At 46.2% G+C, this 258893-nt stretch overlaps 4 protein-coding genes and 2 long non-coding RNA genes across 18 annotated transcripts; 4 read left to right on the top strand and 2 right to left on the bottom strand.

The window, feature by feature from the left end:
* The first annotated feature begins 6586 nt into the window (after positions 1 to 6586).
* Positions 6587 to 43309, top strand: VSTM2L (V-set and transmembrane domain containing 2 like). Its single transcript, XM_082430380.1, has 4 exons — positions 6587 to 6977; positions 31269 to 31438; positions 33006 to 33056; positions 41937 to 43309. Exons 1-4 carry the CDS (start codon positions 6857 to 6859, stop codon positions 42207 to 42209), a joined length of 615 nt encoding a protein of 204 aa, XP_082286506.1. The 5' UTR covers positions 6587 to 6856; the 3' UTR covers positions 42210 to 43309.
* A 26812-nt stretch (positions 43310 to 70121) lies between these two features.
* LOC309645384 lies at positions 70122 to 76019 on the top strand. 2 transcript variants are annotated; one of them, XR_014254849.1, is made up of 3 exons: positions 70122 to 73301; positions 74552 to 74697; positions 75334 to 76019. It is a non-coding gene; the product is annotated as an uncharacterized lncRNA (long non-coding RNA). The 2 variants fall into 2 exon arrangements; XR_014254850.1 differs by having other exon boundaries at positions 70122 to 74697; positions 75334 to 75634; positions 75752 to 76019.
* A 157-nt stretch (positions 76020 to 76176) lies between these two features.
* On the bottom strand, positions 76177 to 119748 carry TTI1 (TELO2 interacting protein 1). Of its 4 annotated transcripts, XM_082430097.1 has the most exons (10): positions 119641 to 119683; positions 111311 to 111369; positions 107892 to 108005; positions 103112 to 105454; positions 98673 to 98882; positions 95612 to 95760; positions 92489 to 92629; positions 89984 to 90188; positions 89604 to 89691; positions 76177 to 77589 (listed from the first exon to the last, which is right to left on the bottom strand). In XM_082430097.1, exons 4-10 carry the CDS (start codon positions 105411 to 105413, stop codon positions 77406 to 77408), a joined length of 3279 nt encoding a protein of 1092 aa, XP_082286223.1. In that variant the 5' UTR covers positions 105414 to 105454; positions 107892 to 108005; positions 111311 to 111369; positions 119641 to 119683; the 3' UTR covers positions 76177 to 77405. The 4 variants fall into 4 exon arrangements, with proteins under 4 accessions (XP_082286223.1, XP_082286222.1, XP_082286224.1 ...); XM_082430096.1 differs by lacking the exon at positions 111311 to 111369 and having other exon boundaries at positions 119641 to 119715; XM_082430098.1 differs by lacking the exons at positions 111311 to 111369; positions 119641 to 119683 and adding an exon at positions 119372 to 119616.
* A 54-nt stretch (positions 119749 to 119802) lies between these two features.
* Positions 119803 to 206639, top strand: RPRD1B (regulation of nuclear pre-mRNA domain containing 1B). Of its 9 annotated transcripts, XR_014254812.1 has the most exons (9): positions 119807 to 120330; positions 125900 to 126029; positions 133448 to 133581; positions 142222 to 142334; positions 143895 to 144021; positions 150246 to 150421; positions 172415 to 172565; positions 188091 to 188278; positions 196603 to 196758. XR_014254812.1 is itself a non-coding variant. In XM_082430328.1 (8 exons), exons 1-8 carry the CDS (start codon positions 120180 to 120182, stop codon positions 206622 to 206624), a joined length of 966 nt encoding a protein of 321 aa, XP_082286454.1. In that variant the 5' UTR covers positions 119805 to 120179; the 3' UTR covers positions 206625 to 206639. The 9 variants fall into 9 exon arrangements, 5 of the variants coding, with proteins under 5 accessions (XP_082286451.1, XP_082286454.1, XP_082286453.1 ...); XM_082430328.1 differs by lacking the exons at positions 172415 to 172565; positions 188091 to 188278; positions 196603 to 196758 and adding exons at positions 198389 to 198508; positions 206610 to 206639 and having other exon boundaries at positions 119805 to 120330; XR_014254811.1 differs by lacking the exon at positions 172415 to 172565.
* LOC309645375 lies at positions 133588 to 139407 on the top strand. The gene is made up of 2 exons (XR_014254834.1): positions 133588 to 133716; positions 136691 to 139407. It is a non-coding gene; the product is annotated as an uncharacterized lncRNA (long non-coding RNA).
* A 2238-nt stretch (positions 206640 to 208877) lies between the features above and the next one.
* Positions 208878 to 241191, bottom strand: TGM2 (transglutaminase 2). Its single transcript, XM_082430178.1, has 13 exons — positions 241052 to 241191; positions 237393 to 237572; positions 232350 to 232592; positions 228560 to 228678; positions 225726 to 225854; positions 224503 to 224680; positions 222057 to 222192; positions 221300 to 221403; positions 219094 to 219336; positions 217039 to 217311; positions 212609 to 212769; positions 211481 to 211617; positions 208878 to 210773 (listed from the first exon to the last, which is right to left on the bottom strand). Exons 1-13 carry the CDS (start codon positions 241059 to 241061, stop codon positions 210623 to 210625), a joined length of 2064 nt encoding a protein of 687 aa, XP_082286304.1. The 5' UTR covers positions 241062 to 241191; the 3' UTR covers positions 208878 to 210622.
* Between the last annotated feature and the right edge of the window lie 17702 nt (positions 241192 to 258893).

The following is a 258893-nucleotide window of genomic DNA, read 5'->3' as shown; positions in this document are numbered from 1 at the left end:
TCCCAGACCTTGGTGGGAGGGGGTCACAGCTCGGCCCCCTGTGCTGCCCTGCACATGAGAGCTGGGACAGGTGACCTCCTCGCCCCAAGAGGCTGGCTGGACCCAATTCAAGGACCAGAAGAGGAGGAGCCCCTGTCCTCCCATCCTGTCGGGGTCCTCACTGTGGCCCACCGGATCCCTGCACGAGGTACACCTGAAAGCTTGGTAAGCCGGCAGATTCCCAGATATCTCCCCCAGCCATACTGGAAGAGACCCCCCAGGAGTGGGGCGTGGGACTCTGCAGACACAACCAGCCACCCCAGAGAGTCTGAAGTCCACTAACATCTCATAACTCTGTGTCTAGGCCAGCGGTGCTCAACCCCAGCTGTGCACTGGGATCATCTGGGAAATTTCGAAAAAGCCTGATACCAGGCCTAGCCTCACCCAAAGCAGTTGGGTCAAATCTCTGGGGTGTGGTCTGAACATTATTATTTTTTTAAAGCTCCCTAAGTCACCCCAGTGTGCATTCAAAGGGGTACCCCAGACCCCAATCAATTCTAAAAGCCTCCAGATGAATGTCTGGAGAAAAAGGGAACTCATCGAGCTCAAAGAGGGGAAGTAACTTGCCCAAGGTCACACAGCAAGATGATGGCAAAGCCAGTCCCAGAACCCAGGCCTCTTTTCTGAGCCTGGGCCAATTTTTCTCCTGAGGCTGCATCTCCTTTTACAAACCAGAGCCCAGGCAGGCAATGCCCACAGTATTTCACTTTAATAATATTGGATCCTGGTACAGTCAGGGCCACCACAATGATGGGATGGGAGCCGTGATGGAGATTAGGAGAGCTGTAAGTCTTTTGCTTTATCCAAATTTTGGGCAGTAATTTAGGAAATTTAATTAAAGGGGGAGAAATGGGGACACCTCAAGCTCCTTGCCTCCTGTTATAATGAGTGAAATACACCAGGCTGTAAAAGGAAATGCTGTCTGAGACACAGCTCCGATGTTTTATTGCCAAGTTTTATTCGCTGATGTAAACATAATCGCTGGAAACCAGAGCTCTATTAACGCACATATTTTTACCCATCCAGGGCCCCGCCTGCCCCCTCTTCCCCTCTGGGTTTGCTCACCCACCTCCCAGGGTCAGCCCTAGTCCTTTCTGGGCATGTCTCTGCTAAGTCTGGATTTCCCAGCAGGTTTCATACCCTCCCATGGCAGATAAGAGTTTAATAGAATTCCATTGCTCCTCTGAGCTCAGTAATGCATTCTGGAAATTAGGCGGCTACATACTGAAGCCATTGTTCCCCCTTATAAATGGGCTCCCTCCAAGCCAGCGACCGTGGGGTCTCCGATAAGCTCTCATGAAGCCGCGCTCCACATGTTATTGGTGTGTAAAAAGGGGCAACTCGGGGCTCAATTGCTCATTGTTAGGAGATGATACATTCAGGTAGTTTCTCCATGAATCAGGCAGCTTAGGTATTTCCCCCCTCTTGGCATTGATAGACGAGCAGAGGGAAGCCATTTAGACGGCGCTATACAGCGCCCTGGCCCACGTGGTGAATGATTTCCAACGCCTGGTTTAATTTATTTTTAAATGAAATTTGTTATTGATTCTGGATTAAAAGGACAAATCTTATGGCTGTTACCACAGAGCCATGGTGCTCAAGTGACACCTCTCAAGGAGGAAAGGGAGGCTGGCCTCCCTGAGTCCAGGGGAGGCTGGGGACTCTCCAGGGAGCTTGGGTCAGAGGCAGGGGACAGTGGGAGATCCCCCGCTTGAGGGGAGCTTTTAAAAGATCGTCTTTCCTGACTGAAATCCTTAACATGATGTTCACCTTCTGAGCCTCATTTGGATCATGGAAATAACAGTGATATTTGCCTCTCGGCATCCACGTGACCACTAGATGCTTGTTTAATTGCCTCCAGGGATGGGAAGCTCACTGTCTCCTAGAGGATTCCCAGAGTGAAATGAGTGACAACAGCCACCCGCCCTGGTGAATTCCTAGAGACTATTTCCTGGAATAGTTTTCGTTTACCTTGTGCCTCCACTAAGCTCTTAGTTTCCACAGTGTCTGCTATTTGCACTTGGATCGCAAAGCAGAAGAGAAGCAGAATTACACAGAGGAGAAATATGGGCTGAGGATTCGTCCTTTCACATCCAGCTGTTGCCCTGCTTCCCTGTGCCATGTTGAACAGGTTAGTTCATCTCTCTGAGCTTCAGTTTCCTTATGTGTAAAAGAAGGAAGGTAATAATAGCAGCCTTGGGCTTCCCTGGTGGCTCAGTGGTTAAGAATCCGCCTGTCAATGCAGGGGACACAGGTTCGAGCCCCGGTCCGGGAAGATTCCACACGCCGTGGAGCAACTAAGCCCGTGCACCACAACTACTGAGCCTGTCCTCTAGAGCCCAAGAGCCACAACTACTGAGCCCGCAAAGCACCTAGAGCCTGTGCTCCACAACAAGAGAAGCCACCGTAATGAGAGGCCCATGCACCACAACGAAGAGTAGCCCCCGCTCGCCGCAACTAGAGAAAACACGCCCACAGCAACGAAGACCCAATGCAGCCAGAAATAAAATAAATTTAAAAATAATAATAATAATAGCAGCCTCAGGGGTTGTTGCATGAATTATATGAGAGCATGGATGTAAATGTGATTCATAAACTGTAAAGTACATTTTAGGTGCTGTAAGAAATACAAATGGGACAGTATGGTATTTTGGGAGAGCCCTGAGCTGGGAGACAGAGGTCCTGGATCTAGTTCTGTCATGGTTGGCTCTGTGACTGAGGAATTCACTCATCCTCTCTGGGTCTTAGTTTCCTAAGCTGGGTGGGTTGAACTAGATGTGCTTAGGTATTATGCCAAGAGCATTGGCTCTGAAGTCAAACATATCACGGCTCTACCACTGTCTTGTGAGACAGTGGGGAAGATACTTAACCTCTCTGAGCATCTGTTTACTTATCTGTAAATAATAATAATAACAGTAATAATAACAGCCAACATGTATATGGCTATGTATTTACTGTGTATTACTATTTACTATGTGCCAGGCAATGTTCTAAGTGATTTCTATGTAGCAAGTCATTTAATCCTCACAATAATCTTGTGATGGAGGTATTATTATATTTAGTTTACAGATAAGGAAGCTCAGGCACAGAAAGGTTAAGTAACTTATCTAAGGTCACACAGCTAGCAGTTGGCAGGATTCAAAATGAGAGCCCATACTTATAACCACACTATTCTACCCTATATGGCTTGGTAGTGCTGAGGATTAAGTGGGATAAGTAAAGTTCTTAGCACAGCGCTGGGTAGACAGTAATGGGCCAACAGAGGCTCAGAGATTGGGAGAAGGCAGCAGGCATTTCTTCCTGTGGGGGATGCAGACTGGACCTTGGCCAATGGAAGACCCAGCTAGACAGAGGGGAAGGCATGCATGTGGAGGGGGAAGCACTGGGAAGGGTAAGGACCTGATGAAGCTAGGGCATGTTCAGGGAGAGAACATGGGGCGAATGATGTCTGGTATGTTCAGGAGGTGAGGCTGGGACCTTGAATGCAAACCAGAGACGTCAAGATTTCTGTAATAAACAAGGCCATTGGAGGGTTTTGAGCAGAACCATTACAGCATGAGCCTTTTCAAACTCATTAAATCCCTGGAGGTCTGTCCTTGAAGGAACCTCAGAGGTTACAGGGTTTAACCCTGTCCCAGACTATGAGAAAAAAGGATTCCTGAAGGTCAGTCAGTGGGTTAGTGGCAGAGCTGCTGTTCCACCCTGACCTCGTTCCTCTGTAGCCCGCAAGCAGAGTCTCTTGTTTTCTCCTGTCTCTTCTAGTCTCCGATCTCTCCCTGTGCCCTTGCCTCTGCCCCCTTCCCTCCAATCTGAGGTTTAAGAGGAGAAAGCCCTGGGTTTGGGCCCCATTTCTGCCATTACATTCTCCTGGAGAGGCTTCAGCCTGGGACTGAAAGAATCCTGGGTTTCAGTCTTGGTGCTGTTATGTGATCAATTTTTTTTTTGATTTATTTATTTATTTATTTTTAATTTTTGGCTGTGTCGGGTCTTAGTTGCAGCACGCGGGGCCTTCGTTGAGGCGTGCGGGATCTTTGGTTGTGGCGTGCAGGCTTCTCTCTTGTTGTGGCATGCAGGTTTTCTCTCTCTAGTTGTGGCGCGCAGGCTCCAGGGCGTGTGCACTCTGTAGCTGTGGCACGTGGGTTCCAGAGCGCGTGGGCTCTGTAGTTTGCAGCGCGGGCTCTAGTTGAGGCAGGCGAGCTCAGTAGTTGTGGCAGGCGGCCTTAGTTGCCCTGCTGCATGTGGGATCTTAGTTCCCTGACCAGAGATCAAACCCACGTCCCCTGCATTGTAAGGCAGATTCTTTACCAGTGGACCACCAGGGAAATCCCTACTATGTGTTCTTGAAGAGTCTCAGTTTCTCCATCTTTATAGTGGGGGCAATGAAGCCCATTTCACTGGGAGTGAGAGTCAAGCGAATTAATAAATGAGGAAATACTTTCGTAGGGCCCAATACAGCTGATCAACCCAGGATAGCCTAAATACCACCTTTGAGTGGGAAGGAAGTGAGAAGTAAGTTAATCAGAAAAAAAATAGATAAATAAATAAATAAAAGGCCACTTCCTCCAGATAATATGGGCGGGAATGAGCTAGGACGGGGTTTTGTCCTTCCACGGTGCTGAAGGTAGCGCCGCGCCACCGGTCCTGTGAAGGCTGTCAGTTGTGCAGAAACATTATTTGTAAGTGCGCGACACTTCAGGGTGCTGAGCATAGTTTTAAATAAACTGTATTGTTGCTGGTGACCACAGGCCCCAACTGGTGTGCTGCCTGCCATACTATTGTAAAGGGGTGTGAGGCACAGAGTAAAGATGGGGGTGGAGGGGCGGAGGGAGAAGCTGTCCTTCGGGCTCTAACTTCATTCTCAAAGTTGGGGTGCTGTCCACAATGCTGGATCCACCTGTGTGTGCCCTGGAGACGGATGTGGGCCGTCTCAGGCGCTGACTCCCATTCGGCAGGGGCGAGGGAGGAAATCAGAAGGCCTGTCCTTGGTGCTGAACCTGCCCATCTAAGAGCCCGCGGAGGTGCGGTCGGTGAGGTTGAAAAGATGGGTGTCCGTGGGGCTTCCCTTGTGGTGCAGTGGTTGAGAATCCGCCTGCCAATGCAGGGGACACAGGTTCGATCCCTGGTCCGGGAAGATCCCACATGCCGCGGAGCAACTAAGCCCGTGCACCACAACTACTGAGCCTGTGCTCTAGAGCCCGTAAGCCACAGCTACTGAGCCCGCGGGCCGCAAGTACTGAAGCCCGCGCGCCTAGAGCCCGTGCTCCACAACGAGAGAAACCACCACAATGAGAAACCCGCGCACTGCAACAAAGAGTAGCCCCCGCTCGCCACAACTCGAGAAAGCCTGTGTGCAGCAACGAAGACCCAACACAGCCAAAAACAAATAAATTTATTTAAAAAAAAAAAAATGGGTGCCGGTGTTAACGCTGTCCTCCTCCGTGGTGCTGAAGCAGCGGCGGACAGGGCCGTCGGGAATGATGCCTGGCAAAGCACAAGGGATGAGAGCAGGAGGGACCCTGCCCGGGAATCAGGGACTTAGCCCCAGACTCGCTGTGGGGCCTCAGAGAAGCTACTTCTCTGATTTAATGTGCTTAATCTTCTTTTAAATGGGGCCACAGTAGGTCCGCCTTGTGTCTGTACTGGAGATCTGTCCCAGCAGCCCCAGTTAAGCAGTCGGAGAAGGAATCGGAGGATCTCGTTGGATTCCTGCTCTTGGGAATGAAAATGGCTTCATTCACCACCACCTCCTTCCCCCTCACCACCCGCCCAACATTCCACTATGCCCATCTGTCCGAGGAAGGGAGCCCTACAGTCCAGAAGGGGGCGATGCAATCCACTGTGCAGGGCCCAGCATCTCTAACCTAGAAGGAGACCCAGCAACTAGTCTGCCTTACGCCCACTATTACAGACACGAAAACTGAGTCCCAGAGAGGGGAACAACAACAGTAATAACTATTGAGCTCCTACCACTAGGGCGGCATTATGCTTAGCGCTTTACACACACGATTTTGTAAATCCTCACCAGGATCCCTGAAGGCAGCTATTATTCCCACTTCTCAGTTGAAGACCTTGAAGCTCAGACAGGGGTAGACACCCGGACACGATTACACTGGGAGCCAAAGGCTGAGGCAGGCAGGTCTAACCAGGTCTCCTGTGCCTCAGCCCAGGTTCCCATCCTACCTCAACCTCACCTCCACCCCACCCCCACGTGCCTCCCTGACCCCGGCACCGCCCTGCTAGCAAAGTTGAGGAGTCCCTCCTGAGCGCGCTGGGTCTGGCGGCTGGTCGACTGGTTTTTCTCCTTTTCCCGATGGAGAGCATTTCTGTTTCTGAAGCCAACAGTGCTATGCTTTGCAGGAACCGGGTCCCTGGGGTGGCTTCCTCCACCCCATCTCGTCCCCGCCTTCTCTCTCCAGCGGGGGAAGTTGCGGGTACCGCTTTAAAAATCCCAGCCTGGGCAAAACTTTGATGATAAATCAAGCGACAGATCCCTCCGCCGCCGCCTCCTCTGGGCGGGCGGGAGGGAGTGGGAGGGAGGGGGTGCGGCGGCAGCGGCACAGAGCGGAGTGGCCTTCCGCGGAAGGGAAGAGTCCCGCAGTCGGAGGCGGCCGGCAGGGCGTGCGCTCGCTACCCGCAGCCGGGGCTGGGCCGGAGCCGGGCGAGGACTGGAGCCGGGGCCAGACCGGGTTTAGCGGGCGAGGGGCAGCAGCCGCAGCGGGGCAACCAGGCCGCACCGGGCAGGGGACGGCGGGCGTGGTGTCTGCGGTCTCCTGAGCCCCGATGTGAGGCGGCGGCGTCCCCGGCCCGAGCGCGCACCATGGGGGCCCCCCTCGGCGTGGCGCTGGGCGCCCTCCACTACCTGGCACTTTTCCTGCAACTCGGCGGCGCCTCGCGGCCCGCCGGCCACGCGCCCTGGGACAACCACATCTCCGGCCACGGTGAGTTGGGTCGCCGCCCCCGCGGACTTCCACGCCAAACCCCACCCTGGGCCGCGCGGCTCCAACTTGGCCGTCCCCGGGCTCGAACCCGTGCTGCCGGTGGCGGGAGTCCCGGGGCGCCCCCTGCCGGGTCTATGGACCGACCCTGGCTCCCTGGCCACCCCTGCGGAGGAGGGGGCACCCCGAGGGCACCCCGTAAGCCCCTCTCGCGGAGGGCTCTCTCCTCCCACCACCCCCCCCCCCACTCGCTGCGATACACACACCTCCACGACCACACAGATATTCACAGCCACGGACACACAGCCACACTCACTGCTTTCTCACACTCACAACTCCTACCCTCACACATCTCCAGACACCGTCTCAGATCCCCCTTCTCACTCATGTGCTCACTACACACACAGCAGGCACTAGGGCTGGAGGACTCACACCCTGCCAGCTGGCACCCAGGCGCACAACTCTTGCCTGCCCGCCTGCCTGCAGACACACTGGCATATACAAACACTTTGTGAACACACTTTGCTCACCCACCCCTCTCTGCCCATCTGCCTTTCCCCTTTGTGGGTTTAACCCCACAGCTGTCCTTGTCCCCTCCCTCTCCACACCTCCCCCACTGGGAAAGGTCCTGGGGGGCAGAAGACCCCACGTCTTGAGAACTGGTAGCCTGGGCTGCAGCCACCCCTGTCAGGTGGGTGGCATCTTGGGGACGAAGGCTTGGTGGGAGCCCCTCGAAGACATTGGAATAGTTGGCATTGTTGCTTCCAGCCAGAGGCATGGAAGGGGAAGAGGGAAGCCAGGAGCTTTTGTCTGCCTCTGGGGAGGCGGGGTGGTGGGGGACAGGAAGCCCCTGCCATCCTTCTATAGGGTACCCACCCATCCTCATCTTTGACCCTGGAGGACTGAAAGGTGGGAAATCTCAACTCAGCCACTGTGAGAGCCGGGGAGCAAGAGAGCATTCCCAGCACTGGTTGCCTGAGTGTCAGAAGCTCCTTCTAGCCCCAGAGGAGCCCAAGTTGGCGGTAGAGTTGTATTGTCTGAAGCTGGCAGCTCTGGGGGCTCCCCCTGCCCCCCTGAGCCGGGCTCCTTCCAGTATGGGGACCAGGGCATAGATGAAAATGGAGACCCTTTGTCCGTCCACCTCTTCCCTACAAAGGCTTCCAATCTGGTAGGAGAGGCTGCAGCACCAATGCTGGGCACTGTATGCCCAGGGCTGGGGAGAGGTTTGCACAAACGGCAGAGAACTGGGTGATTTATTCTGATGGAAAAGAGTGAGGGCCATGGTGGTAGGTAATCAGAGAAGGCTGCTGGGGCATGACGCATGAGTGGAATTGCTTCGGAAAGTAGGGGGCGCTTCCAAAGCCCTTCTCAGGGTCTCTGCTTTTGGGAACCATGCCTCCCTGCACCCTTCTTCCTTACCATGTTAAATAGAAACCGCTCTGTGTACCATTTACGCACCCTTCTTATCCCGCATCTAATTTCTACCGACCTGGCTGCAGTGGTGGTAAATAGGGGAAGGGTTATTTTGATCCTTAGTTTACAGATGGAAAAATCAAGGCTCAGAGAGGTAAAGGGACTCACCCAAGGTCACACAGTGAGTGAGTGGTTGAGCAGAGACTGGCCCCAGGGTCTGTTGGGCAGACACTGCTTTTTCCAGGACATTCATCTCCCTGTCAGATTCCCTCCCATTCAAGGGAGACTGGGAATTCCTCCTTCCGCTCCCCTCCTGGCTCCGCTCAGTTCGCTCAGTTCCTTGGCACAGTTGGAACTTACACTAGGAGGGTTTTCCAAGGAAGGGCTTTCCTGAGTTTGCGGTCCCGAGACATACAAGGACTGGGGCTCTGAGGTTTACCATCATCCGGTCCCTGGAGCACCAGACCCCTAGGATCTGGGTGCCACTCTGTCATTCCTGAGGCCCCAAGGTGACCCCCCCCATAGGAAAGCAGGGTTTGCCCTTTGTGTGGCAGTCTCCGCCTGCCCCCTGGTGCCAGGCGTGCTTAGGGCACAGCTCTGCCCCACTAGCTGTAACGTCCCTGCTGAACCCTGGGGGGGGGGCAGCGAAGGCCCAGAGGAGGGGTTGGATGTCAAGGACACAGCACTGGCTGCGGGGGGACCTGGCTTCTCTTATTGACCCACCATGCAGTTCTGGGCCAGTGAACCACCCCTCCAGGGCTCATTCTGTCCCTCAAGAAGCGAGGAGGCCAGGCTGCTCTGCAGGGGCCGGACTGCCATCTCCCAACACCGCCAGGTTCAAAGTCACCAAGTAGTAGATGCCGAGGAGCCCCCAGTGCTGCCCATCTGCCAGGCCAAACGCCCGAAACCACGGGAAGGGTTTGGAGCCACTCACTTAATCACAAAAAGAAACTGTTATTAATGATAGTGAGACACGGCGGATAAGTGGGTCATGTCTAATAGCCGTTTGCGTTCAGGAGGAGAATACCAATTTGATAAAAGCTATGTGTGCTGAAAAAGCCCAGAAATTGCTGTTTAGCAGATCGGAGCCTGATCATTTCATTATTCCTGGGCGCCGCGTGTCCTCAGCTGATTCAGGAAACGTGGCTGGGTTAGGCAGGTGTCTCTGCGTCTTGGGTGGGGGTAGGAGGCTGGAAGCGGGGGCTCCCGGGGAGGAGTCTGTTGACCCCAGCCGCCTGATGGCTGCTCACCTCTCCAGCTCGGTCCCAGCCCAGCCCAGCCGCCAGGCTAACGCCTTCCGCCCGCTCGCCCCAGGGCTTGTCACAGGGAAAGCCCGCGGTCAGATGGGTCCGCAAGGACATCTGTCTGCTTCCCCTCTCCCTGCTACCTCCCCTTAGCCCGCTTCGCAGAGGGGTTTTTAAAGGCATAAGGAGTGAATGGGGAGTGAGTGGTGCCTGCCTCTTAGGGAGACGTCAGGGAAGTGGGAGGCAGGGGTGGTGATGGTCAGTGTCTATGCCCAGTAGGTATTCAATTAATGGCAGCTATTTTGATTTTTCCTCATCAGACAGGGTTAGCTCATTGCCATGAGCACAGCGGGTGGGAGGAACAGGAGCTGACATTTATGAACTGCCTACTGTGTGCCAGGTGCTACCAAACCCCTTGCCAGTGTTAACTCACTAAGGCTGACATTATTCGTGCCAGGCTGGTGCTGGACATATGAGGAAACAGGTTAGAGAGGGCCAGTGACTTGCCCAAGGTCACTGAGTCTGTACAGAGAGCTGGGGAGTTGTGCTTACACTGAAAGTGTGTCTGGGGGTTCTGCTTTGGGCCTGCCTCCTCCGGGACAGCCTTGAGGCAGACTTGGCCAGTCGTGTGATGGGACTCCTTCCTCTGCCCAGCTCTGCCCAAGGGACTGCCTTCCACTTCCCCAGAGAACTGGTAAGGCAGTGGGTTCCACTGGGAGGAACCAGTAGCTCAGAAAGGTGATGGGATCTTGCTGAGGCCACATGCAAGTTAGAAGCAGGAAGCTGGATTAGCCTCCTTCTCCAGGACGCTTTCTAGATCTTGTCCACGGCAGGCAGGATCTTGTCTTTTTTTTTTTTTGGCCGCATTGCACGGCATGTGAGGTCTTACTTTCCCCAGACCAGGGATCAAACCCGTGCCCCCCTGTGGTGGAGGCTCCAAGTCTTAACCACTGGACTGCCAGGGAAGTCCCCGGAAGGCAGGATCTTTATGAAGATCTTTGTGGACCTCCTGCATTGCAATCACCCAGGGAGTTTGTTAATATGCAGATCCTGGGGTCCTCCCCAGATCCATTGGCCAAAATGATTGTTGATGGGACCCTGGAATTTGCATTTTAATAAGCTCCCCAGGTGATTACCAAGCAGCCTGTAGTCTGGGAGCCACTGCCTTAAGTATTCACTCAAACCTGATGAGACATGTAGGGATGGAAAATTGTCTGGTGCCAGGGGCTGCTGGATTGGTCTGGTTTTGCAAGGGAGGAAGAAGTCCAGGCTGGAACAGGTATGTGGACCCTCAGAGGAGCCCCAGGAAGCCTTACACTGCAGCAAACATCCATCCTCCCGCCCCTGCCCTGACACACACACACACACACACGCATACACACACACACACACACACACACACAAACCCTAGGCCAGCACCTTCAAATATTAATACACCCTGCTGCAGACAAAGATCCTGGCTTGGCCTGGCGCTTTGTCCACTGAGTGATTCACTGTCCTGAGGTTTTCTCTGTTGCCAGGAGGGAGCAGCGGGGCGCTGGGGGAGGGGGCGGGGGCCACCGGGCCATTTGGCAAACAGCCTGTGCACTGAAAAATGACTTTGGCTTTCTCGCGTTCCTTACCGAACTGTTGGTATCTCCCCATCAGTAAGCTGGCTAGTTTGGTGGCTGGGAGATGGAGAAAACTGAGTGCTGTCTTCTGAAGGTTATGATGTTAAAAATGTGTTCGCCGTTGTCTCGGGTGTTGGTGATTATTCTATCAATTACGCCCGTAAACACTCCGCCTTGGGCTGAAGGTTTCCCGGCCTCCGGTAGGGAATTTACCCTCGCAAGCGGTTTTCCCCAAGTCCTTCACACCAATTGCTTTTGACACTTTGCCTATCAGCGGCTCCCTCAGCCTTTTCCCCAAGCAAGGGGAGTCACAGGCGGCGGCAGGACGGGGAATTTGGCTCACTGCCACCCTGACAGCAGGGGTGTTGGGGAAAGTCTCCTGTTGACAAACAAGTGGGCAGGGTTGGGGGTGCCAGGAGAGTGGTCCCTTCCCACCCGCCAGCCACCGAGGCAGGAGATAGAGCGCTTGGAATGAATCACTAAGGCTCAGGCCAAGCCAGCAGGACCTCTGGGACCATCTCCTTCTACCCATCTAACAGAGGGGAAGACCAAGGCCACGGGCAAGGGAGCGTGTGCCCAAATTGCCTGGGAGGTTAGTGCTTGGCTTTTGGGATCACCTGACCCAACTCGATACAAAGAGAGTGAAAATTATACGCAAACAAATGTTTATTGTCATGCCAGGGCTGTAAATGGCATTGTCTCATTTGATCATCATAAGAACCCTAAGGGGAGGGGACTTTCCCTGGCCCGATGTTTTCATGAGGAAACTGAGACGTGGTGAGGTTAAAGGCTTGCCCAAGGTCACGCACCTAGCAAGTGTTGGAGCCCAGAGTGGAGCCCAGAAGTTGGCTCCAGGGCCCACGCTCACAGTGCTGTTGTGTCCCAGAGAGGACAAGGGAGAGGCCCAAGGTCACGAGACTTCCTGTGGTGGAAGGAGTGAGCATGGTGACCTCCACATTCCATGCCCCAGCTGTGCAGCAGCAGACATGGCAACCCCCAGACCAGCACCCTGCCTCAGTGACCTTCCAGCTTCTGTTGGAGGTTGAGAAAATCATATGCATAAGGAGAGGAAGTACGTGGTGTGAACAGTGATGTTGGCACCCACGTGAGGGGTAGGTGTCAGAAAGAGGGGAAAGGGGGCATGAAGCAACCCCACCTCCTGGTGCTTGGCCATGACCTTGGACTTTAGGGACTGAACCAGCTGTTGAGGGGGTTATGGGAAGACTCTCTCAGCCCCGAAGGGAATTTGGGGCCAGCTGGCTATACAGTGGCCGGCATCCGGCCACTCTCACCACTCCCATTGTAATGACCGGGGGTACGGGTCAGATTCCCTTGTATCCTGGTACCCTCCACAATGCCCAGCCTAGGGAGGTGGCAGGGGAAGACTGAACGGGTGGCAAGGAGGATAAGACAGAGGTCTAAGGTCTGAATTCTTCAACTTTTGCTCATTCCAAGTCAATATTGTTATTGTTTTAAACATTCACGTAATTTTAATTTCATAAGAAATCCATGTTATTAGTAGAAAAATCACAAAAGTGGAACCCCTCCTCATCCTTACTGACCACAACAAGGACATCTGGGGTGGGTAAGGCTGATTTCACCTTGCAGTGGGTGAACTCAGACCCAGTCCCTTGGGGTGTATATGAGATGCTGCAGCCTTGAGGGTAATGGGGTCCCAGGATGTATCTTCTTCTCCCAGACCCCAGTGAGATTCTTCCAACAGAAAAAGGGGCAGTGGTCTCACTGGGGGAATAAGTCCACTCCTTTCCCAGCTGGTCACCCCGGGATCCCTCTGGTACCTGCTGCTGTGGAGAAGGGAAGTGGGGATGGGGGGGCAGAGGGGCTGCTGCTCCTCCGGGTCCCCCTGCCCACCGCTGTGTCCCCTCCCCTTTCTCGAAGCCAGCAGAGGACTCAGCTCCACCATACCCAGTTGAAACCCTTCTTTAAGAAGCCCCCGGGCCCTCAGCAAGATTGGGTCCTACCTGAGAGATGGTTTTAGGAAGAACGCAGACAAACCTCTTACATTTTAACAGTTATGCATTTATTTTAATGTGGATTGGAAAAATATAACCAGCACATCAAAACTGTGATTTCACAGATAGGATTGCTTAGGATGAGCCTAACGGGGATATTAAAACATCGTGGGTTAGTTTATAGAAAAACACAAACGACATACTAGTACGGGTGGTACCCAGGCCCATCTGTGTGCGGGGATGACTGGACTTGGGGGCTGCTGGCCTGCAGGCCACCCCTTCCCACCTCATACTCCGTACTCCTCATACTGGGAACTGCTGGCCTAACAGGGGCTGCTGCCATTTATTGGAAGCTTGATCATTCCTTCCTTCCTTCATTCCTTCAACAAATATCAGTTGAGAACCTGCCACGGACCAAGCTCTTTTAGCCACTGGGGACATATCAGTGAAGAAGACAGATAAGGCTCTTGCTCAGACAACTAAACTTATAAGATACATATAAGTATAAATTGTGATGAGTTAAGAAGCAGGCATGATGTTCAGGCTGGAGAAGGGCGCTCACTCCTGGAGCAGTTTAGGTACCCAGTGGTGAGCTCCCCATCACAGAAGGTATGTAAGCTGGACCAGTTATTAGCTGGGGATGTCACGGGGGGATTCCTGCCTTCTTTCCCAAAGGAGCAAAGACTGGTGAAGTGGGCAGAGAAGCCAGAACACAGTGGGCGGTTAATTAGGATGTGTCACCCAGCAGTTTAGTGGTGGGCCTGGGACAAGGGCTTAGGTGGGCGGAGCTCCGGACTCCGATGATGCCTGGTCCCACACAGGGGACACGGTGGGAGTGGGGCCTTCGCTGCTCCCCATGTGGAGGGGTGGGGATAGTGACTCCTTTGTCATTTCAGCCCCCAGTTAAAAGTGCCAGAATTGGGGCGGGGAATGGGACCAGGGTTTTTATCCACCCTCCCACTGCCTCCACCTTCTGGGTGGCTTGGCAGGTCCCTGCCCCTCTCAATTTCCCCACCTGAACAGTGCCGAGTTCTCCTAAGCTCTAAGCATCTAGAATACCTCCATCTGTATCCTCCCAAGTGCTATTCTTTGTCCTCCAATCAACAGGTGAGGATGGAGTCGATGGTGGCGTGGGATTCCGTCCAGCACATGGTGCTTAGCTCTCAGTGGCCTTTCGGGCTATGAACCAAAACACCAGCCAGCACTCATGGGGGATATTCTCCGTGCCTGCCACTTCCCCCACCTCCTCTCATCTAATCCTCGCCCGCCCTGTGAGGAGGGCACTCCCATTTTACAGATGAGGACACTGAGGCTTGGGGGATGATGCGATTTGCCTGAGGACACACAGATGTTGGATGGCAGAGCCAGGCCTGAGCCCAGCTTGTGGCTCTTAACCCGCTCATCTGTCCTCTCCCGGCTGCCAAACCGCCTGGGCTTGTGGGCAGGTGCTTTGTTCCGCAGCGGCGCCCTGGATTTGTCAGATTCCCTCAGGGTCCGTGATGCCAAAATGCCGAGAAGGCCTGGGTCTGGCTGAAAGAGCCCGGGGCTGAGAGTCTAGGCTCCTGGATCCAAGTCCAGCATTGTCAGTGGGGAGCAGTGGGAGTGTGGGCGCGCCTGCCTGAGTTTCTACTGGGGGGCTGCTGTTTTTGTCTGAGCCTGAGTCTAGAGTGAGTGTTCGGGTAGGGTATTTGCTCGCGTGCAGTTGGAGGAGCTGTGGCAGTGGGGGAAGGGGCCTGGGAGGTCCTTTAGCGGACTGGCCTAAGGGGCCAAGCGGGTGCCCTCTGCCTTTGCGTCAGTACCAGCCTCCCCAGTCCCCTCCAAGCTGGTGCCCTTGGGATGCGAGGCGTGGAGGCTCTGGGAGCATCTGGAAGGTTAGAGCCGGAGCCAGGAGGGGGGGCCTCGCACAGAGCCATCAATTAGGGGGGCTGGCATTGCCCATCGGTGGCACATGCTCGCCTGCCCCTCTTCCTCCAGATCTCTCTCCGTGGGTTTGTCTCTCTCTCTCTCTTTCGATCTCTATCTCTGTTGTTCAATCTCTCTCCATCGTTCTTTGTCCCTTTCCCTGTGTCTGCTCTATCCCTCTCCCTCCCTCTTCTCATCTCTCCCACTTTGGTCCTCCCTTTCCCTCTGTCTCTCTGTAGACACACACACACACACACACACACACACACACACACACACACACACGCTCCTCTCTTCAGGTGACATCTCAGGATTACACATACACAGATTCTGTGCATGATGATGACACCCACACCAAGCAGGCACCCAAAAAATGTTGGTTGAATGAATGAAGCGAATAAACGAGTGAATGACCACGTGGGGAAGCTACAAGGGACGCTGGACATTGTCTAGACGAGTGCTTCCTAATTTTTTTGGAGATCGTGATCCTCTTGAGAGCTGGAATGTTGATGAAAACTGGATTGTCTCCTCAGAAAAATGCCACATGGTTTTGTCCAGTGTCAGAGGGTTTGTTGAGGCCCCCAAAGCCCACCTGTGGTCCTCCAGGGAAGCAGCCTTCATTTCACCGGGGAGGTAACTGAGGTCCAGACAGGAGCCAGGGCTGGCCCTAAGACACAGGGCCGGTGTGCAGCAGAGCCAGGCTCTGGAGTCCTTCCCCCCACTCCCCCACACAGTGCTCTCTTGTGACCTGGAAGAAGCTTCATTCACTTTCCTGGCAAGTCCTTAGTGAGTGTCTTCATGGGGTGAGTATTGGGAGAGATAATGGAGAACAGTCAACCAGAGGTGGGAGCCCAGGAAACAGGGCAGGTGAGCCATTGGAGGAAGGTCTCTGGAGGTTTCCAGCGAGAGTGGTTGCTGTGTCCTGGTGCAGTCAGGGACGACTTCCTGGGGGAGGTAGACTCCTTTTCTGCCTGTATCCGGGGACCATCAGGGCTGAGAGGAGACTCTGCTGGTCAGTAGGGAGCCTTGCCTGACTGCCTGGGTCTGGGAGGGGCTTCATTTGGAGAATGAAGTGTGTGCATATCCAGAAAAGCAGGCTGTAGCTGGAGGCACTGAGAACAGGCTGGGAAGCTTGGTTTTGATCCCCGGGGCAGAGGCAGCCCTGGAGGGTTTCTGAGTGGGGAAGGCACAGGGTGTGGCTGGCGTTTGGGTGGGGATGGCCCTGTGAGTTGAAATGGGGGCTCAAACAGGACTTGGAGGCTGGAGGGGCTAACGGAGGAGGAGAGGCTGTTTGCCGGGGGCTGGGGGGCTGAGTTTCTGGGCTCATAGGATAATGGGGCTGGTCCAGGTGTCCAGGGAATGATGGGAATGTGGGCTCGAAAGGAGATGGGAGCCCGTGTGTGTGTGTGTGTGTGTGTGTGTGTGTGTGTGTGTGTGTGTGTGTGTGTGTGTGTGTGAGAGAGAGAGAAAGTGCACTCGCTTCCTTTCTTGAACACCCAAGCTCCTCCCTCCTCAGAATCTTTTCCCCAGCGATTTTCTCCCCTTGGCAGGCTCTCTTCCTGCCTCCTGGTTCTCTGCTTCATGTACGTCCTCAGAGAGGCCCGTGACCTCCTTTCAGAAGCTCATCGTGGTCACCCCAGCAGGCACCCCAGGCAACCATCAACATGCCCATCTTGACCAGGAGGAAACTGGGGCTTAGAGAGGTGTCTGGGGCCCCCCACCTAGTTCAAAGCAAGGGAGTAGAGCCCAAACTTTGTTTTCCCCCAGCCTGGCATGTTAAGGGTGTCTCTGGGGTTGGGGGGTCTTAACTGAACCCCCCTGTCTCGGAAACCTCAGGCTTGGTTCCCGGCTGAGGGCGGGGAAGGCGAGAGCAGACGGCAGGGTGTCTGTTTTGCTTTGTGAGGTTTTAAAAAAATCATTTCCGACCTTCAAGGCGGCAGCAATTACGGCTGGCTCGCTGGGGAGCTGTTGGCTGCCTGTCATCGGCCCCAGGAAAGGGTCTCTAATGGAGGCCCGGCGGCCAGAGCACATGGTAGTGGAAATAGCGCTCAAAACAAAGCCACACTAATGGTCTCGGGCAGGCAGAGGAGAGGGAGGGGGAGGGGAGGCTGGCTGACAGCTGACAGGGGGGGCCTCGGGGGGCAGGGGCCCTGAGACTCACCAGCTGGTCTCCTTATGTCCCCCAGAGACCCCCAGCAGTGGTCACTGAACTCCAGCTAGGTGCTGGGTGCCCCAAGCTCCATCCCAGCTCTGCTGCTTTCTATCAAGTCCCCTTCCAGGCAGAGGGAACAGTAAGTTCAAAGGCCCTGGGGTAGGGCAGAACCCCTTCAGCTAGGGCTTGTTCAGTTCTAGAATAGTCCTTGTGTTTAAAAGGCCAGGTCAGGCTAGTCTTCTAGGTGAGGAAAAGGGAGGTGGGAGCCTTGGGGAGGCAGGAGGTGGACCAAGACCCCCTGAGAGAGGCAGTGTGAATAGCAGCCTGAACATTGCCGCCATGACAATGCTCCATGGAGCCCACCATGTGCCAGACATTTACAGGTATGTACGATCCTGTTGAGTGCCCACAATACCCATTTTACAGATGAGGAAACCGGTGCTCAGAGATTTGCCTACCTCGAGGAAGTGTAGTTGGGGTTCAAACCCAGGTCAGCTTGACTCCAGCGCCCACATGTTTACAGCTGCATTCTTGGATTTCTCAAACACAGTTGGGCAGGAGTAGGAGGGGCTGGGACGGGGGCAGGAACTAGGTCCCAAGTGGGGCCAGGTTTAAGCCAGGCCAGGCCCTGGCAGGGAGGGTGTGGAGGAGGGGGCAGCATGGCCACTCTGCTCTCTGCCCCTGCCTGCTGGGCACCCCGAGAAGCTCTGCTCTGAAGCGTCCCTGGGGGCTGCCTCAGTTTCACCTCTCCGGTTGGTCTCTGCACCTGGCCTTCAGATGCCCGTGTCTCTGCCTCTCCTCTTCTGCCCTGTTCTGCATGGCCCTGGCCTCCCTGGCTCCGCACTTGGTGCCTCCAGACATTGCTCGCTTTTCTCTCCTCTTCTCAGTGGATCTGGGGATGCTCCTTTCTGGGGTTCTGGGGTAACCACTCATACTATGGCTGACGCAATCTCCCTATGCTTCCTCCATTCGCCCCCTCTCTGCCTGTGACAGGCATTAGGGATGGGTACACGCCTGGGCTTTGAGATCAAACACTGCTGGGCTCAAATTCTGGCCCCCACTCAAACTCTCGGAGCCTCACTAGCCATCGGTGCAATGGGCTTACCCCACCAGCTTTGCAGGATGTACAGGTGAGGATGAAAAGAAATGGTACTTGCACAGACATCAAGATGCCTATTTGCCTTCTCCTCCACTGGGGAAACCTGCTCAACTCGCACAATCCTGCAAGTGCCAGAATGTTTTCACTCTCCTTAAATCTCCCTAGATTTGTAATTCCACTGCTGTCTCCTTCAATATGCGCTGGTGGCCTTGGGAGGCACTCTGCCCCCGGCCTTAGGTGCCAGCACTGCCCACCTGGCTGTGTTGGGGCCGCCTGGCAGGGGACCTGGGCAAGTCCCCACCTTCTCTGTGCCTCAGTTTCCTCATCTGTAAGAAGACGAGGGTGATAGTGGCTACTTCCCAGGTCGTGTTGGGGATTCAGTGAGATATTTTATTAAAGAAACACCTCGACAAAACAGAGTGAAATTTGATATACGCTACAATGTGGATGAACCTCGAAAACATTATGCTAAGTGAAAAAAGCCAGTCCCCAAAGACCACATATTCTGTTATTCCATTTATGTGAAATATCCAGAATAGGCAAATCTATAGAAACAGAATGCAGATTGGTGGTTGCCAGAGGCTGGGGGAAGGGGGAGTGACTGCTTAGTGGGTAAAGAGTTTCCTTTTGGGGAGATGAAAATGTTTTGGGACTAAGTAGAGGTGGTGGTCGCACAACATTGTGACTGCACTAAATGCCACTGACTTGCACACTTTAAAATGGTTAATTTTATGTTATGTGAATTTCACTTCAATTACAACTAAATGAATTAATAAATAAAAAGGAAGCATCTTTATAAGCACATACTTGGTGTCAGGCAGTCACTTTATAAATGTTAACGCATTTAATCCTTACAACAGCCTTATGAGGTGGTGGTTATTATTACCCCCATTTTAGAGATGAGGAAACTGAGGCACAGCATCTCCAGGCACTTAGCACATAGTCAGTGCTCAAAAGTGTTAGCTATTTTAATTGTTATTGGGCGGGTCATCAGCCAGGGCTGGGCAGGGGCCCCACCTGGGTGAATGTGCTTGTGTGTCCCTAAAACTCAGCAGTGAGTGGGCGTTGAGGCCCTCTTGTGTCCCGAACACTGAAACAGCCTCTTCACCTGCGTGAGTTCATTTAATCCTCAAAATAAGCCTTTAAGCAATGACACATGTGGGAACCGAAGCCCAGAGAAGTGCAGCAACTTACGCGAAGCCACACAGCAAGTCAGGGTGGAGCCGCAACTTGCATCTGCATGTGTAAATCCTGGGCTTCACCCTCCCCCAGCCGCTCTCTTTCCTCTCGGTCCCCTGCCCCTTTTGCTGACACATCAACACTCCAGTGTGCAGAGCATGGTCTGAGGAGCCTGAGGCTGCAGAGGTGAAGGCAGCTTCTGATTGGATCGGATGGAGGCCCTTGAGGAGGGGTTCTCCCCATGCAGGAGAGTAAACAGCTCCCAACCAAGGACAATATTTCTTTGATGTCTCCTATTTCATTCAAAATGCATGAATTCTGTATTCTATGCCATAATATATTCATGTTTGTTTTAATGCAAAAACAATGCTCTTTCCCCATTTGGGGGGAGGGAAGCCAATGCCTCAGGAAGTCACTTCCCTGGTTTGAGCAGCACAGCCCAGAAGGGAGCCCTCCATTCATTTCTTTGGTCATTCATTCTACTAGCACGCATTCGGGCCTCCTCATTCCTGAAATGGGTGTTAGTCCTACCCATGCGCAAGGCACAGGGAAACTTACAGCGAATCAGACAGGATGCTGCCCCGTATAGGTGAGTGGCAGGAAAGGCTTCCAGGTCTGTGGGCCAGAGTGAGCAAGGTCTTGGAGGTGCCAGCTAAAGGTGAATCGTGGGACTGGGCCAGCGGCCAAGGAAGCCAGAGCCGGTGACAGTGGTGGCGGTGGTTGCCCACTGATGCCCACTGGCGTCAGCTGGACCTGCATCCCAGGCCCTTCTGATCAAGAAGAAAGTTTCTGCTCGGTGTTGCTCTGAATTTAATGCCTAACTCTCGCCAATCTCTGCTGTTAATGTGAGGAATGGGGACTGAGGCTCGTAGCCTTCAGCAGGCAACGTCCCCTGGCTAGAATTTACGAACGCTGTTTGGTTTTCGTCGTGTTTATTTTTACTGTTACCCTCTCTTTATGGCAAGTGATGCTGATTTTCCATTTATGGCAGTAATAAAAGTCTCCTTTTAAGCTGAATTTATTTAGTAAAAAGGGAAAGATGCTTTCGAAAATAAATATTAAGTAAATGATAGTGCAGGTGGTACTGGGATCCTGCAGAAATGGTAAAGGTGGTCCCCCAAAGGTTGGACTTGGGAAACTCTATTTCTGGTATGCCCTCCTGTCCTGAGCACCCCCAGCTGTGCTAACCCCATCAGTGTTTAAGTCCAATCATGTCCCCACTTCCCAGAAGCCTGACTCTCCAGGCAGACATGGGCCTGCCCTTTCCTCTCTTAGCACGTGCACCTCCATCCAGAGCTTCTGCATGCGGTTGTGCCCTGCACATCTCTGTGCACTATGATTCTTGGCTCTGTGAATGGTGCACACCCTGAACAACTGTACGTGCCGATCCAGGCTCAGTCCCAGCTGTTGTCCAGACTGTTCTGTGTGTTTGTCACTCCTGCAGAGTGTGGGCCCCTTGGGAGTCAGGGCCTGGCCTAAGCATCTTAGGAAGCCCAGCACAGGGCCTAGCTCAGGGTAGGAGTCCATGAAATTTGATCTCTTTCATTCCTTCTGCGGGGAGCACTTGAGCCCCTACTGCGTGCCCAGCCCCCCATTTTCCCAATAAGGCACACTGCAGTTCCTCAAGCTTTGGTACAAAATGCATTCCCTGTCACTTCTTGAGAAGAGGAAACCTGTCCACTCCAAGATGAAACAGCCTTCATTGACTCACACCTCGATCCCTATTGCTGCAGGCCGCCTGCCAGAAGCTGGGGGCTGCCCAGGAGGAAACAAAGAGAACCCTTAGGTGCCTCCCCTGGGTCCATCCCAGGGCAGATGCCCTGCACCCACCCCTGCCAGCCTTCTCATTCCCTGGAGGCTTTTTCATCCCACTTATTTAGGTTTTCCTCTTATGGACATTTTACATCCCCTGATGTCAGGAGCTCTGTGAGACTCGCCTGTGAGCTGGGGCTTCCTTGTAAACACTCCCTCTGCAGCCCTTTTCCCTATTCTGCCTCCCAGCTGGGAGTTCTGGGGGCTGCAGGCCTTCCTGACCCTGTGTCACACACCCTTTTGGCCCCGGCACCCTGCTGAGCTGGGCACAGAGCAGCCTTTCTGGAAACGGCCCTCAGAGAGTCACACTTTTTATTTTTTAATTTAATTTAATTTTTAAAATAAATTTATTTATTTTATTTTTGACTGCGTTGGGTCTTCGTTGCTGTGTGTGGGCTTTCTCTAGTTGCGGCGAGCAGGGGCTACTCTTTGTTGAAGGCTTCTCATTGCGGTGGCTTCTCTTGTTGTGGAGCACGGGCTCTAGGCGTGTGGGCTCAGTAGTTGTGGCTCACGGGCTTAGCTGCTCCGCGGCATGTGGGATCTTCCCAGACCAGGGCTCGAACCCATGTCCCTGCATTGGTAGGCGGATTCTTAACCACTGGGCCACTGGGGAAGCCCCAGTCACACTTGTTAGAGCTGAATGGGGAGAGGGAGCTTAGAGAGGACTTGGGTTTGGGTTGGGAAATTCTGCAGTCAGCCTTGGGATTGAAATCTGACTTTGTCTCTGTAGGCACTGAGCCTGGGTGCCTCCCTCTGTGAAATGGGGCTGATAATAAATAGCACCACCTCATCAAGTCTCTGGGAGGATGAAGTGGGGTCTTGTGTACAGTGCCTGCCACACAGAGGGGTTCCCTTCAACACCGGGGCAGGGGGCTGGCCCCAATGGCCCCCAGATTCTCTGAGCCTCGGTTTCCCCACCTATAATAAAGGGACTGTGACCCCTGCCCTGCAGGGTCACTGTGAAGGTTATTGGGAACAGGCACATCGACTTTCTGGCTCCTTGTGGGCCTCCAGTCGGAAAGATGACTCCACAGGGTTGATGGCGCTGGTCCTTGGGCCTCAAGGGCGGGGGAGCTGCCGGTGAAGCGGCCACAGCCCTTCCTGGCATTGTCGGCCTTTCTTTATTGCCCTATTCACTCTTGGTCACATTTCACATGACAACTTTATGGGTCATCTCGGGGAGCCTCCAGGTTGCCTGTCAGTTTGCAGGGAAGCCCCTCCGCTGGGCCCAGTGGGCCAGGCAGGGCTTGGGCACCAGCGGTGGTTGTGAGGGCCAAAGGGAGGGAGGATGCGGAGAGGGCCGGCCTGCTGGGGCCCGACTCAGGACCTCCTGGTTGCCTGTGTCCATACATCTGCTCTCATGGGTGCCGTCCCCCCAAAACACTAATCTGGCACATAGTAGGTGCTCAATAAATGTTGCATGAATGAATGAATGATGTCTACATCTTTTGTTTTCTTCTTACAGTTTCTAACTTAAGTTCTTTGAGTTTTTGTCTAACCTTCGTTGTTATTCTTACAGTTTCTAACTTAAGTCCTTTGAGTTTTTGTCTAACCTTCGTTTCTCACTTCATTCATTCATTCATTCATTCAGCACATGTCCAGCAGCACTGCCTGTCTGCCTGCTCCATCCTGGGCAATGCAGGAGCCCTGCCCTGGGGGAGCTTCCAGGCTGGGGGAGACACAGACACCCTAATTAATACCTGCCATCTAACACACTCCAGTGGGGCAGTGCAGGGAGGACTTGGAGACCATCGGGGGCACCAAGGGGGGCTTCTACCCTAGCCTGGGGAGGGAGGGCATCTCCAGGCAGAGGGCTACTTATGAGCTGGGATTCCAGGAACCATGCAGAGGCTGTGCCCCCGGGAGACACACGCATATGGCCCAGAGGGGCAGGAGGGGCTGCAGTTGGGGTCCGGGCAGGGCCAGAGCTGGAGGCTTTGGATGCCCAGCCCTGGGAGCCTGACTTTGACCATGAAGGCTGGCAGTTTCCCAATGGGGCATCCCAAGCATGGGGACTTCCTGGAGCTCCCAAGTGGCCCAGGGCAGGGAGGATGGGATCCTTTCTCTACTTTCCACCAGAGCTGCTGCATATGTCTTGCATAATAACAGCAGAGTGTTCGTTGTACACCTACTATGTGCCTGGCATTGTTCTAGCTGCCAGGATGTGGCAGTAAGCAAAACAGAGCAAAATCTCCTGCCTTTGAGGGGCTTACACTCTGGGTGGAAGATGGACAGTACATGAGAAAAATCAGTGAGAATATAATATGTTAGTAAGAAGTAAGGAGAGGAGGGCAGGGAAGACACGGGAGGTGACATTAGAACAAAGACTTGAAAGAAGCGAGGGGCCCTGTAGAATGTGGGGCTGTGGGGAGCATTCCAGCCACCAGTCCAGGGAAATTTTTGTTGCATGAAAACCACCGCTGCAGGGCTGGGAAGCCATGGGAGCTGTTTTTTAAAAAATTGTGGTAAAATATGCATAATGTAAATTTCACTATTTTAACTGTTTTTCAGTGTACAGTTCAGTGGCATCAAATATAATCAGGTTGCTGTGCTGCCATCACCACTATCCACACCTGGGAATGTTTCATCATCTCAAAGTGTAACTCTGTACCCATTGAACAATGACTCCCCCATCCTCCCTCTTCCAGCCCCGACATTCTGCTTTCTGTCTCCGTGAGTCTGACCACTTTAGGAACCTCATGGAATCATACAGTATTTATCCTTTTGTGCCTGGATTATTTCACTTAGCCTAATGTCCTCAGGGTCCATGCATGTTGGAGCGTGTGTCAGAATCTCCTTGCTTTTTTTTAAGACTGAATAATATTCCACTGTATGGAGGGACCACATTTTGCTTATCCATTCATCATTGGAGGTTTTGAGCAAGCAGTGACTCAGTATGTCCTGGCAAGAGATGGGGCCTGAGATAGGGATGACCAAGGGGCCCTTGGGGCCGCACTGGCTCTCTCTGCTCTGCCCCCTTTGTCTCTCTCTAGCTCCAGTTCTGCCTTGGTTCCCCTGACTAGGGGATGCCCCTACCACCAGTCCCCAAGGGGAATCCTGCTGTCGCTCTGGCAAAGACTTATGCGTGGGCTAGGGTCCAGTCCCCTGGACCAGAGGGTCTGGGATGGGGAACCTGAGCTCAGAGATGGAGGGAGGTGGGGGCTGAGCTGGGGTCACCTTGGTTGACACGCCCCCCAGGACCTGTGTCAATCCCCCTGGCTTGCGGGGGGCGACTGTTGGGAGCAAATGAGGAAGGAGAGGAGGTACAGGACTGATGGGTGAGAGGTCTCGTGGTCCAGGTGTGAATGAAATACAGATGTTGCATCCACCGTATAATCTGATGAGGCTACACAGAAGCATCTTTAAAAATCTTTCTGATGATGGTAGAATTTTGAGCTAGAAGGTGAGAGAAGGGAGTGCTGTTTGGTGAGCACCTACTATGTGCTGGGCATGCGGCATATGTTGCTTTGTATAACCCTCTCCCTGTCCTCTCATTCACCCCTTTTTTCAGCTAAAGAAACTGAGGTTCAGAGAGGTAAAGGGGCTTGTCCAGCTCACACAGCTAGGGACTAGAGGAAACAGGTTTCGAAGCCAGACCTGAGGCCAAGCCCTGAGCGTGTGTGTGCTGAACCCGGGCCTGAAAGGTTAGGAAGAAGGTTAGGGTCCTGCTCCTGAAAGGCAGGTGAGATCTTCCAGGTCATCCCCTGCCTTTCCCAGAAGCCAAACTCAGTGACTCAGGCCAGGTCCACGAGCTGTTTCCTGCAGATGACGCCCTGATAACCAGGCCTGGGGTTAATTAATACAATTAAAAGCAGAAAGGAAGGAGATGTTGCATTCAATGAAGCCCCTTTCTCATTCTCCTGTAGAATCCTAATTTGTGGACAGTGGTTTTTTTTTTTAAATAGAGGATATCATGGCCAGCTGATTCTTTTTTTTTTTTTAATTAATTTATTTATTTATTTATTTATGGCTGTGTTGGGTCTTCGTTTCTGTGCGAGGGCTTTCTCTAGGTGCGGCAAGTGGGGGCCACTCTTCATCACGGTGCGCGGGCCTCTCACTATCGCTGCCTCTCTTGTTGCGGAGCACAGGCTCCAGATGCACAGGCTCAGTAATTGTGGCTCACGGGCCTAGTTGCTCTGCGGCATGTGGGATCTTCCCAGACCAGGGCTCGAACCCGTGTCCCCTGCATTGGCAGGCAGATTCTCAACCACTGCGCCACCAGGGAAGCCCCAGAACAAATTCTGATGGGAGCTGATGGACCCCTGGGTCTTGGTCATACCTGCTGGTCAGACCCAGGTTCAAATTCCACCTCTGTGTGTGTCTTGGGCAAATGATGTCACCTTTCTGAGCCTCATTTTCCTCACCTGTCAAATGGGAGTGAGTGGGTTAGAGACTGTTAGAGACGATGTCTGCACCATGCTAGGCGTGCAGTAGGTGCTCCATAAATGGTGGACGACGTTGATGATGATTTGTGGCTGCGCTGCGCGGCACGTGGGATCTTAGTTCCCCGACCAGGGTTCGAACCCGTGCCCTCTGCAGTGGAAGCTGAGTCTTAACCACTGGACCACCAGGGAAGTCCCTATTATTATCATTTTTAAACAAAGCTCCCTGGGTTTCCCTCCTTTCCTCCTTGGTTCACACCATCCCTTTTATCCTCCTCTGCTTGTCAGTATCCACGCCTCCTTCGGGGCCTGGCTGAAGGGCCAGGCCACCTCCTCCTCCCTCCAGAGTCCCCTTCTCCCCCAAGTAGGAGGGACCCCTCCCCTTCCAATGCCCAAACCATGGCTCTTAGGACATACATCACTTTCTCCCTCAGGCTGTCTGAGCTGGTGGGGGTCTCAGACCATGAGATACAACCCCCATTGTATAGAGGAGCAATCTGAGGCTCAGAGAGGGGGAGAAATTCTCCCAAGGTCACACAGCAAGTCTGTTGGCAGAAACAGGCTCAGTCCCTCCTCCCCAGCTCAGTCCTGTGCTCCTGGCAGTTATCTGCACACAGCTTCTCCCTGGGGGGAAGGGGCTTCCTAGGGGTGGAGCCCAGACAAACCTTCATGTTGCTGCCTCTGGAACAGGAAGACTCAGATACGCCGTCAAATATCTAGAGCCTCGGTTTCCCCACTTGTCCTGAGGATGCATTGCCCCCATCACCACTGAGGTTGGAGTCAATGGGATCCTGAGGGCGTCTCCCCCAACCCATTCCACCAAGTGCCTCCAGGCAGGGTCTGAGGGGATAAGAGCCCACTGTGGCGAGGAAGAGCTGGTGGCTACACCTGCACACATCTCTCCTGGCTCCCAGGAGTTCTTGGAACTGGGTTCTCCCTCCATTCTCCCAGCCAGTGCCCCTCCCCACTCCAGCTCAGGACATCTGGCCCACCTGGGGATGGGGGGAGCAACACCCCCTCTGGAAAGCCTCCCTTGATTGCCTCAGCCTGGGTGAAATGCCTCCTCTGTACCCACCCAGGCCTTTACACTCAGAATAAAACAGACTGCCCACCTCGTCCCAGAGGAAGGGTCTTCTCCAGGACCTTCCAAGGCAGGGTTGGCCATTTGGGACTGTTCCTTTTTAAGAAAGAGCCCTACCACCAAAAAGACTGAATTCTCTGGGAATAGCATGGCCTTGGGAGTCAGACAGTCCTGGATTCAAATCCAAGCTCTGCCGCATGGCCTTGGAAGGGTTACCGCCCTATGCTGGGTCTGGGCCGCCTCCTCTGAGCAATGGGGACATGTGAGGGGGAGGGGAGCTGAGGCTGGCACAGTGTCACCACCTGCCAGGACACCCGCCGTAGGTGGCAACTGAGCAGTGGGAATGTGGCTAGTCTAAATTGAGATGTGTTGTAATCATGTAAAATACATGCTGGATATCCAAGACTTAGCACAAAAAAGAATGTAAAATATCTCATTAATTTTATACCTGTTGAAATAATTTTTTGATATCTTGGGTTAAATAAAATAAATGATTAAAATTAATTTCACCTGTTTAAAAAAATTGTCTTGTTACTTTTTGAAATACGGCTATAGAACATTTTAAATGCCGTATGTGTCTTGCCTGTGTGGCTTGCATTTGGTGTCTGTTGGACAGCGCCCTCTAGAGGACAGTTACTGGGATCCGGGTTGGGGGATAGGGGCTGTGTGTTGGGGGTGAGCGGGCCTGAAGCCTGACCTTGCTGACCCCTGGCTGCTGAGTAGCCCCAGGCCAGATACTGCCCTCTCTGAACCTCATTTTCTGCATCAGTAAGAAGAGCTGGTGGGCCAGGGTCAGGGTTTTCAGTCAGCTGGGGGATCTTGTGGGCAGGGGGAGGCTGAGTGAGGGTGGATGGAGGCTGGCCCTTCCCCGGGTCACCCTCATGGAAGGCCCACCCAAGGACAGCCCATCTCTGCCCTTCCTTCCACCCATGAGACCCAGATGTACCATTTCCCATCCTCCTGTCGGACAGATGTGCTTCCCCCACTCAGCCATCTCTGGGAGGAGAAGGGCCGTGGCTGAGTCACGCAGGCCCAGGCTCCAGGGCTGGCTCCGCCCTTCCTAGCTCTGTGATCCTGGGATGAGCAAACCCCCCACTCCCCGGTAGCTCTGGACCCCCTTTCTCCATTTGCAGGAGGGAAAAGTGTGGGTACTCTCTGATTCCCGTGGCTCAGGCAGTGGCACCTGGCGAGGGTCACAGCTGTGTCCCTCCCACTGTCTCTTGGTCAGCAGGGTCACACCACCGGTTACCTCGGATCCAACTAGGGGGCCTCACCACTCTCCTCCTTCCCCTGTTTGCAAAGGGTGCTGGGTGGGCAGGGGCCTGGATCAAAGCCGAATCCGGCTGTCCCAGGACCGGGGGCCAATGGCTCGCTCTGATCACCTCCCAGCCCTCCTGGTGGCTCGGTCCTCGGCGGCCCCCTTCAGTCCTGCTCGAGTTGGCAAGTCAGCATCAGAGCAGGCATGGAGGGCTGTGCCTGGCCTGGGACTCTCGGACGGGGGCCCTCCTGCCTGTGGACGCTGCTCCACCACTGACCAGCCAGGTCTGCGCATTCGTTTATTCAAAAAGTATTTATTGAGCACCTACTATGTGCCAGGCTGGGGATATATCAGTAGACAAGACAGGCACCGCCCTTGCCTCCTGGAAGGGAAAGCAGACCATAAACATAAATAAAATAAGTGTATTAGCTGTGCTGTCCGATACAGTAGCCGTTACGTACAAGTGGCCATTTACACTTAAGTTTAAATGAATTTAAATGGAATAAAACTTAAAATTCAGTTCCTCATTCACACTGGTCATATTTCAGGTGCTCAATAGATACATGTGGCTGGTGGCTACTGTATTAGCTCAGATATAGAACATTTTCCTTGTCACAGAAAGTTCTAGTGGACAGCACTGTTAGTATGTGGGAAGGGAAGAGGGATTTGAAGCACTGGGTTGAGGCAAGGGATGCAGTTTTTTTTGTTTGTTTTTTTTTAATACAAATTCAATTTTGCAATTTTCTTTTCATTTTTAAAATTTTTATTTATTTGTTTATTTTGGCCGTGCGGCTTGTGGGATCTTATTTCCCTGACCAGGGATCGAACCCCGGCCCTGGCAGTGAACGGGCCCGAGTCCTAACCACTGGACTGCCAGGGAATTCCCAGGGACGCAGTTTTAAGTGAGGTGGTCAGGGTAGGCCTTGCTGAGGAGGTGACATTCGAGCAGAGTCCTGAAGCAGGGGAAGGAGGGAGCCATGTGAGAATCTGGGGGAAGAGCCTTCTAGGCAGAGGGAACAGCACGCGCAAAGGCCCTGAGGTAGGATCTCAGCTGGAATGTTGGAGGAGCAGCAAGGAGGCCATCGTGTCAGGAATAGAATGAGCAAGTGGAAAAGTAGCTTGAGGACAGAAGAGACAGGGATTGATTTGTGTTTTGCCAAATTACCTCTGGCTGCTGTGTTGAAAATAAATTGTCGGGGAGGGGGCAGGGAGGTCAGTGAGGAGGCTCCCCCACTGTTACGGGTGAGAGGTGGTGACGGCTGGCCCAGCGTGGGGCAGTCGAAGTGGGCAGAAGGGACCAGATTCAGGAGATGTTCTGGAGGCAGAACTCATGGGATTCCCCAGTGACCGAAAGGGGGTGTAAGAGGAAGAACGAGGGAGGCAAGGGCAACTCTACAGTTTGGGGCCAGGGCACCTGGAAGGCAGAGGCGAGTGGGCGGGTACCTTCCTCCAGGAGCCTGCTGCCCATTGGGAATAAGGACAGGCCCAGCTCTCAGCTGACCGCACACCACGCCTGGCTTGTGTTCAGTAACTCCAACAACACCCATTCTCATCAAACGGGCTTTGTTATGCAACAGCGTAACAAGGTCCCTCCCGAACCTCAGAGGATGTGGGCAACCCGAACCCATGACCGTGGAGGTCAGGGATGTCACAGGCTTTCTCTTAGCCCAGAGACTCGTTGCTGGAGTCAGGCTCCACTTGGAAACCCTGTGTGCAGAGCGGAAAAAGCAACTTATCAATCCCGATCCTCCCAAAACCCTCGGGATCATGGGGAGGGGGTGGAGGGAGGTGGCCCCAGAGCAGGACCCCCGCCCCCAGTCAGACTGTGTCCTCCTCCTGCCCTGAGCTGAGCGGTGCCTTGAGGGACCACCGGGGCTGCAAGGTGGGCTTGTCTGCCCACTGGGTGGGGGGTGTCTGGCGGGCTGCAGCAGCAAGGTGGGCACGGGATGGGGGCACTGATGGATGCAGCATTCCCTGGGTGACCTGCCTGTTGCCAGGCGTCTTTCCAGGGCGAGAAAATCTCTCCTGAGAAGAGGAAATGATTCTAATTACATCTCAGGACAGTATTTATTTGGAGAGACGAGAGTCAGAACATATGGTGGGGAGCGGTGCTGGGCTGCACTGAGCGGGGATTTGTTTTCTGTTTACCTGCCAGCGTGGTGGGCATGGCAGTGGGTGGGGCTCCTGCTGGGTCCCAGGAACCGCCTGCTCTGGGATTTGGTGGGCGAGCTGGACCCTGCTGGAGGGATGAGAGGCACATGTGTCTCCCACCGCCTCCTGGGGCTCTTGAGAGGATGGAGGATGTATCACCCGTTTGGGGCACCTGCGAGGTGCCGGGAGATGTGTAGCCACAGGAGAGCTGGCCCCTGTTCTCATGCAGCTTGCACAGGCAGTGCAGGCAGTGAACCGATGCAAGACCGTGGCCATTCCCCGGGCAGGTGGGAGGTGGGCAGGTGGGAGGTGGGCGGTTGAGAGGAACCTACCCAGGTGGCCAGGGAGGGCCTCTCTGAGGGGACCAAGTTTCAGCTGAGCTTTGAGTGACTTGCTGGACGAAGAGGGACCAAGGGAAGAACATTCCAGGCGTTGGGAACTGCGAGGGCAAAAGTGAGGTGAGAAAGTGAGGCATGTTTACAGGACAGAATGGAGACCAGGGAGAGGTGGGCAGGGCTTGCCCCCCAACCTGGTGCAGAGGGGACCCGACGAAGGGTTCCGAGGGGGCCGGGGGGGGTAGGTCCGATTTGGTTTTGCAAAGACGGTGCTGAACGCTGTGCCCTGGGGTGGGGAATAACCCAGGATGGGGGCAACTGGAGAAATCGGGGAAGAACTGATGAAAACGGCAGCTTCCTCCCTGGCCTCCTTGCTCACACCTTCCAACCAAGGCCTCCTCGGATCCATCGTTCCCTTCTCGAGAATCTGGTGCCCGCGGGCTCCGCGATCAAGGCCCAGCTGTGTGGGGCCTTCGGGGCCCCGGGCCTACTCCGTCATCCCCAGGTCTGGCCAGCTGCCGCCGCACAGGCCTCTGCGCAGCCTCGCGGAGCTCGTCCAGGTGCCGCACCTGCAGCCAGGCCACCCCCGCCCGCAGGCCCGGCCGCTCCCTCTCTCTCCGCTCCAGCCCCCGCACCGGCCCCGGGCCGCGGGCCCCGCTGCTTCCTGAGCCCCGGCCCCCCCTCCCCCGGTTTCTCCGCACAGCCCTGTTCACAGAGACGCCCCACGACATGACGGCGCGGACGGGCGAGGACGTGGAGATGGCCTGCTCCTTCCGCGGCAGCGGCTCCCCCTCCTACTCGCTGGAGATCCAGTGGTGGTACGTGCGGAGCCACAGAGACTGGACGGACAAGCAGGGATGGGCCTCGAACCAGGTACCGCCCCTGGGGAGACTTCCGAGTGCGGCTGGGCGAGCCCTGCTCTCTGCCCCTCACCTCCTCGGAGGGGCGTGGCCCCAGCTCTGTTCGTCCTCTGAAGCCCCCGGCTGTCTCCTTCCTTTTTTCCCCGGAACGGAGGCCTGTTTGTGGGGAGGGGCAGGGGGCGGAGCACTTGGGATGGGCCCACTAAGAAGGGCCTTCCAAGGAGTAGAGTCCCTCCCTTCATGTACAGGTGGGGAAGCAGGCCAGAGGGACAGAAGCTGTCACACACACGTGTACATGCATGCCTTTCCACATACGTGCAGGCACACGAGGCAGCCCAGTCACGGCACACACATTCACCTCTGCACTCGTACACGCTCCCACGCACACACTGTGCCAGCCTGCGGCGGGGAGGGGGGGAGGGGATGGCGGGGTGCAGAAGCTATTGGTGTCCCCGCCCACGTGCCGGGTAAGCACCATCCCCTGCCACCAGCCCCGCTGCCAAGCCCTGCAACACTTCCTGAGGGTCTTCTCTGGACAACAGAGCCTGCTGGCCAGCAAGGCAGGCTGGAGGAGCGCTCCGTCAATGACTGACGGGAGTTGCGGGTAAATACCCCAGCTCCCTTGCTCCTCAGTTGGGATAACTGAAGGGCATCCTACTCCCTTTCCCCCAGGTGCCCAGTGGGAGTAAGTTCCAGTTGCCCAGGGTGGTAACTGGCTTGATGACATACCCATTATTGACTTCCTTCCCTCTTTTGTCTCACTCACTCATTCCTCTCCTGATGTTTCCTGGGATCACCTACTAAATAAACCACTTGCACTTGAATCTTTGTCTCAGGGTCTGCTTCTGGGGGAACAAACTAAGACACTCTCATTCTTACGGTTGTGTACATGTAAATATTATGCAAACACATATGTATCTGCCCACCTGTTCACTTATGAACACTTACATGACACACCTTCATATGCACACACGGGCATGCTCACACATTCTTGCATGTTTCATGAAATGGCCTCTAACATATTCACACATATATATTAAACTCATCTAGCTCCTGGAGGTGTCAACCCCCCAGCACACAGGCTCAAAGGACTCCAGTGGTCAGAGAAAGCCCTTAGGCAAAGAGTTGCAGGCTTTGCAGTTAGACGCCTCTGGGGTCAGCTTGTAGGGAGATAGATAGTATGTGGGCAGGGCTCCGACAGCATCTGCTGCAAACACTCCTGAAAACACAACACATTCACAGATAGAGAGATGCAAGTGTACAGACAGACACTCCTACAGACACACCAAGCCCGAATCACATTTTTGCCTGTTCACACGTACCCTCCCTGTATATCTCCAAATACCCTACATATCAGAATGCGTAGCACATGCACAGTTTTATAGGCACCTCCTTTATCTGCCTTTGCTCTGACTCACCTCCATCCCCTGAGTGGACACAGAGCTGAAGGACCCCAACCTCTAGACCCGTAGTCCCCAGAGCATCACTTGTGGTCGCGAGAATCTTAGCCATTGCTCGTATCCCCACCCCGTGATCCTAACACATTGTCTCTGTTTTCTCCACCCTCCCGCTCCCAACAGCTAAAAGCATCTCAGCAGGAAGACGCAGGGAAGGACGCAACCAAAATAAGTGTGAGTTTTGGTAATGACTTCTCACAAGGGCTCTAATGGAGGACACAGCTGTAATTTAAAAAAAAAAAAAAAAAAAAATCCAGTTCAGCAGGGAGCTTGGGCAAGAAGATGGAGAAGGAAAAAAGAAGGGGGGAAAATTGGCCTGGCTCTGTTTTTTAAAAGCCAGAGATTTTTCAAGTTCATTGAATGACAGGCACAAACAAATGACGAGGAGAGAAGACGCATTCTCTCCTCTTGGGGCCAAGGCTGTGTGCATCCCTGATGCTTCATGTCTGTCTCAGCAGCATTTTTTATTTGGGGAACCAATAGGGTATAATGATACTGAGCCGGCTTTTTTTGGCCCATCACGAATGACTGCTATGGCATCTCATGGTCACTTGGGTCATCTGGCTCCGGACGTGAGGCGGGACAGGGGAACTACAGCTGAAGGATTTCAAGACTGGCCGGGCCTTCTAATGCATTGACTCATTTTATCGTTGCTCCATCTCTGTGGAGAAGGGCAAGCTTTCACCCATTTTACAGGTGGGGCAACTGAGGCTTAGAGGGGTCAAAGCCTTGCTGGAGGTCGTGACTTGGCTGAGCTGCCTCCAGCTTTTTGTCTCCAGGCTATGCTGGAGCCCAGTGAGGTGGGGCACCCAGGGGACTCAGGGATTGACAGTTTTTGTAGAGGAGGGCACCCAAAGCAGGGCCTGGAGGAGGCAGGCAGGATCGAGAAAAGAGACTGTGTAGAGGGGACTGGCCTGGTGACACGTGTGGCCATGGGACCAGGTTGGGTTTGTGCACAGGGCATGCGGTCAGCCTGGCAGGAGGTTAGAAGTCCACTGGACACATACTTAGAAGATGCAGGTGCCCGCCGGGGTATGAATGTGCATGTGTGGGAGTGACCTCCAAAATCAGTCTTTTGTGCTGCTCCTTCTGAAGCCCTTCAAGGACCTGTGGGGGAGCTCGGGACCCCAAGGCCAGTTAGATGCAGAGGAGCTCCCTGAGCAGAAGTCACAGTGTAAAGAGTGGGCATTGGGAGGCATGAGGTGCTGTGCCAGGCACTGGAGGTGGCAGAACGGAGGCAGGGAGGCCAGGAGGGAGGCTCCCACAGAAGCTCAAGCAGGAGGTAGGCAGATGACAGACAAGGGCCTTCAAAGCATCATTTGTGCAGTCTGCCCCGGGGCCTTTCTGAGTTGCGATCTGGAAATTTGAGCCATTTCCAGCTCAGGGCGGCTGCTGGTCCACCCTCTCTAAATCCCTAGCCCCTCACCCTCTGCCAAGAGCACACCCATACGTAATACCCCATTTCTTGCCCAAACACCCATCAGTTAAGCCCAGGAAGGTAGAAATCTGTGTGTGTATTAATATACCCTGTTCATGGCAACTCTCTCGCCGATGATTTTGTTTGGGGTTTAAGGAGCGTCTCAGGCAAAGGAGAGAATAATCTAATTGACTTAGAGGATTAGAATTCAAGGCTGTTGGACCCCACGTGAGGGGAGTGCGAAGGTGCTAACTGGTTAAATAAAATAAATGTGCTCAGCATGATTGTGCAATCCCCCCCACCCCATCCTAGCCCCGGCGATTCTTGTACCAGCTGGGGCTCTGGGACTCTGGTTAGGAAACTCACAGACAAGCACAGACCCAGTTCCTTGTGCAGACAGCGTCTTGCACGTGACCGTTCTTAAATACACAGGCGCGCAGTTAGTGGAAACCTGTAAGCAGAGGCACACCCCGGTTTCCCGCAGCTTAGGAGAAGGCTCAGACTTTTCTCTGCGGGCTTCGAGGTTCTGTGCAACTTGCTCTGCTCACCCTCTGGGCTATCTCGTCTTGCTTGACCCGGCTCACACCACCCCCTTCCACCCGCTGCCTTCCAGCCTCCCATTCCTTCCACCTCTGGGCCTTTGCACAGGCCAGTCCCTCTGCCTAGAAAACTGTTCCTCTCTCTTCCTTCAGAGCTCAGCTCAGCAAGCCTCCCTGGACCCTGGAACTCAGCCGTCACCCCTTCCTTCGCCCTGCTGGCTGCATTTCTGTCTGCACTTATCCATGCCTGTGAGCATTTGTTTCAGGCCTGTCTTCCCCGGAGACAGTGGGGCTGGGACTGTGCTTGCCTGATTGACTGTTACATTTCCAAAGCCTGGCACAGTGCCTGGCAGGTAGTTAGTGCTCAATAAATATTTATCAAGTGACTGTCACACATACCCACACCCCCCCAGGCCAATGGCAGTGTAAAGCCAGACACAGATTTTGATAAACGGACATGCCAACACGATGTGCATCATGCCTGTGCATGTATGTGTACAGGGGACGTGCAGCCGTGAAGGGGCTTGTGTGAAACTATGGGACCTGGGGACCACAGGCCCTGTATCTGTAGGAGCTAGATGAGCCAGGCAGGAATTCCGGCCCCATAGTCCCATGTCACCTAAAAATCCCGAGTTCCATGGAATAATCTCCCAATTTTTAACTGTTGGGACCTAATTTGATTTTTGAAAAACTGTGAAAGCCAAACGGCTCAGTCTCCCCGCTGGTAGCGTCAGCACCTGGAGGGCCTCAGGTTCGGAGGAGGAAGTACAGTGAGTTTCTGGGAGTTTGGTGGCGGCAGGGCTCCATGATGGGCTCTGTAACCCATTGGGGCCGCCACGGTGGCCCTGGGAAGGTTGAGATATGGCAGTGCTGAGTGCGGGGGTGGGACAGTGTGGACACAGTGGAGCCAACCCTGAATGTCACAGGACCTGAGTCCTGGTCCAGCTCTGCTAGCTCCCTGGGCCTCTCTTTCCCCCCTCGCTGCTGTCTAATGAATATATGAAAACACTTCGGCAACTGTAAAGTCCTCTGGATTTGGCCGTGTGAATGACAGTGGGTACTAGAGTGGAAACTTAATATGAGTATTCGTATCACGTGACTCCTGTTCCTAGCATGTGTGGAGCAGGGAAAGGAGGCCCAGCTTCTCTACAGGAAATGGGAGGGAATGAAAAGAGCTCAGAATCGCATTGGGAGATCATTTATACGGGAGGACAGGCATCTGTGATGATGATGATGACAATCATAATAATAGTAATAATAAAGCAGCTAACATTTATTGAGTGCCCGCCATATGTCGGGAACCATGATGAGTACTTTACATGAATTATCTCATTTAACTTGGGGCCTGGGAAAGGACCCCCTGGCCTTAAAAATATCTCCCTTGGGAGCTTGTGTATGCTGAGGATTCTACCATCAGGGCCTTATTCCTGTGGCGCAGGTAAATTCTGCTATGTCCATTTTCAAGTTCTGGAAACTTTTCTTTTGACCTAACTGAAGTTCTGTCTTTTGGAATTTAGGTTAATTTCCCCTTAACCAGTTTTGCAAGTTGAGATGGCCCCCGACTTCCTAATTGTAAAATAAGGTGAAATTCTCCACACACCTTCTTTTCCAGGGGGCTTACCTGCCTTCATTACTGTTAGTTCCTCCTTCAGCCTAACCAAAGTTGTTTGTGCTGTAGATTCAGTTCATGTAACCTGTTTCAGTCCAAAATAGCCGTGGGCAGCCTGGGTCCCCATATACATGTGGCCTCGTGCTCCAGCCCACTTATCCTAAGCCTCCTCTCCAGCTAAGCCCTAAAAGCCAGGTACATCCAAAGTGGCCTCAGGAAGCATACTGCAGCCCCCTGTCCCCAAATCTCCATAAATGGTTAAAAGGCAGCTTCATTGGTCAGATCAACCAAGTGGCCCTATAGGTCAAGCCCCTGTTTACCCCGCTTGGCTGCCCCACAGGTATGATACACATATGGATACCGCATCTTTTCTGGTGCGGGAGATGGGGGCTGGGACCACCGGAGCAGCACACGAGGTCTGCATCCTTCACTAAGGATTAACAGGCCAAGCGGCGGGTCATGGTGTATTATGACTTTATTTTCTGCAGTAGACGTTTCTATATTTTCTTGAAATTCCTGCCGTGATCCACAATATACAAAGGGCATGGAACTCTGAAGTCTGAAAGGGAGGCAAGATTCATGTGGAGTCAAAAATCACTCCATCCATCTTGGAAATCCCTTGAGACATCCATAGAGCAGCCGGCCTTTGGCTGGGACTGCAAAGATTACTCTGTGAAGGCCATGGTCACACACTCCCAGTCCCTGCTCTCACGGTACTCCCAGTCAGTGTGGGGGATGGATGTTAATCCAATAATCCCTCATGATAAAAAGTAAAATTACAACTGTGACCATCAAAATGAGAAGGAACGCAGCCAGTAACAGAGGACCTGACCAAGTCTGGTGGGTCTGGAGGGCTTCCTGGAGGAGGTGGAGTGAGGTGGAGTGAGGTGAAGTGAGCACTGAAGTGTAGAGAGGTTGACTAGGAGTAGGGGGAACTTCTCTGGGTGTGTGTGTTGGAGGAACTGCAGGAGGCTGTTGTGGCTGAGGGGAAGGTGGGGATGAGACCCCAAAGGTCCCCCCAGCAGCCACTGCTGGGAGCCATCAAAGGAAGCGTTCTAAGTTGGGGGCGTTTGGGGAAGATTTGTCTGGCTGTCACGGGAGGACGGATTGGAAGGAGCCAGAGTGGCTTTGGGGAGACCCTGGAGGAGGCTGTGGTGTTGTCCTGGCCAGTGCCTGGGGATCTGGATTCTGGAGAGAAGGGGAGGGGGCCCAGTGATGTTTAGAGGGAAGATCAGTGGGGTTCAGAGATGGATTGTGCCAGAGTGTGAAAGGAGCAGTGGGGATGATGACTTGGGAAGGTCTAGCTGGAATGGGTGAAGCCTTCTGGGGCCCAGATTTGGGGAGACTCTGGGTTGGGTTCTGGACATGCCAAGGGGCTGGTGAGGTGGCTGGGTGCTGCTGACGGAGGCACGGGAGTGGCGGAGCTCAGAGCGAGCCCTGGCCTGGGGCAGGGACCCTCTGACCCCTCTTCCCCACCCAGCACCTTCCCAGGGCCACCACGTCACTCTTAGGCTGAGGCCACGTGGAGGAAAGGTCTGGCACCATGGACGCAAATTAGCATCACCCATTTTTCCTGGCTCGGCTCGGGAGAAAGATCGCAGCCTGCCCACCTGACGGTCTGTGGGCTCCTGCCGTGTCCAGAAAGGCCTGGGCTGTGGGCAAGCAGGGAGGAGGCTGAGCTTGGTGCTGGTGTGGACTGGCCTTGTCTCTTTCAGCATAATTAGGTACTTAATTGCACTGCTAAGGCCTGTCGATGCCTGTGCCGAGGTGATTATGATTTACAGCCAGCTGCCGCCTGGGGGTCTCTTTCCGTCATAACCTCTCCGGCTGTGTTGGAGGCCTGGGCCATAGGATTTTTCTGCCCAGTCTGTGAATGTTGAAATCCAACAGGCTGCTCCACCACCCACAGGAAGCCTGGGTAGGACGATGGGCCCCTCCCGCAGGAGGTGCTTCTGAGGAAGGCCTGGGCTCCTCCAAGTCATGGAGGGCTGGGGGCCTATGGAATGACGGGGGAGGGGGTAGAAAGACCTGTGGTTTACTGGTTCCGGGACGCTCCCCAGAGATGTGGTTAAGGCCTGGTCTCTGTCACCAGCTGGGTGGCCTTGGGCAAATCACTTCCCCTCTCCGAGCCTCCGTTTTCTGACCCATACAGTGGGTATCCCAGCAGTGCCTACATCACGGGGTTATTATGAGGTTTAAATAAGGTGTAGACTATTTAGCACATCATTCCACAGGGATCAAGCGCTCCATAAACACTAGCTACCAGCAATACCGTTACTGTTGTGACTGTTTTTATATTTGCCTTCTCTGGATGGTGCTTAAAGGCGCAGACCCCTGGGGCTGGGAGGGAGCAGCCTCTGATGTGTGTCCCCTCCCTTCGCCCTGTTGGAAACCAGCTCCCCGGGGTGCTTGGTTGCGGGTGTGCGGTCTGGGTTTTCCGTTAGGCCTGGAGCCCGCGTGCGGGTGTTGCTGGGGTCTGGCTGATTCACAGCTGCATCCCCAGCGCCCAGCTCGGAGTGGGCGCTCGCTAATCGTCAGCTGGATGGATGGATGGATGAATCTAGCCCAAGAAAACCGAGGCCAGGGTGCTGGTGACTTGTCAGGGTCAGAATCAGCCTCCCAGCACCGTCTGCCGTGCTCCCTGTCTCCCTCCTCCTCCCTGAGGGGGGAGGCCACACAGAGGGGCGACAGGGCAGGAGGGAGCTGGTGCCCAGGCCTTGGTCTCTGGGCCGGAGCTGGGCGGAGGGGTGGGCTGGGCTCGGTGCTCCCTCCCTAGCGCTGCTCCCAGCCTTCACATTATTACTCCATTAGCGCCTTGTAGGGTTGACAAATGAAGGATAATTAATATCCGTGAGGGAAACAGATGTTGAGTAATTCGCTCCCCACTGCGCACTTGCAGCAGCATCTCCTAACTCTCCTGAGAGCTTGGCGGGGCCGCAGGACCTCTCCGTGCCCTTGGCCAGAGGTGATGGAATCAGCAGGGCTGATGGCCTCCAGCTGGGAGAGGAGGGGTCCTCTGCCCAGGGGGGCAGCTGGAAGAGTCTCCCGCTGCTTGCTCTGGTGGGAAGGTGGGAAGTTCTGCCTCTGTCCCACCTCCTGCCTCCTGCTGTGCCGTAAGCGCATGCTTTCCTGCTTTGTGGGGGGATGAGGACCAGCCAGGAAGGCTCAGAATAAGGGAGGACGGGTCAGGCTCCTTGTGGCTGCCCACCGCTCTCTTCCCTTCTGGAGCCTGGGAAGCCGCCCTTGGCCCTGCCAGCTCCGCGTGGCCCTCTGTGGGCCTCTTGTCACGCCTTTGGAGGGTTTGAATGCGTGGACTCAGGCCTGGGGTCAGTTCCCCGCTCTGCCGTTCACTGACTCAGTGCCCATGGGAAAGTCGCTTCTTTCAGAGCCGTAGCTTCGCCATCTGTAAAGTGGGTAGGATCATATATACATGACCTGAAATCAAAAAGCGTAGTATCTGGGTACCACTTCATTTGGAGAAAGAAGGAGCTAGAGTGAGGCCATTCATTTAACAAATGTTTTTATCGTTATTATTTGCAGGGTGCCAGGCTCTGCGATGGTCACTAAGATGAACAAAATGGGTATCATCCCTGCCCTCGTGGAGTTTATAGTTTAGCCAGAGAGAGAGACAAAAATCAAGTAAACAAAATGGTTCTCAATTTGTGATGACTGTTAGGAAAGAAATAGACAGGGAGATGTGATCGAAGGCTTTTTGGAGGAGGTGATGTTTGAGAATGAATGGGAGTCAAGGGGACAGCACCCAGGCAGAGAGACCAGAAGGCTGTGAGGCCAGAAGGAGCTTGGCATCTGGGAGGAAGGGGCCAGGGAAGCCAGAGCAGATTAGTGGGGTGATTAGAAGTCATGTGTGTGAGTGCCCGCTGCACAGTGAATGCACCCCCTCAGAGACCGTCCTCTTCCTCATCCTGGCCTCCTCACTGCAAGGGTGAACGGCAGGGGTGTCCTCCTCCAGAATTTGGGGTGGGGCAAGAATAGGCAGGCTGGTTGTCTGTCCCCATTGCCCCCCCCACAAGGGGAGAGGGACCAGATGGGCTCAGAACTGGGGCCACAGGTCTGAATCCCACTCAGCTCCATCCTGGCCCTGGCGAGCCTGCAATGCCAACTGGTGGTGAGATCATTGGGCAGGGGGTTTGTGGCTGGCGGTTGGGGACTGTTCTCCCCTGTTCTGTGTAGGTGGGGCAGGGGCTACAGGAGGTGGGGCAAGGCTCCTTTTGGTTGTAAGAAATAAGGGGACAAGGAAGGATGGAAGCCCCCTCCCGTTACCACCCCCCCACTCTATAGGCCCAACTCCTCTCTTTTTTTCCAGCTTTTTATTTTGAATTGCAGACTTATAGAAAGTTGCAAAAAGAGATCACAGGGTCCCCTGTCCCCTTCACCCAGCTTCCCCAGTGATTTATCTTATATGACTGTCCAACTGCCTTTTCTTTCTTAATTGAAAAAAACCCACAGTAGCTTTATGTTTGTGGCAGATTTATTCGTAAGAGCTGTAATCTGAAAACTACCCAAATGTCCATCAACAGGTGACTGGATAAACAGATTGTGGTATATCCATATGATGGAATACTACACTGCAATAAAAAAGAACAAACTGAGCCGTGCAACATGAAGGGATCTCACTGATATTATGTTGTGTGAAAGAAGCCACACACGGAGGAGTTCAAGAACAGGGAAAACTAATCTATGGTGATAGAAATCAGACTAGTGGGTAACCCCTCGGGGGTGAGTATTGACAAGGAGCGGCCACAAGGGTGCGCTCCAGAGGGTTGTAAGCGTCCCATGCCTTGCTCTGGATGGTGGTCACACCGGTGTACATGCGAGTAAAATTTCATTAAGCTGTGTGTGCCTTACTCTATATAAATTATATTTTAATTTTAAGTAAAAATTTTAAAACCACATCAAATAAATAAACGAGCAAAAAGCCAAAGTACAAAGACAGATGTCACACTCTTGCTCCCCCCCAACTGAACAGTTGTTAGCATTCTGATATATTTGTGATCAGCATTTATTTGTTTGTTTGTTTGTTTGAGAAACAAAGCTAAGGATTCACTTTGCAGTCTACCCCAGGTCCTCGGCCCTTCCCTGGGCTCCACTCCAGAGACAACCATGGCTGTGAGGCCACTGTGTTCCCTCCCATCTGTTTTCAAACTTGCACACACACAAGTCACCAAAACCAGTGTAGAGTATTTTCCCATGTTTCTTTCCAGAAATGGCATCACACTGTACGTAGGAGTTTTGCAATGAGATCTTTTCACTTCCTGCATGTCCCTGAGCTCTAACACGCCTAGTTCTAGCTCATTCTTTTTAACTGCTGTGCAATAGTCCACTGAATGAACTGACTACTGCCTATTTATCTGATCTGTTGATGGCCATTGAAGTTGCTTCTACTCTTTTGCTGTTGAACTACACGTGCCCTCGTGGGAGTGTCTCTGGGGCCCCCCATGGCCAGGTCACCGTCTCTCTGTCGCCCCCAGGTGGTCAAGGTGGTGGGCAGCAACATCTCCCACAAGCTGCGCCTGTCGCGGGTGAAGCCCACGGACGAAGGCACCTACGAGTGCCGTGTCATCGACTTCAGCGACGGCAAGGCCCGGCACCACAAGGTCAAGGCCTACCTGCGGGTGCAGCCGGGAGAAAACTCCGTCCTGCACCTGCCCGAGGCCCCGCCAGCAGCGCCCGCCCCGCCACCCCCCAAGCCCGGCAAGGAGCTGCGGAAGCGCTCGGTGGATGAGGAGGCCTGCAGCCTCTAGACTGATGCCCAGCCCGCCGCCGGCCCGCCCTGCGCCCCTACGGCTGTACCGAGTGCATGAGGAGCCGCTGGACCGCTGGGGACGGGAGTGTCCGGGTCCAGCTGCCTCCCCATCCCGAGACCGCCCGTGACCCCCACGTCGGCCCTCCTCCCACCACCCCTTGGCTCAGCATGTAAGGCCCGCCCAACCCTTCCCCTTCAGACCCTCCCCGTGACCTGGCTCAGAGAAGGTGGCCCGGGGCACCGAGGGGACAACCGCCCCGGAACGCTGGGGTGGGGCACCAGGCCGGGGCCGGGCTGCCGCCTTCTGTCACCAGCTTCAGTAGAGTCCAGTGTTTCGCTTTGCTTGCTTGTCCCCCATCCCGTCCCAAGCCGGGGCCTCCCAGCCTCAGTCCCCCTCCTTCCGACCATCCCCTGCTTGGACCTGGAGGTGTGGACAGTGACCCCTCCCCAAATTTGGACTTGAATCTTCTGAGCAGACCTGGGGCCTCTCCTCTGGCAAAGAACTGGGAGCAGAACCCCCAGGAGACCTGTGGCCGGTTGGCAGGGTGGCTCACAGGGGCCCTGGGAGGAGAGGGAGACCCCACTGCCTCCAGGTGGGTCCTTCACATTCAGCCTCCTTATACTAAGAAACAGCTCCCTGCCCGCCCCGGGGCAGGAATCTGCCCCTTCACATGGCAAGTCGGAAGGAGGGCCTTTCCTCTCTGACCCCATGGCCCCATGCAGAGTTCTGCACCAGCAGGACCCTTTCGAGGGGCTTCGAGGCTCTCCAGGAGCCCCCCTCTGCCAGCTCCTAATGTCCCAGCCGCCTCCCAGGACCCATGCCGAACCCACCCAAGGGCCTGGGGCTGTTGGGAGCCGAGGGCCCCCCAATACCAATCCCCTCACAATTCCTGATCAGGGGGGCACCCACCCCCTGGTGATTTGTAAATATTTCTATTGGGCCCAACACCCCTTCAGAACTGGCTCAAACCTCTGGCCGCACCTCAGCGATGGAGTCGGGGGATGTGGGAGAGGCTTTGCCTAGGGGTGTGTGGGTCACCCTGTACACATGATCCAGTCCGTGACTACCAGCCAACCTGAATAAAGCGGTTTAAAATAGCCTCTGGGCAGTGTCTTTCTGGGGCATTTGTATCCGGGAGCAGTGCCACCGGAGAAGGGCAGGTGGGAAGGGCTTGGCCAGCCCACGCCCACGCCTCACTCAGCATCTTCTCGCTCCTGCTTTCTGCCCCCCAAGCACAGAAAAAGCACTGGAGGGGGGGGGGCACAAGAAGTCAAAGGAAAAGCAGCCTTTGTCCAGCGCCAATCCAATTACCAGGCACTTGAATTATTCTCAGATTTTGAGATAACTACACATACAGAAGGGAGCATAAAATATGTTTACACTGTTCTGTGAATAAATAAATTATAAAGCAAGTAGGGGTGAGCTACCAGCTTATCAAGCAGCACCCCATAACTGAACCCTCTGCCCAGCCCATGTCTTCCAGACCACCCCCCTCCTCCCTCTTAGAGGTCACCACCACCCTGATTTTTAAGGTAATCCCATTCTCAATGTTCTTTTTACACTTTTACTACCTATATGTATATCATCTTAATATAGTTGAGTTTTGTCTACATTTTTTGAACTTTATATGCATGGAGTCATACCATATCTATTCCTTAACGCACTGCTGTATTAGTGAGATTCATCCATGTAGTTTCATGTGTCTGTAATTTGTCCATTTTTATTACTGCATGACTGTCTACAACTTATCAACTTATTTATCCATTATACTGTTGACAAAAATTTGTGGTCCCATCTGGGTGCACGATAATTAACAGCACTGCCCCGAGCATGTGAGCACGAGGGTGGACTGGCTAGGTTGGAGGTTTAGGCACTGCACTTTAGGGGTCTCATTTTCTCCCCAGGTATCACCATCCCCACACTACAGTTGAAGAAATGGGCTCAGAGAGGTTAAGTGGCTCGCCCAAGGTCACACAGCTATCGAACCCTGCTCTGCCAAGCTGAGCCCCTGCTCTCATCATGCCCTGGGCTCTGGACTCCCCCTGGCTCATCCCAGCCTAGAGTCCCACCCGCCGTGGTCCTGCTGAGAATCTGCCTGCGGGCTTGTCAGTCAAGCCTTGGTAGCCACTATGGCTAGCTGGCGCCTCCTTTGTGCATCTACAGAAATCACGAGCATCACCCACACTGAGCCTGGGGCATCTGCCTGTCCCTGAGCTCCCCTGCCAGCCAGACTGAGCGAGCCTCCCTCAAGGGCAGGGACCGGGAACTGTTGAAATGATGACTGACATTGGCTGAGCACTAAGTGTGCCCCAGGCACTGTGCCGACCGCCACAGCAGCCCCAAAGGGAGGCATGTATCCTCAGTTTTGAGATGAGGAAACTGAAGTTCAGAGAAGAGTGGGTTGGAGGCTGGCTGGCTGGCTGGATGAGGACATAGATAAACCAGGCTATGAAGCAGGCAGGGCTCTGGACCGGTTGCAGAATCCTTGGGCTGGATGGTCTATGACCTGTGGTCCTTTCAGGCCAGCAGCCAGTCTTTATTCCATGAACACGGTCCCTTCTAGAAATGCCCAAGTGCAAGGCAGACCCTGAAAAGCCCAGGTCCCTCTGGGAAGGTCTGGAGGGTACAGGCTCATGCTAGAGTGATAATAATACTTACAGGTCTTGAGCACTTCCTATGAACTAGTGAAAGACTTTCCACAGGAAATCCTGAGGCTCCACAGGATCTCATTTCACCCTCCCAAGGGCTTGCATCTCATCTTGGGTCCCCTCCCCCTTTAGAGGGGTCCCCGCCTCCTTGGAGGGATTTTTCTTGCTCTATTGGGAATGCAGCTCAGGGGAAAGAACAGTGCCTGGGTTAGAAGCCTGCCTCTGCCCACCCTTGTTTCAGGACCCCGGGCAAAGCTCTTCATCTCTCTGAGCCTCAGTTTCCTTTTCTGTAAAATGGGAATGCTCCCAGGGAAATGCAAATCAAAATCATAAAGAAATACTACTTTGCACACACTGAGATGGCAAGAATCAAAAAGACAGAGAATAACAAGTGTTGGCAAAGATGTGGAGAAATTGGAACCCTCATACACTGCTGGTAGGATTATAAAATGATGCAGCCTCTTGGGAAAACAGTCTGGCAGTTTCTCAGAATGTTAAACATAGAGTTACCATATGACCCAGTAATTCCGCTCCTAGGTATATACTCAAGATAACTGAAAACATAATGTCCACACAAAAACTTGTACATGAATGCTCACTCAGAGCAGTGTTATTCATAAATAACAGCCCCAAAGTGGAAACAACCCAAATACCCATCAACTGATGAATGGATGAATAAAATGTGGTGTGTCCAGACAATGGAATATTATTTGGCAATAAAAAAGAATGAAGTACTGATAACATGCTATACTGTGGATTATTCTAAGTGATAATCAAAACATTATTCTAAGTGAAAGAAGCCAGATGCAAAAGGTTATATATTGTAGGATTCCATTTATATGAAATGTCTAGAATAGAAAAAAATCTATAGAAACAGAAAGCACAGGATTTCCCTGGTGGCGCAGTGGTCGAGCATCTGCCTGCCAATGCAGGGGACACGGGTTCGAGCCTTGGTCCGGGAAGATCCCACATGCCACGGAGCAACTAAGCCTGTGCACCACAACTACTGAGCCTGTGCTCTAGAGCCCGTGAGCCACAACTACTGAGCCCGTGTGCCACAACTACTGAGCCCGTTTGCCACAACTACTGAAACCTGCATGCCTAGAGCCAGTGCTCCGCAACAAGAGAAGCCACTGCAATGAGAAGACCGTGCACCACAACGAAGAGTAGCAGCCAAAAATAAATAAAAATTTTTAAAAAGACCCCTCCCCCTTTAAAAAAAGAAAAAAAGAAAGCAGACTGGTGGCTGCCAGGGCTGGGGGAAAGGAAAATGGGGAGTGACTACTAGCGGGTGTGGGGTTCTTTTCGGGGTGACAGAAATGTTCTAAAATTGATCAGGCGTGTTCTAAAATTGATTGACACAACGTGTAAATAAACAAAACACCGATGAAATGTTAATATAGTACATTTTACATGGGTGAATTGAATGGGATGTGAATTATATCTCAGTAAACTGTTGAGGGAAATGGGACCCTCTAAACGACAGCCCAGTGCCCACGTGCCCACAGCAGGCACATGGGAGGCACTTGGAAAATTCTGGCCGCTATTAATATTGCTGTGATCTTTATGTGGAAGCCAAAGCCAAGGTGTGCTGACCTCAGAGCAGAGCTGGAGGTGGCAGCCTGGGCGCTGGGGCCAGGGGGCAGCAGAGAAACAGGAGACCTGGGAGAGGGAAGTTCTTAAAGGAGGTCCCCAGGCCCTGCTCTGAAGGCTCGGAAAACCCCCTCACACCCCCAGGTTAGTTGTCCCCCAGTATAAGAATAACCCAGGGGAGGTGTTTGTTCTAAATTCAGATGTCCAGGCCTCCTCTTGGCCTTCATACCCACATGCAACGACATCTACATCTAGTGCCCCTGGCTGTTCTCATGCTTCTGAGTGACTCCAGCCCCCCAGCTCCCTTGGTCTCCAAGGCCCTGAATTCTGGCCCAAACCCTACCCACGCTGCCTGCCCAGCTGCCCTCAGGCGTGGACCCTTTCAACTCTACCCCAGAACCTCCCTTTCCATCCCCTGCTGGGTGAGAATGGGGGAACTGACAGCAAGGGTCAGGCCTCTGCCCCCTCATTCTTTTTTTAATTAATATTTATTTATTTATTTATTTAATTGGCTGCACCGGGTCTCACGCGGGATCTTCGTTGTGACACGTGGGATCTTTAGTTGCAGCATGCGGGATCTTTTAGTTGAGACATGTGGGATATTTAGTTGCGGCATGTGGGATCTAGTTCCCTGACCAGGGATTGAACCCAGGCCCCCCGCACTGGGAGCACGGAGTCTTAACCACTGGACCACCAGGGAAGTCCTGACTGCCCCGCCCCCTATTCTTGATCCTTCATCCTAGGATTCAGAGTGTGAGGCAGGGATGCCCCATTTCAGAAGGTGAGAGAGCGTCCAGTAAGTTTCAACCCAGGGGCTGGACCCTCCCAGCACAGGGCAGGACTGACGGCGCTCCGAGTCACTAGTAAGTGCTAGCTGTATGATTAGCTAACCAGAAGGGCAGGGACCGTGCAGAATCACCCCAGCAGTTCAGTAAGAAGCCAGCTTGGGGCAGGGGATAACGGAAGCCTGGTCCAGGGAGAGGGGGGAGGAACTCAGGAGCCCCATCAGGATCCCTGGAAATGGGTGAGGCCCGCTGCCTTCTTGGGGCCCACACATCGCCTAATCCCGGGGCCATCCGAGTCACGGCAGCTTGTGAGCAACCCAGGTTTGGGGCTCTATCCCCAAAGATTCTGACCCAGTAATTCTAAAGTGGAGCCCAGGAATCTATATGTCCAACTGGATTCTGATGGAGGTGGCCAGTGCAGTATAGTTGGAGAAATATTGTACTATATGATTCTTTAAACAGACACAGATAACTTTAAAAAAAATAATACTTTTTATAAAAGTGGGTGTTTGTTTCACTTAACCACTTGCCACATATGGACTTATTTTTGCTGCTAACTGGAGAGCATTTCAGCAGAGGATGCACCACAATTACCCTCCCCACTTGCCTCCTGATGGACATCTAAGTTATTTCTAATGATTTGCTATTACAGGTAAGGATTATCTGAGTATGGCTCTGTGAACAGCTTGGCACTCTTGGGGTATTTCAGAGTGTGTGGGAAATCCTTAAACATGGAATTGCTAGCACCAGATATTCTATCAAATTGCTCTCCTCAAGCAACCTTGACTATCTTAAAAAAATTTTTTTTTCGAATAAGTTCATGTTAAAAGTTCAAAGGAGTATTTATAGTGAATTACATTCTGTTCCCACCCATCCACCATTTCCCTGTTCTTCCAGGAGGCAATTACCATTAGGAAGTTCTTAACTCTGCTTCCCGTTATAGTGTGTGTGTGTGTGTGTGTTTGTATGTGTTTAAATACCCAGATGATAGTGTGATATACATAGTTCTGCATCTTGCTTTTTCCGCCTAACAATCTACCTTGGCGATGGTTCCACATTTTTATTGGCTGTAGAATAGCCCGTTATATGGATGAACCATGATTTATGCAGCCAGTCCCCTAGTGATGAACACTGAGGTTGTTTTCAATCTTGTGCTATCATAAACAATGTTTATTGTGAATTTCCTAGAGTATAAATCTGTGCGTACATATGCAAATATGTCTGTAGGATAAATATTTAGAAGTTAGAATTGCTGAGTCAAAGAGTTTGTGCATTTTTTTTTTTAAAGATTTATTGATTGATTGATTGATTGCTATGTTGGGTCTTCGTTTCTGTGCGAGGGCTTTCTCTAGTTGTGGCAAGCGGGGGCCACTCTTCATCGCGGTGCACGGGCCTCTCACTATCGTGGCCTCTCTTGTCGCAGAGCACAGGCTCCAGACGCGCAGGCTCAGTAGTTGTGGCTCACGGGCCTAGTTGCTCCGCGGCATGTGGGATCTTCCCAGACCAGGGCTCGAACCCGTGTCCCCTGCATTAGCAGGCAGATTCTCAACCACTGCGCCACCAGGGAAGCCCTGTGCATTTTTAATTTTGGTAAATATTGCGAAATTGATCTCCACAGAAGTTGGACCAACTTACACTCCTGCAAGCTGTGTTTGTGAGAGAGCGACCTGTTTCCTGATTCCCCCACTCTCATGTTTTGATCCTGGTCAATCTGTTGGCTAAAATGGGATCTCATGGTGGTTTCAATTTGCACTTTTCTTATGAGTGAAACTGAGCATCGTTTTGCTTATTTAAGAACTATTTGGGGACTTCCCTGGTGACGCAGTGGTCGAGCATCTGCCTGCCAATGCAGGGGACACGGGTTCGAACCCTGATCCAGGAGGATCCCACATGCCACGGAGCAACTAAGCCCGTGCGCCACAACTACTGAGCCTGTGCTCTAGAGCCCACGAGCCACAACTACTGAAGCCTGCGTGCCACAGCTAGTGAAGCCCATGTGCCTAGAGCCCGAGCTCCGCAACAACAGAAGCCACCACAGTGAGAAGCCCGTGCACCGCAAAATGAAGAGTAGTCCCCGTTCTCTGCCACTAGAGAAAGCCCACGTGCAGCAACAAAGACCCAACGCAGCCTAAATAAATAAACAAACAAAACAAAGCAAGAAAAAGAACTATTTGTACTCCCTTTTCTGTGAACTGACAGCTCATAATCTTTGCCCATTTTTCTATTGGTTTGTTGGTTGCCATCTTATTGATTTGTAGGAGCTCTTTGTGAGATGAAATATTTTTCTCAGTCTTTTGTTTGTCATTTGGCTTTGTTTTTGGTGTTTTTTTTTTCTCCCAAGTAAATTAAAAAAAATTGTTAAGTACTTCATATCTATTAATCTTTTATTTTATCATTTCCATACTATGTTTCATTTCTATAAATGTAAATTTTACCCTTCAGGGATTTAAATTGCTTCAAAGTGTGAGATAAGGTTCCCATTTTATTTTTTTCTAGATGGCTATTGCTTATCTCAACACTATTTTTCCTCCACTGATTTGAAATGTCATCATTATCATATTGCAAACTCCCACATATATATGGACCACTTCTCAACTTTCTTTTCTACCCCACCCCCCATTCATGGGTCAGTACTATACTGTTTCAATTGTTATGGCTTTATAACATATTTTAGCATATTCTAAGGCTGTCTTCTACTTCCCTTTCTGTTTAATTTTTGTTTCTAGAACTTGCCTGGATTCTTCTTTGCTTTTCCATGTGAACTTTAGAATCAACTTCTCTAGTTAAAAAGAATTTGATTGTTATTGGGCCTGGGACTCTGCATTACTAACACAAGAAAGTTTGTCAGCTGGTGGGATATCACACGTGCATAGCAAGTAGTCTGAAAAGACATCCATTAAGCTGAGAGCTGTGGTCACTTCTAAGAAGTGGGAGAGAAAGGATATATTCCAGTAGGCTGAATATTTGTAAAGGGCAAGTTTTATATCTGTACCTTGAAATACATACAAATGTTTAAAGAAAACCAACCAAGAAACAAAAGTAAATAAAACGGGGGTGGGGGGCGGTATGTAAGATGCCAAGGTTGGCAGGAATCCTAGTATGTCTGAGTCCCCTTGACGAGGTCTCTTCCTCCAGTGATGAGAAGTGTTCTCCCTCTGAAGGAAGCCCTTGCTGACCCTACACGGAGCAGACCCTGGAGTCAAGTTCACCCCACTCCTCCTCTACCCTACTCTCCCACCCTCTTCACACTCTTCTTTTTTGCTTGAGTTAGTCCTGATTTAGTTTAGATATCCACACTCCTTTGAAGCCACTTGTCTCAGTAAAGACCTGCCCACTCCCAGATTCAGTATGTGAATCTTAATTCATCTAAGCTAGGGGCTTTTAATGTAGTCCACAGACCACCCCTACCAAGGGTCTGTGGATGGAATGCATGGGGTTCACAATCTTGCATTGGGAAAAAAGAAAAAAAAAAAAACTATGTCTTTCTTTTCATTAAACTCCAACTGAAATTTATCATTTCCTTCTATTATGAATGTAAGCAACAAAACACAGTATCATTAGCAGTAACTTGTGACTTTGTCACCAATGGAAATCACAAATATTTTCATATCACAAAACAGTTATTACAGGTATCTCAGAACATTACTTACCTTCATCACTATTTAAAAATTATGGTTGTTATTAGATCTGCCGCTAGATTTTGTTATTTAGTGCACTAATAAAGAAGCAAGTTTATTCCTATATCGCTTAAAAATATATTTTTTGATATAGTTGGTTTCTTTTGTAATCCTATCATATTATTCTATGCAATTAAATGGAGTATTCTGGGAAGGGGTCCCTAGGTTTCACCAGACTGCCAAAGGGGCCCATGGCACAGAAAAGGTGAATAAACCCTGGTCTAAGCTAATGCTGGCAATTCCATTATCCGAGCTGAAGACTACTTAGGAAGTGTCATGTGACCTAGTGTGTCACATTCACAATGAGATGCAACGGGACATCTGTTGGAGGGAGAGTGGAGTCCCTCTTGGGAAAGATTTCTTAAGAGGACACACAAGGAAGTCATACTTTCTTCCTCTGCTTCTTAGTGTCTGAGTGTGTGAGCTGGGAATTTCTTCCACCATTGGGCAGCCGTGTGAAGAGCAGCCGATCCACTTGAGATGCAGAAAAGACTGATGGGAGAAGCCTGGGTTTTTGAGGATGTGGTTGATCTGGTGAATTAGCCAGATAAGAACCTCCTTACTTCTAGACTCCTGTTATCAATCAATAAATTCCTTAAGGTTTAGGCCGTTGGGTCAGTTTTCTTTTACTCGCCGACAAGAGCACTTTCTCTAATCCACCATGCTATTTTTGTTCCCCCATGTTTTCCACACTTGGTCCTAACAATCAGTGGGGTGACATGGAGAAGAAGTCAGCTCCTTGTTCCATCTGAGTCTTTTTTTTTTTTTAATTATTTGCTTTTTTTTTTTTAATTTATTTTTTATTTTTTAAATGTTATTTATTTATTTACTTATGGCTGTGTTGGGTCTTTGTTTCTGTGCGAGGGCTTTCTCTAGTTGCGGCAAGTGGGGGCCACTCTTCTTCGCAGTGCGCAGGCCTCTCACTGTCACAGCCTCTCTTGTTGTGGAAAACAGGCTCCAGACGTGCAGGCTCAGCAATTGTGGCTCACGGGCCTAGTCGCTCCATGGCATGTGGGATCTTCCCAGACCAGGGCTCAAACCCGTGTCCCCTGCATTGGCAGGCAGATTCTCAACCACTGCGCCACCAGGGAAGTCCCCCATCTGAGTCTTATGATTGGTCAGATCTTTCCTCGAGGCTGAACATCTTCAGGTCCTTCAGCTGGACTCATGTGAGATGGTTTTGAGACCTCTTTCTACCACTAACACATATGTCTATCCAGATCACTGGTTCTCAAACTTTAGCATGCATCAGAATCATGCTAATGTTTGTTAGCATAGGTTGTTTTTTTTTTTATAAATTTATTTATTTTATTTTTTATTTTATTTTTGGCTGCATTGGGTCTTTGTTGCTGCACGTGGTCTTTCTCTAGTTGCGGCGAGCGGGGGCTACTCTTCGTTGCAGTGTGTGGGCTTCTCATTGCGGTGGCTTCTCTTGTTGCGGAGCACGGGCTCTAGGCACGTGAGCTTCAGTAGTTGTGGCAGGTGGGCTCAGTAGTTGTGGCTCGCGGGCTTAGTTGCTCCATGGCATGTGGGATCTTCCCGGACCAGGGCTTGAACCCGTGTCCCCTGCATTGGCAGGCGGATTCTTAACCACTGCGCCACCAGGGAAGCCCCAGCATTAGGTTGTCAAAACACAAATTTCTAGGTCCCACTCCTGGAGTTTCAGGTTCAGTGGGGCTGGAATGGATCCCAATAATTTGCATTTTCTAACAAATCCCCAGATGCTGCTGCTGCTGCCGCACTTGGAGACCACAGTTTGAGAACCACTGGTCTCGGTCCGTATAAAAACATGGCTTTCAAAGAGGAAACTACTCAAGGCGGGGGTCTGGCTAGTGCTAAGCAGAGCAGAACTGTTACCTCCCTCAATACCAATAGCATACTCTTATTATTGCAGCCCAAATTACAAACTGCTTTTTCATACTGTTGAACTCTATGTCACCAAAACTCTGAAACCTGTATCATACATCTGGCTCCCAAACTCTCTCCCTGTTCTTTGTTGAGTGCCTATTGTGTGCCAAGTGCTTTAAGGAATTATCACATTTAATTCTCACGACAACCCTTGAAATGGGCAGCTATTTCTCTGGGGGAGGCTGATGCCCAGAGAAATAAAGAAAAACAATTCCCAGGTAAATAAGTGAGGGCCCCAGGATTTGAGCCTGGGTTATAGAGCTCTGCAATTAAGAACTCTCCTCCGTCCTAACAGCATCAATTAATCAGCTGCCCTTTGGGGCCCAAGACAAATTTACCTAATTGTGCCTCATCTAGCTCATTTCTCTTTCTTGTCTACAAGGTCATCTAATGTGATTTTTGTCAAATGCCCCAGGTTTCTTGAGTATCTCCTTCACCCACAACTCAGCCCTTTCACTGCCCTCACTGCTGCCCAAAAGAGAAGGAGGTTAAGTTTGCTGAGTTGCATTTAGAGCCATATGAGTTTAGTCTCTGAAAGTGTTAATTGTGGGCACTTTTTTTTTTTAACATCTTTATTGGAGTATAATTGCTTTACAATGGTGTGTTAGTTTCTGCTTTATAACAAAGTGAATCAGTTATACATATACATATGTTCCCATATCTCTTCCCTCTTGCATCTCCTTCCCTTCCACCCTCCCTATCCCACCCCTCTAGGTGGTCACAAAGTACCGAGCTGATCTCCCTGTGCTATGCGGCTGCTTCCCACTAGCTATCTATTTTACGTTTGGTAGTGTATATATGTCCATGCCACTCTCTCACTTTGTCACAGCTTACCCTCCCCCCTCCCCATATCCTCAAGTCCATTCTCTAGTAGGTCTGTGTCTTTATTCCTGTCTTACTGTGGGCACATTTTAATAAAGGCCATTTTCTAGGCTACAGCTACATAGATGTTCCAATTTAATATGCAAATGTACCACAAGTTATTTAGTATGTGCTGGGCCTTTATTGTTCTAGTTGCCATTATGTTGATTTAGCCCAGAGCTTTATAGTTAATAATTTAGTAGACAACCTTATTTTTTAATCTCCCTTTGTCCTCATGCCTCACTCTTTTTTACATTAAGGGACTTAGGCCTGTATGAAGATTCAGTTTAATGAACGATCAATCCTTGAATAAGTGTAGTGGCAAAAGGACTCCCTTGAAATCTGGGAAAAGCTTTAGGTTCATGAGTTTTCACCTTCTTGATGGGATTCTTAGTTTCATCATAAATATCATGACTCAGTTTATCCCTAGTAGTCCTTTTTGTATTATATTCTGCTTTGCCCAATATTAACATCGTTAGATGAGTTTTCTTTGGTTAGTATTTGCCTGGTATATCTTTTTCTATTTTCATCATTTCTGTGTCATTGTCTTAGGTATATCTCTTATACACAGCTTATGCTGAATTTTGATTTTTAAAAAATCTTATCTTATAGTCTCTGCCTTTAATAGGTAGGTTTAATCCACTTACATTTCTTGTGATCACTGATTTATTTGGACTTATTTTCTACCATCTTATTTTGAGTGTATGTTTGTGTGTGTTTTCAATTATCATGAGATTCTTTTTTGGGGGGGGGAAGCACATATGGTTACTTTAATTTTTTTCTTCTTTTTTGACTTTTGATGGATAGCATTCTTTAGCACCCCATCCTTTTTCCTCCCCACTGATTTAAAAGCTGTGTATCACATTTCTTATAGTGTTTTCATTTTAATTTTTAACATACTTAAGTATATATTTTCCTACCAGTATAAAGTTTCTCAGTATCTATTTTCCTCTTAACAAGACAATCCCTCTAACAAACACCATGTAACTGCCAACTGAATTGCCCCCCTCCCCATCATTCTTGTTATTGTCTAGAATCTTAGTTCCACTGTTTATCACAGAAATGAATGTTTATATTATCAGAAATTATTTAGATTCACCAATATATTTGACTAATTTCTGTACTTAATGTCTTCCTTCTTTCACTTTCCCTTTTGCTGAAGTACTTGCTTTAGCAATCCTTTCAGTGAGGGTATAGGTGGTAAACTCTCTTAATCTATGAAAGTCTGAAAATACCTGTAATTTGATTTCCTTTTTCAGTGTCCATCTAGCTGTGTATTGAGGTAGGCTGATCATGTTTTACCCTCTACATGATCAAGATATTATTTCTCTGTCTCTGTCATCCATTGCTCTTGATGAGAAATCTGCTGTCAGCTCAACTGGATTTCCTTTCCTTTGTAGGCAATTTGTCTTTATTCTCTGTAAATCTGTAGATTTTTTTTCTTTATCTTTGATATTCTACTCTATCATTACAATGTTTCTGGTTGGGATTTTATTTATTTATTTATTTATTTATTTTAAATTTTTTTTTTTGGCCACAATGCGTGGCTTGCGGGATCTTAGTTCCCCAACCAGGGATCTATCCCAGGCCTCAGGAGTGAAAGCCCTAACCCACTGGACCACCAGGGAATTCCCGAGATTTATTTTTAACCATTCTATCAATATTTTGCACACGGTATGTGTTTTTCATCTGAGGACTTTCATTTTGATTCTGAAATATTCTGAATATTCTGAAATATATTCAGAATATATATATTCTGAAATATTCTCAGTCACCATCTCTTAAATATTGTATCTCCATTACATCCTTTAGTCTATCCTTCTGGAATTCCTGTTACACATATGTTGGACTCTTTGCATATCTCACTATGTCTTAACTGCTCTTTCATATTTTCCATTTCTTTATCTCTCTGTGCTGGCTGAATTACTCAGAAATATCTTTCAATTCATTAATTGTCTCTTCAACTGTGTTTTATTTAGAATTTATTCCATCTGAATTCTCTTCAATAATGATACTTTTCATTTTTAGGATTTCTAATTGTTTCTTTTTCACAGCAACAGTCAAATCTGTTTGTCTTTGTTTCATAAATTTTCTTTTTCTTTTTACAAGTTATTCATTCCTTTACCTTTGTTAGGATCCTAAACCTGTAACGGAATTTTCAGATTGCTCTATTATTTGCACTTATCATGAGCAAATTCATCTGTTAAGAGTTGAGTTTGTTGGCCATCTCTCTGTCAGTTTACTTCAAGTGCTTTAGAATTTTGGTTTGAAAGCTTATTTTGAAGAGGAATCTTTCTGTCCATTTTCTTTCTCTGCACTTGTCTAAATCCTCAGGACCCTAGTCCCAAACTGGGCTTCCTATTGGCAGCTCAGGATTCCCAGTTTTGGGTGCTATCAGCGATGTCACAGATGCAGTTAATGAGTCAAGATGGCATGGCTCAGGTCCCAATTGCTAGCCCTGCATCTGCTCCCCCCTGTTACCTAAGATGTGGTTTCAAGCAAGAGGCTGACCTCCACTTCTTGAAGAACCCTTTTGGTCTTGAATTCCTGGTCACTTCTGCCTGTTTCCAGACCCAGAGCTTGGCAGGTCTGAGGCTTCAGCCTCCATTTATGTCTGTGTTTCTATTCCCTTAAGTTAGCATATTTGTGAGTGTGGCTATGTAGTTTTATTTATTTAAAAATATAGGGAGGCAGAGTCAAGATGGCAGGGTGGGAAGACGTGGAGTTAGCGTCTCCCCACAACTAGGGCGCCTACCGGCCGCTGGTGGGGAACTCTAACACCCTAGGAGACGGGAGGAACCCCAAAGTGAACTACTAGGATGAAAGGGGACTGAGGCGGGGTGGAGAAGTGGAAGTCACACAGGATCAGCACCCCTGAGGCCACGGACATCAGGAGAGGCAGGCAGGAGGGGCTCTCCGGGATTGCCCCGCCCACTAGTGCCTGGGGAGCCTGCTGAGCTCCCAGGCCGATCCCCTGCCCTCGAAAGCCTCCTGCAGGTCTCCTGGGTCCTTGGGGGCATAGGAAGGAGGCCGAGGGGAGAACAGGAGGGGCAGGTTGAGGGGCCCTCCCAGACTGGAGGAGTGGGAGAGGAGCGGAGGGTGACTGCCCCGCCCACTCGGGCACGGGGAGCATGCTGAGCTGCCAGGCCAATCTCCTGCCCTCCAAAGCCCCCTCCAGGCTGCGAGGGTCCTTGGGGGCATAGGAGGGAGCCCGGGGAGGTCATTAGAGGCAGGTGGGAGGAGCCCTCCCAGACTGGAGGAGCAGGAGAGGAGGGCGTTTGTCCCGCCCACTCGAGCCCAGGAAGCCTGCTGGGCTCCCAGGTGAGGTCCCCTGCCCTCTGAGACCAGGGGTGAGGGGCATGCCTGGGCCCCTTCTGTTCCTTGAGCCTAAGCCCCATCCCCCACAGCCCTCAGGGCCTTTTCCAGCCCTGTGGGTCCTGAGCATTGGCCCTGCCCACTGTCCAAACCTCGCCCTTGCTTAGGTCCTGCCCTCCACAGCCAAGGCCTTCCCCCACCCCACCTTTTTTTTCCCCTCCTCCTCTTTTTTACTATTGTGGTACTGTTGTACCTTCCAGCTGTTGATTCATCAATATTTTTATTTTTATAACCTTCCTAACATATCTGTTAGTTTCCTAGTCTAATTTTATTTTTTACTTTGTTATTTTAATTTAATTGTATTTTTTTGCTGCCCTGGGTGGCTTGCAGGATCTTGATTCACGAGCCTGGGGCCAAGCTGAAGTTCCTGCGGTGGGAGCTCTGAGTCCAAACCACTGGACTAACAGAGAACCTCAGACCCCAGGGAATATTCATTGGAGTGAGGTCTCACAGAGTTCCTCATCTCAGCACCAAGACCCAGCTCTACCCAATAGCCTACAAACCCCAGACTTGGAAACTTCAGGCCAAACAACCAGTAAGACAGGAGCACAATCCCACTCATAAAAAAAAAAAAAAAAGAGATGGCAAAAAAATATGTCACAGATGAAAAAGCAAGGTAAAAACCTACATGACCAAATAAATGAAGAGGAAATAGGCAATCTACCTGAAAAAGAACTCAGAGTAATGATAGTAAAGATGATCTAGAATCTCAGAAATAGAATGGAGACATGGATTGAGAAAATACAAGAAATGTTTAACAAAGATCTAGAAGAACTAAAGAACAAACAAACAGAGATGAGCAACATAATAACTGAAATGAAAAATACACTAGAAGGAATCAATAACTGAGGCAGAAGAACGAATAAGTGAGCTGGAAGACAAAATGGTGGAAATAACTGCTGAGGAGCAGCATAAAGAGAAAAGAATGAAAAGAATTGAAGACAATCTCAGAGACCTCTAGGACAACAATAAATGCACCAACATTCGAATTATAGGGGTCCCAGAAGAAGAAGAGGAAAAGAAAGGGTCTGAGAAATTATTTGAAGAAATTATAGTTGAAAACTTCCCTAACATGGGAAAGGAAATAGTCACCCAATTCCGGGAAGCACAGAGAGTCCCATAAAGGATAAACCCTAGGAAAAACACACCAAGACACATATTAATCAAACTAACAAAAATTAAATTCAAAGAAAAAATATTAAAAGCAGCAAGGGAAAAACAAAAAATAACATACAAAGGAATCCCCATAAGGTTATTAGCTGATTTTTCAGTGGAAACTCTGCAGGCCAGAAGGGAGCAGCAGGATATAATTAAAGTGATGAAAGACAAAAACCTACAACCAAGATTACTCTACCCAGCAAGGATCTCATTCAGATTCGATGGAGAAGTCAAAAGCTTTTCAGACAAGCAAAAGCTAAGAGAATTCAGCACCACCAAACCAGCTCTACAACAAATGCTAAAGAAGCTTCTCTAAGCGGGGAAACACAAGAGAAGAAAAAGACCCACAAAGATAAACCCAAAACAATTAAGAAAATAGTAATAGGAACATACATATTGATAATAACCTTGAATGTAAATGGATTAAATGCCCCAACCAAAAGACACAGACTGGCTGAATGGATACAAAAACAAGACCCATATATATGCTGGCTACAAGAGACCCACTTCAGACCTAGGGACACATACAGACTGAAAGTGAGGGGATGGAAAAAGATATTCCACGCAAATGGAAATCAAAAGAAAGCTGGAGTAGCAGTATTCGTATCAGATAAAATAGACTTTAAAATAAAGACTGTTACAAGAGAAGGAGGGACACTACATAATGATCAAAGGATCAATCCAAGAAGAAGGTATAACAATTATAAATGTTTATGTACCCAACATAGGAGCACCTCAATACATAAGGCAAATGCTAACAACCATGAAAGGAGAAATCGACAGTAACACAATAATAGTAGGGGACTTTAACACTCCACTTACACCAATGGACAGATCATCCAAACAGAAAATAAATAAGGAAACACAAACTCTAAATGACACAATAGACCAGATAGATCTAGTTGATATTTATAGAACATTCCACCCAAAAGTGGCAGAATACACTTTCTTCTCAAGTGCACAAGGAACATTCTCCAGGATAGATCACACCTCGGGTCACAAATCAAGCCTCAGAAAATTTAAGAAAATTGAAATCGTATCAAGCATCTTTTCTGACCACAGCACTATGAGACTGGAAATCAATTACAGGAAAAAAACTGTAAAAAACACAAATACATGGAGGCTAAACAATGCGCTACTAAATAACCAAGAGATCACTGAAGAAATCAAAGAAGAAATAAAAAAATACATAGAAAAAAATGACAATGAAAACATAATGACCCAAAACCTATGGGATGCAGCAAAAGCAGTTCTAAGAGGGAAGTTTATAGCAATACAATCTCACCTCAAGAAACAAGAAAAATCTCAAATAAACAATCTAACCCTACACTTAAAACAACTAGAGAAAGAAGAACAAAGAAAACCCAATGTCAGTAGAAGGAAAGAAATCATAAAGATCAGAGCAGAAATAAATGAAATGGAAATGAAGAAAACAATAGCAAAGATCAATAAAACTAAAAGCTGGTTCTTTGAGAAGATAAACAAAAATGATAAACCCTTAGCCAGATTCACCAAGAAAAAAAGGACACAAATCAATAAAATTAGAAATGAAAAAGGAGAAATCACAACTGACACTGCAGAAATACAAAGGATTATAAGAGACTACTACAAACAACTATATGCCAATAAAATGGACAACCATGAAGAAATGGACAAATTCTTGCAAAGGTACAATTTTCCAAGACTGAACCAGGAAGAATTAGAAAGTATAAACAGACCTATCACAAGTAATGAAATTGAAACCGTAATTAAAAATCTCCCAACAAACAAAAGTCCAGGACCAGATGGTTTCACAGTCAAATTCTATCAAACATTTAGAGAAGAGCTAACACCAATCCTTCTAAAACTCTTCCAAAAAATTGAAGAGGGAGAAACACTCCTAAAGTCACCATCACCCTGATACCAAAACCAGAAAAAGGTCACAAAAAAGGAAAATTATAGACCAGTATCACCGATGAATATAGATGCAAAAATCCTGAACAAAATACTAGCAAACAGAATCCAACAGCACCTTAAAAGGTTCATACACCATGATCAAGTGGGATTTATCCCAGGGATGCAAGGATTCTTCAATACATGCAAATCAATCAATGTGATACACCACATTAACAAATTAAGGAATAAAAACCATATGATCGTCTCAATAGATGCAGAAAAAGCTTTTGACAAAATTCAACACCCATTTATGATAAAAACTCTCCAGAAAATGGGCATAGAGGGAACCTACCTCAACATAATAACAGCCATATATGACAAACCCACAGCAAGCATCATACTCAATGGTGAAAAACTGAAAGCATTTCCACTAAGATCAGGAACAAGATAAGGATGTCCACTCTTGCCACTCTTACTCAACACAGTTTTGGAAGTCCTAGCCACGGCAATCAGAGAAGAAAAAGAAATAAAAGGAATACAAATTGGAAAAGAAGAAGTAAAACTGTCACTGTTTGCCTATGACATGATACTATACATAGAAAATCCTGAAGATGCTACCAGAAAACTACTAGAATTAATCAATGAATTTGATAAGATTGCAGGATACAAAATTAATGCACAGAAATCTCTGGCATTCCTATACACCAACAACGAAAAATCTGAAAGAGAAATTAAGGAAACACTCCCATTTACCATTGCAACGAAAAGAATAAAATACCTAGGAATAAACCTGCCTAAGGAGGTGAAAGACTTGTACTCAGAAAACTATAAAACACTGATGAAAGAAATCAAAGATGACATAAACAGATGGAGAAATATACCATGTTCTTGGATTGGAAGAATCAATATTGTGAAAAATGACTATACTACTCAAAGCAATCTACAGATTCAATGCAATCCCTATCGAACTACCAATGGCATTCTTCACAGAATTGGAACAAAGAATTTTACAATTCGTATGGAAACGCAAAAGACCCCAAATAGCCAAAGCAATCTTAAGAAAGAAAAATGGAGTTGGAGGAATCAGGCTCCCCAACTTCAAACTATACCACAAAGCTGCAGTAATCAAGACAGTATGGTACTGGCACAAAAACAGAAATACAGATCAATGGTACGAAATAGAATGCCCAGAGATAAACCCATGCACATATGGGCACCTAATTTATGACAAAGGAGGCAAGAACATACAATGGAGAAAAGACAGCCTCTTCAATAAGTGGTGCTGGGAAAACTGGACAGCTACATGTAAAAGAATGAAATTAGAACACTACCTAACACCATACACAAAAATAAACTCCAAATGGATTAAAGACTTAAATGTAAGGCCAGACACTATAAAACTCTTAGAGGAAAACATAGGAAAAACACTCTTTGACATAAACCACAGCAAGATCTTTTTTGACCCACCTCCTAGAGTAACGGAAATAAAAAGAAAAATAAACAAATGGGACTTAATTAAACTTCAAAGCTTTTGCACAGCAAAGGAAACCATAAACAAGACAAAAAGACAACCCTCAGAATGGGAAAAAATAACTGCAAATGAAACAGACAAAGGATTAATCTCCAAAATATACAAAGAGCTCATGGAGCTCAATATCAAAAAAAACAAAAAATCCAGTTAAAAAATGGGCAGACGACCTAAATAGACATTTCACCAAGGAAGACATACAGATAGCCAAGAGGCACATGAAAAGATGGTCAACATCTCTAATTATTAGAGAAATGCAAATCAAAACTACAATGAGGTATCACCTCACACCAGTTAGAATGGGCATCATCAGAAAATCTACAAACAACAAATGCTGGAAAGGGTGTGGAGAAAACGGAACCCTCTTGCACTGTTGGTGGAAATATAAATTGATACAGCCACTATGGAGAACAATATGGAGGTTCCTTAAAAAACTAAAAGTAGAATTACCATATGACCCAGCAATCCCACTACTGGGCATATACCCTGAGAAATCCATAATTCAAAAAGGGACATGTACCACAATGTTCATTGCAGCACTATCTACAATAGCCAGGACATGGAACCAACCTAAATGTCCATCAACAGATGAATGGATAAAGAAGATGTGGCACATATATACAATGGAGTATTACTCAACCATAAAAAGAAACGAAATTGAGTTATTTGTAGTGAGGTGGATGGACTTAGAGTCTGTCATACAGAGTGAAGTAAGTCAGAAAGAAAAACAAATACCGTATGTTAACACATGTATATGGAATCTAAAAAAAAAAAAATGGTACTGATGAACTTAGTTGCAGGGCAGGAATAAAAAGATAGACATAAATTTTTAAAAATACTTGAAAAATTATTGAATAAAAATATTTCAAGCTAAAAAAAAAAGAGAGACAGAAAATGGACTTGAGGACCTGGGGTGAGAGGGCGAAGCTGGGGCGAAGGGAAAGTAGCATCGACATACATACACTACCGAATGTAAAATAGTTGGCTGGTGCGAAGCAGCAGCATAGCAGGGAGATCGGCTCGGTGCTTTGCGATGACCTAGAGGGGTGGAATAGGGAGGATGGGAGGGAGGCTCAAGAGGGAGGGGATATGGGGACATGTGTATGCATATGGCTGATTTGCTTTGTTGTGCAACAGAAACTAACACAGTATTGTGAAGCAATTATACTCCAATAAAGATGTATTAAAAATTTTTTTTGATGGAAAATAATAATTTATCTATTGTTGCAGTGTATAAATGGAGGTTATTTTCCCTCACTAATTCATGGATGGTGTGGTTAAATTTTCTTACATCATTTTTATTGAGGTATATATGATTAATACACAATAAAAGCATCCATTTAAAGTGTATAACTTGATATAGTCATACAATCACCATTATGTGATAAACATATACAGTCATATAATCACATTACAATCAAGAAAAGAACACTTTCATCAACCCCCAAACTTCCTCTGTACCCCTTTGCTATCAATCCCCTTCCCCAAACCCCAGCCCCAGGTAACCAGTGATCTACTTTTATAGATTAGTTTTGCCTTTCCTAGAATTTCATATAAATTGAATCAGACAGTATATACTCTTTTGTGGTTGGCTTCTCTCACCAAGTGTAGTGATTTTGAGATTTATCCATTTTGTGTATACCAGTACTTCATTCATTTTTACTGTTGAGTAATATTCTGTTGTATGGATATATCACAATTTGTTTATCCATCCTTCTATTGATGGACATTTGGGTTGTTTCTAGTTGGGGCTCTTATGTATAACTCTGCCATGAACATTCATACACAAATCTTTGTGTGGACATGTTTTCATTTCTCTTGGGTAAATATCTAAGAGTGGGATTTCTGGGCAGTATGGTAAATGTATGTTTAACTTTATAAGAAACTTCCAAACTGTTTTTCAAAGTGGCTACACCATTTTGCATTCCCACCTGCAATGTATGAGAATTCTGGTTGAGGAGCAGGTTATTTTTAAAGTATGAGCTCAAGGCCATATTCACTGAAGGTGACTGTAAAAACACTTTAGAAGGTACACTGAGCGATAAAATGTCAGGAATGGTAATGAAGGCTCTGTGAGGGCACAAACTTTTAGTGTCCTGTGTACTGCTGAGTCCCCAATGCCTCGCACAGGTCTTGGCTCATGGCATGCACTCAATAAATGAATCAATGAATAAAGATTTGTTCCTGACAGACATTAACAGCTTTTAAAGTTTGGGTCAAAGTTTGGACCTACTGCATCCTATTTGAGCAAAGGAAGTTTTTTGGAGCCCTGTTTTCTCCTTCCCTAAATTTCACAAGACCCTTGTTTTGAACTAGTTGGCATTTCTACCCCATTTCTATGAGATCTACCATCCCTTTAGCCAGGCTTCTCTTCAAAGCCCAAGATTATCACTCTACCCCCCAGCACTGCGTCTGCATTGCAGCCAGGAGGAAGGAGGAAAAGGGAGAGAAGGGCACACACCCTCTTTTTAAGGATACTTGCTTGAAGTTGAAGATCATTTCTGCTTATCTATCATGGGCCAGAACTTAAGCCACATGGCCACATGGCAAGGGAGATGGGAAAGTGTGACCTTTATTCTGACCAGCTGTGTGCCTAGATAAATAGCGGTTCTTTTACTTAGGAGAAGAGGAGGTTAGATACTGATGACTTCTAGCAGGGCCTACCCTGAGCCTGCCTTTGTCCTGAATGCTAGGCACTAGTTCAATATACTGTATTAGTCGAAAAATATGTTTATTCCTCAACTCCAGGGAGAACTTTTTTATTCACTACACAAAAGGATGCCACGCTGGTGGGTAAGGAGGTGTCTCAGTCAGCACTTCCAGGCCTCACCCCCTGCCACCAGACCAGCCACTGTGGCTTCTCCCTCAAGGTTTTCTGATCCAGCTACAGGGGGTAGGGAGCAGTTGAAGGATGGTGCATTCAGAGAAGGGGGAGTTAATAATGGAATCTGTAGGGACTTCCCTGGTGGCGCAGTGGTTGAGAATCCGCCTGCCAATGCAGAGGACATGGGTTTGAGCCCTGGTCTGGGAAGATCCCACATGCCGCAGAGCAACTGGGTCTGTGCGCCACAACTACTGAGCCTGTGCTCTAGAGCCCGCGAGCCACAACTACTGAGCCCACGTGCCACAACTACTGAAACCCGCGTGCCTAGAGCCTGTGCTCCACAAGAGAGGCCACAACAATGAGAAGCCCGCGCACAGCAGCGAAGACCCAACACAGCCAAAAATAAATAAATAAATAAAATAAAATAATGGAATCTGTAGACAGGCCCACATTGTTGACCACCCTGGGACCCAAGTGTCTGCCTTCTGGTGACCTACCTGAGGAAGTTCTGATGGGCCCAATGGCTGAGCTGGGTGCAGAGAGCTGGGTCCACTCAGTTGCCCTTCCCACGGTCCATCAGACTTGGTGTCCAGGAAACTTAGCAGCCTACAAAGGGTAGGGTATATCCCAGAGCTGTGTGTCCAATACAGTAGCCATTAGCCCCATGTATTTATTTCAATCTAAACTAATGAAATAAAATATTCAGTTCTCCAGTTGTACCAGCCACATTTCAAGTGCTTAGTAGACACTCGTGGCTAGTGGCCACCATAATGGATAACACAGACATAAAACACTTCCATCCCTGAAGAAAGTTCTATTGGACAGTGCTGCCCCAGAGGAGAGACATCTCAGGTTGAATTATAGAGGAAGAGTACTAAGAAAGAGGCAGGTGATGGGTCTGATCTACGCTGTGCCATGCAGACCCAAGCTGGGCCACCATGGTCCATGGGCCCCACACTCTGTGAGGGAAGCAAATGAGAGAGAGGAAGGTGTCCAGGCAAGGGTGCAGAGGGGGCTGGAAACGTATCTGTGTCTTGTTTAAAGGATGTTTTAGTATGGGTTCCTCCAGAAGCAGATGCTGGGACAAAGGTTTAATGGCATGTAGTTTTCTGGGGAGGTGATTCCAAAAAGTACCAGAAGGGGAGAGGGGAAATGAGACAGGGAAAGTGTGAGTGGTCAGGCAAGCATCCACTGTGAGCAAGTGGGGCTCCATCCTACCAGGGAGCTCTGGGAGCCAGTGTAGAGCACGTACCTCAAAGTCATCCCAAGGGCTTGGGGAGCTGTGGTTTTTATACATTAACTTCTACTAGTCATTGGCTGAAGGCTGCTCCCAGGGTGTTAATTTGCTAAGACTTCTGGGCTGCTAAGTATGGAGACAGAAGGCCTTCCTTACCTGTGGAAAGTCCTCAGGCAAAGAGGTGCAAACATGGGGCAGCTGGAAGTTGGCTGGAGCAGACTGAGGCGGTAAGACCTGAAGGATATGGGCTGGGCACCCGGAGAAGACCAACATCCTTAACCCCCAGCCTCATATCTCTCTCTCTCTCTCTCTCTCTCTCACACACACACACACACACACACACACACACACACACACACACTCCTTGCGTATCTCTCATCATGCTGGCCTCTTCCTTTTCCTCAGACTCACCCTGCTCCCTCCCACCACAGGACCTTTGCATATGCTGTTCTGGAAATGTCTGAAGCATTCTGCTACTCTTTCCCATCCCTTTTCATCTGGTCAAGGGCTACTTATTCTTCAGATCTTGGCTCAAATGTCCCTTTCTCTAGGTAGCCTTCTCTGAGGGACACCCCACCCCCACCCCAGGACAAGAACAAGTCCTGTTGCACACCATCCCAGCTCCCTGTCCTATAAGTGCGTCATTATATATTCGCGAGGTTAGTTGATTACCACTGTCTTCCAATCAGACTGTAACGAAGGGATCTTGCTTGTCTTATTCACAGTGACACATAGCAGGTCCTCAAGAAATATATGTGGGGTGAATGAATGAAAAATGAGTGAATGAATGACTGAATTCCAGTCCGATTGACTAGGACTCCCAGTATCCAGAGACAGAATTCACCAGCTTAAGAGCCCAGGAAGAGGAAGAGGCTAATTAGCAATTCATTAGGATCCTTCTCACTTCTGTAGTCAATGCTAATCACTTGTTTGTTTAAAGCAGGAAGTTCTGCACTCATTAAATCCATTAGTAAATGAAAACGTTTCTCAGGGAAGTCTGGCCTCCCACACTGGAGTGTAAATTCTAGGGCCGCACCCCCTGACTTTGTATAGACTTCCCAGAAGTCAGGAAAGCAAATGCTGGCAAGCTGTAATTACCCTGGGAGAGGACTTGAGTCCTCCTTCACAGTGGGACCTTAGGAACCTGCTTCTTCAGCCCTCTGAGCTCAGTTTCTGCCCCTGTACAATGGGCACATTGTATCTCATGGCTAATTGTGACGATTAGAGGGAGCTGTGGCGGCAGGAGTGTCAGCTCACACCTTGGTGTCATCCTCCCTGATGGCCGGTAGAGGGTCTCTTTTGAGAACATAGCTACCCGACTGTCCTGAACTCTTTCCTTCTAGTTAACAACAAGGCTCCTCTCTCCTCCTAAGCAGCCCAGCTTAGAGGCTCACAGGCCATGATGTGCTCACCCTGGCCTTGCATTAGCTCATTTAGTTCGCACAGCAAATCCATTATTAGCTGCATTTGCAGACGTGAAAACTGAGGCTTGCAGAGCAGAGGCGCTGGCACACGGCCTTTTCTCCTCCCCACGCTGGGCTGTCTCCTCCAGGAAGCCGCCTCTGCCTCGAGGCAGACTGGGCTCTCCCCAGTCTGTTCTTCATCAGGTGTGTCTGCTGGTCCTGGGTCTTACTCATCCTCCTGTTCCCAAGGACCTGATGCTCTGCAGAAATGGAACATCTCCCTGGGTCCGGGCATCAACTACATACTAGCCTCAGTGCTCAGTAGTGCTTTTCCTGCATTAAATCACTGAGTCCTCGCCAAAATTCTGCAGGCTGAGCTACTATTATTACCCCCATCTCACAGATGAGGAAACTGGCGTGTCAGAGGTCACAGGGCTGGAAAGTGCATAAATGGCCAAGGCAGGCTGCCTTCAGAGCCCGTGCACTTCACCCCACAGAGGACTGTTCTGCCCTCACAACAGGCCTCAGGAACGGTGGAGAGGAGGGCTTGGGGGTAGCCTGGCAAGGGCGAGCTCAGCCCTCCATCCTGTCAGAGCCCCGCAGAAAAGCCACAGAGAACAACTTCCCTGGTGCAATGTTACCAACCCATTCCTTAGGCGCCTACTGAGTGCCCACTGGCAGTAGAGTTGTGTCTGCCTTTGGGTATCGAACAGATCAGCCTCCCTTCCCGAAGTTTCATGCTTTTGTTCAGCCTTGTTGTTTACTGTTCCCACCTCCCATTCACATGAGCCAAACACCATATGTGCTGTTCCCTCTTCCCAGAGGGGATCCTTCCCTTTGCGTCTGAGGGGCAAATACAGCAAAGCCAGTTTGGACAGCCTCTCTTCCACGAAGCCTCCCAGTTTCCTTTCAGTTCTACCTCTGGGCTGCCACTCATACCTCTAAGGTATCATCATCATCATGATGACCAACTCCTACAGAGCACTGCCCAGGGACTAGGCCCTGAGTCTAGCACTGTATTCTCACCATGCTCTCAGGGAGGTATTATTTTTATTCCCATTTTGTCAAAGCTCGGAGCAATGAAGAGACTTGCCCAAGGCAGCAGGGTCAGAAGTCAAACCCAGGCTGTCTGTGTCCAGAGGCCATGCTCTTAACTGCTGCTCCCAACCTCCTCCCAATCCAAACTTTATTGCTGCCTTCTCATGATGATTGTTTTGTTTAGCTCTCCTCGGAACCTGGCTCCTAGGAGACAGAATTTATGTCTTTTTGTCTCTGGGCCTGGCACATAAAAAGCCTCGGAAAATGCTTGTTGAACTGAATTGAAGTTTACAACCTGAAGATTTTGAATTCTGTTGCATAAACCTGATGTAACTGATCATGTAACTCATCATTTGATGTTGGCAGCCTCAGGTTTGAATCCTATCTTTGTCCTTTATTTGGTGCCTTTGGGCCCGTCACTGGGCAGCTGTCATCCTAACAATGAGAGGAAGGCACAAGCCACAGCCCTGTCCAAGGTGCTGAAGATGCAGTCATGAATGCAACCCCTCCACGAGGGAAAAGGCTGCAAGCTGGACAGAGCCTCAGTGGGGGCTGGGGCAGAGGGCACTGTGCAATGCCCTGAGAGCACTGAGTGTGAGCCCTAAATTCTGTCTGGGCAGTCAGGAGAGCCTCTGAGGCTCAACCTGCTTCTCTTGGGGTTCTGAGGGCTCAGATGAGCTGGGGCACGGATGGGAGATGGTGTTTCTGCATACACACAGGGGCTGTGGGGTGGCTGTCTGTAGAGCACACAACCCATCCCCTGAAGGGATCCTCTCTAAGATCGCTTTTCTTATTTGGCTTAAGCAATACCTCCTCTCCCCCCAGCCTGGTTCCCCTTGAGAAATGCACAGCACAGGAGAGGGAGCCCAGATGATGTTAGACTCCTATCACCAAAATGTGAGTTTACCATAGAATTATAGACTCACAGATGTCTTATATTTTAATAATAACTTTTTTGTGAGTGAATAAGTTACACATGTATATGATTTAAAAATGTGAAGAGTAGGGGCTTCCCTGGTGGCGCAGTGGTTGAAAGTCTGCCTGCTAATGCAGGGGACGCGGGTTCGCGCCCTGGTCTGGGAAGATCCCACATGCCGCGGAGCAACTAGGCCCGTGAGCCACAACTACTGAGCCTGCGCGTCTGGAGCCTGTGCTCCGCAACAAGAGAGGCCACGATAGTGAGAGGTCCGTGCACCGCGATGAAGAGTGGCCCCCGCTTGCCGCAACTAGAGGAAGCCCTAGCACATAAATGAAGACCCAACATAGCAATCAATCAATAAAAAATAAATAAATAAATAAACTTTACTTGTTTCACTACTTCCAAAAAAAAAAAAAAATGTGAAGAGTAAAGGGAATTCCCTGGCGGTCCAGTGGCTGGAACTCGGCGTTTTCACTGCTGAGGGCTCGGGTTTGATCCCTGGTTGGGGAACTAAGATCCCACAAGCCATGTGGCATGGCCAAAAAAAAAAAGTGAAGAGTATAAAGGGTGCAATGTGAAAAGATTTCTCATCACTAATCCTGCCACCCTTCCTAGAGGCTGCCCCTTGAGTGTTCTTTAAGAAAATTCCACACGTAAAGTACCCCTGTCCCTCATAAATAGTAGCATTGTTCTGCTTGCTTTCTTCTTTAATAATATATCTTGGAGATATACACAGAGAACCAGCTCTTTCTTTTTAAAGGCTACTTGGCACATTGCACATTAGTAAGACACTTATTTAGCCAAGACTCTCTGGATGGACTTCTAGGTTGTTTCCAAACTTTGATTAATGCAAACACTGCTTCGATGAACTCTTTGTTCATCATCTTTGCATGTGGACAAGGAAATTCCTAAAAGCAGGAGTGCCGAGTCAAAGAGTATGTGCATTTAAAATTCTGGTAGCCATTGTTGTTTTATTCGTTTTATTCTATGGATGGACCATAGTTCATTTAACCAGTCCCTCCCTCCCCAACCCGTTCTCCTGCTTTCTTTTTTTTTTTTTTAAAGAGATTGGAGTTTATTTATTTATTTATTTGTTTGTTTTTGGCTGTGTTGGGTCTTCGTTTCTGTGCGAGGGCTTTCTCTAGTTGTGGCAAACAGGGGCCACTCTTCATCGCGGTGTGCGGGCCTCTCACCGTCGTGGCATCTCCTGTTGCGGAGCACAGGCTCCAGACGCACAGACTCAGTAGTTGTGGCTCACAGGCCTAGTTGCTCTGCGGCATGTGGGATCCTCCCAGACCAGGGCTCGAACCCGTGTTCCCTGCATTGGCAGGCAGATTCTCAACCACTGCGCCACCAGGGAAGCCCTCCTGCTTTCTTTTTAATTCCATATTTACTTTTAGGAAATAGTCAACATTTCATGACTTTTGATGTACCATTTGTTCAGTATTGTTCACTAGAATTTCTGTTTTGAGGGGGAGCAAGGGGGTGTTTCAATCTCTTCCGGATGGATGTTTAAGTCCTATGATTAGGTTACTTCCTATCTTTTGCTTCCAATCTCTTGAGATATTCATGTAAAGCATTAGGCATAATGCCTGATACATACTGGGCATTTACTATTTGTGAGTTTCTGTAAATCAGGAACAACCTCGCAGTGACTTGCCTGTGCATGTACTCCTTTGTGCACGTGTGAGTATTAAATTCTTAGAGGCAGAATTGCTGGTCAAAAGGTGTGTGCATTTAAATTTAGGAGATATGGCCAAACTGACCTCCAGGGAGCTTGTACCAACTTACATACCTGTTTCCCCCAATACTTGCCAACACTTTATTATCCAACCACAGTTTAGGAGGTGGAGCAATTTTGGAGACCAACAGTTTCAAACCCTAGCAGACAGGGAAACTGAGACCCTGGTGGGGAGGAGGGACTGCCCAAGGTCACCTGTGAACTGTGGCACAGTTAGATTCCCATTTCTGGCCTCTCCGTCCTCTTCTAGGGGACTGGGCAGTGTCCAGGATGGAATGTGTGAGAGCACCAGGTGGGGTCCATGAGGTAAGAAAGGATGTGAAAATGGGGTGGAGGGGAGGTGGGGTGCACCAAGGTCTGGGTCCACTGCACACCTCTGCCTTGGGGAATGTAACATGTTTTATTTCTTGTTATTTTATTATTACTATTTTTTGGCTGCACCGTGAGGCATGCGGGATCTTAGTTCCCTGACCCTGGATCGAACCCATGCCCCCTGCGGTGGAACTGTGGAGTCTTAACCACTGGACCGCCAGGGAAGTCCCATGTTTTATTTCTTGAAGGAACTTCTGACTCTTCTCCGTTACTTCTCCCTATCTCCACCCCCACCCCACCCCCCAGCGTCTTTTCCCTTGGAAACGGCCTCAGAGATTCTGAAAGGAGCTTTCCTTACTTCAGAGCCTGCCTGTGTGGGAGGAAGCTGAGGACGTGAGGGTACTGACTGAGAGAGCAGGTTGAGACCCAGGAGCCATTGTGCGAAAAGAATGGAAAATTATATAAGGAGGGAAAACGGAAGGGGGTGGTGGAGGCAGCCATTCATCAGTGCTTTTTAACCCTTTCCTGCTGCAAAAGCGGGCAGCCCCAGATGCTGGGAGATGGCTGCAGTGAGAGACATTTTCATAAATGGCTCGTGCCTAAGGCTTTGAAGGGTGGTGGGCACCACTCCCTCCTTGCCCTTTGCAGGCGGGCTTTGTACTCTGGGTAGAAGTGTCAGAAAAGGTAGAACAGCTCCTAATCTAGGAAATGATTCCTCTGGGAAATCAGGCTGCTTTTCAAGTGTAATTTGAAAAGTCGCTGCCTCCAAACTTCAGTGGGTTGTGGGCGGGGAGGCAGGGGGGCAGAGGGAAGAATGCCATTTATAAAGCAATCAATGCTTCGACAGAGGCAGCCATCACTCAATTATTTTCTGAAATTTGGCCTCTCTTCCTTACTCTGGAGGAAAGGCAACATGGGCACTTTGCTTCCAATCAAGCCCAACACAGAGGCTGGGGTAAGTCACACAAAGGGAGAGGAACCCTGCCCTGCTCATCACAGCTGGAGCTGCGGAAAATCATTTCTAGGGCTTCTCAACTCTTGCGAATGAGCTGGAGGAAGCCTCATCAGAGGTTCCATTCATCTCACTTCTTACTTTTAAACTTTAAAGCACATATTTATGCGCCTCAAGTTGCCCATGAACCATGGCGTGTCAAACAGTTTGGGGTTGATGGAAAAGGTACATTTTCTCGTCTTGGGACTTTCAGAAACACAATTTCATCACCAGGCTCTCTCCCTTCCAATTTCTCCTGTATGCTGCCACGAGATGCATATTCCTAAAACGCTTTCAGTGCATTACTCACGCGTTCAAGAACCGTCCAAGACCTCCTCTCTTGATCTCCTAAGTCTGGGGACCCCAGGTTGACAGTCAAGGCCCTTCGTACATGTGGCCTCAGCGACCACAACCTTCTCACACCCACCATCCCTAGACCACCAAGCCACCCTTGTCACCCGCCACAAATATGGGGTGGTGAATGCCTGTCATTTTGCTCCCTCTCCACCCTGCAACTCTTCTCCTGGTAACCGAATGCAGGGTTTCCTTCTGGGGGAAACTACCCCACCCCAGTTCCCTCTCCATATGGTTTGGGTGAGCTGACCTGACACCTGCCTCCAGGCCTGCTCGTGAGAATGTAGATCCAGGCTTGGCAAACTAAGGTCCCAGGGCAAAAAAAAAAAAAAAAAAAAATGGCCCCTAGCCTATTTTGAAAGACTCCTGAGCTAGTAATTTTTACATTTGTAAAAGGTTGTAAAAAAAAATCAAAGAAGATGCCATAGAGAACCTATGCCCACAAAACCTAAAATATTTGCCATCTGGCCCTTTACAGAGAAAGTTTGCCGACACCTGCTTGAATGCACAATGCTTGGTTTGGGGCGGGGCGACAGAGGGGCTGAGCTGAGGAGAGCAAGTCCTAGGACTTGAGCTGGAGCCGTCAGAGGGATGTGCACACTCTCCTAACTTTGTTCAGCAGAAAGAACATAAGCCTGGAACTACTGGTGGCCGTCTTTGACACTTTACAGAAAGAGGCTGCTGGAGAAGGAAGGCAACACTGGGGGAAGCAGAATCAAACGACAGACTGGCTGTGGGACTTGGAGCCAGCTGGGCGGGTTGGTCGTGCGAGCCCAGACATTTCTTTCAACTCAAGCCAGTTTGACTTGGGTCTGCTGTCAGCTGCAAGGGAAGGAGTTATGATGAGTACAGATACTGGCAGGTATGGCCGATGCATTTGGGCATGTTATTACCTTGTCTGGAATGCCCTTTATCCTCTCTGCCTGCCAAAAAGTCTGCTTGTCTTGCCAGGATCTTTTTTTTTTTTAGTTTATTTATTTTATTTTATTTTTGGCTGCGTTGAGTCTTTGTTGCTGCGCGCAGGCTTTTCTCTGGTTGCAGTGAGAGCGGGCTACTCTTCGTTGCAGTGCACGGGCTTCTCATTGCGGTGGGTTCTCTTGTTGTGGAGCACGGACTCTAGGCGTGCGGGTTTCAGTAGTTGTGGCACGTGGGCTCAGTAATTGTGGCTCACAGGTTCTAGAGCGCAGGCTCAGTAGCTGTGGCACACGGGCTTAGTTGCTCCGGGGCATGTGGGATCTTCCTGGACCAGGGCTTGAACCCGTGTCCCCTGCATTGGCAGGCGGATTCTTAACCACTGCGCCACCAAGGAAGCCCTCTTGCCAGGATCTTAGGATCTTATCCCCTGCCCCGCCCTCCCCTCCCCCCCGCTGTGGTCCTCTGTAGTTCCTGGGTAGTTCGTTCTGAGACATAACCATCTACTTCCTCAGCTATAATTGACTTGGAAGAGTAGGTATTGCATCCCTAACAAAGCCACGAGCAATGGGGTGGGGATAGGGGGAAGGAAAGCATGTTATCGAGCCCCAGGCACTAGCTAAACACCATAAACACTACAGCACTTATTCCCCCTGAAGCAGCCGTCAAAAGAGGGGGAGGCAGCAGCTCCATTTTAGAGATGGGAAAATGAAGTGAAGTGACTCACCGAGGTCACGCAGTTACTAAGAGGCAGAGTCAGAAATCAACCACAGCTCTGATGAACTCTACATTCATGTTCTCTCCACGGTATGGTGCCCCCTGAGGGCCACATCCAGCTCTTCTCGGGATCCCCTGGATCCAGCTCTACACTTCCCTGAATCCTCCAGGAGCCTCCACTGCCTGCAGATCAGACCTCAAACATCTCAACCCGAAATGCAAGGCCTTTCAGTATCTGCCGGTTAATCCCTCCCCTACCCGTCTCCAGCCACATTGATACTCAGAGTACTCAGGTTGCACCCCGAATGACAGAAGAAACCCTCACTGCACCACCAAGTTTTAACAGGGGAAACGATCACTTTGCAAAGCCTGCGTTAACAAAGACTAGATTGAGTCAGCTGGACAGCTTCAAAATTAAAGTTGCCTGAATATAATAATAACCAGAGAGGCACTCTAATTAGTTTTTTTTTTTTTTTAATCAAGTGCAACAATCTGCCTGCAGGAATCTGAGAGTGACTCGGGATGTCTTAACTCTTTGAGGAAGAGGTGGGTTTTTGGAACATCACAGCAAGCCCTCATCACGGCAAGTCCTCCCACGTGGATGATCTCCTGGAGGGCTTCCCCAGAGCGCGAGTTTTGTTACAGCACAGGGTGGGTGTGCATGTTCCTCCCCCCACTCACCCCCCCCCCCCAATTCTCAGCACACCATCACGGCCTGCCACACCCAGGCACCTGGGGAAGAAAGGCAGGCTGCTTTAATCTCCCTGGGAGCTAGGTCATGCTCGACAAGTCACGCCACCTCTCTGACCTGTTTTTTCATTTGTCAGGACCTAGAGATTGAATTAGTCTATCACTCTGTGTCCCCAGTGGAATTAGGAACAATGCTCTGTGAATCCTTCTACAAACCCCTCAGTTAGAGGGCATTTCCTCCCTTTTCCAAAGGAAATCATCCCAGAATTTTAAAACCGGAAGAGAGTTAAGTGACTATCTCTCTCAGGACTTCTTAACTTGGAGTTCCTCTGGGGTCATAGGTGAAGTCTCTGAAATTGTACCCAGAATTTTGGGAGGTCAGCTAAGCAGCCCCAGCGGGAGGTGGAGATGGTGCGTGACTGTAGGCTTGGAGGATGCAGCGCCCTCCTGGGAGTGACAGGGGAGGAGGAATGTTTCGGGGGAGTGGGTCCTCAGATCTCATCTGATTCCTGGAAGAGCGCAGGATCCTCAAAGCTTAAGAACTCTCTCTCTGGCCCATTCCCTCCACTTTACAGGTGGGAGAACTGAAGGCCGAAGCGGGGTGGTGATGACTCACTGACAGCCAGACCAGAAGCCAGCTGGACATCCCATTGCCCTTGCAGGGAAGGTCCGAAAAGGAAAGGAGGGGGGCCTCTCTGGAACTGGCTGGGGACCCTTGCTCCAGTAAGTCCCCATGCCAACCATCTTGTTTTGTTGGTTTTTTTTTTTGGAGCTTGGGGATTATCTATGTCAGTGGAGGAGTTATGTAGATAGTGCCTCACCATGCATCTGGGGAGGAAGCATTCATCATTCTCGAATGCGCATCTTTCAGCATGGGTGAGTGAGTGTGTGCATGTGGCTGAGTACCTGAATTTACATAATCTGTGGGGTTTAAGTCTCCCAGCTAGAAAAATCAAGTGTTTATCCTGCCTTTTCTACACAAACTCCCTCAAGGTTACCACATGGTTGATGAAGGGACCAAGGCTCTAGATACAAGCAAGCCGGCACGGCGGGGCTGAAACAGCGCTGCTCTGCAATCCCTAATGAACGAGAGGGTCCAGGTGAGGCTCACCAATGGCTGCCAACTTCACAAGAAGAGTTCAGACATCATGTACCTCCTGATGGAAGAAAATAATACCACCCATGGAGGAGTGCAGCCAAAAAGCAAAAACAAAAAAAATCAAACCCGATCAAGCCTCTTGTTCTGCCTCCTCATTTATAGGAAACACAGGTGACAGGAGCAGCCCATGAAATGACCCCCCACGGGGATGCAATCAGTAAAGCCAGACTGTGGGAAATGCTGTAGAATAAATGACCTTGTTTCCTCAACAAAAAACTTCCCGGGAAAAGAAAAGAGAGGTGGAGGGAGAATCTATAAATTAAAAGAGATTTATTAAGGGACATATCGATAATGGCAATGTACATACCTTATTTGCATCCTGATTCAAACACACAGGACCATTGTTAAATTTTTTAGGTGTGATAATGCTATTCTGGCTGTACATTTATTTTAAAAAAAAGAAGTTTGGATATGACATCTGGAGTTTGCTTAAAAATAATCCAGGGGCTGGCTGTGGTGTGGAGGTAACTGGGAAGGGGCGGGATGAAGCAGGGCTGGCCACGTGCTGGTGACGGGGTGCAGCTGGGTTATGGGCACATGGGCCTTCAGAGTACCGTTATCCCTGATGGAAAGTTAAAAAATACTTAAAAGGTATCCAAAAAAACTGTCATGAGTGTTTGCCTTTGGAGAGGGAAACTAGATGTCTAGGGAATGAGGATGGGGAGACTGACTTTTCATTATTTTGTACTGCTTGGATTTTATACCATGACTTTGTATTACCCATTCATGAACATAAACTCAGTTTTTTTCTTTTTTTTTTTTTGGCCTTCCCTTGCGGCACACGGGATCTTAGTTCCCTGACCAGGGATCAAACCCAGGCTCTCAGCAGTGAAAGCGCAGAGTCTTAACCACTGGACCACCAGGGAATTCCCCATAAATTCATTTTTAAAAAATCACCCAATTTAAATAACAAACTTCAAAGTGAGTTCTTGATCGTACTTTTCATCCAAGAAGTGCCTTTATTTCATTTTCTTCCAAAGAACAGGTCAGGTTCTTATCTCCTTACTTGAGGAGGGGGAGGTGTGTGAGTCCATGCTGCAGGCCGGTGATCTGAAAACTCTCCGAAAACTCTCTCTCTTCCACGTGGTCCTCAGGCGCCGCGGTCGCACACGATGGGTAGTACAGGTCTCCGCCCCAGGTGTCCTCAAGCTCTTGGGTGTGGGTGGGTGCGTGGGGTGGCCTGTGAGGCAGCTAGGGCCGCAGAGATGGTAAGCTAAGGAGTTAAGCCCTTAGAGCTGCCAGACAATGTCATTTGAAAATACCAGGTATGAAATATAAGTAACAGTCAGCTGCTTTCCTTCAATCCAATTTCTAAGCAGTTGTGTGATCAATCAATTTATAAATCGATTGGCTGTCTAATCCACCTTGGCAGTCTTCTCTGAGGCCGACGCCGGCGCCCTCGGCCAGGGTGGGGTGGGCCCCACGTCCTCAGCAAGGGAGGCAGGGGACCTCCTCTTGCGCCTGCCTGACTAGGGGGGAGGGGCGGGGTCACTGCAGCTCCTGGAGCAGGCGGAGCACGTTGGCTGTGTACGGGTTCTGCTGCCCAGTGGCCCCCCGCAGCTGCACCGGGCGGAGGCTGGGGTGGGGAGGTGTGAACTCCTGCGGGCAGTAAAGTTCGTTCAGGAGCAGCCAGGTGGAGTCCGGGTCTACCCTCATCAGGTGGAGGAAAAGGCTGTGGAGAGACGGAGAAAGAGAGTGAGGGCACGAGGGAGGGCTGCTGGTGCTCCACCCCAGAGGCTGCTTAGCGGGCTCTTGGAGAAAAAAATGATCATCGCATCACTCTGCACAGCAGAACAAAGCCCACTTTCATTCCTAATACAGGGCCATTAGGACGGTCCCAAAGCCTAACAGAAAGAGAGGTAAAGAGCTTCATATCCGTTGACATAGAGGAAAGGAAAGTAGTTAGTCTGAGCAGAACAATATTGACATCAAACAAGCTCTTGGCAAAGAAACCGGTTAAATTCTGGGCTATAAAACAGCTCTCAGAAGGAAGAAAATGGATAGGGCCCACCCCTTATTACAGAGTCCACTTCGCTCACAGGACCAGCCCCGGTGCAGGGACTCCCTCTCCTGCTTGGGGAGCCTGGGCAAACCCTCAACTCCTGAGTCTCAGACCCTTATCTCTGACCCTCCAGCACGCTGCTGAACTCAGTAGTTGGCCCATTTCTGGCCCCTGAGAGCCATGGATTCTCGGTGGTCTGGATCCCATAGAGGGATCAGATGCAGTTATTCTCCCACGGCAGGATCGGCTGAGCCAGGCTCTGGGACCTTTAGCAGAGGCAGAGCACTGGTGCCCTATACACGACATGAACACAGCTGAAGGGCCGGGGCCACCCAGCACCAGACACCCACCACGGGTGAGGTTCTTTATCTTGGTCTGAACCGTGGGGTCACAACCCTTTGCCTCGTATCTGCTCACATCCCATTTCTGAACGATGCCCAGGCCACTGTGCCGGGTAATCCAAGTGTAGACTTCCTATACCTGGCTGACTCAGCGATTCGGATCTGGCTTTTCAATCTTGGGAAGGATGAGGCCCTCCCCTAGCTGGGCGGCTCTCTCTCAGCCACCCTGCCCATCTCAGCTCACGTATCACCTGTGCGGAGAGGGTGGCCTTCCTGACCATGTCGCCTAAGTGGTTGCCCCTTATTTTTTTATTTTTAAAGTTATACAATTTTTATTTATTTATTTATTTATTTATGGCTGCGTTGGGTCTTCGTTTCCATGCGAGGGCTTTCTCTAGTTGCGGCAAGTGGGGGCCACTCTTCATCGCGGTGCGCGGGCCTTTCATTATTGCGGCCTCTCTTGTTGCGGAGCACAGGCTCCAGACGCGCAGGCTCACTAATTGTGGCTCACGGGCCTAGTTGCTCTGCGGCATGTGGGATCTTCCCAGACCAGGGCCCAAACCCGTGTCCCCTGCATTGGCAGGCAGATTCTCAACCACTGCGCCACCAGGGAAGCCCCACCCCTTATTTTTCTCTCTCAGGACACCCTCCCCAGCATTTATCAGTTGCCTGTTTACTGACCATCTCCCATCTCCCTTCCTCACAGCACAAGCCCCTGAGGGCAGGGACCATGTCTGTTTGGTTCACTGCTGTATCTCAGGCACTTAGCACGGCACATGGTTAGCACTCAACCAATACTTGATCGAACAGGTTTCATGTTTAATAAGGGACTTATTATGCTGCACACTAATGACTTCAGATGGCATCCCTCTTTGAAATAGTTATATTCTGTAAAATGATCTAAAGGAGAGGTCAACTGCTCACTACCAAGGAAGGACCAAGGATGTTACTAACAGGAGTCACGTTACCGCAGATGTCACTAGCTGTACGGCTTGCCTCCGTCTCAGTTTCCTCATTTCTAAAACTGGGGATGTACTTCACCCAGGGTTCTGCTGGGGTTTAAATGAGAAAACACAGATCCAGCCCTACACAGGGGCTCCCACATGTGATCCCCGTCTACCAACTAACAGCAGATAGAATCTATTTGATGGACCACATTTTATTTTTGATGACCATTCCTAGGAGCCTCTCCCGTACTGCTGGGCATCAGATAGGAATGTAAATGCTTGCTAAACAGAGCTAAATTCTGGTTTTTAATTTCGTTAATCTAAAAAGCCTGTGCCATCAGGGGATTTGGGTTTTACTTCGGTGAAGCCAGTTTTGCTTTCTTCCTTGGGTTTAACAGACATATGCTAAGGAGGCAAGGGAGACAGGTGGAGGGGGCACTTTGACACATTTTCTGGCCTGTTTTGTGCCCGAACAATTTAAGTTTTCTTTACTTAGGATAATCTTGAGTTTATAACCTCAGCGGTGGTTGCTGGGGAAGTGATTAGAATATTCTATTTCATCGTTTCCACTTCACCGCAGAAAGGAGATGGGGCCTGCGTGGGAGACAAGTTTTGTTTAAAAACAAAAATATCTTTGATAATTAGAGTGGCAAGGGAAATTATGAAAAAAATGCACCAAAAATGGGAAGCAGATTTCTATTTACACGTGACACAGTTGACAGTTTTCCCTGGTGCCAAAGACTGTTAGAATGCAAATGGTTTCATTTGATTTTTTTTTTCCCCTTCAAGAACTGGAACAAGCTACAGCATGGGTGCACTCTCAGCTTCAAGGAGTATTTTGATCTGGGCGACACCAAGCAAAGTGGTGCTGTGGCCCAGTTCAGTCACAGCTCTGCTCTGATTTACACGGCATGGAAACGTTGCAGTGTTCATTTTTGGTCTCCTTTTTAACTTACTAAATGCGGGTGTTGTACTCAGTTGGCAGGAAAGGAAAAGGAAGGAAGCCACTCTCTTTGCCCTTTGAGATCCCTAAATAAAATGCTAACAGGGAGGCAAAGGAAAAATCGTGTGCAAAGTTCATCTTCTTTTAGTAAGCTAGAGCCAGACTCTTGGAAGAATTATTTTGGGTCTCACTTCTGAGCTCTTAAAGAGGTAGAATCCCCAGAATGGCAGGTGGCAACACAAGTTTCTTCCCCACCTCTGAGGCGGGGAGCAAATTATTTTGCCTTTGTGAACCTGTTTCCTCCTTCTCCAAAGGAAAATAATCACACCTGCCCCACTCTCCTCACAGGTTTGTTCTGAGGCTCTAAGGAGATGAGCCCTGGAAAACACTTTGAAGTGTATAATGAAAACACTGTTCCTTCCAGAAACAGTGTGTGTGTGTCTAAGGAATAATTATCACTACCAACCCTGGCAGCACTGCCATACCATGGAAAATTCTCAGATGCTCTGAAAAGGGCAGAACATTTGTCTTTTGTTTCAGTCATAATTTCCTTCATACTGACTTGGTAGGGGTCCCAATTCTCAGCCACTGGGGTTGTAATTTTGTCCATTACTTTCAGGAAGAAACGAATGTAATATTCTTTGCCCTCTGCATGCCTGAGGTCTGGAGCAAATGCCGTGCCATGCAACCAGGTGGCTGGCAGGCATAGCTGTGCTCTTGCTTGGCAAAAGACATGCAACCCGCTGAACTCTAAACACCGACAAATTCTGAACCTGGACCCCTGTTCACTTTGAGGCCCTGGGAGCTGAGCCTGAGACCCAGGAGGTCTTGTCTGAGTACTCAGCGGCCCAGCTTTCCCCCAAACTCCAGTATTGCTTTGTCCTGGGACCAGTTCCTGCCCTTCCTGAGCTGGGGCGAGGGGCTCCCAGACAATGAAGGGCAGAAGGCTGAAGACCTCGAAAGCATCCTTTTGCATAATCAAAAGACAAAAGACAAAGGGGAGACCTCTGCTTTGAAGCGATAGGAGTAACTGCCTGGAAAATGTCCCTAATACATCTTGAGACGTGGCCAAGACGGCTGCTGAACATGTCAAGTGGCCGACTCCATCTTTTTTCAAACCCAAAGAGAAACACTTTAAAAAAATATATGTACACCATTTAACTCCTGAACAAAAATTTCTTTCTTTTCCCCCAGGCCCGAATCAGTGGCTCCAGGGAGCACAGTTATCAAGAGATTATCTGGTCCCCAGAGTTTCGGCAGGCACTCCGCTGTGCCTCCTGCCTCCGAGTGTCCTGAGGCGAGTGATTATCTCTCAATAACCGGTAGGGCCGTGTAGCTTAAATGATAACTTGACTTTAAAAAATTTAGAACTCGCCGTTAGGCAGTTTCTAAGCAACCTCTGTTTCCATGGCAAAGAAGCCTGGTGTTTATACTGATTTTTCACTTAAAATGCGGCTTTATTGAATTTCACTTCATGCAGGCAGCCATTTCCCTGCACTTCAGCCCTATCTACAATTGACGGGTATCAGTAAGTACCTAATAAACTCTAGACACCAAACCAATAGAAGCAACTCATTCCTTTATGATCAACATCAGGTGCTCCGAGTGACAAAGCTGGGGGCGAGGTCGCCTGGGGAGCTGGGAAATGTGCTGCTAGAATCTGGCTGGCCGGGTCTGGTTCCCTCTCTGCGTGGTTCACCAAATGTTTACTAGCGCCTGGTCCAGCCCAGGCACTGCGTCAGGTGCGTGGGACACAAAGACGGATGGACAAAGGCTCTGGCCTCAGGGCTCCCTGTCTGGTGGGGAGGACAGACTGACCACAGAAGCCCATGATGCAATGTGAAGAGGGCCAGGCTCAAGTCATGGGTGGGCCGGAGCCGGGGAAGGATTCCTGAGGTGGGGACATGGCAAGTCACTTCTCTGTACATCAATCAGATCGGTTCTAACCCCCCTCCAGCTCCAACACTCCCAGCAGTTCTCAAGCATGGGGGCTGGATCATGGGCCCTTCCACCCCAAATGCAGCAAAATGCCTCTGTTGAAGGTGCAAATATTACAGAGTATGTCCTCACCATCTTGGGTTAGACAACACCTGCTCAAGGGGAGCTCTAGAAAACCACCAGCCAATCGAGACCCAGCAAAGCTAAATAAACTTAACTGAAATTCAGAGCTCCCAGCTCTCCTGGGTGACAGGCTATTCTTTCTCTGTCAATTACTTGCTTGAGGGATCTGCTGCTCCTTGTCTCTTTCTGGATTTATAAAATGCTCTCGTGAGCTGTCTGCGTAAACGCTGGTGGTAAAGAACTTGCAGCTTTGTGATGTTTACTTATTTATTTATTTATTTATTTATTTATTTGGGGCATCTAAAGAAGTTATTCAGGGTGTCTCCTTAGGGACACGATACAGGCTACCTCTACGTGGGCACAACTAAATGCAAGCAGAGGGTAAACTCACTTGTTGGAAAGCAGGCACACCTGCAGAGTTACTTTGGCTTCCCTGTCATTCCCCTCTGGCAGAACAGCCTCCACGCTCTTTCTTCCTCTGGCCATCTCTTCTCTCATGACTCCGTACATGATGATGCTACAAGTGAGGCTGTGTGTTTCCTTTTAAATAAACGGATGCTCAGGGTGTCGACGTGTCCGAGCCAGCAAGCAATGGGGCGATGCTTCCATACTCAGTAATTTACTCTAATGGGTCTCGGTTCATCGGTTAACCAGTATTTCAAGCCTGTCCTTTCTTGCTATTCAATTTAGCTATCTTCCCCTGCACGCGGGCCGTTTTTTGTTTCTAAATGTTGGAAATGGAGGATTATGACTTGAAGCAACAACTTACTCTCCAAATAAATACTACCAATTACCTCTGCAGCTATACATACTCATTCGACTTAACTCTACCTGTTCACAGTCATTCATCTATCGATCGCCAACCCACACACTCACACAGAGGCCGATATTAAAAATATTTAAATGCAACGGGGACAGGATTTAAAACCATAAACACCAGTGGAAGCTTACGATGATAATCGAGTCCCTAAAGTACCACAAGACAAAGTACCATAGACGCTGTGGAATGACTCCATTGCTTTGCGCATATTTAAAAAGATATGGCACTGAGAGGCCCAATCTGTTACTGACAATTCAAAAATAAGCCAGAACCAAGAAGGGTTTAAATCCCACTGGGGCAGGATCTAAAAGCAGCCCTTTCCATCTGGCCAGCTCTCCCCGCTCCAGGCCCCCCCCCGTCGGCCTAGAGCCCATGATGACAACGCTGCCGGGCGCAGATTTCAAAGTGGCCCCGGCCGTCTGCACTCTCAGGCCGCAGGCCGTGTTCCTTGGTCCTCCCTGGAAGATGCACACCCTTGCAGATAAAGACATCTTCGTGGCAGCCCACCTGTTTTGCGCCCCCCTGCCCGCCACCCCCGAACTGTTTTCCTGTAACCCACGCTCTGGCACTAAGCCAGCAGCCTCCACTTATAGAGCCATCAGAAACAGCTCTAGGAAATGTACTTCTGCATTTACTGCAAGGACATTAGGAACAGTCAGTCACAATGGTACCTAGTGTTCTTCTAAGATGACCCACGGGGAAATTTTCTCAGGGTTCAGCACCAAGGGAATTCCAGAGCTGTGCTTCCTTCTAAAAGCTTTCTTTTCTTATTGCAGTAATGACTGGAATTTGCGCAGCAGATGCATTTCCCTCTTTGCCTTGTCTGTTAGGAGGCCCAGAGCCACGCTGCAGGCTCACCTCTAGCGGAGGTGAAGAGTTCAAAGCCTGCATTTTATATATGAACCTCAACCCTGGCTTCACCTTGTTTTCCCTCTTACTATTTTTCCCTTAAAAAATGTCTTCACTTCTTATTTACCTTGCTGCATACACTTAAGTTTATAAGATGCTTTAGGTCTTTTTTGGAATAAGGAGGAAGTTTAAATACTGATAACAACAACTATTGATTGACTTTTTAACTCTGGGCTGACATTTTGTGCTAAAGACTAATATACATGACTTTACTGAATCTTTGTGATAATTTTACTAGGTGGAAAAAATAGATATGCTTATTCTAGTCTTGTAGATGAGGATACTGAGACTTCGAGAAGGAAATTAATTTGCCCAAGGGTATACCACTACTGAACAGCGATGTGAGGCCAACTCTACCTTGGTCTTCACCTTAGAACTCTCAACACAGTACGTGGCTAGTAAGAGACTCTAAAGCATCTTTTAAATAAATACACATATAATAAGACAATTGAGGCCATGTCCTTGGCTACTTTACTTGGTACTGAGATCATCAACATTCACTCCTGCCTCCCCTGCAAAGGGATGAAATGACCACCCTGTGGTCGGCCAAGGCTTCCGATATTTGAAATCTACTTTGTGCACGTGGTCCACCTACCAGGCTCGATCTCCCGTCAAGAGCATCATGGTTCCTGACCCAGTATGGCATATACAAGTGCGTGTACGCCCCACACTCGGCTTTCCAACTGGGTGGGGAAATGGATGGCCCTGGCAGATTATCAATCACATGACAACACCAAGGAAGCAGGGGAAGGACTGGCTGCATTTGATTTAAGTAGCACAGAGGTCCCTGCCTTCAGATCTGAAACCCAGCAACCCACTTTGTTTGTAATCTGCATGGCAGATGTCTCTTATCTTTGACACCAGGAAATCATGCCTATATATGCACAGTGAACAGCTTCAGATCTAAGTGTATTTTTAGAACAATGAGCCTTGAAAAGAAAAGCAGCAATGCCTGTCAAAAGATGGATAATGGGAAAGCTAACTACTTGGGTCTGGATTTGTCAACTATTAATCGAATGTCAAAAGGGAAAACATTAGGAGTGCCCTCATTTCCATAGGAAACAGCTTTGCAGCCCAAGCTCAGCCAAACTGCCCACACCATTTAAGGGGATGAGCTACTAATTTCAAGCTCAGCTGAACTACTGGATCACCTCTGCGGCTCCTGATCCATTCAAATATAATAGGCCCACGTGTGGGTAAAGCGAGGAGTTGGGGCTCTGACGGGGATGAAATGAAAGAGCCTCTGCCAGTCTGAGTTCCTCCAGGGTTTGAAGGCAGCGGCCGCATTTTTGATGGGCTGGGATCCTACTGCTAGAAAGAAAGTGGGGAAGTCAGTCAGTAAATGAACCTTCAAACTCTTGGTCCTGGCTTCTCATGCAAAAGGCGGTAGGGGGAGGTAGAACAATTAACATGAAAAAGATCCTTCTGAGATGAAAACCCCAGTTTAGATTTCAGTCAAGATGAAGCAGGCTTCCAACAAGAAATACCATGCCCAAGTGTATATGTGTACATGTAACATATACACATTATATATTTGGCAAATTTATATATCTCCCATAAGGGTGTGTATACACACATAAATAAAACTCCAGAACGTAAGCACTACGAGGGCAGAGGCCTCCTCTCTCCTGCTCCCCTCTATTTTCAGTGCCTAGAACAGTGCCGGGCACACAGCAGCTTCTCAGCCAATTGGCAGAATGGATGAACGCCGAGTGTACTCTCTTACATATTAACGTTATTCATCCGCATGATGGTTCTGGAGGAAGGTGTTATCACCAAACCCAGTTTACAGAGGAAGGAAATGAGGTGCAAGGAAATGAAGTCATTTGCTCAAGGTCACAGAGCCAGTAAGATGTGAACCTAGGTTTGTCCACCTCCAAGACTGGTGCCCTTTGCCTGTACATACAATGGCTAAGAGAGGAAGATGGGAGGGCCCCCTCCCTTCCCCACCACACATATCAAGAACCACAGCATTCAGCACCTGTACAACCAGAAGGTGCAGCAGGCTGGTCACTACCTGCTGGCACCCTGCGTCCCCACCTGGGTTTTGGGGTTAACAGGTGGAGGTAGGACTGGGGGGTGGAAACCACGTGGCCTAAGAGCATTGTTGGGCATGGACTTCAACTTTTAAAAAATAGATATTGCCTAGTTTTGTTCCGTTTAGCCCCAGGGTGGAAGACTGACTGATTTACGCACAAGAGAGGGAGCCTCAGAGGCTGCTCAGAGAGAGGCCCAAGGAGTGTGGTTTTAATGGAGTTGAGTTGAACCAGGCTGAGCATGTACTGGTTGGAAGGAAAAACACAGAAATTTGGGGAATGTGCTCTCATCTCAAATTCCTTTCATATGCAGGAAGGAAGAGCTCCGTGGCCAGGAAGGCACAGAACTGTGGAGGCCCACTGCATGCTGGGAGGTATCTCAGAGGCTTCCAGGGCCACTGGAGAATTTATATCAGCTAAGTCTGCCAAGGCTGAGATGCGGGCGTGGCGGATATAACCTGTTATTTTGTAATCCAGTGCTTATTCTCAGGGACTCGGCCTTATTTACAGCTCACGATATGCTGACCCCTCTTCCCATACCCCAAATATGGTTTTCTCATTTGTTATCCACTGAAGTCATTTAACTAGGTGGACTTTGGGGGAGTCGGTATTTTTTCTTGCATGGCCAGTTCACAGTGACACCTGGTGGTAACAAATGGCAAGATTATACCTCGCTCTTACCCGCCGCCCCCCCCCCGCCCCGCCCCCAACCAAGTTGCAAGATTCATGTCCCTCCTTACAAGGCACATTTGCTAGATAAAAGCATTAAACTGGAATGGCATCTCCGTTCTTAGCATTTACAGCCTTGGTTATATCAACCACCCCCTGATCAATTTCCATTTCTAGAGTTTACAGCCTGGATGTAAAAGCCTGCCACAAAGGCTCTATTTAATATGACAAATTAGAAAAGCAAACACAGGCTTGGTCATTCTTTGGAGCCAGGAGAAACAAACAGGAGGAAGGAAAAATCTGTAATGCACACAAAGAGGAACTTTAACGGCGCTGCCGAGTTCGCCTCCATTCCAACGTGAGGGAGGCTGCCCTGCAGAGGTCCCCACCGCCACCACCTGCCAGACCTACAGACACAGCTGCTCATCCACCTCTCGGAGACTGCAGGAGGCCTCAGAGCAGCCACCTGCCCTCACAGGTTTCCTCACCAGCCCCGCCTGATCCAAAGCCAGCCGGTCATCCGCCCAGTGTCGGAAAGTCACTACTTCTGAGGGAGCTGGGGCGTCTCTGGGCGGCTCTGGCTTTCACTAGTTCTTTTGAATACGGAGCTGAAGCTTGAGTTTTTGTAACCCTCTGGCTACAGATCTCCCCCATGGGCCCTGGCAAAGAACACACAGCCTTCTCTTCTCCCCTGAGTGGGTGGAGCTGTCACTGACAGCTGCGTGGGGAACACTGAAGGGCACGTGTGGAAGCGGGGGGCTGGGGTGGAGGCTCCTGCAGGGGATCAGGTAAGAGATGAGGGTGACCTGGCCTGCCCTGGCAGCTTGGAGGTGAAGAGAAGCAGTTTGAAGAGAGATTTCGCAAGTTAGGTAGACAGGCTTCACTTCTGGAATGGATGTGGGGTGTGATGGAAAGAGAAGAATTCAGGACAAACAACTGGATGGATGTGTGGCCATTTGCTGAGCTGGGAACTCTGTCTCACTCAGGGGACCTCATTCATTAGTTCCCGGAGGCCTGACTGTTTTCATACTAATCGGCCCACCCATCTCCCTCTCTTTGCTCTGTAATGAGACTCACAAAGAGACCAGATTTCCTATTGTCTCAGACGGCCTCTCCCATTTAGAGAGCTTATTAATTTCTGAATCAAGATGCCGAATCAGCTCCTGATCAAGGACAACACAGATATTTTTTTCCCTGACTTCAAAATAAGTTTGCAGATGATGTGTACGTAAAGCAGTCAACCTTGCACTTCCTCCCCGCCCAGCCCGTCAGAGGGAGGTCATCTGACTCAACCTCAAGTGGAACAAAGAGGCGCCGCAGTCAGGCCGTCTGGCTGCAATCTCTTCCCCGCAAGGCACCTGGAATTCCAACTCAAGAGTCAGTAAGGTCCAATTCAGGTTTAACTGCTTTCAGTAGCAAATAAAGAAAATTAGAAATGAAAAGATAATGAATTGTGAATATTAGCTTGTTTGATGGGTCTAAACTTGAAGGATGGGTATGGGGCGGGTGTAGGAAGAGTAGAATGGGACAGGGAATGAGAAAACCAGATCTTTGGGACTCTTGGCTGTAACAGGCACCCAGAAGAATTCGCTTCAAGATGGATTCATCATGTCTGTGAGTTGTCTTTTAAATCATAGCACAATTAGCTCAGGAACACTGCCTGGAGGAGGACTATTTTCATCCTAAGTTGGTTCTTTAAGGAATAAGAATGTCCGGGGACAAGAAGCTCTTTGGCATGCACCCCCATGCTTGAGAAACCATGATGGATTCTGGGCCTAGGGGATGTGACAGGAAAGGGACAGAAAGAAAAAACGGAACTGGGGAAACAAGAGCAGAAAACTGCAAAGGATAATAAATCAATTCAAAGAGATATTTCCATCGCTCCAAGAGAGTGCAAGGTTTATAAGGGAGCAAGTTGGCTTTCCTCATTTCACAGACAGAGCAGCCTTTCAGCCCTTCAGGGAGTAAGATGACGCCTACCCCACCAAGGAAGATCAGGGACACGTTTCCAGAAGCTGATGAAGTGGGAAGGGCTGTTTCTTTGCCCCGGGAGGTGGAGCTGCAGTGCCCAGAGCGGCAGGCAGTGCCAGGCCAGACCGGCCGGCTTTCGCCCCAGCTGCAGATGTCCAGGGATGGCAGTTGCAGGGCACAGGCTGATCCTGGCTAGAAGGAGAGCTGGGGAAAGGGGGTCAGGGTACGTTTTGGGTCTCAAGTCTGGGGAATGCGCCTGTGCTCAGAGTTTTAGCTTTTGATAAATAGCCTTTAGGACTCTAGGAACCAGACATAGCTTCTCCTGTTAGAGGTGGTACAGCTACTCTCTAATAAGCAAAACTCTTAGAAATTAGAATCACATAATTTCAGAGTTGAAAAGGCCCTTTAAATCATTAGTCCAGTGGTTTTGAACGTTTCTTGGTTCACAGACTCCTATTATAATCGGATGAATGATGTGGAATCTGTCTAGAAACAGATACGCACATGTCTGCTTGCACACACACAATTCTGCATACAATTTGTGAGGGTTCACGGCACCTGACACCCATTAAGACGCTCTGTGGAGCCAAGGTTTGCTAGATCAATAACCCAATGCTTTCACCTTGTGGATGAGGAAGCTGAGAGAGAGGTGCCAGGGTCACCTGGTCACCAGAAGAGCAGGGCCTAGAAGCCGATCACCCTCTGAGCAGGAGAGTGCTTTGTCCCCTACAAGACACCACCTTTCTGCTTTTTGCCCCTTTGGAATTGTTGCTGATGCTACAGCAGCGGAAAAGGTTACTTTCAAAGAGAAATGTGTCCAGTAAAAATACCATCTCTAGATGTTGGCACAGTTAAAGAAATCATCTTAACCTGGCAAGAAGAGAGAGAAGAGAAAAGAACAGAGATGCCTCAACTCTGCTCCCCATTAGCAAATCATCTATAATTTAGGACAAACGTAAAGAGACGCGGGTGATCAAGCAGACGTACCTCCTGGCAGCCTCTTGTAATTTCACGGGCTGTTTGGCACTGAGGTAAATCAAGCAGGCATCAGCCACTTTATTCAGGTCACCCTCACCTGCAGAGAGGAAAAACAAAACAAGCGTTGGCCCTCAGGCTTCAGTGGGGATGAGCAGGAACCAACTGCTGTCTGATGAAACTGGAACAGCTAGGCAAGATGCTGTGGGCTCTGTGCTCCATCCTTAAGTCACAAAACACAGCAAGGTAAATGGATAAATGAGGCCAAAATGAGATGGAAGGATGTGCACAGGACAGGAGAAGACAGGAGCACGGCTAAGTGAGGAGGGCAAGGATGGGGGTGAGACAGAGTGTACAGTGTGTGTGCCCAGGCGAGACTGGCTGGTACCTACCTAGGTCTAGTCTCTCACAGAGGGGGCCCAGGCCCTGCAAGACGGCCAGCTGCAACTTGAAGGCCAGCGTGTGGAAGTAAACTGGTCCAGCCCTGGCACTGATGGGAGCCTGGCTGACTAAAGAGCCAGCCAGCTTTGGCAGGACATCTTTGCAGAACCGGCTCCTTAGAAAATCGCCACACTTGCCTCCCAGGGTACGCAAAACCTGTGGAAACAGACCCCAACCTGGTGACTGAACGTTGCCAAGGCAGCGAGAGCGCTAAAAGAATGTTTGCTAATTCAATTTCATCTAGGTCTCTGCTTGAAAAAGAAAAATAGAATTATTGCTGTTAATTCCTTGCCCACGGTTTGTGATTCTGACAGTTATGAATTTGGAGGTCTCTGCTCCCGAGGCATGGCTGCTTCTATCCATAAATACAGATTACATGGAGAATAATTCAAAGGAATCTTGGGTTGGATGAATAGTATGGTTAATACCTGGATTTCCCTCCCTTTTTTGTTAAAAAAAAAAAAAGAGCTTAAAGCAGTTCACATAGATCATCTCTTGAATCTTCCTAACATCCCTTGAGGAAAGACTTGTGCTTTTAACTCCAGCTAGCTGAACAAACATAAACAGGCCCAGTAGCTGAGGCCCAGCTCAGCTGCTGCCACGTGCAGGCATCGAAAAGGGCAGTGGCTGGCTGAGGTCCTTGGCTGGGTCAGGGCAGGGTCCCCAGTGGGCAGAGCCGAGTCAGAGTTCCTTCTGTTCCACGGCACAATCTCTTATGTACATCACCCTCATTCCATCTTTCACGACAGGCAGTCTCTTTGCATGTCTTGTTTTAAACCTTCTCAAGCAGAACATATTGAAACGTTTTGCTCCATTGCACAAGACTGAGTATACAGGATAATAAGAATTTCTTTAAAAATTGGTAAGCAAGGGACTTCCCTGGTGGCGCGGTGGTTAAGAATCCGCCTGCCAATGCAGGGGACACGGGTTCGATCCCTGGTCCAGGAAGATCCCACATGCCACGGAGTGACTAAGCCCGTGTGCCACAACTACCGAGCCTGCGCTCTAGAGCCTGTGAGCCATAACTACTGAGCCCATGTGCCACAACTACTGAAGCCCGCGTGCCTAGAGCCTGTGCTCAACAAGAGAAGCCACAGCAATGAGTAGCTCCCACTCGCTGCAACTAGAGAAAGCCTGCACACAGCAATGAAGACCCAACACAGCCAAAAATAAATAAGTTAAATTAATTAACAAAAAAAATTGGTAAGCAAGGCATATCCAGGACAGAGAACATTTACTGACTTTGTAGAGATCAAGGCACTTATTTCAGGGCCCTCAGCAGGACTGCACAAGGCCTTACGGACCTCAAGGGTCACTAATGGGTCTGGGAGTGGAAAAGCAGCCTCAGTTACAGTGCACGTATCTTTATATTTTTTCATTTTTCTATACTTGCTGTCATTTCAGATAACCTATTAATTTTCATAAAGGAAAACAGCACATCTGAGTGATTTAGCAAGACCTCCCTCCTTCCCTCTCCCCCCACTGCCCACATGTGCGTGCACGTGTGTGTGTCATTTTGTGTATTTTGCTTTGGAAAAAAATATTAACGATTTTATATGTTTTAGATGTAAGCTTGCATTTTGGTCCAGTATATGCTGAAGAATCTTACAGAAACAAAATACTTTAGCCAAGTATATTAGTTGCATTCCTGGCTTCATTCTATATCCTACGCATCTTTTTTCTTTGCCTCATCTTGCTCACCCACTTCTAATTTATGTTAGCTTGCTATGGTAAATGTATCTCTGTGACTTGCCTTAAGTGCTTTTTAGAACAAGGAAGGATATAAATAAATAAGCCAAAATATGTGTGCTAATATAAGCCAAACTAAGTCAGGGAGAATAATACCTTACATACACAGAGGGCTTTTAACTTTTCAAAGCATTTCACCAAATAGTCCCACTTTATCCTTGACAACAACTATGAGAAAGGTGGGATAGGTGGTCATGGGCTTTGCCCAGAGTCGCTCAGCTGCACAGAGGATGCCCATTGCTAGAACCTAGTCAGTCTTCATCTTGACTCTTGTGCCGTGCACAGAACATGGGCATGAACTCAGATTCAGGTACTATCACTTCCTAGCTGTGTGATCTTGAGAAAGTTCCTTAACTTTCTGGGCTTGTTTCCTCCTCTGTCAAAAATGGGGATACTAGTATCTTCCTTATAAGGTTGTTGTACGGAGATGAGCTCATGTGTGAAGTGCCAAGCATGCTGCCTGGCACAGAAGAGGTGCTCAATGAATACTGGTGGCCCTTTTCATCTACTAGTTCTCTCTGCTTCAATTTCAAAAGGAAACTGACTTTATTTTCTTCTTTGTGCTTTTATTTGCCTATATACTTTCTTCAAGGCATAGTAGGTCACAATTGGATAAAAAGAGAACTACCCCCAAAAGACACCACTGAGTTCCATGCTCACTTCCCTCCATCCCCATGACTGATGGCGGTGGGGCATCAGTGCAGTACCTTGAAGGCTCTGAGCACTGCCAGGGGGTCATCATTTGTGAGTCGGTGCACGAGTGAGGGCCACGCCCGATGAGCCAAGGGAAGGAGCTGGTTCTTGTGGGACTGCAGAACAACCACACATAGATCCAGCACATCCAAAACCTGCAAGAAAAGAGGACAGTATCTCAGCAGATAGTAAAGGCTTGAAACCAAATACCTGGGATCAAGTCACCATTTTAAAAGAGTGAAACTTAGAAACTCATGAGCCAAGGAAATATTTACGAGTCCTGACTACATGCCAAGCACTGGCTAGGTACTGGGTGGGGGGCACACAGGGACAAAATACTTATGTTTCCTTTCCTTGGTTTATGGTCAAGTGGGGAAAGACTTCAGATAACACCGAAATAACGGGATGAATGATTACCAATTGAGACAAGTACAAGGAAGGAAAGTCAAGGGGGAAATGCAAAGGCACTAAAGGGAGGGATCTACACCATACAAACTGTTGGGAGGGCTTCTCTGAGGAAGTGACTTCTATAAGGAGGCATAAAGGATGAGGAGGAGCTAGTCACATCAAGAGTGGAAGAGTGTTCCTAGAACTGCAAACAGTAACGAGGAAGACCCAGAGGAGGGAGAGCTTGCAGTGCTTAGAAAACTAAAGCAGGGCAGTGTGAAGCATGACAGAGGAGGGGTAAGATGGGGCTGGACCTCGAAGACGTCACATCAAGACTTTTTAATTTTGTACTAAATGCGGTGGGGAGCCATGGAAATGTCCAGGCACGTGCTATGATACAATTCATGTTTTTAAGAGGTCACTCTGGCTGCTGAGTGGAGAAGGGACTTGAAGTGGGAGTGAGAAGAAGTGAGGAGGCCCTTGAGGGAGCCACGGCACACGTCCACATGGGAGGCGGGGAGTTACGAGGCTACATGGTTGTGGCTGAGGCAGAGAAGTGAAGGGTTTGAGATCTGTTTTAGAGACGAAATGGCTTAAATTGCTGAAGGACTCGCTCCTGGGGAGATGAAGAGAGGTATCAAAAAGAGCTGCTTGGGTTCAGGCTTAGCAACTGAATAGATGCAGGTGCAGCTTAATGAGAGAGGAACAAAGGAGGAGGAGGAAACCAGGAGGGTGGGTGAGATCAAGTTCTGTACCTCTAAATGGAGAGGTCAAGTAGGCAGCTGGGACACAGGTCAATCTCAGAAGAAAGGTCTGGGGTAGACTAGATGTAAATTGGGGTTTTTACCTTCCCTGAGAATATGTTTCCTGATCTCTCATGTCTCAAAGCTCACTGAAGACAGACAACCTGCTCAGTGTCACAGGCAGTGGTCACCATGATAACCAAGTGCAGGTTTCCCTCCCGCACAGATGGGCCAGCCTTCCCAGAGCAGGGGAAGGTACACGTCTGAGTCAGGAAGACAGAGTGAGGTCTGCAGTAAACCCTTATTTGATGACTACTGTGTGCTGGTCACATGGAGACTGGAACAGAAACAAAGAACAAAACAGGCCCTGCCCTTGAGGGCTGAACAGTGAGGGAGGGGAATAAGAGAAACCTCAGGAGAGCAGAGTAGTATGGTGGAAATGGCTTTGGTATCGCTGACTGGCTTTGGATTTGAGTTCTGTCACTAACTGGGTAAGTTACATCATACTTTAGTGAATCATTCCCCTTCTGCCTGGAATGTTCTTCCCCCTCCGTTTGCCCCTGCAGGGCTGGCTCCTTCTCAGCCTTTAAGTCTCGACTTAAACATTATCACCCGACAACTGGTCTAAATCAGAATGTAGCTCCCTCTTATTCAACAGGGTTTGGTAGAGTATGTTCCTAAAATGTGTTTACTACATGGGTGAATTTTCTATCATAGAACCTTCTTATTACCTTCATAGCATTTCCTCCACGTATATGTATTTGTGTATCACCCCTTTCCCCTCGAGAGACAGGAAGATCCATGAAGACAGGGATCATGTCTGCTTCGTTTCTTTCTATATACCCTCTGCCTGACCTATAGCAGTCCTCAATAAGCATTTAGTGAATAAGCGAATAAGTGAATGAGTGTATATGCCATGCCTGATGCTAACTGTTTTATATTTATAGTCAATGACCCAGTGAGGTAGGTACCATCATTTTCATTTTACGGAGAAAGAAGCTGATGCTCAAAAAGGTGAACTGACTTACTCCAGGTGGCATGGCTAGCGAGGGGCAGAGCCAGGAATGGAACTCGGGTGTGCAGTGCTGGTGCTCTCAATAGCTACAGTGTACATACGCTGCTACAAAGCCTCCAGAAGAGGGGAGACACTTTACTAATGTATCAGCCAGACACCACCAACAAAAGGCTCCTGAAGAGTGCCTCCTGAGTGGAAAAACCGACAATGCTAAGAAGTATCTCTGGGAAGACTAAACAAATTCTGCAAAACCCAGATGCTGAGTGAGGTAATCTGTGCGTCAGGGTTTCCCAGCCCAGCACCCATGACCAGGGCAAAGTGCTCTCATCACTATCAGTAATGCACGGAGGCGGCTGTTTCTCACTCCTGTTTGGGGGTAGGGAGGAATGGGTCAGGCTGTGCTTTCCTTTGGGTGTAAGATCTGCCCCCAGGTGATTCTGAAAGCTGTGTCCCCCATGCCCACCCCGTCCCACTGTCCTGTTATGGGAGTCACTGCTGTATAGTTTAAGTCTTTGCTGATGGGGAGACTGCTTGGGAAACTGCTAGCAAACAAGGATGTAAGATTAAGAAAAGTGTTGGTGCCAGGCCTAGGATGAAAATGGAAACAGAAACAGAGACAAGGGCTAGCGTCAGGCTTGGACGAATGACCACCTCAAAATATTAAAACCTGTGTCCCACATTAAGTCAGCTCAGAAAGTGATATCCTTTCCAAATCATATGACTTTTTCCCCCTTGGAGATGCAATAACGCTCCAAAACTTTGTGGTTTGTAATTCTACCAAGGGGACTCAGATCCCTTTTGGCCTCTGGGCTGGTACAGAAAGACGTAAGACTGGCATCCCACAGATAAATTCCTCCTGATGCCTTCTCTCGGCCACTGCACATGCACTGGGAGATAAGGGGGGGCTCCTTGCTCATCCACGTAGTCACTGCCAACAGACCAAACCTCAGTCCCGCAGCTCTGTGAATGCAGGGAAAGGGCCGCACACTGACCTTCAAGCGGATTTTCAGACTTTTGTCTGACATCAAGTGGATGCAGCGCTCCATCACGTCCGTGGCTATTTGGATCTGCACTGGCAGTGGTGGCGGCACACCGGGATCAGTGTTGTTCTCATCCACTTCAGGAGGGTCTGACTGCTCCTCTGGAAAAAGAGCGTAACTGGGGGCAGTGTTTTACGAGAGATGCCCCACCCCAACTTGATCTCCCACCTTCAGATCAGGAGTAAGACTTACAAGGGAAAATGTCTAGGAACTGATCCCAAGGAAACCATGTACATTTGGGTCAAGCTATGAGTCAAGATATTCACCAAAGCATTACTTGTAACAGCTAAAAACTGGGGGAAAACCTTCCATGTCCACTCAAGGGGGTATGGTTATATAAACCATGGTATATCCATACAATGAATGGCACATTATGAGGGCCTGAAAATTTGCGTTTACCAAGGGCTTTAATGACAAGGGAAAATGCTTATGAAATAACATTGTGTTAAAAAGAGAAAGGCAGGATACGAAATTGCATACACAGTGTGAGCACTATTATATAAAGTTTTATACAAAGACAGGAGGAAGTTCAAAATATTAACAGAGACGGGGTCATGAGTTAATGGATGATTTTTATTTTTTCCCTATATCTTTAGTCTTTTCTAAGTTGCCATTAATAAATATTTAAAATAAAAACATAAGAGGGCAAGGTTCTAATTTGGAGCCCCAAGGCTGGCAGTTTCCTGGCTGGCCTCTGGCCCTTTACTCTCTTTCCTTTCCTTTTGGTTTATCTTTTGACTAAAGGGGGTACATGTCTGTCTTCTCTACCAGCCTGTAAGATCTTCTGAGGGCCAAGATGAAGCCTTACACATCTTGGTATGAGGGACAACACCAGGGCAGCCTGGTGCAATATACAGGGATGGGGTTTGGTCAGAGGACCAAAGTCTTGCCTCCACATCTATTAGCAACTCCTCTCATCCCACGTCACCTCATTTGAAAAAAAGGGATAAAGCATGTATACCTCATCTGCTTGTTGAGAGAGTTAAATGAGATGAATGTCACCAGCTATTATCATTTTTTTCATTGCCTGGAGTGCTGCATTGCATGAGATAGGTGTAAGTTTGTAAATTAAAACAACAAAAAGACTTGAGAGTTGCATGAAACCCTGGCCAAAATTCCTCCCCTGAAGGTTTTCCTCTATCTGCTTATAGCTTCCAGTCTCCCCACACCCTCAATACCAGCTATGCTCATTTACACTGAGCTAAGCATTGCTCCCCTAACTTTCTGCCATTTCAGTTTCCTCTGCTGGTAAAACAGAACCTTACAGTAGAGTCCACACCTGTCTCTAACAGACGCTGAAAAGATAAATGAAAATGCGTTTGTAGAATGCTTGGATTTCTTGGAAGGGACCTCAGATATACAAGGTGCTCTTACTGTGGTTAAAACAAAAAACCCATGTCAAACCAACATCAATCCAAACATTCCTTATAATGCCAAGTGTGTGGTGTGTACTTGATGAATGATAATTATAAGAATGATAAGGCTGTGCTTTTCTTTCTAGAGGAGGATTTGTTGTTTGAAATTCACCTACTGCGAAATGTTATCTGAGGGATGTGGATTTTTGCTATTGGAAGAAAGATTTGATTCATTCAGTCTGCTCCTAGCGAACATCAACTAGAACCAGAAGATCCTAATCGTGAAAGAATGGATTCAGTGACAATGCTAGAATTTCAAACAAGAATGGCGAATCTGGATTACGAGGGATCAAGATGCCTCTTCTTCACGGTTTCTAGGCTTGAGCAAGGGCTGCAGTTTACGAGAAGGATTGGGTTGGCTCAAGAAACAAAACTGAGAAGAAAAAGCCTGATAGATTTCTGATTAGAAAATTCTGTTCTTGGGGAGAATAACAACTCAACCCTGCATAAATCATTATTTGGGCCTTGTGATGCTTCCCTGCTATTTAGAAGGAATTTGTTGCAGTTAGTTGCATTGAACTACTATTTCCTGTTATCCTGGAGGTACTGGCTTCAGTTCACCAGAGTCTCAGAGTAGAGTGCCAAAAAAAAAAAGAAAAAAAAGAAAGAAATCTGCTCTATTCCAACCTAACAAACTAATTTGGGACTCAGTTTGATTTAGGATAGTTCTGAGACCACCAAGCTCATTATGACTTGGCATTTTATATTTGCAGAGGAGATTCTAATAATTTATTAATCCTTCCGTGACCTGAAGCTCCAGATTGAGCTTGTGAATAAAACAATAGGCCAGAGCTTCAACTAGCCTGAACTCCCTTCTCCTTTATCATATAAATTGGTAAGAAAAACAGTGGAATCTACGCCTACCAATAAATAAAATAAATGGACAAAGCATATGAAAAGATAATGGGCATAAGAAAAAATTGTTAGGAAAGATGCATATAGAAAGATGTTCAATCTTTCTAGCAATCAAAGAAATGCAAAGTAAAATAACGAGAACCATTTTAATTTAGCAAGAAGTAAAATTGGTAATAGTCAATGTTGGCAAGCTTGTGGTGAAACCAGTATTAATCCTGAACTGCAGAAGAGAAGGTGTAAATTGCCACAACCTTTCTGAAAGACAATTTGGCAAGCATAACATGATGTTCATATCCTTGACCTAGAAATCCCACTTGAGATTTATACAGAAATATGCAAAAAGAAGGAAAAGGTGACGTGCATAGAATCATGCACTGCAGCACTGTTTATTAGAGTGAAAAGCTAGAAGCAACCTAAACTTCCCAAGGGGAATGTATACTTAGTGGCAGCTATTAAAACATTAATTATGAAAACCCCATAGCAACATGAAGAGTTCCTTATTATATAACTAAATGCAAAAAGGGTATAATGCATTTAAACTGTGGCTGCAACCAAACAAAAACAGGTTTGCAATAGAAAAGGATGGAAAAAGACTACAAACAAAGTGAGAATGCTTACGTTAGCATGGTGGGGTTATTTGACCTTTCTTATTTCCAAACTTTCTATCGTGATGTTTCATTGTTTTTATAATAATCTGCTTCCAAAAGTAAAAAACAGCTGAGGCCAAAATAAATAATAATTACCTTCTTCATTATCAAAATCCGAGACATTTCCGTCTGCTACATCCTTTTCCTTGAGGTAGTTCAGCACAAACTGTTCAATGTCTTCAGCTGTTGTGGTATTCTCAAGTCCTTTCTCAAGACTTGCTGGTCTTTGGCTCAAATGACTTCCCTCTTCCCCTACACTTTGCTCTTGGAGTTGCCCGAGATGACCTGTGTCTGGGAACCACTGGGCTATAAATAAAGTGTTACAATGATCACCTTGGTCATTGACAACAGGCATTAGTACTTTCTAAGTAGAATAAGCTCTCTGCCATGGCCTGCATGGTGCCCACAGGATCCAGTCCCTACCTGTCTCTCCAACCTCCTCTGCTAACCACTCCCAGCTGCCTGTTCACCGACCATCTTCTGGTTCCTCCAATGCGCCAGGTATCCTCCTGCCTTAGAACCTTTGCACATGCTGTTCTTACTATCTGGAATACTTTAACCTCCTATGTAACATCTGGTTAATTCCAAATCACTTTTCATGTTTCAATACAAATATACGTTGCCTAGTAAAGCCATCCCTTGACCCCCCCGCCCCGCCAATCTAACTTAGGTCTTTTATACAGCACCATGTTCTTTTCTTTCAACTCATCAGTAATTTGTAATTACTGTATTTACTTTGTATGTATTGTTTAGTGTCTGAATCTCCCATTAGACACTGTGTTCCATTGGTCACCACTGGAAAGCCAATATGCCCAGCATGGAGTGGGTGCTCAAAATATACGCTGAATGAATAAATATGCTAGACTGGAGGAAAGCTACCAGTGACAAAATTCTGAGTGCAGGATACACTGCTCATTAGCGGAAGAGAGGCTCTGCAGAGCCTTGAGAACGGACAGTCTCACATAGGTATTTGATATAAAATGCTTCAGAAGGCTGGCATTTTCTCTCCAAAGCTTTTCCTTTTTTAGTGATGCTCCAATACTTCTGACGTGTCACTGCAGAATAAGCCTTAAACATTACAGAACCAGTGGTTTTCAAACTGTGTCTTGAGGAGCCCTAGGGCTCTGCAGAAATGTCTCAGGGTCACAACAGGGAGGGCACCCAGAGACAGCAGTTTAAAGGGTGGGAACAGGGTTTCTATGCCTTCTTTCACCAGCCCTGCTCTAATTTGAACTCTTTTTGTATACTGGGGTCCCCCAGGGCTTCATGTCAAAAAAGGCTCTTAATACTTAAAGAATGAATCAACAAGAAAACCCTATGGCCTGAATTTTTGCCCTCCTTTTGCAGACAGCAGGGGAGAAGTCTCTGATGACCTTTAGCACCTGCTAATCTCTTTTCTATCAAGGAGCATCTGCACAGAGCCACAGCAACAGCAGATGGGCTACGCCAGGGCCAGGCAACTGGGAGCAGCAGAGAGCAAATGCTGGACGTGAGAGCCTTCGGTCCAGTACCTGGAGGTTCCTACATGAAGGGATCGATTATGCCATTTCTTCAGTGCCCAGACATAAATCTGTCCTTAATGTACTCTGAGGGACTGCATTCCCAATGGGTTAAAGCCAGGGCCCAGCATTTACACTGCTAAAAGTGGACATGCTGCAAAGATTATTTTCTAGATTTAAGGCTAGTGCCAGACATTAAGAAGTCTTTGCTCACAAATGGCTTTTAAACATATGAAAAGCAGCTCGACCTCACTCTTAATGCAAATTAAACTATAATAAGGTGCACTTTTTCTCCTACTGGATTAGCAAAGATCAAAAAGCTAGGTAATATACAGCGTGGGTGAGGGGGTGGCAAAATTGGCGCTCTCTTACAGTGCTGATGGGAGTTTAAATTGGTGCAACCTCCTTACGGAGCAATTTGAAACTCTTTCTCTATCACAGATTTAAATGTAATACCCTCTAAGCCAGCAACTGTCTTAGGACTATACTCTACAGGTATACTCAGACATGTCCAAAATGACCTACAGAGAGTACACTGCAGCATTTTGGGGGTGGAGGGGGCAAAAGACTGGAAACAACCAAAATGTCCACCAAGAAAGGACTGCTTAAATTATGGTACAGCCACACAATAGAACATTATGTGGCCAGCAAAACACGGCCTTGTATGTGTGGATGTGGCACGATCTCCGAATGCTGAGGTATGTGGTATGGATGCTTTCTCATTTTCAAAGCTACCCAATTTTTTTGTTGTTATGAATAATCAGAGAATCAGTAGTTGGTGCTAAGCAGTAATTTAACTGACGGTTCTTGCCTTCACTGCGGAACCTAATGCTTTTTTAGTCAATGCCTGTGAAACACTGTGTATGTGGTAACTCAATTTCCTAAAAGACATACTAGGTTCCTTTAAAACCTTTTGGAATTTCTCTGAGACCACACTTCCACTCCCATCTTAAAAGAGTGACCATCAGTTAGACAATTCGAATGACAAGAGGAAACGCCAGCAGACAGTGCTACTTTGATTTGTGTGGGACTGATCCACTCTCCACAGTACTGCTTACCATTCAAAATGCAAGTGTAGTCTGGGTTATTTCAAAACTTTCAGAAAAGCTATCCCCACTTTTGCTGCTTTTCCTAGGATGCTCTCAAATCAAGCTTAACCATCCTCATTTTCCTCTCTGCAATTTAGAGAAAAGGTGCTACACAGGATTCCTCTTTAGAGATGACCAAAGACACTGGCAATCCAAGGCAATTCAATTTTCATGGCCCAAATGGAGATATCTCCTGAAAGGATATATTTAATAGGCCTTTTGTTAATATATTTTTTAAAACTCAAACTGACATGTAGTAGAGTTCCTCAAAACAGTAAGGGTGGAAGCCTGGGGTATATTTGAGCCATGGAAGCCACTCGTAGTCTAAAACCTATAAGCAGTAAGCCAGTCTTAGGAGTGTTTCCATGTTCTCCTTGGTCACCATTGCCATCTCAGTGACTAGTCCAGCACACAGGCTTCCGAGTGGTTGCAAAATACAACCCCCACTCCTTCCCTTGGTCTACAAGGCCCCGTGGGATTCATCCTCACCCATCCTTCCAATTTCATCTTGTGTCACTGTCTCCACAATGATCTCTTCTCCATTCTCCAAAGACCCCAAGCCCTTTCTTCCCTCCAGGCCTTTGCACCTGCTGTTCCCTTTGCCTGAATGTTCTTAAAAACCATAAAAAGGATGTGACAGCTCCATATGTACTGATGGGCCCTTCTCAGCCTTCAGGTCTCAGCTCTAATGCCGTTTCCTCAGGAAGGAAGTGCCATGATCAAGTCCCCTGACCACTCTGCTACTGTCCTGTTACTCTCTTGCAGTAGCAGGAAAGCTCCTTGAGTTTATTCATCTTGTTCACTGCTGAATCCTGATTACTCAGCAGTGTCTAACATATGGCAGGTAATCTTTACTGAATGAATGAATAAAAGAACATGTACACTGCATGTGAACGTTCATGAATGAATGAATGAACACTGGAAGTGGTATCAGCTACAGGGCAGAGGACCGTCCCTGTTCAGTCACCTTCCTTGAGAAACTTTCTTACATGGTCTTAGCTTTTTCAGCTGACAAAATGAGGTCAGCGACCTTTCCACCTACTTTGGTGGCTATTAGAAGTACTGAAATAAATACTGGAGGTATGCTCTTTGGATAAAAGGAACTCATGTATATAGCTCATATATATATATATATATATATATATATTTCTTTTTTTTTTTCATTCGAAGATTGACTATCCAGTGGAGGGATTCACTTTCTTATAGTCCAAAACTTTGCCATTTTAATGGTGGGTAACACCTCCAACAGACACCCAACAGGGTGAAAGGGAAGTAGAGAAATTCAAACCACCTCATACAATTAAAAGGTTAAAAGAAAGTTTCTAGACCTGCTCTGTCCAACATGGCAGTCACTAGCTAGCTACATGTGGCTATTTAAATAAAAATAAAAAATTCAGTTCCTCAGCTGCACTAGCCACATGTAGTTATTGTATTGGACAGAACAGATAGAGAACAGTTCCATCATCACAGAAAGTTCTATTGGACAGTACTGTTCTAGATTATCTGTGGACTGAATAATTGATGTTAGTCCTGTTCTCCATTAGCATAGATACTGCTAACTCTAAATACTGTCAGAAGCAGTCTGGTATATTGAAAAGAACAAAATTGTCATAAATCCTGACTTTCCTCCTTATTAATTGTGTAACCTTGGCTAAGTAAGAGCTCACTGAGCCTTAGTTTTCCTTACCTGCAAAATAAAAATAATGTTTACATTTAGTCTGCAGGGTTTATGTCCCTGGGACAGAGCAGGGGTTCAACAGATGGTAGAGATTATTAAAAGTATAAAAACATAAGCAATGGAACGCTACCGTAACATGTGGGACCAGACAGACACCTATTCAAATAACGTCCTCCACAGCATAACCCCAAACAAAGAAAAAAACAGTTAGGCGAACAAGGATACTAGTCCTTCCCTCCAATCAGCATTTAAAAAGGGCTCTCAATGTACCTAATGCTGCCAGCAGGGCATGCAGCACACTGACAAAGGAAGTTGTTCTCTTATCATAAAATTGGTCCAGGGTAGTCAAGACGTCTTGAACCACATCTGCCACCAAAGGGAGCAGGCTAGCATCCGAGTTCTGTAGCATGACTTCCAAGACCTTCGGGGTATGCGGGTGGAGAGACAGATGACGCAGATTTAAAGAGATCCCATTTACCAAATAGTCTGAATTCTGATTGATCAGCTGCTGCAGGGAGTCGTAGCCACAAGCCTGGCAAATGTCCATCATGGCACTGATGGCCGCCTGACTGATAAGCAGGGTTTGGTCTCCAGCTTTCTCCAGGACTGGATAGAGGGCTGACATCAAGAGCAAACGGAAGTCTATCCCTAGTGCGTGTGCAAAGTGGCCAATCCCTTCCAACTGGATGCATATTTGCCAGATGTTGCTGTTCATGGAGCAGATCGTGGGACTTGGCTTTGAGAAGGTGGGAGGAGAGGTAGCCTGGCAGGTGTGTGCACCAGATGCGAGGGCCTGAAGGCCTGACCGCATCATCGTCAGCTCCTCTCCCACTTCTTCAGCTTCCAGGCAAGTGACCAAATACCAGTTTTCTTGGCTTGTGTATTCTTCAAGTATTGATGTCACGATCTCCCTCAGTTCCTCTGGGTTTGTTTTAATGTGTTTTTCATGAAGATTCTCTACCCCTAACCCAGCAGCCCCTAAAACCAGTTCATTAAGGATCATGGCGGCCTGCTTCCGGTAAACCACAGACTCGTGGTACAGTTCCATAAAGTGATCCACGAGCAAGTAGAGGTTCCCATAGAAACCAAGAAGCTGACAAACCTGCCTCAAGAGCAGGAAAACCCTCTCGTCAGTGAAGAAGCGGAAATATCTCCTCTGCATTTGAGCCCATGGCCGCGAGGCTGAAGTCTCTGGAGAAGTGCTCAGATGCTCAGAGTTCCAATGTCGCTCTTCAACGATTTTGATGTCAGTCACGTCTAATTCTAGAACTTGGATAAGCGCTTTGGAAAGGCGCTGGAGATGGGCCACAGAGTTGAGGACAAAGTTCACTTTGGGGCCCAAGAGTTTCAGGTACCCAAGTAACAAGGAGAGAGTAGAGAATCTGCCCTGATCGTCTTGGGAGTTCATCAGGCGGGGAAGGGACGTGGCAAGGGAGTGCAGGTTTTCTGACAAGATGTCAGCAAAGGCTCTGCTGCCCACCACTACTTTCTCATCTGCAAAACGTCTCAGAATTTTATTGCATTGGGCTTGGACGTCAGGACTCTCATCATTTACCAGACTCACCAGAGCCTTCAGAAGGGGACCAGCCGATTCGACCAGTGACTGACTGCACTTCAAGAGAAGGGCCTCGACAAAGTCTATCAGTTCCAGCCTCACCTTCCAGTGTGGGTAAACTGAAATGCACTCAATTATCTTTTTAATAAGGACAGTCAACCTGTCGCCGGTATTTTTTACCCAATTGGCTTCCCTGTGAACCAACAGCTCCGCTACTCTGTGCTCCACGGCAGGCTTTGCTCGGACCTCTGAGACTCTTCTGAGCTGTTCATCAGCCATAATGAAGCTCACTGTCTTGTAAAAGACCTTTAGGGAAGACACGACAATGCTGTGCCCTTGTTTGAAGTCTCCTGTGATGACCCTGGTCAGTGTAGTTGAGAGGCCAGGTAAAAAAGAAGCAAACAAATCCCCCAGCTGCTTTTGCTCAAGTTCATCCAAGGACCTTGGATGGTCTTGACACTCACACTGAAAGAGTAGAACCTGTAAACATTTTAAGGCAGCCATTTTAATTTGTTTTGATTTCTCCTGTTCTGCTAGGCCTAACAGTAAAGATACAGCAAATCCTAAACGAGGCAGAATGGAGGGCTCATAAATAGTCAGAATGATGTCCCCATAAGCCGAGTGCATTAATGCACTGAGGCCCTGGATCACAGCCAATTTCAACTCCTCTGACACAGCGGCAGGTTTCTGGGAGCTGGGTGAATACAGGCAAGCAGAGAGTTCCGAAAAGAGTTCCTGGAGAAGTTCTTGTTCCTTCACACACGTTGAAGAGAGGACGAGGGTGATGCATTCCACCACACTCTGGATCAAGTGCTCTCTTTTGGGGCCCGGGGTCTTCAGGGTAAATCGCAAAGGGAAGAGGATGTACTGCTGAAGTTCCTGAAGGGCAGAGTCACTCACGACTTGTAACTGTGCCTGCAGACGCTCCACATTCTCCACTGTCTGGGTCTTTGTGAGCTGAACACAGATGGGCCGCAAGACGCCAAAGGCCTCCTCTGGAGTATCAAAAACCGCCATTGTGGAACAGGCTTCCTCTCTCTGAGGAAACACCCTGCAGGCTGGAGGGAGGAGACTTTTCAGTAAAGAAGGCCAAGCTCAAAGCAAATACAAAGTGAACTTGCACTCATTCATTCAACAGACATTCAGTGGGGGCTTATGTACCAGTCACTCCATGTGGTGCTAGGGGAGCGATGGAACGGAAAAGAGCCGGTTCCTAGTCTTAGGGAGCTCCCAGTCCAGGGAGGGAAGCAGATGTACAGTTACAACACAGTCTCTTAAGAATTAGGCTAGGCCTGTGCTTATGGTCCTACATGAGTGTAGAAGACGTATGCGTCATAACACTCAGAAAGCCAGGGAGGGTTTCACAGGAGGAAGATGCTTGAGCCAAGACTCAAGGGAGGAGTGAATTGGAACCTGTGGGCTATTCTAAGGAGTATGGATTTTAACCTGTGGTAGTGATGGAGAGCCACTGAAGGTTTTGTCTTTTTTAACTTGAGGTGTAATATACATAGAGCAAAAGGCACTAGTCTTAACATAACAGCTCAGTGAATTTTAATGTACGCAGAGATCCACAGAACCACTACCCAAAATAAGATATATAATATTTCCAGCACCCTGGAAGGCTCCCTCATGCCCCTTTGCAATCAATTCCTATTTCCCCTGCCCAGAGGTAACCATTACTCTGACTTTTATCAGCCTGGACTAATTTTGCCTGTTCTTGTCATGGAGAGATTTCAAGCAGAGGGTGATAGGAACAACTTTATGCATTGGAAAGACCCCCTGGCAGCCAGTAATACAGGAGAAGACTCAGAGCTGGGTGAGACTGAAAGCAAAACAAAATGAAAGGGAGTGGCCAGAGAAATGGGAAAACCAGGAGCGCACACTACCACAGAGACCACGGGAGAAGAGAGATTTGAGCAGGATAGAGAGGTGGATGGCAGGCAGGCAGTGAAAGGAGACAGGTTTATAGGTAAGTGAAGGAGCTGAGCGACTTTACACATGGGCTATCAGCCCATGACTTTGCATTTCCCCTCACAGAGAAGAGGCTCTTTTCTCTGTGAGGGGAAATGCAAAGTCATGGACTGACAGCGAATAAGAGGCGGGTAAACAGAGGGCTTGAGGAGAGAAATAAAATTCTCAAATATTCCTTTGGGGAAGCAGAGCATGCTGGGAAGACACAAAAGTGTGGCCCAAGGGTACTGAGGACTGAGTTGAAGCTGGAGATCATTAAACGTGCACAACTGTAAAATGCTGTCACTGGATGGAGGCTTAGAGGTCACCTAGTCTGGTGGTGTCTCCCTCTCTCTCTCTCTCTTTCTCTCTCACTGTCTCAGCTCTATTTGCTGGGGGCTTCTGAACAGATGATGACAAGAAAGTGTCCGCTGCTTCTCGTTGTCCCCAGTAGTGCTGGCAGGCAAGTGGTGCCTGGTGGGTGTGGGCAAGACCTGCTCAGCCCAGAGAGAGAGCTGGTGCTGGATCTCCTCCGTGGGTCAGGAGAGGGCTCCAGGGCAACAATCAGGCTCTCAGACCCTGGACAGAGTCTGGTCCACAGAACTCCATGAGAGGAAGGGCAACGCTGGTTTGTGAGGGTCCTTGCGGGGATATCTCCTGGTCTCTGTGACCCTCAAGAAGCCAGGGAAGGGAAGAAGCTCAAATCTTCCCTATTCCAGACTAGCAAAATGCCAGGTGTGGAGGCCAGAAAGCTGGGCCAGGGACTACTGACACCCTATCAGCACCAGCTCACACACTGATGACCCAGAGGCTACTACTGTGCCACCCCTTGCCCAAGGTACTAGTAGTTAGAACAGAAGCAAAGGAAGTAACCACTTAATGGGACCCAACAGTCAGGAGCAGGAAATGCAAATAGAGCACCCTTGAGGTGGTGAACCTTAGTTTAACAGAAATGCTAAAGGAGACAGACAAGAATATGAAAAATAATAAGACCAGTAAGGAAATTCAATTACAAGACAAAAGATATTTCTTAGAATTTAAAAACATGTCTTTCCACACTAAAAAAGCTCAATTGATTAAAAAAAAAAAAAAAGGCGGTTAATTGCTGAGATCCAATTAGTGGCTGGGAAGATCAAGTAGAGCTATCTTAAAACTCTGAGCAAAAATACAAAGAGATGGAAAATGTGAGACTTGGAGGACAGATCTGGGAGAACCCACATATAAATAGCTGAGAATTCTGGAAGGAAAAAAAGGAACAGATGGAGGAGCTAAAACAAATAAATAACTGAAACATTTCCCTGAGCTGCAAAAGGATTTATCTGGAGACTGAAAAGACTGAAGGATACACACCTAGTCAAATTGTGGTAAAATTCCTGTACACTAAAAGATAAAGGGAAAAAAAAATCACATATGCCTTCAGGAAGAAACAACAAATAACTTATAAAGGAAAAAGACCGGCTTTGGACTTCTCATTTGCAATAGAAGACAGTGGAAGAGCATCTACTGACTGCAAATAAAGGATTGTGGCCCCCAAACCCTACTTACAGCGAAGATATTCAGCTGTCAGGGTGAAAGAGCTGTATGCAAGGATTCAGAGACGGTAGCACCACATGCCCTACCAGAGGACTCCATTCAAACAAGAAGTGACTTGAAACAGACCTAAAACGGGAAGATGAATGAAGAAGGAAACATTGCTGAGTAACTTTTTTTTTTCTTTTAGCATGGAAAACTTTCTTCAAATAAAACGTTTACGTGGAAGCCCAGCATGTACAACAGATAAAATCAGAGGGTCTGGTTAAAGCTGGGGTGAAGGCGATGGCCGGGGGCTCTGCATCTCTCTTATTTATCTCAGGAGTTTCAAGACAATAACCTGGGGTCCCCTGAACTATGTTCTCAGATAATATGACAAAAACTGTAATAGAGCAAGTGAAGTGAGAACACACAACCTGTCCCAACCTGAACTTATCTGCTTTCTTCTGTATTCCCTTTGTGATTTATGGTCCTCACCTGGGCTAGACGCCTTAGCCTCTCTGCTTTCTTTCACCTCCCTCTTAATTCCACTGTTCCCTTAAATTTCATCAGTTCTACCCCTTCAACATCTTTCAAAGCTGTTGATGATGATAATCATCTATTTGATATTGGACTGACCGTAATGGTTTCTTCTCCGGCCACCCTTGCCTTGTGTGCTTGCCCTTCTTGAATCCATATTTCACACTGACATGTAAGTAATTTTTTCAAAACAAAAATCTGGATCACTCTTTTCCATGTTTAAAATCCTTCACCTGCTCTTTGTAGCCTGCCTAAAGTACAAACACCTTTTTACCATGGCATACAGGGCCCTGCACCATCAGGCCCCTGTCTGTCTCATCAACCTCATTTCGCACTGCTTCACCCCTTGAACTTGAAACTGCAACCATGTGAAATTATAAAACTTGCAATTTCCTAAACAGGTAGTGCTATTTCATATTCTCCTCCTTTCTCCTACCACTGTACATACTGCTATTACAGTATTTAGCATGCTGAATTATTTTGTATATGCCTGTTTTATCTACTTTAGACTGGGCAATCCTACACCTAGAACCTACAAGGGCATCTGGCATATGATAAGCACTCAGAAACATCTATACAGATTCTCCTTTCAAGTAGGATATAGGAGGGTATGGCAGGCCAATACTCCTGGTGACAACTAGAGAAACCAGATAAATTATAAAAATCGTTTCATCAAATAGTTGCAGAAGCAACAAAGACCAGATGAACTAATACTCTAGTGAAGGATGAAAGTTCACAGTGAGTCAACAATCAATAGTTGGGTTTTTTTGTTTGTTTGTTTGTTTTCCATTTGCTGATCCTGGACATGGCTCAGGATTACGAAGAGGCCCAGGCTGAGGGCTGTCACTGAGGAAAAAGAAACCACGATGCTTTTAATGTGGTCATATAGGACTGGAGTCCTATATGCAAAACCATAGTCTTCAGGGATCTCAAAATACATGACTTCTGAGAGAAGGCCGCTGCTGGGGGACAAATGGCTGAGAAATGTCCAAACAAATGAAAGAGATCAACCCACAGATTCAAGAAGCTCAGCAAAGCCCAAGTTGACAATACAAAGAGAAACACACACAGACACATCATAGTCAAACTGCTGAAAAACCAAAAGTATGGAGAAAAATCTTAAAAGTAATGCAGCAACAGAAGTGACAGGCAACTTCTCTAAAGAAATGATGAAATCCAGAAAACAACAGAATGACATCTTTAAAGTGTGAAAAGAAAGTAACTGCCAACCGTGAATTTTACACCCTATAAAAATCTTTCACAACTGAAGGTAAAATGCAAGACAATAATGCACAAAAGGTGCATGGATAGTGTAAAAGGAGTTAAGTGTATTAAGAGTCTAGAAGCATCAGGAAGTGATAAAAAAATCCGTATTAGACTGTCAAGAAGGCATGTTGAAATCTATAGGGTAAACTCCAAAAGAGCTATAAAAGTTCAGACAGTAGTAAAAATGGGATAATAAGTACTTTTGATTGATCCAAAAGGTGAAAAATGAGAAAAAGGGAAGCAAAACTGGTGGGTCAAACAGAAAACAAATACTTAATAAGATGGTGGACAGAAGCCCAACTGAAACACTGATTACATGAATCCAGAGTTTCTCAACAGTGGCACTACTGACATTCTGGGCTGGATAAGTTGTTGGTGGAGAGCTGTTCTGTGCATTGTCAGATATTTAGCAGCATCTTTGGCCTCTGTCCCCAACATGCCAGTAGCACTCCCCCAAGAGTACCAACCAAAAATGTCTCCAGATACTAACAAATGTCCTGTGTAGGGCAAAAATCGCCCTGGATAAGAACCGCTGGTACAGAATCAACATAATCCCAATCAAAACCCCAGCAGCACTTTTATAGAAAGTTATAAGACGACTCTAAAATTGATATAGGAATGCAAACAACCTAGAATAGCAAAGACAATCTTGAAGAAGAGGAATTAAATTGGTAAATTTTGGTGGTGTAAGTTTTACACTATCTGATTTCAAGATTTACTGTAAAGATACAATAATTAAAGGGCAAAAAGAAAGACAAACAGATTAGTGGAACTGAACAGAGTCCAGAAATAGCCCCCACATATACAACAGAGACTCCATATATAGACTCACATACCTGACAAAGTTGACACTGAAATCAACTGGGAAAGAATGGTCTTTTCAATTAAAGGTACTGTGCCACCTGGCTATCCATACGAAAAAATATATAGGTCTTGATTACATCTCATACTAGATTTAAACATGAAATGTCAAATAATAAAGCTTTCTGAAGAAAACAAAGAATGTCTTTGTAATCTTGGAGTAGCCAAAGATTTCTTAAACAGGACACAGAAAAGAGCTAACCATAAAAAAAATGATAAATTGGACTACATTGAAATATAAAAGATTTTCTATAAATCATAAGAAAAAGACAATCCAACAGAAACATGGACAAGAACTTGAACAAGCATACCGCAATAGAGGATATCCAAATGGCCAATAAACACATGAAAAGACATTAACATCACTGCTCCGGAAAATGCAATATAAAACCACAACAAAATACCATTACACACCCACCAGAAGGGCTAAGCTGAAAAAAAGGGGAAAAAAAGAAAAAGGAAAAGACAATACTAGGCGTTGGCAAGGATATAAAACAACCAAAACTCTCATTCAATGCTGGTAAGAGTGTAATTGATACTACTTTGGAAAATCCTTAGGCAGTATCTATTATGCTAAAGGTAAACATACATACGCTCTATGATCTAGTAATCACATTCTTTGATATATACTTAACAGAAATGCATACATAAATTTACCAATAGATGTGTTCTGGAATACACTATCCACAATTGTCCCCACAAAGAAACTACCCAAATGCACATCTATAGTAGAATGGATAAACTGTGGTATATTCTCCCAATGGGATACTATACAGATGAAGACTTACCACAATTGGAGATCTTCAAAAGAAGGGGTTACAGGCTCAGAAATACATAAACCAGCTTTCTGTAAGGAAGACAGTATAACAAATTGCTACTATGGCATGACTATAAAAGGCAATCATATACCTTTATGGGATGGTCATGAAATCACACCCGTGTGACAATATGTCGATTACAGAAGGAACTGCTCACAGATTTAGAAGCTTAGGAGTCCTAGATTCTATTCCGATAAAATGCAACACTGATTAAAGTGGCACTGCAAAGTTTGGTGTTTATATAACTGACAGCAACTGGGGTATTCTGGCCCAGAAAGTGATACTGGGATGAGGCATTCAGAACAAGCTGATTCTCGGGGTGAGCAGAGAAAACAACCCAGAGTTCAACTGTGGCAGACAGTGACTATATAAACCAGTTCTTGACTCTAACCCTTTCTGAGTTCAGTGTACCCCTTCCGCGGTCATAGAAAGCAGTCACTGGGGAGGTGGGGGAAGAGATCTGCAATCAGAGTGCTTGAGTGAACCCATTCCCCCGGCAGCTTCTTCCCCTCCTTCCCATCTCTTTCTGCCTTTTCACAGGGATGGGCTGTGTAAGATCCCTGGGCCATGGCGTCCAGGTGGTGCAGACAAATGGGACAATCTGTAGGTGCTATACTTTACAGACACTTAAAAGATAAGACGATAGACCACAAGGTACTTATTGTATCATATAGTTAAAAAGTGAAAAAGGGAGGAAAAAACCCCAGAGAAGTACAAAAGGAACTCAGAAAAAGAATGGACACCAAAAGGGAAGGGTTCATGGAGGGAGAAGGATTTATGTTGGGGTGGGGGGACTACACACTTGGGGCTGCATGGGAAGGCTGTTCAAGGAACAATACCTCACAAGCAAAGGCCAGAAAGCAGAAAAGTTATAGCCCCTAATAAAGGCAGAGACGAGAGGGAGTCACCATCATGGCAAGTGAGCCATGCCTCACACAGGAGTGATGTTCTGATGAGACCACCTGCTCGCGGCCTTTGTAACTTGCTGTTCCACGATATATCCTCACGGCTTGCTCTCTCACCTTTCAGGGCTTTACTCAAACGTGAATTCTGAGGGAGGCCTTCTCTGATCACCCTAATTTAAAACTGCAACCCATCCTCACTCCTCCCCTGCCTTGCACTCCCAATCTCCTTCCCCTGCCTTTGAAATTTTCCTACATAGCATTTAGTACCATTTGTCAAACTAAGTTATCCACCTATTTATTTGTTTATTGTCTCTCTCTTCCCACTAAAATATAAGCTCTATGAGGGCAGTAATAGTTGACAGTTTTGTTTATTGCTTCCGGCAAAGAGCAGGCATTCAATAAATGCTTGTTGAATCAATCGCCATAGACCAAGGTCTGGCTCTCTCTTTGGTGGATCTTTGATATCAGATATGTGTGAACTGGAGTCTGGGTAAAAACCACCATACTCTTCTTCTCCTGGGGTGAGTTATTCCTACAGGTAGTCGATCTCATCCATTACAGGAGGATCTTACTAGATTCACTCTCAGGTGGCAATCATAGTTCTAGATTTTGACTGCATGCCAGCCCATTTTTAGGGTGTTTCCAGACAGAATGAGTATGAGAACAGGAATCTGACAATCTGGGTGATAGTCCTGGCTCTGACAGTACCTGGTTGTGTGGTTTCCATGAATTTTAGTTTCTTCAACATAAAATAAACTTGGTGGATAAGATGATCTCTAAAACTTCTAACTTTGAATTAACTAGCACATGATAAAAGACTGGGTTTAGATCCCAGAAATATGAGTTTAAATAAAAGAACTGCCAACACAAGTTCTTGACTAGAAAGAAGAGAATTAATATTTGTTGAAAAAACCCACCATATGCTAGGCAATGTACATAAATTGCTCGTCTACAAGCTGAGTAACACAAGGTTCAGAGAGATTAAGTGATGCCCAAGGTTACACAGCAAGCAGTGGGATTCACCTCAAGCCTGTGTGACTCCAAAGGCTGTACGCACTCTTTTCACTACACCAGAGGTTTCCAACCCAACTGTTTATCAGAACCAAGGGGAAACAATGTAAGTACAGATGCCTGGGCCTCACACCAGATCTACTGAATCAGAATCTATGTTGGGGGTGGGGTGGAACAGGTATGCTTTGAGAATCTATTTTAAAAGTTTGCAAGGTCAGTCTGATGATCCACGAAATTGCTAAGAGAGTAGAGTAGATCTCAAATGATCTTACCACACACACAAAAGGGTAATTTTGTGAGGTGATGGAGGTGTTAACTAACCTTATTGTGGTAATCATTCTCAATATATATACACTGATATGTGTATCAAATCATTATATTGTACATCTTAAACTTTTACAATGTTGTATGTCAATTCTATCTCAATAAAGATGGGGGGAAAAAAGAAAGAGAAGGCTAAGTAGGAGTGGGGAGACAGGACTCCCACTTCTACCTAACAGTAATTAGGAGCCCTCCCTCATGGGTGTCAAAGGAGGCTGAGTGAGGAATCTGGACTTCTACCTACACTTGGAAGTAACAAGGTTGGTCCCCCCACCCCTGCCTTATCCTGCCAGAGTGGTTTCAGAGGAAGCCAGCTAAAAAGAAGACTTCTGTAAGGTCCAGAGTCTTAGAACGTAATACAAAAATGTCCAGTCAAAAATCATTCACCATACCCAAGAACCAGGAAGATCTCCAAATGAATAAAAAAAGAAAAATCAATCAATATACGTTAACACTAAGATGACAGAGACATTAGAATTATCTGACAAAGTTATTAAAGCAGCTGTGATGAAAATGCTTCAATAAGCGATTATGAACTTGTTTAAAACAAAAGAACAGAAAACCTCCGCAAAGAAATAGAAGATACAAAGAAGAAACAAACAGAAATTTTAGAACTGAAAAATTCAATAACAAATAAAAAGCTCAGCAGATGGGCTCAACAGGAGAATGGAGGGGACAAAGGAAAGAATCTGTAACATGGAAGACAGGATAAGAGAAATTACCCAATCTGAACAACAAAGAGAAAACAGACTGAAAAGAGGCTCAGGGACCTATGGGACTATAACAAATGATTTAAGCATCCCAGAATGAGAGAAGAAAAAGGGCAGGGTTGAAAAAGTACTCAAAGTACTGAAAGCTCCCCAAATTTGGCAAGAGACATAAATCTATATACTCAAGAAGCTGAGTGAACCCTAAACAGGATTACCCCAAAGAAATCTGCACCAATTATAATTAAAATTAAAATTTATGAAAACAAATGACAAAAAATCTTGAAAGCAGCCAGAGAAAAATGATACTTTGCCTATATGGGAAAAACTATTTGAATGACACTGGATTTTTCCTCAGAAACCATGTAGGCCAGAAGGAAGCAACACAATAATTTTCAGGTGCTGAAAAAAAAAAAAAGAAGAACTGTCAACACAGAATCCTATACCCAGCAAAAATGTCCAACAGAAAAAAAAAAAAAAAAAAGAGGAATGAACTGGAGCGATATCCTCAGATGAAGGAAAACTAAGAGAATTTGTCACCAGCAGGCCTACTCTAAAAGATTGGCTAAAGGAAATTCTCTAAACGGAAAGGAAACGTTAAAAATAAATAAATAAATAAAGAATCTTGGAACATCAAGGAGGAAGAAAGAACATGGTAAATAAAAATACGTATAAATACAATAGGTTTTTCTTATTCTTTTAAATTTTATAAATTGTGTTTGACAGTTAAAGCAAAAATTATAACACTGACTGATGTGGTTCTAAATGTATCTAGAGGATATATTTAAGACAAATATAAACAGGAAAGGGTAAAGAGATATAAAGGAAGTAAGGTACATATACTTCACTAGACCTGTCAAAAATAAGTTATATACACATAATATGATACCTAGAAGAACCACTAAAATGGTTATACAAAGAGATACACTCAGAAACACTACAGATAAATTGAATGGAATTCTAAAAAATGTTCAAGTAAAGGAAGTCTGGAGAAAAAAAGATAATGGAGAAACAAAAAACAGAAAACACAGAAAACAAAAGAATTAAATTTCAGACTTAACCTCTAACATATCAATAATTATATTAAATGTAAAATGTCTAAATACACCAATAAAAAAAGACTGTCAGAGTTGCTTAAAAAATATGACTTAACTATATGCTGTTTACAAGAAATTCACTTCAAACATAATGATATAGTCAGGTTGAAAGTAAAAAGATGGAAAAAGATATTATCATGTAAACATTAATCAAAGGAAAGCAAGACTAGCTATATTAATATCAGATAAAGTAGACTTCAGAGCAAAAAAATTACCAGAGACAAAGAAGGACATTATATAATGATTAAAGGGTAAATCTATGAAGAAGACATAGTAATCTTAAGTGTGTATGCACAAAACAGAGATGCAAAATGTGTGAAGCAAAAATGGATAAAACTGAAAGGAAAAGTACAGGTGGTCACCACAAGTATAGGTGGTGACTTCAACATTCCTCTCTCAACAACTGATAGAACAATATCAATTATAACACAAGAGCTCAACCACACCAACCAACATTTACATAACTGACATTTACAGAATACTACGACAGTAGGATATACATTCTTTTCAAGTGTCCACAGAACACACACCAAGATAGACCATATCCTGGACCACAAAATAAACCTCAACAAACTTAAAAGAACTAAAATCATACAGTGTGTTCCCCAACCACGATGGAATCAAACTAGAAACTACTAATAGAGAACAGGAAAATCTTCACACGCCTGGAAATTAAGCAACACATTTCTAAATAATTCACGGATCAAGGAGGAAATGTCAAGGGAAATTTTAAAAAAATACATGGAAATGAGTGAAAATAAAAGTTCAACATATCAAAATTTGTAAGACACAGGTACAGCCATGCTGAAAGGGAAACTTATAGTACTAAATATACATATTAGAAAAGAGGAAAGCTCTTAAATGAATATCAATAATCTAAACTCCCACAGTAAACACCTAGAAAAAGACAAATAAAATAAAGCAAAATAAATCCAAAGCAGGCAGAAGGAAGAAATAATAAAAATCAGAGCAGGAATTGAAGTTTAAAACAAAAAACAATAGAGAAAATCAATGAACCAAAGAAATGGTTCTTTAGAGAGATAAATAAAATTGACTTCTATAACTAGACTGATGGGGGTGGGGGGAGGGAGAGGTAGAGGGAGAGAGAGAGGGAGAGAAGGAGAGAGGGAAGGAGGGAAGGAGGGAGGGAGGGAAGGAGGGATGGAGGGAGGGAAGGAGGGAGGGAGGGAGGGAGGGAGGGAAGGAGGGAGACAGAGAGAGGAATTAGCAATACCAGTACTACAGACTGCAGATATCAAAGGATAATACAGGAATACCACAAATAATTTTATACACATAAATTTGACAGATGAAATGGCAAATTTCTCAAAAAACACAAACTACCACAATTCACACACTCTGAAATAGATTACTGAACAGCCTTATAAGGAAACTGAATTTATTGTTTAAAGACTCCCAAAATCAAAGAAAAAAGAAAGAAGAAATCTTCAGGCCCAGATGGTTTCACTGCAGACTTCTACCAAGCATTTAAAGAAAATTAACACCAATTCTACACAATCTTCTAGAAATGGAAGAAGAAGAAACACTTTCCAATCCATTTTATGAAGCTAGTATTACCCTGATACCAAAACTCAATATAAAAAAATTTTAAAACTGCAGACCAATTTCCCTCATGAATATAGATGCCAAAATCCCAAACAGAATATGAGGAAATATAATTTAGCAGTATGTAAAAAGAATTACACACCATGACAAAGTAGGACTAAATTCCAGGGATGTAAGGCTGGCTCAGTATTTGAAAATCAATCACCGTTATTAATATTAACAGGCTAAAGAAGATAAATCACATGATTATATCCTCCTCATCTTTCTGACCTCTAAATGTTGAAGTGTCCTAGGACTTAATCACTGGGCCCCTTTTCTTTCTATACCTATTCCCCCTTATGACTCCCACATTTATATCTCTACCCCAGATCTCTCCCTTGAACTCCAGACCCATAAACCCAATTGCCTATGAGATACCTCTACTTGGACAGGCATTTCCAATTAGACACATACACATCTAAACTGCTCTTACTACCCAAACCAGCTCTTCCCACAATTCAGTACATACATGCAAACTCCATTCTTATGGTTGCTTAGGCTAAAACCCTTAGGGCCATATAAGCTCTTGTTTCTTTTATACCTCATATCTATGCTGTCAGTAAATCCTGTGATCTCTTCCTCTAAAATATCCCCAGAATCTGACCCTTTCTCACTACCTCCACCCTGGTCTGAGTCTTCCTTTCACCTGGGTTATCACAACAGCAGCTGAACTGGTCCTCCTGCTCCTACCCTTGCACCTTTACTGTCTATTTTCTACTTAATAGCCACATGCTCCTCTTTTGCTCAAAATGGTCCAATGAGTCCATTGGACTTGTTTCATTCCGAGTAATATCCAAAGTCCTTACTATTGCCTATAGTTCCCCACATGATATGGTCCCTGGCAACTTTTCTAAGCTCATTTCTAGCCTTCTGGTTCACATCACTTGAGCTGTCCTCCTTGCTGGTCCTTGAAAATGCCAACAATGGTCTGACCTCAGGACTCTGCACTTGGTTTTCCCTCTGCCTGCAACATTCACCACATAGCATAGGGCTTGTTCTCTCATTTTTCTGAAGGCTCTGATCAAATGTCACCGTATCAGTGAGGCCTTCTCTGACCAGTATATATGATACACACCAATCCGCCCATACGTGCATTCCTCATACCTCTTACCCTCCTTTATTTTTATTCAAGGCATTTATAACTTTCGGGCTCATTTTACACACATGTTTATCTTCCCCTGCAGAAGGTAAGCTTCCAAGGACATAGATTCTGTCTGTTTGCCTAGAATAGTGCTTCAGACATAGGTTCTCAAAAATTATCGGCCGAATGAATAAATCAACCACTGGCTCGGGAGTGAAGAACTTGGGATAAGATAACCTTGATTTGATTCCTGGTTCTGTCATTTCTTGTGTCCAAGTGACACTGATGGCTCACCCATGTTTAATGTTTTCTCATCTGTCAAATAGTGATAATAACCCGTACCCCACAGGACTGTTGTCAGGATTAAATAAAAGAATGTACGTAATGTGCTTAATACACAGTGACTCGGTATAAAAGTGCTCAGTATATGACACTGTTACTTAATACAGAAAGATGGCCTAGATTTGGACTCAAAGGCCCTAGGTTGTAATTATGACTAGATATTGACCGTGATTTTAGGGTATTCACCTCAGCTATGAATAAGGTGCTGGGGTAAAAAAGATAGATAGAGTCCCTTCTCTCTAATCTTAGTTATGTGATCTTGGGCAGGTCACCCAAGCTCCCTCAGCCTCAGTTTCCTCATTTGCCAAATGGGAATAACATAATACCTACTGCATAGCTTTGTTGTATTAAATGAGTCACTATGTGAAAACACAGTGTCTAGCCCATAGCAGCAGCTCATTATGTTGGCTATGATTATGATGATTCCATTCTGAAGGAGGAGTAAAAGCACCTAAGCAAAGAACAGCGCAGTATGAGCAAAAACAGGCATCAACTAGCACAGTGCCTCCTAACTGGAATCTGCCCACAACTGGTCTGTTCCACTATGATCAGGACATTTAAAAATTCTACTATGGCTACAATAACCTAACTCCCTACCACCACCCCACAGCAGTTAGAAGAACAAATTTCTCTGCTGATGTGATAATTGGAATTTAAAACTTTTAAAAAATAGTTAAAGGATAGAGTCTCAAATAGTGTTTCTTAAAGGAGGCCAACGAACCCATTGACTTCTTTACCCCACCCCCCCACAAAGTTAACATGTATTACTTAAATTTGAGCAATAGTCAAATGAACCCCCAGAAGGCAGCCTGTAATTCCCTGAATACAACAACCAACTAAGAGCTGGGGGCACAAGGGTGTGTTTGACGGCGGTGCTGTCACAGACTAAACATCGGAACTGGCCACTAAAGGTGGTCCCGGAGGCCTAGTATGAGCCCACCGCGTGAGAAGGGGGGCGTCACCTTTGGAAAAAGAAGAGCAAGAGCCAAGGCGTGGAGGCGTGAAAAGTGCACGTGGGTGGCTTGGCAGAACCAAAAAAAGCTTTTTGTGGGGGGCGGCCAGAGAGCAGGACATGTACGGAGGAAGAGTGCTGCTGGGGCCTGCCAGGTGAGGGAGAAAGGTCCCGTTCCATCCCCAGGTCATGATCTCTCAGCCTCAGCATCTCCTCAGGATCCCCCTCTAAGGGCTCGCGGTTGCTGTCTCCCTCTCGTTCGCGCCACTCTTCCCTTACCTCGTCTTCCAGCCTTTCCCTCACTCTCGCACCTCCTCCGCCGCGCCGGAAGTGACGCGTAACTCGCGCGCCGCACCGCGCCAGAAAGGTTCTGCGGGAGCGGGAGAAAGGGTTCCGGTGACACTCACTGCGCCGGCGTGCGGGCGCGAGCGGTCAAAGCGCCTTCCGGAGGCCTCCGAAGTGCGCCCTTTTCCCTGTCTGTCGCTTTCGGAGTGCTCCGAGCGAGATTCAAAGAGGCCTTCGCCATCGGAGGGGTGTTTTTCTACACTCTGAGTCCCCCCGGTGCCCCGCCACTTCGGCCCTTGCCCTTTGACCCTGCTCTCGCGGCGGGGTGAGAGGTAGGTGGCCATCTTGTGGCGGCGGCGCGGGCGGCTGATACTGCGGAGACCCATCCCCTCCCCCTCCTGGCCCCCCCCGGCCATCTGTCAGTCATAAAGAGTCCCGCAGGCCGCCAGGTGAGGTCCCGGCCTCGTGCCGTCGCTCTCCCCGCCGCACTGGGCGGCCCAGGCCGATCCCTGCCGGGCCTCACCGCCGCCACCATGTCCTCCTTCTCCGAGTCGGCGCTGGAGAAGAAGCTCTCAGAGCTGAGCAACTCTCAGCAGAGCGTGCAGACCCTCTCCCTGTGGCTCATCCACCACCGCAAGCACGCGGGACCCATCGTCTCGGTGTGGCACCGCGAGCTCCGCAAAGGTAAACACTCCCTCTACCCCCATGGGTCCTCCTCCCGGGTAGCCCTCTCCCGCACCCACTCCCGAGGCCCCTCTAGCTTCTTAGCTGAGCCTGGCTTTCCAGGCCTGGGCCTCTGATTGATTGCGCTTCTGAGGTTGGAGACAGTGTTATCCCCATTTCTCGGAGAAGGAAACCGAGGCCTGGGAGGGTTTAAGGTACTTGTCTGAGGTTCCACCGACCGGGGCTCAGGACTCCCAGTTAACCCAGCCGCTTTCCTCTCTGGCTCCTCCTGACACTTGTGATCATTATTCTCTCGGCAGCGTTGAGCGCCTGGTGGAGGGTACAGGCCTTAGCCTGTTGTGTGCCAGGCGGTTGCTGGGCATTCTGAGTAAGATTACCTAGATCGAGCCCTGGCTTAGCCACTTACTAGCTGAGTGATACCGGGCAAGTTTCTTTTCTCTAAGCCTCTGTTTTCGCATCTGTCAAAAGAGGACAAGGGTAACTGCCACTTACAGAGCCTTTATTCTGTGCCGGTCACTGTGCTAGGACCTTATGTATATCCTCGCAATTAGTTCTCAGCACTGCCCTGGAAGTGGGTACAGTCACTGCCATTGCAGAGAAGTCAAGGGGCCACACCACTTAGACCTTGCCTCTCAGTTTCCTCTTCTCATGCAGCTCTCCTTGGTTCTAGACCCTGCTCAGCATCTGGCAGCCATTGATTGAGCTCAGCCTATTGTTGTGTGCCAGGCACTGGGTTGGGAGCTTGATAGCATGTTGGCTCCAGAGGCCAAGTGCCTCTGGAGCCTGACTTTGCCATTTACTGAGCCCCCGCAGCTTCACCTCTCTTTCCCTCAGTTTCCTGATCTGTAAAATAGAGATAATGATAACTGATATTTACTGTGCCTTTGTTCTGTGCCAAGTGCAGTACTGATATCATTACATACATTGTCATTTTTTTACAGTCTCAGAGTTCTGTGAAGTAGGAACTCAGCAGATGAGAATAAAACGGAGGCTCAAACAACTTGGGGTGAAGAGTAAACAGGATAATCCACATGAACATCTAGCATGGTGTCAGGCAGAGTGTAGGCACTGGATAAATAATGGTGAGGTGGGATACTGATTACTCAGTGTGGGGCATGTTCTTTGCCTCAAATTGCTTACAGTCTGCTGGGGAAAGATGGGCATCTACACAGCTATTTGATACCCCAGTGAGCTTCATAGCAGAAAGCTGAGCAAATGAAGCTTAGCGCTGTTTTGGACAGCCTGTATGTGGTAGGCCCTTTATAGCATAGGAAGTAACTCTACATGTGTTCTCTGCTATCTGTGAGGTCAGGATGTCATTCTGTTTTACAGATGAGGAAACTGAAGTGGCTAAGTGGTATTTTCAAGGCCTTAGAACCAGTGAGGCTCGGACTACATCAGACTGGCAGACACCAAAATCCAGGATTCTTTCAGGAGACCCAGTTCTAGTCCTCTGGCAGAGACCCCCTGCCCCCCAAATATCATGTGCTGTACTGAGATGGGGGTCCCCTCAGCCCTCAGGGTAGTTGGGGGATAGAGCCTGGGCCTCCCAGAGCCCCATTCATGTACCCCACTGTGCCATTCAGATATTATTTCTGTTGTCTGAGATGTGGTGGAAAAATTCGAATTGCTTTCTACAGGATCCTATCTGGTAGGATCTCAGAGGCGCGTCAAAATCCACCTCAGATGTCACTTTTGTGAAGCCATCTTGATTCCCCACCTCACCCTATTTGAGATACAGAAAATAAAGAGTACTTTTGTTTATGAATCTCCTTTAACCCTAATTTCATATGATGAAGCCTTAAGTTGTAAGTAGGTCAGCATTATTATCCCCATTTTATAGATGAGAAGATAAAGATATGAAGAGATGAAGTGCTGTGTTAATGAGTGTACAGCTGGGACATTAGCCCAGTGCTCCGAGACGCTGAAACTTGTTTTCAGGTACCTGGTGCATCAGTGCACTTAATAAGTGAAGGTGATCATCTTACTCCAACCAAACCCGTAGTGCTTTTGTTTATTAGAATTAATCTGCATTTATTTCATTCTTACTAGTTATGTCTCTTTCACTGGATTATGTTTTGAGGGAGAAACTAGCTCTTCTGGTTGTCCGTAATGTACACAACATTTAGCATGGTGCCTGTTAACACAGTTAAAAAATAGTTTAGGAGTTAAATTGTCGTCTCTTGACATCATTTTCATGGCTGAGTAAAGGATCCAAGCGGCACTGTCTGATAGAGCGTTCTGTGATGAGAGAAATGCTTCATATTTGTGCTGTGCAACAAGGTAGCCTCTTGCCATGAGCACTTGAAATGTGTGACTAAGGAAGTAAACTTTCAAATAAATACAATTGAAAATTCAGTTCCTGAGTTTTGTTAGCTACAAATCAAGTGTTCAGTAGCCACATGTGGCTAATGGCTATCATACTGGACAGTGCAGAACTAGAGGATGCTCTTCCAAGCATCAGTGTACAGTGTCCTAATACCCAGCCTTCATGAATTGAAAATGCCCCCGCACTAAAGTGGAAAAAGATTTTGTGCCCTAATGTTGGAATTGACTAACCTTTTAGGTTCTAGCCCACCCTGAATCTTTAAAAATGGACATTTCTATCTGTAGTCAAGTCATTTCCTTAAGACATTCACAAACCATCTCTGTTTTGCCTCCAAATATTTATGAGACTTTAAAAGTTTTCTTTTTCCTGCTTAAGTACTACTTCTATTCATGATGTGTTATTTTCTTTCCATTCCCTAGGTTAATAATTCTTAATTTATCCCTTTGGGCTCTGTTCTAGGTAGAACTTCTCCCTTTCTTTTTGGAGCAGTTTGGTGTAAAATACCCTAAGATGAACATTTTTTAGTAGTACATTTGTACCTTATGTTTGTACTACTACTACCTTTAGTAGTGCAGGTAAATAGGCCTTTTTTTAAAAAAAAATTACTTCCTCTAGATGTCAAAACTAGCCAGACAAGTGAAAAATTTTGGTCAGCCAGTTATTTAAACTTTGCTCAATAACTATCTCAACCAATTTGGAATGGGCCTCAGTAGGGAGTGAGAGAATCCATACTGACATATTGGAAAGACGTCTGCACAAGTGAGTTACCACCCAGGGCTGGAGTAGAGGGTGTGTGTGTCGTGTGTATTTTGACCGTGTGTGTTCAAGTGCTCTAGGGCTTTGTGGGTTTTTGTTGTTGTTTGCTTGTTTTGGCCGCACTGCGCGGCTTGTGGGATCTTAGTTCCCTGACCAGGGATCGAACCCCGGCCCCTCGGAAGTGAGAGCGAGGAGTCCTAACCACTGGACCTCCAGGGAATTCCCTCTAGGGCTTTGTTATATTACCTTTACACACATGGTGCTCATGTTGATTATTCAGGATGCTGGATGTGGAGGGATAAAGTTTTATCCTAAATTCTCATTGCTAAGTTTGAGGGTGATGAGAATTAATTGGCATTGTAGATAGTGAAAACCTTGGCTCTCTATCTTAGCTATCATATTTGTAATACTGCAGAATGTATCAGGTCTTGAATGGCCAAATTGACATTTTACAATATGGATTCTGGGTTTTTTAACATAAAGTATATTAGTCTGATTTGCTTTGTAGAAGTTCTGTTTTACTTTTTTTTTTTTAATATTTATTTATTTATCTTTGGCTGCGTTGGGTCTTTGTTGCTGCGTGCGGGCTTTTCTCTAGTTGTGGTGAGCAGGGACTACTCTTCGTTGCGATGCGCGTGCTTCTTACTGTGGTTCCCTTGTTGCGGAGCACAGGCTCTAGGTGCGTGGGCTTCAGTAGTTGTGGCTCGCGGGCTCAGTGGTTGTGGCTCGCATGCTCAGTAGTTGTGGTGCACGGGCTTAGTTGCTCCGCGGCATGTGGGATTTTCCTGGACCAGGCTTCCAACCTGTGTCCCCTGCATTGGCAGGCGGATTCTTAACCACTGCGTCACCAGGGAAGCCCTCTTTTAACTTTTAAATCTAACTTTCATGGCATTATAGACTTGGTAGTTTAACTTGCTGCAACATCCTAGAACAAGGTTTGCTTTAAAAAAAAAAAAAGCTTTTTGCCGTAATCATACCTTTGTAGCAACAGTGGGATATTGAAACTATTGACACTTTTGTTCTGTTTTTGAATAATAATTAGAACAGTTAAAGATAGCTCCAGGTTTTCAATATTCTCATCAGTTGGCCATCTAAACTAGGTTATTATCAGAAGGTTAGTACATTTCAGGATATCCATATTTAATTTTATGAGCACTTTAAGTCATCAGTTTCAACTATAACATGCTTTAAAAATCTTGTTTTTAACTTGAGTTATTCTCCTGTAGCTACATTTTAAAATGTCAGATCTTGAGCCTGCTGTGTCAGAATTTATACATGCTGTGTGCATTTCAAAAGAAACAGAAATGGTTTCTGAGAGCAGTGGAGTAAGGACTAGTAATTCAGGTGTAAAGGTTGACATAGGGCTTGCTTGAGTCTTTTGGGCACTTTGGCATTGGAGAAAACTTAATGTTTTGAACTATCTGATTGTGTTATTATTTATTTCTTTTAAAAGAAAACTGGGACCAAAAATGGTAGTGATGTAACTTTACGGTTGAAAAGTTATGTGCATAGAAGCCAGGAAATTCAGTAATGTTCCCCCAAGCAACTGTAACTCAGACATATTGCGTGAGGTTTTTATGGTTTAATGCATGCTACCATATAGAGTAATAGGAAATACTACATTTAGTAGGTATAAGAGAGAAGAATTGTATTTTTTGTGGGAGCCATAATTTTGCATATCCAGATTTCAGACATGTATAAATTTTCAGTGATCATGTAACATTAATGTATATTTGTGTTTTGAGATAAATATCCATTGGTGCATCTAGAGATTCCTCTGGATTGTAGAGTTGATATCATTGACTGATTATGGTTATTGGAATGTTCAAAGAGAAATTCTTGGTCTAGGAGCATAAATTCCAAGTATCTTTTAAAATTGAGACTTAACTCAGTCTTTCATTCTGTGGTATTTGATAATTAACAGTGAGTAAGAAATGCTCATCTTTGCAATATAATAAATGAAAACCTTGGTTTTAACATGTCTTCTGGAGATGTATTGACAGCTTATCCTTTAGGAATTCACGGGAGAATATTGACTGCTTAAAGGTTTAGGAATTTTCTTTGGATTATCTTAATTTTTACTGCCAATTAATTACCCTGACTAAAATAACACAGAAGTTAAGATGGCGTATTCTCTTTTTTTTAAAAACAATTATATTGAACTATAATTCACATTCCACACAAGTCACTCTTTTAGAATATACAATTCAATGGGTTTTAGTATGTTCGCAGTTATGCAGCTATCACCACAATCAATTAAGATGGCGTATTCTTGTTTTTTATTTTTTTCAAAATTGTATTCTCAATCCTGTTTTACTAGACACCTCCAGGAGTCCCTTAAATTGTTTTTTCAAACATAGCAGTCTTGACCTCAAGTAGGTAATGCTTGTCTTCGTGTTCTTTAGGAGTAGCTTAGGGCAAAAGAATTGTGAATTGAGAATTTCCTTGGTGTAAGCTAAATTATATTCTTTTCTTTTTTTCCAGCCAAATCAAATAGAAAGCTTACTTTTCTGTACTTAGCCAATGATGTCATTCAAAACAGTAAAAGGAAAGGACCTGAATTCACTAGAGAATTTGAATCTGTCCTTGTGGATGCTTTTTCTCACGTTGCCAGGTATGTTTTCTGGTTTTTTGTTCTGTTTTGTTTTTGAATGCATTACCTTTTCCTTTTTGTTCTTTCTTTTTTGTGTGTGATAGCCTTTGTAATTTGACAGCTTCATACTTTAAAGAGAGGTACTTTATAGAGAGTTGCAGAGGCCAAATTGTGGTTTTATATTTTGCCTGACTCCTTGAGAAACTATCTCAGACAAGTAAATATTTTGATGCATTGAAGGGACTCAGTCTAGCACTTGAAGCACATCTTTTCTCCTAGATGTATTCACTATTGAATTCACTTCTTGAATATGGTACTTTCCTTGGTTTGGCTGAGTTGTCTTATTAGCTTATGGTCAAAAAAACAAAGCTAAATAGTACAAGGGAACTTTCCAGTAACAAAACCTTAATAGCAAGAAATTAGTTGCTGTGCCTTTGTTTTTACTTACTTCTGGATGTCTACATGTCTAACTTACTGAAAATAGTAGTCATTACTGTACCTGCAAAGATAGTAATTATTAGTGTGGAAAGTAGATATTTGCTCTGGCTCTGTCATATTAAGTGTGTGCCACTACTGTGTTTTGTGACAGAGGACGGGGGTGGGTAGAGCATACTTATAGCTGATATCACGGAAACTATACATTTAATTAAAAGTTTTACAAATCACTTTTATTTATTTAAAAACAAACTGTTTTTTGTAGATATAAGTTAGTTGTCTAGGAGGAGCAAAGAAAAACTATTTTTCACTAGAATATTAATAAGTAAGCAAATCACACAAAACATCTTTGCCAAAGGAAACTGGGAAGGGTGAGAAGGAGACTAGTGGGTTAAACGAAAATTGTTCTAAGGCCTAGAGTGTAAGTGAAAGACCTTAAGTGTGAAAGTAAGTCTGGCATTCCGTGAAAGATTTGGAAAGTTTGAAGGAGTGAAATGAGAACTCCAAAGGATTTTTAAGAAATGACATCTAGCTTTGTAGAGATGGATAAAAGATTTTTGTTAGTCAACTGGCTTTTTTTTTTTTTGAACATGGATACTGAAAAAGCAGAATGTTTGGGAACTTGAAAAAATATTGAGTCGTCATAACAGAGAATAAGCTTAGAACAGACTACTCGAGTAGCCCTCTGAAATTGGAGACAGGCATTTTCTTGTTTTGAGGAGATTCAGTTCAGTTTCTTAGACGTTGGCTGTAGCTCTGCCTCCAACACTGAGTGGCCTTGGATGTGTTATGTAGCTTTTTGAGCCCACGTTTGCAGGTTAGTTAAAAGGGAATGTCACCACCTGTCTCATTCGAGTTGTGAGGATAAAGTAAACCAACAGTGCTCAATCCACAGTCTTTGCCCATTCATGGGAGTGTACTGTATTATAAACTATGTGAAGAGAAGGACTGTTTCTTTTTTGTTCTTTCCTGTATTCCAGACACCTAATAGAGTATCTGGCACAGAGCTACTGGGTTTTGTACCTTCGAGAACACCATTTAGATAGTCTTGATGTGAATGGTGTCCCAGGAGCTGAGCAACATTGTGGTCTGCCCTGGCACAGAGTAGGGATTCAGTAAGTAGTTGTTGAATAAGTTAATAAATTTAGGGTATAAGAAATTGACTAAAGAAATTTCCTATAGGGATAGTAAACATAACATTTTTCCTTAAAAATTGAACAGTAATCATAAGCTGCTCCCAAATCAGAAAAGTGTAAGTAGAAAAGCGGGTGGGAGAGGGGGGATGAGCAATACCAGGATTAAAAATTTTTCTACTTGGTATCATCTTAAAACCTATCTAGGAGGCACTGTAAGAATGTCTTGGCAAATTCTGTGGCATTATGGGGAAAATAGACCTGATCCTTTTAAATAAAAAAAGATAGCTCTGTTACCTTTCTTTTTTGCATTCTTCTAGTTCTTTTAAGGTCCCGTTCAGGTATTATATTCAAGATCCCCATGTCTCTAAGCTCCCTCCCCACCCCCACCCCCATTATTAGAATAGGAAGTCCAGCCACACCACTTCAGTCCTGATGCACCTTATCAACAGTAAGAAGTGCTCTCTGTACAGTTTTTCTGTGGCCAATTGATGAACAAAGATAGTGGACCCATTAATATTGACTAAAATTGATTAGGAATCTCTTTATGATAATTTCCTACCTCCTCCCTCAAACCCCCTACCCCCTAGGAAAGAAACAACAAACCTCTCAAGTCAGAGAAAGCTGCCAAGCTCATAGGGTAGATTTAATTTGAATAGCAGTTTAAGTAACCAGACTTGAAACTTATTTTCCACACAAATGCCTTCTTGTTTTCTTCTCAGTTTGGAGATAGTTGTGCACTTAATCTTGCCTTCAAGATGTATTTAAGTGCCTTCTTTGTGCAAAGTACTGATGCAGATACTAGGGGGGCAAGCAGTGAACAAGGCAGGCAAGGACAAAATGAATAAGATACTTTCAGAGAGTGATAATATGGACATAACAAAATAGAATGACGTTCTTGAGTGGGATCTCTTCTAGTGTGGTGAAGGAAGGCCTCTCTAAGGAAGTGACATTTGAGGTAATCATGCGAAATAGGAACAGCTATTAAAAAGAACCTACGGTACAAATAATCTTGGCATGTTAAGAGGATCAGAATGAAGGCCATTGTGGTTAGAACACAAGGAACAGAGGGAAAGTCGCATCCAGGTGAGATCAGAGAGGCAGGCAGGTGACAGTCACATATGCCTTGTAAGCCTTGGGAGAGAGTTAGGATTTTGTTCCGATAGGATGTCAGGAGTTTTAAGCAGGGGAGTGATATATTCCAAATGCCTTGTTCAAAGATCCCTCCAGCTTGGGGTGGAGAATAGATTATAAAGGCCAAGGGAGAGGCAGGGACCTGAGGTCGAGGGTGTTGCTCTAGTGTAGGCTAGAGATGACATTGGCTAGGACTCAGGAGCATTGAGGAGATAATAGCTTCCACTTGTTGAATGTTTACTTTATGGGTAGATTTGTGCCCCCCCCCCCATGTAAAACTGTTAGGATTAGTGGGAGCTTGGTAGTGAGGGAAAAGAGAAATCAAAGATTATTTCTAGGTTTTTGACATGAGTATGTGGATGGCTGATGGTGCTGTTTACCGAGGTGGAGATTGAGGTAAAGATATGGTAGAGGAAATCAAGAGTTTTGTTTTGGCCATGTTAAGTTTGAGATGGCTAATAGATATTCCAAAGGGTGATGCCATATAGGCGGATGGATGAAACAGTCTTGAAGCTCAGTAGGAAATTGATTTCTGGAGACATAAATTTGGAATTATCACCATATACATATTTATTTCCTGTTATAACAGTCATGGGTCCCCAAGACCACTTCCAGGTTTGGTGACTTGCTAGGAGGACTCACAGGACTTGGGTATAATTGTGTTCCTGGCTATGATTTATTACAGTGAAAGGATATAAAGCAAAATTAGCAAAGGGAAAAGGTGCAAGGGATGAAGTCCAGAGGAGACAAGGCATAAGCTTCCAAGAGTCCTTTCATAGTGGAGTCACACAAGACATACTTAATTCCTCCCCCTTTGAACTGTGGCAACACATGTGAAGTGTTTTCTACCTGAGAAGCCCGTTAGAGATGTAGTACCTAGGGATTTTGTTAGGGTTGGTCACAGGCACTCTGCCAAAATTCTAGGCTCCCAGAAGGAAAGCAGGTGTTCAGCATAAACCATACTGTTTGTATAAACAGTTTAAGCACAGTAAACCACCCTTATCAGTTAGGAAATGATGGGAACACTTTTGAAATCCAGGTTCCGAGATGCCAGTCAAGGGCCAACCTCGTGAGCAGGTCTTTCTAAGGGCAGCAGTCTCAGGCCTGCTGTGTTAACTCTTTTCTATACAATTGCAAAGGATTGTTTCTGCTTTACCTTTACATGAGGCGCTGTTGGAAGTGCTGAGGATACTTAGAAATAATTTATGCCCTGAGTAGGCCTGCCATAGTCCTACTGTGCATGGGATAAGAGAGAAGTACACAAATTATAGTGGGTGTACCAAGGCAGTGCCATTAGAGCTGCAGAGGAAGAAAAGGCCCCCACGCTGGCTTGGCAAGCCCTCTGGTATCCAGCTGACACTTCAAGCAGTAGTCCTACGTGTGTATAACACATACTTTTCACTTTTTAGATCAAATTTTCAGTGGTTGAATTTATAAATATTTAGAATTAAGATACTAAGTTGTGTTCTGCAAAATAAGTTACATATGTACTTATTTATCATCTTTCAGTTTATTCATTGATAAGTGGCAAAGATTTTTTGTGTTTTTTCACTTAAAGATTTCTCAAGTTAGAATGGAGTTGGTACAACTTGAAAAGATAGCTCCTTCTGTCATAAAATGACTTTTTTGCTTTGGTTGTATCCAATTTCAGGTGCTAAAGTGACTTCCACTTCATTGGAGCTACTTAGGGCAAAACCTCATCAGTAAAAAGATTTCTTGACTGTTGTGTCTATATCTTTAGACCTTAGCTGGCAAAACTTTGATTTACTGTAGTGCTCAAAGAATTAGCCTATCATGGTTAATTATGTTCACTAATTAAAGTCGAGCACCCTTTTGGCTGTAGCCTTCAGTGGTGAAAGCCTTTTGAAAATCTTTTGGTTACAACAGGTTTGAGCATCAGTATCCGCTATATAGTAGTGTGACTGCAGCTGTACTCACTATCAGTCTTAATCAAGCCCCAAATAGCCCCGGGAATGGTGGATGGTGGTTGGATGGGTGTTGTGCCCCTCCCAACCCTTTTAACTAAATCCTTGATAAGAATTTGTTTTCATGATTGGTTTCTCTTTTAAGAGAATTTGCAGAGAACAGATTTTATGTTAAAAGTACCAACCAGTTAAGTTCTGATTAGCTGTGATTTTGTTACAGTAGTTATAATGACTTTATTTTTCTAAAGCCTGCATTTGATCACATTAGGGACTTCCCATTGCCTTCAGGATAAAGGCCACATGTTTAGTATGGCATTTAGGGTCCTCTATAATCTAATTCCACTGTATCCCTCCAGATTCTTCTGCTGTTTCCACACCCCCCCCATATAGTACTTCAGCCACCAGAATTACTCAGAACCTTTTGCTCTTCACCTTGTTCTGTTTTGGGGATTCCATTCAAGCGAGAGGAGAAAGCATGAGCATAGGCACACGTACCAGTGGCAGCAAGTGCTGAGTAGAAAATACTTACTGTTAAGTGTTGCTAGAACATGAAGCCTCAGGTAGGGTGTGGAGAGGTGAGGGGCTGCTGGGTCAAGAACCTAGAGGTCAGGACCTACGCCTTGTTCTTTGTATTTCAAACACAGTATTTCATAAACCTTAATGCGCAGATGAATGCTTAATTGATGTCTGACATGAATGACCTTGATGTGGTAAAATGGTCATTGAAAGTTAACTAATTGTATGGCCTACTGAAACCTTTCTAACATTTTTCAAAAAAAACATTGCAATTAAATTTATTGTGCTTGTTCTAGGGCATATAGCAGTGGGGGAAAAAGACAAATCCCTGCCCTTGTGGAAATCACATTCAACTGGAAAGAGAGTATAAACAACAGGGAAACCGTATATATAGCACACCAGAAGATAAATTGTGTGGAGAAAAATTAAGTAGGAGTAGGGAGTGTAATTTTAAGTAGGGAGATTAGGAAAGGATTCACTGAAAAGGTGCTGTGTGAATATACACACCTGAAGGAGGAGAGCAAAGGATCCTTGCCTGGCCTGAGCCTTGGTTCCAAGCTAAGTGCAGAGGTCCTACACTTTATGGCAGGAGGGCCAGGGAGCTGTTGAGGAGGGAGGGGAGAGTGAGGATAGGTGAGGTCAGAGAAATAATGGGCTGGGCTGAGAAAGGCTTTGTAGGCTTCATTAGGACTTTCACTTTTATTCTGAGGGAGACCAGGAAGAACCATTGGAAGTTTTGAGCAAAGGAGCAACATGATCTACCTTAACACAACAGTTAGGATTGGATTTTTAAAACTTGAGAATAGATGGTTGGAGGACAGGGTGGAAGCAGGGAGACTAGTAATGAGGCTGTTGCAGTAATCAGACAAGAGATGATAGTGGCTTGGATCAGGGTGAGAGCAGAGAAAGAGGTGAGAAGTAATTTGTTTCTAGATATATTTTGAAGATGGAGTAGAGATGTTTTTATTATAAATATCAAGGTCATATCTTTAAGTTTTATAAATATCAGTGGAAATTTTTTCCCCCTTTTCCCCCTCACCCTGACCTCTGACTTAAAAAAAAAAAAACAGCTTTACCAATAGAATAATTAATTTGTATGTATCCTGATTTAGTTAGTACTTTAACCCCCAATTTAGTGAAATTTGCCACTAATAATTCATAAGTAATACAATCTGACCAGATTAGGCCGGAAACTCAGCTCATCTTGAGTGTTAACATAAGTTTTAGAAAAGTGCTGTTAGGGCTGGGGGTGAGTGAAATTCCCATCTGAGTTGAATTTTATGTGGTTTCTTCTTGAGGTTCCTACTAAAGATATTGACTTAGATACTAAGATGTCAGGGTAACCCTTCTTGTTTATAGTTCCTCAGTGTAAGGTCATTGACATCCGCACAGCCTCACAGAACAGAACAATTCATAGTAACACAGCACATGGTGAGGGAATTTGTTTTCCTTTCGGAAAGTCTTCCCCCATGCTTCCACTTGCCGTCTGACACTTTATGGTAAACAACTGTTTCACCCTGAGTGCGAGTTATGGTCATCTCACTGAAAAATAAGAGTGATATGTTTTAAGAGAGTAGTATGTCAGGAAAAAAACTAGCTTCTTTCATTCAGATATAAATTACAAAGGACTGTATTATGCTCGGTGTGTTCTCAGATTATCTGCTAGACACCTTTGTGTGAATCTGGAATACAGACCTAGACTGGAATTAAAATAATTATGAAGTAGTGAGTTTAAAGTTGAGATCAGTCTTGACATATATGTGTGTACGATTGTATTTATACATATTAGAGGTGTTGGTGTGTTAGCATTGATGAGTTATTATGAATTTCTTCCCCACTTTAAACATTTGGTTTTAATCATTTTTTTCCTGTCCTTAAAAATTTTGGCCTGCTTTAATTTCCAGCAGTATATCTGGCACTAGATTTCAGTTAATGCCTTGTAAAAAGCAAGCTGTCACAATTGATATGATTGATTTTTGATAATTCTCTGTCAGTAAAAATCAGCCTTTGGCTTTTTGCCCTATTTGTCCCATCTTTCAAAGAGGATAAAAGAGACAGATTAATTCTGTAACATAATCCCTCTCTTTTCCCTGCACACCACAGGAAGAATGTAGTTTCTGGTCAAGTTTTGAATATCCATTAACTACAGTATGTACCTTACTCTTCCTTCTGTTTTTAAATATGTAAATCATTTAGTCAGTTGTTGGTTTTTTGGTTTTTTTTTTAAAGTAAATCTGTCCTAATTAAAAGCAAAAAATCTTAAGCTTATATATATCTTTTCGTCTTTTCTGGGCAGAGAGGCAGATGAAGGCTGTAAAAAACCTTTAGAAAGATTGCTGAACATCTGGCAAGAAAGAAGTGTGTATGGCGGCGAGTTCATACAGCAGCTGAAGCTGTCTATGGAGGACTCCAAGAGCCCTCCCCCCAAAGGTAGAAACATCACCACATGTTTACAGCTCTTGGTCTTTGCCTACTTTCGAATCACATATGAAAAGCTGCAGTGGGGGTTGCTGTGAACCACCAGCGATTATATGATTCTTCAGAGAGAGATGATCATAAACGATGGTGAGAATTTATATAGTGCTTGCAGTGTGTAAGCCTGGTTTTAGTATTCATGCTATTCATCATCTCATATCCTACCTTTTGATCTGTATTCTCCTTGGCACGCTTAAGCCTTTCAGAGACTTTCCTTGCACAAGGGAAAGGAACAACAAAATTGTTCAGAGTTATGGCGAACCAGGAAGTACCCTGGGCTAAGATTTTGTCTGAGCCTTGCCGCTAACTACTATAGGATCTTGGATAAGTCCTTCAGCCCTTTTGGAACTTGGTTTCATTAAATATTGATGTGGTTTGGGGACATACTTTTGATGGTTGTCAGCTGCTGTCTAAAATTGGTTTTGGTCCTTATTGAACCCAGAATATCCTGAGATAGTGTGTTCATGTATGTGTGTGAATTTTACCAAGTCCTTCTTAAAAGCTATGTTATTTTTTCTTTTAAAGAGGAGTAAGATCAAACATTATTTGGTTCTTTGGCTTCCAGTTAGTTGTGGCTTAATTCTAGCTGGCATGACATGTTTCTAAGCTGCAGATCTGATCTAACTGTATACATGCTCATTGCCTGGAGGATTAAGTCCAAATACTAACATTGTATTTAGGACCCTTTATAATGTGAACTAGTCTACTTTTCCAGATTCTTCTCCTATTTTCTCACATATACCATATTCTTTGGCCATACCTAGCAATTTCCCCTCTGGATGCTCTGTTGGTACCCCTTCCTTTGCATCTGCTGTTACCTCTGCTCAAAATGTCCTTATGCCCCTTTTGTGTGGTGAACTTATTCTTTAAGAATGCTGCTCACATTCTGACATATTTGCTAGCTTGTCTGGGCACATGTAACCAATTCCCTCCATCTTCCTCTGGGACTTTGTACATGCCTCTGCAATAGAACTTAACCACAATTAGCATATGTGATAATATCATTCATTCAGCAACTCTTTTTATTGTATACCTTTCACAATCTCTTCCAGGTCTGAGTTTATATGCGTTTTAAGGTGGAGTAACTTTCCTGTGAAACTGGAGGTTAGAGGCTTTCTAAGAATGACATAAGTGCTTTCAGTCTGCAGGTCATTGTTGTTTTACTTGGAATTGATAGAAAACAATTTTGGGATTGGATTGGATTCTGGCAGTGTTTGTGTTGTATCCTTTGGAAGTATTCTACACAGTGTTGGGGAATTATCCAGCATTCTTTTCTCTCCTCTGACTTGAAGTCCATTGGTAAACAGTGCTGATTTTTTAAAAACACCTTTGGGCAAGTAGGAGAGCTCTGAAAGATGATGTTTGAAGCTAAGTGTTGAATTTCAGTTAAACAAGCATTTGCCAAACATGTGCTTTGAGTAAACAACTATGCTAGACAGTATAGGAAAGAGCAAGAGAGGAGTGAGAAATAGTTTTGCACTCAGGAAGCAGTCAGACAAATTGGGGAATCTGTGGCAGTGGCAGATTTGAAAATAGCTCCATTGGGTTTCTGATTTTTTTTTTTGAGTGTCTAGACATTAACAGCAATAGAGGCAGTATTCCTTTAATGTAGAGGGTAATGCTGTTCTAAAGATCATTTTTCTTTCTCTAGTTTGTAAAGATGAAAACACATATCAAAAGGTTCCAATGTGTTTGTCTCAGCTAACTCACTCTGTCTTCTCACTGTCTTCTTTGGACCTGAGTTATCAGAATATTTTACACAATCCTTTCAAAATATTGATGAGTTTTCCAGAAGCTTATTTCCAAATTTAAATAGTCCTTTTATATTTCAACCTTAATTCAAGGCTAATTCTTTGTCTTCAGACAACTTTACAGAGTTTACTTTTGGAATAAAAATTTTCCTGTGGAACTGACATTTCTAATGTTGGAGAATGTGTGAGCTTAGGAATTTTGTTTTAGAACTGGAGTTTTCTTGAGTTTGTGTACCTGTAATATAAAATCTGTGGGGTTTTTTTCTTCCTTTTTTCAATCCCAGGTATAAGACCCAGTGATTCTAAAGTTGTCTCTGTATTCTTGGGAATACTCATGCTGTTGCTTGACTGAGTGGAACTTCATTACTTACTTCAGTCCCACGTAAATCACACGGTATCCTATAGTTGTAGGCTTTAGAAAGGAAAGGTAGATACAAAGGAAATAGCATTTATTGAGCACCTATTCAGCACCAGCCCTTCTGCTGGCTGCTTTTCATGTTAACTTATTTTAGATCCTTACAACTACTCTGTGTACTAGGTATTATTTTCATATTTCAGTTGAAGATATTAAGACTCGCAAGGGTACAGTAATTTTGTCCAAGTAGATATAATAGATAAGTAGAGAATTCAAACCCAGGTCTGTATAACTTAAAAGCCTATGTTCTTCACACCATAATTTTTCCCTGAAAGCACAGGGATTCAGTAGACTTGAATGAGGGTATGAATTCATGAGTAGGTCACACAACTTTCCTGGACCTTAGTATAGTTAGTTTAGCTATTCAGAGCAAGGGTTTGAAATCAGACTTCCATAGTATGAATCCCAGCTCTGTCACTTCCAAGCTGTGTGACCTTGGGCATGGCATTTGACCTCTCTGAGCCTCAGGTTCTCACTGTACAGTATGGCTATTAATAGTAATAATACCTCATAGGGTTGTGTGAGGATTACTTGAGATAGTGAAGGTAAGATGTTATTAATGTGATCATATGACTTCTATTTGGTACCCCCTCTCAGTTCTAATATCTAATATTCTGAGTTTCTAAATACAGACCAATAGCAAAAGTAGGAGGAGTCATGTTAGTATGTTCAGCCCCCCAGATTTTGTGCAAGGCTGGAGAGCATGGTGGTTAAGAGCACAAGCTCTAGGCCCAGCTTCCCAGGTTCAGGTCTGGACCTGGCCATTCATTTCAGTGAGATGATATGGGTAGAGTGCTTTCAGAACTGTGCCTCAAGTGTCAGCCCTTTATTGCACATCTTTTTCTCTCTACAAGTAAAGGTAAATGTACTTTTAAAAAAAAACTCCCTTATTTTGCAGGGAGGGGACAAAGAATGAGGGAGCTGTTGGAAACAGTATTTCCTGATTCTTTTTTCATTATAAAAGTAATATAGAAGTGGAAATAAAAACAAAAGTAAGCAAATGGGACCTAATGAAACTTAAAAGCTTTTTGCACAGCAAAGGAAAAGATAAACGAGACGAAAAGACAACCCTCAGAATGGGAGAAAATATTTGCAAATGAAGCAACTGATAAAGGATTAATCTCCAAAATTTACAAGCAGCTCATGCAGCTCAATATCAAAAAAACAAACAACCCAATCCAAAAATGGGCAGAAGACCTAAACAGACTTTTCTCCAAAGAAGATATACAGATTGCCAACAAACACATGAAAAGATGCTCAACATCACTAATCATTAGAGAAATGTAAATCAAAACTGTAATGAGGTATCACCTCACACCAGTCAGAATGGCCATCATCAAAAAAATCTACAAACAGTAAATGCTGGAGAGGGTGTGGAGAATAGGGAACCCTCTTGCACTGTTGGTGGGAATGTAAATTGATACAGCCACTATGGAGAACAGTATGGAGGTTCCTTAAAAAACTAAAAATAGAACTACCATACGACCCAGCAATCCCACTACTGGGCATATACCCTGAGAAAACCATAATTCAAAAAGAGTCATGTACCACAGTGTTCCTTGCAGCTCTGTTGACAATAGCCAGGACATGGAAGCACCTAAGTGTCCATCGACAGATGAATGGATAAAGAAGATGTGGCACATATATACAATGGAATATTACTCAGCCATAAAAAGAAACGAAACTGAGTTATTTGTAGTGAGGTGGATGGACCTAGAGGCTGTCACACAGAGTGAAGTAAGTCAGAAGGAGAAAAACAAATACTGTATGCTAACACATATGTATGGAATCTTAAAAAAAAAAAAGGTTCTGAAGAACCTAGGGGCAGGACAGGAATAAAGACGCAGACATAGAGAATGGACTTGAGGACACAGGGAAGGGGGAGGGTAAGCTAGGACGAAGTGAGAGAGTGGCATGGATATATATACACTACCAAATGTAAAATAGATAGCTCATGGGAAGCAGCTGCACAGCACAGGGATATCAGCTCGGTGCTTTGTGACCACCTAGAGGGGTGGGATAGGGAGGATGGGAGGGAGACGCAAGAGGGAGGAGATATGGAGATACATGTATATGTATAGCTGATTCACTTTGTTATAAAGCAGAAACTAACACACCATTGTAAAGCAATTATACTCCAATAAAGATGTTATTTTAAAAAAGTAATATAAAATCTGTGGGGGGGGGTTCCTTTTTTTCTTTTTTCAATCCTAGAAATTTCAAGTGGATTATTTAGAAGATCCAGCTTTACGGGTAGATGACTGCATTTTGTAATGTGATTTGGGATCCTTCAGGCTAACTTTTTGCCTTAAAATTAGTTTCACAGTCTGCCATAGTGTCTGAAATTCTATCACAGGTCTCTAAGAGGCATACCATAAACCCTTAGGTAACCAGATTACTTGAAGGTTAGCTGAGTACAAGGCCCCGTGAAGACACAGGGATGTGTTGAAGCATAGAACAGAAGGTGTGCAGTAAGGACAGAAGGATTTCGGCCCCTGTAGTGTTTGCCCTGCCTATAAACAGAGTGGTTGAGGAAGTGAAAAAAGGAGTGAGTGTAACACCTGTGGTTAGAGCCGAATTGATAGCGGAAGGTGCCTGATCTGAAGTTCAGACACAGGAACAGGACTGGCAGATTTCCCGGGTCATTTTAATGGTTGTCCGACTCGATTGAGAATTCTGGGCCTTCTCGCTGCTAGTTCTGTACACATGAGCAGGGGAGAGTCTGGTTTGTGTAAAGCGAAGCAGGGATAGTCATTTCTGGCACAACACTAGGGCTTTGCAGTCGCTATGCTTCCTCTGCCTTCAAGAAGTTTCAGACTCAGGTGCGTTGACACTTTCCTGGGTATTATAGCGATGTAAAGGAATAAGACACTTGCTGTTGCGATTGGAGAGGTAAGGCCTGTGCCTGCCAGTTGCCATGCAAAGTGGCAAGGGCCCAGCGCTTTCAAAGAGAGGCCCCGGTGCTGTGGGGGCTGGAGGGAGAGGATGACAGTCGGAAGGGAGTGCTCAAGGTGGTTCTGCCGTTACCATCACCAAGGAGACTTTGAACTTAGGTGGCCTTTTCAGGGTTTTGAGTAGAGGCATGATGGGGTGAGAGCTCAGCTCTAGGAAGATGGTGTAGTCTAAGTTGCAAGAGTGACTAGAAGAGGCAGAGAGCCCAGCTGGGACAGCGGTCTGGACAAGGCATGCGAAAGGACAGGTGGCTGATAAGAGGCTTTGGGAAGGAGCAGAAAGAGGATGTAAGGAAGAATTCCTCACAATTGTGGAATCTGCTAGAAGTTGGGACTTTGGGAGAGATTCCACTGTTCTCCAAGGCATTGTACCTGGAAGATGGGGCCAGTGGCAGTGTTCATAATGGTAATAGGTAGCTCAGGAAAGGAGGAGCCCTGTGGAGGAAATGATGAGTAATTTATTTCCAGTAGGTCCTCTAGTGGAGATACGAGAGAACTGGAAAAGTAGGATGATAAAGGTTACCTCCTGTTATACCCTCTTCCATCAGGATGGCGAAGGACAGAAATGGCCCTAAAATTGTCATCAGTTTGATTTCGGTTTTGCATTACTAGAAGTGAGTGGCAGCATGAAGTGGTAAAAAGAACTCCAGATTAGGAGACAGAAGACTTTTGCTGTAGGACCCAGACTTAGACTAATGAGCTCTCTGGCTCTGGACACACCACAGCCGGTGGGCCTTGACATTCTCATGAAAAATGAGGTGGGGGCAGTGGGGAAAGCAAATACATAGGTCTGCCTAAGGCCTTCCAGTGCCAAAATTCAGTGATTCTGAGTGTCCTGAGATGTTCAGTGATGTGTGGTTTTTATACATAATAATTTCTGTATGAGAGTTGGAAAACTGAAGGATTCAAATTTTATATTTTTTTCTACCTTCTTTAGTGTTTAACAATTATTTATTGAGCATTCTTCTAGGTGTTTGGAAGTGAACAGAACAATACTGTAAATTTTTTTTTTTGCTCTTATGCTTACATTCTCTAGTGGCTACTCATCAAACATGGCCACTTTGATGCTGTAATGGCTAAATGTTTACACGGGTCATACCACACACTACACATTAATTAGGCAGCCACTGTGTGCAAAGTACTGTTAGATATTTCATATGCAGATTATATCCTTATAGATTTTCTATTTGAAAAATACAGACGTCCTTGCTTTGCATAGGAGTGCAGGACTGTAAAAATGACCATTCAAGCTGAAACCGTACAGAGTGATCTTAATAATCAATGGGAAAAATTACAATTATTCTGTGACTTAAAATTTTTTATCAAAGAATTAAAAACTCACTGTTGATTACAATTGTATAGGAAAACAAAAAATATAGTAAAATTAAGACTTATTTAGCATGCTGTAACATAAATTAGAAACATTGTGAGTTAAAGTGTTTATTTCTCTGTAACAAACTTATCAAGAGCGGTTTGAACAAAGCTTGTTGCATCTTTTCCATCTTTGTCATACTTCTTCCTAAATTTGGATCAGCTTCCAACATTTTATCCTTTGTGCTTTCAGTGTTGTGAAGTATCTCAGAATTCCTTTAAAGTGAAGTTTTTTGTCAGCATCACTTCCTCTGGGACATTGTCATCCTTTTCATCACAACCACATTCTTCATTTATGTTGATGAGTTGGCCTTCACTAAATTCCTCTGGCTGCGAATCCAGCGCCTCTAGAAGAGCATGGCAGTGCCAGCATCCCCACAGCCAGCTGTTTATTCTACAGCCCCATTTGTGTTCCACGTGAACTTCATTTCCAGCGTTCATTTTAGTTTTAGTTTCTTTGCTGCTCTTTCATCTTTGTCAGTCAGTTCCCTGTTTTGATTATTTATTTTTATAAAATGTCACGTGGATTTTGTCACTGGGAGACTAACAACACAACTAAACACTTTGTTGTCTGTGTGTGAACTGAATAACGGAGGTGCAGTAACCAATTACTGACCTTGGGAGAAGTGATGTAGTCAGTAATCATGATGCACTTCTATTATTTATGTAGTGATTTGTGGACTAAAGTTAGCAGGGAGGTTTTGTTGTTTATGCAATTACACAGAGTAAATATGCCGTGGTAACTGAAATTTGAACTCTGTTGTTGGGGGAATAGTGTCATTTAACCAAACTGTAGTAATAAATCTGTGCATAATTGAATAGTGCAAAGACAGGACTGCCGGTAATGCAAATGCTGCTGTTTCTCTTCTTTAGTAGAACAAACAAAAACATTAAGAAAAAATAAAATCCACGATATTGACTTGGCTTTCACATCAAACATAGCCTGGTCAGTTAATATGTAAGGTAGAGAACAGGAACTACATCCTGGGTTCCAGAAGAAAATGTTGAATCAAGCAGGAAGTGTACATCATTCTGTTTATATCTCACAGAGTTCTGAGGCAGGTGCATGGCGACCCTCATTTGACAGATGAGATGGAAATTGTGTGATGCTAAGTAAGTTGAATTCAGTGGAAAGAGCACAGATTTTGAAATCATACCATTACATGAGTTATTTAGCCTCTCTGGGTCTTCATTTTCTCACCTCTAAAGTGGAGATACTATTGTACATCTTAGAATTGTTGGAAGGATCAAATGTAAAGAAGCTATTGCAGTGCCTGGCACATGTTAGGCATCCAATGGTTTCTTTACTTTCCAAACCTGAATTTCTCATTTAGATTTATGTCCCTCAGTTGTTTGGCATTTATTTTGTATTGTCCAATTTAATGCAAAAGGAATGATTTTGGAATTAACACATCTGTCATAACAATTTAAAAGCATGTGGTACGGATCATAAAAAAATGTAACCTGTTAGCCTCAGAAGTGGTTAATTTTAAAATGGTGACTTATGTAATTTCTCTCAGTAATATGTCATAATGCTCAGTAATGGTTATTTTAAATTTTAAGGTAAAACTAGGTTTGTTTTGTTCTTAAAGGGATAGTTTAAAGGATGTTTGTTTTTAGAGCTTTTGACACAATTTTATTGATGGGTCTCTCTCTACTACTTATTTTCTGAAATGACCCTGGAAAGCGTAAAGTATCTCATTTTGTACACGGTATATTCCCTACAAACCCTTGCACACAACAGCTTGCTTCATTACACATTACATTTTCTGATGAGGTTTCTTACCTTTTTTTTTTTTTTTTTAAGATAACGACGTTTTTAACGAAATGTATTAGTTTGGTAAATTTCACTTTTAGATGCTTTTTTTCAGTAGTATTTTTCCAGTGAGTCAATCTGAGATGACAGACTGAGGCCATTTTGACTCTTCAGTAACGTAGGGAATGACCACCAATTGAAAATAAGTGGCTTAAAGGTTAATATTAAGCCATCTCTGGAAATGTACACCCCTTCTACCCTTTCTTACTTGCGACCCATTGTGCATAGCATTTGACTCTTAGCTGTACAGGCTGTGGTGATGCAAATTTGTCACTTTTTTCTTTCCTCTAGCAACAGAGGAGAAGAAATCTCTAAAGCGAACTTTTCAGCAAATACAAGAGGAGGAGGATGACGACTACCCTGGAAGCTACTCTCCCCAAGATCCTTCTGCAGGACCCCTCTTGGTATGTCTTGACCCCCAGAGAGTAGGGCAGAGTGGCTTGAAGTGACCTCTAGTTGAAGGTTCTGGCCACAGGGTGGCGCCAGTGACCAATAGTATGGAATCACCAGCGGGCAGCTCTTGGCACTGGGTGCAAGATCCACCTAGTGAAGCTTGCCGGACAGCAGGCTTGATTTTGTCTTTGCATGCCCTGAATCTGGGATGGATTTGTAAGAGTACTTGGATTTGGGTTTTTTCACTCCTAGAAATTGAAACTATTCTTTAAAAAAATAGACTTTTGTAAAGGGGTAGGTAATGTTACAAAGGCATTCAAAAGTCCTCTACCATGGCTTGTCTCCAATAGCATGGTTGTTTCTTATAAGTAAACAACATAGTAGTTTTTAAGGACAGTCTGTGTAGCAGTAGCAAATTTACTACACTATAACCTATTTAAATATTAAAACAGGGAGCTAGCATTTATTAAGTTTTTAGCCATGTATCTGCATTGTTTGGCCCTTTGTGTAAGTTAGTTCATGAACTCTGTGTGGTTGGTTTTAGCTATTTGTTTATGTATTTATTCATTTACAGTCAAAGAAAGTGAGGCTCAAGGAGACAGATTAAGTAACTTGCCCAGTGTTTTAACTGAATCTGGGTCTGACTGACTTCAGAGCCCATGCTCTTTTCACTGAGTTGCACTGCCTCTCATTTTGCCAAAAACAGCTTTATTTTATTACACATGGGTGTGTTTAAGGCTTGCGTAAATAGGAAGCATGTCTGATTTGTGTTATGTTAAAATGTTGAATTAGTCCAGGGGTCAAATGAAAGCAGTGTTAGGCCATATATCTTTGCATTTAAAAACTTTCAAGAGAACAGCCTGAATTACCAACTTTCAGGATAACCTGACTACCGTCTACATGGTAGCCTTAGGGTCATTATGGACTAGCTAACCTGTCAGCGTCGTGTGTCTCCTGACAATTAAAAAAGCCCCTTTCTGGTATACACAGAAGATGCATTCTTGGTTTGCTCTTCTTGGTTTTTTTCCCTCTTTGTTTGTAACTAATGAGCTTGACACATTTAATTTTGGGAGTGACTGCCAAAATCAAAAATGTCATCTTTGTGATATTCATTTTGTAGAGCAAATTCAAGAAAGAATTGAAGTAGGTAGTGTCGTTTCATTTAATCAGTCAACACACAAATTGCTAAGCATTTGACATGTATACTTTTATTCTAAACTGGAGGCCATTCTGTACTAGCGATCATGCATCCTTTGAAACTAAACAGTATGAACCAGACTCCATTTTCTTAAGTTGCCAAAAACATGTTCTTTAAAAAAATTCTTTTTCACAGTTATGTAGAATTTCATTTGTGTTCTACCATGGACTTAGAAAAATTATGTACATTCTCTTAGAATTTGTATCATTGACTTCAGCATATACTCTGGGATAAGAACAATGATTTTTTTAAATGTCAGGGATAATCATTTTTAGAATTTGCCTCCACCTCTTTTAACTCCAGCTAAGTTTCTTTAAACCCCATATCCCCATATGTCTTAATGGATAGTGTTGTTTGTGTTTTCATTGTACAGACTGAGGAACTAATCAAAGCTTTGCAGGACCTGGAAAATGCTGCATCAGGGGATGCTACTGTCCGACAGAAAATTGCTTCTTTACCCCAGGAAGTGCAAGATGTTTCTCTTTTGGAAAAAATAACAGGTGAGAAGGTAGTTTGGGTGAAAGATGAGAGGAGGGAGACATATCTCCAATGCATCAAACCCCAGGACATGCTTATGTCTGCAAATACAGACCTTCCACATGGTGTTGGGTTCTCTGTCATCTTGGGATTTGCAAACATAACTCACATGCTGAACAAAGAAGCTGCTGGAATAGTCCGAGCTTGAATGGTGACTCTAGGAGTTACTGCAGAAATGCTAGCATGCCATAGCCTGTGGTACTCAGTACAAGTAAGGTCTTTTGAAGCCACAGTGCAAATTATGTGTGCGGGGGGCAGACTGGGTGAAGGCATTAAACTCATGACCCTTTCCAAAAAAAAAAAATTGTGATTCAGTGCTGTGACTTCTGCATTGTACACTGATACACCCCATAGATGATAGTGCCTTCAGTGCCAAGAACTCCAGGTTTGTACTGTTAGTCATGTCATTTTGCCCTCTTGATGATCACCCCCAATTAAACAGGGAGGAGCAGTTGGCATTCTTCCCGCTTTATGCGTGGGCAGTTGAGAGGAAGGAGTGAAGTGCCAACTCATGTAGAGTATGCTCTGCGCCAGGTGCTTCTTCCAGCCTAGGCTGCAGAGCCTGTGTTCTTTCCGTTACAAAAGCTCGGACCTTTTGTTCCACTCTCGTCTGAGGGCCACCATTTTCTCCTTCCAGTCCCTTACCTTGGCTGCTTCACTCACTTCCTCCATATCCATTTAAAGGAAATCAAGGTTACTCATGAAATACTTCCTTCACTGAACAGACGTTTGAGGCACCCCATGTGGCATCTGCTCTAGGGGCCGCACCCACATCCCGTCACAGGTTAAGTGCCCCAAAGGAAAGGAAAGGAGAGGTGTGGGGGTGGAGACGCTGTTCTAAAAGTGCCCAGGGAGGTCTTCCTGATGAGATGGGCTTTGATCAGAGGCCCCCCGATGAAGAAGCAAGCTGTGAGGAGACCTAAGGGAAGGCAGTGCCCCCCAGGTGGAGGGAGCGGTACCCGGGAAGACCTTCAGGCAGGAGTGTGCTTAGTTGGAGAAGACAACACGGAGGCCTCTTGGGCTCGCTCTCTCTACTGCCACCATCCCTCACCCCAGCAATTAAACCCACTGGATTTAACAGCCTGTTGATCCCACAGTCTGTCGATCCTTCCACCTTTTCCCAGCCTTTATTCCCCTTATGGCCTCGTTTTCTTCATTACTCAGCTTGGAGTCATTACACTTACAGTCTTTATAATCACTCTCCCACATACACCCTCAGCCCCTTTTGCTCTTTTTTCCCTTCACTCTAGTCTCGTGGCAAAACCCCAACTTTTCTCCTGGTTAAATCCAACTTTGTTGTTGTTATAAGGACCACGTCATTTATTCTTACTGTCAGAATCGCAATCTGCAAAATTGGAAGCAAATTAATATAAAACTAGCAGTGTATATAATTTGATTTGTTTTCACTGACTTAAAGGATTTATATGGCTTTTAAAAATTATTTATTTATTTTGATTTTTAATTATGGTGAAATACACCTAACAAAATTTACCATCTTAACCATTCTTAAGTGTGCCACTCAGAAGTGTTAAGTACATTCACGTTGTGCAACCAATTTCAAGAACTCTCTTCATCTTGCAGAACTGAAGCTCTATACCATTAAATAACAACTCATTTTCCCCACCCCCAGCTCCTGGCGGTCACCATTCACAACTGAATGTGTCTGGGCAGAACAAATAAACACTGGCTGACTTTTCTTCCTACTTCTGTGGATGAGCATGCTGTTTTCTAAAGCAGCCCCTCTGCCTGTTAGACCTATTCCTTCTCACCTACTCAAGAACACTGCTCCAACGATTCTCCCCTGTTCACCTGCATCTCCAATTTTTTTCCCCCCTTTACTGGATCATTCTCCGTAGCATAAAAACATGTATTCTTTTTCCCATTTGGGAAAAATTTTTTTCTTGACCCATATCTTCCTCCAGCTACCATCTCATTTCTCTGTTCTTTATAGCAAAACATTCTAATATAGATCGCCAATGCTCATCTGTCTCCATCCGTGCCCCGCCCCCCCACCCGCCTGCCCCCCGACCCGCCTGCCCCATTCTCTTTTGGTTCCACTTCACTGATTCTGCTCTTATTAGTGTTGCTGATGACTTCCATATTGCTAAAATTCAGTGGTGAATATTTTGCCCAATCTTAACTTGATCTCAGTAACATTTGGCCCAGTTGATCATTTCTTCTTCCTGAAAATACTTTCTCACTTGGTGGTGTGGTAGACAGAATAACGATCTGCCAAAATGTCCATGTCCTAATTCTCAGAACCTGTGAATATATTATCTTATATAGGAAAAGGGACTTTGTGGATGTGATTGAGTTAAGGATCTTGAGGTGGGGAGATTATCCTGGGTTAGTCAACTGGGCCCGGTCCTTATAAGAGGGAGGTAGGAGGGCAAGAGTCAGAGGAGATGTGACTGTGGAAGCAGAAGTTTGAGAGATGCATTTTGAAGATGGAGGAAAGGGCCATGATAATGAATATTAAGACAATCCATTTATGTTGTTTTAAGCCACCAGGTTTGTGGTGGTATGTTAGAGCAGCAGAAGGAAGCTGGGACCGCATATTCTCCTAGCATTCCTCCTCTCTCTGATTGTGTCTTTTCAGTCTCCTTTGCTGGTTTCTTCCCTTCTCCTTCACCTCTTAATTTTGAGTAATTAGCCCTCTTTCCTAGTTAGTTTCACGGACAGTTTCTCTCATTCTGTTCGATGACTTTAAATAATAATTTTTATGCTAATGATCCCCTAATTTACATCTCTAGTGTTGACCTCTCCCTTGAACTTGAGACCCATGTATCCAGCCTCGTGCTCAGTGTTACTATTTGGATAGCTCGAAAGACATTTCAGATTTGACCTGTCCGAAAGCAAAGTTCTCATCTTCCCTCCAAAATTTCTCTCACGGTCTTTTCCATCTCAGTAGATGACCCCCTCATAATTCCTGTTGATCTGGGCTACAACTTGTATCTGACACCTTGTTACCACCTCCGCTGCTGCCACCTGGGGCGAGTCACCACCACCTTCACTTGAATTATCACAGTAGCCTCCCATCTGCTCTCCCTGCTGCCTGCTTGTCCTCCAGTCATCTTTCTGTCGTCAACATAGTAACCAGAGTGATCTGCTAAAATGGAAGTTGGATCATGTCCCCCCTCTGCTCAGAACACTCTAGTCATATGGGTTCCTTGCTAGGCACTTTCCCCTCCAAAGGCCTTTGTACTTGGCTGTTTCCTCTTCCTGGAATGATCTTCCCCGGATAGTCACGTGACTTGTTCTCTCACTACCTCCAGCCTTTGGTTTCTGTATCACCTCAGTGAAGCCTACCCTGGCTACCTTTTTTTTTTTTTTTCCTTTGACTGCATTGGGTCTTTGTTGCTGTGCACAGGCTTTCTCTAGTTGCAGCGAGCGGGGGCTACTCTTCGTTGTGGTGTGCGGGCTTCCGTTGCGGTGGCTTCTCTTGTTGCGGGGCTCAGGCTCTAGGCACCCGGGCTTCAGTAGTTGCAGCATGCGGGCTCAGTAGTTGTGGCACGTGGGCCCTAGAGCGCACGGGCTTCAGTAGTTGCAGTGGGTGGGCTCAGTAGTTGCGGTGCACGGGCTTCGGTAGTTGTGGCGTGCAGGCTCAGTAGTTGTGGCTCGCAGGCTCTAGAGCTCAGGCTCAGTAGTTGCGGTGCCCAGGCTTAGTTGCTCCGTGGCATGTGGGATCGTCCCGGACCAGGGATCGAACCCGTGTCCCCTGCATTGGCAGGCGGATTCTTAACCACTGCACCACCAGGGAAGTCCCTGGCTACCTTACTTAAAATTGCCTTCCTCCCTCTGAATGCCCCATTTTTCCTCCTTTGCCTTATTTTTCTGTAGAGTTCTTATCTTCAGCTGGTAAATAACTAAAATATAGTGTATTATTTCTCTTCCTCCCTGAGATTGTAAACTTGCGGGCAGAGAGTTTTTGTCCTTTGTGTTACCTGTTGGCTCAGAGCCTAGAACAGTGTTGGACACACAATAGGAGCTTGGACACACAATAGGAGCCCACATATTCGTCAGGCTAATTGGAAGATTTGAAGTATAAAATTTGATTGGAGTGAGTTTAGTGACAGCAGTAGGGGAGGAGGTGGGTACCAGGAGGATAGACAGCTTTCTTGAGAAGTTCTGCTTTAAGAGGAGCAGGGATGTGGAGCAATAGCTAGAGAGTGACACACAGTCAGAAGATAGAGCAACGTGTGTGTGTGCTGGTGGGTGCTTCCGTTGGGAGAGAAGTTGATGAGGCATGGGGAAACGCAGGGGACAGACCCAGAAACTTGAGTCTTGGAGTAAGCAGGAGGGGGTGGGATGCCCATGCGCAAGTGAAGGGCTGGCCAGAAGAGGCACACAGCCGTCGTCTGTGTGGCTGGGAGGGCAGAGCATGTGAGGACAGCCACAGGTAAGTTCTTCGAAGTGAGCATCTCGCCGCTACGTTTTGGCTGCATGTTCTTCTATAGCTCATAAAACTATTACAGGTTCTTTTTCTGGTTTGTAATTATTTGTGTGAATGAATTATTTCCTTTGTACACTCCTTGAAGTGTAAAAGAATTGTTTTTATTTATTTATTTATTTTAATATCAAAAATTAGTGTTTTCCTTGCCTTTTTCTGCCACAGGCACTTAAACATTTTAATGAATTAACCATTACAAAAAATAGCTAAGCAGTGACAAAGCTAAAGCAGCCTAACCACCCCAGCAGCTTACTCCCAGACCGCACCACCAATCTAGAAGAATGAGTGTCACTGTCTGCTTCACCCTCAGCGACTGAGAATGTCTCTTTCCTTTGTGTTCTCTTTGGCTCAGTCCTCCTCCACCAAGAACATCCTGTTGTTTCCCTGTCCCCGAGGAGCATAGAAGTACCTGATCTTTGACATCAGGCCTAATTTGGAATCCCTCAACAGTCCATCTTCTAGTATTCACGTAGAGAAGGCATCTAAAAGTCAGGCAGACTGTTTGCCAGAGAAACTGTGTTGGAATTCTTAAATCCCGGTTAGCGTATGGCAATGCTGAGGTCTCTCACCTTGACGACCTGTATTCATAGGAAGCAACGGATCTGTATCACTGTGTAACTCACTTTGAGTTTGTCCCATGGAACTACTGGAGTCTCTAGTGCTTTGTTTCAAAGCACCGATCTCTATCGATCCTTTAAGGCCCTTTTAAAATGAGGTATACCTACTTAAAAATTTTAATCTCACCATACCCACACGTAATTAATTACATCACTTCTTTGAAATACAAATAGTCCTTTGTCTTTTCTTATTTCCTAATGTTGAGCCTTGTTCACCCCTTCTTTCCAAGGATACCCTTTCTTATACTTTGATTCTTCCGCACAGTTTTTTCCTCAAACAGTGAGTTGCAGCCCATTAATTGGACCTGAAATCAGTCTGGTAGATAATGACCAACATTTTTTTTTTTTTAATGGGTTAGAAGATAGAACACCCTGCACACACTAAGGAAAGTATTGTTTTATGAAACTTTCTTTTATTTTTGTATATTTATATGAAGTGTATTTCTTAGCATGGGTCACATTCAAAAGCATTTGAAAGCTTCTTATCAGACCCTATATTTTGTTGACTAGAAGAAGAGGTTTAAGGCTTACATAGTTTAAGAAGTAGAATCCTATAGGTCCATTTTATAGATGTGGTTTTGAGTCCCAGCTCCTCAGCAAAGAACCTGCTACTGAACCTGTCACTTTTATTAAGTCTTAGTTTCCACACCCAGGAAATGAGTGCTTGCTTTTGTATTTCAGAGGAATATGCAAAGAATATTTAATGAAATAATATGAATGAAAGCACCTTTGAAATTCTCAGAGGCAGGGAAATATTATTTCACAAATGACCTTAAATATCTCTTTCTGTTTATTTGTAGAGCTTTTGTCGCTATAGATATTTATTTATTTATTTATTTACGTTTATTCATTTTTTGGTAGAGGCATTTAGAAATCATTTACCAGATTCCCCTCTTTGTACAATTGCCTCACTTCAGGTAATTCAGAAATGTCCCGTCTTGTTGACAGGAGTGAGTACCTTTGGATTTCTCTGTCAGCCAGTCCATTGTTTGTCTACAGGTTCTGACCTGTTCTTGGACTTGAATGTTAGGGGAGAAACTAACCTCCCCCAGAAATGTTTGCAGTTATGCCTGTGTCGTTGTATATTGTCTCTCTTTTTTTTAATCTCATTTGTACTTAGACAAAGAGGCAGCTGAACGTCTTTCAAAAACAGTAGATGAAGCATGTCTGTTACTAGCCGAATATAACGGGCGCCTGGCGGCAGAACTGGAAGACCGACGCCAGCTGGCTCGGATGTTGGTGGAGTACACCCAGAACCAGAAAGATGTTTTGTCAGAAAAGGAGAAAAAACTAGAAGTGAGTACATTGCAAGGCAGACCCAAACTTCCCAAGTTTCCCTTCCTGCAGCCCACATTAGGAGGTTTTTATTATGCCTTAAATAACACGTTATTTTTTCCTTTTAAAAAAATTCATGAGATGAGAACATCCATCAGATTTTTAAAAAAATAATTAATTTATTTATTTTTAGCTGCTTTGCATCTTCGTTTCTGCACGTGGGCTTTCTCCAGTTGCGGCGAGCGGGGGCTACTCTTCATTGTAGTGCGCAGACTTCTCAATGCGGTGGCTTCTCTTGTTGTGGAGCACGGGCTTTAGGCACGCGGGCCTCAGTAGTTGTGGCTCGTGGGCTCTAGAGCGCAGGCTCAGTAGTTGTGGCGCACGGGCTTAGCTGCTCCGCGGCATGTGGGATCTTCCCAGACCAGGGCTCGATCCCGTGTCCCCTGCATTGGCAGGCGGATTCTTAACCACTGCACCACCAGGGAAGTCCCTATCAGATATTGTAATTATCTGAACCTAGTTAAAAATCAAAGTCATGTTTTTATATGTCCAGAAAAGAACAAATGGGAATGCAGAAAACAAACAATGAAGCCTTAAATAACAGCATTTAGGGTACTACTGTTGCTTTAGTGTGAACTCATATTAAAAAAACAAAATTGTAGGGCTTCACCGGTGGTGCAGTGGTTAAGAATCTGCCTGCCAGTGCAGGGGACACGGGTTCGAGTCCTGGTCCGGAAAGATCCCACATGCCGCAGAGCAACTAAGCCTGTGCTCCAAAACTACTGAGCCTGTGCTCTAGAGCCCGCGAGCCTAGAGCCCGTGCTCCGCAACAAGGGAAGCCACCATAGTGAGAAGCCCACGCACCACAACGAAGAGTAGCCCCCACTCGCCGCAACTAGACAAAGCCCACACTCAGCAACAAAGATCCAACGCAGCCAAAAAAAAAAAAAAAAAAAAACAAACGTATATTGAGGTACAGGAAGAATAGGCATTCAGCAAAACCAAAGAATGTTTATTTGGTAATATTTGGGAAGTGCTTGAAATTTTCTTTCTTTTGAGTTATACTGAGATTTATTTCCAACTTGTATCCTTGCTAAGGCCAATAAGTAGTGTGCCTCTAAGCTCTGTCTGCAGTCTGTTCTAAAATTCCACGTAAACATAATAATGTTTATGGAGCCCAGTTCTCATACTGTTAAGAAGGAACTAACTTCCACCCTGAGCTGACACTGTCTGAGTGCCCTTGGAGAGGACCTTCAGAACTAGTTTCTCTAGTTTGCATTTGTCTGGCTTCTTAATTAAATACATGGTGGCTTATCCTCAGTCCTTTGAGATAACTGAACCGGCAGTGTGGACATTTGGGAACTTTTGCTTGCTTCCAGCTGCTAGGCTTCCTTTTCAGGAGTGTCTACCCTTCTTTTTCTCAAAGAGACGTGGAGAAGAGTTGCAGCCAGTGGTTTGGGAAGGGAAGACAGTTTTGACTTGGAGAATCAGTCACTTACTACAAGAAACAGAGTAGATTTGGGAGGGAGGGGATAGTCCCCCTCCCCCAGCCCTGTACTCAAGAAAGACATTCTCTGGCACAGAGGGAGGGAAAAGTGAGCTAGCCCTGTGGCTGACATGATTGTGTTTGCCTTTCAACACAGTCACCTGACTTGTGTGGGGAAACGAAGGATGGGCGCGCTTTACCATGTTGTTACCTGCAATGACTGCAGGAGCTGTGATGGGTAGTAGTGGTGGAAGTTTCATATTCCTAGCCAGCTTGAAAGTGGAAGATGGGAAACGGCTATAAAAAATAGTATGGCTTAGATTTAGAAATCAACACTGACCAGAAATCCTAAAGGGAGTTTCACAGGCAGTACCAGACGGTCATTTATCTGAAATGCTCATCTTTCACTGAGGAAGCATTTTCAGCACTGTGCCCTGGGACTAATAAGAGAGTGTAATTAATGATTCTGGTTGTAAGTCACCATGCCATCTGTTGAACTGCCCCTTGGCAACACATTAAGGGCTTTCTCTGATCTGTCAGACATTGATTATCATGAGCAGCTGCTGTCGGGTGGAACGTGGCACGCTACCATAGAGGACAGAGTCTTTGAGAAGGAGATTGGGTTGGTAGCGTGAATTAACTCTTTGTACGTCTCCCTTCCTCATAGTTGCACTTTCCTCCCTATATTTCTTGGGGGATCATTCTGGTTTCTGTAGAACCAGTGGTTTGCTAGATGCCACAAGAGGTCGTTAAGGCAGAGAGGTGGATCAGAGATTTGAGTGTGTTTTGTTGCTTTCCAGCCCAAATTTCTTTACTCATCTGGGCATTGGAATTCCATTGCTTTAAGAATCAGAACAGGTATGTCCCACGACTGGAAAGTACAGGTTCTGAACTGCCAGTTCTTATTCCAAACCATGTCTCTCAGCCACATGAGCAAAACTATTCATCGTAAAAGTGGAGCTAAATTTGCTACATTTAAAAAAACAAACTACTAGATATAACATAAGATGTTGAAAGATGGTTTTAGTTCTTTCTTTATCCATGTTTGCTAAAAATATGAACGGTTTGCTCCCTAGAATCTGAGATTTTTCTCTCATACCCCATAGTAGACTGGTCTTAATTCCATTATATCCTTACAGTGATGATAAAACTTGCTAAGTATGTGCCACGTGAAAGGTACATTATTACTATGAATTCTTATAAATCTTCCAAAAGTCTCTTATTGATGAGGACAGTAAATAAAGTTACCTACCTTTTTAACATTTATTTTTTTTTAATACTGCCAATCCTTGTTTTAAAACTGCCACATCATGAAGTCTGCTTTTATTTTTTAATCTTTTCATTGCTGTCGGTGTAGAATATGGAATTCTTAGAACTCTGGAAATGTAATTATTTGCTTGAGAGTCTCTTTTCTTCCCAAAGTTCTAATTTGTTAACATGTAAGGTTTTTTTCTTCAAGTTTATATCTTCCTTACGTAATAATCATACCTTTTTATTCTTTCACTTGAGAATTTTATGTTATATTTCTCAGTGGCTTCTAAAGTTTGGGATAGGGAATATAATGATTCAGCGCCTAGGATGGTTCAGACCCTGGGATGTAGAAGACAGAGTTATGGCTCACAGAGAGATTGTGTTTCTGCCCTCAAGGAAATCATATTCTTGTGTAAACATCATGGGTGAACATAAAACCAAACTGAGGGATTGTACATAATATAGATCAAGGAGACAATTGGCAATTGTGATTGTGGTTTAAGGTTAAGTCCAAACTTCCTGGCAGGCACTAAAGCCTTTTCTTAAAAGGAAATAGCAATTGATGAAGGGAAATATACTTATAAATGGAGAACAGCCAGACTGGAGCACACAGATTTATGAAAGGAGACAAAGACAGAAGGTATGGGAGCGGGGTGCCAGAGCCCTCCTGTGGGAATTAGGCTCCATACTCTTTCAAGGGCTGCTTATTCAGCCATGAAGTCAACAAAGCCCATGCCAGGCAGGAGATAATCGGAGAGGAGCATGATGTACGCTCTCCCCTCAATGAGCTTCCACTCTAGTGTGGGAAAAACAGCGAAAAAGGAGTTAAAGGAGAATGTGAGACATGTTCTAAGTAAGGGGACTATCCTAACTCACTGTGTCTAAGTTAAAATAGACCAAGGAAAAATGAATATGTTAATTGTTTAACATTAATTTGATCTGAAGTTTATTTAAAATATAAGAGAATTATAAAATGCACGGGCAGTTTTTGAGCAACATACTGCCTTCAGCAGGTCTTCCAAAGTTCATTAGAATATGTGCTCTTTGGCTACTCTTACAGTGTCAGGAACATAATTGTTCCTCAGTAAATATTTGTTCTGTGAGTTAAATTCATCACCTGATGAAACCTTATTTCATAAAGAAGAGGATTTTCTAGGTTGCATTAAAAAATTAATTCTTGGTTGTAAAGAATATATCAGTAAAGAAAGGTGAGTATTTGATGGAAACTGTGGGTTTCCTCCTTTGTGTTGCTTTTCTTTTTTTTCCTTGAAGTAGAATCATGATTCATTTTGAGGTGATTATTTTTTTTACCTTTTCTTTTTTTTCTGCTTTTCCTTTTGGGTGTTATGGTAGACATTGGCCTTAAACTCCAGGCAGGGTTAGAAGGAGAGCTGCTTAATATTTGTCATGCTTTTGTCATGAACATGAGGAAACACAGAAATGGGAAAGAAGGCATGTAGAAGGAAGCACAAACAGCAGCCCCAAAGTGAGGATAAGGAATGTGGAGGATACAGAAGACGGTGAATTCAAAAAGGAAAAGGCCAAAGGTACCAGAAAAGCCTCTAAACTTCAGTTCTTGGAGCAAAAGGAAGGTTTGTTTCTGGGTGACAGAGGTGACCATTACCCCAAGTGACTGCTAGAAGCTTACAAGCCATAGAGTAGGACAGACAAAGTCCCCGTCTTGTCAGTTTGGAGAAAGTATGATGTGGTATGTTCCGTCTGACTGATCAGGGCATGTGAAAAGCAGAGAGAGAGAAGAAAATCTATTTGTACAAGCATTGAAGAAAAAAAATCAAAAGGAGGAAGGTACCCAAAATTTTACCACCTTAACACATCAGTTGGTTTCTTTTACATCATGGTGTTTGACTAGCAGTGCTCTAGAACTGAAAGGAGACAGTTCTGTGATACACATGCCACTTGGTACACACACAGACTATATGCCACACAGGGAAGAGCTCTGGGGAGATGTGTTCCTATCTGCAGATTTTTTTTTAATTGAGGTGAAATGTATAGAACATAAAAGTAATAACCATTTTAAAGTGTATGCATTTCAGTGGCGTTTAGTACATTCATAGTATTATGCAACCACCACCTATATCAAGTTCCAAAACATTTCACATTCCGTCATACCAAAAGAAAACCCTGTACCCATTAACGAGTCATTCCCTATGCGCCCCCTCCTCCCAGCCCCTGGCAACCGCCAGCCTGCTTTCTATCCCCATGGATTTGCCAATGCTGGATATTTCATATAATTGTGTCTGGCTTCTTTCACTTAGCATGTTTTTTAGGTTCATCCACGTTGTAGCATGTATCAGTACTTCATTTCTTTTTATGGCTGAATTGTCCATTGTATAGGTATGAAAAAATGTCTACCCATTAATTTATTGATGGACAGTTGGATTGTTTCTGCATTTTGGCCATTATGAATAATGGTGCTGTAAACAGTTGTGTACAAGTTTTTGTGGGGACATATGTTTTATTTCTCTTGGGTATATGTATAACTAGGAATAGAATTGCTGGGTCATAAAGTGAATTCTATGTTTAGCTTTTTGAGGAACCACCAAAACTGTTTCCCATAGCAGCTGTACCATTTTACATTCCCATTAGCAGTGTATGAGGGTTCCAGTTTCTCCACATCCTCGTCAGCACTTGATAATTGTCTGTCCTTTTTAAATTCTAGCCATCCTAGTGGATGTGAAGCGATATCTTGTGGTTTTGATTTGCATTTCCATGACGACTAACGGGGATGAGCGTCTTAGCATGTGCTTGTTGGCCATTTGTGTATCTTTTTTTTGAGCAGTGTTTATTCAAGGCCTGTGCCCATTTTTGAATTGGGTTGTTTGTTCTTGAATTGTAAGAGTTCTTTGTATGTTCTGGATATTAAACTCTTATCAGATAAATGCTTTGCAGATATTTTCTCCCATTTTATAAGTTGTCTTTTCACTTTCTTCGTAATGCCCTTTGAAGTAGTAAGTTTTTAATTTTGGTGAGTTCTACTGTGTTTTTTCTTGTGTTGCCTGTGTTTTGGTGTCACATTTAAGAATCCATTGGCAAATCCCAGATCATGAAGATTTACTCCTGTGTTTTCTTCTAGGAGTTTTGTAGTTTTAGCTTTTACATTTGGGTTGTTGAGTTAATTTTGGTATATGATGTGAGGTGGGGCAGGGGGACGTGAGTGCAACTTCATTATCTGCATATAGATATCTAGTTGCCCCAGCACCATTTGTTGTCCCCCACTGAATACTTGGCACTTTTGTAAAAAAATCGGTTGGCCATAGATGTATGGGTTTATTTCTGGACTGTCTGTTCTATTCCACTGATCTGTGTGTCTGTCCTATGCAGGTATCACAACTCTTTTGATCTCTGTAGCTTCATAGTAAGTTTTAAGATCAGAAAATGTGAGTTCTCAACTTTGTTGTTGTTGTTTTTCATTATTGTTTGTCTATTTGGGGCCTGTTGCAATTCTGTGTGAATTTGAGGATCAGCTTTTCCATTTCTGCAAGAAAGGCTGTTGGAGTTTTAATAGGAATTGTGTTGAATCTGGAGATTGCTTTGGGCACTATTGCCATTTTAACAATCTTAGGCATTCTAATCCATGAACATGAGATGTCATCCCAATTATTTAGGTATGCTTTAATTTCTGCTGCAGGATTTTAAAAGAGATGCTAGAGTATCACTTACTGATGCACTTGATATTATAAAGGCCCTGTTTAGGTGCCCTGGGTATCAGGGACCACAGTAGAAGACAGTATGCGCCTCCTTTCAGTAGGCAGTGTCTTACGCACCTCTAGAAGGCATGCATATGTATGCGTGTGCACTCAACAAAGTCACCAGGGCATGGTCAGTGACAGCCAGCTTCACTCTGCAAAGTAAAGGCCTGGATGTCTAGGTAAGGTCGTTAACAGGATTACTGAGCTGGACAGAACCTTAGAGGTTGTATAGTCCAGCTTCTGAATTGGTAAAGAAACTCAGACCCAGAGTTAGCCCAGACCAGGAATACAATTCAAAGCAGACATCTTGTAATTTTTATTGGGTTTGTGTTTTTGTTTGTTTATTGTGGGTTTTTTAAATTAATTAATTTATTTCATAAGGTCAGGTCACAGCAGAAAGACACTCTACACAGAAGAGTAGCCAGAGTTGATCATTTCAGCAATCCCAAGAATCTTGTTTCAGAGACATGACATCTTATGTAGGGGGATTAAAATGGTTGCATGAAAGCATTCTAAAGTGGCCCTCGAGAAAACCTTTCTGAGTTTGAGAGAGCCCATTTTGCCACCAAGGTTCTGAGTACCCTCCTGCTATAACTGTGCATGCTCTTGCTCTGAGAGGAAGGGAGAAATTGGTTCATGGAACTTGGGCCTGCTGCTCTTTCCCCAGCTTGGCTCCTCCCCCTCAGCTGTAATGAATTCAGGAGCACAGCTTTCTACTTCAGGCAACACAGCTGGGAAGGGGGAAACGGCCCGGAATCCAGCATTGTCTTGTGATTCTTCATGTATCTGTTTGTAATTTGGTTATAACAGACTTCAGAAAGTCTTTGACTGTAGCTGAGGGGCGCTAAACCAAACTGCTGGCCGTCTGTTGTTTTTGGCAGCATCCTCCACCTCCCTGCAGGGAGCACGTGGTTAGAAGTGTTCATTCCTGTAATGGGATAGGCAGTAGGTGGAGATAGAGAGCTCCTTTTTTGTCAGCTTTGGAGTAAATTCTCCCCTTTCCCCATGGTGATGGAAGCCAGTATCTCGTCATCCATTATAGTGAGGGCAGATGGGAGCAGGTGATCTAATCCTCATTTTATAATCGGAGGGGGTTTTTGTTTGTTTTTTTGGTTTTAAAAAAATTTTTGGCCACACTGCGTGGCATGCGGAATCTTAGTTCCCTGACCAGGGATTGAACCCGTGTCCCCTGCAGTGGAATGAACCCGTGTCCCCTGCAGTGGAAGCTCTCAGTCCTAACCACTGGCCCACCAGGGAATTCCCTAATCCTCACTTTAGATAAGAAGACAAAGCTCAGCATTTATATGAGCAATTCAAGGTCACAGAGGAAGTCAGTGAGGACCAGAACCCCAGTCTCCTGAAACCTGACTCCAGTGATCATCTACTGTGTTCGCCTGGGAACTGAGAGGCCCTGCCTGGTCCCCCACTAAGCAGTCTTCTACACTCACTGCCCTTCCTCAGCATGTCATTCTTTCCTCCCTAGACTAGCAGTGCTGTCAGCACCACGGGCTGTAGAATAGTTGTTGAGGCAGGTCAGTCTGCTCACATGGGTCAAGTGATCAGGGGGGTTGTACTCATGTCCTTCCCCACACAGCAGGCCTTGGCTTGCTTACTGCTTTTTCATCCCTTTGATGTGGGACCCTTTTTTTTTTTTTTTTTTAAATAGGTTTCCCTCCAATAGTTGGGGACTTTTCTTGAGTTGTGTGGTTCTGTGAGTAATATGGAGTTTGGAGGCAGTGTTTAGTCCTTGGATTCCTTCCATTCATTTTAGGTGCTGATTATAGCTCAGGCCAGATTTGCAGCTGGAACTTTTATCTATCGGTGTGTGCGCTTAGGTGTGTGTGTGTGTTCTTTCTATATTAATCTCTTGTCACTCCAGGGGGGAAAATGCCCCATATAATGTACTTCACTTACTTGGTGACCTAAGGGCATGGTTCACTGACATTTGAGACTTTACACTGAAAAAAGTGATGTGATTTCAAAGCTCTCCCAGCTGGAATTCCATACTTTTTTTTTTTTTAAGATTTTTTTTGGTGTGGACCAATTTTAAAGTCTTTATTGAATTTGTTACAATATTGCTTCTGTTTTATGTTTTCGGTTTTTTTGCCGCAAGGCATGTGGGAGCTTAGCTCCCTGACCAGGGATCAAACCCACACCCCCTGCATTGGAAGGCAAAGTTTTAACCACTGGACCACCAGGGAAGTCCCTGGAATTCCATACTTTTAGCCACAGCGTTGTTTTTGTATTTATAGTTCAACTGTTGATGAATCCTCCTCCTTCCTGAAACAGCTCCACTGAGTTTTAGCTGGTGTATGTAGCACTAATTTTTCGTATTTATTTATAAAGTGCATATACATATTGAGTCAAAACAGCATCCGGGCCCCATGTCACTGCTCGTCTTTGAAAACATTCATTCTTATTCAACTAATATTCAGTTCTTTCTCTTTTCTTTTTTTCTGATTATGAAAGAAGCACATCATAGGAAACGTAGAAAAATTAAGTATAAAGAAAAAAATCGTAATCTCACGACCCAGAGATAACTACTTTTAGTTTTGGTATATTTCTTTTATTTTTTCCTTCTATTTTAAAATTAAAATAATCATAATGTCATGCCTTTTAAAACTTTACGTGATCATTTTCCCTTATTGACAAAAACTTTATAAACATTTTAAATGGCTGCTTGAATATCTGTGGTTGGATATTCAATGATTATTTTTATTGTACTGTTTCTTTTTTCTTCCCCCCCCCCCCGCCCCTCCCCACTTTGGGCTAACTTTTAGTCTGGATTATTTCCTTCCTATAAATTTCTAGAAATTGATTCTGTATGTGTGCAGATGTCTGCTTGTCTCTAAGTACCCTGCAGGTCATATGCATTTTAAGGTCTTTGCCACCAGTAGGCATTTCTGTCTTAAGGGTTCTTGATCTTTTTCAAAGCATCTTAGGCAGTCTAGAACTTTATTGAGCTTTATAGACAGACAGAAGATATATATGTATAATATGTGTATATATATCCACAGGTTAAGGATTAATCTTCGTTTTATGAAGGAATGAACATTGAATAGTTTAATTAGACAAATAGGGCTCTCTTCTAGGTTTTATCTGTTTACATTTGGAACAGCTGTGGGAAAATAGCAATTCCTTCTTATTATAGTATTGACTTGAGTGAGCATAACTTTGAGAGCAGAGTTCAGATTACAGAAATTTGAGCTCTTGTGTCTAGGTGTCTATTTGACCCAATGGGTACATGTTATTTCGAGCAAAGATCTATTTTAGTCTTTATGAATGTTCCTACTCCTGTTAAGGTGGGTCTTCTGCTCCCACTTCAAGTTGTGATTTTTGAAGAAAGTAAAATTGGATTGTGGCATACTCTGCAATCTTCTAAGTTATATCTCTGACTTGTTTTTCCTTATAAAATGTAGGACTTGAAATAAGGTCAGAAAGAGTCTTTTTCCATGATTAGGGCAAAAATGTGCATGCTTATAAGAGCCAACCTGAAACCTTTACAAAGTCCCTGAGGTACATACAGCATGCTTCACGTAAAGAAGTTATGGTACCAGCCAAATGTCATTATGACTCTGCCAGCCTCCTTATTTGTTCTCTTCCTTATTCAGGTTCTTCAGCATCTTTAGGAAAAAGTGTGGACCACTCTCTTGCTTCTTCCAGTCATTAGGTACTTTGAGAATTTTAAGCAGAGTAACTTCGCAAATTTCAACTCGGCAAAAATTTGCCAGCAGCCTTCTAAGCATTCTTGGGGTTTGGATAGTGATTATGTATAGACACATCCCACTTTTTCTTCATGATGTCTGGTATGATGTATTTGGTGCTTTTCCGAGTCCTTTTATTTTGCCCATAGTGTTTCTGCTCTGTGGGACATAAACTCACTAGGAGTTATTCCCAGAAAGATACCGTTTGCCCCAGTTAGGATTTAGTGATGAGGACCTAAAGTGCCCATTCCAGGCTCTTTCTGACTTTCTCTACTGAGACCAGTGGTCTTTGCAGCCTCTTGTCTTTGGCGTGGTTTTTCATTTATAAAATAACAGTTTTACCCTCACCTGGGGCAAACAGGTTCCAATACTTGTCTAACCTAAGTTGTTAGTGTTTGCCTTTCTTTATCCCACAGGATCTTTAGGGCCAGGTTATTTTCCTTTCTGTGGAAGAAGTCTCCAGTAGGCTGGCTGAAGGGGTCCTTCTCAGCACGTGGAGCATGCTTTGCCTCTCTAATATTTTTTTTAAATCACATTCACACAAGCACACCCCTGCACCACTACCACTATCCCTTTGTAACTTCGTGTCTCTTCTTGCTGCCTCTGCTTACCCCATTGCAGCTTAGCAGGCGTATCTCCATTACTGTCTTTAGAATCTTCCACCAGTAGTCTAATCTCAAAAGCCAAAAGATACTTTTCAGTCTCTGTCTCTCATCTCCTTTTCTCTTTTTGGCCCTCTCTATAGCATTTTATACTATTTAATAATTTTTATGTGTTTTCCTTCTCTGGTTTCTGTATCCCACCTTCTGCTGGTTCTAGGACTTTTGTCCTTTAATCAGCTTTTCTCCATCCTTGCCCTTTATTTTATTTTATTATTATTATTTTTAATAAATTTATTTATTTATTTATTTTTGGCTGTGTTGGGTCTTCGTTTCTGTGCGAGGGCTTTCTCTAGTTGCGGCAAGCGGGGGCCACTGTTCATCGCGGTGCGCGGGCCTCTCACCGTTGCGGCACTCTCCTGTTGCGGAGCACAGGCTCCAGACACGCAGGCTCAGTAGCTGTGGCGCACGGGCCTAGTTGCTCTGCGGCATGTGGGATCTTCCCAGACCAGGGCTCGAACCCGTGTCCCCTGCATTGGCAGGCAGACTCTCAACCACCGCGCCACCAAGGAAGCCCCCATCCTTGCCCTTTAAATGTGGGTTTTCCTTTAGCTTTTTTCTTATTCCAGACCTTTTCCTTGAGTGACATAAAGTGGCTTCAGCTACCACCTTTGTGCTGATGGCTTAAATCTAAATCTTTACCTAGACCCTTCCTTGTACTTAAGACCCATTTATCTTATTTCCACAGACACTTCTTACTTAATATGGTCAAACCACACCATCTCTTCCCTTCCAACCTTTCCTTTCCTCCTCTTCCCCTCTCTTGGAGAAGAGCATTGCCGTTCATCAAAACCAGACCCTGGACCTCATCCAGTGTTTCTCCCCCTATTTTTCCCACCTCCCACACCAGTCATTTCACCCTCGTCATGTCCCAGTCTCTCCCTCAGCTCCTCTGCTGCACCTCTGCCAGACAAGCTCCCGTCGCCTGTCTTCCACATTGGAGTAGTCACCAAGCCATTGTGATCTTTGTCTCCTCAAGTTTTCTTGAATTTGTCCCCCTTCTCTTCATCTCTGTCTCCACCTCCACCACCTTAGTTCAGGCTGTCACCATGTCTCACCTGGTCGCCTGCAGTAGCCTCATTACTGGTCCATCTGCATTTGTTCTTATGCCCTGTGATCCATTCTTTGCGTGGCACCCTGTGATGTTTTCAGCATGCAGCTCTGGGCATGTCATTCTCTGCTCAAACGTTTAAATGGCTTCCCATTGCTCCTAGAATATAGGCCCAAATCCTCACATGTGGCCGTCCCCCCACCCCACCCCAGGACTTGGCCCCTGCTGACCTCATCAGCCATATCTCTTGCCGTGTTCCATTGCATTTTGTCTGTGCTGGCCTTCTTTTGTCTCTGGCTTCATATGTGCTGCTCCCTCTGCCTAGAACACTCTCTCCCTCCTTTACTTCCCACTGGTTACCCTTACCTGGTTGATCCCCATTCATCGTTTATATCCCAAGTCAAACAGTATTTCCCGGAAACCCCATCTCCACCCCATAAAGCCAGGTCTCTCCCCGCTGCCACCCCCCATATATACTGTCGTAGCTCCCTATCATTTTCCTTTAGAGCACCACATAGTTTGTCATTCTGTTTAGGGATTATTTGGTGATTCTCTGACCAGATCATAAAATCCTGGCTGTATTGTCATTCTTTCATCCCCAACCCTATCCTGATGCTTGGCTCAGCGTCTCACCTCAGGTGGCACATATGGTTGCAGTTCGGTTCATCTCCAGGTGCAGTCAGAGGATGTCTTCAACGGGGGCTCCTTCTGGTTGAGGACATTCCTACAAGATCTAGGCTTTACTCCTGAGACACATCCTTTTTCTCGCTCAGCTTTTAGATTGATAGGGTTGGACTATGGTGCCACCTAATTAAAAATTCTGTGACTTTTTTCCCCTCGTCTTGGAGGTCATGGGCCTTTTCATTTTCTCAAGCCAGCTTCTAGTAAATGTGCTAAATTTTCAGGTCATACTCAAATGGTTTGTGGGAGGAAGGACTTTGTATCCCATTAATAATTCTCTTTTTCTTCAATTCTGTACATCTTTAACATATAAATCAGGAAGATTAAATATTACTTATAAAATAATAAACATGGGAGGGGTGATTGTTCTTTTCCCCTCTCAGATCTGTTCATTGACATTGAACAGTTTTGTAGGACTGCTTTTGAGACCAAGTGCTTGGTCTCATTCAGAACTCACCATCACCCCAGGATATAGGCATTATTTCCATTCCCATCTTAGGAGGACGCTAAGCCCAGCAAGGTAAAGTCACATGTCATACCACAGACAAGAGGTAGAGTAGGATCTGAACCTTGGATTTTATGACTCTGAGTTTTTTCTGTTCGACCACAGAGACCTCCCTCCAGTGGGAGTGTGATATACCCTCAGTCTTTTGGAGGAGCTAGGAAATACATTTTCTTCCTTTTTTTGCTAATGGGAAGGAATTGATGTTTTTTTTATTGCTTATAGAGAGAGCTGTATCCAAATACTGTGCAGTAACCTACAGGCTAGCCTGCTTCAGGCAGACCGTCTAGCACTTAAAATTATAATAAACATTGCTTAAAATTATTTTGTGTGAAAAATGTCCTTTTCCTTTCTACCCTTTGCTTCTCATTTGCCTTCTAGGAATGCTTGACTCCACCAGTATTAGGCTCAAAAGGAGAAACAGGTGAAAAGTTGGCACCTTTGATGCTTGCACAGCATCAATAACCTGGTTCTTTATTAAAATAGTCATTAAGGAAGTCAGTTTGTGGGGGCTTTATTTGCCTAAAACTTGCATATTTGAAGGTTAACTTTTTAAAAAAGAACTAATTATAAATAATTCTTCCTATACATTAGTATTTTGGTTTTATCTGGTTTTGTATGAGGGATCCATTGCATAAATGGTGTAAGCATTTTTGAAGGACCCAGGTCATTTTTAAATAAGTCTCTTTTTAAAGCACTTTTATAGGCATCCGTTAAATTGTAAATTTTAGCTTTATGATTACGTTAAGGTTTGAAAATTTGCGCAGTCCTAAAACTGATTTTATTTTTGTTAGTTTCATTTTTTATTAGTTTAGTTATGTATATACAATGACTTTTCATTCTTCTTCCCTTGCTTTTGCAATTCCCTATCAGAAGGGGTTTTTTGTTGTGATAGTAGAAGCTCCCTTAAACCTTTGGTGTAGAGGGTCCTCTGGGGAGAAGGAAATACCCTGAAAACACTTTGTGGTATGATTTCAAGTTTAAGAAGCCTGTTCCCACTTGATTCCTCCAATGGACGGTTGGATTGCTCTGGGATCGCTCTGAGAATACTCCTAATTGTAGTCATTTTGTCATTTTCCCTTCTGGGAAGTACCTTGTGTGTTCTGTTGGAAGCGGGTGGGGGTGAGGGATTTCCTCCTCTGCCCCTCTTGAGCTTTTGTGGCTGGACTAAGAATAAAACTGACAGAAGGCAGATTAAGAGGAGAAAAAGAAACAAATTTTAATCATGTGCATGGAAATCTCATAAAAATGGGACCTAAGAAGTAGCCAGAGAAGGCAGCTTTTATACTTTTTAGACAAACAATAAATTTGTGAGGAATTGACAGCACAAAAAAACTTAGGCTTTGAGTGCTTAATTAGAAAAGAATCTAAACAGAATTTAAGCTTGGGGTAGTAAATTAAAGAAGTAAAGTAACAAGGTTTGTTTATACAGGCTTCTCGGCTCTGAATTCCTTGTCTCTGACAGTAAGTGTGTCCTTCTACCTCCAGATGCAGAGAGAACCTTTCACGTGAGAGATTTATTTCTTGCTTTTCAGGGAGACAGAGGAGGGTCAGAGTCTTTTTTTTTCCTTATAGCAGCGGCTTCTTAAGCAGCTTCAATTCAAAATAATCAATATGCCATGGTGGCACATTTTGGGGCAGCCCACTCTGAGCCCCAACAATACCTTTATTACTGATTTTAGTAATGGATCCGCGAGGCCCTGAATACTGGGATCGGAGCCATGACTTCCTCTTTTCCCTGTATCTTGTATCTTACTCAGCAGCTCCAGCCCTGCTGTGACACCCCAGAATGTATCATTTTGAGATGTCTCCGCTGCCACTGAGTCATATGGAGCATGGAGCTGGGTGAGAGAGAGGTGCAAGTCAGCGATGGCTTTTCAGCGTTCCCGTGTAGATCCTTGAAGAAAAATTAAAAACAGCATTCTTATTTTCAGTCCAAAGATCTATAGGTTGTACTTTCCCTTAAAAAAAATGAATGAAAGAAAGAGAAATTAATTAACTAATTGGGGTTTAAGTAGAAGCTGTGACTTCTATGTGTAGATCCTGTGAGCCTTAGTGGCAAGAGGTGAGCCTCCTGGCAGGACGAGGGGGCTGAGTGGGCACGTTAAGTAATCTTAGGGCGAGGATCAGCTTCCCCTTTCTGCCTGGCTCTCTTTACCCTTCATACGATGAAGCCGTTCTTTGACTTTGAAGCCGTCCTCTGAACAGGGCCCTTCATAAACTTCTTCATGCATAATAACCCTTTATGATTCTTAATTGGGAGTAGCCAAGCAGTGGGTGATTTTTATATACCGTATGTCCTATAGCACAGCAGAGCAAGATAAAGGAACACATGAGTCTTGTTACTGGAAATCTTATCAAATCAAGCCCGTGCCTGTGGTGTTATTTCTAACATAATATTTCCTATGTAAATAATTCTTAGCAAGAAAAAAGTAGGTTTGACAGTGTTTACATTTTGATCGGTATTTCTTACACGAGTTGCTAGAGAAGATGCTTCTAATTTTGTTGTTTTGGAAATGAAATTCCTGTCGAAAGGTCACTGTGATGTCGGACCCTGTCATTTCTAACCATCTCATCCCCAAGCTCATCTGCAGCGTGTCAGGTTTGGCTTCCCGCTCTAACCAAACAAGGCAAAGAATGTGTCAGTCTTGCTTCCTTCAGCCAGTTGTCTTGGTGCTCCATGCTGGACTGTGTTCCCGCAGAGTCAGCTGGATCCATAGGAAGCAGGGGGACGTTGGACACATTTTCTCCCTCTGGTTTGAAGAGTCTGTGAGGCAAGATTCCAGCGCTTTGTCAGGACCATAAATCCTCGGCATTATCTTAGAACTACGCATTGGGCCTTTACCTTCTATGTTTTAAACATTTCTTGGCAGTCAGATAAACCCAGGCAATTCCTCACAGGTGCCTGCTTTCCCCTCCACCTCCTCTCCTCAAGGATCCTGAAACAGGGCAGCCGTAACAGCAAATCTGGTGGAACTCCTGCCTGTTTCATGGCTCCCCATGGCCTCTCTAGGGTGGCGTGGGGTTTGCTGCAGTAGGTGCCTGTAGCAGAATGGAGGGTTCAGCTCAACCCATCACCTCTGCCACCACCCCAGTATAAATTATGCATGAGCAGGGAAGGAAAAGCAACAGCTGCCTGGGTTTGCCTTGTCTTTTCTTGCTTAAGGTAGGTAGTGGAGGAAGAGGCAAGTGTCTGAAGGCAAGAGTATGAAAAAGAGCCGTGTGAAGTGTGGGTGAGGTGAATTAGCTGGTAGGGAGAGAAGACTGATGAGCAGGAGCGGTGCAGCGGCGTCATCTGCTGGTGTAAATGGTACAGGGCTTGATCTCTCGAATTCCTGTACCAGGCAAGGCAAGGGGGCATGAGCCTTAGACTAAAGGCTAAGTCCTCTGTTACAAGTGTAAGGTATTTTAAACAAGGAGCATGTGACCACCTTGCCACATCATTTGTCTGAATGGTACTTGGTTTGCTAAAGAGATTGTGGGATACAGCACACTTAAATGAGTCAAAAGAACTTGAATGGGTCTCATCACTTTGAAGTTGGTTTTCATGGTATCATGAAAGGAAGCCTGGATTTCTGCTGAGCACAGGAGTTGCTGAGGGCATGGTTTGGAACCTTGTAGCAGCAGAGCTTGTGGACCACAGTTGTCAGAAAGCACGCTAGTAGGTTGAGAAAAAAGATTCTTGGATTCTCCTGAGGTCTGTTTCCTTTGCCCGTCCAGAACCTAAGAGAATAACTGGAAAGGCAGCTATCAAGGGAGTGCCGTGACCCGGCAGATTCTTCACAGGGACCACCGGGGAAGTCCCTGTTTTAACAGTTTTGAAAGCAGTCTTCACCTGTATTTAGATATTTAGAGTATATATCTAATCACTCTTGCTGATACGTTTTAACCTCTTGTCCCATTGGTCATTTTTTTTAAGGCTATTTTTTAGAACAATTTTAGGTTCACAGCAAAATTAAGAGGAAGGTACAAAGATTTCCCATATACTCCCTATCCCCAGATATGTATAGTCTCCCAACTATCAACATTCTCCAGGTGTGGTACGTTTGTTACTGTTGAAGAACCTACACTGACACACTATAATCACCTAAAGTCAGTAGTTTACATTAGGGTTCACATTGGTGTTGTACATTCTGTGGGTTTGGACAAATGTATAATTTATCATTACAGTATTTTCACTACCCTAAAAATCATCTCTGCTCCACCTGTTCATCCCTCCATACTTCCCTCCAACCTTTGCCTCCATGATTTTGCCTTTTCCAGAATGTCATATAGTCGGATTCATACAGTAGTTAGCCTTTTCAGATTGGCTTCTTTCACTAAATGATATGCATTTAAGGTTTATCCATGTCTTTTCATGGCTTGATAGCTCATTTCTTTTTAGTGCTGAATAATATGCTGTTGTTTGGATGTACCAAAGTTTATTTATCCATTCACCTACTTAACGACATCTTGGTTGATTCCAACTTTTGGAAGTTAGGAATAAGGCTGTTACGATCATTCGCGTGCAGGTATTTGTGTGGGCATAGATATTCATCTCCTTTGGGTAAATACCAACAAGCATGATTGCTGGATCATATGGTAAGAGTATGTTTAGTTTTGTAAGAAGCCACCAAATTGTCTTCCAAAGTGGCTGTACCATTTTGCATTCCCACCAGCAATGTATTTGACAGTTCCTCTTGCTCCACATCCTAACCAACATGTGGTGTTGTCGGTGTTCTGTGCTTTGGCTATTCTAATAGGTGTGGGGTGGTATCTCAACAGTGTTTTAATTTGCATGTCCCTGATGACATGTGATGTCTTTCACAAACATTTTCTCCCAGTCTCTGGCTTGTCTTTTCATTCTCTTGACAGTCTTTTGCAGAGTTGAAATTTTTCATTTTAATGAAGTCCAGCTTGTCAGTTCTTTCATGGATCATGCCATTGGTGTCCTATGTAAAAAGTCATCACCAAACCAAAGACCATTTAGATTTTCTTCTGTGTTATCTTCTAGGAGTTTTATAGTTTTGTGTTTTACCTTTAGGTCTCTGATTCATTTTGAGTTAATTTTTGTAAAGGATATAAGATTTGTGTCTAGATCTGGTTTTTTGCATGTGGATGTCCAGTTGTTGAAAATACTATCTTTTCTCCGCTGTATTGCATTTGCTCCTTTGTCAAAGATCAGTTGATTATATGGGTCTATTTCTGGGCTCTCTATTCTGTTGCATTGATCTATTTGTTTATTCTTTTGCCAGTATTGCGTTGTCTGGATTACCACAGCTTAAAGTAAGTCTTTTTTTTTTTTTTTTAAAGTGATCAGTTGTTTTTTTTTAAATTTATTTATTTATTTATTTATTTATTTTTGGCTGCGTTGGGTCTTCGTTTCTATACGAGGGCTTTCTCTAGTTGGGGCGAGCGGGGGCCACTCTTCATTGCGGTGCGCGGGCCTCTCACTGTCGCGGCCTCTCTTGTTGCGGAGCACAGGCTCCAGACGCGCAGGCTCAGTAGTTGTGGCTCACGGGCCTAGTTGCTCCACGGCATGTGGGGTCTTCCCAGACCAGGGCTCGAACCCATGTCCCCTGCATCGGCAGGCAGATTCTCAACCACTGCGCCACCAGGGAAGCCCTAAAGTAAGTCTTAGAGTCAGGTAGTTTCTAACTTTGTTCTTCTTTTTTAACATTGTGTTGGCTATTCAGAATCTTTTGCCTCGCCATATAAACTTTAGAATTAGTTTGTCTGTATCTACAGAATAACTTGCTGTGGTTTTGTTGGGATTGCCTTGGATCTGTAGATCAAGTTGGGAAGAACAGACATCCTAATAGTATTGAATATTCCTATCCATGAACATGGAATATCTCTCCATTTATTTACTTCTGTGTTCAGTCATCAGAATTTTGTAATTTTCCTCCTATAGATCTTATACATATTTTGTTAGATTTATACTTAAGTATTTCATTGTTTTGGGGCTAATGTAAAGGTATTTGGGTTTTAATTTCAAATTCCACTAGTTCATCACTGATATATATAGGAAAGCAATTGACTTTTATATATTAACCTTGTATCTTGCAACTCTATGTTTTTTAATCCTTTTCAGTGAATCCCACTTTCATCCTTTCTCTAGTGATGCCCTCCTCCTAGGCTCATGCAACTGCTCTTAAAATAGAAATCCCTATGGGAAGAGAACGAGAAGAAATGCCCATGGCACAAGGAGGTATGGGCATGATCCATCCACTTTCATAGTGGCCTGAAGAGAGGACTTTAATATGGAACATATTTCCTTTTATTAAAATGAAGTTTCTGTGGTGATATCTAGAATATAATAGCAGCCTAAGCATGAGATACCTCTCCACTCTCCTAAACAGAAATAAATGGGATTTTTTTTTTTTAAGATTGCCTTTGAAGAGAGTTATTTGAACTTAAGGTAGTGTGGGGGTGTTATCAGATCAATCACTTTTCCTTTTTTTAAAACTATTTATTTATTTAGGCTGCACCAGGTCTTAGTTGCAGCATGTGGACTTCTTAGTGGCGGCATGCGTGCGGGATCTAGTTCCCTGACCAGGGATCAAACCCAGGCCCCCTGCGTTGGGAGCGCAAGAGTCTTCCCACTGGACTGCCAAGGAAGTCCCAGCCACCTTTCCTTTTGACTTCAGGTGGACTTGCTAAATTAGTCTAAGGATTACCCAAGAGTGAGGACCCTTGGATTCTGATCTCAGGGCAGCTCACTGGAGACTCAGTGATTTTCAAACTGTTCTTGAGGAATTCCTTCAACTGAAGTGCTCTGTAGCTACCCAGACTGGATGACTCTGAGTTGAGGTGGCTTTTCATTTGTCAGCTTTGGTCAGAGGATTTGGGCAGGGAGCAAGGGGTAACTATTCAGTAACTATTTTACCTTTTTTGTACTAGAATTCAGGAGAAGTTAAATAAATGAATCCATGTCCAGTAATAGAGAATTGGTCTTCTCTATTAATTTCCTGTGAAGTCTGTGAAACCAAAGAAGAAAACTATTAGTGGAGGGAAGGGCAGAGAGCCTTCACATTTTAGGTCCTCAAATTTGAAAGTAGTTTTCAGTTTCAAGAATGAAAGGTGATTACTTTATGTGTTGTGCTTGTGCGTGATATTATCTTTTATATATTGTTAATTCATTGGGCAGCTGTGTAGACACCTACTGCTTACAGGGCACTGCTGGGCATGGTGGATGCTGGGTGAAGCACATAGGTCTGGTCCTAGCCTCCCGATGCTTGCTAGTTTGATGGAGGAGTCACTATCAATAATTAATGTAAGTCATTTTTTTAGTTGTATTAAGTCTACGAAGGTAAAAAATGGGGTGCCAGGAGAGCTTACTTTCTTAACCTGTCCCTTGTCTGTTCGTTTGATGGCTTGTGTGAGCAGCTCTCATTTCAGGTGGAAGGCTGACCGCCACCAGTCATGTAGGGGTGGAGCCTCCCTGCCCATTTCCCCATTCCCCTCTTCCACTCCTTGCTTGGAATTTGTCTTTACAACTCAAAGTAAGTGTTCTTCATTTAACCTTTTCCCTGTCTTATCACTCTTCCTAGGAGTGCTTAAGCTTATGCCCTCAAACCCTTTGCCTCTCTAAGTGTGCATAGGTGTCTGGCATGAAGGAATCTGGAACTTGAAGAAAAACCTTACGGGTGGTCCAGTTCCTTCAGTTTTCAGATAAAGAAGGATGAAGGAAAGGAGGGAACACGTCCACAGTCACACAGAAACTAAAAGAGCCAGAACTAAACCCAGGGCTTTGAGTCTCAGCCCTGTGCTTTCTGTTACCTTCCTGCAGGAGACGCTTTAGTCGCCAAGGGCCCAGCCTCAGGAACCTCCTTATCCTTGCAGAAACACCAAGGAGGGTGACACAGTTAGAGGGAAAAAGTCAAGCCCCAAAGGGGTTGTAAACCACAGATCTCACATGGCCCAGAGTTGTTACTCCATACAGATTTACCAAGAAGACCTTTTAGCTGGGAGCTGAGGAAAGAAAATAGTATGTTCAGTTCCTGTCATCAGGGGAGTCATATTTTAGGGAAACAGAGAAGTCTTGTATGTATGGAGAGAGTACCTAAGAGCAGTCTGTTAGGGGCGCAGTGCACAGGAAAGCCAGTGGAGATGGGGACCAATGTCTTGGATAAGGAGGAAAGATTTTTCTAGAGCAGTGGGACTCAGCAAGTAGGCGAAGGAGTGGAGTCAGGACTTTGCCAGGACCAGGAGAAGAAAGAGATCCCTTCAGGCTTGAGGGGAATCCTGAACAAACGGCCTATGCAAGCTCTGGCATGTGCATGGGGGGTTGGGAAGTTGTAAGAAGTAACATTTGGGCAGGAGCTAATTTTAGAAGATCTTGCTGCTGGGAGCAGTCATGGAGATAGTGCCGTGCCATGCTTCCCTTTCTCAGAGGAGTGACTTGAAAGCCGGGCTTCTGGAAGATAAGTCTGTTCAGGGGAGTCTACTAGAAGGCGTCAGCTGGGCCTTGCTGCAGTTCTCAGGTGTGGAACAAGGAAGTCCTGGACACAGGCGGTGGCGGTGGGAATTTTGAGCTTCTGTAGTCCTTGTCTACGAAGATAATTACTCTGGGTTAATCTAAGTTTAACACACAAAATATAGCTTTATAGTGGTTTTCCTCGCCATGTCTAGGTGGAGTTTTCAAAATGATTGTAAAGCTTAGGCTTTATTTTATTTTATAAAGTATTCTGAAATAGATAAGAACCAAAGACACTGCAAATACAAAACATCACTTTTTACTTCCAAATCTCAAGTGCTTAGTTGAATACCATTTCATTCACTGTTGCCACTATTGAACTCTTGAGCTTTCCTTTTTTTATTTAAAGTTTTGCCTTTTGAGAGTTTGAATGAATGTTTAGCTGAATGGGGGAGGGGCTGTCTGGTGAGGAGCGCACAGAGCAATAAGGTGAGAGTACCTATATCTGCTCTTTAAACCTGGCCATCAGCACACACAGACTTAACTGCACTGTGTTCTCTTTGTCTCCTTAGGAATATAAACAGAAGCTTGCTCGGGTAACCCAGGTCCGCAAGGAACTCAAGTCCCATATTCAGAGCTTGCCAGACCTCTCGTTGCTGCCCAACGTCACAGGGGGCTTGGCCCCCCTGCCCTCTGCTGGTGACCTGTTTTCAACTGACTAAGGCAGGTGTCATGCCCCAGACTCCCATCTGTACCAGCAGAAAGAAGAGGGCAAGTCATGGTTGGAAATAACCTAGTAGCCCCTGGTTCTATCCCTCTTTCTGCTCGGCCCCCCCAGCCTCAAGAAAGAACCGCAGGGTCTGATTCTCCTCTCCAGCCTCTCCTGTTGAGCACAATTGAGGACAGTGGCGAATGGAATCCAGTTTAGATTTATATTTGGAAAGAATACAAACTCACTTCATGTTTCCATGCCCCTGTTGGTTTTCCGTTCTCAGCTCTCTCTTTACACCCAAGAAGTTATGAAAATCATGTGTAGAAGAATCTTGTCTCTCACGACAGCATTGTGTCATGAAAGCAGCTTCTCTTTTCTGAGTTGGGCTTGTTCAAGTCCACTTGAACTTCCACTGAGGGACTCACTTCTGGAGTCGTTGGCTTTCCTGGCTGCCATCCACCCCAGAGATTGGAGGCCCAACTGTTGAGCAGCTTTGCCATAAAGAGTTTGCCAAATCTCGGATCCTCCCTTACTGTGACTTACGGCAATGCGTAGTCAAAGGTTGGGTGCATTTGTGAGCAGACTAGAGGATCTAGCAATAAGATTCAAAGCTGATCTGGGACATCAAGTCATAGGTCAGAGAACGACTAACAGGGATCACAAGCATGAATTAAAAATAAGTTATTTGCTTTAGGTTCCTATCCAACAACCTTCCCAGGCTGCACTTATCAAGGGTGCCACCCACGGTCAGAGAGCACGTTCCTAGAAACATGATCTTTGCCCCAGTTGGTTGTGAAGGCGGTTGTTAGAAATGGCACTGTGGGCCCCCAAAGCTGAAGGCATTCTGGGAGTCCGGGCTCTGCGTGGGTGTTGCTTTGACCCTTTCTTCTGGGGAGTCGGGCACACACTAACATTTAATTCACTGCGTGGGCACATGTCCACAGCATGGTGACTAAACTTGAAAATCTCCCCTGCAAATATGACACTCTGTGCATGCTTGTCTGTCCTTTAGTTCACACCACTGCACGTGTCCTTGTGCCCCTAGGAGGAGGAGTACTTTGTGTCAGATGTTACTGAATAGCTCATCTCGGGAAGGGGGAAAGTGAGGGATATTAATTGGGGGTCTTAATTCCATTATCATGCCAGCTGACATTATGACTATATAATGTAGTTAGAGAGGATTATTACCTTGCTTTTAGTAAAGGTTAGGCCTGCTGACTGTAAGTCATTCTAATTTGGCAGGCTTATTTTTGACATTGGAAAGGGCAGAAAACAATTTGCCCCAATAGTGTAATAGGAATTATAGCCCAGAGGCTGAAATCCAAAAGCTATAAAAAGGAATTCAGTGGAGGGGGCTTCAGAATCTCCATTATTTTGAGTTGCTCTTTTCAGGATTACCAAAAAGCCAATTACGTGTAATTTTACATGTTCAGCGTGTTAGAACATAACGTCTGTTTTTAAAAGTGTAACAGGCTTCCCTTCAAGAAGCTCTCTTGCCTGCCATGAAGTGAAAATGATAAAAAGTCATAGCAGGTACGCAGTTTAACTCTGTGTAGAACCTAGTAGCATTTAAGCTATTTTTCAGATTGAATACGGTCTGTGTGTTGTTTGCATATTGACACTGCCTGTTGTCCTGTCATTACTAAATTAATGAGTCTATATATAAAGTTTTTCTCCCAGAGGCCACAGGGCAGTAAATGACTTTTACTAAAATTGCAAAATAAATTCCAGTCTTTGCTGTTTCTATATATAAGCCCCCTCCCCGCGTGGTGTGCTGCTTCAGCCCTGCAGAGGAGCTTGCTTCTGAACAGACCCATCGTGCACAGACTCTGTGCTTTCTTTCACCAGGGAAGCAAAGTCTTACCAGCCACAAACCAGCCAAAAAGGTGTAGTGGATATCTGCTCTCATCAGCTAGGTGAAAATGTTACAACATAATGGATTTTGCCCACTGCTCTGTTTTATCTGATTGAGTCTTTGACTAGAAATTGGTGCATAATCATTACAGCAAGAGCAAGAAATGAAACTGTAGCAATTATGTAAATGAATGTGTTGGCCTCTTAACACCTGTTACTAGTGGACTTCCTGTAAGGAAGTTAGTTCTGTTTTTTTGTTTTTCAACAAAATGTGCTTTTGTTTTTTAACTCTTAATTCTCCCACATCCTCCCCAGGAGTGCTTTTTACTTCATTTGTTTAATTTAAATGAACCTTTCTCCTTGTATGTGTGAGGTGATCTGGCAGGGCGGGGTGGGTGGGTTTTGTTCTGTGTTCTCCTATACTTAGGGCATCCGTCGGCCTCCAGGACCTTTACTTTAGGTCTTCTTCCTCAGAAAGTCTTCAATCTTCCTTTGTTTTTTGTTCTGTTTTTTTTCTTAAAGAGTATTTTTAAAGCTTAAATTTGTATATTAATTTAGGACTTTATTTAGAAGTATAGGCTGCCATTGGCGGTAGCGGTATATTCTGAAATGTCTCATAGATATATATTTTTGAATAAAGATGGTGTTGTTGAATGACATTGTGTAATGTTTCTTTTCCCTCCCCTGTTAGGGAACACCCAAAGCTTTGTTTGTAATCAGTGGGTAATTAGTAATCATCAATAGAGATTGTGCTGTCTCTGCAGAGTCTTGTCTCTTAGGAGTTTTTGTGACTGTTTAGTAGCCCATAAATACTCAGCACTTAGATAGTATTTTTTGGTTCTTTCCAGGGGGTTGATTAGCTTTAATTAGCCAATTCACACAGTACACAGGAGAGGTACCTTCATAGTTTTATCTTCATTGTACAGAAGTGGGATTGATGGAGAGAGGTTAAATGACTCTTTCCCTAGTACCACACGGTCTCCGACAGATTAAAACTTGGAAGTTCTTTGATTTCAGCACTTCTGTTCGTACCACTAGGCCTCCTAAGAGAGATTTGATTTTGGCAGTACAGTGAAAACCACTCTGAACAGTAAAATAAACATGTGAGATAATTGCAAACCCAAGTGGTATGTCTTTTAAAAACATTTTTTGTGGGTTTCTTTTCACTTTTAAATTCAGTGAGAGCATATTGACTATTATTGGTTAAAACTCAAAATAACAAAAAATGGTTTGCAGTACTTTTCCTTTGAAGCAATCGATATGTTTAGAAGGATGATTTTAACCTTTCTTACTGGGTGAGGGCAGCATTTACCAAAAGAAGTACAGTTACCAGTTTATCCCGTTTATCTCACGACGCAAAAAAACTGCCGTAGCCCTGGTCCTTCAAGGCTAAATGCAGCCCAAGATGAAGATCAGATTTGGAAAGTTGAGACTATGCATTAACCAAGTTCTGTCTTAAAATATAAAGGTTGAATGTAATATGTGAATCTCAGGAGACAAGATCTCCTTCTGTGTCCCCAGGTTTCATGGCCTAGTTAATGTCTTCACTCCTGCCTATAAATAGTAAGTCCATAATTCCTCTGGTTTAATTAGCACTTCAGGCTACAAAATGTGACTCTGAGGTCCTCAGAGCTGAGGATGGAACTAACTACCCAAGAGTTCATGAATCTGTCAAAATGCTTAACCTCTGTGATTAGAGCCATTAACAGTGTGACCTTCCTAGGCAAGGTGCTTTCCTCTCTGGGCCTCAGTTTTCTTATCTTTGAAGTGTGTTGGACTAAATTGTTTCTGGACACCCGCCAGCCCTAAAGCATATGATTGTTGTCTTGCAGGAGAAGAATGCAGGACTGAAGTCTGAGAATGCTGGATGGCATTTGCTGGGTTCTCAATAGTATTTGATAGATAGAGTAATCATATCATCATTGTGCTGTATACGCTTATTTTTTTAAAAGTTTACATGAAATCCTGGAGACTGTGAGGATCAGAACACGAGACAGTGCCAAGACTAGGAAGATGAGAGTAAACACAGTAGCTCACTGTCTGGGGACAGACAGTCTGCGTTTGGTTTATTTGAGATCTTTAAGAAAAAGCCACCCTCCAACCTGGTTTGCTGTCTTGCTTTCTCTTAAGATCATTCATCTAGCTAAACTCATTTCTCATCGCCACCTCTGTGGGATTTTCCATTTAAAAATCATTTTTCCACTCTGAGGCACAGATTCAGTTAAGAATCCTTTATTCTCCTGTACAGTATATTAGGATTCGCACAGCTTTATCTAGTGTTGAAAGCCCAGTTTGTTCAGTTTTTTAAGACTCTGAGACAGTTATTTTACATTAAGAATTCACTTCTACCCCTGGTTTGATAAATCTTAAAATTAGCAGTATGCATTAGAATTTACCTAATACTTTTTACAAATAAGAGGCAGCTGTAGCAAATGATAACCCCCATCTTCTGATCTCCTCTCACTGTGATGACCTTGGGCAAGTCCCTCAGCCTTTCGGGACCTCAGCTGCTGCTTAAAGGAAATGAGTGAGGTTGACTAACCTATGAAGTCCTTTCCGGATCTAAAGTTCTGTGACTAGGCTTTCAGAATATTTCTTCCTATTGAGAATCTTATTAATAATACCTCACTCTGTAGATTTTTAAATGCCAGTTATCTGTATGAACTCATGAAATCGATAAGGTAGTTATAAGCATACCTATTAATAACTTTAAATGAGATGTTTGTAAAAAGGACCTAGTACCATGTCTGGGACAAAGTAGGGGCTCAATAGTGGCTGTTACTATATTCAAATGATTGTAGTTATTTAAATGCACATGTAACAAGAGGTTAAAATAGATGTTTTTTGCAAGGCAGCAATAGATTCCACATAAGTATACCATATGCTGTATTTATAATGGAGATGGTCGAAAACCTGTAGCCATCTTAAACTCCCTCACCCACATCAAGGATATAAAAGAAGAGCTAAGAGTTGAAGAAGGAGAATTTTTGGTGGGGATTTCTTTGAAGAGAGCCATTTGTGTGTTTGGAGTCTCCTCAGCAAGAGTAATGGGTACCAGTTGCCCCTCACCTCAAGGCTAGGGAAAAGGGCCTCACTGGAGCTTAATGTGCATCCCCTGTAGGGTGACAATCTGATAAACTATACAGACCCCGGCCTGGAAAAATCTAAAGGATGAGAGATACCAGTGGCTGGCTGGGTGCTTTGATGATGGAGCAAAGGAGAGGTGGCAGAGGTGGGTGCAGCCTCCACTCCCAGAGCTTGTTGGGCCGGGGATGTGTCTCTGCCTCCTGAAAACCAGATGTGGGCTGCGTGCAAGAGAACTGGCACGGGGTCATCTCAGAGCCTGAGCAAGAGGCGAGGGTTTCCTCCAGGAGATGAACTTCCAACTCGCGGTGCTGATGAAGGATCAAAAAGCAGAGTCATGGGGGAAGTCGTCACCCCCGAGGGCTCCCTGGGGCATGAAGATGGCATGACAGGGAGAGAAGAGAGGACGGATGAGCCACCCTGAGGAGCGTTGGAGGAGGCCACATGAGAAAGACAGTTAAACTCTTGCCAAGTCAGTGCCCAGTCACCACAAAGCCTCAACTAAGGATGTTTTCTTGCTTTGCCTTCATTTCCTTACTCCCACGGCCCTACCCCTGGAGGGTCAGAAACCTTAATACACAAAGAAGGCCTCACTTCCCTGATGCTGGCTTCTGGCCTGCAGCAGGCCCAGAGAAGGCCTCAACTTCAAATGATAAGCCATGTTGATTTTAATGGAATTGGACGTTTAAATTTCTGAACTGAGACTGTTTTGCATCATAAGTGTGACTACAGGATGATATGATGATGATGTAAGATTGACTAGAGAAGTTGTAGAGGCCTGATTTTCTTCTAGAACTAAGGGATACGCTAGTCCCACAAGTTGGATTTCAGGAGACGGTAGGAGACAAAAAGTTGCTTTGTGATTGTAATTCCACAAGCCTACTTGTTTATCGCAATGGTTACACATATTTATTTTATGACCTTTAATTCTTTTAATTTTTAAATTTTATTTATTTTATTTTTGGCTGCTTTGGGTCTTCATTGCTGTGCGTGGGCTTTCTCTAGTTGCGGCAAGCGGGCGCTACTCTTCGTTGCGGTGCTCAGACTTCTTATTGCGATGGCTTCTCTTTTTGTGGAGCACGGGCTCTAGGCGCGCAGGCTTCCGTAGTTGTGGCACACGGGTTCAGTAGTTGTGGCTCGCGGGCTCTAGAGCACAGGCTCAGTAGTTGTGGTGCACAGGCCTAGTTGCTCTGCGGCATGTGGGATCTTCCCAGACCAGGGCTCGAACCCATGTCCCCTGCATTGGCTGGCAGATTCCTAACCACTGCGCCACCAGGAAAGCCCAACCTTTAATTCTTGATTCATTGTTTTATTTTTGTTAACTTAAAAAGTTCCATTTCCACATCTTCAATTTGTTTCTTAATTAGTAAGTTCAAGGATTATCCTTCTCTGTGTATTTGAACACTTTTTTAAATTGTAGTAAAATGCGCAATATAAATTAACCATTTTAGCCATTTTAAAAGTGTACGATTCATTGGTATTTAATGCATTCATGATGTTGTGCAACCATCACAACCTAGTTTTAGAATATCTTCATCCCCTCAAAAGGAAACCCCATAGTCATTAAGCAGTCACTCCTACTCCCAACCCCCTGGCAACCACTAATTTGCTTTTTGTCTTTATGAAATTGCCTATTCTCGATATTTAATATAAATGGAATTTTACAACATGTGATCTTTGCGTCTGGCTTTGTCCATTCACCATAGTGTTTTCAACATTCATTCATGTTATAGCATTTATCAGAATTTTATTTTTTTAATGGTTGAACAATATTCCATTGTATGGCTATCCATCAATATTTATCAGTCAGTTTATGGACATTAGAGTTTTTTTTATCTTCTATTGTCAATAGTGTTGCTATGAATATTCTTGTACAAATTTTTGTTTGAACACCTGTTTTCAATTCTTTTAGATACATACCTTGGAGTGGAAATCCTGGGTCATATGATAACTCTGTGTTTAACTAATTGAGGAACCACCAAATGATTTTCCACAATGGCTGCACCATTTACATTTCCATCAGCAATGGATGAGGGTTCCAATTTCTCCACATCCTTGCTGTGTTAGGGTTTTCCAGAGAAATAGAATCAATAGGATACTGATATATGTAGGTAGGTAGGTAGGTAGGTAGGTAGGTAGATAGATAGGGATTTATTTTAAGGAATTTGCTCACAGTTGTGGAGGCTTAGTAAGTCCAAAATCTGCAGGGTAGGCCAGCACCTGGAGACCCAAGAAAGAGGTGCAGTTTTGAGTCCAAAGACAGTCTGCTGGCATACTTCCTTCTTGCTCAAGGGGAGATGTCAGTGTTTGTTTTATTAAGACCTTTGGTGGGTTACCCACATTGTGGAAGGTAATCTGATTTTCTCAAAAGTCCATCCATTTAAATGTTAATCTCATCCTAAAAACACCACAGAAACATCCAAAATAATGTTCAACCAAATATATGGGCACCGTGGCCCAGCCACATAAAATTAACCATCACATTTGCCAACACTTGTTATTTTCCATTTCTAAAATTATAGCTGTGTTGGTGTCCTAGGGCTCCATAAGAAAGTACCACAAACTGGGTAGCTTAAAACAGCAAATTCATTGTCTCACAGTTCTGGAGGCTAGAAATCCAAAATCAAGGTGTTCACAGGGCCATGCTCCCTCCAGGTCACTACGGGAGGATCCTTCCTTGCCTGCTCCAGTTTCTGGTAGCCCCAGGCATTCCTTGGCTTGTGGTAGCATGACTCTAATCTCTGACTCCATCTTCACATGACCATCTTCCCTCTGTGCCTTTGTCCGAATTTCCCCCTTTTATAAGTAAACCAGTCATATTAGATTGAGGCCCACCTTAATCACCTCATCTTAACTTGATTACATCTATGAAGTCCTTATTTCCCAATAAGGTCAAAGTCTCAGATACCAGGGGTTAGTACTTCAACATATTTTGCAGGGGAGGGGACACAATTCAACCCATAACAATAGCTATCCTAGTGGGTATGAAGTACTCTCTCATTGTGGATTTGATTTGCATTTTCCTAATGACTAATGACATTGTGCTTCTTTTTATGTGCTTAATATTCTTTGTATATCTTTGGAGAAATGTCTATTCAGGTCCTTTGCCCATTTTTGAATTGGGTTGTCTCTGTTGTTGAGTTGTAAGAGTTCTTTATATATTTTGGATACTAGACTGTTATCAGATACATGGTTTGCAGATATTTTCTCCTATGCTGTAGGTGTCTTTTCACTCTCTTGATAGTGTCGTTTGATGTATATAAGTTTTAAATTTTGATGAAGTCTATGATCTGTTTTTTCTTGTGCTGTTTGTGCTTTTGGTGTTATATTTAAGTAAACACTGCAGATCCAAGGTCATGAAGGTTTACTCCTGTGTTTTCTTCTAGGATTTTACACTTTTAGCTCTTATATTTAGGTCATTGGTGCATTTTTTAGTTAGTTTTTGTGTATGGTGTGAGGTAAGAGTTCAACTTCATTCTTGCTTATGGATATTCAGTTATCTCACCCAGTACCATTTGTTGATGAGATTATTTTTTCCCCTTGAGTGGTCTTGGCACCCTTGTCAAAATTTTGAACACTTTAAAAAGTGAATTTAAAGGTTAAGTAATCGGTTGTGTCTTGATCAATTCGAGTTAACCTTGAAGATCTTTTCCTAGTTCAACTTTTCATAAAATCTTGACAGAGCCTAACTTCCTGGTAGAATTGTGAAACTCAAAAATATTCATGAACTAACTCCCAACACAATTTTCTTAAACTGTCTCTAACAACTTTTAATGAAGTCACCATCTATTAGTTAAATGATATTTTAAAGTGTAAACCAATGGTGAAAACAACTAGGATAGAGGTTTTCAGTTCCACCCATGAAGGATTAAGTGCTGTGGGAATTGCCTTCCGCCATAAACAACTAGAAAAGCAGACAAAATATATGAGACAAACGTTTTCAGACATTGGACATCAGGAAGCATTGGGACATCTCAGGGCTGTGACTCCCTGAGAGAAGGAAAACACACAGGAAGAGGTGGATCGCCCATCTTACTCATTTAGGATTTTTCCAGTCTTCACAGAGGTGGGGAACCAGACGCCCACTGTATCACTGAACTGGGAGACAGGGGTCAGAGTTCAGGAAAGCTGAGGCAGCTAAAATTTACATGGAGAAATAACAGAGAGAAGGTAGCTTCATAGAGGCAGAGCTCAGAAGATCTGCAGAGGGCTCCCTTGACCCTTAGGTAAGTTCTGATCAGGACATGTGTGGGCTGAAACTCCATGCCACCAGAGAAAGAAAAAACAGAAAGCAGTAATTCGAAGGGCCAAGTAATTCCCAGGGCTCACATAGATCTGGGAATAGTTGAAGTTTCTGCTAGCCAGAGAAGAGACATTGTAATACACAGTGTTGGATAGAATCCTGAAAAGGTCATGCCTTTGTGGTGGGGCTAAAGTAGTCCTAGAGTAAAGGTTGCTTTTAGCCTGCCATAAAACAAGCTCAGTATTAATCCTCAAACTGATCTGCAAGTAACTGCTTGGCAGAACAAAGTCCAGCACTGTTTAAAGAAATACAACAGCACTCAACAATGTAAAGTTTATTATGTTTGGCACAAAAAAAATCACCAAAGTAGCAGAAAAATATGATCAGAACCAGGAGAAAAATAATTCAACAGATCCAAAATAACACAGATGATAGAATTAGCTGCCAGAGATTTTAAACATATTATTAACATTATAAATACTCAAGGATATATAAAGGAAAACATGAACATAATGAGGAAAGACATAGAATGTATTTTTTAAAAATCCAAATCAAATTTTTGGAGATGATGCATAGATTATCTGAAATTAAAATAAACTGAATGGGATTAACAGCAGAAGAAATTAGACCCTGCAGAAGAAAAGATCAGTGAAATTAAAGGCACGGAAATAGATATTATTCAAAATGAAGCACAAAGAGGAAATACTGGAAAAGGAATGAAAAGAGTAGCCTGTGAAACAATACCAACTGTCAAAAATACATACCAGAAGGAGAGGAAAGAAAGAGACAGAAAACATATTTGAAGAAATAATGGCCATTCCCCAAATATGATAAAAATGATAAAGGGGCATAGGTCCAAGAAACTCAGTAGTCCTCAAGAAGAACAAACATGAAAAAAACTTACATCCTAAGACACATCATAGTGAAATTGCTAAACCACTGGTAATGAATAAGAAGAAACATATACCAAGGAACAAAGATAAGAGTAGAAGCAGACTTCTCATCATAAACTATGCAAACCAGAAAGGAATGGCGTGACACCTTTAAAGTGTTGAAAGGGGGGGAAAAATGTAGAATTCTGTATTTAGCAAAAATGTCCTTAAAAAATGGGTGGGGGTGTGGCCAAGATGGCAGAGTAGGAAGACCCTGAACTCACCTCCTCCCACAGGCATGCCAAAATTATAACTGTTTAGAGAGCAACTATCTATGAGAACAACTTGAAGGCTAGCAGAAAAGATTTTCCACAACTAACAACATAAAGAACTACAACAAGATGGGTAGGAGGGGTGAAGATACAGTAAAGCCAGGACCCACACACCCAGGTAGGTGACCCACAGTTGAGAGCATGATCACAATTGCAGAGGTTCTTCCCAAGGAGCGAGAGATCTGAGCCCCATATCAGGCTACCCAGCCTAGGGGTCCTGCACCGAGAAGATAAGCCCTAGAACATTGACTTTGAAGGCCAGCAGGCTTGCATACAGGAGAGCTGGAGAACTTTGGGAAATAGTTTGCTCTTAAATGGCGCTCACAAAATCTGACATGTTCTAGGTCACAGTGCAGAGGCAGTAATTTGAAAGGAGCCTGGATCAGACCCTCATGCTGACTTTAGAGAGCCTCCTGGAAAGGCAGGAGGCAATTGGGATTCGCCTTGGGGACACAGACACTGGAGGCAGCCATCTGGGGGAGCTTGTTCTACCACGAGGACACTGGTGGTGGCAAGCATCACTTTGCAACCTTCTCTCTAACCCATTAGTGCCAGGGTTTTACCCACCCGCCAACAGGCCAGCACCAGTCCCAGGACCCCCCAAAGCAAGCAGTCAGCTGCCCCAGGACCTAACCCTGCCCACCAGTGGACCAGCAGCCACTGCACAAGGCAAGGCCTGGCAGCCAACCAGACCAGGGCACAGCACCCACCTACTAGCACACCCATAGTAGTAGGCCCTGTTACAACAAAAGGGCCCATGCCGCCCACATAGGGGACACCCCTAGAGCATACAGCTCTCGTGACCAGAGGGGAGTGTGATGCTGGGCCCCATAGGACATCTCCTACATAAGGCCGCTTCTTCAAGATAAGGAAACATAACCAACCTATCTAATATACAGAAATAAACACAGTTAGGCAAAATGAGAAGACATAGGAATATGTTCCAGACGAAGGAACAAGACAAAACTCCAGAAGAACTAAGTGAAGTGGAGATAATCAGTCTACGCCCTAAAGAGTTCAAAGTAATGATCATAACACTCAACAAACTCAGAAGAATGAATGAACATGTGAGAAGATTAATGAAGAGTGCGAAAATATAAAGAACTAAATAGGGCTGAAGAATACAATAACTGAAATTTAAAAATACACTAGAAGGAAGCAACAGTAGATTAGATGATACAGAGAAACAGAGCAGCGAACTGGAAGACACAGTGAAATTACCCAAGCTGGACAGAACAAAGAAAAAAATAATTTAAAACAATGAAGATAGTTTAAGAGACCTCTGGGTCAACGTCAAGCATATTAACATTTCCGTTACAGGGGACCCAGAAAGAGAAGGGGGGTTGCTGTTTGAAGAGATAATAGCTGAAAATTTTTTTAACCTAGGAAAGGTAACAGACATCTAGGTCCAGGAAGCACAGAAAGTCCCAACTAGATGAACCCAAAAAGGTCCACACCAAGACACATTATAATTAAACTGGCAAAAAAAAAAAAAAAAAAAAAAGAATCTTAAAAGCAGCAAGAGAAAAGCAACCAGTTACATAGGAGGGAACTCCCATTAGACTATCAGCTGACTTTTCAGCAGAAACTTTGCAGGTCAAAAGGGAATAGCATGATATATTTAAAGTGATGAAAGGAAAAAACCTACAACCAAGAATACTCTACCCAGATTTGAAAGAAGAGATCAGGAGTTTCACAGGGACTTCCCTGGTGGTCCAGTGGTAAAGAATATGCCTTCCAATGCAGGGGACGTGGGTTCAATCCTTGGTTGGGGAACTAAGATCCCACATGTCACAGGGCAACTAAGCCCTCGCACCACAACTGTTGAGCTCGCGCACCTCAATGAGAGAGCCCACGTGTCGCTAACTACAGAGCCCACATTCTGGAGCCCATGCGCTACAACTACAGAGCCCATGTGCCCTGGAGCCTGCATGCCACAACTAGAGAGAGAAAACCACACACCACAACTAGAGAGAAGCCCGCGCACCGCAATTAGAAGCCTGAGCGCCGCAATGAAGAGACTGCATGCCAAAATGAAAGATCCCGCATGCCTTAACGAAGATCCTGCGTGCTGCAACTAAGACCTGACGCAGCCAAAAAAATAAAGAAAATAAATAAATATTAAAAAAAGTTTCACAGTTAAGCAAAAGCTAAAATAGTTCAGCACTAGCTTTACAAGAAATGTTAAAGGGACTTCTCTAAGCAGAAAAGAGTACAACTAGATATATGAAAATTATAAAAGGAAAAATCTTATTGGTAAAGGCAAACATATAGTAAAGGTAGTAAATCAATCACTTATAAAGCTAACAGGAAGGTTAAAAGTCAAAAGTAGTAAAATCATCTATATGCACAATAAGGGATAAACAAAACATAAAGATGTAAAATATGATGTCAAAAACATTAAATATGGATAGGAGGAATAAAAATGCTTGGTTGTTAGAATGTGTTGAACTTAAGAGATCATCAACTTAAAATAATCATATTTACATAGTTATCTATGAATCTCATGGTAACCACAAACCAAAAATCTATAATACACACACCAAAAAAAGAGAAAGGAATTCAAACACAACACTAAAGATAGTCATCAAGGGCTTCCCTGGTGGCGCAGTGGTTGAGAGTCTGCCTGCCGATGCGGGGGACACAGGTTCGAGCCCTGGTCTGGGAGGATCCCGCGTGCCGCGGAGCAGCTAGGCCCGTGTGCCACGACCGCTGGGCCTGCATGTCTGGAGCCTGTGCTCCACAACAGGAGAGGCCGCGATGGTGAGAGGCCCGCGCACCGCGGTGAGGGGTGGCCCCCGCTTGCCGCAGCTGGAGAAAGCCCTCGCACAGAAACGAAGACCCAACACAGCCATAAATAAATAAATAAATAAATTAAATTAAAAAAAAAAAAAGATAGTCATCAAATCACAAGGGAAGACAATAAAAGAAGAAAAAAGGAACAAAAAGGAACTACAAAAACAACCATAAAACAATAAACAAAATGGCAATAAGTACATACCTATCAATAATTAAATGTAAATGGACTAAATGCTCTATGAAAGACAGAGTGGCTGAATGGATAAAAAAACGTGACCCATGTATATGCTGCCTACAAAGACTCACTTTAAATCTAAAGAAACACACACAGACTGAAAGTGAGGGGATGGTAAAATGAATTCCATTCAAATGGAAACTAAAAGAAAGCTGGGGTAGCAATGATTAGATAAAATAGACTTCAAAACAAAGACTGTAACAAGAGACAAGGAAGGACATTACATAATGATAAAGGGATCAATCCAACAGAAAGATATAACAATTTAAAATATATATTCATCCAACAGAGGAGCACCTAAATACATATGGCAAATAGTAACTATAAAGGGAGAAATTTATAGTAACACAATAATAGTAGGGGACTTTAACACCCCACTTACATCAATGGACAGATCACCCAGATAGAAAATCAGTAAGAGATAGAAAATCAGTAAGAAAACCCTGGCCTTGACCAACACATTAGACCAGATTAACTTAGTAGATAACTTATAGAACATTTTTTTAAAATTTATTTTTGGCTGTGTTAGGTCTTCGTTTCTGTGCGAGGGCTTTCTCCAGCTGTGGCAAGCGGGGGCCACTTCCCATCACGGTGTGCAGGCCTCTCACCGCCGCGGTCCCTCCTGTTGCGGAGCACAGGCTCCAGACGCGCAGGCTCAGTAGTTGTGGCTCACGGGCTCAGTTGCTCCACGGCATGTGGGATCCTCCCAGACCAGGGCTCAAACCCGTGTCCCCTGCATTGGCAAGCAGACTCCCAACCACTGCGCCACCAGGGAAGCCCTCTTATAGAACATTTTATCCAAAAGCAGCAAAGTACACATTCTTTTCAAGTGCACATAGAACATTCTTCAGGATAGATCACATGCTGGACCACAAAACAAGTCTCAATAAATTTAAGAAGATTGAAATCATATCAAGCATCTTTGTTGACCATGATGGTATGAGATGAGAAATAAAATACAAGGAAAAAGAAAACTGCATAAAACACAAACACATGGAGGCTAAACAGTATGCTACTAAACAAGCAATGGATTTTTAAAGAAATCAAAGAGGAAATTTTTCAAAAACCTGAGTGGGAGAAGGTGTGTGTGAACAACTTGGCGAAAAGAGGTTAATACCCAAAATATATAACTCATATCAAAAAAATACCCTATTTTTTTTTTAAATGGACAGAGGGGGAAAAAAGGGCAGAGATCCTGAATAGACCTTTTTTTCCAAAGAAGACACACAAATGGCCAACAGACACATGAAAAGATGCTCAACATCACTAATCATCAGGAAAATGCAAATCAAACCATGATGAGATATTACCTCATACCTGTCAGAATGGCTATCAGCAAAAATACAAGAAATAACAAGTACTGGTGAGGATGTGGAGAAAAAGGGAACCCTCGTGCACTGTTGGTGGGAATGTAAATTGGTACAGCTACTATGGAAAACAGTATGGAGAGTCTTCAAAAAATTAAAAATAGAACTGCCATATGATCCAGCAGTTCCACTTCTGGGTATTTTTCTGAAGAAAACAAAAACACTAATTCTAAAAGAAACATGTGCCCCTATGTTCATTGCAGCATTATTTACAATAGCCAAGCTATGGAAGCAACCTAAGTGCCCATCAACAGATGAATGGATAAAGAAGATGTGGTGTATATACACAATGGAATATTACTCAGCTATAAAAAAGAATGAAATCTTGCCATTTGTGACAACATGGGTGGACCTAGAGGGTATTATGCTAAGTGAAATAAGTCAGAGAAAGACAAATACCATATGATTTCATTATACGTGGAATCTAAAAAACAAACTGAAGAAACATAACAAAACAGAAACAGACTCATAGATACAGAGGTCAAACTGGTGGTTGCCAGAGGGGATAGTGTGGAATGAAATAGGTGAGGGAGATTAAGAGGTATAAACTTCCAATTATAAAATAAATAAGTCATGGGATGTAATGTTTAGCATAGGGAATATAGCCAATAATATTGGAATAACTTTGTATGGTGACAGATGTTAACTAGACTTCTCGTGATCACTTTGTAATGTATAAAAATATTGAATCACTATATTGTACCCCTGAAACTAATATTGTAAGTCAATTTTACTTTGATTTTTAAAAAGAGAGAAAAAAATGAAGATGAAAGAAAAATGTTTTCAAAGCAACAAAAGCTGAAATAATTCATCACCAGTAGACCTGAACAATAAGAAATGGTAAAGGAAGTTTTTCAGGCTGAAGAAGAATGATACCAAGATAGAAATCTGCATCTACATAAAGGAATGGAGATCACTGAAAATAACTCCATGGGGAAGTATATAATTTTTTTCTTATAATTTAAATGTCTTTAAAAGATAATTGAGGGACTTCCCTGGAGGTCCAGTGGTTAAGACTTCGCCTTCCAATGCAGGGGGTGTGGGTTCAATCCCTGGTCAGGGAGCTAAGATCCCACATGCCTTGTGGCCAAAAAACCAAAACATAAAACAGAAGCAATATTGTAACAATTTCAATAAAGTCTTTAAAAATGGTCCACATCAAAAAGAAAATCTTAAAAAAAAGATAATTGTTTAAACAAAAATAATAATGTACTTAGAGTTTTGTAACATACAAGAAAGCAAAATATATGACAACAAAAGCATAAAGTCAGAAGGGGGAGAAATGGAAGTATTATTATAAGGATCTTATAGTATTTGTGACGTGTTATAATGTCACTTGAGAGTAGAATGTGATAAGGTAAAAATATACACTAAAAAGTCTAAAACAACCATGAAAATAACAAACAGCTATAGCTAATAAGTGAACAGAGGACATGCAATGAAATCATAAAATTATTCAATTATTCCAAAAGAAGGCAGAAAAAGGAAAAAATGGAGCAAAGAATAGATGAGACATATAGAAAACAAATAGCAAGATGATATGCTAAAATCTGATCATATCAGTAATCACATTAAATGTCTAAATACCTCAATTAAAAGGCAGAGATAGTAAGAAATTTAAGGTGCATGGTTTCAGGTGTCAGGGTCACCAAGTAAGACACAGCTCCCATAGGCACTAGATGGAATGATGCTTTACTCACAGAAGAAAGCAAGACCTGCTTTAATAGTGAGCACTGGTTCCCCATGGTCAGCGGGTCCTGTCCTGCAGCTGACACAGGAAGATGGTCTGCATGCACCCCTCTTGTGCTGCAGGAGGAAGACCCTGTTCCCTCTCCCCAGGAACAGATATAAGCAGTGGGGTTGGCCAGATGCCACTTAAGCAGAACAAAGACATATACATCAAACCTGTTAGCAGGGGAAGGATATTTGCAAACAAGGTGATATGCCCAGCACTAGCTGTGAGGGCTCCTTACCTTCCTGTAAGGAAATGTTTCAGGCCCCAGGAACGCGTTCATGCAACTGTGCAAGAGTCAACAGGCTGTGTATGACCACCTTTCCCAACATATTTACTATCTGACACTTTACAAAAGTCTGCCCATCTCTGGATTAATGTAATATGTACTTCAGCCCAACAAGAGACCATGATGACTGCTGAATTATTGGGATATGAATTAATGAGGTCTCCTTGTATTTCCTAACATGTGCACTTTCAAAATATCAGTTGCTTAGGTTAATTAGTTTTCATCTCCCTGGACCAGGAACCCACTGGGTAATTGTGGACTGTTAGATATGCAAGTGAGCTCGAAGCCAGGTTAGAATGCATTTCACTTCCCTGGGTAGGATCTTTGTGATGTTGCTCCCCTGGAGGATTCCCCTTCAATTAAATCTGATGAGTCCACTCGGCATGCTCTAGACTAGAGCAAAGAGCCCTGAACTTGGAACCCAGGTGAAGTCCCAACTCCATCACTGCAGAATGGAGTGACTTAAGACAAGTCACTTCACATCTCAGGTTGAGGCTGACTTATCAGGGAGACATAGTATTTCCAGATCTCCCTGGAGATCTTCATCCCCGTGCTTAACATGAACAGCTGCACGGAGAGGCAGCACAGGGAGGTTACGGGCACCAGCTCCAGACTCCAATGATCTGAGTTTGAGTCCCAGTCTTCCCACTTTTTAAATTTTATTTTATTTTATTTTATTTATTTATTTATGGCTGCGTTGGGTCTTCATTGCTGCGCGAGAGCTTTCTCTAGTTGCGGCGAGCGGGGGCCACTCTTCGTTGCGGTGCACGGGCTTCTCATTGCGGTGGCTCCTCTTGTTGTGGAGCACGGGCTTGAGGTGTGCGGGCTCAGTAGCTGTGGCTCGCGGGCTCTAGAGTGCAGGCTCAGTAGTTGTGGCGCGCACCGGCTTAGTTGCTCCTCGGCATGTGGGATCTTCCTGGACCAGGGCTCGAACCCGTGTCCCCTGCATTGGCAGGTGGATTCTTAACCACTGCGCCACCAGGGAAGCCCCCCAGTCTCCCCACTTAACTGGTACTTTGGCTGAGTGACTTTACTTCCCTGTGTCTTGGTTTCATCATCTGTACACCAGGGATGACAATAATAGACTTGTAACTCCGAGGGTTATGGGGATTTAATGAATATTGCTAAAGTAAGCTGAGCTACATGAGTATTTGTTAAATAAATAAAAGCTGTTTACTGATGTGGAACAATCCGTGCAAACTCTGGGCATGTGAGCCTGGGATGTGGTACAGCTGGACTCAGCCGTTCTTCTCTGGAGGTCATAGAGCAAGAACTGTGTCCTCTTAAAGTCACAGCTGTTGTGAAAAGATGCTGAAAAGGGGCACTGGCCAATTGCAGGACAGTAGCTAGGCCTCAAAATCAAGGCCTCCCAGGAAGGATGACTTGGAACAGTTTAGCCTGCAGATGAGAGGGCAAATATGGTGGTGCTCAATGTACATAGATAAAGGCAGGCATAAAAATGGTTCTTATTTTGAGGATAAAAGCGGGGACAGGAGTTGGACGTTTTAGTGGGGACAGCTTCTGACCCATTATCAGGAAGACATTGCCCCACCAAGGCTGGCTGACCCTTCTTGTCCGGGGTGCTGTAGGGAACTTCTCAATTAAGGTAGAGAGACGAGATGAAATATACAGGGGCTCTCCCATATCGAATAGTCCTGGACGCTAATATTTCTGTTGGCTTTGAGATTTGACTGCTGATACGTGTGGTAGGAACGAAGCCATTGCTTTTAAAGTTCCAAAATTTGAAGCTTGCCAAGAACTCTCCAAGAGTGTCTGCCCAGATTCCCTGGGCCACCTCCTGATGGAGTGCTCAGCGACCTGACTTTACTCTAAACCTCCCCCACCTCCATGGATTATGAAACACGGGTTGGTGGTGACAGCTCCTGGCAAGGTCATAGAAAGGCAGTTTATCTGAGTGCTGTCATTGCTCAAGAACCTGAAGACAGACCTCCAAACCCTCTTTTGATATCGGCACTGGTTGCCTTCAAAACTTCCGAAGGGCCATCCAGACTTGACCCCTAGTTTGCCCAGAATGCAATGGCATCTGGATTTCATTTCGATGGCTTGAGAGTCTATGAAGTCATTTCCAAGAGGGGCCTTCTTATCTGCCTCAGCCAAAACAAGCAGGTTCAGTCCTGGTTCTGAGGTAATTAAAGTTCATTAGGCTTTGGAAGTACATTACAACATGACCTGTTATACATGAATTCAGATCGGCCATGGTTCAAATCAAGCTCTCCCTCCCCACCACCATCTACGTGGCCAACCACGGAACAGACTGGAAGCAAACTCCCTGGAGGCAACAAACAGTGCCTATGTGACCCCTTATCTGGGGAATAGTTACAGAGGGGATTCGCAAATCTCAATAGAACAGGGGCTGCAAACTCAAATGCCTTCAGGACCTGGGGAGGCAATTTGGCCAGCTGCGGACAGGCGAATGTGTGACAACCGCTCTGTAGTTCAGCCAAGTGTCGCACGCCGGAAGGGAAGATCAGTATTACCAGATTGTCTGATTTTTCTAAGAGAATGTGGAATCCTGGATTTGCAGGTAAAAATACTTTAGTTTTTTAATGTTGGCAACTAATTTGAATACCAGTTTGGAATTTTGTTTTTTTGGAATATCAGTTTGTTCTTGGAATGCCAATTTGTTTTGGAATGCCATATTGTCATTTTTGCACGTAGAAAGTTACTCTGTGCTGAGGACCTGTGACAGGAATTTGCACAGCTGACCACAGCCTGAAGAAAACCACACCCCTGTTCGAAGAAGAATCTGTTAGCCTCAGATCAGAGCCTGCAAGTACCTTCAAGTTAATCCAGTCCGACTACTTACAGCCTGCTGTAGAGACAGGAGCACTGGTCAGAGAGTGGAGAGCCCGGGTTCTGGTCCCAGCCCTGTCACTGATTCCCTGTGTGACCTTGGGAAAGTCTCTGTCCTTCTCTGGCCTCAGTTTCCCCTTCTGGAATTGGCCCAGAATATCTCAGGTCCCTGCCAACTCAAATGGTCTAGAGCTCCGCTTGAGAGGAACCCCAAATTGAGAATCCTCAAAAACAGGGCTTGTTTTTAATTTGGGGTGAAATGGCTATTTTCAGGACCAGTTGTGCATCTTTGGAACCAGTAGTTCCAGAGCTAAGAAAAGAATTTACTGGAAAGGAGGCTTTGCCAGCAGCTTCTGGAGTTTTTGTGCCAAGATCTTAGGGCTGATGGAGGTGATCTGTTAGCATTCGTCAAGTGCCAATGGTGAAGGCAAGTGGGGCTTATGACAGATGGGAAATGGCAGGTGAGGGGGTCACACAGAGGCCTGGCTTCTTGTCCTGTTCTCACTCACTCTGCATCCCGGGAAGTCCTTCTCTGTCTCTGGGTTTCAGTTTCCTCTGAGGAAACTGGCTGGCTGGTTTCTGAGCCCCCTTTGAGCCCTGGAGTTCTGTGATTCTAACTAATTATGTTTCAGAGTTATAGTTTTATCATCTTCCCAAGGACTTTAATTTGCTTTTAATTCAACAGGTGTTTCTTAAGCACCCCCTGGTGATAGGCACTATGGATGCAGCTAGCAAAACCAGATACAATCCCTGTCCTCATGGCACTTAGAGTCTTGGGGGGAGACAGACAGCGACCAATCAGATAAAGGCACAGTGGGCCCGGGAAAGTGCTATGACCAGAGGATGAGTTTTCAACAGGTGACGTGAACCTGGGTTGCGGCATCTTCCAGAGCTCATGGCCCCTGGTTTGCCGTGTTGAGAGTCCAGAGGGAGGTGCCGAGGGGCTACCCCAATCCCCAGAGACGGCCAATAAGCGCAGACAACATGTATGCAGCACCTTCGGGATGATGAGCCCTTACATTCACCATCTCGTTTAATCCTCACAATAACCCTGCGAAAGTAGGAAGGCCTATTAGCCCCATTTTGCAGGTGAGAAAACCAAGGCTCAAGGTCAGGTAGCTAGAGAGCACAGGACTGACCCAGGTCTGCATGCTTATGTGCTCTACCTCCTGGGCCCCTCTGGTGAGGATTATGGATTTGGTGGCTGAGTGGTATGGGGGAGCTGCTTTGGGGGATAAGGTGGCAAAGCTGAGAAGTCCAGGCCCTCCATCCCTGCTCCAGTGAAAGCAGCTCTACTGTTCCGTGTTGTGCCTTTGTGTTGCGCCTTTAAGGGACTATGTTAAATTTCACTTGAAAAACAGTTACAAAAACCAAACCAAACCAAACCACATGGCATGGTGTTTCAGAGTGTGTGGCCTGAACTGAGAAAGTCCCAGTCCCAAGTCCCCACTTAGTGACCTGGGGAGCTAATAATAGGTCCTACCTCATGGGGACTCATGGGGGATTCCATGAATCAAGCTCGTAAAGCCTTAGCACGGTGCTGGGCACCGAGTAAATACTCAGTGGGGTGCTATTTGCAAGGAAAGATTTGCCTTTATCAAAGGGGTCTGTGGTGTTGGAAAAAAAACATGACTCTAGGCAGCGGGGAGACTTTGAAGGCTTTGAACAGGGTGAACCCACTCAAGTTTGTGCTTGTGGAGAAGCCCCTAGGCCAGCACCTACAGCCCTCGGGGGAGCTGTTCCGTTTGCCGCAGAACTTGAACTTGGTAGATAAGTGTGGTGGGGCGGGGGGCGGGGGCAGGAGGCAGGGCCAGAGAAATGCCGTTGTGGGTTTTCTCTGAAAGGAAAGCCTAGGAGAGGGAGGTGGGAAGCGATAAGATTAGGGATTGTTACAACATGTTCTGGAGCCGTAAATCCTGGTTTATTTTACCCACTTTACCAGAAGGATTAAGTTGATTCTGAGAGGAACCAGAAGAAAGGAGAGAGGCTGCCTCCCAGGGACAAGTGTGGGAAGAGCTGAGGTCCAGCCTGGGGAGAACCAGCCTCTCGCTCTGAGCCCAGTTTCTTTCTCCAGCACTCCTGGCCGCAGCCCATCCTGTCCCTGCTTGAACCCTTCCAGTGACGGGAAGCTCACTCACACACAGGGTAACCTGTTCCGACAGGTTTATCTCTGAACGTTCAGAAGACCTTCTTGTCCCCCAAGTGCAAATCTTCCCCCCAGTACCTTTTTTCAATAATTCAGTGGGTGATTATATGGAAACATTTTTAATATGTTTATTTTGAATCCAGTAAAAATGGTAAATTTTCTTGTTAATTTAGATAACATAGTTGTAGATCATTTGGGGTTCCTCTATACATACTAATTATAGCACCTTTGAAAGATGACTTTTATTTCTTTTCCAAATCTTACATCTTTTGTTTCTTTTTCTCGCCTCACTGCACTGGATAAGACTGCCAGTAAAATGCTGAATAAAATGGGTGCAGTGGGCGTCCTTGACGTCCTGATCTCAAAAGGAAAAGCTTGCAATATTTTACCATTAATTATGGTAGCCACAGACATAATCTTTATCAAATTATGTCAATTCCCTTCTGTTCCTAATGTTGTAGATGATCATTTTTTTGGTTTTAAAATCATGACTAAATATTAATTTTTTATCACATGGTTCTCTGCGTGTAGTTTTTGTCCTTTTATCAGTTTATGTGCTGAATTGTATGAATAGATTTTCTATTGTTAAATCAACCTTGTGTTCCTGGGATTAGCCCACTTTTGTGGTATCCTTTTATATCGTGATTTTTGTGGCTAACACTTTATTAAGGATTTTTCATCTATATTTACGAGTAAAATTGGCCCGTAACTTTCTTTTCTTGCTGTATCCTCTTGCTGTTTTTGGTAGGCAGGTTATGTTAATCTCATAAAATGAATTGGGGATTGTTTACTGTTTTTCTATTCTCTGGAAGACTAAAATTGTTTCTTCTTTGAATGTTGGATAGAACTGGCTAGTGAAACCATCTAGACTTAAAGTTTTCTTAATGAAAGGGATTTTCAGTGTTCTTAATTATTAGAGGATTCTCTAGGTTTTCTATTTTGTCTTGAGTCAAAATTGGTATATTACACCTTTCCAGGTTTAAACTTTCAAATGTATTGACTCAAAGTTGTTCAGAATACCCTCTTTTTTCTTTAATGCTGGCAGCCTCTGTAGTGATGTCCCACTTTTTATTCCTAATATTGTTTTTTTTGGTGCCAGTTCTGTTTTTCTCTAGACCAATTTCCTTCAGGGGTCTATCAATTTTACTACCTTTTCAAAGAACCGTCTTTTGGCTCTGTTTTAATCTTTGCTTTCTTATTTTATTATTTTCTGTTCATGCCTTTATTATTTACTTCTTCCTACTTCTATTGGATTTGTCTTGGCATTCCTTTTTTTTTTTTTTTTTGGCTGCGTTCCGTCTTCATTGCTGCGCGCAGGCTTTTCTCTAGTTGCAGCAAGCGGGGGGCTACTCTTCATTGCAGCTCGCGGGCTTCTCATTATGGTGGCTTTGCCCGTTGTGGAGCACGGGCTCTAGCCGTGGGGGCTTCAGTAGTTGTGGCTCGTGGGCTCTAGAGCGCAGGCTTAGTAGTTGTGGCACATGGGCTTAGTTGCTCCGTGGCATGTGGGATCTTCCCGGACCAGGGATCGAACCCGTGTCCCCTGCATTGGCAGGCAGATTCCCAACCATTGCACCACCAGGGAAGTCCCATGCCTTGACATTCTTTTTACAACTTCTTGGAGTTGATGTTTATTTTATCAATTTTCAGCTTCTTTTCTTCTCTGACATATGTATCTAAGACTATAAATTTCCCTCTATGTACTGATTTACCTACACTCACAAATTTTTATATGAATTAATTTGCTATCAGTTCATTCAAAATATTTTCTGTCTTCCTTTATCAGTTCTTCTTTAACCCATAGGTTATTTAGAAGTGTATTTAAAATTTTCCTAGCATATGGAAATTTCTAATTATCTCTTATTATTGATTTATACCTTAGTTATAAGAAATAGCTGGTTAGCTAATATGCTCTGTATGATTTTGGTTCTTTGAAATTTGGTGAGACTGGCTTTATAGCCCAGGTTATAGTCAAATTTTGTAAATTGTCTTATGTGTCTGAAGATAAGGTATTGGACACAGAGTTATCTATATATTTCTATTAGGTCAAGTTTTTTCACTGTTTTGTTCAAATCCTCTGAGTAGAGACTATAGATTCTCACTTCTGCCTGGTTTTCCTCTCTTCTGGAGACATAGGCAGACTACACTTCTCAGTATACTTAGAGATGGGAGAGAACATGTGACCAGTTCTAGCTAAAGAGATGTGAATGAAAATGATATGTGTAACTTCTGGACCAAGGCAATTAAGAGCCAGTGTGCTTCCTCCACACTTTCTCTTCTTTAGAAGCATCTGTGGCAACCACAGAGTGAGATGGCAGAGGCATGTGATGAGAGCAGACTGGATCTCTGGGTCACTCCTTGGAGGAGAACTGTCCTGAGAACTGCCTGACTCCACTGGACTTTGTGTGACTGACAAATAAACCTTTGTTGTACCAAGCCACTGAGACTTCAGATTTTTTTGTTACTGAGGCATAACCTATCCCTATCTGATAAATACATCTTTTATATCCATACTGACTTGTCTCCATATTCTGTCAAATACTGAGAGAGATGTATTGAATTATCATTCTATCAATTTTTGTTTTGTATGTTTTGAAACTATGTCATTAGGTGTATATAAAATTAAAATAGTTATATATTCTTATAAATTAAAGCATTTACCATTATACAGTAGCCTTCTTATCTCTAGTAATACTTTTAATGATAAAGTCTCTTTTATTTTATGTTAATATAGTCACACCACCATTCTTTTGTAAGTTATATTTTATTACATCCTTTTACTCTCAATCTTTATATATCCTTATGTTTCCTGTATGCTGCTTGTAAACCACATATAGTTGGATTTTTCAAATCCAAGCTATACAACGATCTTTATATTTTAACTGGAGCATTTAGTCTTTTGATATTTTATATAATTATTGATGTATATGGGTGTATATCCACTCGCTTATTTTGTGTTTTCTCTTCATCTCACCCTTTCTATGTTATTTTTCTATTCTTTTTGGCTATTCTGAATTGATTATTTTTTAATTCTATTTCCCTTCTCCACCAGCTTGGAGATTATACATTTTTTCTATTTTTTAAATGTTGTCCTTGAAATTACAACATGAATATTTAAATTTATATAATCAGTACCTTTTATCTTTTCCCAGCCACTGCAATGCTACTCTGACATATATGCCATAGTTTTCATGTATTATAATTCTATCAAATACTAAAGAGAGAAAGAAATTCTACCAGACATTAATATTATTGTTTATATATAGTTAATGTTCAAATAGACCTGCAGATGTATTTATCAGTTTCTTTGCTCTTCATTTCTACTTTTATCTCAAGCCTTCCATCAGGGTTAATATTCCTTTTACACAAAGTATATCCTTTAGAATTTTCTTTAATGAGGTTCTATGAGCAGAAAGTTCTGATTTTGTTTGTCTGAAAATGTCTTTATTTAAACTTTGTTCTTGAAGTACATTTTGGTGGGTATCGAATTTTATTTGGGTGGCTATTTTCTTTTGGTCCATCAAAGATAGCATTTCACCATTACCTGGCTTCCATTGTTGCTATTTAGAAGTCAGCATAACCTGTCACTCTTTTGAAGGTAATTTATTTTATTCTCTAGATGCTCCTTAGATTTTTCTCTTTGTCTTTGATGTTCTTCAGCTTTACTATTATGTATTTAGACATGGATTTATTCTTATTATTTAGCTTGGGGTTTGTTGGGATTCTTGAATTTGTGGATTATTAGCTCTCATCAGTTTTGGAAAGTTCTCAGTCATTATCTCTTCAGTTATTGTGTCTGCCTCTTTTTCTCTCTTACATCCTTCTGAAACTCTTAATAAACGTATTTTAGACTTTCTCACTCTGTCTTCAATGCCTTCCCAATTCTCTTTCATGTTTTACATCTATCTATTTCTCTGTGCTATATTCTGGATCATTTATCTTCTGCTTCACTAATTCTCTCTTCAGTTCTGTCTAATCTGCTGTCAAGCTCAATCATTGAGTATTAAGTTTCAGTTATTAATAGTTTTCATTTCTAGAAGTTCTGTTTGGTTCTCTTTTAATTCTTCTAGGCACCATTTATGGTTTCCTGTACCATGCAGATATTTGAAAGATCGTGCTCCTTCCTTCTTGCTGTTCCCTATCTGGATTGCAAATCCTCACTTATCCCTACCCATCCTCCACACCTGGAGGTAAGTCTCACCTCCTTTCAAAAGCTTTGGCCGACAGTTATGATGGAAATTAAAGCCACATTCATCATTTAATCATTTTGTGTTTACTCAACAAAAAAACCTACTAAGTGCTAGGCAATTTCTATGTGGGATACAATGATGCATCAGGCCTGGAACCTGCCATTGCGAAGCGGTGTCCTGGGAGGAAGCTGATATGAGAAAAAGGAAATGTAGAATGAAATCCACATACCTTCCTTGAATGCCTTTTGTGTGCCAGTCACTTGGCGGGTTCTGAGTACACAGAAGGGAACAAGATACAATCTCCTCCCTCCAAAAGGTTACAGTGTAGTAGCAGAGATGAAATGAGGTCTTAAATAATCATGTGAAATGTAATAAGTGCCAGACACATGATGGATGCCTTGTAAATTATGTCTGAGTGAATGATGTGAGTTAATGTGGCAATTCAGAGGAGAGAGAAATTACTTCTGATGGGAATGGATCAAGGAAATCTTTGTAATGACATTTGAGTTGGGCCTTAGCAATCAGCTATTTTGGGGGCATTCAGATAGCAAGGAGAAGGTAGGGGCAATCCAGGTATTGCATGAAAAAAGGCATGGAGTATCTTTTTATTTTTAAACAGCTTTATTGAGATATAATTTACATACCATAAAGTTCATCTGTTTAAAGTGTACAAGTCAGTAGTTTTAAGTATATTTGAGTTGTGCAACCAACATCATAATATAATTTTATAACAATTTTCATCATCCCCAGAAGAAAATACTCATTAGCAGTCACTCCCTATCCTCTTGACCCCACCCCTCCCATCCCCTGACTCTAGGCAACCACTCATCTATTTTCTGTCTATTTGTCTATTCTGGACGTGTCATATAGAATGGAATCATAGAATATATGGTCTTTTCATTTAAGATAGTGTTTTCAGGTTTCACATGTTGTAGCATGTATCAGTACTCTATTCCTTTTTATTGCTGGATAATATTCCATTGTATGAATATACCACATTTTATTTACCCACTCATGAGTTGGTGGACATTTAGGTTGTTTCTACTTTGTGGGGGGGGGGGTTGTTTCTACTTTTAAGCTACTATGAATAATGCTGCTATGAGTATTCATGTTCAATTTTTTGGGTGGACATATGGTTTTTTTCTCTAATTCCACTAGGAATGGAATTGATGAATCAAATGGTAACTCTATGTTTAACCTTTTGAGGAACCATCAAACAGCTTTCCAAAGCAGCTGCACTATTTTATGTTTCCAGCAGCAGTGTATGAGTGTTCCAACTTCTCCACATCCTCGCCTACACTTATTATCTGTTTACTGATTATAGCCAGCTTATAGGTTGCTCTGAAGTGGCATCTCTTTGTGGTTTTAACCTTCATTTCTTAATGTCTAATAATGTTGAACATCTTTTCATTTGTTTATTAGCATCTGTATATCTTTTTTGGAGAAATGTCTCTTCAAGTCCTTTGCCTATTTTAAAATGTGGTTATTTGACTTTTTATTAATGAGTTGTAAGAGTTCTTTATATATTCTGGGTACTAGACTGTTATCAGATAGATGATTTCAAATATATTCCCCATCCTGTGTTTTGCCTTTTCACTTCTGGATGGTATCCTTTGAAACACAAAAGTTTTAAATGTTTATAAAGTCCAATTTATCAATCTTCTCTTTTATCACTTGTGCTTTTGGTAGTGTGTCAATTGTTCTATTTTTTAACCTGGATGCTGGTTTCATGGCTGGGTTCAGTTTATGATTTGTGGACTTTTCTGCACATGTACTTAAGGCTTCAATAAACAGTTTTGTTAAGGGGTGATAATAATTGCAGCTTCTTCCCCTGGGTCGTCGTGGGGACCGAATGGGCAAATGCCTGCACAGTGCTCGGCACAGCATCTGGCTCCCCTCAGTGCTAATACACGGCAACTGTTACTGTTCTTGTATTGTTAAAATCTAGCTCTGCCCCTGATTGAGTGGGTGATCTTGGCCCCAAGTCACTTCACCTCATCAGACCTCACTTTCCTCATCTGTAAAATGGGTTAGTACTACCCACTTCACCAGGGCCACCAGGTGCCTCAATGATACAAGATACAACATCATCGAGCTTTAAATCTGCCCCAAGGACGCCCTCACGAAGGTTTGAGTCAATAAAACAAGGAAGAGTGGAAATAAAACCAGTCATGACTGAGGAGAGACAAATTGTCAGCTCTGTGAGCATCTGGGTGGCTGCCAAGAGCTGGCTGTGGGCCCCTCAGAGTTTCCATGAGCAGAGCTGGCGAGGCCTAGGAAGGAATGAAGGGGGAGTTGGCTGACAGAGATTTGGCTTCCATGTGGAGCTGGGTGTACCAGGCTTGGGCAGGGCTGGAGCTTGAGCCTGGCCGGGCAGGGGGCAAGAAAGCTCATTCTGGAATGATCAGAGACCAGCCCTCCCTCTCCTCCTCAGCCCCCTACACTGGCTGCCCCTGTTCTATTTCAGTCTCCCTGTCTTTGCCCAAAATATCCTCCCCAGCCACCTCCACCTCCTCCGCCCCTGTCTTGCCTTTGAGGTCCCGCCCAGGAAGAATTCTCTGCCCTTCCCCCATCACTGGGCATCTCTGCAGCCCCTCCCAAGCCTCCCCTCTGCCACCCTGGCGTTATCACTCCCTCCCTGGGGTGGCTGGAGGGAGCTTCCTAAAGCATCAAGGAGATCATATCACCTGCTGCTCACAACCGTCCAGTGGGAACCACCGCATGGTAATAAATTCCAAACCCTTCTCTGGTCTCAAGGTCAAGTCAAGGTTTCAAGGGGCTTGAAGCTTATACCATTGGAGAGGGAAGCATTCATTAAAGTACAACATGCATATAGAAAAACATACGTCATAAGCGTATGGCTGGATGAATTCCCCCAAATTGAACACACCCATGTAAACCGGCCCCCAGCTCAACAATCAGCCCAGCACCAGCACCCCAGAGGCCTCCCTGGTGCCCCTTTCCAGTTACTAACCATTCCCTAAAGGCAACCACTATCTGACTTCTCACATCATAGATGAGTTTTGCCTGGGGTTGAACTTCATATGAATAAAATCATTCAGTGTCCTTAACAACATGCTTGTGAGATTCAACTAAGTTGTTGCATGTAGGTGTCATTTAGTTTTTTCTCATTCTTTCTTGTAGTGTTACTTTGAACGACTATACCAATTTATATATCCATTCTGCTAGTGTAGGACTTTTAGGCTATTTTCAGCTTTGGGATATTATGAAGAAAAAAAAAAAAAAAGACTGCTAGGAACATTCTTGCACATGTCTTTCAGAGAATATATGGATTCATTTCTGTTGGGTAAACATCCATGAGTGGAATTGCTGCCTCATAAAGATAAATGATTGTACATTTAGAAGATATGGCAAATAGTTTTCCAAAGTGGTCATAACTATTTACAGTCCCCTCACAGTCACATAGGAAAGTTCTTATTGTTCCATATCTTCACCAACAATTCGAATTTTTTTTTCTTTTGCTTTGCATTTTAACCATTCTAGTGAGAAGGCTGTGTTATCACATCATGGATTTAGTTTTAATTTGGGGTGGGGGGACCATCTTTAATAAAAAGAATATAAGATAAAATTACAAATATAAAATTGAGTACAAAAGTGATTATTTATGAAGAATGTGAAAAGAAATCATCATAAATTGCTGGAGACTTGCTAGTTTCAGATTCCCTTCTTCTGGGCGTTTTTCAAGCTATTTCCCAGAAATGTTTACATTGAAATGCTTCCTGATAGCAATCTGGCTCCCCTCCCTGCCTGCAATACTCCACAGCTGCCTGTGATCTTTGTGTGAACAAGGCCCCACACAAGTGAGGGTCCCAGAACCTAGAGCATCAGCTTTCTGGGAAATGGCCTCTGCACCCACCCCCCACCCCCGAACCTGCCCCCAACCCTTCCCTGGGCTGGCTCCTCCTCCCTAGGGTTTCAGCTTCCACATCAGCTTCTCAGAAGGCTTTCCCTGACCTCCTTGTCGAAGAAGACCCTCTTGTTTTGTAAGTCCACATCACAAGACAGATGACAACAGAGCAGGAGGTTAGGAGCAGTTGCTGTGAACCCAGCCTTCCTGGTTGGCGTCCTAGCTTCCTTGTTTTCTAGCTGTGTGACCTTGGACATGTCACGTAACCTCTCTGGGCCTCAGTTTCCTCGCCCACAGAGTGGAGAAGGTAATACTAGCTCCCGCCTCACAGGGTGTTGTGAGGACCCAGCAAGTTCATGCATGTGATGCATTTAAAAGGGTGCTTGGCACCCTTGCTCTTATGATTGTGCTGACGGCCCCATTATCCTGAGGCTTAGTCTTTTTTTCTGACACATCTCACTTCACACTGGTGATCTGCTTGAATGCTCTGTAGGACAGGCCTGCCATGGTGACCACTGTATCCCCAGGGCCTAACGCAGCACCTGGCCCACAGTCGGGGCAAAAAAAGATGTTGTTGAGTGAATGAATCTCCTCTGTGTATCTCAAATCCATTCCGATGACTCCAAGACAGCCACACCCTGGTCCAGGCCACCTCATCCTTTCCCTTCAGGCAACAGCCACCTCTGCTGACCCCATAGCTGCCCCTGGTTAAATAAATGAGCCTCAGTCGCTTGCCTTCATCTTGCCTTTCTCAGACATGGCTGGAGTTCCTGTTGGCTTCCATCTCTACAGCCCTTTACTTGTAGTTTGTAAGACCTGTTCCCATCATAATCACAACCCTGGGTTGGGTGACAGGGCAGTAATTGGGAACTCCAGCGCGACAAAGGCCTGGAGAGGGAAAGTGGCTTCCTCAAAGTCACACAGCAAGAGAGAGAGGGGAGATGGGACAGAGGCCCAGGACTCCTGGGGAGGGGCTGCCCACACTTGGTTGGAGGCCCTCTCTCATCCCTTCTGGAGAGCACCTCAGACTGAGCACATAGTAGGCTCTTAGGCTTGCTCAAGGCAAGTGGAAAGAGAAACGTCCTTGGGTTCAGCCTTGGATCTGGGACCATGGACCTGCCCCTGCCCCATCTGTGCCTGTTTCCCCATCTGTAAATGGGCTTCACTTACCAAGTGAAGGCGGATCCCTGTCTCACCTGGTCTGGCTGGCATTTCTCCTTGGTCTCTCTGTATGTTTACTCCAGATGACTTTGGAATGAGCTGACGTGGAGTTGGGAACTGACTAAGGGCCTAGAGAGAAACTGAGATTTCCACTGCGCCTCTGGTATCCTTGACATGGAGCAGTGGCTGAAAGCAATGTTTGGAAAAGCATCTCTTCTCCCATTTTTAAAGACTGTTGAGGGAACATTGCACTTGTGACCAGAGTGCAAAGATCTCATGAACGATTAGGGGTTTACTAGCCCTGGGGGACCCCCAGACTCCACAGGCTGGGCCAGGAGCCTATGTGGTCATGGATAACATGCCCACATCAGTGGCGTTTCAGCACTCCTCTGCTGCTACTCTCTCCTCTCCCCCTGTGACAGCAGGGCCAACTAAGGCCCAGAGAAGGGAAGAGCTTTACCCAAGGTCACCAGCACACCCAGGCAGACCTCCTGAATCTGAATCAAGTCAGATTCTGGGGCTCAGCCTTCTTCTTTTGCCCCTTGTTCATTATTAATTATTTTTAAACAGCTTTATTGAGATATAGTACATATACCTTGCAACTTACCCTTTTAAAGTGTACGATTCAATGGCTTTTAGTATAAAATTGTGCATCTATCATTACAATCAGTTTTAGAACATTTTCATTACCCCAGAAAGTAACCCCATGCTTTTTAGCTGTCACCCCCTCCCAATCCCTCCAGCTCCCCAGCCCCAGACAGTCACTAATCTACTTTCAATCTCCATACATTTGCCTCTTCCGGACATTTCATATAAATGAACTCATACAAATGTGGTCTTTTGTGACTGGCTTCTTTTCACTGATTATAATGTTTTCAAGGTCCATCTATGGTGAAGCATGTATCAGTACATCGTTCCTTTTTCTTGCCAAATAATATTCCATTGTATGGATATGCCACATTTTATTTATCCATTCGTTGACTGATGGACATTTGGTTTGTTTCCACTTTTTGGCTATTATGAATAATGCTGCTATGAACATTTACATACAACTTTTTGTGTGGTTATATGTTCTCAGTTCTCTTGGGTTTATACTTAGGAATGGAAATGCTGGGTCATATGGTAACTATGTTTATGAGCCCAGCCTTTTAGCTCTGGCTTTCTCAGACCTTGGGGGTTGCTGATGGGAGACTTGCTACTCCCAGTGGCCAGGGTCTATGGATCAAGTCTCCACCCCACTTTGGACTTAATTTTAGAAACTTCAAGTACTATATTTTTTGAACTTGACACATTTTCACAGGCTGAATGTACTTGTTTACCTAGCACCCAGATGTAAAAAATCAAAGCCATCCCAGTGCCCCAAAAGCCCCCTCGTGCTTCTGTCCAGTCTTTCCCCTGCCACGGCAAACACGACCCCAACTTCTAACACCACAGATGAGTTCATGAACTTTGTCCGAGTGGAATTACGTGGATCATGGTCTTTCATGTCTGCTTCTCTTGCTCAACTTCAGGTCGTTAGAGATCCTGCGTTCTCAAGGCTGTATGCACCACCTTTTTTGTCATTCCTTCTGCTTTTAATGGAACCCTTTGGACTTTGCATCTTGAAACAAGACACAGGGCTTCCCGGTCTCGTGGGCGTGCATCTCTGTGTGTGTGCTCAGGCCTGTCGGGGAGGGAAGTGGGGAGGCTGGGAAAGTGTTTGTGATGACCTTGTCCTGGCCCCAAGGCACATGTGCCTCTAGGAGGCCCCTGCCAGGCCCTCCCACTTAAGCCTCTCCTCTTGGACTCTGTTAAAGTTCTGTTATTCTGGGTTTGACTTGAGGCCAAGGGGCGGAGCTGGCAGGCATCCCAGGTAAACGAGAGCAGCTGGAAAGGAGAGGGACTTTTAGGGGTGGAAAGATAGACCTGATCAGACCTCCACTCCATGAGGGCTTTTGTGGAGGCCTCTGCCCCGTGCACCCTAGCACTTGGTGGGAAGGGAGGGTTCCAGTAGAAATCGGGCCTCCTCTAGGCTAGGCCGTGCCCTGGGGAGGGCAGGCTGCCTGGGTTCAAGTCTCCCCACTCTGCACCTTACCAGCTGTAAAATGGGGGGAAAAACTGGATAGGATTGTTTCAGGCGTGAATAACTCAGTGCATATAAATGTTGCTGACCTGGAGGAAAGTTGGCTGATGTGGTTAGAATGTGCCAGGAGCCAGCTGAATATTTTATGGGCACTGTTACATTGAACTTACACACCAGTCATGAAAGTAGACACCAAATCATCCCCATTCGACAGATGAGGAAGCAGAGGCACAGAGAGTTTGAGAACCTGCCTGAAGCCACACTGTGAACCCGTGGCAGAGCCAGGATTTGATCCCAGGTCTGTTTGGCTCCAGAATCCAGGCCCCTGACACCCAGGCTATGAGCCAAGCTTTGGTCTGGGCCCAGTAGCTCTGAGCTGCCGCGGAGCTGTGCCCAGCACTGTTGTGTAGGGCCGCAGACTCAACCCTTGCCTCTGGTTTGTGGAGAAGGAGCTCAGGCTCTTTTCCCCTGTCTCTAATGGGCCCACGTGACCAGCAAAGCCTTCCTCCTTCCTGGGTTCCTGGCTAGTGAGCTCTCAGGGGTGGGGCAGGCCTAGGGGGTGGTCAGGAGGGACCTCCAAATCTGTCCAGCATTGGCAGACCTGGCCGGGGCAGCCCTGTCTCTCTTCAGGAGGCGAGGCGGTCAGGCCTGAGAGCTAGAGTTGGCAGTACCGCGTCCACTTGGTGACCCCCTTGTGTGAGGTGTGCCCTGACTCTGCTCTTGGGGTGCTCCAGAGCATGGGCCAGGCACATCAGCAGCTGGTCCTAATCCAGGCTAACCTGAGTGTTGTAAAGGGCTCTCTACCATATGCCAAGGGGAACAGAGCTTGAAGCAGTTGGCTGCAGTCCAGGAAGGCTTCACAGAGGAGGTCTCTCTGGAGCAGGGTTTTGAAAGCTGAGTTCCTTAGGTGGAGATGATTGGAAGGGTGTTCTTACAAAGGGAGCAGCCATAGGTATCGGCCACTCAGCTCCATGACCCCCAACCCTTGCCTTGCCATCTCTGTTTTTCAGGGGCTGGAAGCCTGAAAATGATATTTGCCAGAGCCCCTCACCAGCTATTTCTGGTGAGGATCTGCCAGTGGGGAGAAGGCAGGAGGATGAGAGATGCCAGCCTGCCTCTGGCTCCTACCAGGGCTGACTTCAGCAGGATTTGTAGATTCGGCAGCTCTGTTGGTTCCAGAGCTGGAGTGACAGTGCCTCCAGCAGCTGGGGGGTGGGGACCGGCTCCTGGGCCCCTGAGCATCCTGGGTGGCAGCTGCTTCCCGATATCTGGGTACCACTCCTTCTCCCTCTGCTCTTCCAGCACCTCAGATGTTTTTGGAGTCAGTTTCCCTTGTAAACTCCCTCTCCACCTGAAATAGCCGAGTGTTTTCTATTTTCTTGCTGGTCACTAATTGATAAAATGCTCAGGCCATCAAGGCCAGACCCAGGTGTAGTTTTTAAGGAACAGAAGGATTTAGCACCCCGAAAATGTGATGTCACGCTTTGAGTTTGATTTATTTTTTGCATGCATGTCAGATGTTTCAACATGGGTTCCCTGAAGGCAGAGACTGTCTTCCATCATCTATTCAGTCAATAAACATTGATTAGTGCTTCATTGGTGGGGAATGAGATGAATGACCAAATCCCCACACTCCTGGAATCAGTCTAGACCTGGAACCATTCAATTGAACCTGAGTCCCCTGAAACTGAGTTCCCCTGCTGAGTTTATGATTCATCTCTCTCTGTCCAAAACTTTATTCACTTTCTTGTCCCACCCCTGTTCCCCTAAGGATTGAAGAGTATCAACGAAAAGAGGGGACTGAAACCAAGCAGGACCTTGTGGGGACTTCCCAGGTACAAAAGTCCCTCTGTGTCCCCTGTTTCTTGTTTGAAAAAAAAAAGGCTTTAGTCTCCTAGGCTTTCCCTGAGTTCCAAAGAGCAGATTCAAGCAGTTACTGATGAGGACCATAGAGTCACAGGGCTCCTAGTTCCTCCTGAAAGGATATAGATAACGATCTGATGCGTATCTTTGAGTTGTTCTGTAGAAACTAAGACCCCCCCCCCCGCCCCGCCCAGGTGGAGAATGGCGGCTACATGCTGACCGCAAGCACGTACCCTAGACTGGCTGGAACCAGGTTGAGATTCCTGAAACATCACCTGTTACCTCACCACCAACCAATCAGAAGAAGGGCCACAAGCTGATCACGCATCCTGCGACCATATCCCCTCACACTGTCTTTCCCCTGAAAGCCAGACCATATCCCCTCACACTGTCTTTCCCCTGATAGCCATCGGGGAGTTCAGGTCTTCTGAGCATGAGCTGCCCATTCTCCTTGCTTGGCGCCCTGCAAATAAAACCTTACTTTGCTGCAAGCACCCACTGTCAGAGTTTGGCTTTCTGTGTGGCAGGCACATGAGCCCTTGCTCGGTAACACAATGTGGTAGCCAGTAGCCACCTGCAGCCATGCAGCACTTGAAAGGCAGCTAGTTCAAATTGAAACAGGCTGTCAGTGTAAAATACACACCACATTAAAAGACTTTGTATGAAAATTAAGAATGTAAAATATCTCACTCATAATTTTTATGTTGATTATGTGTTGCAATAACAATATCTCAGACATATTAGTTTAAATAAAATGGATTATTAAAATGTATTTTACCTGTTTCTTTTTCTCTTTTTAATATGGCCACTAGAAAATTTAAATTACATATATGGCTTGCATTTGTGGCTCACGTTATATTTCTACTGTACAGCACTGGTCTTATGTGAGCTGAGTTGAAACACATTGATCCAGCATTTATTAGTGTATGTTTAAGAGATTCTTGGTCTCTGCCCTTGGGGACTTCAGACAGGATGGGGAGGGGGACAGGTATATCAACATGGAACTAAAAGTCACTGTGATAAATGTTTGAGTTGTCCATGTTCCAGAGTTCTGAGAAGAAATCTGGGTAGGCTTCACAGAAGAGGTGACTTTAGTGTTAAGCATTATAAGATGAATAGGAGTTCACAAGCTGGGTAAGGAAAAAGAGGGGCACTCCAAGCTAAGAGGTTGACAAGTACACAGGATGTTAGAAGAGATACAGGCAGTTCATTCTGGTCTGAACATGGTTTGTTTGGAGAAGGGGCTGGAGGTGGAGCTGGACAGTTGTAGAGCATTGAATGCCAGTAAAGTTTAGATCTGAGGGAGGCACTGAGGCTAGGGAAAGGCTCTTAGGCAGGAAGTGGCTGGTCCAGATGTTAAGTGAGCTCACCCACCCACCCTCCTCAAAAGCATGCAGCGAACAGACCAGACCTGGTTTGAATGTGAAAAATAAACTCTTTTATTTCGGTACTTGCTCTTTGTGGCTCAAAAGCACATCTACTGCTTGCTTGGAACCCAGAAGTATTTATAAAACCATAGAGAAATCGAGCAATATTTATATAGAACATATATATTTCGGCTCAAGTGCTTCTTCCTGTGCAAAGCAGAAAGTTCTAAGTGCATCAGCGTGACTTTCCCCAAATCCCTCTCTGGGATCTGGGGGACTCTGGAGGCTTTGACCCCACTCCAGATACAGAATTCTCCCCGCTTCCCTCTTCCAGGCTGAGGGAGGCCCAGTCACACGGAGAGAGCGAGGGGTAAAGTCAGAGATGGCAACTTGTGGGGTCCCCGAGCTTAGTCAGGGGCAAGGGCTGTGTTCCAGGGCCCTGGCTCTTCAAAGAGGGGGTGGCTGAGATGCCAGCCTTGTTGGTGAGTGACCAGCACAGGCAACTTAAGGCTCCTGTGAAGTCTACGCATTGTGGTGGGTGGGGTCACGGGTAGGACAGGGGCCTCCGGGGCTCTTTTCCCCTACAACTGGGCTCTGAAGGAAGATGCCTGGGCACAGGTGGGGGACTCAGACAGGGCTGGGGGCAGGAAGGTGGTCATGGTCATGGTCTCATTCTCCGAAACATCCTGGCCTGTGACCTAAGGCTCTGTGAAGCCAGGGAGTAAGACTCAATGTCATTGGCAAGGCCGAGTCATATGAGGCACCAGCAGTGCAGAGCTGAAGGGGCCTTGGAGACGAGCTGGTTCCACCACTCTGTGACCGAGAAGCAGACTGAGGCCCAGAGAGGGGAAGGCAGTGGCTGGCCAGACTTGGGGCTCAAACCCACGGCTCCAACCCCTCCAATTTCCTCCCCACCTCCTCATCCTAACTGGATCCTTTTTGATCAGGCCCCAAATGGCCTCTCTGACAGTCAGCTCAGGGCTGGTGTGGTGAACGGGGCCCTGGACTCAGAGCCAGAAGGCCTGGCTCCATTCCTGCACCTTCATATTAAGCAGCCTTGCAAATATCCAGCGGTGCAGGGTGGGCCACCTCCCTTCTCCAAGCTGCAGTCTCCTCATCGAGAAAGCGGCTCCCACTCTGCAGTTTCCCATGGCAATTAAATGGGTTGGTGGCCGTGTGAGCCCAGGAAGCACTTAGTAGGTGCCTCACAATTGCGGGGTGCGGGGGTACTATTGGGCCGGGGCTGCTGGGATGTGGGGGGAGCTTGGGTCTGGACTGTTCCTGGGACCCTCCCGATCTGCACCTGCTCAGGCTCTGCCAACAGCCCATGGGGCCTGGGCACAATCTGGGGAAGGGGTTCAGGACACCCTAGGGAGCTCAGTTCCTTGATCTGGTCACTGGGCACACTTTTTCTCACCTGCTCCCAGGGAAGGGGCTCTGGAATTGATCAATATGGCGGGTGGTCAGTGGCTTTCCAAATGGCATCTGGGCTGGGAAGGGAGGCGGGAGTCCCTCCTCCCTGGCCCACCCCCCAAGCCCCAGTCAGCCAAGATCAGGGCTCCTACTGTGGAGGCACAAAACATTCCTCACAGGTGAGGGAGGTGGGGAGCCAGGCTCAGGGGAACCAGATGGGCCGGAAGTACATTCAATTCCAAAGAGCGCCCATAGGCAGCCCACCCTGCCCTGGGGTCCGGGGCCCAAGAAGGGGCAAATTTTGCTCATTAGCTTGGGATAAAGATTGGGGTCAAGTTGGGGGCCCTCGGCTGGCTCAGGTGGGGCTGGCACGGGGGCCCTTAGGAGGTGTTAATAATGACGTTCCTGAAGCCCTTCACGGCCTTCAGCCTGTCGCTCTCGAAGTTCACCACCAGCTTGTGGCGGCCCGCGTTCCGGGGCAACAGGTCCACCCTCACCTTGACTTCCGCCCCCGCCTCCACGGGGTCCGGGCTGGGAGAAAGAGAGAGAAAGAGGGTGAGATCAGGGCCCTGGCCTGGTCCCCACGATGGGGACAGGCCAGGATGACACATGACTACTGAGATCTTAGCCCAGAAAGTCCATGGATGTATAGCTTTGTGCCGACAGAATAAAATGGGTCCCGCTCACCACTCTCTGAAGGTCTGGGCCATCTGCCCTCCTATGTGTAGAGGGGCTGGTGTGTTTGTGTGTGTGTACATGAAAGTGGATGGCGTGCTTGGGGGTAAGAGTGTGGATGCTCATGTGACCACATGCATGAAAATGCATTGAGCTGTACATACGTGACTTGTATGCTTTATGCAAATTACATTACAATGAAAAAGTGAAAAAGAAGAAGTGTGTATGCTCGTAAGTGTACGTATATATAAATATGTATCCATGAGGGTACACCACGCAGGCACGCATGTACACCTGTGTGTATGTGAGGACTCGGGTGTCCCGAGGTGGGTGCTTAGTGAATGTGTACCTGTTTAGGTTTGTGAACACATGTGCACACAACGCAGCTAACGTGTGGGTATTTGGGCGTAGACACGGGGGAATATTAGGCGGGTGTGTGGGTGGGTGTGTGGGAAGGGAGAAGAGGGGGTTACGGGCCTGGGTTCAGTGCTGGAGGGAGCCCTTCCCCCCGCAGCATCTGCCCTCTGCTCCCAGGCCCCCAGGCTGGAGGGACCAGCACTTACATTTCCACGGTCTTCTGCTCGTCGGTCAGGCCCGCCCCCTCCACGGTGAAGGTGCAGCCTGACAGCGGCACGGTGAGCGGGTTCCACAGGGACACCTCAGCCACCAGCTTGCGATTCTGCTTGGGCTCTCCCAGGATCTAGAGGAGGCATGGGACAGATGTCAGGGGCAGCACGGAGGGAGAGCAGCCCACAGCCCCTCAAGGGCATGCAGGGTCCCAACTGGGCCATCTCCATCTTTGCTGCAATTTGGCCCAATGTCTGCCCAGCTCCGCCGCTAACATTCCTCGCCTCATCTGGAAAACACAGATGATGACACCTGCCCAGGCCTCCTTCATGGAGCTGAAGTGAGGCTCCACGCAACCCACAGGATGTGTAAAATGCCTCCCTCATTCTAGGGTCTAGGGTGGAAAGCTCAGAGTCTTTGGAGCCAGGCTGATCTCTGCCCCTTTCTCACTGTGTGACCTCGGCAAAGTTACTACCCTCTCTGAGCCTTGGTTTCTTCATAGGAGAGAAATGCCTGACCACAGGGTTCTCATGAGGATTAACTGAGCTAATATGTGCAAGCTCCTAGCAGACTGTCTGGCACACAGTGCCCACTCCCTCCTGCTCTGCTCTTTACCATTTATTTGTAACTGCAGCGTTTGGGGATCTGGGGCTGTGACTCCTCCAAGTGAATCACTATGATGACCATGAAGCTGGTGATAAGAATAGTCAGTTTTTATTGAGCCCTCATAATGTGCTGGATACGGTTCTATGTGCTTCCTGTAGATGCACATTTAATCCTTACAACACCCATTTTATAGATGAATAGATAGACTCCAGAGTCTGTGCCCTTAACAACACATCCCTTCCTGCCCCACCAGGGCCCCAGGACCTGGGAATCTAGCATTAGTAGTTTAGCTTTTAAGGGTCCATGAGTCTGAGATCCCTAAGTGCCATGATCCTACTACTCTGGGATTTTAGGATTCATTCCTAGAGGCTGTGAGTCCCAAATTCTTTCTGCTTCATGATGCTTTTCTTTGATGAACCTAGGATCTGAGGAACCTGGGGCATCAGAGATCTTGAGGTTGCACGGAGGGAGGTGCATGCACGTGTGGGGACCTGTCCGGGGACCCAGCCAGCCCTTACCCGGATCTTGATTTCTGGATTCTCCAGATAGATGTCCCTCTCAGCCAGCAGGTAGCTGTTGGCAGCTTGCTCGACGAAGAGGCCCCGCACCTTGATGAGGTTCGACTCGGTCAGGCAGTCACAATACTTTTCGTAGAGGATTCGAAGGGGAATGCTCTTCTCTGCAGGAGGGGAGAGGGGAGCGCACTCATGACATCTGAATCGTGGCCCCCACCTCTCCTATGGCATCTCCACAAGGCACAGAGAGGGCAAGTAATGAACTCGAGGTCACACAGCTGGTGAATGGATGTGCATGTCCCAGCACTTTCCCTCACCTGCCCTGGCTCCAAGGCTCCCAGGGAGGAAGTGGGGAGGGGAGGCTTGGGCTTTAATCCTGCCTCTGCCCTTTGCTAACTGGGGATGCTGGGCAAGTCACTCCACCTCTCAGGACCTCCATTTCCCCCCATGAGGTCGGTAGAATTGTACCCATTTACAGATGAAGAAAGACTTCTGCCAGTAAGTGTTCAGATCAGGAGAGCTGGCCCTGCTTGGCCACTGACTGACTGTGTGAGCCTGGGAAGATGACCTCCCCTCTCTGTTTCTCCTCTGTTCCCTCTCTGTTCCCTGGGACATCTGGCACCCGCTGGGCGGAGCTAAGATCAGAGGTCATTTCAGAGCAAGAGCCACACAAGTGATAGGGGTGAGAAAGAAGCCGGCAGGGCCAACCCCTCCCACTGCAGAGAAGCAAAGTGTGGATTGCAGCCCCATTTCTCTGACAAGAACACTGAAGCCTTAGGGCACCAGGGGCCAGCTTACAGGAGGCAGGAAGGAGCAGTGAAAAGGGCACAGGACTGATTCTCCACAGGCCCTGCTTGTTCACTCGGTCGCAGGGAACCTTGGGAAAAATCCCTTCTGCTCCTCGGGCTTCCCCCCATCAAACAACAATGTTGGAGGGACGGTCCTGGGGCTCCATGGAGCCCAGCCAACCTCTCCTCACTGTCCCAGTGCCATGATGGGAGATGCTGTTTCTTCTTTTTCTGCCATCTGTCCCCTCCGTCCCTGCACTAGACCAGCGTTTCCCAAACTCCAGCCATTCATGTGATTTTCCACACGTCTGAGTAACTCCTCATTAAATAATTTTTCTTTCAGTCCCCTCACTTTTTAACCTTTTTTGCTTAGGGAACCTTTTCATCATTATTTGCAGAAAACCTGTCTCATTTACCGTAAGTAGAAGGAAGCTGGTAAAAACAAACACCAGCAAACAAAGTCATGTTTATTCAATTCAGGCCGATATTCTCATTTGCTGAGGGCTCTGAGTTTGAGACCTGAGCTTACTGTTAAAGAGGGAGATTAGCAAGGATCTGGGGTGCCCGGGCCAGTGAGCACCCGCTGGGAGGTCATCTCTAGGGCCGTGAAGGCCCGAGCCGACGGTCACCTTCTCTCTGCATGAGTCAAGGTCCAGGTCCTGGCTGGGCACATTGGTGTTCCCTGTCCCACTCTCTGGAAAATGTGTGCCCAGCCCTCTCGTCACTCATTACTGGGGTGGATCTGCCCCAACCTCTGCTCAGATGACGTGGGGGGAAAAAAAACCCAAAACTTCTGCCAAAAAGGACAAAAAGGAGTGAAAATTCCTGGGTCAGGACCTGGTGGAGCAGAGTGGAAACTCTGACCAGCTCCACAGGAAAGAAGGAAACCATTGTCCTCCAGGAGCCTGGAGGAGGTGGCCCCAGCTGTTAACTTTTCCAGGAGGCTTAGGTCAGCGTGGGGCTGGACCTTTGAGAATTGCCGTCTACAGGCCAGGGGCCTTGGCCTTGGCTTCGGGCCAGATGCTGGCTGAAAGAGGTAAACGTTTGTGGTTAGTGCCTATTCATTCCTTAGATGATTCCTTTGATCATCACAGAGATCACGCTGCCTGCATTCCTCATGACCCACCTGGAGGGGTGAGGGTATCCAGAGAGAGAGAAGGGGTGGGTGGCAGGAAGGGAGAGAGCAAGGAGGCGGGGTGGGGGACAGCTGGATTCAGTTCAGCTGTCCTAGGCCTGGCTTCCTGTCCGCTAGCACATGGAAATCCCCCAGATCTTATCATCAGAGAATAACCAGCAACTCAGCCAAAGTTCAGGGTCTCACAGGGTGGGAGAATCACTCTCAGGTTGACTTTGGCCTTGGAAGCCTCAATAGGGCATCCTGGCCTAGCCCCACCTGAGGGCAACACGCAGGACCACTGCTCTCCTCTGCCCTCTCCCGACAGGCTGTGCCCCTCAGAGGTCTCCGTAGCAGGAGGGAGCCCTCCGCTGTGAACACATCCCCAGGAAGAAACACTGGGGCTGTGGCTGAAGCAGAAGAATGCTGCGAAGTGCCTGAGGGTATCTGGGAGGCAAAGGGTGACTCAACAGCAGCCTGGGTGGAAGTTATTCTGGCATCCCTGGTTCAGATTGGAGTTCACCTTATGATACACATTCCAGGAAAGACACTTCCTCCCTTTGAAGCAGTTCTGAGCGTGAGGAAAAACTGACACGTGTGCATTCACACAAAGGGGCTGGAAGGGCTCTTCAAAGATGAACCAGCCTTTGTACAAATGGGGAACCCGGGACCTGGAATGGAGAAGAGAAATAGCCGGAGCCCACAGCCTGTGGGCAGAATTGCAGGAACTAGGACCTCGGTATCCCGACCACCCCACACACCTGTAGGGATGGAGTCCTGTCCTCTGCACACCAGCAAGGTTGGCAGTGACTCAGGAAGCACTGAGCCCGGCCCTGAGACCATTGCCTGGCACAGCAGGGTTCAGAAAAGACACTTTTCGGCCTCCGCACACCTGTCGGCACTTGCTCAGCGAACAGTGAAGAGCCCCGCCATGTCCAGGCACCATTATACACTTTCCAGATCTTTCCTGAGCACACATCTCCTTCGCAGCCCATGAGGGGCATGCTAATGCCCCATTTGATGGATGAGTGATTCAAGGTCCAAGGTTATACATCTAGAAGGTGGGAGAGGTTCTTCCCTGGGGGTCCAGTGGTTAAGACTCTGAGCTCCCAATGCAGGGGGCACAGGTTGGATCCCTGGTCGGGGAACTAAGATCCCACATGCCACATGGCGCGGCCAAAATTAATAATAATAATAATAACAGAAGGTGGGAGAGGCCAGATTCAAAGCCAAGTCTGGCCTCCGAACACGCCTTTTAGCAGCATAAGTGTTGGGGCCCCAGCCCTGGTGCCACGTGGCTCTGCCCCTAGAGCTTTGCCTCTGCTCAGGGACCCTGACAGAGGGTCTGCTCTGTCCTGGCGTGTGGCTCCAGGGTGCCTGAGGTGGGCCTGAGATAGAGGCCCCAGGGTTGACTGATGTTCTACTCAGATCATGCTGACCACAGGTCCTCTCCCAACTCGAAGACCCCCCTGCCCTCCCCATGCCCACAGGCTCCAAGTGCAGGAACGGAGAATGGGCTGCTGGTGGGGATAGGAGACTGGGCTCCGTGCTGCCTTCCTAAGTGACCTCGGCAGCTGCAAGCCCTCTCAGGGCCTCCAGCTTAATTTTAGGGAGATAACCAGGCGTGGTGACAAAGCCAGCAGTGAAAGGGATCAAGGGGACGATGACTGTGCAGGCGTCCGACCAAGAAGCCAGAGTGACAGAGGCTCTGCCCAGGGTTGAGGGCTGGGTGAGCTACTGACATTATTTCAGCCCCAAAAGGGGAAGGGGATCTGCTCCCAGGGAGGCCAGACCAGGCACTGGAGCCATGGAAGAGGAGAAGATCAGGGCTTTTCCTTTCCTATCACTGTTAGAGCCACACTGTCCAGTATGGCAGCTTCCGGCCACATGCGGCTGTTTAAGTGAAATTAAAACTTTAGTCCCATAATTAACACCAGCCACACTGCAAGCCCACAATAGCCGCATGGAGCTAGTGGCCACCGCACTGGACAACGCAGATACAGGGCATCCTTATATCACAGAAAGTTCTCTGGGTAGTGCTCGTCTTGAATCTCTTCTCTCTAAGCCTGAGAACCTCCAGAGAAATAGGAGAGGTTCTCAAAGGGGCTCTGGGGAGAGGCACCTGTAGTGTGAGTTGCTGGAGATGGAGGAAAGGAATTTGCTGGAAGGGGCAGCAGAGAGTCTGGGAAAGCAGTCAGGGGTCCTGCGAAGATGAGATGGAATGAAACAGAATAGTTGCTGCGAGTACAGGTTCAAGTCTCCATCCTGTCACTTCCTGTGTGGCCTTGGGAAAGTTACTTAACCTCTCTGTGCTCAGTCTTCTCATCTGGAAAATGGGGCCATAAAAGAATCCACCTCCTACTTTTGTTATAAGAAGGAACTGGGTTGCTATTTATAAAGTGCCGAGGACAGGGCCTGACCCACAGTGAGGGTGATGGGAGTTAGGTAGATGGCACACGTTCAGCTCTCAGGGCACAACCTAGCATGTCGTCAGGGTGGTCAACAGCTGCTCCAGGAACACAGGGCCTTACCAGAGAAGGGCCCCAGGGAAAAGTTGAGCAGGTCCTTGGTGCCACACTCGGGTCCCAGGATCCCGTTGTAGCTGACGGTGCGGGCACACAGCAGGAGGCAGCCAGTGTGGTCCTCGGCAGTGTTGTTGGTGATGTGGGCAAAGACGTCAAAGTCGCTGCCCCTGTTCATGCCCTGGCCCGCACGGATCCGCATGGCCACCCCTGTCTCCTCTTTAGCAGCCAGTTTGTTCTGGTGGTTGGCCCTTGCAAAGGCTTCCCTCTCCTCTGCGGACCCTGTGGGGACAGGGAAGAGAGCTTCATCACAGCTGGAAGGGGGATCAATGAGGAGGCTGGGAGCAGGGCAAGCTGGCTTCTCAGAGTCCTGGTGACTCAGAGCACCCCTGAGGGAGCCCCTTCTTTACATTACTGTGCCAGGAGGAGGAAAGAGTATTTTATTTACTTTCCACAAGTGAACTCCTATACATCCCTCAAGACCCATCCCCAAATGACCCCTCTTCCAGGACGCCTTCTCTGACTCCTCCTTTCCTAGGATGAAAGAGTCACAATGTCTTTTGGAGTTTCATAGCTGTCTATTGCCTGTCATGGTGTTCTGGGCCACCAGGTTTTTTTCTGTTCATATGCTTACACTCTCAAGCCTCTTGAGGACTAAGACTGTGTTATTTAATCTTAAGTCATACCCAATGCCTACAACAGTGTTTGGTGCCTAGTAGGCACTGATACAATGAGAACTTTCTCACCTCTAAGCATTTGCACAGGGACCACTTCTAACTGAAATCCTTTCCCTCCCTTCTCTACCTGTTGAGCTTTCCAGCAGGAATGACTGCCCCCTGCTTTATATTCCATTTACTTCTCCCCATGTGCCTTTTATTTTTGTCCCCAGTGTTGTTGGGTACATATTTATTTCTTCTATCAAATCATCAGCTCTAGACCTTTCAGAGGCCAGGGAAAGCATCTTTTCCTTCTGTTTTAGCCCTTCCCACTAGAGCACGGCCACTTAATACCCAATCCCCAGTCAGCCCTGGAGAGTCAATGGGGGTCAGCTAAAGGCTGTGGTTTCTTAGTCACTTCTGTGAACCCTACTGTGCTTAGCACATCGTAGATGCTTAGAAAATATCTGTCTATTGAATTGGCCATTGGATGTGCTCAAATCCAATTTTTAAAATAAACCACATCTTTTTCCCACTACTGATTTAATATTAGTAGCAGAAAGAAGCTTCATCTTTGTGTCTGATTGAGCCCATCTTATTATCTTTAAGTTTCTTTTGGTCCATTTCTCTTTAAACCTTTCCAATCTACCTTCATGCCCACTTCCCCACCTGTGTGTGAAATGCTAAAACAATTAACACTACAGAGTTCCAGGAACTTCTCTTCCATGGCCCCTCCGGACTTCCAAGCCTCTTCAGCACAAATACGTTGCAATAAAAAAGCATGGAGGGACCTCCCTGGTGGTCCAGTGGTTAAGATTCCGTGTTCCCAATGCAAGGGGCCCGGCTTCGATCCCTGGTCGGGGAACTAGATCCCTCATGCTGCAACTAAAGATCCCGCATGCCACAACTAAAGATCACGCATGCCGCAGCTAAGACCCAGTGCAGCCAAATAAATAAATAAAGATAAAAAAAAAAAAAAAAAGCATGGAATTGACCATCTATTGTTGGAGCTCCCACCACTAATAAGCTCTGTTAAACAACATGGACATCATGATTTTTCTGTTAAGATGAAAGCCTCTCTTGTATAACAGCCATCCCTTTCAGTTTTATTGAGTCAAACCAACAAAGAAAGTGAGGCTTAAAAACCAAATGAAATCTTTTTGTGGAATATAGAATTCTTTTCCTAAATGAATAATCCTTTACCACTGTCCCCCTGCCCCCAGTGTGTTTGTCAAGTTTGCACCTGATTCTAAGGAATTTCTTGAAATGGAGAGTAACCTACAGATCATTGTTGTTTGCAAGCTGCCAGAAAACACACACACACACACACACACACACACACATATGCCCTCTGGGCTGGTAAACAAGCTGCTTATCTGCAAGGCAATGATGAGCCGAGGGCCCCTACCCTCCGGGTACTTGTAGGTGTGGGTAATGTCTTCCCGCTGATCTCTGCCCACGCTCTTTGTGCTGATCTTCTGCCCCACGACCAGGGAGTGGTTGATGGACTTGTGCACGGACCCATCATCCTGCCGGATCCAGTCCACCACGTCAGCGTTGACCTCGGCAAAGACGAAAGGGGCATCGTACTTGGTGCTCAGGTCGCCGACCTTGATGGCACGAACGGGAACCGGGCCACAGCAGTATGTCCCTGGTTGGGAGTAGGAGGAGGGTAAGATGAGCCTGGGCTGAGGGGAGGGTGGTACCTCCAAAATCTTCCACAATTCAACCACATGTAGCCGAAAACCTACAGACCATATAGCCTTTGACTCAGGGATTCCATTTCTAAAAAGGCAGCATCAGGTAAGAATTAAGAATTGCAGGGGGAGGGCTTCCCTGATGGCGCAGTGGTTAAGAATCCACCTGCCAATGCAGGGAACTCGGGTTCGAGCCCTGGTCTGGGAAGATCCCACATGCCGCAGAGCAACTAAGCCCATGCGCCACAACTACTGAGCCTGCGCTCTAGAGCCCGCAAGCCACAACTACTGAGCCCACGTGCCACAACTACTGAAGCCCGCGTGCCTAGAGCCCGTGCTCCGCAACAAGAGAAGCCACTGCAATGAGAAGCCCGCGCACCACATCGAAGAGTAGCCCCTGCTTGCTGCAACTAGAGAAAGCCTGCGCGCAGCAACGAAGACCCAACACAGCCAAAAAAAAATAAAAACAAATAAATAAATTAAAAAAAAAAAAAAAAGAATTGCAGGGAAGGGAGTTCCTTGGTGGTCTAGTGGTTAGGACTCCGTGCTTTCACTGCCAGGGCCCTGGGGTTCAACCCCTGGTTGGGAAACTGAGATCTTACAAGGCATGCAACAAGACAAAAAAAAAAAAAAAAAAGAATTCCAGGGGACCCTGGAACCCAGCTTCTGGGGTTCAAATCTCAGCTCAGTCTCTTATTAGCTGTGTGACCTTGGAGAAGTCACTTAACTTCTCTGAGTCCTGGCTTCACGTGGGGATATTTGTACCTACCTAATGAGGATTGGCAAACACTTATCGCTATGTGTTTGATAAACAGAAATGTATCCCAAGGCACTTAAGGAAATGAGGGAGCCAACTGTAGGCAATACTTTACAAGGGTGTGTGTCTGTCTGGTTTCCTGCCCAGACTGAGAGTAGCAGTCAGTGTCCGACACTGACTCAGGGAGTGTGTGCTAACGAAATGAACAAGAGAGCTAGGTGTTTATCTGGGTGTGGTTTACAACTGCCTCAAACTGGTCACAAATTTAAATGCTGAGGACTAGAGGCTTGGTAGCTATATTACAGTGCGTCCATTTGATGGAATGTGGTAACATTAAATTAAAATTAAAATCACAGAAAACTATCTGATAGAGAAATGCTAATGATATATGGAGAAGTGACAGGGCCAGGATGAAAGGCCATGTGCAGGAAGAGTTCTTAACCTGGGGTCCATGGAACCCCCAAGGCACAGCAAATAGAATTCAGGAGTTCATAAACTTGGATGGGAAAAAATTACATCATTATTTTCACTTCCTTCGAATGTGAAAGAAGACCAAAATCCACAGTCTTAGGTGCACTTATGACTTGTCACTCATAGGAACCACAGATATTTTTATATCTCTTTATAGTTGTTACAGATAACTGGAAATATAGATTATGTTCATCTCTACCACAAAATTATGGAACTTATTGACTCTACTAATAAATCTTGTTATATAAAGCATATATTACTATATCACAAATTTATTTTAAAAATTTTGATAACTATATTGCAATGTAATTGAACCCTAGGTTTATATTGTGTGTATTTAAAATATTATTCTGAGGAAGGCTTCATTTGAAATTATTGGAAGCTGTGTGTGAATGTTAATGAAATTTCTTGGGGGGAAGAGGACGAAGATGCTATTTGACTTTTTTTCTTTGTGCTTCTCCATATTTTCTGTTTTCCACAATGTGCATGAATTACTTTTCAAATTATAAAAGAGATGTTTTATAAAATATCAATGAGGTCCCCCAACACTCTATGTTCTTTGGAGTCAGCCAGACCTGGGTTAGCACCCCAGCTCTGTCCCTCTCCAGCTGAGGAGCCCCTCTGTTGGGTTGGTCCCCTCCAGCCTCTGTTTCTTCATCTCGGTAATGGGGCCACACCTGCCTACCCACCTTCGCTCTTCTCCTGGGGCGTGGGGTCCAGGGCCTGCCACCCCTCGTATCCCGGCTGCAGGTCAGGCCTGGTCATCCACGACTCCACCCAGCAGTGGAAGTTCCTGTTGGGGAAACAAAACAAAACGTGGACCAGGACTCTCACGCAGACGTTCACGGTCACCTCCTGCGGGCTGTCCACACTCGCCTTGTCCTAAGCTGACCCCAGAACATCCCCCCCGACACTTTGCTCTTCCTCTGGGGGCCCCAGTCGGGTGCTCCCTTCTACACTGGGAGTCCTCAGCCCCTCTCCCCTCCTCCTTGCCCCTCTCAGTGGCTCTGCAAGCCCAGCTGACCTGACCTCCTAATTTCTCGACTCTTCCTTCTTTTTCAGCTCACAGGCTCTGCCTGGATTCAGACCCCCCACCCCCAACCCGCCTGGACCACAGCCCCGCCCCCTGCTTCCGATCTGTCCCCACGGTCATCAGCACACCCCTCTCCAGTCTGAAGCCTTTGGAATCAAGACCAGACCCCCAGGCTGGCAGTGCAGACCCCGGACGGTGTGTTCTCTCTGACGCCCTTTCGTGCTCCCTGCATTGACTTTCCTTCCTCTTGGCCTTTGCTCCTGCTGTTCCCCCTCCTGGAGCCTCTCCAAGGCCCGCTTCCTTTTGTCCAAACACTGTTCAACTTTTAAACCCAGTTCAAATGTGACCTCCTCTGAGAAATTGCCCCAAGTTTCCTCTCCAGGGGATCCTTCCCACTGAGCGCCCCCCCTCACCAGATCATCTCGCTCTTGTCGCTCTGGATCTCCCCAGACTCGTTGCGGAAGTACTCAATGAGCAGGTTGCTGTTCTGGTCGTGGGCCGAGTTATAGTTGGTCACGACGCGGGTGGGGACGCCGAGGCACCGCAGCACTGGGTCGGGGGACACAGTGGAGAGAGCTTAGGGGGTGAGCTGAGGCCCTGGAGACATCTGCTCCGCTTGGGCCTCCACGTGCCCATCTGTACCCCAGGGAGCACTGCACACTGGTAAGGGTGTGCCATCCCCTTGCCCGGACAATGGCACCCACCTCTCTGGTTGCCCCATGTCCACTCTTTCCCTTTCACATCACAGCTAACAAAAGACTCTAAATGCAAATCTGACATTAACAGTCCTCTGCTAAACCCTCAATGGCTCCCCACAGCCCTCGAGGTCAAGGCCAGACCTCCACCGTGGCCCTTGCCCTGCAGGGTCTGGCCCCTGACCACCTCCTGCACACTTGGCTCCAGCCACACCGGCCTCGCGGCTCCTCCAGCACTCCATGCTGCCAACAGCCCCAGGACACTGGCATATGCTGTTCCCTGGGCCAGGAAGGCCACCCGGCCGGGTTTAGATTACCTCATCATTTGCATTCATAGCAAAATTGGGGATTCATCATCGTTCCCAATATACAGGTGTGTGAGGGATTCTTTAATTTGTCCTCTGAGGGCAGTGAGCGAGCTGTCTTATTTTATATCCCCAGAGCCCAGCACAGGCCTGGCACAGACTAATTTGTCAAATGGGATGAAGGAGTGGGTGAAGTAGAAAGAAAAGGAGGAAGGGAAGGAAAGAAGGAATGACAGAGATTCAGAGTGAGGAGTGAACAGCGGGGCAAGCAGAAGAGGGAAAGGTCAGGAGCCCTGCCGTTCCAGCCCCAGCTGCTTCGGGCTGTGTGGCCTGAGGCCAGTCCCTTTGCCTCTCTGGGCCTTGTTTCCACCTCTCTAGCCCGGGGTTCAGGTGCACTGGGACTCCATCGTGGGCCAGGAGGGCCTGCATTTGTGCCTCAGCACAGTTTACAGAGAGCCCGGAGTAACTGGGAAAGGGACTGGTGTTGGAATGATAGGTGACAAAGAGGCAGGATGTCAAGTGGCATCTATAGACCACAGAGGAGGGACGAAGACCCCGGGCACGAATCCTGCCCGAATTGTGATGCTAGGTGCTCCTGACAGAGGGAATTATGGGTGTTTTACCGCCTTCATTTTTTTATGTTGCTTTTTATGTAAAATGTAAAAGTCACATATTCTCAGGGTAAGGTAAAGAAAGTAACATCTAAAAAACGAAGTGAAACAGAAAGGCCTACTAAATATAATCTGTAGGACCTCTGTTCTACTTTTAGTTTCGATTGAGGTTGAGTCTCTGAGACGGGGGAGGGGCAGGGATGTGACCTTTGCCCTGTGCCCACCATCAACCAGGGCAAGAGCTTCCCCGATGGCCCTGGATTCTGGCCGGGAGACGTGAGGGCACTGGGAGGAGGAAGGAAGGAGCAGCTGTGACCCTTTACCTCTTGCCTGGTTCCTGTGCCTTTCAACTTGGGTAGAGTCTGGACGCTCTGCTGCCCGTGGCGAGGGCTGATGTCCCAACCCCAGGCCTTGCCCCACCATGTGACAGGCTTCAGAGCACAGACCTGAGGCTTGGGGAGGCCTGTCCCTGCTGCCCAGGGGGACAGCCTCCACTCCTGTCCCAGGGATGGTGTCCCGGGAGGCCTCATCATCACAGTCTAAGGCCAGGAGGCTGTGCCAGAGCCGGGCCCACCTCGTTCCAAGCCTGGCTGTGCCGCTCACCAGCTGTGCGACCTTGGCCAAACCACTTCTCTTCCTGTGCCTCCATTTCCTCCTCTAAGAGGAGCTAATAATAGCAGCTTGTCGGGATCTTGTAATGATTCAGAGAGGAATGGGTATGGGCAGTCTGGCCGAACAGAAAAGTGTGTCACTGTGCCCGTCCCTGCAAACGTCCATCCAATCACTGTGAGCCGACTTATGGACACAGAGAAAATGCCCCAGGATCCAGCTGAGGAATCCCAGCTGCCCCGGAAACCCACAAACCCCACCTAACTTGAACCAGAGACTGTGCTAAGTGACATCTCCCCGGGTCCTAAGAGCTCCCTGGGACTTGGGTCAGTTACTGCTGTCTCCATTTTACATGTGAGGAAACTGAGGCTTGGAGACACCAGTTCTCTCGCCCAAGTCCTCCCAGGGGTCAGAGGCAGAGCTGTGATTCAACCCGGCCAGTCCGTCTAGAGTCCCTGGGCCGATCCACCATTCGGCTCCCTGCAGAAACCCCGTGACCACGGGGATCAGACGCCCCCTTATTTGACCAAATCTCCCTGGCTCCGTTACACATCAGGCCTGGGAGAAGGCTGCAGGGACCCCAGGCTCACAGAAGCCAAGGGCGGTTCCAGGCCCTCTCACATCCCGCGTGCCGCTCACCAGTGCAGGCCACAGCAGCAAAGACCCAGCACTGGCCATACTTGACGCGCTGGCAGCCGTCATTCTTCCAGCGACGCAGGATGTCCACGCTGCCGATCCAGAACATGGGGCTGATGCCATCCCTGTAGTTGTTGTCCCAGCGTCCCAGCAGCACGCCCTGGTCATCGTTGCAGTTGACCTGAAACCAGCGAGAGCGTCAGAGGGACCAAGCCTGGGGAAAGGGTGACGGCTGCACTAGGGTGGGCATGAGTGCCACACATGGTGAAAAGGCAGGGAAGGGCATTCCAGGTTGAAGGAACAGCAGGTGCAAAGATCCCAAGGTGTGACAGACTGGGAGGTTAGGGATGGCTGGCACCGGAGAGAGAAGAGGGAGGGAGGAGGCAGAGAGGGGTCAAGGTAGCGAGGGCGATGCTGGAGATGTGAATTTGTCCACGGGGTGGCAGGGGAGTGACACGGTGTGATCTGAGTTTTACAAAGACCCCCTCTGGCCCCTGCCCAGATTGTGTCATTTGCCCCCAGACTCCCAGAACCTCGAGAATAAAATGCAGCCTCCTGACCGTGGCCCTGAGGCCTGCACTGTCTGGCCCCGCCCCCTCTGCAGCCCACCTGCACCCGCCCCTCCCGCTTGTGCTCTGCTCCAGCCATACTGGCCCCCCTTTTGCTCCTCAAACCTGCCACAGCCGTCCCTCCTCAGGGAGCCTTTGCACAAGCTGTCCCCTCTGCCTGGGATGCTCTTCTCCTCCCAGTTACTACGTCACCTCGGGACTCATCACTTAGGGAGATCCCCCAGCCCCTTGCTGGGGTTAGGCCCTGTATTCAGACACTGTCACACATCTGGCCCCTTTGGCGAGTGCATCGTAACTTATGACTGTGCACTCATGTGATACTGTGGTTCCGCCTGTCTCCTCCCACACACACCCTAGAACGGAAGCTCTATGAAGTTAGAGACCATTCATGTCTTACACCTGCTTTTCCCTGGTGCCTAGGATGTGGGTGGCACTTGACGAATACTTGCTGGATGAGTGAGTGAATGAATGAATGAATGGATTGCTTTGAGGGACCACATGGCATTACCCGCATTTGTACCTTGTCTCTCCAAATACAAGGTCTCCTAGCTGGGACTCACCCATCTCCTGGGTCTCCCCCACCGTGCCCAGCGTGGGGCCTGGCCTCCATCATCACAGGAAGGGAGGGCCCCTGGGGCGGGCCGGCTACTCACTCACCATGCCGCTCACCACCCGGCCCACGTAGACTGGACTGCTGCGGCGGGAGCAGTCGCGGCCAGCGTCCCTCAGGAACTTGGGGTTGACGTCCAAGAGCATCAGGCAGATGTCTAGAATCCCATCTTCAAACTGTGTCAGAGGAAACAAGGGGAGGATGAGGGAGCTGAGAAGTCACCTCCTCTGGGAAGCCTGCCTTGAAGTCCAGCAGCTGTGGGACCCCTCTGCTCTGTCTCACACACCAGATCGGAGGCTCGGAGGCTCGGGTTGGGTCTGTCACATCTCTGTGGTGCCAGCTTTTCCTGGCCCAGGAAAGGGGGGGTGAGGTGGGACAATGACTGAGTGTGTGAGAAAGGGGGAGGGGGTGTGACTGCATCCAGGCTGGGGGGTCCTGGGAACTTGGAGTAGAGCCCAGCGTCCCTGGAGTTTCCCTGCCCTCCGAGTCACCTCAGGCCCAGCCACTGCACTCCCCCACCGCCAAGTCTTCACTTCCCTAAAGCCTGACTCACCCTGCAGAGCTGATGAGCCTCCCCTCCTTCCCCATCCCCTCCCCACACACCGTTCGGATTGGGACCAAAGTATAGACTGAAAAGATGTAAATCTAACCTCATCACTCCTGTTTCCACTGCACCCAGAGTAAAATCTAGACTTTTCCCTGTGGCCTGCAAGGCCCATTAAGATCTGTGTCCCATAGAGAAAAAACATATGTACACCAAGGTGGGGAAAGTGGCAGGGGGGTGCGGAGGAAGGGAGGTGGTGGTGGGATGACTTGGGAGATTGGGATTGACATATATACACTAATGTGTATAAAATCGATAACTAATAAGAACCTGCTGTATAAAAATAAATAAAATTAAATTAAAAAAAAAAAGATCTGTGTCCCACCCCATCTTTGACTTCATCTCTCACCGCTCTCACCCATACTCATCCTGCTCCAGGCTCACTGCCTCAGGACCTTTGTACTTGCTATTTCCTTTGCTTGGAATGCTCTTCCTGCCTCTCTCTGTGTGACGCACACTTTCTCATCATTGCAACTCAGATGTTATCTTTATCAAAATCTCTCCTTGTCACCTTCCATCGGACCACCCATCTGTCACGTTCAAGGGCTCTCCTGTCTGCCCCCTGCTCCCCGTCTCTGTGGCCTTGTCCCAAACCAGGCCTTATCGCAGGTCTCCCTCCATGACACAGAATAGCCCTCCCTGGCTTGAACCATTCATTTTGTGGCTCCCTATTGCCATCAGCCTGACATTCAGGGCTGTTCACAACCTGAACACTGTTGACTTCTCCCACGTCATCTCCTGGGGCCCCTTCTCATATAAGTGCTCCCCAAACTGTAACATACTTCTTAGGTACAACATAAACTTTCCCACCTCTGAGCTTCGGCTCATGCTGTTCCTTTTGCTTGGAATACCAGGCACCCGCCTCTTCCAAAGCTCAGCTCAAATGCTGCCTACTTCAGGAACTGCCTGATTCCCTTCCTTCCTTTAGGTCTTATCATCCTGGCTAGTGATGACTTCCGGAAGTTTGCAAGGCCATGTCCCACGGCCCCACACAACCTGGACACAGACCAGGAACTCAGAAAATGAAAGGGAGGAGTTGGCTTTGTTCTGTTTCTCAGGGGAGAATACGGAGCCCTGGGAAATAAGAGCCAATTCATTTTTTGATGTATTTTATGCATCACAGTCATATCACCATTTCATTTACATCCCACAGAGGGCTACAGGGTTTCTGCAGTTATTTGGAGGCAGATAGTTTTGCAATTATTATCCCCAATATTCAGAAGAGGAAACTGAGGCCAGAGCCCCAGATCTCAGGGATCATCCTATGATCCCAGGGCAAGACTCTCTAGTCCTGAACATGGACCCTGATCCAGGGGCTGCTAAGAGAAGTCTCAAGGTGAACCCTACCCCAGGAGGCCAACACTCACTAATACATCAGGAGTTTGAAGGGCGAGGGGTGTGATGGTTCTTACTTCATGAGTTTTCTCAGCAATATCTCAAGAATTTTTATGGGGTGCTGGATAGTAGAGGAAATAAGAGCATTGATTTGGAGAACCAGCCCAGGCTGGCCTGCTGAAAGAGGAGGAATCACATGGTACAGAGATGAGCCAACCAGCTGAGATCAGGCAAGCCCAGCCTAGACAGCCAGGTCCTGGTTGGCCCACAGATTTATGAGAAATAATGAATGATTGTTTTTTCAAGCCTCCAAGTTTTGGACTTGTTTGTTAGTCAGCAGTAGCTAGCTGATACAACAGTGATTCTCAAAGTATCACTGGATCAATACTATCAGCATCACCTGAGAACTTGTTAAAAATGCAAATTCTCAGCCCACACCCAGATCTACTGTATCAGAAACTAGGGATGGGACCCAGGAACCTGTGTTTTAACCCATTTTTTTAGGTGATTCTGACATATATTCGAGTTTGTGAACCACTGATCTAGATAATGGTTTAAAGCCCCTCTCAGCACATGCCTAGCATATCATAAGCTTTCTCGAATGCTGCCCATTATTTTGATATATGGCCTTGAATGTTCCCCTTCTCCCTCATGGAGCACCTGCCAGCCCCACAACTCTCAAAGGCCCTCCTATTCTTTCCCACCTTGAATCCAGAGCTGCTGCTCCCACAGTGGATAGGGCCACCCTTTGCTGTGTGACCTCAGGCTTGGCCTGGGCCCTCTCTGAGCCTCCAGCCATTTCAGGGCTCTTGAATCTTTGACAGCATGGCGTGGGTGACTCAGACCTGCTCACACTTCTGACTTTGATTTTGATTGTCTCAGACTCAGGACCCAGCACACAGTGGGCCTAAGATGGTTGGGAGGGGCAGGGTGTAGCCTTACCTGCCCAAAATTCCAAGGTATGCTCTTGATGAACTTGGCTGAGCCCTGGTAGATGAAGCCCTGTTGGGTGAGGACATACTCCCGCCGCTCCTCATCTGAGTCCAGGTACACAGCGTCCGCTGTGGGTGAAAAGGAAAGGGCCTCAACTCTAGGTCTGGCAAGGCCCAGGTTCCCCACAGACATGGCAGCCGGGGTGCCAACTCCCCAGGGTCAGGTCAGTTTCTCAGAGGCCTTTCTCTCTTTTAATCAGAAAAACTAATCATTAATTAATAATCCCCCCCCAAAAAAAGTAAAAAAAAAAAATTAATAATCCCACATCGGTGAGATAAGGTATTATCAGTGACAACAATGTCTGTCTTTTATCCAACACTTGCCACGTGCCAGGACCCATGATAAATGTATGACATATATTAACTTGTTTAATCTCTACAAAAGCCCCATGTGGAAGGGATCCTTGGAAGCCCCATTTTACGGATGGCAAAACTGAGGCTCAAGAATATATTACAGATGGGAAAACTGATGCCAAAACAAGAGACAGAGGCGCACTCGCTGGGCCACGAGTCAGGAACCCCCTAGCTCTGAGTCTCCTTTGCTGTGTGACCCTGGGCAGGTCAGTTCTTCTCCTGCCACCTGACTGTGTTCCCTAAGAGTAAAATGTGATCCCAGATCTGAAAGGTGCTTTGCAAGCTAAAGCCCTGAGCCAGTGCGAGGAAGAAGCATCATTCAGGTGGAGAGAAAGCCGAGAAAGGGTCACTGCAGCTCAAGGGAGGAGGGTCCTTGTCCAGCTTGGCGGTCAGCTGGCATCTGAAGGTTGCCTGGATGACATTCTAAGCAGAGGACCAGAGAGAGCAGAGGTGCGCCTACTGGAAAACGCAGGGCACTTAGTTCCCTGTGGCTAGCGACGACAGAAAAGGACCTGGGGCGGTGGGGCCAGATGACAGGAAGGCAAAGGTTAGCCTGGCCTTTCTAATCCTCACTTCACAAGTGAGGAAATTGAGGCTGGGAAGGGGAAATCCAGAGGTATGACTTTGGTCGGCTCTGGGCATTTTTGCCTCCGTGGGCTCCTTCCTCCACAAAAAAATAAAAAGCCAAAAATATATTTTATGACTGCATTGGTATAATGATGAACATATTAATATTATATGTTAAAACACATTCTCTGGCCTGAACATTCATTTTGTTTCTTCTGATTTTAAAAGAAATTAACACATTTTCATGGGTCCCTAAAAGTATGGCGGGCCCAGGCAGCGTGCCTACTGAAATCAGCTTGGGGAAACATGTCCAGTGCCTGGGATGCAGCTGCCCGGCCCCTCAGACCCCTGGGCTCCTCTACAGCGACCAGCAACCTTACAGCTTGGAGGAAGCAAATGTGAAAGTGGCTGGGTGTCTTTTGCATCCTGCCCTGTGGCTCTAAAGATTGCGCAATAAACATCAGCCTTCAGATAAATGAACTATGTGGCTGTAAATCAGCGGGCAGCGTGGCAGGAAGAATTTAAGAGAAGGAAAAGCCCACGGTACTTTCACATCCAGTGAAAGTGTCAGCACATGTTGAATTGTCCCCACCGCAGCCCAGGAAGCCGGGACTATGTCCCCGCTCAGGTCTCTAGCTGGTAAAGGTGGAGGCCTTGGGGCCGCTAGATCCCGATCCCGACCATGTTGGAGCTCAGGGACGGGAGGCCCCCAGGTCACGGGCAGATCCCCCCTCCCCCCAGAGGGAGAGCAGTTTCCTCCCCTAGCGCGCCCACCCCCCACTGAGCCCAACTTCCTGCCTCCGCATCACCAGTTCCTGGCCTGGGATGTGGGTCCCTTTAGTCACTGTGCTGCTTGGCTGACTGTCAGCCCAACCCTCCAGGCAGGGAGGAGCCAAGGCCACAGGAAGGGGACATCCCCCAGACCCTCACTCCCCGTTCCTGAACTCTGAAACCCCACGGTGTTGGGGTCAGGGAGGGGCACTGCCACGTTCCTGCCCTGCGGGCAGGGTTGCCAAGTAGCTGTAAGTTCACATTGACTAAAATCAAAATGAGTGGACAGTGGGTCCAGCAAGGCCACTTCTGTCCTGAGAAGCCATTCCGTGTGGCCACAGGGCATGTGATCAAGGGTGTTCCTCCCTCCGATAAGCCACAGGGGACCAACTCATGCTTGTGGGTGGGAGCCTGACTAACGAACCACCCACCCGGCAAGACCCAGGGCACTCCCAGCTCTTAAAAAGGACGAGCAGATGTCTGCAGCCTGATGCGGAAAGAGCCTCAAGATGTACAGTAGAGGGAGAAGAAAACCAACCCAAGCTGTAGGCTGATGTATATGGTAAGATTCTTTTATGTTTAAGAAAGATGGGGAAACCCATAACGCAGTGAGGTCTTGTACAACATGATGAATGTAATTAACACTGCTGTATGTTACATATGAAAGTCCTTAAGAGAATAAATCCTAAAAGTTCTCAGCACAAGGAAAATTTTGTTCTATTTCTTTAATTTTGTATCTATATGAGATGATGGATGTTCATTAAACTTGTGATAATCATTTCACGATGTACGTAAGTCAGATCACTATGCTGCACACCTGAAGCTTATACAGTGCTGTATGTCAATTACATCTCAATAAAACTGGAAGAAAAAAAAAATACAGCGACGTCTCCAGGCACATACATTGGAATCTAAGGAGATAAACCCCCCAAAGACATCTAATAATGGTGTTTCCCAAGGAAGAGAGTCAAGGGGGGTTGTCTCTCTGTAGTGCTTGAAGCTTTTATAAAGAGGGTGTTCTTATGTCTTACTGTTATAATTAGAAATAAAAGCCAAAGTATGTAAAAGAGAAAATAAAAAAATCTTTCTGTTCAAATAAAATGCCCCAAAATGGAGAAAAAATAAAGAAAGAAAGAAAGCAGTGGCCTAGTAGGAAGCTGGTTGTCTTGATGCTGGAGAGGCCAGAATTTCTGCCCTGGGCCCGGGCTTTGAGGAGGGACAGCCCATTCCCAGACTGGGCCCGCCCACAGGGCACCTCTCTCTGCTGGGCTACGTAGGAGCAGGAAGGAAAGAGAGCCCACTGTCTTGTAAGTCACATGCGGAAACTGAGGCCTGGGAAGGCCTGTGGCGCCCCCCTGTCTCCTCCCATCTGCTCAAGACAGACTCAGCCCTCTCCTTGACTCTCTAGTTTTGTCCAGCATCGCCCACTTGCTTCTTGAAGGACCTGCCTAAAGCCACTTATCTCTGAGCCTCAGTTTACCGTCTGTAAAACGAGGATGCTAACCTCTCCCCCTGGGGATTGTTGACAGACATCATTGAAAGAGCATGTAAGGAGGCACTTAGGTGACCAAACTGCTCCTGTCCACCTCTCCTGGGTACCCCGCCCCTCCACCTCCCTGTTTCCCTTCCCCAAGCCAGTCTGGTGGGATTTAAAACAGAGCCCCACAGAAGACAACCAGGCATAAAGCCACGGCCCTGAGCATCCACTGGGCACCCCTTTCCTGAACGGGGCTTCTGAACCCGGGCCACCTCCAGGCCCAGCTCACAGTGCCAGGGCCTCAGACACGGGGTGAGATCCCTTGGTAGCTACGTAGGCTGGGGCAAGTCGTTTTGCTTCCGCGAGCCTGTCTCCTCCTCTGTAAATGGGAATAATGAGCTCTGACATCACAAGGTCTTTGGGAGGCTGGAGCACGGAACTGTATACAGTAGGCCTCACTCAATTCACTTGGATGTCTCTTCCGCCCCATCCCCCCACCCTCAGTGGTTCCCATGGGTGGGTCCAGCCCTGCCCATCTCCCCACCCCGCCCGCGGATGAAGCGCAGCTCACCTGGGCACCAGGCATTGAAGAGCAGGGTGAAGTGACCCAGCACGAAGCTGGAGCCCTGGTAGCCAGTGGAGGCCTCCAGGCTGAGGCGGTACAGGCCGATGGGGGAGCTGGCTGGGCTGCTGAGCTGCAGCGAGAGGGCACTGTCCTGCTGGTCCACCACCGTGGCCGCCCAGGCACCCTCCTCCACAGTATCGGACAGCCCGAAGCGGGCCTTGGTCCCGGCATCCTCGCTGGGGGCTGGGCCTGCAGAGGGAGAAAGCAGGGGCCGTGAGCCAGGGGTGGTGAGGGAGGGTGAGCGCCAGGGCTGGCAGGAGCAGAGCACATGTCTGGGGTCCCCTGGGCCTGGGTTTGAGGCCTAGTTCTGTCACTAACCATTGAGGGAACTTTGGCGACAGGTTTCATCTCTCTGAGCCTCAGCTTCTTCATCTGTAAAATGGGGATCAGACCCCAAAATGTGCAGGATGGTTTTGCGGGAATACATGAAAAGCTGCAGGCACACAGCACGTCCTCAATCTCCTGGGAGATTCCTCCTGGGAGAGGGGACAGTGTGGCCTGGGACAGGGTCACAGTCACACTGTTCTGGACTGGCGCGACTTTGGGGAAGACCATTCTCTTCTCTGGGCTCAGTCTGCCCATCTGTAACATGGACAGGAATTAGGCAAGATACTCCCCGAAGGTCCTCCTCTCCTGCCTAAATCCTTTAACTTTCAGAAAAAGAAGCTGAGACTTTGAGTAGAGCGGGAGCTTGGTCCTCTGATGTCCCCAGTGGGGCCTGTCTGAAAGCCTGCTTGCTCTTGGCTAGCAGAGGGTGCTGGCCAATGCAGGTCTAGGTGTCTATCTCCCAAGGGCCCCTCCAACTTTTTGCCTCTGTATCTCCATAGGCAGCCACGAAGAGCCAGAACTATCCCTCACCTCCCTACAGCCTTTTACACTTTACAAAGCACCTTGGCACTTCCTGCTTCCCCCAAGACCCCTTGGTGAGGGAAACTGAGGCTCAGAGAGAAGGGCTCTCCCAAAAACATCCCAGGGGTCTGCGGCAAAGCTAACAGCCAAGTCCACATCTCTAGGCCCTGGGTTGCCCCCCATGGTGCCTCTCATTCCCAAAAGGGATGCTCCCTAGTGGGGGGGTTTCAGGGCTCAGTGTGGTGACAGCCTGCCTTGAACTGGCTCGTTTTCAGGTGGAGGGCAGGGCCTAGCCCATGCAGGCAGGTCTGAGTCATGGCGAGGGTGAGGGGGGCTGGTCACCCTTTCTGGAGTTGGACGGCGGAGAGAAGAAACAAAACCTTCTCTGCCTGGTTGGGTGGCTGCTCAGGAGGGTTTCTGTTTATTCTTGCATCTCCCTCCCTGCAGCTCTGCCCTCCCACTACTGACAATATGGGGGCCTGCTCACTGAGGGGCTACCTGCCAGCCCCACCCACTCCCACGCCCAAATATAAATATGAACTAACAGGCATGACACAGGCCTCTGGGGCCCTGTCTGAGTGCCAGGAGCCAGCTGTAAGCCTTTAAATGCTCCCTGTCTTCCAGAGTCAGTATTTAGGGGAGAAGTTGGGCAGCACTGGGGCCCGAGAGCCAGCCTAGGTCTGGTTCCACCACTTAGACCCTGAGTGCTGTGTGACCTGGGCTAAGTCACCAGGCCTCTCTGATCTGCGATTTTCTCATCAAAGAAGAAAACAGGCTTAGACTTCATGCCTGGAAAGGTTCGACTCCAGGTCTGAAACTGGCTCTGTGACCTTGGACAAGCTATTTAGCTTCTCTGTGCCTCAGTTTCCTCATCTGTAAAATGAGGTCAATTGCAGTACTTCCTCATAAGGTCATTGTGAGGCTCAAAGAAGGTGACCCTTGTAAAGCACATTGCAAGATGCCTGGCACATAGTAAGTGTTCAATAAATAATAGTTATTTTTTATTATTGTCACTACCACCTTCTAATGCTGTTTAGAGGAACCAGTGAGAGTTTAAAGCAGTGACTAGCACATGGTAATTATGCAGTAAATATGAGCTATCCCCAGTGTCATCCAAAGAGACCATTACAAATCAGAGTTCTCGGGCCAAATAACAGATTTTGAGACTGGAGTGGAATGCAGTAAGTGTCTGGTTCATTTGAATCACTTCATAGATACAGAAACTGAGACCGAAAGGGGTAAAGTTGGGGTGACTATACGTCCCAGTTTTCCCAGGATAGTCCCATTTTATGCCTGTGGTCCCAGCATAATCTTTTTTTTTTTTTAACATTTTTATTGGAGTATAATTGCTTTACAATGGTGTGTTAGTTTCTGCTTTATAACAAAGTGAATCAGCTATACATATACATAAATCCCCATATCTCCTCCCTCTCCCAGCATAATTTTTTTTTTTTTTTCAGCATAATTCTTAATGGCACCTCCTTCATTCTCAGAAAAGACTCTGTTTGGATGATCAATGATCTGGTCTCCATGGTAATGGTCTGGGCCAGGTACCATAGCCACCGTCACTATTGATACACCACCCTCGGGGACAGGCCAGGAAACACATTTCCCTTTCTCTCTGTCCCGCGGCAGCCGCGTACATACACGCACTTACACACCCCTTTCTTCTGAGGGGTCCTGGTGGAGGAGATGAGGACGGGCTGTCCCCTGGCCCCAGTGCTGCTCACATAAGCTGGCTTAGAAAACTCCTTGGCTGCGGTTCCACACGGTACTCTTTGTGGGGCTAGAGGCGCCGCAGAGACCCCTCTGGGTAAATGACCCTGGAGACCTGAGGGGTCCTGGCCACTACCCCGACCATGGCAGTGAGGGGCTGGGTGGGGTGGATGAGGGGAACCTTCCAGAGTCAAGCCTTCTATTAGTTGCATAAGGGTTCTTTTCACTGCTTCAGGCTGACCTCACTCTCACCCGACCCACCCTCCCAACCCTGGCCCGCCTTGCGGGGAAGCAGAGCTTTATTTCTTAACAAGGATGGTGCTTGTCCGCTGTGGTCTGTACCCCACAGCAGAGCCTGTCCGGCCTCGAACTGTCAGGGTGAAATGCATGGCATCTGGGCATGGGTGGGGTCAGGTCACACACCCCATTTGCTGAGCGACCTTCGCCAGCTCTCTCCCCTCTCTGGGCCTCAGTTTCCCTGAAGAGGTAGGACAGGCTGATCATAAGCTAGAATGTTCCAACACTAGGGCAGGGTGCCCAGGCCAGGCCCAGGGTTGGGGGCTGACCAAAGCCAGGCCTCAAGGCAGAAGGCCCCGCTTCCTGGTATTGTTTCCCAGCTTCCCCAGCCCACAGGAGGGTCTTGGTAGCCCAGACAGGGAGGCTGAGTGCACCCAGAGATACAGTGTCTTCTGTGGCTGCCCCGGGGGCTGTGGACGTTACCAGGGCAGGTTGCCTATGGTTTGAGATAAGTTGGCAGAGACTGGAGAACAGAGATTAGTTGCTGGGGTAAGAAGGTCAGCTGCCTGCCTCCCCCGTGGCCCCAACCCTGAACTTGGGGCCTCATGACCTAGTGTCAGGCTGCCTAGACAAATGGAGAAGGAGAAAGAAATTCGGACACCTTGAAAGTGAAAGAAGGAAAACAAGGTGGGAAATACCCAAGCTGGCAGTTCGTCGACCATCCATTTCACAGAGGAACAAATTGAGGCCGGCAGGCACTTGTGGTGAACAAGTAAATGTCCCTGCTCTCAGATCACTCTGGGGTCAGGGTTTCAATCCTGCTGTGTCCCTAACTTACTGTGTGACCTGGGCAAGTAACTTGACCTTTCTGAGCCTCAGAGTTCTCATCTGTAAGATGGGTGCTAGTTACGCTTCCAGAACAGAAGGATTCAGGATGAGTATGAATACACCATAGATGTGATTTTCATCAAGCCAAGCCTGACACTTCTCAGGGCACCACACCCAGCCCTTAACTGCCATGGATTCAGCCTTCCACTTTACAGAGGGGGAAACTGAGGCTGGAAAGATCAGAGACTTGCAGGAGGCCCCTCAGATTTATTGGAAGAACCCCAAGGATGCTGGGTATGTGTGTGGGGGGGTGCCCTGGCTAGTAGGTGTGTTCCTGCCAGAAGGGAAGGGGGAGGGAGGAAAGGGATGAAGGGGATATCCGTGGCCGGTCTGCAGGCGCTGTGATAAGCTTTATCAAACGGCCTCCCAGGTAGTATGGGCCTCAGCCTGCTTGCTCTCTGGCCTCAGAGACCTCAGAAAGAGCTAGAGCTCACCTTTCCCACCCTTGGGCCAGAGTCCCAGCCAGGCGGCCCCTCTCTGACCTCAAGGGAGTGGTTCCCATCAGAAGCCAAACCCAGGGATTTGGCATTTAAGGCCACTTTCCTGGGAATAGCAAAGAAGACTGGACACTGGGCATCTGGGGATGGGGTGGTTGGGGCCTCAATGTCCCTTCATCCATCACTGGAGTCCCTGGAGCAAGACCAGCGAACAGCTGCTAACGTCTGCAGAGCACTCCCTCATGTCAGGCCCTTCTCACCTAACGACCTTCCACCAGGAGTGCTTTACCTCAGAGAGGCTAAGCAACTTGCCCAAGGTCACACAGCGGGTAGGCAGTCTGGTCCACACCAGAACCCAGGTCTGTCTGTCCAGCCCCTGAGCCTGAGGCAGCTTCCCAAGGCTTACAGATAGAACTAGGGGAACATAAAACTGCCCACTCAGAGGGCTGGAGCCAGCTGGGGTTCTCTCCACCAACCAGACCCCCTTTGGGCCTGATCCCAGAGGCTTCGTCAGGTTGCGTGGGTTTGCGGGGGCGGCTGTTGATAAGAATTGGGAAGTTGTTTTGATGTGGGAAAAGGCAGGCAGGACCTCGATGGACCTGTGTGGCGGCAAACCTCCTCCTCAACCCTGGTGACAACAGGTGGTCAGGAACCCAGGCATCCAGAAGCACAGACTTATCTACAAGACTGAGTGGCCAGCGGAGACATCTCTGCGCTCTCTGGCCTCAGTTCCCTCATCTGTAAAATGGGGTATGACCGCTGGGAATTTCTCAGGGGGCGAAGAGGAACGGCGTCACCTGTCCCATGGTCTGTCAGGGGACAACGAAATCACAGAACAGGGAGGTGCGGGCGTGGGACTCACCGGTCACGGCACAGAAGGTGAGGCTGTCCATGCCAGCCTCGTAGTTTCGGCCCTCGAAGTGCAGCGTCAGCCAGAAGGGCTGGCCCCGTCGCACCACCAGCTTCTCCCTGCACAGGTCAGCCGTGTGGTGGTCACGGCCATTGGCCTCCAGCTCCAGGTCACATCTCTCCAGAACAAGATCTGTGGAGGCAGTGAGGGGCTTGAGCCGTGGTTCCATCCCTCAGCCAGCTGTGAGCCCTGAGCTCCCTGGACGTGACGGGTTCAGGGCGCCCCCGGGAGCCAGCCTTCCCAATCCCCACCCGCCCTGTCACCCAGGGGCTAAATGGGCCTGAATCTCCCCAACTCTTTTTTTTTTTTGGCCGTGCTGCGCAGCTTGCAGGATCTTAGTTCCCCGACCAGGGATCGAACCTGGGCCCACTGCAGTGGAAGCCCAGAGTCCTAACCACTGGACCGACGGGGAATTCCCTCCCCAGCTCTTAATCACAGGTTGCGCTCACTGTGGCAAGTGGGGAAGGCTTTGCACCTCCCAGCCGTGGGCCCTCAGGCAACTCAGCTTTTCTGGGCTTCACTTTTCCCCGTGTGTCCACAAGTGGGGACAGCAGGACCCACCTAACAGGGCTGTGGTGAGCCGCTTAGCCCGGTGCCTGGCACATAATAAATGCCTACTAAACACGAGCTAGTCTATTATGATTGGAGGGCTCTTTCGGTAAAAAGGGGGGTGGTATTCGGTATCGATTAATTACACAGGCTTTGCCTTTTAGGTTCAATTTCCAATTTCCAGAAAATACAGAGGACTGAGGAAGATGTAAACACAGAACCAGGAAACAATCAACAAAATTCGTACTCTGGGAAACTATAGGTAAAGTGTTCGGTTTCTTTAACCAAGAAATTGCCAAAAAAAAAAAAAAAAAAGAAAAGACAAGAAAACAAAGTTGAAGGGATAACCTATAGACTAAGAGAAACCTAAAACACATTACAACCCACTGTGCTGTGTGACCCTTATTTGGATTTGGATTTTAAAAACTACTTATTACATGCATGAGGCAATTAGAAATTTGAATACTGATGTATAATGGTGATATTAAGGAATTTTTAATTTGTTTATGTCTAAAAAGAAGTCCTTATTCTTTGGAAAGATATATTGAAATATTTGCAGATGAAATGATGTGCTGCCTGGGATTTGTTTCCAAATAATGGGCTGGGGGGTGTGAGGGCACGAGGCAACAGTAGCCATAAGTTGGTGGTAGTTGGGACCACGTGACGAGAACATAGGCATTTATTCTACTCTTCTCTCTACTTTTATGTATGTTCAGTATTCTCCATAATAAAAAATTTTTTTTTCAATAACAGAGGTTTTGGAGTCTTCTGGACCTGAGTTTTAGTTCTGCTGTGCCGCTGTGTGATCCCGGGGAAGGTGTCTCTCCCTCTCTGTGCCTCCTTTTCTGAAGCGTCAAAGGGCTGCTGTGAGGTCTAGCAGAGGACACCCTTTCCCCAGGGCCGAGCCCAGGGCAAAAGTTTGATATGTGAAAGTTCTCTTTTCCCATATTTTCAGAGGGAGCTGAAGACCAGGGGAGGGATTGGGGTGATGGGAGAGTGAGGGTCAAATCTCATAAACCTTGGCAAGCTCAATCTGACCTAATCGAGGTCAAGATTAGGGGGACCGTAGGGTGAGAGGAGTGGGCAAGGGAGATGCTCAGAACTATTGGACCCTTAAGAATATGTGGTCCCACTGAGGCCCAGGGGCAGGGATTTGCCAAAGCCACCCAGCAAGTGGGTCCTTCCACAGGGACATACATGCAGGTCTCCTCCCTCCCGCCATGGAATATCCCCCAAATGAGGCGCAAACAAATTGCCCAGTAACTGCCGAGGGCTTTGACATGGATTATCTCCACTTAAACCTCACAACTACCCACCTACACAGCTACTATCACTATCTTCACTTTGTAGACAGAGACATCACATGGCCCCAGGTCTCATGGCAAGCACAAGCTGAAGCTTTGGGGTTTGAATCCAGGGCTGTAGATTCGGGAGCCCACACTGGTAACCACCTCGCTCACAGCTCAGGATTTGTTGTTCATCCCCCTGCCCCCCTCCACTCCTCCCATTCCCCACCCACATCCTGTGTTGTTTCAAGCCTAGGAGGAGACCTGGGGGAAGTTGAGGCCCCTGCAATCACAGCAAGAGAGACCTCCGCTAGCCACAAGGAAGAACTTCCTGCTGGCCTGCTGGGGTGAAGAAACACTGTTTTGGGAAACTTCAACTCCAGAGAGCTTAAGCAAGAAAGAGGCCACTGTTGTTCCCCTAGGAGACCTTAGAGAGATGGTCAGTCCCTGGTCTGGGGCAGATGCAGCGCTTTCTCACTCTATTGTGTGAAGAAAGATTTCCAGAAATCATGCCCAGCTCTAGAGGTGCAGAAACACTGGGGTCTAGGATCTTAGGATTTCTGCACTGAGAAAGGACCCGAGGTCTTCCAGGCCACCGGGACCCCTGTAGGAAGTGGCCACTCTGGCAATGGGGCAGGGGGCTCATCATAATTGGCATCTCCAGAGTCCCCCAGGTCTACTGAGCCCCACTCTTGGGGACAGGGTGGGAAACTGCATGGGGCACAAGTGACCACCTAGGTGACGCGTCACAGCCAGCCCTGAGCTGGCTTTCGATCGCATGTGTTGGGGAGCTGGGTCCCAGAGAGGGACAAAGATGGCCCGAGATCACACAGCAGGTCAGGCACGTCGGTGGTTCCTCCTGCTTGTTCCTGCCCCACGTGCTCCGAGTCCCTCTCCATGTTCCCTCTGCCCACCCTCCTTCCTGGGGGCTGCAGAAGTGGTACAGAGGCCACCTCCAAATGGACTTGACCCAAGAGTCAGCCAGGATGCTGAGTCCAGCAGCATTAGTACAGGCGCATCCCCCATCGTAGAAATCCCTCCTCTGAAATGGTAGCCCTGCCCGTGTGTGTGTGTGTGTGTGTGTGTGTGTGTGTGTGTGTATAGGAAATGAACTGAGCCCCTTCTCCAGTCCCCTCACAGATGTACCGAGGACTGGCATTACTGTCCATGTTTTACAGGAGGGGAAACTGAGACTCAACCAGTGGCCAAGGACCAGGGTTGCAGAACTTGAGGGCAGGGAGGGACCTAGGAGAGCAAATCTGCTCTCAGGCCTCTCCCCCATAGGATGCTGGGAGCTCCTCTCTGGCCCCCGACGCCAAGGAAACAGCCAGGCTTGGGTTACACATCACCATGGACTAACCAGAACTAAATACGTGAGTCCAGGCCAGCACCCTCTGTACAGCTTCACGCCTGGCACGCAGCAGGGAGGCAGCTCCCACTAACTGAAGGAGGACAAGTGACAGTGGTCTGCTAACACAGTACTTTACCGTTCATAGCACGCCTTCGCGTTCCATTGCCTCATCTGATCCAGGAAGGCAGAGGTTAATGACTATGCCCTGGGGATGGGGAAGCTGAGGCCCCAGGCAGAGCCAGGACTGGAAGCCAAGCACCTCTCACCCAGCCCAGCCCACACGTTGAGCTCCAAATCGGGGACTTAGGGATCGAGCCCAGCCCGGTCCTGACCCCCACTGCACCGGTGGGACCACAGAGACCAGGTAAGGATGGCTGGACCCGGGGCCCCTGAGCGGTCGCAGAGGCGCTGACCCTGATACTCACCCTCGGCCATGGTCGGGTGGCGGCTGTGCTCCTCAGACCGGTGGCAGGACTCTGCAAGTGCAGACCACTAGCGACGGGCGATGCAGAGGCTGAGACCGACGGTGAACTTATAGCCCGCTTAGGGGCGGGCTAGGGGCGGGGCCTCGCGGGAAGGCGGGGACCTGGCGGGGCGGCGGTGCCCTGTCTGGGTCCACGCTCCTCTCCACCAGCCGGCTGGGGCGCACCCGGGGGTCAGGAGACGGGGGAGGAAGTGAAGGTTGGGCAAGGGCGCCCCCTGGGGAAACAACGCAGGGCTGGGACGGCAGCCACGGGGACACACAGACCGGGACACCCAGACACACCTGGATACACAGAGTCAGATCTTGGGTAACAGAGACACATGGATACAGAAACACACACACAGATACAGACACACAATTGCACCAGGACACACAGGCATACTTGGATACACAGACATGGACCCCCAGTCAGGTCAGACCCGGGATCAAGAAGACACACACCGTCAGATAAAGATACATATGGAGCAGACACAGACACACAATCAGGGACGTAGGGTTGTGGACGCACAGAGACACAGACACACTGTGACAGATACGGCAAATAAACCTGGACACACAGACACGGTGACACGGATAGAAAATCAGATTAAAATCAGAGACATGCCTGTACATAGACACAGCCAGACACACACGGACAGGTACCCACCAAGAGCCACACACAAATAAGCAGGTGTCCGGATGCACCCAGCTCACAGACACACAGACCACACACCACCAGAGGTGGACACAAAATCAGATTGGGGCACTTACAGACACACAAAGGTGCAGATACTGGGAGACGGACACACAGACAGACATGGCCTCACGTACAGACATGCAGACACACCCACAAAGACAGACACAACACACCTGTCTCTGTCGCAAAATCCAGAGACATCCCTCTATCTCATCCATCCCTCTATCCATCTAATGGTCCATCCGTCTAATCATTCATTCATCCATCTACTCACCCATCCACCCATCCATCCATCCATCCATCCATCCATCCATCCATCCACTTACCCCTCCCCGACTCCCTCCTTCTACTGATGATGTTCCTTCAGGTCCAGCCTGTGCCAGAAGGAAACAAAACCAACGTCCCAGGGACTCAACCTCTGACCTCTCACTCCTAGCACCCTAGTGGGTGGGGGGATCACCCATTCTTCTCCCTCTGGTCCCCCAGCCTCCTATGGTTCTTACCCACCACAAGTCCTGAACAGGGAGGGTCCTTGGAGAGGCAGGGGCCTGTGAGCCTCCTCCAGCCCTTTTTCCAGAATAAGTTCCATATCTATTGATGGATTTAGGCTACAAAATTGGCCCCAGTTTCCATTCCTGTGTGACACAGTGCAGGGAACAAACCTGTGCTGTTTTAGTAGATGTGTGTCCCTGAGTCAAATGGACCCTGCCTGAGGTCTTAGTGAACAAACTGACAACAGTTTTGGGCCCTGCTGACCCATAAAATAGCCCAATGGGTGAACCTTGTCATTGCCCCATCTTACAGATTGTTGTAGAAACTGTTCCCTACAGCTAGCGAGAGCTCAAAGGAAGGAGTGGGGTGCACGAACATCAGTCAAGAAGCCAGGGTTTGAGATCCCACTATGTAGCCATGGGCAGGTATTTTGGCTCTCCAGGCCTCAGTTTCCCCCTCTGCAAAATGAGGACAAGAATTCCTCCCTCACAGGCCTGAAGTAAGACTCAACCGTAATGACTGAGTTTGGGCACCTAGTACATAGTGAGCACTCAATAACTGGGGCCTCTGAGTTTTGGAGCAAAAATGCCATGTGTCCCAGAACGTGGCCCTGAGAGTAGGGACCTCAAGGAGAAACAGGAGGCCCGGGGACAGCCAGGCTCTGCAGAAGGAAGGCTGCAGGCTCAGCGTTTTTACAAGAGTCAGACCTGCCCCACATGAAAGGATGGGTTTTGCCTTTGTCCATTCTTTTCCGTTTGGAAATGACATTTCTTCTCCACTTGGCACTAATCTCCCTTTATCACCCCCACCTGGGAGCTCCCTGGAGGGCAGGAATCCACTGGAAGCTTTTTACCCATCAGGTTGTTCCTGGTGCCCTGCATGGGGCTTGGTACAGAGCCCCAGACCCGTCCCTGACCACGCCAGCTGCCGCCTCTTCTTTCCTCTCCCTGTTTCTGTAGAACTATGACCACCTAAGTGATTAAGGCTCTTGCGCAATCAATCCCAGGGCAGTCTGAGTCAGAACTGGCTTCCAAGAAGTGACAGATAAAGACCAGACCACAGGCTGAACCCAAAGACCAGGATTCCAGGCCTGGTGACCAGGGGGCCCTTGCCTCACTCTGGGCCACAGTTTTCCCATCTGCTCAGAGGGGTTGGGAAACCCTGCCTTGTCTTACCTCACTGTGCAAGTAAAAATTCAAAACCATTTTACTGAGGGGGAAACTGAGGCCCAGGGAGGGTGATTGTGAGCTCAAGGTCCCCAGACAGTGCAGAAGGTGACCCTTCATCATCCCTTACAGGGGAAGTGCAGGGCAGGGCACAGCTGAGGTCATTCTTGACTGTGTGATCCTGGGTAAATTACTAGACCTGTCCAAACCTCAATCTCCTCATCTCTAAAGCAGGTATGATAAGAATCACCACTTCTGGGAATTAGAGATAATGTCTGTGCAGTGGGGGGCACATAGTAAGTGCTCAGTAAATGTCACCTAAAACCTTTTTATGATGATGTCATCAAGAGTCAAGGCTCCCCTTCACCCACAAAAGGGAGATTCTGACGTGCGTAGGTGAAGCAGGTTGCAAACAAGGTAGAATATTTGCATGTTCTACAATATTTGGGGGTTTCTTAGAAGAACTCCCTGCCTCGTAAGTAAGTCTTGGACTCAGGCTCACTGATTGATGCCTGAACTCCCCCATTCGAGGGGTCAGTCCTTCATTCCATAAGGATTTCCAGGCCTTGAGGTGGAGACAAAGGTGAATTTTTACAACTTTGGAATAACCCATTACCAGTCAGATATTCTGTTTAAATCTCACAATATGATTTTAGTCATTTATTAAATGGGGAAACTGGGGCTCAGAGAGGTGAAGTGACTTGCCCGAGGTCACACACTCAGTAAGTCGGGGCATGGAACTCGGGCTTGGTTCAAAAGCCTGGGCTGGCTCTTCCAGGGTTCAGAGGTCAGAGCAGTGGTCCATGCTTGTGACCCATGGTGTCTGGTGTACTGTAGACGTTCAATAAGTGTCTATGGCATGAGAGAGGGAGGGATGAGTCACAGTAAAAGGAAGGATGGAAAGAAGGAAGGAAGGGAAGAAAAGGAAAAGGATTAAGGTTCAGAGAGGTTGGGGAAACTGCCTGAGGTTACAGCACAGCTGGGCTCCCAAGCCCTGGCTGGGCTCAGCTATTCCCTAAGGACAAGGGACCTCCAGACCAGAGATGGCCCTGGATGGCTGAGCTGGGAGGGGAGGGAGGGCTGGGTGGTAGTGGGTGGGATCGTAATAAGGACATGGTCTCAGCTTTTCTACCAGCTGGTGACTAATGGCAAATGAGCAGCGTCTAGCATGAAGCCCAGGAAGGGCAGAGCCAGAATCCCCTGAGATGGGAGGGGCTGAGGTAGGGGACTTAGGGAAAATGTCAAGGGACAGGCATGACATTTTAGGCCCTTTGAGTATGGTGGGTGGCCTCTCCGAGGCAGGACCTGGGTGTCCCAGGCTGTGGGGAGCAGAGAGCAGTGCACCTGACTGGGGAGGGCCCTCCCAATGTGTCCATTTTGCAGATGGAAAAACTGACCTGGCCATGGTGTCCTCAGCTTCACCCTTACAATGTGCCCCCCTCCCAACTCCCTGCCCCCAGCATAGGGTCTCAGCCCCAACTCTGCCACTTAAGCTCTAGGGACCGTGAGTACTTTAGTTCATTTCTCTGAAACTTCAGTTTCTGTTTCTGTAAAAGCAGGAATCACAACCCAGCCCTCCTGGGGCTGATGTGAGAATGAGAGGAGGTATGGGGCCAAAGGGAGCCTTCTGAGAAGTAATCTGAGCTTGTCCCTCTCCTTCTGAAACCCCTGGGGGAAAGTATGAGCCCTTCAGCCTGGTATTCGAGGCCCTGCAGCTCTGACCCAGCTTACCCTCCAATTGCATCTCCCACATTTGTATCCTCCAGCCTCACCAGACACACTACCGGCCCCCAAATGTACCCTGCAATTATCTACCTCCAAGCCTTTGCTCAAGGTGTGCCATCTGAGATGCCCTCCCCTCTTCACCTATCAAAATTTTACCCAGGCTTTACGCCCCTCCAAAGGCCACCTCCTCCTAGAGCAGGATTTCCCTTCCCTCATGCCCAGTACCTGCAGGACACAGTCACAGTCTGCATTGTATAAGGACCAATGTGTGCGTGTGTGTGTGTGTGTGTGTGTCTGTCTGTCTGTCTCCCACTGCCCACCTGGCTCTTAGTGGCTGCTCAATAAATGTCTGTTGAATGAATAAGTGACCTGCAGCTGAGAGAGAGAAACAGAGAGACAGAGAGAGAGAGACTTGTTCAAGCTTGGGCCAGACTCAGGGGGTTACCCCAGAGCCTTGGTTGGCAGGATTTGTGGTGCCTGGGGCAGGACCAGGAGCCAGGGCATGGTGCTGAGTCATCTTTCAATTCTTGTTGCCTCCACCAGAGATGAGAGGTCTGGGCCCTACTTACTCTCCAGTCATATCTCCTACAATCCCAGGAGTAGGCAGACTCACTGCTGAGCCTCAGAGAGGGCAAATAGCTTTCTCCAGATCACACAGCAAGTTAGGGCAGAGTCAGGGTGGGACCTCCAAACATAATAGAAAAACAAGTCCTGGCCTGTACCTCTACTCTCAATTTTGAAAAGGTAGAAAGCTGCTTTTATTTAACTTGGCAACAGGGCATTGCATTGTAACTGGGAATGGGGTGAAACATGAGACTTGTACAACGGAACCAGGGTGAGTTGGTGTGGCAGGGGCTGATGTGGGGTCCGAGAGCACTAAGCTCCAACCCTGCTCTCCCTCTTACTGGCTGTGTGGCCTCAAGTCTTAATCTCCTATAAAAAGGGACAACTCCCCTCCACCCCCAGCTCACTGGGCTCAGAGGAGGAGACCCAGAGACGTGAAAGCCCCTCCCAAGGAGAGTAACTTGATTCTATTATTGTTGTCACTGTTATGTGGTTACACTTCTTAACTCTCCAGACACCCCGGGGAGTGGAGAGTTTTACGATTTTTGGAGAGTGGAGTCCTACCATTTCAGGCAGTAAGATTTGCTTTAATCATAGGAAAACCCACTTCAGACCCTTACTCACAACCAGTTATCACTTACTTGGCGTACAATCCTAACAAAGATGTAACACCGTCAGGGAAGTAACAGCCCCTAAAGGTTAGACGTTAAGACAATAGGACCGGAGAGAAGAAACACTAGAGGTGGGAAGTGCCAAGAGAGAGGGGGACGGCAGAAAAGCTGCACAAGCAGGCGCAGGAGCTCTGACATTGGTAAGGTCTAAGGGCCATTTGGAGTTGGGTAAATAGTCCAGCCTCATGCGGCAATCATCAGCGGTCATGATAGTGACCCAGAGGCATCCTATGAGTAGAAGGGACTTTGTGCTCTGCCCACTGAGCCCCTGAGACACTTTTCACTCCCCCCCACCCCCGCTTCTTTTAGCAGCAGTGCAGTTCAGCTGCAAGGACACAGGTATGGGGGCTCAACACACCTGGGTTCAAAGCCATTTACTTTCCTGTGTGTGATCTTGGCTAAGTCACAGCACTTCCAAGCCCCAGTTTCCTCATCTGTAAAATGGGTATGATAATAATAGTGCCTACTTCTCAGGCTTCTTTGTGAGGATTAACACCATGCCTGGTAGAGAATAAACACTCAAAAAAGGGTTATTTGACAATTAAAAAAAATGAAGTAGTGATGCATCTACAACATGGAGGAACTTCCAAACCATTATGCTCAGGAAAAGAAGCCAATCTCAGAAGACCACATATTCTGTGATTCCATTTATATGAAATGCCCAGAATAGGCAACTCCACAGAGACAGAAAGTGGATGAGTGGTTGTCAGGGACTGAAAGGAGGGGGGGATGGAGAGTGACTGCTGATGGGCTTGGGGTTTCTTTGGGAGGGTGAGGAAAATGTTCTACCATTAGATTGCGGTGATGGTTGCACAAATATGTGAATATACTAAACACCATTGAATTGAACATTATAAATGGATGAATGTAAATTATATCTCAACAACATGGTTTTTTAAAATGAGAGTAGATTTAAAAAACAAAACACAAGAATAAAGCTCTGAAAGCCTTTGCAAATACTGTCCCATTTTCAAATTAAACCGAAGAGAAATACTTGCACGTGTGCCCAAAGGGTCTGTAAAGGGAGGGTCTTTACCTCATTATTCCTTCTGGCGAAAACTGGCCACAACCTAAGTGCCCAGCAAAGGGGGATGAATAAATAAGCCATGCCTGGGAATATTATATGGCAGTTAAAAGCCAGACGAAGTAGTCCTCTCTGTATGGACATGAAAACAATTCCAAGTCATGATGTTGAGCAAAGAAAGTAAATTGCAGGACATTACATAGGTTATGATTCCACAAGACTGTTCATTTCCCATGAGAACAAATAAGTAAATATATGTAAAATATGTAAACAGAAGTATACCAAAGAAGGTTTGGAAAAATTCTCTCCAAATTGCTGATGGTGATGGGAGGAGTACTGTGGCCATAATTAGGGGGTAGGTAGTGGTGATTAAAGGTGGTTTCAGTATTTCCTGGAAGGTGGAAAAGTTTTAAGCAGGGAAGTGTTTTTATGTATCCCTTTGGTAATTAAAGATAAATTTTTCAAGAGAAAAAGAATAACCTGTTTACATTTAGAATTGAGCTTTTATAAAAATGGAAATACTCCAAAATAAAGAAATTCTGGCAAAGAAGGTAGAAAAAATATAGACCGAGATAAAAAAAAGAAAAGAAATCTGCCCGCACCCCGCCCCCCCCCAAAAAAAACCAAACAAAATCCACAATCAGCCCATTAAAAAAAAACTTTTGTTAGTACTGGCACAATCTTACAAAACCAAACCCACAATCACAGCACATGAGTAAAGAAGAAATTCACAAGTGTTCCCACATCTGAAATTCGGAATTTTGAGAATGGTACACTGAGTTTCTGTTTACTTCACAATCCTGTTTATGTCTCTAAATGCTTCTGGAGCGCTTAATCCCAGTGAAATCCAAGAAAGTGCTTGAAAACTTTTTACTGTGTTAAAAGTAGGGTCAGAGAGGTGAAGTGACTAGCCCAAGGTCACACAGTTTAGAAGGGGCAGAGCAAGTGCTCTGAAGTCCATACCTGTAATCCATACTGCTGGAACTTCATGTCAGGGGAGTTAAGCCTTGGCATGGGGGCCTGGTTAAGCCCCCATGGCCGTTTGGGGCTTTGAAGACATGGGGGATGAACCACTGGATTCTGTAGCATTACCCTGCATCTCCCCCACTTAGGCTAGGTCATTGGTTGTATCTGCTTGACACACCACGCTCAGTCAATAAGAATCAAACATGAATCTTTCATGGAAATAAATGACTGTCTAGGGCAGTGGCTGAGCTTGTCCAGCTAAATTGAATACTTGTGTGGCTGAACTAATCGTTGTTTCTCCCATCTGTTTGATGAGCCACTCAAGAGATTGTCCGAACCCAGTGTTTGTAGGTCTGAAGCAGCACTCAGCTTGACCCCATTAGTCTGAAGCCCAACTTTCACATCTGAGGGGAGTCTGCCATCACCATGTCCCATCGTCACAGAAGATGCAAGTTTTTTAGTCTCATTCCTGCAAAGGCAGAGCTCAGTATCCAGGATAATAAACCCCAAGGCTACAGGCCTCTGCAGGTGATGGAGTCCTCTTTGTAGACACAGCTCATTTGCCTCTGGGAAACTGCCCTTTTCTACAGGCTTGATGGGGCTGTCAATCAAATGGCCCTGCCCAACTCTAGTTAAGGTGGGCCTGGGACCCAAACTCAGCCAATCAGATGCTCTCCTGGGACTTTGAATCTTCTGGCTCTGACACAAGTTCTAAATGATGGTTAAAGTTCGCTGGTTCATTCCTAAAATTACTTCACTTTTTGTCTTTTCTGAAACTAGACTTTTTAGCTTTTGTTTGACTTTGTTTTAAGTCAGATTTATTGAGTTATAATTTACATGTAATCCACTTCACCTTTTTGAGTGTACAGTTCAATGAGCTGACAAACATATATTGTCCTGTTACTATATCACAATCGTGATATAGAACATTTCCATTACCCCCCAAATTTCCCTCCTGCCCTTTTCCTGGCAATTCTCTCCCCACTTCCTCTGTCCCTGGCAACCGCTGACTGATTACTGTTCCAACTGTTTTGTCTTTTCCAGAATGCTGGATGAATGGAATCATACAGTAGATACCCTTTTGAGTCTGGCTTCTCTCACTTAGCATAATGCATTTGAGATTCATCCAGCTGTTGCAAGTATTGGCCATACCTTCCTTTGTGTTGCTAAGTAGTAAATATTCCATTGAATGAATACATCACAGTTTATTTCTACATTAACCAGCTGAAGGACATTTGGGTTGTTCTGGGTGATTATAGATAGAGCTGCTATAAACATAGAGGTACAGCTCTTTGTGTGGACATATATTTTCATTTCTTTTGTGTAAATACCTGTAAGCCATTCCCATGTCCTTCCAAGTGATTTTTTTGGAAATTGTTAAGCTGCCCTGAGTCTGTGCCTGTTCATGTAACCAAAGACTGGAACGGACATTTCTCTTATTTAATTCTCCCAATGACTCTCTGGGGTTTAGGGATTGTTGTCCTCATTTTACGGAGGAAATCGAGGCTCAGAGAGCCTAAATAACCTGCCCTGGACCACGGAGCAGAGACTTGAATCCAAATCAAAGTCATGAAGGGAGCCATAGCTGCCCTTCTAAATCTCTGGTCACCTTGGTGGGAGGGGAACAGCTTCATAATGCAGGTTCTAACACCTGTTGATTGACTGATGGTTGGTAGAATAAATGCTTCACTCCTTTTCTCTGGTCTCAGTTTGCCCATTTGAGAAATGACAAGGTTGGACCAATAATGAATTTCTGATGCTCTAGATTCTGTGATTTTGACAAGCTGTGACTAAGATGGGGTCATCTGATAAACGATTCCTGGGAAATGGAGCTGGTAGGGGAGCGGAGCCCAGCACTCACCCCACAACAGCCACCCCAGATGGCTTCCTGAGCTTGCACACCAGCTAGCTGATCCCCAGAAGAGCAATTTGCACTCTCTGCCTTTCTGGCCTGAGAAAAAAAATACCCCTGTCACATTGGATTAGCATCACCCCTCTCGCTGAGAATCTTCTCATGGATGCAGTCCCCTCTCTTCGTCAATATTTTCGGAACGTTCAGGTTTCTAAACAAGACCTGACAGGTTGAGTTCTTTTTTTTTTTTAAGCTTTTAAAAATAAAATGAATCACCTTGTGCATGGTCTTGAGGCTCAAATTAGATTAACCCTGTCCTTTCCTAAGCGACAGTCAGGCCGTTGACTTTGCTGGGGGGATGGAGAGGTGGGAAGAGGGAAGTGGCTCATGCCTCATCTCAGATCAAGTACTGCATGAAGACCCATCTTCTTCCCAGGTCCCCATTCTACCTGGGTGGTACCCAGGCTTATCAGGAAGCCCAGAGGCAGAGTGATGGAGAGCTTCTGGGTGCGATAGCTGCCCAACCTCATGCAAGTAACTTCATGTCTCTGCACCTCAATTTTCTCACCCAGATAATGGGTATAATGACAGTTCCAGCCTCCCAGACTTGAGAATAAATGAACTATTGCATGGGATAGCATAGGTCACAGCGAGAGCTACACAAGTGTTGGCTGTTTTAATGACTCATTATTATTTTCAAGGGCTTCAGGTGCCTCAATTCCATCTGTTCCTGCAAGTCAGCTCTGGGGTGTGGGTGAGAGGGGATGCTAGCATCTTGTGCACCTACTGTGTGCCAACTCTGTGTGGAGAAGACTTATGCATCTTCTTGCTTTTCGTTGATTTGTTTGCAGTCCCATCTGGCCCCACAAAGACCCTAAGTTGTCATTCTCTCCGCTAATTCTCTGTCTGCATGATGAATGGCTCCACCCGCCAATTTCCAATGAGAAGAGTGAGGTTGAGAGAGAGCAGCAAGGTTGCCTGTGGTCACTGGATGGAAATTCTGGAGCTGGGCTGGACCCTGGGGTCTGTCGGGTGGTTTCACACTTGGTCTGCCCATTCCCTGTGGATCCCAGGATCCCAGCCCCATGTTTTTGTTTTTTTTTTTTGCCACGCCTCACAGCATGTGGGATCTTAGTTCCCTGACCAGGGATCAAATTTGTGCCCCCTGCATTAGGAGCGCGGAGCGCAGAGTCTTAACCACTGGGCCGCCAGGGAAGTCCCCCAGCCCTGCGTTCTGACACATCCTGCCAGCTGAACACAATGGACAACCTCCACGCGCCACCCCCCACTCCCACCCTTTCTCAGCTGCCATCTGGCAGCCCTGGAAAAAGTGCATCTTTCTAGACCAGCAGCTCCAAGACCCACTGGGACTGCCTTGCTGGAGCTCAGACAGGGCATTCACTGCGGTGCCCTGAGGAGTCAGAAGCCAGCAGGACTTTGGCCTTCATTAATCCTCCCTCCCAGGTTCACAGGGAGCCACCAACACCAGCTCAGCAGCTCAGCCACCTCCAATGGCTTTTGTTAAAGCCTTTCAGTGCCAGCCCCTCACCCCGCTGCGCCTTTTACCGATGGGGAAACTGATGCACTTGCCCAGGACCAGCTCTGCCCAGCTCTGAAACCCATGCTTTTTGCAAAATACCTTTCCCCTGTCAAGGGTCCAATTGCTCACTGGGGTGGGAGCAAGGATGTGGGGAGAGCAGAGAAGAGGCTGGTGTTACAGTCCAGGCAGGAGAGGATGGAGGCCCAGGCTAGGGAGGTTGTGGGGCCCTGTTCACGCCTTGGTGCCTTTGCCCTCTGTTCTTTCTGCTTGTCTATCCTTCACATCTACCCCAGGGTCACATGTCCCAACAATGGCTGCCACATCAACATCAGCATGGCCATAATTTGCTAAGCGCTCGCTGTGTGTAGGGACCTGCGCTTTCCATCCACCATCTCCATTCCCTTTCTGCTCACTCAGCTCCCGTCATGCTGGCCTCCCTGCCACTCCTTCAGCTTGCCAGGCATGCTCCCAGCTAAGAGCTTTTGCACTGGTTGTTCCCTCTGTCTGAGGTGCTCTTCCCTGGTGTGGTGACCTGGGCACGATGTGGGTGCCGAGAAGGGTGTGCTGTATCTGAATGGGGAGCGGTGATAAGCTTGGAGGAAATTCAATGAAAGAAGGGGTGAAGAGTTGGCCCTAACCCTAACCCTAACCCTAACCCTAACCGCAACCCATCATTAGATGCTGTAAGACCCTGGAGATTGCTTAACTCTCTTCTGTCTCAATTCCTCTTTAGTTCTTAAGTGAGCTGACAGCATCACTGGGGTCTCTGGCTCATCACAGCTTGTGGGGAGAGAGAGGTCGTGTCCTCAGAAGCCAACCGGTTCAGCCTTGTCATTTTATAGCTAAGGACACTCAGGCCCAGAGAGGGCTCTCATTGTCTTGAGACCCATAAACCATTAGAGACGAAGCTGTGGGTTTTTTTAAAAGTGATTACTTTACTTATGGGATACTTTATTTATTGAACATTTATTGAGCACCTACTATGGGGTGAATCATGAATAACACACAGTTCCTGCTGTCAAGGAACTCTCAGGTCAGTGGGGGAAACAGGTTAGAAGACACTCACTGTGTAAACATTAATTCCCATGTACTGTGTTCAGGGCTGTGGTGGAGGAAAGCTTGGGGCCTCAGGGAACCCAGATGGGAGAGAGAGTCTCTCCATGTGGCAGATCAGGGCAGGCTTCATGGAAGAGGTAACACTTAATCTGGGTTTTGCAGTATGAATAGGAGTTTGTCAGGCAGATACCATAAAGAGGAGCATTTCATGCAAAGGGACCTATCTGTGCATACCGGGGCAAAGTCATAGGGGTGAGGAAAAGTGTGGAGAATTCATGGGAAGGGGATGTCAAATGGAGTGGCTGGAGTTTAGGGGTACTTGGAAGGAATGTTAAGGCTGGAAAGCATGGAAGAGCCCAGACCACATGGAAGGGCCTTGAATTCCAGGCTCAGTTTAGGCCAAAGGGAGCCATGGGAAAGCTTTTAAATGGGGGAGTGGTGTGGTTAGGGCTGAGTTTGGGGAAGATAATGAGGTAATCATTAATCATGGAATTTTAGAGCTTGAATTGAGTGATTATCATGATCCCTGGGCCCTATTTTATTTACTTTTATTTATTTATTTATTTTTTGGAATTTTGGATTTTTATTTTATTTTTTTATACAGCAGGTTCTTATTAGTTATCCATTTTATACATATTAGTGTGTATATGTCAATCCCAATCTCCCAATTCATCCCACAACCACCACCATCCCCCCACCACTTTCCCCCCTCGGTGTCCATACGTTTGTTCTCTATATCTGTGTCTCAATTTCTGCCCTGCATACCGGTTCATCTGTACCATTTCTCTACGTTCCACATATACGCATTAATATACGATATTTGTTTTTCTCTTTCTGACTTACTTCACTCTGTATGACAGTCTCTAGATCCAACCACATCTCTACAAATGACCCAATTTCGTTCTTTTTCATGGCTGAGTAATATTCCATTGTAATATATGTACCACATCTTCTTTATCCATTCACCTGTTGATGGGCATTTAGGTTGCTTCCATGACCTGGCTATTGTAAATAGTGCTGCAATGAACATTGGGGTGCATGTGTCTTTTTGAATTATGGTTTTCTCTGGGTATATGCCCAATAGTGGGATTACTGGGTCATATGGTAATTCTATTTTTAGTTTTTTAAGGAACCTCCATAATGTTCTCCATAGTGGCTGTATCAATTTACATTCCCACCAACAGTGAAAGAGGGTTCCCTTTTTTCCACACCCTCTCCAGCATTTGTTGTTTGTAGATTTTCTGATGATGGCCATTCTAACAGGTGTGAGGTGATACCTCACTGTAGTTTTGATTTACACTTCTCTAATAATTAGTGAGGTTGAGCAGCTTTTCATGTGCTTCTTGGCCATCTGTATGTCTTCTTTGGAGAAATGTCTATTTAGTTCTTCTGCCCATTTTTGGATTGGGTTGTTTGTTTTCTTAATACTGAGCTGCATGAGCTGTTTATATATTTTGGAGATTAATCCTTTATCAGTTGATTCACTTGCAAATATTTTCTCCCATTCTGAGGGCTATCTTTTCATCTTGTTTGTAGTTTCCTTTGCTTTGCAAAAGGTTTTAAGTTTCATTAGGTCCCATTTGTTTATTTTTGTTTTTATTTCCATTACTTTGGAGGTGGATCAAAAAAGATCTTGCTGTGATTTATGTCAAAGAGTGTTCTTCCAGTGTTTTCCTCTAAGAGTTTTATAGTTCTGGTCTTACATTTAGGTCTCTAATCCATTTTGAGTTTATTTTTGGGTATGGTGTTAGGGAGTGTTCTAATTTCATTCTTTCACATGTAGCTATCTGGTTTCCCCAGCACCACTTATTGAAGAGACTGTCTTTTCTCCATTGTATATCCTTGCCTTCTTAGTCATAGATTAGTTCACCATAGGTGCGTGAGTTTATCTCTGGGCTTTCTATCCTGTTCCGTTGATCTATATTTCTGTTTTTGTGCCAGTACCATACTGTCTTGATTACTGTAGCTTTGTAGTAGAGTCTGAAGTCAGGGAGTCTGATTCCTTCAGCTCCGTTTTTTTCCCTCAAGACTGCATTGGCTATTCGGGGTCTTTTGTGTCTCCATACAAATTTTAAGATTTTTTGTTCTAGTTCTGTAAAAAATGCCACTGGTAATTTGATAGGGATTGCATTGAATCTGTACATTGCTTTGGGTAGTATAGTCATTTTCACAATTTTGATTCTTCCAATCCAAGAACATGGTATATCTCTCCATCTGTTGGTATCATCTTTAATTTCTTTCATCAGTGTCTTATAGTTTTCTGCATACAGGCCTTTTGTCTCCCTAGGCAAGTTTATTCCTAGGTAATTTATTCTTTTTATTGTAATGGTAAATGGGAGTGTTTCCTTAATTCCTCTTTCAGATTTTTCATCGTTAGTGTATAGGAATGCAAGAGATTTCTGTGCATTAATTTTGTATCCTGCAACGTTACCAAATTCATTGATTAGCTCTAGCAGTTTTCTGGTGGCAGTTTTAGGATTCTCTATGTATAGTATCATGTCATCCGCAAACAGTGACAGTTTTACTTCTTCTTTTCCAATTTGTATTCCTTTTATTTCTTTTTCTTCTCTGATTGCCGTGGCTAGGACTTCCAGAACTATGTTGAATAATAGTGGTGAGAGTGGACATCCTTGTCTTGTTCCTGATCTTAGAGGAAATGCTTTCAGTTTTTCACTGTTGAGAATGATGTTTGCTGTGGGTTTGTCATATATGGCCTTTATTATGTTGAGGTAGGTTCCCTCTATGCCCACTTTCTGGAGAGTTTTTATCATAAATGGGTGTTGAATTTTGTCAAAAGCTTTTTCTGCATCTATTGAGATGATCATATGGTTTTTATTCTTCAATTTGTTAATATGGTGTATCACATTGATTGATTTGCGTATATTGAAGAATCCTTGCATCCCTGGGATAAATCCCACTTGATCGTGGTGTATGATCCTTTTAATGTGTTGTTGGATTCTGTTTGCTAGTATTTTGTTGAGGATTTTTGCATCTATATTCATCAGTGATATTGGTCTGTAATTTTCTTTTTTTGTAGTGTCTTTTTCTGGTTTTGGTATCAGGGTGATGGTGGCCTCATAGAATGAGTTTGGGAGTGTTCCTTCCTCTGCAATTTTTTGGAAGAGTTTGAGAAGGATGGGTGTTAGCTCTTCTCTAAATGTTTGATAGAATTCACCTGTGAAGCCATCTGGTCCTGGACTTTTGTTTGTTGGAAGATTTTTAATCACAGTTTCAATTTCATTACTTGGTCTGTTCATATTTTCTGTTTCTTCCTGGTTCAGTCTTGGAAGGTTATACGTTTCTAAGAATGTCTCCATTTCTCCCAGGTTGTCCATTTCATTGGCATAGAGTTGCTTGTAGTAGTCTCTTAGGATGCTTTGTATCTCTGTGGTGTCTGTTGTAACTTCTCCTTTTTCATTTCTGATTTTCTTGATTTGAGTCCTCTCCCTCTTTTTCTTGATGTGTACTGGCTAATGGCTTATCAATTTTGTTTATCTTCTCAAAGAACCAGCTTTTAGTTTTATTGATCTTTCCTATTGTTTTCTTTGTTTCTATTTCATTTATTTCCGCTCTGATCTTTATGATTTCTTTCCTTCTGCTAACTTTGGGTTTTGTTTGTTCTTCTTTCTCTAGTTCCTTTAGGTGTAAGGTTAGATTGTTTACTTGAGATTTTTCTTGTTTCTTTAGGTAGGCTTGTATAGCTATAAACTTCCCTCTTAGAACTGCTTTTGCTGCATCCCATAGGTTTTGGGTCGTCGTGTTTTCATTGTGTTTTGTCTCTAGGTATTTTTTGATTTCCTCTTTGATTTCTTCAGTGATCTCTTGGTTATTTAGTAACGTATTGTTTAGCCTCCATGTGTTTGTGTTTTTTACGTTTTTTTCCCCTGTAATTCATTTCTAGTCTCATAGCGTTGTGTTCAGAAAAGATGCTTGATATGATTTCAATTTTCTTAAATTTACTGAGGCTTGATTTGTGACCCAAGATGTGATCTGTTCTGGAGAATGTTCCGTGTGCACTTGAGAAGAAAGTGTAATCTGCTGTTTTTGGATGGAATGTCCTATAAATATCAATTAAATCTATCTGGTCTATTGTGTCATTTAAAGCTTCTGTTTCCTTTTTTTTTTTCATTTTGGATCATCTGTCCATTGGTGTAAGTGAGGTGTTAAAGTCCCCCACTATTATTGTGTTACTGTCGATTTCCTCTTTTATAGCTGTTAGCAGTTGCCTTATGTATTGAGGTGCTCCTATGTTGGGTGCATATATATTTATAATTGTTGTATCTTCTTCTTGGATTGATCCCTTAATCATTATGTAGTGTCCTTCCTTGTCTCTTGTAACGTTCTTTATTTTAAAGTCTATTTTATCTGATATGAGTATAGCTACTCCAGCTTTCTTTTGATTTCCATTTGCATGGAATATCTTTTTCCATCCCCTCACTTTCAGTCTGTATGTTTCCCTAGGTCTAAAGTGGGTCTCTTGCAGATAGCATATATATGGGTCTTGTTTTTGTATCCATTCAGCAAGCCTGTGTCTTTTGGTTGGAGCATTTAATCCATTCACGTTTAAGGTAATTATCGATATGTATGTTCCTATGACCATTTTCTTAATTGTTTTGGGTTTGTTTTTGTAGGTCCTTTTCTTCTCCTGTGTTTCCCACTTAGAGAAGTTCCTTTAGCATTTGTTGTAGAGCTGGTTTGGTGCTGCTGAATTCTCGTAGCTTTTGCTTGTCTGTAAAGCTTTTGATTTCTCCCTCAAATCTAAATGAGATGGCAGGCAGATTCTTAACCACTGTGCCATCAGGGAAGTCCCTATAGTTTTAACTCTTACATTCAGATGTATGATCCATTTTGAGTTGATTTTTTTGTATGGTGTGCATGTGGATATCCAGTTGTCCCAGCATCATTTGCTGAAAGGTTTCTTTCACCTATTGAGTAGTCTTGGCATCCTTGTTGAAAATCAATTGACCACAAATGTAAGGGTTTATTTCTAGACTCTCAATTCTATTCTCTTGATCTATATGTCTGTCTTTAATGACAGCAAACATTGTCTTGATTGCTGTAGATTTGTAGTTAGTTTTGAAATTGGGAAGAGTGAATCCTCCAACTTAGTTCTTCTTTCTCAAGATTGTTTTTAATATTTGGTGTCCCTTGCAATACCACATGAATTTTAGGATAATCTTGTCAATTTCTGAAAAAAAAAAAAAAGCCAGCTAGAATTTTGATAGAGATTGCACTGAATCTTTAGATCAATTTGGAGAGTATTGCCATTTTAACAGTATTAAGTCTTCTGGTCCATAAACGTGGAATGTCTCTTCATTTATTTAGATCTTCCATTTCTTTCAACAATGTTTTGTAGTTTTCAGTATACAAGTCTTGCACATCTTCTGTTAAATGTACTCCAAAATATTTGATTCTTTTTGTTACTATTGTAAGTGGAATTGTTTTCCTAATTGCATTTCATTTGTTCATTGCTAGTGTATAAAAATACAATAGATTTTTGTATATCGATCTTGTATACTGGAACCTTGTTAAAATCATTTATTAATTCTAATAATTTTCCAGTTGGTTCCTTAGGATTTTCTCTATATAAGATTATGTCATCTACAAATAAACATAGTTTGACTTCTTTCCAATCTGGATGCCTTTTACTTTATTTTCTTAACTGACTGCTCTGGTTGGAACCTCCAGTACAATATTAAATAGAAATGGCAAGAGAAGACATCATTGTCTTGTTCCTGATCTTACAATGAAAACATCTAGTCTTTTGCCAGTAAATATGTTAGCTGTGGGGTTTTCATAGATACCCTTTATCAGATTGAGGACTCACCCATTTTTTAAGACTTCTGCTTTTTTATATGAATCACGCTCCATTGACATGCCAATCATTTTTCATTGGCTACTCTCTTGGCCACAACATTCCAGTGAAAACCTGAGTAACTATCAACGTGTAACCTCTAGAAATGACCAGAACTCTCCAGGTGATGACTAATCAGAAGAGAGAGAGAGAGAGAGAGAGACTGAATGAATCACCGCCCTTGATCTAGTTATAAT

This window comes from Balaenoptera physalus, assembly GCF_965194825.1.
Source record: "Balaenoptera physalus genome assembly, chromosome: 16".
In the NCBI taxonomy this organism is placed as follows: domain Eukaryota; kingdom Metazoa; phylum Chordata; class Mammalia; order Artiodactyla; family Balaenopteridae; genus Balaenoptera; species Balaenoptera physalus.
The sequence above is the reverse complement of the archived record's forward strand: the minus strand, read 5'-3'. Positions and strand labels throughout refer to the sequence as shown.

Coding starts and splice junctions, on each gene's coding strand:
- VSTM2L (XM_082430380.1), top strand. CDS start 6,857: ATGGGGGCCCCCCTCGGCGTGGCGCTGGGCGCCCTCCACTACCTGGCA. Junction 31,439..33,005: donor AGGGATGGGCCTCGAACCAG/GTACCGCCCCTG, acceptor CGCTCCCAACAG/CTAAAAGCATCTCAGCAGGA. Junction 33,057..41,936: donor AGGACGCAACCAAAATAAGT/GTGAGTTTTGGT, acceptor TGTCGCCCCCAG/GTGGTCAAGGTGGTGGGCAG.
- TTI1 (XM_082430099.1), bottom strand. CDS start 105,413: ATGGCGGTTTTTGATACTCCAGAGGAGGCCTTTGGCGTCTTGCGGCCC. Junction 90,189..92,488: donor CAGTGCTCAGAGCCTTCAAG/GTACTGCACTGA, acceptor CTGTTTCCACAG/GTTTTGCGTACCCTGGGAGG. Junction 77,590..89,603: donor TTACAAGAGGCTGCCAGGAG/GTACGTCTGCTT, acceptor GTCTCTCCACAG/CCTTTTCCTCCACCTGATGA.
- TGM2 (XM_082430178.1), bottom strand. Junction 232,593..237,392: donor CACCTTCTGTGCCGTGACCG/GTGAGTCCCACG, acceptor CTCCCTCTGCAG/GCCCAGCCCCCAGCGAGGAT. Junction 210,774..211,480: donor GAGCAGAAGACCGTGGAAAT/GTAAGTGCTGGT, acceptor TCTTTCTCCCAG/CCCGGACCCCGTGGAGGCGG.
- RPRD1B (XM_082430325.1), top strand. CDS start 120,180: ATGTCCTCCTTCTCCGAGTCGGCGCTGGAGAAGAAGCTCTCAGAGCTG. Junction 120,331..125,899: donor GCACCGCGAGCTCCGCAAAG/GTAAACACTCCC, acceptor CTTTTTTTCCAG/CCAAATCAAATAGAAAGCTT. Junction 126,030..133,447: donor GCTTTTTCTCACGTTGCCAG/GTATGTTTTCTG, acceptor TTTTCTGGGCAG/AGAGGCAGATGAAGGCTGTA.